This window comes from Gymnogyps californianus, chromosome 5, assembly GCF_018139145.2.
Source record: "Gymnogyps californianus isolate 813 chromosome 5, ASM1813914v2, whole genome shotgun sequence".
In the NCBI taxonomy this organism is placed as follows: Eukaryota; Metazoa; Chordata; class Aves; order Accipitriformes; family Cathartidae; genus Gymnogyps; species Gymnogyps californianus.
The window spans coordinates 3720804-4009161 of NC_059475.1; the positions used below are offsets into that span (position 1 = coordinate 3720804).

General features: G+C 40.1%; 1 long non-coding RNA gene across 1 annotated transcript; it reads right to left on the reverse strand.

Moving 5' to 3' along the window:
* Positions 1–22245: 22245 nt before the first annotated feature.
* LOC127017176 (uncharacterized) lies at positions 22246–239138 on the reverse strand. The gene is made up of 3 exons (XR_007766546.1): positions 239007–239138; positions 97678–97733; positions 22246–22428 (listed from the first exon to the last, which is right to left on the reverse strand). It is a non-coding gene; the product is annotated as an uncharacterized LOC127017176 (long non-coding RNA).
* Between the last annotated feature and the right edge of the window lie 49220 nt (positions 239139–288358).

The window sequence follows — 288358 nt, forward strand, 5'->3', positions numbered from 1 at the left end:
GTTTGTGAGATAAGGCCATCCCAGCTAGGCCTTGGTACACAGGAATAATAATATGGCCGGTGCCCAGCAACACTGTGATTAAAGGTAACTTTTTGGCAAAATTCTCCCTGATGTTGGTGGTGCCGGACTGGGTCCCCTGTACTGCTCAGGACCGCTGACCTCCTGCTTATTCACCCAGCAGCTCTCACCTCTGAGTGCCACATCTGCATGGGTATTCAAAGCAGCTCGCAGGCTTTGCTCCTCCTGGCCCTAAATGACTCCGCTGAAACAGATCCCTTATGATTGCGACACAGCACATGGTGTAGGCTAACAAAATACTGGCTCAACTTCTCCCAGTGGGGTGGCTTTTTCCATATGCGATCTCCTCCCATTACTGGCAAGCAAAACGGTGATGTGTTACCTCAAAGGTGGATCTGCCTTAAGCATCACAAAGTAACACCAACCCATGAGAAGCAAGACTTCAGAGGAGGTCAATTTAATTCAGGTCATAACAGGTATGTTATTCGCAGCTCTGCAAGCTTCTGTTTCAAGCATTAATTTGCTTAAAGAGTGGAATTATTTTAATCACAAATGCACCCTTTTCAGGCATGTTGCTTCTGTTTTGTTCAGGATTTTGAGGAATTTCATAACAGTGCTCTTACATCATTGCACCCGGACACAATGTTAACCATTGTGAGATAAAGCATGTTTTTTACATTTGCATAAGTGTGCAGCTTTTCTTTCTATTAGCCAACATTTTCCTTTTTCAATTATGAATATTTCAAATCATGCACATTCTTCTGGGGAATGATAGAGACATCTGTATTTTAGGAAAAACAATGCTGCTTCTAAGTGACACCAGAGCAGGGTGGCCGTGTGTTACCTATTCATAAATTATGATCAAGACTATGTCAGAAAGTGGTACAAAGCAGAGGGCACATGAGAGGTATGACGCTTCCAACACTGTTCCCCGCTTCATGGCAGGTCAGCTCCCCTGCATGCGGTATCTGGACAGCTTCGATTAGATACCAATATGTTCCAGGAAATTGATAACTATCCTTATGGATTCCAGTTGAAGACGTGTGATAGCAATGATCAAGATAAACAAATGAGATAATAGTTATTTATATGATTGACATTCTGCTTCAGTGTTTTCACACAAAGACCTCTCTCTCTGCCTGACATGCAGGCGCTGCATTCCCAACGCATTCTTGCAGCCTACACCACATCACCGAACAATAGCGAGCCTTCTTTCATTTTCCTGCCTAGTTTCTGTGAACAGCACTCTGTTGACAACCGAGTCTGTTCTCACTCCTGAAGAATTCAAAAAATTGAACGATATAAGGACAGCCTGTGACTTCCAGGAGGCATCTTAAAGCATCCTATTTTTAAAATTGTGGTTTGGTCCTTCTTTTTCTGCTTTGTTTGTTTCAAAGGAAACCTACAAAAATGCAGTTACCCTGCAAATCCATCCTCAGACCAGAGAGCTGCTCTGAATGCGGCACCACTAATAGCACTAAAATGCAAATACATGGATGACTTTCTCTCTTTGACCGTTCCAGAAGAGCCTTTCCCCTCTAAACTTTAATGTTAATGATGAGTGCCAGACTGACAACCCCTGTGCAATTGAAATCTTTGGCACAGGAAAAAGAGATGCGCGGACATTGGTTTGCTTTCCTTGCCAACCAGTCCCAAGCCTAAAATGAACAGGCCACATGTAAGATTAAGAAAGTCCAGCCTTCTTAACACTCATCCCAACTCCCTCTCTTGTTCCCAAAGAATAATGAGTTTTGGTCAGATGACAAGGACTTCATAAATATGAGCAATGTGCATAAAAGACCCAGACCTCTTTCTCCTTTGTCACACATGAGCAAACGCCTCTCACAAGACAGCGTAGTGCTTAGGCTTGTGGCTGGCAGTGAACCAAAACAAAACAGAAGAGATGGGAAATCACTGTGATGAACTTGCTAGCATGTTATGTCTGTCTTTGGTTGATGATAGACACCTATACCTGGGCAATATATCCCATAAACCATAAGTGCTTATAAACTGTAAGAGAGGAGAGGAGAGGAGAGGAGAGGAGAGGAGAGGAGAGGAGAGGGAATATCGGAACTTGCTGTATTGCTACACCGTGCCACCTTTTTGTGGTACTGTTTCCTTTGCACTACCAGGCTAACATCAGAGACTAGAAAATGAGAAAAATCTCTCTCTATCTAGTCAGCTGTGAGAGTTTTCTAGTTTGGAAAAAAATATGGACACATTTTTGTGTATTTTCACAGTAATATTTCTGTTGTTGGTATCCTTGATTTTGAGCATGTGTGCATGTGCACACATGCTATTTCCACCTATTCAAGAAGCCTGATGAATTTGAAGCACCCTGTCTTAACACCACTTATACAAAACTTCAGCATTGTCTGCATCTTGCTTCAGGACCTTACGTATAAGGATGCCTCAAGGAAAGCCCACTCTTAATTTAGGCCAAATTTGTTCTTGGCTTCTGGCTTCTCTGGGTGGATCTGGCACAGTCAAGGCCAAAATGAAACATCAATGAACAAGTGTGCTGGCGTCACTGAAAAATGAAAACAATTGGAAAATGACAATCAAAGGAAGGTGAAAGATCTAGTCCCAGGGCTTCCTGTTTCAGCTCAGAGTTTATTCAGATGGCCTCCAGATAATCTAAGCCAGATAGAGGGCACACCGACTTATTATGATGTTTATTCTCTTGGCTTTGTTAGCTGTCAAATGCAAGAGCAGTCTATCCTGGATGCATTTATGCCCTACCATTTCCACACATCTTCAGATTTAGGCTTTGATTTATGGTGCTGCCATGGAAGCAACGTGGAATTGAGAAAGGGTCTAAGAACTATAAACGAATGAGAAAAAGCAAGAAATTTCTGTCCTCTGACATCTTTCATGATGTAATTACATAGGGCATTATTTCTATAGCAATTAAATATACATAGTATAAATATTTCCTGTACAGTAGTGTAAAGGGACCATAGTATGCAGAAAATCAGTCCCAAATCATGCTAAGTCTTTCCTGGAAGAAGTGGTTAGCTAGTTCAGGTACTAGCTACTTTGAATTAAGATAATTCAGCTGTCAAAACAATACTTAACACAAGGACAAGGCCAAACTACGGTATATGGGAACCAGAAGTCAAAGTCAAGCCATTTAACCAAGTTAAATACCTGGTTAGCTTATCTTCACTGCACGTGAGTTAATAGCCTATGGTATCTTCACAGTGAGAGCCAAACTCTATTATCTCCACTGGAGGAAAATACAGGCTCCAGCACTGGAAGTCAAGGTGGTATCAAGAGGACAGATACTAGCCTAGGCAAAGAAAAAAAAAGGACAAGGCTTAGAGCGGTCACAGCATTGGTTAACAGTATATGCACATTGGAGAGCTGACAGACTGTTTTGCCTGGCTAATTCCACTGTAGAGAAAGTCATGTTCATGGTTTTCCCGGCGGAAATTGTTTGCATTTATCCCTGCTGTAGCCCCGCTGAAACCTGGGACTTGTACTAAGAATTTGGGATTTCTAGCTCTAAGACCAAGTTTCTTAAGCAACACAAAGGAAACTTTTTGTTAAGTGCAGCATTCATGGAATTACTACGGCAAATGCGTCTCCTTTGCAACTTCAAAGAAGTTCATGAATTTGTAAGTACTAAAATTTGAACTAGTCAGAACTACTAGTATATGCTTGAAGTCTGTTTCTATCTTATCCACACACATGTCCAGGAAGATCATATGCCCATACGTAAGAGTATTTTCAAAATACACTTACTACAACATTATTTTGAAATTTATCTTTTTTGTTCATTGTTGTTGCACTGACTTAGGTGTTTTATCCTAGGTTTTACATTTAGTGCTTCTAAACCTCGGATCTGTCTCGGGTATTACAGCAATCATATTAATCAAGTGCTACAGCCACTTCCCTTCTTTTGTGATACAGTTTATATTCTGAAAGCTCTTAAGTCACAGAACCCTGAAATTCACCTTGCATAATACACACTCACTACAGGTCACTAAAATAATTTCCTGAAGGCTAGTTATTAGTAGCAATTTTAATAATGTTTGCTCATGTATTTAACTTTAAATGGATGCTTAAGATCAGAACCTGAACTGTACATTTGACTGAACTGAGAGCAAGAGTGATGCACTAGTCCAATCAGAGACTGAACAGCTTCAAAGTTGTTACAGATACCCAAATTGTTGTCTAAAGCAATGGCAATACAGACATTGCTATACATGTTGTGTGGCTGTACATGAAGAATGTAAATTAACAGAAGCACTAAGCTCTCCTGTTTTTTTTTGTAACTGTTGGCTAACTTCAACCTCAAATCATATGTGATCTACCGTCTAATTACTGTCTTATCTGAAATCACGCAACATATAAAATAGCCAAGGAAAGTTCTTAATGACCTATAAGACATAAAATGTATCTACTATACAACACTGATGAAAATTGATCCTATGTGGGTCTACTTTTTAGGCACAAGTGATTCTGAGAGTCCCAGCTGTGCGCTGGGCACCCCCAAAGCACAGCACACAGGTACAGGGGTGATGGCGAAGAACTGGCACGCCAAGGCAGTGAGCAAGCCCCCAGCAGAAGGCATGGCCAGCTGGCCACAGAGGGGCCCTGGCTGGGCAATCCTTCAGGCTGGGACCAGAGACTGGCGTTCCCGTGGGAAACAGTCCTCCCTACCTGTTGGCACAGCAGTAGTTTGCGGGCTGTGCTTGGTGGCTATCATTTGTGCTTAAATGCCTTGGTCAAAACTCAAGTCTATTTCTCTTGCCTAGTGTAGGCCATCAGAAACCATAGTGAGTACACAACCCATTACACTTCCTTAAAATGACAGTATGAACAGTTTCATTACCAAAAAGGTAAACAGAAACTTGAGGTATTGCAATGCATGACAGCTGTCCTCCTCTCCTGAACTGAAAGCCTGATGATAAACACGGAGAGGGGCTCTGGCCCGTCAGGATGTTGCTGCCACAGCCTGAGCGGCAGAGGTGTTCCTCCGCACCCTTAGCGTAATAGCTGGCAAACGAAAAGCATTTGAGCAAGCTTAATCTGCAATAATTATATATTACAAATGTATTTATTCTGTTTAGGGAGAAACTCCTTTAAGGCTCCAGATGAGACATTTCTCACATATATTATTTAGCTTTTCCTGAGGCCTTAATGAATTGCTTTAAATTACAGACTTAGATATTGATTAGCCTCATTCAGTTGAAATCTAGGCTTAGCAATCTATACTTGTCTATAGTTTATTTGTGATATTATTCCTAATAAAGAGCTGCAATTAATCCACATCAAGAAAAATCAATTAATACAGATTTGTATCACAAAGAAAGAAATCCTCCTCATATCTGCCCACTAATCCTGAAGCTTAGGTCTTTCTTTGCTACCAAGGAGGGCAGATAAAAAATATTGATTTCACCCTATTTTTACAACTTATAGTGATACAATAATAGCACACAGAACAGACGGGGCTTATCAATTAAAACTATTTTTATATATGATGATAGATGAGGACACACAATGCCTTTGTTCTCTGCATTATTAATAATTATTAATATGATGGACTAGTAGTTCTGTAATAAGAATAATCACTCCATGCATAGCTCTCAAAGAGTCTGACTTCACTTCTGGTATGGTTACAAATTTTGCACCCTATGAATTACAATACAGTAATGGTTCTAGAAGCAAAATTGCAGTTAGCTGCAGCTGCATGGGAAAGGAGGACTATTCTGTATAATTTTAGACTAATGGTACAACGTGAAGAAACACGAGATGTTATCCAAGCTAACATCTTTCTAATTTTATCCAGTTCTATCTGCCATTTTAACCAAGCTAATATCTAACTAATTTATTAGAAATAAAAAATCTTATCAGAGTCTTCTTGCAGGAAGCATCACGTAAACACCATGAATTAGGTTTTGCCATTTTAGAAGCCAAACTTTATCCTTGCTACACAAAGAAGACAACAATGTGTCATTGTCCTTTCACAATTCCTACTGTAAACAGTTTATGTGATTTATTCTTTTGCATGCTACATAATTACATATTTTATACCAGTGTATCATCAGTATGTTGTTATTCTGACTGCCCCATAATAGAAATTGTGTATTTTCCCACTGCAGTGAATGCTATTCTTAACATACATTGGCCTCAAACAGCTAAAAATATCAGTTCTGTTGCCTGTGGGAAAGTTTTGCTGAAGTTATTTCTATTAAAAGTTTAATATTGGTCTCTTCCATTTTTCATACTGTATGTGCCATTCACATTTAACGCTCTCTTCTCTGATACGCAATTACTTCCAAGTACTTAAGTGTCACATATGGCACATATTAGGCAAATAATGCCCTAATTCACTCTAATGCTAACATTAATATGAATGATTAGGAATGAGATTAGGACTAAAGAATACCATTTTAAAATAAATTGTGATGACATAGCGACAGCTATATGAAGGATTAAGGAGTATGGATTATTGCAGGTTATGGTTCAAGATATCAAATGATATGGCTCTGTGTTTGTTCTTGCCAAGGACACTAGGCAATTAGAGGCTCAAACAGCCAACTGTAATTCTTACACTGAATCTTTGGGTTACTTGTGGTTTTTTTTATCTCCTCTGAGTTTTTGACAGACAGTAGGTTCTGAAAAAAATTAAGAATCAACTTGCTGTGACCTGTCTGCATCCACAGGAAGATTTTTTGAGAGCCATTTAATTTATCTGGCAACGTAGAGCCAGTCTGACAGCGCAGGTACAAAGGAAAAGCTCTAATTTTATAAACATTCTCTTCTGAAGCCAAATTCATATAATCAATGAAGATGCCACTAAATAAATGACAATATTTATTTTCTCTGCTGTTACACCTTTAAATTTATCTCCTTGTAATAGTATTTTTGCCTTTCTTTCGCCTTTCTCCAGAAGATAACAGAAGCCTATTTAGAAACCTTCACTCATGCAATTAAACCAATAACATTCATGTTATATAGCTCTCTACCTACACAGTCTGATCTCCATTTTTCTGATGTCTCCGTATAATACTTCTGTATTTCAGCAGCTTATAAATCAATACCGTTTCATTCAAGGAAGTGAGCAAGGAGTTGAGAAACATTAATTATCCCCTATGTGGATTATCAGATTTCGGGAAGGACGGAAGAATAAAGATACCGTCACCTTTCGGCTCACTCATCTCCCTTTTAACACAAAGGAGAAAAATATTTTAGCTCCTGAAGGTCTGACCAAGTGTTAATACCTTCAGCTTCACTGAAGTTTGCAAGTGAAGGAATACGAGTGATCTACATATCACGATTGTGATGGTGTAGTTGAGAAAAAACAAAAGAGCAATTAAATGGTTTTCTCTTGGTAGCTGCCTGCACTGGTACGTAAAGACCAGTCCAGTATCAGTCTCAGCTTTGATATCCCATGTAATCTCAAGCATGGCGTCCTCTGGACGCAAGAGCGTTTTGATTATTCATTACAAATGGTGATCTCTGGGGCTCAGGGAGGTTTTGCTAATTATCTCCAGTAAGAATCCTGCTATCAGGATCTAAAAGTCCTGTAAGAAAACCTCCTCTCACCGTGCTTTTGCCAGAATAAGGACAGTTACTTAAAAATTAGAAGCTATTGAGGTAATAAAAATATGGTGTATACATGTGAAAAATACTGTTTGCTAATCAGTTCTCCATGGGCCATCAGCAAGTGCTTCATAGACAACTAGTTTTTGTGGTACTTGATTTTTTAATAAAATAATAGATGCATTAGTGTTGCATCAAAACAGGGAAAAAAAGAAATGAGCACCCAGCGTCTATTCCACTATGGTACAGATTGCCACACTGTTTCTCATTACTGAGCTTGTATTGGTTTAGATCAAAGATGATATGTTTAATTTTATAGATTCATATAGGAGATTGCATTTGGCTCATCCAAGACAAAATTTACAAAGGAGACTTCAGCTCAAGTTACAGCCTGTCACTCTGAGGTGAGCTGCTGGCGGTGCAGCGAAAGCCCTCAGTTAGGATCTTGGCTTTGCAGCGCAAGGCATAAGGAAATACATGTTTAAGGCACATGTTTAAAAATACATGTTAGGACATACGAAGTTCAGCATACTGAGTACAAAGCCACTTCACATAGTCAAGTTTTGAGACTAGAAAGGCAGACATAAGTGCATGTACATTTATCCCACGGTTCTACTCCCAATATAATATATTCTATAGGGTTTCCTCAATAGACTCATACTAGAGCGTATATTTCAGAACACCTACCCTCTGATTTCAAAATTTGCAGCAATACAGAACCCACCTTAATCTTCCCTATGTTATTCTAGGGAAATGCAGAAGTAATACACCTTTTACATCCCTATTTGACAGCTTCCTTTTCATATCATCATAGATGGCATTTGCCACGTAGTGTTTCCGGAAGCTTATACCCAGTTGATTATCTGTTGCATGCACTGGCACTCCAGAAAACCACTGAGCTCCTTTAAAATTCCTGGGTACAGTTATATGGATATTTTGATCGTAACTCTGATTTCATTAGTTGGTGTTTAATAAGCTCCTGTTGGAACTTATTAAAGTTACTGTTGGAAAGGAAAACATGTAATGAACCCTATACTCATTATATGATATGGATTTTTTCTGAAATAAAGCCAGTTCCACCCCTTTTACCTTATTGTTCTACTATCTTAAGCTAGTGAAAAAGATTAGTATTGTTCAGGTTTTCTTCTTAATACAGTAAAAAATGAGCCTGGTGGATACAGGTCTGCCTGCTCTCCTTATGTTTCCCTTCTTCTTCTTCTGCAATTTTAAGCTTCTCACTCATATGTATCGTTACAAGCTTCCTCTTCTTCACATATATAATTAAATATATATAATTGTAATAGTTATTTTGCCCTCTCCACTAACCTAGAACTTGTTGATCTTTTTAACTACAGTGAATGTCTTTATTAATCGCGGCTTTTCTGAATACTCAGTAAAACAACTTCACTAGGATTACTTATATGTTTAAAGTTAAGCACATGTTTAAACATCTCCTTGAATTGGGGTGTATCTGTTTTCAATGAAAGAGCAAAAAGAGAAATAACAGAATTGGTTTGTCTTAATCTGGAAATCTGAATAACTAATATGGAACACAGCCAGTTTTTAGCATAACTTCCTCTCAGTTTGTTCCCTATTTTCTCTTTTATTCTGTTTCTGTTTGATCTTTGGATTTATTTTCACCTCTTACTCTGTTATTTTAAATCCATCATGCATGTGTGTCATCCATGTCCTCCTGAGGGCCCTCTCCCAGATAATGTGCTGTGTGGCGTTTAATATACATGTGCACATACACATAAACACATACACATACATGCTTGTTTCTTCACTTGTGTATAATGAATGCTTACAATATTTTTCCAGCTGTTTCTGTGAGCTCAACTTGCTTAAATGTAATGAATATCCTATTCATTAAACAACAATCATAACTGAACATGAGCACATTTAATCCATGTGCATTAAAAAAATATTTTCCTTTAAAGGTGAACTGCAAAGGGAATTGAGGCAGGGAAATAAATCCTCCCCCCATTTTTTATTTAGCACATGCAAGTATTGCTTGTAAAATTCCACTCTCTCCCTCTTCCCTCATCTCTATCTTCCTGACATTTTGAAAGCCTGTCTGCCAGCAAAAGCTTTGCCAGTTTGAGCATTTCTTATGGACAGAAACTAGAGCTATTAAAAAAGACTGCACCAACCGAAGTGTGTCCCCCAGATGCTGATGAGGGTATGGGTGTCTATAGGAGAAGGATTGTACATTAATGTATCAAAATCAATCTAAACTAATTTAGTTGTGCTGGCAAGAATTTTGTGTATACAAAAAGCTTGAGATACAGAACAACAACAACGAGTATATTAAAAAAAATCAAGCTGTGAACTCTTTCAAGCTTTCATTGTAAATCATCGAGAAGTGATGAAAAGCATAAATGCAATAAAAATAATCATTTGCAGGTCACTGTTAAATGATGTGACAAATGCAGACAGTGATATCGTAACACTGTGAACCAGAGAAGACTCACATTCTCCCTCATCAGTCATTTCCTTTCTCTTCATGTTCCCATGCACGGTACCTCTTCTACACTTTTCCTTCTTCCTATTAACTTTTCCATCTTGTCTGCTTCCTTCACCTCTCAGCCTTCTGCAGGAGCATGCTGCTCTCTTCATAATCTCGCCAGGCCTCCTCGGGGAGTAAAAGCACAACAATCTTTCCCTAATAAGATTCTGGCACTTCCTCTTGAAGCTTCTTCCGGAACCTGGATGTGAACAAGCATGTGAAAACGAGGAATAATGGGAATAAAATGCAACTCACATCTTTGGAACTTCAGAGGGACCTTGGACTGAGTGCTGAGAGCAAAGCACGGTCCTAGCCAGATCTGAACACAGCACGAGCAGAGTAAATTCAGTATCAGGACTCTGAAATCCAGTAGAGCAGGAGGAGTTTCTGAAGGCTGCCATCAAGCGCTTGGAGCCCTGCAGGACTGAGCATCAGAGCAATCTGTGAGAATATTCATTCAGACAAGTTCTGTTGCCGATACATGATTCATCACACTGCAATACATGAAGCCCGTGAGAATTGAAAGGTATTAGTCAGGACACCAAAATTTATTTCCAGCTAAACCACTAGTCTGCTTTGCAGTTCCTACATCTTTCTTTCTCTTCACCTCCTCTCGAAAACATTTGCATCAAAGCAGGAACCATTTGAAGACTGCTTAACACAGGCTGATCCCTGTTTTGGTTAGGTTCTGTAGGCACTTCTGTAATAGGAATAAATCATCAATAATGACATATCACTGGTGAACTCCAAAACATCTTAGAGAACGTTCTGCAAACATGCTGACATTTCATATATGTTCCAGGGAAACATACATGTATGTATATATGGAACACACACGTGTGTGTATATATATATTTACACACACACACATATAAAAATCTGTGCATGTGTGTGCATGCGTGTATGTGTACATATCTGGGTCTATACAGGAAGTATACCAAAATTAAAGTAGAGCAAAATATTAACAAAGTTTGAATTAATGATGAATTGAATTGAATAACTGGGTATGATTCTTCACTTATTTAAAAATGTCTCTTGTTTCAAAAATTTCTCCGGTGGTTCAGAAGGATGCTAATGGATGGAGCTGTACCCCACTCTATTATGAAAGGGTTGAGTTGAAGATGTTACTGACAGTTAAGCTAAATCTAAAATGCTGCTGTTTAGCCAAGTTCATACAACAGGGTACAAGCCCATGTAAGCAACGACTGCGCACACTCTGCAAGCCTGTGCATCCTACCTGCTGGCAAAAAGTGTATGCTGCATCCGTGAAAACTAACGCAGACAAACTGAAGTCTAAGGGGCCGATCTGCTCTTTGTTACATTAGCGAGAATTTCACTGGTGTGCCATGAGTGCTGGGAAAGGATGCCCTTCCGTACGTACCAGAAGGGCTGCAAAAAGGTGGGGTCACGGAGCAGAAACTTTCTGTCCCGAATCTGGAAATCCCGCCAACCCAACACGGCAAGCCAGCTATGACAGAAGCTATGCAACTGTGTTCCTGGTGGGGTCAGGGGGACATGGGCCATATGTTTGAGTGCATAAAACTGTAATTCAGCAATGGAAATCACATATTTCAGTGTGAGCAGGTATTTTCTCCTCTCATCAATGTAAATTGAATCAGTTCCGGAAAGAATCTGAACTCTATAGCCTGGAAAAGGGTAATTTCTCAGATTCTGTTTTTGCTTATTTTCTAATCGCTGATCTGCTTTGCTTCTATCAATCCCACACATTTTCTACAGTGAGAATCAGTCATTCTGTCTTCATCCTGTCTCCACCGCAGCTTCAGGACACGCCTGTTACTCCTACTTTCTTCTCTCATGGTCTTTGCCCCTTTCAGTTCACACTTCCCATACCGTCAGCCAAAAATGGGGAGTGCTTGTTGCTGGGGAACGCCACGTCCCTCTGTTTCCTGACTGCACACTTGTCCTGTGCGGTTAGATGTGAGATCCACCCTGCAGCACTTGTCTGCTTCCACTACCATAAGAAGCGTAGTCATTAATTACATGATCCCATGCACTTTTGCAAAAATGATGGAAAAATGGCCACAGCAACAGAAGAGGTTGATAGCAAGACTGTTACTGGAGTAGGCACCTGCAGCGTCCACTAATATTGAATATAAGCCAGATTCAGAAGAAAGCATGCCACTGCTTCACCAACAGTGGCTCCCATACACACTATAAAAGCCCTCCATGAAGTACCGGGTGCGCACATGACATCTGATGAGATCACAGCATGGGGCACACTTGGCGGTAGGCATTACAAAGGCTTCGGCATCTCTCTGTCAACAGTTTGGCTTGCTTTTTTTGGTAGAAGAGAGCTTGTGAAGTAACCCGACTGACGTTGCTGGCCCCGTTCAAGGCCAGGCAGGGTAACCACCGCAGTGCACAGCCGCATCTGTCCAAGACACACTTGCTGGCGTGGTCCTGCAGTTAGGTCAGCCAGGCGGACAAATAACCTTCTTGAGATAGGGACTGTGATGAATGGCAGATTTAGTATTGCAAAAAGGCTAATAAGTATCAGCTTCTTGTCACCTGCCTTTGCCACACCGATTGTAGGAGGCAGGAGGTCTTTGCCTTCTTCTGTACCTAATTTCCAGGATTTAGTGCAAGAGTGGAAGTTTTTGCATCGTACCACTTAGGGGCAAACTTGCAAATGAACATTTTCAAGGCGTAACGCATGGGGCTGGGTGGGCACCCACAGGAGGCAGAGGGGGTTTTGCACACTTACCATATAATGGTACACGGACTCATTTAGACAATATATTGCATCGCACGTTAACAACATCAGCTGATACCGCACTGGTAACATGCATGCCAATCTATACTAATGTTTGTAACTTGACTGGTATGGAGCTGTTGAGTAATTCATGGTGGATAATTTACTCACAGGAATTTAGCTTCGTTTGCTGCTCTCACACATTGCACACACCCTTTGACAACACACAATCAACTGAGCAAGGAACATTTCACCGCCAGAATTTTCAGATAAACTGATACAACAGACACAACAGACCTCTTTCCTAACTCCCTGTAACAGACACCCACTTTTTTGTATTTTGCTTCGGCTTCAATACTTAGGAAATGTTACTTTTGCATCCAGGGAATAGGCTTAACCCAGGTAATAGAAGAGAGAGGTCTTGGCACAGATCAACAGCTACTGCGCTTGGCACTGATTAGATTAACACCAGGAACCACTTTACAGAGGGCAGTGTAATCTTTATGGCCATCAATTACTTGCTGAGAAAGTTCACATCTTCCAGCTAACAGCAGCTGTGCTGTTTATTTCTTTTATACATGACACTATGCACTTAAAGGAATAGACTAAATGGCCTTTTGCCTTTCCTTTAAGACACTTAGTCCCTACTAGCACTGGGTAACACTTTCAAAAGAGCCTAGAGCCTATTTTCCAGAATGATTTAGTCACAGACTTCCACATAAGCTTATTCATCCGGCCCCTCGGGTTGTGGTTACACACACATTTCTCCAGGACACGGAGTGAGCGTCAGCAGGCGATGCCCACTCTGACTCGCTGCTGCCTGCTCCCATGCTCCTGCTACCCCTCCGTGCAGAACAAAGAGGGCAGTGTAGGGACTGCTGCAAACAGCCCTGGGCGGTGGCAGCATGACCTGCTGGAGCCAAAATTGCCACAGAGAAAAATGTTTGTGGAACCACAGCCTCAAGCACGTCTCAGTTGGGTAAATTAATGTTCATGGTGCTCCATCCTACCACAGCTAGACTGCTACCAATACCCGAGCTCTAGAGATAGCCCAGGTAGATTTCCACGTCACTCTGACACGTGTCCAGGTGCTTCAGATGCTTCTGATACGTTTTATGCTATAGCTGCTGGTTTGGGTTTCCCTCATCCAATGGTAGAAACAGCACTGTTCACTCTTCAAGGAGCTAAGTCCCATCAATTATTATTATATTTCAATGAAGCCAGCAAGCATGAAAGCACCTGGAGATGGACAGCCTTGGGCTAACAAATCCTGATCCCTCAAGGCCTACTGCTTTGCCTACTGCAAACACACTATCTGACGACCATAAATCACAAACTTATTATGTAATGGCCATGCCATTTCATAGACAAAGATGCATTTCACAGAGAGTATGGTTTTAATAAACAGGCAGCCTTTCAGTGGCTAGACTGGAATAAGCCAGTAATCTCAGTCCAGTTCCTGTTGGAAAGGTAGTCACAGCACAAAAAACACTGGCACAAACAGGCAGATTGTTACCGGGCTGCAATAGGAAGCCGAATGGCTTTCTCACCCTGGCAGTTTACGGCAGGAGTGCCATTGCCTTCAGCAGGCTGGGGTGAGCCAGGCATCGCCAGGCATACTCACCAGGCGGTACCTGGCCCATGACTGCGCCGAGGACTTGGCTACCAGGGGCTGCCTTGCTGGAATTCTCATGCTGCGTATGTGCACAATTAACTTCGGACCTTTAATTAATTCATCTAAATGTTACCGTGCAGTAAACGGAGGGATACATAGGGCTGACTGAGTTATGACCCGAACTCACATGTGCAAAGCATGCACTTCTGAAATGCAATGGGACATATTCATTATTCTTGGATAGAGCTCCCTTTTAGTTCAGCAGTTACAGCAGCTGTCGTCATTTACTGCATTAGCAAGCACTGTTTCTGTGAATTTATATCATCGTGTCCTGGAGTTCTTTGCCAGCAATATGCTTAACCCACTGCTGCAAAATAATCCCATATATATTGGCCACATATTTGAGATATTATGTTTAGACTTTTTTAGAGGGTGTTAGGAATTATTTTTATAAATGTAGCATGTGTGTATGCACAAGGTTTTTTACCATCAACCTTAAAAACGAAAGAAATATATTTTCATTTTTTAACTTATATTTTGGCGTGGTTCCCCCTGGTTTCTGATAGGCATCAAGCTAATACAGCCATGCTGGTCCTGTGAAATATTTAGGAAATAACCAAATAGAAAGAAATAATGTAAATTAGTGTGTTTTTCTGAATTATGGTTTTTACATATTTCCCGCAGACTATCAAATCTGTCATTATAATGGAATAGGTGTTGATATCTGAGGATGTCTGATGATATCAGTCAGAACACTGGCAGGTCTATGTTTTTAAGAAACAGAGGCATTAGCAAGCAATGTTACTACACTGTGCACTTCCAAGCCGTGCAATAACTTGTCTTTCCTATAACATCCTCTTTAACATATATTAGAAAATACATTGAGGAAATCCCAGATCAAAACATCTTCAAATTTTAATTGTTATAATGATACAAAAAGGTTGACTTTTTTTTTTTGTTTTACAACTTTCAGACCCCAAAGACTTCAGTCTGCAGAGAAAATGTTGTATATTCCAGCAGAAACACATCTGCAGATTCATGCACAGACAAATCTGTTCTGGAAAATTAATTCTAAAAATTGATTTCATGGACAAGTATGAATCTTACCAACAATAATCACAAAATAGTAGAATCTAGTGCAGTTAGATAAAATGGTATGTGTGACTGCAGTTTGAATGAGAAAAAATAGATTTGGGAACAGTGTGTTTCTAAATCTTTTCAGTATCTTTTGCTGATATACAATTCATTTACAGGATACATTAGACATTCCTTTGTGGGTCTCATCCACCGAGGATATAAATCTGCCACCGTAGACCAGCTCCAGAGTTTGTCCCTTAAGTCAAGTTGTAGAGGCTGGCGTACACTGCTAGAAATCGATGTGTTAGCCAAAATGGCAACCCTCAAAAATACCCATGTCATGAGAGTATTGTTATGCTTCTTACAAAGCTCTTGCCATATTTGCAGAAGATACTGTGGAGTACCTTAGACCATCTTTCCCCACAGAGGGTTTGAAAACTTACATTTCCTCTACCACTGAAATCCAAAGACCTCTGGGATGGGGATACTACAGCTCCGCACTCCAGAGTTTGAACCTGAAGATGCAGGTAGGTGCTTTACCCAGTGAGCAGATTGTACCTTTCTTCCAGTTTTTTTTATGTTTCTGTTATGGGACAGTATTCTGGCTTGTTTCTTCCTGCGCCTTCCCTCCCTCATACCTTTTTAATGAGCCATTTATTTGTCAAATGAAAAGGAAGACCCCATTGAGCTCAAAGGACAACTATGTCTGCTCAGATTTCCTGGGTGCCAACACTGATTCAACACAAACACACTTTCCCAAAGGGCTGGCAGAGAGTCTTACCCCAGCAAGGGAAATTCAGGAGCTGTAGATATCCCTATTTCTGATCAGCCTGCATTTTCTTTTTCCAGATCTGCATAGCTGAACCTGGATAAAGATGTGAATGTTCTGCAGTAAGCCAGAACTCACAGTCTCTACTCAAATCAGCAACTCAGGACTGGCGTGGTGTCTCAGCAAACTCAAGTTGACTTGTTGATCCTCCTGTGCTTAAAAGATTGCTGTCTGGCACCACCAGTGAGACTGAGATTTCTGACTACAATAACTAGCAGAACTTTTCCATATGTCAGTGCCAGCAAAACAGGGATACTCCTTGCAACAGTTGCTCCCTGAGGGTGGAAGAAATTAGGAAGAGGGAAACACGGAGTGAATTACAGCTACCTTGCACTACTGAATTGGCACATGGGCTGGTATCATCATCTGGCAGAGCCTTGCTCTGGAAGAATGCTGTAGCCACGTCTCTTGCAGCTCAGTGGCAGGACTGTAAAGGATGTAACAATGCACAGAGGTAGGAACGAGTGGAGTAAAACTGAGGGGCCTGACTCTGCAAAGACATGCTGTACTTACGCCGACTTCTTTACCGGACACTTAGCTCCCTACCAGACTGGATCTCCCATTCAGAGAAAATTGTTGTAATAAATTCTAGACAGCGATAGGACAGTCTGATCCTGTGGGACACTGAATTCAGGGAAAGTTGTGGGTGCTGCGATTAGACTTTTAGATAAACAAATCCTAAGGGATGTTCCTGCCCAGCACTTAACATTTTCAGTGAGTTACAGCATTGAGTCTTTTGGAAAAGGGTCTTAATTCATTCTTATTTGGAATGGCAAGAGCCTCTATCTCGATATTTTTACGTTATCTGCTATTAAAATCAAAGCAGTGTGTTGCATCACACTTAAGTGCTACCTGCAAGGAATAATCTGTCACTAACGCAAAAAAGATAGTAATCACTGAATGAATGAATTTGGGTTACAGATAGTCTCCAGTCCCTTCATTATGTAAGTAGAAAAAGGTGTTTTGAAAATAAAGCAGAGTTTCAGAAAAGAGTCTTGGCAATAACTGATGGTTTTCAGTGCAAACCATGTGATACGCCTCAGCAGCAGCTCTCTAGCTGCTTCTGAACTGAATACTGCTTTACTGCAGATTCCCCTTCCTGGAGTAATTTCTGCTTATTTAAAGGCATCCACCGTGCCTTTTACTTACGTTGCATTTGTAAGCATGGGGGAGCACAAACTGTTTTCAGCTTGACCCCAAAATATTTTGTTTACTTATCTAAAAGCACCATCAATTTCATGTAAAAGCCACACCTTCAATACCGTGAATCTACCCGCCATCTATACATTCTATCCCAAATTGAAAGTTACGCATGTTCTTGCTAACCTAGTTTTGTGTGTGCGTGTGCTTTTTTTTTAACAATAGGCCTAAATCCATATTAATGATCCAAAAAGTGACCAGGCCTCAGCACCTTTTGTCCTCTATACATTAACTATCCAATAATCAACAGTAGCTGTCCTGTATTCTGGTGTCTTTGGCCTAATTCAGAGGGACAGATATTTATCATCACCCTTGAATTGGGTGACCCATTCTGACAGGTCGACATCCTTATTTATGTAACAATGTCATAGACAGTAACTGCTAATGAGTGGAGTGACACAGAGGTCTGTTAGATGGAAAGGCAGAGGAAAGCTGAAAAGGGCATGAGGGGTTAATGGGACTTTTCTGTTCCAGCCTCCTGGGATGTGTAATTATGTTCTAATAAGAAATGAATGTATTGATTAGATTAGTGTGCAATTGTGTTCGTGTGCACACGTATAGTGCCACATGCACACAGGCAGTAATTGTGTGTGCCTCTATTTTCTTCAGTACGTGTTTTTAACGTAAAGTATCTTTGTGCTTTGGCCAAAAACAAGCAGCACACTCCCACAGTCCTCTTCTTGTCCTCACTGTGGCAAACTCCTTGTGAATTCAGCTGGAGTTTATCCGAGTAAAGGCTGAATTTAACTTCAGTAAACACCAAATAAGGGCTTCAGGATTAGGCCCTCACAAACAAATGACTTCCTACTTGCATTGTTTGGCATAAACACCCACTATCACTTAAAAGAGCAGTAAAAGCAGCCAATACATTGTAAACAGTGTCATATGCTTAGGAGACCTTCTGCTAGCCAAAGTAGGCCATGCTCATCCCTAATGTAAGGCCACTTCTAGCAGCCTGCTTACAGTAGGGAGGAATTTGGCCCAGCATTCTTTCTCATCAAGTAAAATATGTTCTCTGACAGGTCAAGGAAAGCATCCTTCACACGCTCACAAAGGGCCGATTCTCCACCGCATCTCCTAAGTGTGTGTGATCTGAACTTGTGGGTGAATTCCCTTGATGGGAAAGACATAACAATAGAGCGGGGCGGGGGGGGAAGGAAAGCATGTCTGAAAATTAGAGCTGTCCATGGCTTAGGAGACGAAGGAATGCAGCTGATAGCGGTACTCTCGCCTGTAGCCTCTTATTGGAGCTAATACTGGAAGGCAGCAGAATTGTGGCTTTTCATACTTTATACATACCGTACAAATTCCAGCTATAAGCATAGCCTTCTATGTCCTGTGGACTTGTATGTAATGTTTGAGTAAATAAGGGACAAACAGGGCTAGCCTGGCAGTAGGAATAGGCTTTTTGGGTCACAACCTCAGTCCCTTGTTCCTGGGATAACGAAGGCCATAGCACCAGCATGCACAAGCCTTTGACAAATGAGTACCTCCAGTTGCACGCTGAAGAAATAAATTACTTTCTAGTGACTCCCTCTGGAAAGAAGCAGCATTATTAGGCTCTAATGGGATTTCCTTCTATCCCACTCTTGACTAGGACCTTTGTGAGGCAAGGGTGGGGGGGAAGGAAAACTGAAGGATTCTTAAGTCTGAGGAGGGCCCACTTTACCCAACCGTAACTTTTGTGAATTGTGGCTAGGATTCCAGACGTGATACTCAGGAAAGGCTGTATTACAGCGATGTAAAAAAGGACTTACTAGGCAAGATTTCCAAACATTTCAGAAATGTTTAAACTATCTAATATAAGAACACACTGTAGGATCAGTGTCACAAAAGAAGAAACTCTTGAAAACAGATTCTCATTAATCTATTTTTTTTCTAAAGAATGAAAGACGGACAGTATTGAAATACAGCACTTGCAGCATGGAGATCAATGGAGTCCTAAAGTCTGACCATTACTGAGGGATAATGACTAAACAATTCTTTCCCATTGCCATTCTACTGCAAATTTTTCCATCTGAGGAGTACTGAGGGGGTATTTTTTAAAGTGTTTTAACGTATAAAATATTTTAGGGAACGTATTTATAAAAGAGAATGTATTTATATTCCCTACAAGAGAGATTTAAAATCCAAGCAAGATCTAACTCTGAAGGTCCACCTTCTAAAAATTTGCCTCAAGGCTCAAAATTGAGAGTAAAAGCCTGGCCCTGGCGACGGCTGTAGGAGTGTTATCACTGACTTCAATCGGGCTGAGATCGCATCTGAAATGAAAGCACTGGAGAATGAACAGCCTAACAAAATCATGGTATTTTCTTCCAAATAATGTATGATGCTAAAGCAAGTTCAGTATCCAGACTGAATAACAGAAATATCCTCTGAAGGAAGAGGCATTCCTAGTGCCATAGTTCAAATCCAGGTCTGAACGGCGGATGCAGGGGAGTTAGTTAATTTTTCAGCGACTGCTGGCCCTTTGACTCCTAATAGTTGCGGGTGGGTTCACATTTGAACACTCACACAAGACTGATTTCCCCATTATATTGATGGGAACTTTGTAATGCAATGAATCATCTTCAGCTGGCTGATTTATTTCACAGGGCAACTTGAGGCAGCAAACTTGGAGCAAGGTAGCCCAAACTAAGCAGAAATATCCTTCCCTGTCCCATTTATTAGTGTCAGCATCAGCATAAGCTTTTCTCCTTAATGGACCGATCTTTCATTCAGGCCATAGAGGATCCTGAGAAAGTTTTCCTTGTTTCTTTATATTTTGCCAAACTTCTAAGTGAGCTCCTAAAAACTTATTGAAAGAGCATTACTCAGTCTGACACATTCCATTTATTTCAATATGGTGACAAAGAGGGAAGATCTAGTTAAAAATATTGCAATAGCCTTATGGGATACTTATGGGTTTTTTAAATGTAATACATCACAATAGAATACTTTGTTTTTGTAGAAGGGCATTCTGTATTCGCCAAAAAAGCTGCTGACTTAATCATTAGTTATGATGAGAAGAGATTTAGTGCTCTCTTTCTTTACACTGTCACTGAGAACAATGTCTATGAAAAAGCCTATGCTTCCCATTATAAATCACTATAAGCTCCATGAAAATTTCTCCTCTACCCTGGGGTTTAAGTGAGCAGATACTCGGTGATGCAGACTCCCAATAGTAGCACTTTATGCCTAGCTCTCCAAGTTTATGAAATGCTATGGTTCACTCTAAGTCCAGGCGCTACCACTGCATGCAGTTTCCATTGTTCAGCAATTTATGAATGGCTAGTCTTTGATAAAACATGAAATACCTACCACTTTCCCCCTCTTCCTTTGCAGACTGTATATATTTTTAAAATGCTCTAAAACTGTAACACAATATCACTTTTAGCATTAAAAATATACATCGCTGTTGATTATTAGACTGCCTTTTAGAAACACAATGTACCCTCTACTCCTTCATCCTCTAATGTTCACGAGAAACCATTTCAGATCTTATTTAGGGTAAGCAAGGATTCAGAAATAAAGCCATTCAAAAAAGAAACAGTTTATAGATGCTTCCTTTCACTGAATAAAGAACATTGGATCACATCATCTTAAGAAGACAAATTCAACCTTAAATGATTTGGGGAGAGTTCTGAGATGTATAAGCACCTCTCAAAATAATTTGTAAAAGAAATACAGATTTAGAGACCTAGAATTAAGCATCCAAGTTTGAAAGTCTTTAACCTTCTTCCCTCCTTCCCTCCTTCCCTCCTCCCCCATATCATAGTCATATACACTGGCTGGATTTTATTGTATAACTTTGTAAAGGAAAAAAAAAGAGTGAGCGTTCCACACATCTGCCAGCATTTTTTTGTTTGTTGGCCCAAGCTGACAGCTTTTTTTGTGTTTCCTAGTTTATCAGAAGTCTATCAAAATGTTTTGAAGAAAATGAGCCAGGACATTTTTCCTAGATTTTAGTGCCTTCTAATATTTAAATTCATTCTTCTGAGTTTGTTTCTTATTTATTGCTTTTCCCATTTCTTGAAGATAATATTCTCATTCCAAGAGGCGGAGAAGTTGCTTCTTTCATCACAAACCGTCTCAATTTCCTCCTTTACTGGGTTTAAGTCTGCGAGCCCTGTTCAAAATTCATATCACTGGGTTCAATTTTGAAAGGGAGGACTTTGGTTCAAAGTTCTCAGCCACCCACACTGGACCTGAAAGGCCACTAGAAATAGCCCTTGTCTGCTTTGTTTCTCAGGAACCAGAATAGACACATTCCCTCTAGTCTGCCCTGAGATATGGATTTGGCTCAATAAGCAAATGTCAGCTGCAGAAGCAGCTGGCTGCAGAGCAGTTTTCACGGAAACTGGGAGTCTGTGTCCTCTGAAAAGATACAATATTATTTCATTAATTTATTGTTATAATTTTTAATTTATTCTGAATGAGCTTTGAGATGGCTAACAGTCTAAAGTCAAATTCTTACTGGTCTTTGATTTCAGTTTGATTATTGACATTATTACTGTGAATAAAATTAATTATAAATTTGTACTGAAACTTTGTATCTATGTATGCTGGATATCTGCAAGACCTTTGTACTAAAAAGTAACAAGATAAAAGCACACACATTATAGGTCCTTGGCTATAATCACAGCTCCCAAAGCCCCATGCTGGCATCAGAAGTCTGATTTTCACATAAAAGCAAGACATGCCTTAACCCTCACAGGTAAATAATTCCTGAAGATGTTACCTACCTTAATGATTTTATGGATGTCTGAGTTTTCAAGCTGGGCCGGTCCTCTTAATGGGCTGAAATCCTGCCTGGGAACGGAGGCAGCGCGATGGTTCCCGATGTCAGCCTCCCTGGGAGGAGTCCCTGCAGGAGTCACCAGCACGGCCTCCCTCACTGCTGTGGGGCTGAGCTCTCTGAGATAGACCTCACCCTGCCCAAAGATAAAGAGCGGTTGATTGAAACACAATGTTTTCCAAAGAGAAGTCAACACAGAAGATAGCTTTCGTGTGGATAACTTCACCATTTACATAGAAAGCAGAGGTAAGGCCCGAGTGCAACTCCATCACAGATTGCCAAAGCCTCAGACTATCTCAACCCATCTAGAGTCTAAAGAGCTTGGAACAAAAGCAAAACTCTTTAAACTTCTTGAAAGTACCAAATCCTCCACTAATCAAAATAATTAGCATCTGCAATCTCCATCCTCATCAATCCTGCAGTGCCCACAAACAAGTTACTCAACCATGAATCTACTTCCCAGGCCTTTGTATATCTGTGTTCCTGACTCCACCTTCCCTTGCTATGTGAAATTTTTGCTTTCTAATATTCCACTGAGATTGGAAAAACTGTGGTGAAATTAAAGTTAAAATTGCAAGTAATAAAATACATGAAAATGTAACAATGGTTGCAGTCACCTCCTTGACTGATCTATCTGGCGTCACCGGTTTCCTGTGGGTATGTGCTGGTTTCTGCCATCCAGTCTTACACTAATCCAGTCCTCTCCAAAACCACCTTGTGCTTTGGCTTTGAGTCTCACAGCTTCTTAAGACAGTATGAGACCAGTCTATTCCCCCTTCCACTCAGTCGCTATCCAGGGGTCTACCCAAACTGACCACCCTGGGTTTCCGCTAACCTTTCCTGGGGGAGGCAGAGTCAGATGAACAGACGGCTCTCTCAAAGGATCCTTGTCCTTTCCGCAGGTTTCCTAACTCTAAACTACAGATGAAAAAAGTGAAGCAAATGTGACCCTTGCAATTGAGATCCTTTACGTGTACAAGCAGTCCTATTAAATTTGAACGGGAACATACATCATAATAATTAAAGTGGGCATGAGTTGGCTTTGAATTGCAGGAACTCTGGGTGACCACATTTCACTTTCCCTGTCATTGACTAAGATAGAATTTCCTCCCTCTCATCAAATGGCAACTCTTTTATTTATGGATTACATCTATGCCTTGGAAGGAGGTAGAGTTACTGATAAAGTTTTCCTGAAAAAAACATGCTGCATTTTGTTTCAGCGTCACAGATGACTGCAGTTGATCACATCTGTTTTCCAGCAGACATCAGTGTATCCAATTAGAAAGATCACAGAATATTTTAGAGGTCTTGGGATCATTTGGTCAGCCAAAAGATTTGGGCTTTGAAAAAGAGCAAGACGACAAATATGGTATGTGCTATTTTTCATGACAACCATGGTAAAATATTCTCTTAAAACTAGTTACGCAGATGTAATCCTTAGCATTAAATATATATACGTGTAAAAAACAAGAGTTTGGGGGTTTTTACTATTATTTTAAAAATTGCAGTGACTTAATGAGTTGCAGTCCTGGCTATATCCATTGAACTGATAGGAAAGGTTGGGGTGTTCATGGTCACAAAACATTTCAAAGACAAAAAAATAATTAAACTCTACTTTTCCTTGAAAGAATGCATGAAACCTTTAGTAAACAACATCCATTACTTAAAAGGATGGAACTGTTATCAAAATGCAGCTCTTAGTTTTGATAAGTCTTTTTAATTTTCACCTTCAGCTCTGATACGACAAATGCATCGCATAGAAGAATCTTCAGAATAAAAATTGGTTTTTGGATCTCTTTATTTCCAAAATGAAAATCCGTCTTAATGCTTTCATTCTACAATTGTAATGAGAGCAAGTAAGACAAAATTCCTAGGGAAATACAGAGGACAAGATGTCAAATAAGTTATCAGTTCTTAGTTCCAAAGTCTGAAAATGTCTTTGAAGTATCTCTTGCAATTAATTTCTTGGTTTTTCACTAATGCTTATGTTTATGATGTCCTCCTGGTACTCTGTAAATAACTTCACAGGATCTGACAGTTGAAACCATGGGGCCTCCAATCCATACGTATAGACTGGTTAGTTGAGTAGATTCAGTTGTTACTGGGTTTTTGTAGTTTTGGAAAAAAAGAAAAGGAAAAAAAAAAGCAAGAGCAAACAATTGAGAATTAAGGACCAAAAAAGCTGAACACAAAGCCAGAAGAAACACTGGGAAAAAATGATCTTGAGAAAAGCTAAGTGAATGAGCTTTTGAGCGAAGTGCTACCTGTGAAAAGGCCTTTGAACTACAAGGCAAAAGATTCTCCCTTGTTGCTTGATGCCTGCTTGAAGCCTTCAAGAAAACAAAACTTTGCATATCTAAGTAAACAAGCAGGACTATATGAAAAATTGCATCTTCCTCTTCATTGAAAAAAATGGCAAAACCTGTAATTCTATGGCTAATCAATTTTAAAAAGGAAGGAGTTAGTCAATCTTCAATATTATTGCATGTCTTTCAGATAAACCTTGAACACTGAGAATTTCTTTCTTCTCCGTGTCACATTAGCAACATTAGAGACATTCAACATTACGGACCCCACGCAAATGTTTCTGAAAAGCTAGGATCCTCTCCTGGACTTTAAAACTTTCTGGACTTTAAAACTTGCCTCATGGTTAAGATTGATACTCCAGCGAGCATTTCAGCTAAGAGTGAGACCCCTTGAATTGACCACTTGACTAGCCATTATCTGACAAAACAGTTCCTGTTGCAAAATGCTGGCATTCTTGGATAGATGATGACTGGAGTGGATCACAGATCTATTTTGACTTAAGTACTGTGATGGAGCATCCCTCTTGCAGGAGTGGAACCCCCACTTTGGGACTGGCAACCCAATGCCCTAACAAACAAACGCATTGCGCTAGCAGCGTGTTGTGCTGCAGCTTTCCTTCCAAAGGGCTTGACCTTCCACTAGTGGTGTTGGGACTGAGCTGTTAAACCCCTCAGGACAAAAGGAGTTCTCCAAGACCTTGTTATATGTTGAACATAAATAGGTATATTGTAGCCTTGCATGCAGTCTATTTTACTTGTGCAAGTATGTTTTTTGTTAAACACATAAAACACAGAGTGGGTTTTAATGGTTGATCAGATCCTGTTAAAGCAAATTGCATGTTTAAATACAAAGGATGAAAGGATCTCTATTATTCTACAAATTTCTAGCAGCACTGCACCTTAAAAGGAATTTTATAGCAAATTTGTAGCTTTGCAACCAGCTCATGAACCAGGGGGCATAAAAAGGACATGTGTTCCAAGAGCAAATGCATTCCATATTTCAGAAATAATAAGTTCTTGCTTGAACCCAGATCTCATCAATGTAGAGAAAGGATTTTGCATCCATGGGAAGAAAGACTTTGCTGTCTTCAGCAGAACATTATTTCATTAAGGTTGCTAACCTGGTCTGTGTTACAGCCAATCAAGTAATGTCTGAAAAGCCCCTGCTCTATACCAGCAAGCCCCAATGCCCTCCTTGACTTACACTTTAATTGCAATCCACACAAACATTCAAGAATAAAGATCTACGTAAGTGGAAACAGTGACCCTGTTGAACAGGCTCAACAGAGGTGAAAAGATTAAAATACCCTAACAGCAAAGTCTAGCAATAAGGTTTACGAAGGAAGTGCCATATATCTGCAGGTGATGGTGCCTTTCAGTACACAAACATTCTGTTGATGCAAGTGAATCTTCACATAGCCAGGAAGAAAATTTTCATGTAGTCTTAGAATTAATGTCTTGCTATTATATGAAGGTTGTAGAATTAGAAGGTGCAAAACATACGTACGCCTCATAGCCTTCAACTACAGTAATACTTGAGCCTCTGTACTGTGTATTTATACGGATGTCTGTAAACGTGTGAAAATGCTGTTGTGTTTTACGTTGAACTGCGTTTAAGCCAGTGGAACATTACGCACACTGCAGCCTACAGCTGTTAGGAATGCAGATGCCACTTAACCAGAAATAAGAGCAGGCAAATACTGAAAAAGGTGCAAAATTATAGAAACTGAAGGCTCTGGCAGAGGAATCCTGCTGGAGCTAACAGCTAGGGTTTGAGGCATTATCGCTGCCAGCTATCATCTGCTCCGTCTCTGTGCTAGAGGGTATCACCATGATCTCCTTGTCTTGCCTTTTCAGCTTTCATCAATTTCATTTGAAAACACTGTGCTATAAACCACGGTACCAGAGGATCTGAGACAGATTTGACCCTTGTGCTTTTCTACAGGCACGGGTAACCCCTTCTGCTGCCCCAGTGAGATTCAGCAGAGGTTGTCAGCTGGAGCCCTAAGCATATCGCTAGGGCAAGGGCAGTGAAAGTGAGAATACGTGATGATTTACTCTCTTTGATGTAAGTGAAGTCCTTGGATTTTTACATGCAGATCGAAAATTCCTGCTTCTCTACTATACAGGAACGTTTAATTAGTTGTAGTCATCTTTCTTGATTTCTACCCATACCTTTCTTTCATATTAACAGTTTTCTTATATGCATTGGAAGTTCCTGATCCCCAAAGGAGAGATTCACAGTGCTAATTAGGAGAAAGAAAATTAAAGGAAGAATGAAAATCAGTCAGAAACAGGAAAAAAAGCAGATTTTCAAGGTGCAAAATTATGTTCTTCCATGAGAAAAGTCATACTGGTTTGAAGTTGGTGAAAGTTGTCAATGTCTTCACCAATACTGAAGCTACAAACAATGAGCCACAGAACATCCCCTGCAAATTCAACGGGCCAATAAGCGTTGTAGAGCAGTATAATGGGTTGCCTGCACCATCTGAGCACATAGTAAACCTCAAAGTCTTAAAGTAACTATTCTCTGTTCTCATTTATGTAAATCCTTATAGGCACTCATCTCGGAAGTATTTGAGCTCTTTCAGTAGTGCACCGAGCAGTGATGCACTGAGACCTGCTACATCTCTTCCTCTGCAGAACACGAAATGTAAAAGGATGGGCCTTGACAGTCGAGCAGAGGGTGGCGAGCTCTGTGATAGTCGGCACTCCCCTGAGAACTTCATGGCTGAGTCATGCCCTCAAAAATGTTCTCTCTTGCATAGATCTGCTTTATCTATTTAGGAAAACCCTGTCGTGCCAGAAGAGTAAAGCTATTGAGGTTTTTTGTGACAGGGCATTGGCCTGGCTTTGCTAAGTGCTGGAGGAACGGCATGAAGGTTCATTTTTCTTCATCCACAGGCAGCAACCCATAAAGCTTTACATTCATATGTAGATGATACATTTTGAATGGCATAGAAAAATCAAATTGAGGAAGAAAAATCTTCCAAAATACATCACGATCCCAAATGACTTGAATACAATAAGCCAAAACTTTGACCACAAACTTTATGTGAAGTAAAGATGAATCCTGTATGATTAGCCAAAAGCTACAGAAAACATTCTAGTTCGTTGTTTCCCACTTTTCCACTGCATCCAAGTTTCAGTTAGTGTAAAAAGAAGGAAATTTCTATTTGCAAGCTAGAGAGACTTCCTGGGCTCAAAACCAGAGTATGTCTTTAAGCACTTTATCAAAATTCATGCCTCCAAAATCCCATCACAAGTGGCAACCTACATTATTCCTTTATTTTCAATATACAGGAGGTGTAGATAAAGTCCGGCTTGATTTTCTTACTCGCAACATGTCCAAATGCTTCTGTTGTAGAAAACTCCAGGTTTTCAGCGGCGTAAAGTCTTATTGTGAGAAGAGAATTGTCTCACATTTGGAAGCTAGGAGGCTTGCTGCTTTTTCTATTCCTTCCTGCCATCTGCAAGATCTCATATGGGGTAAAAACGGGAAATTACTTGAGCAAATCTTCAGCTTTCCTCAGTTTTCTTTAAATAACATCCTCAGCTTTCTGCCTCATGATTTACATAATAAGGAGACTGTGTTGTGTTATTACATCAGTTTCATTTCTTCAGGGAAAAGGCTCCAGATGTATTTGACTAAGTCATTAGTGCAAACATCCCATTTTTGTAACATCATTCCCTAGATCAACTGTAAAGACACACTGTTGATTTTGGCTACAGGCTTAGGAGTGGACAGACACTGCCACTTGATCTAAGCAGCTGCCTCCTCATTACTCCCTCCAACTTCATTGTCATGGAGAGAAGTACAAACCCCTAATGGATCCACAACATGAGCACCGATTCATAAAACCGAGCAGATGACTCATCTGATAAAAATCACCATTGTAAAGCTATTCAAGGAGTGGAGGGGGAAAAAAGATTTAGCCTTCCTTAGAGAGATTACTTCCTTTTGTCAGGGTGTTTTTCTTCAGTCATATGGGAATGAAATTATAAACAAATACAGAGTGCTGGATCCTGACACCTCAACTCCGGTGGGACAGTACTGCCAGTTGGTCTATTAGAAGCTCTGGTGATCCTTGTAGAGTAAGGTGCTACTCAAGGTGAGGAAGGTTACAAAAGCCCTTCCTGTCCGAGTCAAAAGCATTAGCGAAGTGTAAAAATGAACAATATATGGTCCAGCCTAGTTTTAGAAGTAAAAACGTTATTAATTTTACTACAGTATTTGCTGTTTGATCCAACTCATAGCAAAAACTTGACTACACTAAATTATTACCCACTACCACATTCAGCAGGAGGAAGCTTTTTTAATTGCAGATAAAGCATCATTGTTGATTTACTTTTGTACCCTCATATTAATCATCAGAAATGGAGAAAGTTAATTAAAATACGTAGTTTTAAATTTTTAGCAAATTGTTCCAAATGGCACAATAATGCATGTGACAAAAATGTGTAAACGAGTTCTCTGAAATACTTGAGCTGCCACAAAGCTGTTGCAAAGTAGAAGAATATACATGGTTAAGTAGACAAACAGCTTCTAAAAGGAAATAACCTGAATACCTTATTTATGAATAGATGTCTAAAGAATGGGTGAGTAATTCTTGTAGATGCTGACATGTTTGTATTACATTTGTGCCACAGCCTCTATTTGCTCTCTGGATGCAATCATAAGACAGATTTTTTTTGTAAATGGCTGGAGTTATAAATTGGATATGGACTGTCATGTCCCCATACAATAAACACTGTATTTTTCATTTAGAAACTCAGTAAAGACGCCTAGTATGATACAAAGATATGCAACGATTACAATGTACAAGCATGGTAATGGGCAAGCAAAAGATACATTATTTTAATATTTGAGACATGCTCTCCTACAGAATTAGACCCTCTTAAACGGTAAAAAATTGCACTTATTGGTGTCTACTGGATTTGTCATAACTGTTCAGATCCCTGTTGCTGTGCAGGAGATGTGGTATTTGCACTTAATTGCACCATTTGAAAGCCTTAGAAGAGGGCATTCTAATGATTAAATCAATGTAAACCAGGTTTCAGAGCCAAAATAATCAAAAGTCTGACCAAGGCAAATGTTCTCAATAAACTGAGCTTGCCAAACACAAGTGCTAATTAACACCTGATTCTAATTTGGTGATTGTGAAAGTGTGGCAACGGAGCCCTATGATTTTGCAAGTGGAAATAACATTGCTTCTCTCCATTGGTAGGTCGCATGAATTGCCCTCGTGGCCAAAATTCCTCCTTTTGATCCGCTCTGGGGACAATCCATCAACATGGTGGCAGCTATACTCAGGTTGTACAATACTTCTCTGTCTGAGGATATTTACCATTCCTTGGTGTTTTCCCAACTGTAATGGTTCTGAATGAAATGTTCTCTTCCTTGATGTTGGTCTTCATTGAAAATTTTCAAAATACTAAAGTTTAAAATATCACACTGACTACAAATGGCAAAGCCAAGCGGTCACATTCTCCTTTCGTATTTCCTGTTATGAGTGTTTCAGACTTTAAAGGGAGGAAGAATACTCTTTCAGCCAGTTTTTACACATGCACCTGAAAGCTCAGGACCTCCTCTGTACCGTATCAAGTCTTTGATTCAGCAAAACACTTATAACAAAAGCAGATGTATTAGCATGTGACTAATTCTTGAAGTCATTGGGCGTTTGATCAGTCACCTGAATAATTAAGGGTTTTGCCTTGCGTTACAAAGGAGAAATTCTTTACCCTCTTCATAGTGGGTGAGGACATACAACAGACCCAGCCAAAAACTGACACTAGACTGTATCTTTGTTATTTTTACCCAATAGCCAACCAAATGGCCAAGACTGACTTCGCAAACAGAAAAGGACTAGAAGGACTACTCTCTTTCCCAAAGTAAGCAATGAGTGTTTCCAGTACACACAGTGAGTCTCTTCTGTAGACAACTGCAACACCTCAGACCTTAGGACCATTAATCTAGTGTCATCTCTCAAAATAATAATTTTTTTTCTTTAAAGTGCACATTCAATGATACTCTCACATTTCTTTGCACAAAGGAATGATTCAGTGGCACATTTCCATCCTGAAACAAAAGTAGCACGGTACAAAATAAAGTAACTGCTACCTTAGACCTAAAAGTTGCAACACTTCTCACTTATGATATGCCTAAAGTAACATGCATTGATCTTCATGTGCAACACACATAAGTAATTACCAAGGCATACAATATATGAAGCATCTTCAAAAACAAAGCTACATAAATTTAACTTCTAGCTGACTGTCGGTGAATTTGGTTATAAAATCAACGCCTCATGTACTTGATCTACACAACAGTTACATTATACCATCTACTGATTTTTTTAATAGTTTACTCAGTCTCTCATTTAAAAAAAATATGGAAGCCAAATTTGTAAGTGCAGGGTCTGCAGAAATATTTGCAAAGACTCATAAGTATTTTATTACCTCTGCAGTGCAAATGTATTTGACTGTGTGTTTAAAACAACTGCAGTTTGTTCTTAATAAGAGTGAATCTGCACTATAAATGGCATCCCCTCTTTAGAAACAATACTTCCTTTATCTACTTGTGTTCAAAAGCGCGTAACAGGGAAACCTAACTTATCTGTTTCATCTTAAAACTGGAGCTGCCTGTCAAGCTTTGACAATCTTCAGATTCTTTTGGAAATAGGAAGCAACCCATTGTGTTCAAATTTGCTCTTAGTGACAGCTGATCCCACAGGAGCATCTAGTTAGAAAATAATTGATAGCACTTGAAACAGAAAAGATTGCAAATCAGGTATGACAAGTTTGCATTCGATGGCAGTCCTAAAACTAATTGTCCAGTTAAGAAATCAGCTTCAAAAGAGGAAAAAACTTAAGGGGAAGGAAATGAGAAGTTTGTTTATTGCACATACACTTTCATTCTGACAATATTTTCCTTTTAAAAGGCAGGTCTGGAATAAGCAGTACATTAAAGGGATGGGCCCAAAGCAAAACCTCTAAACCGAATACTCCGAACTTTATGACTCAAGCCCATCTGTAGTTTGTTATAAACAAGTCATAAGGCATAAATGAAAAAATCTGGATGCGGAAGGATAGAGGCTCGATCCTGCTACTATTGAAGCTAACAGAAAATCTCTTGCTGACTACAGAGGACTTTGGATCAGGCATTAAAATTCCAAAGTAATATTGGCAAAGCTTCAATCGTGTGAGTGTGTGCGCGCACGCTTGTGCATATATACACACACACCCCCAATATTAGGAATTTTTAACCCTGACTCTTATATCAGACTATACCACCGGATGTCAAAAATGAAGATAACATGGGAGGAAGTTTATTTTGATGAGGAAATCCCTAAATGCTGTTGAAAATATGCTTGGAATGGTTAATTAGTATGTAGGGGCTTTGGAGGAAATGATATCTTGCAGCTTGACCATCATCTTTTTGCCAGGTTTCCCTTCGATTTATCTCTTATCTGCAGGAAACTGTCTCACAGCTTCTGAATCTGCTGTTGGCTAAAAAGAGAAAAAGGACAATGACTCATTGTTGGGCAACAGGACAAGTTCTATTTGGATTCTAAATTTCCACATTAATGCTAGTTAATGTCATATCTAATGTACTTCAGCCCATCCAGGGGATATCCAGGGTGGGCTCTGAAACTAACCAAAAGTGAAAGTTCCTTCACAAAAATAACAAACAGTAAATTAAAAGAAGATACAATACCCAAGGGATGAAAACATTGAGTAATGCAAAAAGTATCTGCTGTATTTTCTATGACTAAGGCATCAAAAAGGCCTTATTAATAAATGAAACTATTGTAAACAGGTAAGCAACTGGTGACAGGATGCAGCAACTGATACCCACCAAAGTTAGCGCTGGCCAGAGAATATTAAGCACGTTGATTGCTGTGACTTATATTCGAAGGACTATTTTCACGCACAATCAAGCAATGCCGGATTCCTTACTCTGCAGCTTTTATTGAGGGCTGGCAATGAAGATCTGGTTAGCTACACATGGTGGGAGAGGTCGCTGTATCTGGCATCCACAAACGGGGCTGTAAGGAGCAGGGTCCGGGGAAGCACACAGGCGCAACGTTTGAGCATCCCGGCCTCTGTGCTGGAAGTAGAGCACGTATGTAAATGCTGAGCTTAAGGAAGTGCTGGGGGAGGGATGAGATGCATCAGATGATCGCTGTGCCAACACTAATGAGTACCTCAATGAAAGTATTAAGAAAGGATGGGGACATGTTGCTTCCATTCCCTCTCCTACAATGATTACTCCAGTGCTCAGAGGTGTGGCTTGATTTGGGTAAGAACTGAAAATTCAGCAGCTTCTCCAAATATTACATAAAAGGAAAGAATGACATAAAAACACGATCTAACCGTGTAAATATTTTTTCCAGTTTCACAGACCAAATCCCAAGCATGTCATGCGTCTTACATTTTTTATTCCCCCAGCTCTCTTTCCCCAGTGCTGAGCTAACATCTGAAATAAGAGTACACAATCAGTATGTTAATAATCAAGGAGTCTGCTCGCTGCATTATACAGACATCAGAGGAATTTCTTCCACTGTCTGATGAATATTATAAACAGGCCCATTTGTATTAACAGAGCCTTATGTAGCAAATCCAAAAGTGACAAACCAAACAGTTTTAAGTGGTTACATTCCATCTCCAAATGTCCCGAGTATCAAACATCACTAGAAACCTGCATCCTGGCTGCATGTGAGGAAAACAAAGAGGCCCTCATTCAGCTGGACTAGACGCTTGGTGTTGAAGCAGATGACTATGACAAGGTTTTTTAACTGCCAAAGTGACACTGCAAATGCAATCTGGTGTTGCAGCGGGACAGCCAGAAATATTGTATCAGTTACCGAGAGGAAAGGCATTTGTTCTTGAGAGCGACACTTCAGGAAGGGTTTACATCTGAGTCATCATCTTTGACAGCATGCGTGTCCATCAGCAAGCTGAACGGCAGAGCTTCTGCAAAACATTTCAGGGAAGTTTTAAGATCTGCAGATCACTGTGGACCTGATTCGCTACCCTGTGAAGTCAAAGGAAAGGTCCCCTTTCTGTGGGCTGAGGACTGATCCCTAGATGGTAATTCTTGGACGTAGAAACGGTATTAAAAATCCCAAGCACGTGGCCAAACTGACTGAATTATCACCCGAAACCTAACATTTTAGGCAAACTGAATGAATAGGCACAGCTCCTTCCCCATCCTGCTTACAGTACATAACACACAAAAGCAACAAGGGGTGGGGGGAATAGCAGGAAAGAAAAGATGAGAATCATATGAATGCTCCTCAGACTTTTTTTATTGGGTATGTTGCGATGGTTTCTGTGGGCTGCTCCTGCATCAGCTGGCTGTGAGACTGCCAGTTTTTCCCCTTTTTTACTGAGCTCTTTTCCCTCCACCAGCTTAGCCCCTTGGGAGACTGGGAGTCCTCCTGGAGCACACACATGCAGGCTGAAGTGAGAAGGGGACAGCCTCCTTGCTGCAAATCAGCAGCAGCAGATGCTTAGGTGCGGAGGTAGCGAGGCCGCAATCCTGAAGCACAGTGGGCTCTCCGGTGCATTTTAGAAGAGAGAGGGCTACATGTCTGCAGGTCTTTTCATTTCACATTAGATAACTGGTCGGAAATGCAGGTTCAGGCTATTTTGAGCTGACCGTGAAGAACTGTCTTCTCTGTGATCACCATCTGTCATGAGGCTTGTGCACCTTGGGAGTAGGGAGGACTGGACCAGAAATGCTGGGAAAAGGAGTTTCATTCACCAAAGCTGGCTGATGCTTATTTGCTGTTTATTTCAACCAAGCCACTTGGGTTTCCAAAGCGGGCCTGGAAACTGTGAAGGAACAGTCTTTCTCATGAGATTTCCTGTTGGTGCTGCATCCAGTAGCACCGGAAATATCACAAGAATAGCTTTTCTTGTGGTATTTTATTACTTCTGCTTCTGCTCCTGGCGGGAACTGGGAAGTACAGGGGTGCATGGAAATGAAATATAGTGGTCAGAGGAAAGTCTGCCAAACATTTGGAAACGACAACAGCAAGAAAGATCATTCACTTAAGTCTCAGGAACTGCTTCCGATCTGCTCTTATTTTATTCAGACACATTTATATGATGCTGCTTTTAAAAGTCATTCACTCAAGGCTGGCATCAGCATGCATTCAAACACCAACTATCTGTGGTTTAGCTGTGAGTACTGCTGGTAAGTTCCTGTAGAGAAGTGACTTCTGTTTCCTAAAATGTTTAACTGACATAATCCATCATCGGAATAAGTCCAAGCAAAAAAACCCCATCCTGCTACATCTCATAGTTGCACTACCTTTATTTAATATTATGGCAGCATGATTAGCCATATTAGACAATACACAAATCTGTGCATATAATTTCCTTGGTCAAAAGAGCATCTATTTCTCTGAATTTATTTCCTGCTCAAAATTGTTTGACAAATGCTTTGTGCAGACAAAATCTGTCTAGCAATTGTTTGTAAATACAGATTGCAAGTACTTTTTCAGCTATCTCCGACAGTGGTTCTTGGTGGCAGTAATGACTAAGCAGCACAAGCAGCTGCTAGCAATTCTCCCCCAGCCATGTTTGCCCTGAAGGCACAGTAAGGCAGCTCAGGGGCTTGATCCAGACGGAAGGGGAATGGCTCAAGCAGGAGTGGACACCTAGGAGCAGTTAGGAGGAAGGGGAAAGCCAACAACAGCTCAAGCCAGCAAAAGCTGTTTGGCAATTTACACCCTTGGCATTGCAATCAAAACTACCTAAACCACATGGGACTGTTTCCATTTCCTGTTTGGTTGATGTAATCTTTACAAGTTACTCCTGTTTCTTCCTGAAGTGAATTCTCCTTCACTGCAAAACTAATTTTGTTCCATTATTAAAGAAGTGTTGGCTGCTAATCAACACTTTGCCTTCCTGAACAAGCTCCATTTGCAAACAAACCGAATTAAAAGAGGAATGAACACAGATGAAGAGAAATTCAACTTAAAAGCCAGGACAAGATTCCCTGAGTTCATTCCCCTTATTATCCGACTGTCATACTCAGAGCACTTTGCTCAGTTTAGATTAGAAATGTGAAGTTTCGCTACAGATATGCCAATGTCATAAGGAATAACCACGAGTACTTTCAATTCCTTTTTTTGCAAGGGACATAGGACACTTGCCTCACTCGTGAATAATTGCATTGAAGTTGAGGGGACTAGTCCATAATGATGATTTGGCCCAAGAAGGCTGTTTTTCTTCTTGTGGTGTTTTGGAGAGCTAAAGGCACATACCGACAGAAGAAAAAAACTGTAATAGTTGGTTCCATATGCCCTGTAATAAAATGGGACCAAATTCTGCATTGACAACCTGTACAAGCATGGCAGAAAAAATTTCTTTTATGGTTACAAAATCTGTTTCATTCCTCACTCCCTCACAACTGCACAGATATTCTGAAGCATGGCTCACAGTTCAAAGTAATTATTGTTGTAAAATACCTTGGTTATCACCAAGGACTTTGTTGTTGCACTCTTCAGATGGCGTGGCTCCACTCCCAGATGTCTGCTCTTGTGCTTTCACCAGAGTCGCCCTGCACAGATAGTCTCTCCCCGCTTTGTGCCAAGGAAGAAGACAGTTTGAAGCCAGCTTCACTGGTTTTCCTTCCTACCTCCCCAGGTACAGGCAGTCGGGTCACCAGCCTACTCCTCTCTTGCTTCTCCCTACCTGCAAGTTGGTCCTGACACAGTACGCAGAGTTTTGCTATCGATCTCAGCCAGGGAGAGACATCAAATCTAATTACCTCCTCCTACAGGGAAAGGGGGAAAATGAGAGGCAAATTCAGGTAGACCCTAGTGTCACAGAAAGATGAGCAAAAGGAACAGTTAGAAGCCAGGCAGGAGTAAAACTGTTGACAAAAACTTTATGTTCTCTGTCTTCTTACAAAAAAGAAAAGGGGGAAAAAAAAAAGAAAAAAAAGGAAAAAAAGAAAAGAAAAGAAGAGAAAAGGAGAAGAGAAGAGAAGAAGAAGAGAAGAAAAAGAAAAAAGCATCCTTCATCACTCACTCACAAACAGGAGACGTCAAATCCCTTTTGTTTCACGTTCTGTACTGTTTTGAGTTGACACTATTGGGTGATATTAGGGTCATACCTAGTGGCTACCTGTGCATTTATTGCATACCTATACTTTTCACTGTATTAAAAGCTGGGACACTAAACTATAATTCTGTGGTAAAAGAGAATTGCTCTATTGTTGTAGAGTTGCATAATATATACATAATCTGTATGAACATATAATAAAAATTAGGGAACTTTTAGAAGTAACCTGAAAGACATTCTTTACATCAGCAAACGAAATCTGATGAAGGACTAAAGGATTATTATAGACCAACACAAACAAGTTGTCTCTATTTCAATGTACTTTCACACACATTATAACTTGATATTGACATAAAACATTATAAAGATGCACATTTAAACCTTCAAGATCATGCAGCAGCAACCTTCATCTAGGGCACAAGAATGACTCGCCATCATTATCCCAGAACTGCAAAGCAACTTGATGGCCTTTCCTTTACACTTTGTGCTTCTTTCTTATTCAAGTAAAGCTGTAAGGGTCTGCAAGGAGAATTTTAAAGTCAATGGGAGTTTTGACTGAAAAAGACACAAAATCTCCTTTACCTGGCATTTGCCACAACAGAGTGAAAGTCTGAAAATTCATAGCTGGGTTACATGCATCCAGTGCACTTTTATTTCACAACACTGCACAAAATGAAAATACTGCATAGGAATGGGTGGTCCAGATGAATATAGCCATCCCTTTCCACGATATTCCTGAAAAAGCCTGAAACAGCGACTGTTTTTCATGTTGCTTCACAACCCTGAAGTGTTAATAGTACACTCACAACAGAAAGTTTTCAATGTGCCTTAGTAACTATTGTGGCTGGATAGTAAAAAGTTTGAACAGCTGCAGATTCCATGTCCAATCTCTAGCTACGTTTTTGACAGACCTCTTAGGCTTGCATAATAAATACAGAAAAGCTTAAGCAAAGACACTGAATATCATTATCAACATTATTACGCGAGCAGATTGCAAACCACTCAGCATCCTAAAATGTGTCATTCGACTAAGACATTTTCCTGCCATTTTTTTTCTGTTCTCTAGAGAGCACCAGCAATCCTGAGGGTACGTACAGGTCTGAAAACTGCGGTTGTACTCGGATCTCGGATTGTGCACAAGTGACACGGAACAGCTCTAAATTCACCTGCTACCGGTACTTAAATAAAGCTTTGCTGAGAGTCTTTTGCTGACTTTGCTCCATTTAGAAATCAAAGGATGATTTCTTCCAAGTGACAGTCCTAGAAATGGTAACGTAATTGAATTAAAAATTAAAAATAGGTGCAAGCTGCAAAGCTCAGATTTGCCAACAGATTGAAAACTTTAGTGAAATTGAAGACCTTGACTGAAAGGTTCAGATGCAGCCAGAATCGGGGCACGGCTGGTTTGGCCAATTCACGGAAAGAGGTAAATCATAATGTGTAAGTCTGGATTCACTTATACATTTCTCTGGCATTTGGGAATGTTTGGGTCTGAAGTTTTGCGTTGAAATTGCAGCTACCTGTTATTATGATTTTAGTATCTACGTTTTAATTCTTTTCTAACACTTCAGTGGAACACAGGCTTTCAATTAACTCAGTGCTCTGTACTTGACTTTTCAAAGTAGCAACTGTAAATTAGAGGATAAAGAACTAGAAACGGTGTGAGGGTCAGCCCATGATAAAAGTTTTGCAGTCAATTAGAGCTGGCTGAGGTCCTGGCCCTCTGAGCTGTGGTCACCACAGCTAAAGCACGGGACAGAACTTGGGTTTGGTTCCCGATAGCCTCGTAAAATTCTTTTGATATTACTGGCATTTTATGTAAATGAAGGACCAAAAATAACACTCTTATTTCCCAGAAGAGTTTCAAAGATAAATTAGCTAATGTTTTCAAATCATTTGGATTTTAGAGTGGATGGAGGGGGAGGGGGCGAGAAAATGGAAGAAACACTCCGATGGGCCAAGAAAAACAGCAGATTCTCTTCCGTGTTCAGCAAACTACGTAAGCATAGGCTTAACTTTGAGAATGTGATTAAATCTACCCCAGTAAATGAGAGCAGAAGCCCACAGAGTTAATTATGTGCTTTGGTGCTTTTCTAAATAGGGAAAATTAACAGATATAACTGAAGAATGTAGAGTATACATACAGACTTAGCTGAGCGTGGCAAACAGTCTGCACCGTCAGTGCTCCTTCCTCAGTCTCCAAGCCTGGCATAGCCTTGTCCTTACTGCATTGAGTCACTTTTCAAATACTGGATATACCCAGAGGACGATCACAGGCAGCAACATTCAGGTACCGGAAAGCAGAATTTGTCTCATTATGTTTGAAGGGTGAGTTTTGAAAGTCCTCAAGGGGAGATGAAGAGAATGGTGGAACAAGCCATACCGTTAGGGATCCCGACTCATAACCGTGGATGCAGGACTTGGGGGCAGGGGGATTTGGACTCTAGCTGAACTTTGCAACTCCTGCTTAGCCATATGAAATGAAATTGAACTGGAACATGTCCCTAATCAGTAGTTATTTTATCAGCACAGCAAATGGGCACAGGCTCGACACTGTCCCAGCTCAGCTCTGCAAGAGCTCTCGCAGTTATTTAAGGAGCATTATTTTAACATACTTGAAAGAAAGCAACTCATAGCCTGCAACATTATCGGTACTGTGCATCTCAGGATCTAACACATTTTGGAGTTGGTTATCAGTTGCAGTAAAATCAACATTTTATAAGCGTCTATTCTTGTGCCATATTTGTAAAAGTTGAAATGCTATCACCAGAACAAATGCTTCTTTCATTGGCTTTCTGGAAACATAAAGTTCATTTAAAGCCTAGAAAATTAAATTGTGTTCGTCTGGGAGACGGCATGTAGACAAAATCTGCTTCAAAAGTCAGAAGGCCCCTGAGTCAGAGGAAAGTTCAATTAATTTGTCAGAGAACTGAAAACAGATGATTTCAATCAGCACCAAAAAATGACTTCATGGCAGGCACGCGCTGGAAAAGGCAGTTTGATTTCCAGCACACAAACAAGCGGCCCCGCAGGATTACGCTGCTCTGCAGCACTGGTTCCGCAGCCTTGCATGGCGCAAGGTTCCCCGGTGCCGCCCGGCCGGCAGCCAACCGCCCGCCCGCCGCGGTGATGGGCGCAGGGAGCCCGCAGCCCCCAGCCCCGAGCCCCGGCCCGGCCGGCGGCGCGCGCCGCGCGGTGCCATGCTGGCTCTCATGAATGGCCGGGCTACCGCGCCGCCCATTGGCTGCGCCGCCCGCGGGACTCGCCAATCAGCGGCGCGGGCGCTCCCGGGGCGGTACCGCCCTGCCTGCGCGGCGCGGTGCGGAGCGGTGCGGGGGTGCGCCGCCGCTGCCCGCCGCTGCTCCGCCGGTGTCCCGCCGGTGTCCCGCCGGCCCCCCCGCCCGCCCCGTCCTTCCCTCAGCTCGTCCCTCTCGTCCCTTGCGGCTTCCCGCGCCCCAGGCGAGCGCTGCTGGGCGGCCGGGGCCCAGCGGTGCGAGTGCGGCTCTACGATGCGGGGTGGGGAGGGCGGCTGCCCTGGCTGCTGGAGGAGGGACGCCCGGGACGCCGTGCGGCGGCACATGCCGGGGGAGAGTGTGGCTGTCGGGAAATAAAGAGCACGGCCGTCGCTGAACCCTTGTCCTATGCACCCCGTAACCAGGAATAACCCCCATGGGAGCCCTGCCAGCAGCTTCCCCCATGGGAAGCTGCAGCTATCCCTCCCTCCATCTTGTTCGCTGGGAAGCTCCCGCCATGATACTGAAATACACGTTGCGTGATAGAAAACGCCGGGTCAAACCCTCCCAGTTTATTTATGTCTGTCCTTTGGGTAAGAAATAAACCAAACCCTTGCCCACGGTCTTCAGAGACCTTACGGATGTTTTGCTCTTAGGTGGGACGTAGTTTCTGTTATTCTAGACAAATTCAAACTCAACTAGTGTCATTTTCTTGCCTAAACTCCCCTGCATTTGCAGCTGGGTATCCTCCTGATTTTTCATTCGCCTTGCGTTGTTGTGTGATTTGCCGCGTGCAGGTATTTAGCAAGCTCATCCACAAGCTGCATTGCAACTGCAGAGAAAGTAATTCTTAAAACTCACCCTTATTTTTTATTGTGGAGCTGTATTTGAAAAAAAGATCCTATGTAAGGAATAACCATTTATTACTGTGATTGTTGTTTTCCTATTTTATCTGAATCTGTAATTTCAAAATTATTTAAAAGCCCAAATTAATTTTGTTTATTATTGCCACTTGGTCATCCAAAAAAGTGGCAGAAACCACCAAGAAATACGCATTTTTAGGTAAGATATTTAATATGGGTTTATAACACCACACAACAGCCACATTAAAACAAGAAGAAAAGAGACGTTTAAGTTTCCCGGATTTTTTTCTCAAACTGCATTAGCTCCCTAGCACTTCCCCACCGGTTATTAATGTTTCTCCAGTTTTGACGCTGAGAAGTCAGGCTGACCGTCTGGTACGCCGGGGAGAGAGGGGCTTCCTCAGGAATACACCCTCCTTCCGCAGGCAGGGAGAGATTTGTCCTGCCTGCGTGGAAAGTATGGTGTTACCGTACAAACCATACGGGCACACTGCTGGCAAAAAACCCCATGCATGGGTTAAGCCAAAAACCCATTGGCCCATCACTGCAGGATTTGGACTGTAAGGACTTTGAATACAAAATCGGTTTTGATCTTTCCCCTAAGATGACCACTTTTATGAATAGAAATAAGGGACAACCACATGAAAAACAGGGAACAGCACTGTAAGGGATTCCAGGGAAACACCTGTTCCCTTATCATGTGTTTTTCTCACAAATGTATGTTGTTACTTCCCTCAAACACACAATTAAATGAAAATGAACTTAATTATTTAAAGCGATAATTACTATAATTTGAAATAACTGAAATACATTTTTGTTTTCTAAACCAGTTCATAAAGCTTTCCCCAGGTTCTACTGAAATTCTCAGATTTTGAAACTCAACCTGAACAGAATCAATATTTAGCAAGTTTCTGCAACCTAGTCAAGACTGTTTATAGAAGAAAATTATTATTTCTCTGCTTTACTTGTTACTTGAACGGACATAACATTCCCCACAAGTTTAACTCACAAAAAGGAGTTGAACTCGAACATAAAACATTAGAACATTTCCTAGTACCAGGCTGCTGAAGTGTATACTCACATACACATATACCTCCTCCCTGTGGATACAGCATTTCTCACACAAACAATCCACACGCAACTTTTTATTAGGTTCAGCTTTTCAATGTTGATTACAATTTCCTGAAATGCAAATCTTTTTTCTACCCTAGAAAAAGTGCGTGATTCAGATTAAGTAACTCTTGATGCAGTTATACTGAGTAAAAATAACCAGTGGTACACAGAACAATTTTCAATTGTGTATAACAAACTCTTAGAAATAGTTTCCTATTTCCAGAATTTAAGGTGTAATTAACAAGAGAGCAATCTGCCATTTCAGCTTACTCCTTAAGTGTTTCTCAATGGCAAGAGGAGCTAATATACTGCTTTGTCTTTCAAAGGTGTGTGTCATTCTAACTCTGGCAGTATCTCAGAAAAGATTTTTATGTCATAGTAGGTACCCTATCTGATGGATAATATTAGGGCACACTTTTGTTACGCCACAAAGTATTTTCTGTATTTTTGCATTTTTTCACAAGAAAAAAAAAAAAGAGCATTGTTTTTAGACTCTACGCTAGCATTATTTCTTTACATGCTGTCTTTGCGGGCTCTCTTACATCTGACAGTCCGCTATAAGCAGTGGAGAAACTTTCTCTGCAGTGAGTATAGTAAGCTATACGACAAGCATTGTTGGCTTTACTGGTCCCTGTTCGTTATCTGGTACTCACTGGACCTTGCCAATACCACACTGGTAACCAAATACAGTTGAGCAAGGCGGAGCCCAGACAAAACCCACTGAGGTCGATGAAGCACCGCTGGCTTCTTGCTGGTGGTAAGTGGTTGAAGACAAAGTATCCAGTTGAAAGACTGAAAATAGGGTATGAAAATACTTCAACTTTCAGGTTAGGTAGGAACACCTTTTCCGTAGAGAGGACCGAAGTTGTACAATACGCACATCTACAGTTCTTACATTTTATAGTCACGTATCCAGTAAAAAACAAACCTGCAACGAGTGCCTTGGGCAGGATAAGCTGCTTGGGGCAATGGCTGTTGCTCAGGTAGAGGCAACCCACTGCCAGCGGCACTTTCCCCAGCATTTGCTCTGCAGGACCAAAACCCAATACCCCTGGTTTCTCATACCGGCTCTCTGTTTCAGCTAGCTCCACCTGCGGTCCAGTGTCTCCACTACAATTTAATTTGCCTTTCATACCGAGGAATCTTGAACCAGCTTAGAAATGGATGACATCAATTCCAGCCCTTGTACCGAAAACCGACCCCAGTCTCCCAGCATCTGGACTGGTGGTCTAATCACTAAGTCGCTGAAAAAACAGAGTTTCTCTTACACAGCAAATTTTGTCCTCGTCTATTTAACTTCAATTTAGCACTAACTGAGCGTCGACAGAAGATAGATAAAATGGATGTTATAAACTGCCAGAAAAAACTCTATCCAACTCCTACCGAAGTGAATAGAAAAGTGATTGATGACTTCAGAGGATAATCAACAAGTCGTAAGTATGGAAGCTGGCCAAGTGAGCTACACATACCTCATCCTAACATAAAATAAAAAATATGTCCACGATGGACAAGCTACTCCACATCTAGCCACTGTCCTTCTTCTCCACAAGCTACCATCTTGGAGTCAACACCTGGTCAGTGAACGGCCGGACCATTTCTCTGATTCCCTTCGGTCGCTGAAACGTGCCAGTGCTCCGCAGCCTCAGAAGGCACTGGGATTTCCAGGATTCCCAGAAGGGAATGAAAGATCTGCTGCTCCCTCTGCAGTGACTGTCGCCCCTTTATTCCTTCAGGAACATCTGGCAACTCTGTGGCATCTGCTCGCTCTTTGGGCACCCAGTATTTACTGTCCCCTTCTGATCAGCATATGCTTATGCAGTCACACAGGACACAATCTGATGTAAAATTAATTTCTCTGGTTTCTCACTACCCAAAAAGACCTAACCTGGTACAACTACTTACAAAGGAGTAAACACAAACAATATTATGAAATTTCTCAAGAAATAAAGAAAAATAAAACAAAAGCAGAAAAAAAGAAAGTCCCTTTAAAAGTATATAAAAGAGGGTACTGTCACCCTTTCCTCAAAGGCAGTGACAATATTCTCACTGATTTCAGTGAAAGCAGGAGGATCTCTGCTCTTGAAAAGTTTTGTTTGCTGCTAGTGTATGTCAGCCTGTTCATGAATAAACAAGCACATGGTTTTGTTGTAAAAGCAAGAATTGATTTATACTCCATAATCTTTTCCAAGTTCAGACTCTAATAGAAGTTAAACTATACAACTGTCTGAATCCGAGCAGATAATCCCACCATTCAAGTTTCAGTTATTGCTATAAAATTATATTTGTACTATTTATGGAATGTGCAGATACAGGGGAAATGTATTTATAGCTGTTTTGACTAGTTCTACTGCATGCTTAGAGAAGAAACCGTGGAATTTGGGGTTTGGCATTTTTGACACCAGGCAAATTAGAGGGGCCCTAATTATATCGACTGCCATTTGCTACTCTGTGGTTCTCAGGTCAGTCAGGCATCTTTGGTTGGAAGTGGCATACGAGTCTCAGCATCAGTCGTGTCCTCTACAGCTAATTCTGTGTAAAGTGCTGTGGCCAGCTTCTCTCCCTTGACTGCAGGAAATACTGACTTAAATCACACATTGGAAAAGCTATCTGACATCTTTGATTTAGAAGAAACTTTGTATTGAATTTACTGCTTCTGTTTAAGTCAAATCTTTCCCCTACACTTGGCATGAGAAAAGATTTGTAGCTTTTGTCATGAAGAAGTAAGACAGTTAAATCCTTTCACTATGCCTATAAATTAAACTTCTGCTCTTCCATCACCTTGGAAATTAGCTTCTTTACGCATTTGGTATTAAGTAATTATGTCAGCCATACGTTCTCCAGTTTCTTTATATTACGTTCAGTAAGACATAAAATATTTACTATTTGTTAAAGTTCAAAGAATACAGCATAACCTGTTGGTTTGAGGAAGATGGTTTACAAGTACGGAGTCCTGGACCCTCCGTGAGCACAAGGAAGCTGTTTCCTACTTTAACCACTCTTTCCCTGTAAAAAGGACACAGTCGGCTCCTGCTACGCAGTTTTGGGACCTGCACAATGTACCCAGGCTGTGGCCTGGGTTGACATTATAGTAAATCTAGGGTTAGAGGTGCTACTACCAGATCAAAAATGTCACAGCTGTGTGACACAAAATGCAGATCATCCTCATGGTCTCAGTTGTTCAACAGTCTGTTGAGAGGTTAATTTTTCACTGGCAGGATTCTCACTGGATCGAGTACTGTCTGTCCGCACCATTTAACAGTCCTCGATCAAGTATTGCCCGTCCTTTCACAACTGGCATAATGTTAGCATAAACTGCGTATCACGGTGTCTAGAAAAGTTAATAGAAATGTGACTCAGTGGTCAGGCCTGATACAAATCAAATTTATACAGCTGGGTGATTTGATAGCTCACGCATTCACTCTTTATGATAATACGATCATGTCTTACAGTTATAGTTAGTACAACATTTTATCTGTAGTTACACATCCTGAACTAATAATTCATTGCACTATTTTCTTTCCCTGGTCACTGAATGTTCTTGAGAATATAGGGTCTTCCTTGAATTTACTTATTGGACAAAATTACAGAACAAAATATTTAACCATCACTTTTTATCTGTGGACCAAATAGAATTCTCTACTCGTTGCAAGAGATGTGAATCAGCAGTAAGTCGCAGGGTACTTTTTGTGTGCTGCAAGCACTTACAGTGTGGCCGGTTGAATGGAGAACTTTAAAATGCATTTTCTGCCACGGCTTCTGCCATCTGCCACCAATCTAATGAAATCATATACATGTATGTCAAAAAAGGGCTTTAAGCATGGTCCATGAAAAAACTGACCAGATAGTCATGGGTTTTCTTTCGCTTTAAGAATTAGTGTCATTCAGCAAAGCACGCTGCTGTTTGGGAAGGTCTCAAACATTCCTGACTGCGGAGATGCCATACCACGATCTTCAGATACCCTTTCCCTTCACCGCAAGACTCCAGCGATAAGTAGAGGCAGATGAGACTGCTGGGCCCATCTAGGCGCCTGCTCCTGCGAAAGAGAGCTGGTTGTCCCCCCTACCCCAGCAGTTGCATGGACAGATCTGCATGTTCCCGTCGCTGACATTAGTGCTCATCTGATTCCTCTGTGAGCTAACTCAGCTCGCGCAGGCAACCCAGAAAAAAAAAAAAAAGAAGTTTAGGTTTTTGCTGGCGTAGGGAGCTGAATCAGCTTGCTAAGGGGTCATATGAGCACGAGCCCCAGCGTGAGGGCAGCGTCCTGCTCACAGGAAGGGGAGAGTATGAATTTGCCTCTTTCACTGGCAGCAAACTGTTTGATCATTTCAACTATTTTACATGACTCAATCCAAAGATCAGGCACTGGGACAGAAAAAAGGGCCATTTTTCAAATAAAAATATAGTTATGCTCATTTTCTCAGCATAGCCTTCCCAACATTTGTAACACTATTGCAGTATTATGGAGCCTAGGGTCTTTATTGGAGAGAAGAGAGAATATTTTCTCCAGTAATTCAGAATGCTTCCTTTCTTCCTTTCTGAGCAGGAAGAAAAAGTATCATCATAAACCAGCATTGTACTCAGTAATTAACCACACTTGTATTATCATCGTTATTTATTTGTAGCACTTAAGAGAATCCAATCAAGAATCAGGCCTCCATTGTGCAACACATTAAACAAACACATAATAAACAGCCAGTCCATGCCATCAGTGACTTTATATACTTGGGGTTTTATAAAACCTTCAAATCGGAATATTTTTGATGAATCTAGACATTCCAAAATGAAGCATCTAAAGTAATAAGTAAAGGAGGTTGTATTGGAAAATGTCATGATTGCATTTAAATAAATTGGCCTAGTTAGATTAAATGAATAGCTTTTAAAGAAGTAATTCTTTCTTCATTCTGTGCAGAGGTTCCGTCACAGACCACCAGTACTCAAAGTAAAGAGCTTGTGAGAAACAGCTGGATTGAGTGAAAAATCGAGAAACAGTCTGATATGCAGTCAAGCCCATTTAATTACGCTTACTAATTATATTTCCCATGATAATTATATACAGTATTTAAATGCAGCATGCTATTTCCTGTTCAGAGTGATTAAAAACACCCCTGTGATTGGTGAAAAGATCTTGGTAAAACATACGACATTTCAGATGTTGCTGATAAGCCCCGCTCCCTTGCAGACAGGAAAAGAGCCTCAGTTAGAGCAGCCCGGGATCTGAGAGGCAGCCGTGGGCAGATTAACCGCATGACACCTTCAGGGTACGGCGCTGCAGTGCCTGCTCCTCACCTGAGAAAAGACTCCCAGATAAATCCCTGAAACTATCTGCTATATCTGCGCTTGTGGGTCAAAATATTTAAATCCGGGTTCTTCCAGTTCAGCATCTCGCTCCTTATTAGCACATCTAAAGAAGACTTGCAGAACACCCAAGACTCCAAGGGAACAGAAGCCAGAAATCCTGATCCTTTGCCCTTTCATTACTGTGCTGGCGATGATTATTTACAATTACGATAGTGCCTGGGTCCTCACAGGTATTATACCCTATACCTACATCAGAGAAGAAGGAAGCTGAAGAGGAAAAGGAGAAGCAGGCAGCAGGGGAATACAGTTTGGGGGAAGCCATGGTGCTCTGGGAATGGATCATGCCCCGCAACAGCGATCTGCAGAGAGACATGAGGCCTCTCTGCAAGCTGCTCTCGCTCCGTGTCTCGCTTCTTCGGTGTATCCACGGGTTTGTAGGACTAACATACCTGGCCTCAGGGCAAGCTGCATGATAGAATAGGAAGGGAATCCCTGCATTTCATCACGTGGATGTTGCTTATAGAAGAGAATTGGACTTCCCAAGTCCCAGCCCTCCCCCAGGACAGACAGTGCAGCAAAAATCTTTTGAATAAATTTCTCCCTTTTGGTTTGCTCAATTCACACACTCTGTTTTTTTTACTAGACATGAAATATTTGTCATTGTTAAGAAGGCATGGCATTTAGTTTATAAGCATGTTCTCCTGGACAATCCCAAAAGGGAAGTATTGCTTCTTGAAATGTTGCAAAGGAAAATGCTTCCAGGAGTTGGCCTTTGAACTAAGCTTCTGCTTCATTTAACCGTTGAATTTGACAGCAGTACAGCTCCTAATTTCTTTACGGAATGAAACGCTTTCACTTCTGATCAACACAGGCTAAGTGTATTTGCAACAATGCAGGATACTCCATGGAAGAGATATTAATATTACTTTAGATCTAAATAAGCTGAATACAATATGGATTTCTGGGGACAACTACAGATCATGTTCTAATTAGGCAGAATACAATGGGAATATTGAACAACTGTTGTTACTGTGGATGCAGCTGTAACCTCAACAATCAGAATAGAAATATCAACCCCTCAAGTCTCGAGAATATTTCTTACTGGAATCTGCATCTAAAGTTAGCGAGGACGACCTCAAGCCAGACTCTGAGCCATCCCAGTGGATTGGGCATTTTTAATAGGAAAAATCAGATAGCAGTAGCATTTCATTTATCCAAAATTCAGCTTATTACTGGTAGAGGTGGAATCTGAACATGTATTAATGGCTTCATTTTGTCAGTAATAGAAAACACAGTCTGTAAGATAAGACAGCACAGAAAGATGGAAACTTCTGTATGTGGAAAATAAATATCTTGCACTGGTACCTTTAGCAGTAGATGAATAAATTACTGTATGGGCAAGATAGTTAGCAAACATTGACTGAAAGTGAATGGGGAGTAATTTTTAACAATTTCTCTGACTATTTTGGCCATTCTTGCAATTTTAAGCACTCTTGATGATAAGCCAGCACAATAAGAGGCAGCTAATTTGTTATGCCAGCATAACTCCTGTATGAAGGCAGTGTTTACTAATCCTGAATAATTCCAGATTTGCACCACTCTGACTGAGACCGGTATCTGGCCCAGAAACATTATACATGGCAAGTATTTACATCTGGGAGCACATAAGTACCAGAAACACCAGAACCTTTGATTTTAAAAAAAAAACCCTATCATTCAAACTGATTAAGACATGTGTCTTAATTTACTGGTTTGAGGTTTTCCAGTTACATTCCCTAACTCTCTCTCTCTCTTATATGTTACTCCTTCCTGCCTCCCTCACTCCTTCTGAGTGAGAAAATATGCCTTTTAGGCCTTTCAAAACAGTTTAAACTCAGGACTAAAGCTCCATTCCCATCTCAATCCCATGAACCAAGCTGCTTGCACTGTTTCAGCAGTTAATTAACAATGAATGCCTGCCTTTGGAGACTGGGTGAAGCAGGGTGGGGATAAAAGATGAAGAAGGCTGAGGACAGACATAACAAGAATGGGGAGGGAGCAAAGTGGGTGGCTTATCAAATTCCACAAATACCAGACTTGGAGAGGTGTTGATTTGTTGCTGGGAAAACCTTGTTTGTTTATGGAGTTTAATCACCTGTTTTATGTTTGTTGTTCGAAACATATGGAAGACAATGGGATTGTTTGCCTGCAGTGTACTGAAATACAGTACAGTAAGAGTTGTACACACAGGAATTTTAAGTCACTGGTATGTGTAAATTAGAATAGCTCAGATCATTAACAGCTAGCCTCCTGGTCAGGCTGTGTGAAGGAGGCAATGAAGAATGTGCCCAAGGTTGACAGTCAAAAGAAATTCCTCGTTTGTGACCCATAAAATAAATATAATTCTCTGAGGTGAGGTGAAGAATTTTGGAAAACAATGCGTCCCACATTGCCCTAATATCTGTCAGCAAGGCACTGGCTGTCACATAGTTTGGGCTTCTTTTTCTTGTACTATGTCTCTTTTTTTTTTTTAAAGAGGCAGCTGGACTGGGTGGGCAAGAGCAGAGCTCTCTGCATCACTATACAAGAAACTCTAATTCAAATCTGTTTCTGAACAACTCCACTGCCTGGGCTGCTTGTAGCAGATGACACTTTTGCATCCTGCGCGCCCTCCCCAGAGAGCACGATTCACATGCCCCATATACGAGCTGTGCTGCTGGCCTGCAAAAGGACTCTCCTACTTTCGTCTTTTATCACTCTGGTCCTAGCCTCATGTTTGTCCTTTTGGTTCACCTCACTGCTATCTGATTTTTTAACTTGGTGACATTTTCTCTTCTAGCACTGGAATTCACACCTCCATCTCCCTTCTGGTTTCTGTACTCTCTTTTCTCTCCTTAAAATTCCCTATCCTCTTTGCTTATCTGAAGGACTCGTATCCAAATACAGAGATTCTGTGAAAATGCATCTCCCAGACAAAAGTTTTAGCACACATCTGTGGCTTACCCCATGAATAATCTAGCAGTAAATGTAAACTCATAATCTAGCTATAAATGTAAGCTCAACAGGCTTAAGCAGTGTTGTGTGCTTTCTCTTGCCATCCCATTCCTTTTTCTTACCAGTATGCCATCCATCACAGAGATCTGCAAATTCAGCAGCATCTTCAACCATCTCTCAAATCTTATGATACCTTATCCCTTCACCCTCCATCCCTAGGAGCTCTGTCAAGATGTCAGCATCTTCCACTGATTGTTCAGGGATGCCAGCATCCCTCACCAATAAGGCAAACTTGCAAACAAGCACTTTTGTCTTTATGTTTTCACCATAAATATCTGTAAAGCCACTCAGTTATCTTTCTTCCACCCTTTCTCAGAAATAATGCTCACAAATAACCTTGTAAAGAAGAAACCGTAACTTTACCTCGCACTGATTGCTTGAAACAGCTTTTTTGTTTATATATAAACACTTCTCAGCTTGAGCTTAGCTTGTAACCTCTTTGGGACAGGGATCGTCTATATGTACAGCTGCTAACACAGATAATTCCTGTTCCATGCGTAGATGGAAACATGTTAATATAAAAAAACAGCAAATATATAAAAAATACAAGATTTTCTAAGAATCTCAGCTTTCATTCACAGTTGAAAGGGAGCTATTGACCCTCAGTGTTGCCATAAAAAAACATGCCATGCTGGTCCACGTTCACTGAAAGGCTCTAAAATGAGAGGAAACCCAACATCCATTCATATTTAAAAATATTAATTTTGTAAGTCAACCCCCTTATTCTAGACAGTCTGATTCATGAATTTTGAATGTTTGGGCTTGTCTGTACTATATCAGTTCAAATGAAAATAGAGCATATCCCCTCTATGGGACAACATCTTAAAAAGTTCACGCCATTCATACTTTGTTTCCAATTCCTATGGCAAATAAGTGTTTATTATTTTGTTAAAAGAGGAGGAAAACAACACCAGCATCACTTAAATGATGTGGCTCATATTGTTGACAAGTTTAGGTGATAGCAATAGTTTTTGTAAAGTCGGCGTGATTAATGATGGAGGCTAAAGGCTGTCCACGGAATTGTGTGTGTGTCCATTTTGGCAGGGTCATACATAAGCATCGTATGTAATAGTGGTTTTTGTGAACCTAGATTTTAAACTTGAGCCTTGGGTTAAAACACAGTAAATTTGTGAGTTGTTTTTTGGAAACTGGAATCCAGATCAGGATTCAAACTTTGCAAATTTCCTATCTTTTTTTTATGGACAACATTGAAATCTGAGCCTTGAACACCTACACTTGCAGAGATCACAGAGGAAACCTTGACTTTGTAGCATGTGCCATAAAAACCAGTGTGAGGGGTTTCTGACCTATGTACATGGCAGATATAGGGTTCTTCCACAGACAAAAGGTCCCACATGAAGTGGAAATTGTGATCTTGCACAGTCTCTGAACAAGGCAGCAGGGCAAAGTTACCACTCCTTAGAGATGGCTGTCTATCTTTATTCTGGCTGCATGTGGATGATAAAGTTAGTGTTTAAGATTTCATATAACATCTTCTCAATTTAAAACCAGTGTGATGCTCAGAGTCATGGACTTCTCAACTCTGGTCTATAAACAGGCTCCTGGTAAATTTTCAAAGGCATATAAATGATGTAGAAACCTAAATTCTATTTTCCAAAGGGATTTATACATGTATTAGGAATGTATGAACTTAGCACACTTAGGCAATAAATCCAATTGATTTCAGGAAAGTTCCTAGGTAGCTTTGATATTTTGAAAATGCAGCCCTTTGTCTTATGGGCTGAACTTTTTCTCATTTCCCTCACTATTACAATGAAATGAATCTTGACTATCTGCCATGATCTAAAACATGTGCTAGAATTCAATCAGCAAAAATAGAACAGTGACAGTCACAGCTGACGTCTAACTTGCTTTTTCCCCCCACTGAAACGGTATTTCTGTATTTTTTTTCCGTGAGTACAAAACAAGCGGAGTTCACCTAGAGAATGAATTTGTCTGCTAGTTTCCTATGGGGCAGGTATGGTGCAAGTTGAGCTGGGCCCTGTAACGTTTGCTTTTATGTGTCGCTTCTTCTCTGACACTGACACCTAAAGCGCCGCAAGAGAAGACCATGCTCTAGGCTCTCCAACTCTATGCTGTTTTCATTGAGTCCCTCCATGAAGCTCAGCCAGTGTGCTGTAACAACGTCTTGAAGTTATTTATACCACTTCTTGGCAATTCAGACCAACCCTTTTTTGCTGAAACTGTTAAGACCAGCATCAGCTGGTTCTGATTGTGAAGTGGCTTCCCTGAATCAAAGTTTCACTTTATGTACACCAACGTAAAGTTATTAAAGTAATATGGTTATTAAAGTAATATGGTAAGTGACACAGGAGCATGACCGTCCTCCACAGGACGAACAATGTCCTCCTGAGATCAGTAAACTTCGGCTTCAGATACTGTTCACCATCAGACTGGGCTGGATTTGTCATAAGCACCCAGAGATAAAAATCCCATTGGGATTCCAAGGCCAGTGTTTCCAAACATTTGGAAAAGGTGGGCCCTTTCCGAAACATGTGTTTTCATGCAGTCCCCTGAGTCAGCAGCGGTTTGTGCCCCACAGGGCAGGAGGAGAGCGAGACTCAGCTGTCATTTTGGCTTCAGGGATAAATGCTCGCTCCCCCTCTTTGGAGGAACTGAGCTGCTGCCAGCAATTAAAGCACTGAAAAGCAATTCGTCGTTCCCTAGAGAGTGTAACCTCTTGCCACCAGTAATTAAAGCTCCTCTTGTGGCTGCGGTTTTGCCAGCACAGCCCTCCAGCCGCACAGCCAGAATGGCGTGTTCCTGCTCCTCATCCCTTGCTCCGGGGTTGCAACACACCACTCCCGCTGCTACACCAGTACAGCTATGGATGCATCTGTGCGATGAACAGGGAGGAAGTCCAGCTTAAAAATAGCCTGGCAGAGAAACACTTAGTTTTTTGTGTGTCTTCCTCCAAATTGGATCAAATTCCTGATCCGTTTCACAGCAGAGCCACAAACCAATACGCCAGGAGAACTGAGGGGCCCGTGCACTGCAGGAGGGAAGATGAAACAAGCAGTAGGGAAAGGCTGGAAAGGGAATACCAGAAGCCAGAATTGGTGCTGAAGACTTAATCTCGTGAAACCACAGCCTCACTCTTCCAGCCAGGAAAAAGTCAGCAGCTGCTGACCAGCACTGTTTTTTCTAACACTTCAGAGCCCCCTTTGAACTCTTTGGCGGCCCTGGGGGGATTGTAGCCCACAGTTAGGGAAACTCTGCCCTAGGCTGGCCATTCAGTCTTAATGCACTAGGACCAATTTTCCAAGGAACAGAAATTTCCCTAACTGTTGGCACACAAAAGCTATCTGCTGGGGAACATGCCTCTTTCCACCAGCATGGTGAGAAATCCTGAGAATTCTGATGGGGAAAAATGTAAGAGGTCAAATATAGCTCTGGTTAGAAAATCGTCTTCCCCCACAACATGTGTTGACAACAAGAGCTCAAAAAATATTTTCTTTAAAAGATTTATAGCAAAAATTGGTTTTCAAACACATTGTAATGGCAAAATATTGCACTGATAACAATAAATAATTTCTTAAGAGAACTTCCAATTTTAAAAGTGTTGGCCAGCCGTATTTAAAATACCACTGAAAATGAGAGGTCTTGTTTTGAATTGTTTGCTTGTAAAGTACAAAAACTTCCTGAGATTCATAAGGAAGTGGAATGATTTGTGACTCATAAGGAAAACATGAGTTACTTCTTTTTATTTTAGAGTATAAATGCAAAGATCTGTGTATGAACAAGGAGCTAAACAAATGTTTGGGTTGTTAGTAGCAGATATTTCATCCACTTTGAAACCTGAATACTGCTTTTCTGAAGCAAAACAGACTGCTGCAGGACAGAGTCTCAAATTATCGATAGGAATATTCATACACATCTAGTTGCTGGGGCAAAGAGGCAGGCAAAAATGAATGCCAGATTCTTGGAAAGACTTGCATATTTTACAGAAGAAATTAAAGCCATGCTGTTTAAAGAACATTGTTTAATAATATTCTTTCTTTCTGCCACCCTATGTTCTTTTAGTTCTTTTGTTATTCAGTGTTCATATTCAGGACAGATATTTAAGTGTGTGCATAATACTAAGCAAATGTTTCAGTGCCATTGGCTTTAAAGTTTAAAGTTCTAAAGTTAAGAGCATATTTTAGTGGTTTCCTGAACAGGATTTAAATCTTTTTTCTTCTTGAGCCATGACCTTTAGCTAGAAGCTTTTTGAGACTTTATGTTATGATAGCGCCGATCTTGATTTAGACCTATACTCTATAAAACAAATAGTAGGTTCTCATTATTCAAGTGTTGTCCCCTCCAGTATGTGCCATTCCTCAGTACAAGCCAATGAAAAAAACAGTCAATTTTTCTAAATGAATTTTGCATATTTTCTAAAGTAACATTATTAGCAATTTGTTCTCATAGCTTTTCTGTTTCTCTGGGCATTCAGTTTCTTAAAATGAGGGTTTTATTTCGTTTCTCCCCATTAACATATAAGAATATATTTAAAGTCAAATTGGATGGCATTGGATCCCATTTAAAGTGACCAGAATTCATCTGGACTGTACTCAGTGTTAAAATAACAAGGCTTCTACCCCAAAAGAGAAACTCAGATTTGGCCAATTCTACCATACATTATTTTAGGCAATGCCCAAAACGTAATAGTTTATAAAGAAAAAGCCCAGCATCTCTCCAAGGACTCCAGCAAGCACTCTGTAGTCTTCCAGTGGTCCGTGAACCACAGCTTGGAAAACAGAGCCAAGAGACAGGAGAGTGGTATAGTTTATCTGACTCCGAGGATCTACTCCAATTGAGGGGGGAAATGTACCATTAGTTAGATTAGATTAATGCAGGTCTTATAGTTAATTTACTAAGCAAATTTCCCTTTACGTCTGCTTTCTTTTCCCTTTTGTCATTTCCTTTTTTTCCTTTCAAGCCCTCTTTCTGTGAGAAAAGATGTGAGATCTCTAGCAAGGAGAAGAGGGAACCCGTTAAACACCTCATTATCTCCGAGGTCTCTGTTGATTTAGACTTCTAGCAAGAGAAATGGAGTTCAGTTCATCTCTGACTGAACTGACACTGCAGATAACCCCAGCACATCCATCTCAAATTGTCAGCTCAAGACAAATTACCTTCTCTCCAGGATACTCTCTTTCACTGATTACCTACTACTCAAATTAAATGCCATCTGACTTCTGAGAGTCTTTTGTTTGTCAGATTCCACTGGATTATGCAAAAATGATGGGGGGAGAATCTGGTGTGTTTGAAGTCTTGAGAACAGAGTGCACAGGCCCTGCTTCCTCATCCCGCTTTGGTGGAAGAGCTCGGGCTTTTCCTAATCTGTTTGCCACCCCACCGTATAGTAAACTTTACTGTCAATAAGAAAGATAAAACCTAAAAGCCTTCTGAATAATGCCCTAAAGCAAGAAGGTACTGTGAAATCCTAATGTTTGGTGACAAATATTTCACACAACTAAATCTGAGACCGAGTTTGGAATAAAAGCCCTGGTTTTAGTTCATTTAAATCTTTCGCTTAATTCCTTTATTTTAATGTGTGAGAGAAAAAAACTGTCAGGAAAGACTTCAAAGGTGGAACTAGTAATTGCAATCATGTTTACCTAAAATTTTCTCTCCAAGACTTTTGGACTGTTTACTTCATTAAACTGTAATTGTTTGGCCCAATATTTTCCATGTATTCACCTCAGGCTGTTTTATGTGGTTTTTTGTTGAAACTTTCCCATTTTCCAAAACAAGATAAGAGGAAAAAAAAACCATTTAGATGTTTTGCAGAGAAGCACTTTCAAGAAACCCATACTTGAGAGAAAGGATTTAAATTATAACAGATCAAGGGCTGCCTTTTGCCTTACTGTTGAAAGTTTGCCCAGAATTGGCTAACTGTCAAACCGTTGAGAGGTTAGAGTCTGCCCTATGCTCTGACAACGCAACAAGAAATACATGGGCGAAGGCTTCAGATGTTCAGCAGGTCCTGAACATGTCATGTGCACTGTCCTGACACAGGTTGTAGGGGCTCAAGAGCCTCCAACCTGGCACGGCCGTAAGGACTAAAAAGCCTTTGGCCTGATCCAGGGGTTGCTCAGGGGCTTCCATGCAGTTGTTGTTCATGGCAGCTGGGGGCTGCTGTGGTGTTGGGCATTGGGAACAGGAGCAGAGAAATGACAAGGTCTGACTTTGCTCCGGCAGCCGCCCCGGGCAGAGGCCTGCCAGGCGGACAGGTCAGCTCTCCTCAGCAAAGCCCGTGGAGCTCGGTCCTCAATGTGCAGAGCAATACTGGATGATTTTACATATAAAGCTGTATTCCAAAGCCAAACGGTTTGGAAGAGTAGAACCTCTCAAGCGAGGCACGCACAGTTAGCAGGCGATTTTGGAAGTAATTAAGTCTCCTGGTGAAGCAGCACCCCAAGTAAAAGTGCCATCCTAAGTGTACTAATTTCCACCGGCAGGAAGACAAGACTGCTATATGAAACTAGTAGTACAAGGTGTGATGGTTTACATTATAAAGGCCTGGAGACACACAGACCTTTGGAGAAATACTATGCCTCAGCAATACAACAGATGTAATGGGCTGAACTGAGGCTACAACCTTTCCTTGATTCTGAGATTTTGCGACGTTTGTGCATTAGTCTGCAACAGGCAAGTTCTTCTATGGTGTTTTTGTGTTCACTATATGTTCATAGGCATTTATGTTACAGCCTGCACAGTTTAGCTAAAATGACAGTGCAGGCTTACACTCATTTTCATACACTCATGTAAATGTATACGTATGCGTACACATAAAGATGAAATTTGTATTTATGTTTGAAAATATGCTAGAGCTGGGATCATTCTTTGCACATTTCAGGATGAACTTCAATACAAATGCAATACCTTGCTGCAATTTTCCAGTTACAGTTAGGGCTTGCCTACACTGCTCTCGACAGGAACTTTGGCTCTTACAGATACATCAAATTTAATGTTAGGTAGGTCAGCAAGGGTATAGATTGCAAGGGTATCAGTGGGTAAGATTGCATCCTACAATGTCTACCTGAATTCACAACTAAATGTTCACTCAATCAACTGCAGCTGAAATGTTGCAACTATTTTAAAGCTACATTAATGTCTTAGACTATCAACATTTAAATTCCATGAAATATTATTTACTAGTTTATGGGTAGCCCACTGATATTGATATCCACCCACGCAATTCCAGTGAAGCCAGTGGGAGTTTTACCAAATTAAGGAGTGAAATTTAAGTCCTGTTGTACAAATTTTCTATTTTTGGGAAAGAACAGTTTTTGAAATTACGTTAAACTGCATATGCCATCTCTGTATGAAGAAGCTCATCATAAGACAATCTCCAATTTAGGAGATACTATCTTCTTGTAGAGATAACTTAAGGTTCTTACCATTAATTGACTGAGGGTGAAAATTAACCTTTTTCATTCTGAAATTATTACAGAAAAGCAGAGATACATTAATCTGTGCTAATAAACTACCTACAGAAGCACCACATTCATGCAGTTAACCCCCCCCTTTTTTTTTTTTGGTACGCTTAAATGTTTTCCTTAAATGTAGCTTTGAAGATTTCCACTTTGTTAGAGAATGAAAGCTCCTGGTAGTAACATCTCTGGAGATGGGACAGTGATTAATAATCACACCTTGTCTGTGCCAAACTGATAGAGCTTCAGACAACTGGGGAGAAGAAGAATGGCTCTGCGGAGGGCATGGAGGATTTTATTTCACATAAATACAGCAGCAACAGTGGTAAGCACTCCCGCCACCCTACTCGTAACTCCAGCATGTTTCTTCCATATTCCCGCAGCATACCCCAACACACTTGTATTCTTCCTCTGGTTTCATGAATTCCTTTCTGCTTAGTGGCACAGCTTGGACAGGATGGACAGAGAGCATCCTCACCCAAACCAGCATATTGCTCATTGGCCGGAGAGCTCTCCTGGGAGGTAGGACATGAGCCTGGAGTCCCCTGAGGCAGAGGAAGAAGCTGAACCTTGACCTTCTCTATACAGAGATCAATGGTCATGGGCCCCCTGCATGTCCCATGTCATGGATTTCCCAGGGCTGTTGTGGTTTTGGTTGTCCAGCCTCCTGCTAACCCAGTCCTCCCAAACAGTCCCTTTGCCTTCGCATTCAGTCTCATACTCCCAGCTTCCTTCTGGCCGCTAAGAGCTGACATTCCTGGTGTCCCTTCTGAGTTTCTGCATGCCAGAGAATAAAATGCAGTAACAAGCCTCCCTGGTGTTCTGCTTGTGTAGTCCTACTGGGAGGAAAAGGAGGGAGCAAAACAGGCCTTCCCCTTAAAACTGCTTTGCTTTAAGTGCAGACCTCTTTGTCCTTCCACAGACCCAATCACCGCCTTCCCATTTTGGTCGTCTTTGCTATTGGAAATGTCATTTTCATGTCAAAGAGAGGATCGCCTTGATTGAACGTTTCTCATGTGAGCAGTGGTACACTGAAATGGAAAACCACCAGAAGCTGGCATCCTACCCTGATAATATTGTTCACCATTTAATTTAATGAGTGCCTGGGTCACGGTCCATCATTAACTTAAAATGGTTTCCCAGTCCATAGTATAGTCTCTCTGTTGCTTATAAGTGGAGTTTGGGGCTCCCACTGCAACTCCCTCCTGAAACCCTCTTAACCACTGCCTGTGATGTAGCAGGGAGGCTCCTCTGTGGCTGAATTTTTAAAGGTAGCAGTGGCCACCACTCCTTCTTTAGGGACTTGGATGTGTTATGTGTTATAATGCATGTCAGATTACTGCTATTAGGGAGCAAAGGTGGGCGAACTCCTCTTTTCTGAGTTTTTGTGACACCTGAGCTTGAAACAGGCTTTGAGCTGCTCAGAACTGCCAGGAGTGATGGAGTTGTACTGTGCAGAAGCAGGATTTTAGGGCAGTGGGGATTTTTAAATAAAAAATGTGTCTCTAGAATATAGGCACTTTTGAGGTTAGTAGTGGTTAACCTGGGATCCTTATGATCACATTTTACCTGTAGGTGCCCAAATTTCACTTTGGGGCTCCTAAATCCTTTTCCGGATCTCACCCACAATCTGCTACATCTCCCAACACAGAAAATAATGCCTCCTTTCCTTCATTTCTTGCCTGCCTGATTTATTTAGATTGCAGGATCTTTGGGGCAGAGGTCAACTCAGGATAGTATTAATGTATATAGTGTATAGGTCTGCAAACTGTAGAGATTTTTTTGTCTCCTTGGGTTTTCTAAATGTGAGTAATTCATTTGATAGAATCGTTTCACAATCAGTGTATGCATATGAAGGAGAAGAATGACAGCAGGAGTATTTAAGGGTTCTCTGGGTATATAAAAATGTGGAAAGGAAACAGGCTAGGACACCGACTGAAGCACTGGAACACAGCTATCCCTCCTGTTAAACTGTCAGCACGCTCCCGGGTATGGTTTTGGCCTAGGCCAGCTCATGCTGTCCCGGACAACTCTCCAGAGCAGTTTGAGGAATGGAATGAGACTGTCATGGTTTCCATTAGGTGGTATGGATAAAACCACCCTCTTTGGACAGAAGGAAGACAGTTAGCCATACGGGCATGTGGTCATACCCTACCACCTGAACTGAGAAAATGGGTTCTTCCCCATTTTATTTATGGGTGGAGCCATTTTGTGCCTTGCTCAGATCCATTATTACAGAGATCTGAGAGAGGGCACTCAGCACCTTGCAGAATTACAAGCGCCACTGCCTCCTTTTGGCCTTCTGTCCGTCAGGACATGTTGCCAAGAAAAATACAAAGCTGAACAACCACATTAAGATGAATGGGAGCTGTGGATGCTGTGCACATCTTGGGATGAGATCTGCTTTCATTCACACCACTTTCCCCTCTATTAAGCTTAAGTGTGAATCTCAGTTGTACAGAGGGCATCTGGACTGACCTTGAAGGGCCCAGCAGAAGTCTGTATGGCCAGGGGCAGGCTGCGCCTGAAAGGCTTCAGGAGATGTGAGCTCTGCCTTTCGCAGGAAGGGCTCTGTATTCTGAGTAAAGACTTTCAGCACAGTGACTTCAGCAAAGACTTCTTGTGGGCCCAGATGCGTTTGTTCAGGAGGCAGAGTTTGTAGGTGCTACAAGGAAGGTATGGCCATGACAAAGGAAGTGGTGAGAGGAAAGAAAAAGCAGAAAGGGCTTTTTAAGCCAGATGCAGTTGGAAAGAATTTTCTAAGAATCTAGATATATAATTGGGAAGAATTTGGGAAGAATAACCACCCAAAGACATTCCATCACATGGACCTTTCACAACTAGATAGTGATCAAGCATTCTGCAGAGAACAATCCTGCACTGGCATGAATATGCCTAGATGACCTCAGAAGCCTTTTGCTTCTTTAATTGCAATGACTCTGTAACAATAAAAAAGACAACAATGTTGTGCATGATAAAAGGAGCATTTGCAACTAAAAAGAGTATTTCCACATTAAGAAACTGGTTGGTTATCCAACCACAGTAAGTAATTAAAACTGCACCATGGTGGGAAAGAGCAAAGAAGATAGTAACAAAAAAGAGAGGGAAAGGGAAGTACAAGTAAGGTTTCAAAGGCAAAATTTTCCACTGTGTGTGAGCTTGCTAGTATGAAAGGACAGGGATAGAATCATCATGTCTATTAACATTACCAGGCACTAATGAACTGTTTTGCAAACTTGGTACTGAAATTCATGCCTAGTCATCAAAATGAGAGAAAATGCTTGAAATTATTTTAATTGCCTTTTAAATCCAGTGGCTATTAGTTCACTGAGTCTCCGATAGGCTCTATTTACTAGAAGTGTTTAGAATATTGGGCCCAAGTTCTAAACACAAGCCAGGTGTTTCCATTTCTAACAGGAAAAAAAAAAGTTAGTATTATTGAGCCGCTCTGAACTGTACAGTGAAAGCACTTAATTTTTTTCCAGAAAAAAGTTTTACTGTATTTACATAAAATAAAAAATTATGAATCTAAGTGTCAGCAAGATGTATGCTGAGTAGCTTGGACAACAGCTCCCAGCACTGCAGGGAACACAGATTAATACTGTAGTCTACTGTATTTAGCCCATGGATCTGCATTTCCACAACTAGTGAATGTTACAGAGTAAGTTCCCATGCAGATTTTCCTCATATGGCTTCAGGAGTTCTTCAGTTCATTACTATTCACTGTGCAGTTGTAACTGCAAAATCAAATGCAGTTCAAGAGACAGTACTGTGTAAACCAGAGGAGACCCTTCTGTTTCCCCTAAATCTAACTGTTGCATTTGGCATCTAATTTCAAAAGCTGTGGAGATACGCTTTCGACTTTCTTAAAATGCCACAGAAAGGTTTTTTTTTACTTTCTGAATCTTTCTGAAAACTCTGCTTTTGCTCTGTGCATGTGTCTGGTCATTTCTTTGACATATGAAGACCAGGTCTATGAACTCAAGCAGCTTGAGCAGCTGTTTAAAGTTAAGCATAAGGCTATGAATATTTATGTTGAAGTACTATTTCACAGCATAATGAGATCAAAGTCCCCCAAACTCAGTAGCAGGCAACTGCTTGTATTCCAGTTCTGCTGAAAATATTAGCATTTTGTGATTTGGGAGAAAACAAAATTTTGAAAAAGCACATTTTCTTTCAGCCTTCTTTGTTAGATGAAATGGTTTTCCAGCCATATCTCGTATATTTAAAGACAGATAAATTCCTAAGTTCAGGATTTCTTTAGCTCCAAATATATAATTGCAGCATAGTGAGGGAAACCCTCAACAGTGCCTATGTCAGAGTTTGTTCCTGTCCTGAGTGAAGATCCAGTCAGTGAGGATGAACACTGCTTAGTCATACACTTCCATAATATTCCTTGTTTCTTTTGAGTTTGCTGACGACTTTGTAGAAGAATAATCACCCAGATCCCAGCCTTTCCTTCCTCTGCACTCACAGCTTTCCATTTCTCTTGGCTTTCCTTAGCTTTCTATTTTTTAATTATTGCTGTCTTTATACTTCTATAGTTATGTAGATGATTCAGCAATGCTTTTAGATCTACCTGAAGACTGCTCAGCTGCTGCCAAGCTGAAGGCATTAATTTGGCAGTTTGTGTGATATCTCACTTTTCCCTGATTCAGTTTTCTACAAAGGGCCAATAAGGGGAATCCAGTAAACATTTCTTAAGTGGAAATTGTTCAGCCACCATGTTTGCCAGCTTAAGTAGCCACCAGATAAACTGTGTTGTCATATTCTAATAAGGTACCACAACATTTCTACATAACACAGCAGTTAGTTAGAAAATTATTAAATAATGCCTCATATTAGCAGCTAACAGGACAAATCCTAGTTTTCTGTTTGCGATCAATGCATGCAATAAATGTAAATAATAAACATATGTGATTTTGATTTGGTCATGGATGCCACACAAGTAGAGAGCAGACTTTCCCCTAGCTACTTATCTGAAAGTGATTTTGTAACAGCGAGGTGTCTTGCCTAAGATTATGCACAAGGTGTAAGAAAAAAATGAGGCAGCAGAAGCCTCTGGTCTTGCACTCCTTGTCTTTCTGTTATTCTCACTGAAATCCATTGGAAAGACCTGGCAATCTGACAAAGGCCAGAAAGGTGATCATTTGTCTAGCATTTGGGGGAGAGTTTGTTTGCTTTTGTAACCATAACGGGCCTCAGGAATGTCCTTTCTTGCAAATATTCTGGTTTCTGGCTTGTTTATGTCCTTGAAAATTTGGCCCAAAACATTTGATTTCAATGAGAAATACCGGTTTTGCAGGGGTTTTGTAATCCAAGGTTTAGAAAAAATGAATCATGGTTATGTCAGGCAAGGAGGCAATAATGGCAAAGATGTGGCAGAGGTGGGTTGGTCACCTGTTCAAAAATCTGGGATATCAAAGTACTCCAGGAAAAAATCCACGCTGCAAATAAGCTCAGTAAACACTTCCCAATGGTCAGCAGATGAAGTAAAGGGACTGCTTGAAGCTGAACTTAAACAAAATCAGAGTGTCCACTAACACAACAATGTGGTAGCTGTCGCTTGACAGTGACAGAAGATCATCTCTGATGGCCTCACTTCATTGGAAACAAGTCACATTCAAGGAAAAAAAAAAACCAACCCTCAAAGGAAATGTAAGAGAGAACAACCTCCTTTAGGTCAGTCTGACATTGTTGTCCTACTTGTGAGAAAACATTCCCAGCGAGGAATGGACTTTCTAGTCATATGAGGGTTCATAGTCAAAATAAACAGAGAGAAGAAATTGTGGATAATGGACAACTGTGAGTACTCTTGTCTGTTCTACAGAAAGTTTTTCATTTTTATCCAATCGTTTTGTACACAAAAAGATGTATAAAAAGACTCTTGGCATTACCTTTTCTAATGCATCCAGGATCTTTCACGGAATACAAACACAAATTTAGAAGGCTGTTTTATTAGCTGTCTTCAAAGGTTAGCAATTATCCTTAGCCTGACGTGAAAGGTTTGAGGAGGTTGTTCTCAAGACCACAGAATGATTTATCACAGTAAGAGGGAAAAGATTTTAGTTAACATCATATTTTGAAACAGTACTTGCTTTTATCAAGACTCACATACTGTAAAATGTAAAAGGCACCCGGCGTCTCAGGGGCTAGAATGACTTAAAAGCAGGTGCTGGCCTCTGCTAACAATGTGAGTGGAAATTAGACTGGGGGAGTACATGTGAAAGGGACAAACACTCCATCCCTTAATACTGTAGCCTGGAAGAAAAGAAGTCATTGACATTCCAGAGGAGGCCGAGTTAATCAGTAACACACCTGATTAGTGTCTCACAACTTCACTCCACAACAAAGATCCTTTCTCCCACTGTTCACATCCCTTAGACTATGCGGTGAGATGGAGAGGTGCTGCCTGTGGGCCCTAAGCATTCCTCTACAGCGCAGGGGACAGCCGGTGCAAAAATGTGGACGGCAAAAAAATGAAGTTCTGGGACTGCGATTTAATACGGAAATAGCTGATCGCGGAGCGGCAGCTTGTTGTGTCCACATGGATACATCTCATTATCAGAGATTAAGGGTCATTGAAATCACCTTCTTTTTATGCAAACTAAATGTTGCCTGGGGCTCCTTTGCAAATTGTGAGTATGTTCCTCCCCCCCCCCGCCCCGTTTGGCAAAGTTCAGCTAGTTCCTCGTGTGTGTGACCTGAATCTAGGGCATTTTCAAACACCTCAGCCTCAGCAAGTCATTCAAGTCGGAAGACTTTCTTGTGAGTCAAGAAAACAGCAATTTACGCTTCTTTCTGGAAAAGGTTCTAATTGTTATTTTCCTCCACGTGCAGTTTTTTCTCTACCACCCCCTACCTCACAAGCTCTCACCGAAATCTGCATGAAAGTGTTAACAAAACTATTGAAATACATTGTGACTTCAGATTGCTCAGCAGGAACAACCCATAGATCTGAAAGGAATTTCCTCTTTCCTGAGGGCTCCTGGAGCTTATATACGCCTGTGAGAAGAGGAATGAAAACTTTTCTCTCCCACATCCCAAGTGATGGTGAATGTTTTATTTGTGCACAAAGAGGGCTGCTTCGAAGTAACAAATACACGAAGCACTTCTGAAATTCCCTCATAGCCCCAACTTTCCCTGAAAAGAGGTGAAAAAGGAACTACAGTTTCAGTGCTTGCTTCTAGTTTGCGAAAAAGAAGAGCGGACCAGATATTTGCAATTCTTGCAATGTGCTTGCAGATCCAAAGATGACAGACCTTCAGTTTTAGCTATTTTTGGCTGGCTCTGTAACCTTTTTGCCTTTCCCAGGTACTTCTCAGCACCTTGTAGCTATTAGGCTAGCAAAGCAAAAAAAGAGTTTAAAGGACAACAATTTAATCCTTTCCAGTGCATGTATCTGTCTCATTAAAGCATTCTCCTGGAGCGGTGTAATGATACATCAAATGGAATCCATTTCAAGGTAAAATGAGTGCTGCTGATGGCTAACACACTGCTCCCGAGGCCTGGCTTAGGCCCCAGTCCTAGTGCAGCCTAGCACTGAAGTAGATTAAATATCAACTCGGGTCACGTTCTCATGGCCCAGGCACAAGTGCCAACATTCTTCCAATTATTCAAGGCCAAAGAAAGAGCAACCTGCCTGACAGAGCTGTGACACAGCTTGATTAGATTTAGCTTAGAAGCCTGCCGAAAAGGGTACTGTGGTACTTAACTCAGATGGAGAAAGGAATGGCATCTCTGTTTAAACGAAGTGGGGGGGAGGAAAAAAGTAAAAGAAAAACAAGGCAGAATACATTTCTGTAATGAGGGAGAGCATGTTTTAAATTTAAAATGATCGTTTCTCCATAATGCAGCCAGCGTGTTCCACATCTGTAAACCGGTTTAATTATAAAAGGTGGCTTTGTACACCCTTTATTTGAATAATAGCATTTTTCAGTCTGCGCAGAATCTTTCAGACCAAATAATTTTATCTTCCAGTTAGATTAAATCGCCTTGGGTAAAAAGGGCAGAAGCTGGCAAACAGGACAGAAAAGCATGGACAGAAACTGGGGCTGAGTAAACACTGACATTTCAAACAGAAATTGTAAGAGGAATTTGGGTAGGAGAACACAGAACTCCAAAGATCAAATTATCAATGTGATTTGGCTGTGACTTTAAAGCCTAGGGAAAAAGGCAACATGTGTTCTGTGATTCAGCCCTGAGTTTCACATCTAATCTGACTGACAGCAATTCCAGGAGCGTAGTAAGTCAACCGTCGTACTGCGCTGCTGATTTCGTACTGACCGGCAGCCAGAAGAATGCTGCTGCTCCATCTCCTGACATTCCTCAGAGGTCTGCTGCCCAAGCATTAGGCAAAGCTCAAAAGACTCTTTATTAGGGCAAATTGACACATTTTTCCATTGAAAATTAACCTAATTTTAAAAAAGAGAAGGAGGAAAAATGAACATAAAAATCACACAAGCCAATTTTTTTTCAAATGAAAAAATACCTTCGTTTCCACCAAAACATTACATTTGCCCACCACGCTCCCCCGTGTCTGTCAGGGAGAATTTGGGAAACGTTTTTCACCCTGGTTATTTTGTGAGGTATTGCTGGATTCCAGTATAGGATTACTGTGTTCATTTTTGAGATTTGTGCAGTGCATGATTATTTTTAGGTGCCTATTGCTGTTGGAGAAGCAGCAGAGTGTGGACAATTCAATAAAAATATCAAGGGACTGCTTGTAATCATATATGAATCTTCATAGCCAAAAGGATTAAGTTTTTGTGTTGAATATTCTTTCAAATACTGGTTTTATTTTGAAAATTTAAATTATTTATCTCACAGTTTTTCAAGACAAAACACTTGAGATTTTCATTTTGTATGAAAGTTTCACTTGGATCTTCAGTTATATTTTATTTTTAAAAAGGAAAATGAAATCTTCCAAATGAGATGTCTCATTCGGTCTGAAATGCATTTCACCTCCCATTTCTTGCTTGTAACCTGGTTTCACTCCCCCCCAATTCCTTCCTCTCCCTCTTTCCCCACTTTCAGTTCTTACAGAAAATGTATTTGCACAGCTGTACTCATAAAGTATATATATTTAGATTTTACTAGCATTATCCTGGCACAAAAATTCTATTAAAAATAACATTTTAGTTTTAGGTTATTCTAAACAGGTATTTAGCCACCAGCAAAGGGGCAGAAATCATACCAGGTCCCTGTGTAATAAATGTCAACATACTCTCTTCCTAAGTTCCTAAACAGTTTTATCTACTTGGGTACATAGTTTATCACCCTCTAACAACCCTATCCCCACATCAGCTTATGGAGTGGGCTGTTTGACGGTGAATTGTACTATATCTTTCTGTGCCTGAAGGCTCCTATGTGCTTTCCGAAAATATTCTGAATTTCTTTTGCTTATTACTCTCTCTCTCTTTTTGTCATCACACTATTCCCCCCCTCCCCAGGTTTTAGCTGGCTCAGTTGGCTTTCATCATTCATTTCATTTTGTGCTGAAATCTAATAAAGGTTTTCCTTTTGACATAACATGATTGAGACAGTTCAAAATAGATGGCCTTGGACCTGGAATCAGAGCCACTGCAAATACTCCATTTAAAACCAGAGCCTAGAGGGACCTATTCTCTTTTTTTGTCTGGAAATGGGAAAAGAAAGTTCATTCTCAGCATTCAGTATCAGTCGCTTCACTTTGAGCGGGTTACTGTGACCCACATAGTTTTTAATCTCCTCTTTGCCTTTTCAGGCTTTGAAGGAGAAGCTAATTTTGGCCTTCTGACTACAGGATTTTTTTTTACGCGAGAGCCATGTGGAATGTGACACTAACTAAGCGTCCACTTGGGAGAAGTAAACACCTTGCACCTCAAGTGCAGCTCTTTGCACTGTCTGCCACAGAAAGCAGATGGGCACCCATTTGTAAAACAGAGGTTTGTTTTCATGGTGGAGGGTCTCTGTGCCCTATGAAGCTGACTGTGAAGGGAGCAGCCTCACTGATACAATCCATTTTCTCAACTTCATTCAAGCAGAAGAGCCCATAAGTCTTGACATTCTGCCCCTGGCAAAATAAAATCCCCTCCCTGCCTTTGCCTTGTCCCAAGGCCACTGGACTAATTTTTAACAAAAGAAACGTTTCTAAAATGAATGAGTCAAAGAAAGAGCATCCTATTCCTTCCATCTCCTCGTACTGCTAGCACATGGCACCCTGAAGGAAATAAATCCAAATAAAACTTCATGTCACGCTATGAAGTTGCAATAATTATCAATTGCCCTAAAAATATCAATTCATCTCCACAAGTAGAATTTTATCTATAAATTAATGTAAAAATGAAAGGCCAGTCCTACAACTCACAAATGATCCATTTTGACCAAACGGGATCATTCATCTGAAAATGGGTTGCATAATCAAGGCCTTCATTTTCCATGTGGTATCGTAATACGTATTTCAACTTGTCAAACAAACTGGAAAAACCACAACGAAACCTTGGGCATCCTGGGTGTAGTATCAGGTCTACAATCAATCAGATACTGTGTGTAGTCCTGAAATAAAAGTGCTGTTATTTCATGTCCACTCCTGCTCCTGGCAATGTCAGTTGTATAAACAATTATTTCAGATAGATCTATTTTAATTTAGTGTTGTAGCACTTAGACTGCTAAGCTATAGGGCAGTGTAATAACTCTGCCCTTAGATATGGAAGTAAGTTCCATAATATTTTCCTTACACAATGATCACACAGATCACAAAGTCCATTAGAGGTCATTATGGACCAGGCAGTTCCCAATTCTGAGTACTACTTATTATATCAAATACAGATGTGCTTTTTAAAGTGCCGACGTAATTTAGAAGCCTGAAGCTCACTGGTTTGCAGTTAAAATTTTGTTTCCAAATTATTAAGGTGTTTTGAAAATGTCGTCTTTTTAATAGAAGACATGACAGGAGGCAAAACACGGCAGAGATGGAGATACTGACTTTCCACTGGTGTAAGTTACTGCTCACTTCAGTGTAGCCACACTGATATACCCATAACTATACTTGTATAACATTCAGCTGAGCAGCTACACAAAATAATCAAAGCCATTTAAACAGTCTGAAGATGGCAGAGAAGAGTTTTGCTTTCAGTTTTGAAAATCTAGATTCACTCTTTTAAAAGATACTGGACTTGAGCACAGAGATGTAACAGTTTCAAAAGCATCCAGGTCTGACAGAAGTCTTGGTAAGTCTTATCTAGCACGTAAACCCTCAAGTTTCTTCCTGGTCTCTGAAGGTCTACCCAGCTGCATAGGAAAGACAAGGTACTCAAGAGGGAATTGGTTTGGATGGATATAAAGCTACATCTCATTGATGTACAGTGTAACTCAGGCTTCAGAGAGCCTATTCATAGTCTTCAGAGGGAAAAAAATGGACCTGAAGCTCTGATTTGGGTGCAATTTTAGCAGAAACCTTCGTTTCTAATTTTAAATCCAAACTTTCCCAAATGTCATGATTTGGACCCTTTCCTAGTTCTGCTAATTTACTGAGGTGCCTAGGGAGACAAGAATCAGCAAAAAGGAAGATTAGACAAGGCAACTGACACACCTACTGGCAAGCAGTTGAAATACTTGTAAAATAATAACAGAAATGTTAGAAATCAAAACCGCCCAAAGCAGAACCTCAGCTAATAGAAACTGTAACGGCTCCAGTGGTATGAGTTGTGACCAGTTCGGGATCCAACTGGTCCCATTTGACCCCAAACTGATCATTACACTGGAGGAATGGCCACAACTAAACCTGGAGCTTTCTGTTTACCCACTGCATGTCCACTTCATTCCTAGCTATTAGAAGCCCAAGATGAGTCTCTCCAAGCTGACTTTAAACTGAAAAAAACTGAGGGATAAAATCCAGCAGAAGGAAGAATACTGAGCTATTGAAACTCTAGAGGTGGAAACTTGCCAACATGAATGCAGTATAGCAACAGTCTTAGGAAAGATACTGTGGCATGGTTTGTTTCTGGGAAGGGCCAGTGGTCATTATGTCAGCCGATGACAGTCCTTTGAATTCTGACATTTGCCACAATACAGAAGAAAACGGAGTGGAATGTTTACAATAAAGAAAACATTTAAAAGAAACCTCAGACCAAGACGACGACTGGTTTAATAGCTTCGCTGCAGATATGCAGGCAAATGACTTGAAGAGTATATATGCTCTGCTGCTGTGTTTCTCCCGCTTACAATTACTGGGAGCTGTCCCAGTGATCATGGGCTGGATTTTAGGATTTTAACTTTAGAAAATCTTGCCATAAAATTCACAGGATGTGGTTGTGATGGAGTTGAAAGTAACAGAGCTAATTTAACACTGTTTGCTTCTGAGTCACACCAATGTTTCAAAATCAAAGACAATTAGGTCTTAAAATGAAGCATGTGCATGAGCGGTGTCTTGAAGTAGGCAAACTTAAATCACCGCGATTTAAGTAAGACTTTTGCAGTAAAAGTCCTTTCTTCAGCCTCACTTCTTATCTAATTATACACAGAATTAAAGTAATGCTACAAATTAGTCTTTGAACGAGTAAACTAAATTATCTCTACAATGACAGGAAGGCAGTATATAAATAATAATAATAAACAAATAAGGTCCAGATCATGAGGATCTTACCTTTCTGATGAAAATTCATAACCAGATCTATAAAGTTAACACAACTACAGCTCCTCATAGCCCCTCTCCAAGGAAAAAGGAGTTGGCAGTCTGGCCTGAAACTGTCCTAGTGACAGAAGTAGTGTTATATAAACATAGGCCACACTGTCATACCCTCGCTTATCTTTTGGTAATGCTTTACCTGTGAGGATTCTAGTAACTTCAGTGCTATGGAATAAAGTACTACTGAGTGAATATAAGGAGATCTGAATCTCGTCCAGTGCTGAGAATTCTGTGAAAAAGTGGATTTTTTGACAGAAGTGCCCCCGCTCACACACTCTCGTCTCATTTTTCAACTAATTGCGTGCTGTGGTTCAGGAAAGCATATCCAGGAAAGATTACATTATGTGCTGAAGGATTGAGGTCAATGGGAGTTGGCACCTGAGGTAGGGCTCTCCTCCGTCAGGACCATGTCTACATTTCTGTTTCTCAGTGCAGAATTTTAGGTCATGGAGTGCCACAGGAGTAGCTGCATGCTACCCACGCTGCCTTCGCTGTTCTACATGGTTTCAAAAGCACACTGCTTTGGAAACTGCAGGGCTCCCTGCTATCAGAAACATGATGCTTAGTATGCGACCCCACATACCTGTGTCTCCACAGCAAAGCAGGTCCCTGCACCCATAACACTTCAGTGGCCCTCAGAGATGTCAGTACCTTACTGAAGTTATGTCCTTACTGAGGACCCTGCTGTAAACAGCATCGCTGAAACGGTCTGGGTTAAGCACGTTCCTTTTCTCTTTCCTTCCAGGTTCTTTTTACTGTTGATCAAGTCATATTGTCGTATCAAGAAACACTTCAGGTCAATGTGGCCCAGCATTGTCACCTGAAAGAAGCCCTTCTGTTCTTCCCCACCTGCTCCTTCCTACTCCTGAGCAGCATTTCTTCATCCTGGCACAAGCAAGTGCAGAGCCTCGAGGTAAAACAGATTAGGAAACTGATCTGGCTGAAAACAAACCTGGCAGGAAAAAAATGTCAAAATTTGTCCACTTTCAGCCAAATTGCTTCTCCAAATTGGTTCACTGTGTAGCCAATGAACCAGTCATGCTCTGCCAGCATAAGAGACAAAGTGCTACAGGGTGGGAACAGCAGACCTGGCCCAGGGGACGGGAAAGGACGGCTCCTTCAGCAGCAGCTGCCCTAGCTCATGCTTGTGTTCGCTGAACTGCGGCCTCAGTGATCCAGCCTACAACGTGTCCCCACACACACTTGCGCTAGCACAGCTGAGGGGAGGTGAGAGGGCTTTGGAGTCGGGGCCAGGCGCTTCTTTAGATGGTCAAGAGTAAGCCTTGTGAAATGGCTTTCAAAAAGGTACCAGCTATCTCCAGAGAAATAACATCTTTTTGATGAGATGAAAATCAAAATTCTTATTGTTGGTTGGTTGTAGTAATGCAAACTTTCTTTTCTCCTTCTGCAGAGTTACTAGCTATACCCCCAGGGCATTGCGTATGTTCCAAGGACCGAGATTCCCCAGTACACGATACAAGTAATCATCTCCACTGTGGCTGATGATGGAAGAAGAGAGTACAAATCAGATGAGGAAACTTTGCCAACCTAAACCAGCTTTGTAGTTTTCAGATGCAACATTCTTTGGCATAAATTGTGTTTACTTCTCTTCTTTAAAAACAACTGCTGCCTTCTCCAGAGTTGCCTGCATTTCTCTGTGGCTGGTGTAGTGTCAGAGTTCCTTTCCAATCTTTACAGTTCATTCTCTTTCCCTTTGAAATCTCTCACTAACTATTTCTTGTACCTGCACTCCAACATTTCAGTGTATTCACTGCCTGACTTTCTTATACATATTTCAGAGCTGCTAAGCAGCAGTGGAATTCCCTAGGAGGGGGTGATCTGGAGAAATGCCGAGAGTCATAGCAATAAAATAAAAATAACAACAAAAACCAACAGGGTACTATAGAAGTTCAACACTATTCAGAATCAGATACTTAGTGTATGAATTGTGGCAAGTTGTGCAGCCGCCTGCGCAGTGTAAACCAACCCTGCAAAAACTGTGTGTAATGCAATAAAATGGTTATTCTTATTAGCTGATGTAACAGTGTAGGGATCTCTGCCAAGAACTATGGACCTTACATGTGGTCCTTTGATAAATATCTTTGTATGTGCTTGGTATTAACAAAAGCATTACCATCTGTTTACCTTGCACTAATACACATCACATTTTTGCACAAATCCTAGCTTGTATTGCATAAGCCTAAGCTAGGCACTGTATCCATCAGAATGGGTGACAAAGGTTTAAATCAAGCAGGCCGTGTTTCAGCACGTTATTCATAAAACTAGGTCATGGGATAAATGTACTGTTGGAACACAGCTTTATACTAATTTTCCCAGTAAGATGCATCATAAATATTAACTGTCCTGAACACATATACACAGGCTCATGGCCTTGGCTCCAGGCCCTTCACATGGAAGCTGGAGAATGAGCTCTGACTTAAGGTAGTGAGAATGTGAGGAACTCTGAATTATCATCAATAATGGATTCTTCGCTGCCTCAAGCTTTTTCAGCCACACAGTAACACAGCACTGCACACGGGAGTTTAGCACCATGGAGCCTGGTCCTGCAACACCTCACTGATAGGAACAGCGTTTAATAAGGCTATGTGGGACTCAGGACTGTTTGCCTTAATGTGCTGCCCCTTTAGCAACTATGATCAGAGCGCTCTTTTCAAGCAAGCTTTTAAACTTATACAAACTTGTGCCTTTTTACTATCTTCAGTGCAGCTCTCCTAATAACATGGGCTCAGGAACATGCAGCCTCCCCTCCTCCCCCAAACACACACTCACTCTCACACACCCCCCCACACCCCCACCCACCCACCTCTCTCTCCATTGTACTATTATCTCCCAACACAGTCTCGCTTGTGATATCTGAAGCAGGTACGTCTGCGCACAGTACGTCTCATACACTGCGGGAACTTCCAGAAACAATAGTGTAGCAATATCTAATTATTTACAGCGACAGCGCAAAGAAGGAGATTAAGATTATTTGTGATCATGGGTACGCATCCTTCTTTCCATTCTCATGGTATTTCCTGCCTGAGTGTAAGGAGGAAGAACCAGAAATCCACTGAGAATGTCTGTCTCTAAATTTTTTCAGTCTCAAGAAGTATAGCCAATAATAACAGTATTCAGAGTGCTTTTCCCCGATAATTTTCAATGTGCCTCACAAAGAGGGATAAGAATAATGATCCTTATTTTATAGACTATAACACGACCAACAAAAGAGCCAAGAATGGAACCCAGATAGCTTGCCCTTTCCTCTGGGCTTTGCTATTGTTTAAGGATTAGGACCCACATTCAGGATAACACCTCAACCACATGCCTGACTTCAAGCATTTGCTTAAGTCGCATTGATTTAAGCACATGCTTAAAATTAGGCATATTCTTAAATATGTTCCCTAACCAGGGCTTAAATAACCATCCAGTCTTCTGAGTGCATATTCGGATAAGACCAGATTTTATTTAAACTCAGGAAGAGGAGGAAGAACAGACGGGGTGCAGCTGTTTTGCCCTTAAGTCATCCTGGTAGAGGTTCCCATATTGCAATTAAAAACTATATAGTGTTCTCAGTTATTGCCAACAAAGTAAGCAAAGTTAATGGAATCTCACCAGAAGGAAAAAATGATGATGCCAAATGTCACCCAAATTGACTGAACTTTCAAAATCACCAGCATTTCCCAATGTTGCTTTCCCAGATTTCCCTGTGAGAATTACGAAACCTCGCAGCTGAAAGTAGAGCGGCAGCAAAAGAAATCTCAGCGCACACGGCCAACTCCCACCTGCTAATGCTTCTGTGAATCAGAGGAACCTCTTGCTTACTTGAACAACAATTTATCGCTATTATCCCCACAGTAGCAATGTTTACCTACTCTTAAGTATATTAACAAATTCTTTATATTTACCTATGCTTAATAATGCTCCTCTTCTTTTGCCTAATTTTGCTCTAAACTTTTCTTACTTTTTATTGATCTAACAGCCAGACATTTCTACATCTATCTTGATGAAGTACTTACAGAGGACTGTTATTGAGGATGTCTGAATTTGAAACTTTCAAACTATTTCACGAAGAAAAATCTTTCCCCCCATTTACTGCCCTGGAATTTTTGGTCTGGGGCACTCCAGTTTAAGAAAGCGGTGACTCCAATCAAGCCAATGTTTTATATGCCGCTCAGCTGGAAAGAAAAGAATGTTTTGCAAGAAACACATTTCAAATATGCACCCAAGCCTTTGTTGAGGGACATATTCCAAATTCCCACTGAGATTAGAGAGTGAAACTTGGGGCAAGGTAATCTGCCATCTCGCCCACTTCCTTACTGTTAGCCACCTTATTCTGTTTATTTGTTTCCATTCTGCCATGGAAAAAGAAAGGAATTAAGGGATCTTTTTTCTCAGTTCAGTAGCCCAAATCTACTGGAGTCACAATTTAATACATCCAAAATGAGACAAAGTTAGGGCCAAATTAATGACATATGGCCCTCTGAGTACGCTGACGATATCTGATAGCATAGTGCAGGTATTGCATATAATATATGTCTATACATGATATGATATATAATATAACTATTAATATCCAGTCAGAGATCTTAATCATAAACAAACATAAGAAAACAGTCAAACCTAAATTAGACAAAGACGCCATCACGCTGGCACCGTACAAGCAAAGATTAGGAGACCCTCCATCCCCAGGAAGTTTCTCACTGTCCACCACCAATTCCATTACATTTTCTGACTTACGTGCAAGGTTATTCTGGTCTTTTAGATAGCACTTTCTCTGGGGTCTTTATATTCCATATACTGTGCTCTCTAAAGATCACCCCTGAGGTTCAAACACTCTGGCAGTATGTTATTGGAGAAGAAGAAAATCTGCAACAGTGAGACCAAGCCAAATTTATTTTGAAAAGTTCACTTGGCTCTTAACTGACCACAAAAGTAATCAAGGGTTAAATCTTCTGTCTCGTTCGGGAGACCTACAAACGGTGTAAAGGGAGATAAATTTAATTTATCAGCCGCAGAACAAGTAGTAAGTTAGCATGCTGCATTAAAGACAGAATAAGTATTTCAAACGTGATTCTTTTGCTTGGTGAAAACATCCCTTTTAGCTAATATGTATGACTTGATTATCATGACAGATTTTACAAATATTGCCAGTGTGAATACAGAAAATATCTGTCTCAAGAGCATCTCTATTGTAATAATGCAATCAACAGGTTTGATGTAATGTGACCATTTTATAATAATGCCTGTGATGTTTTGGCACCATACCATGAAGCTGTTCCTTTTTTTCACTCATTTGCGTATAGACATACACAGTGTGAAGCGAGATATATTGAAAGACCGCATATAGGGCACCTAAAGGAGTACCAAGTCATTTCCTTCTACTATTAGGTGAGAAAAATTCTAGTTATCAAGACCTTTTTGTGGAGACTTCAGATCAGCCAGTACATATGCCTGTGCCTCCTTTTAAGTTCTTGAATAGTGCAGCTGAAACCAAAGGAAATATTTATGATTTGAAAGTTAGGTGCACGTTTAAGACTTTTGCTGCCTTTGTAAAGAAGTGCTATTGAAAAATGTTTTGTCAATGGTAAACTCAGAACAGGATAGTCCTACTGAGTAAGTAAGTGGGCAGGAATATATTAGCACACGGTGAGAAATGACAGAAAGTTTTTAGCCATATCCAGAGCTTGAGAAAGTCCGATCCCTGTAATAGAGCCATGCTGATTTCTACCAATTAAAGATCTAGCCCTTTATTTTCTTTTTGATATATTTTCCCCTAACACATATACAATACTTTCCCAAAGGTAAAAGCGGCTTCAAAGCATTTTTAGAGGAACATTAAAGAAAAGGAAGTTGTAACACTGACTGCTATTATTTTATCTAGGACTTTACTGCAATTAAAAAGAATATAAAATGTTGTTGCTACCCTGGACACATACTTTTACATTTTAGCCTTGGAAAAACACAGACTCTGACTCCTTGTGTCAGAGTAAGGGCCTCCGCACATTGTCCCTGCATTACGCTTTTTGATCCTGTTAAAAAATGTTACCCTGTGCAGCTCCATGCATCAAAGGAACGCTTGTACACACTGGGATCTGTTTCAGCCCTTAGGCAATGAGACCAAAAGACCCTTCTCATAAATTCTAATTCAAAAGTTTTTAGTTATCAAGAGGAAGTTTCCAATTGCTCTCTCACATGTGGGAAAATATGTAAGCTACTGAGAGGACCTTTTGTCTGCGACTTTAATGGGGGCAATTTGCAAGGGGGAGTGCAAAGGTTCTAATATGCAGTGTGCACAGACAGTAAGCAGGCACATACTTGGTATTTAATGAAGTTCCATGAATCATTAGCCATACAATAACCATAGGGTTCTATAAATCACCTGCAAAGATTTTTAGGCCAGTAAGTTGAGCAGCACAGTGGCAGAGTAGAGCACCTCAAGGAGACCGGGAAGCAGGAGGAGGAAGGAAAAGAAAAAGATAAAAGGGGGGCACACAATGTATTATCTCTTAGCTGGCCTGCCAATCCAAAATTAAATCCTGTTGTTTTAACTTGTTGGCTTTACAGGAAAACAAGGCAATAAAATGAAACTTGTCCTAATAAAAAACACGAGGATTTGCAAGAGGAAAATGTAGCTGGAAGATCACATGTATTTTAGACATCTGAACTGGAAAATATGTGTGAGGGAACATTCAATTTTCTTTCTTTTCTTTCTTTTTTTTTCTTTTTCTTTGTTAATTCACCCTGCTGATGAAACAGCCCTTCTGGAATTCCTTTCCTTTAAAAACATCAAACCATATCTGTACAGCTAAACAAAAGCTTGATTCTTTCCAATTAGCAAAAATGTAAATGTTATTTGCAAGACAGACTCTCATGAGTGGTTTTCTTATGCTGCAGTACATTCTAGTAACGTATAGCTCTGTACCTAACCTGAAAAGACTGAATTTGTGCTGTAATTATGCAGGAAACAAACTTCCTACTGTGTGTTTAAAAGGCAGAATGGCCACGATCCTCTGCTGAAACTAAGATCCATTTTAGCTGGTCGGGAGACCAGAGAGCAGGTTCTCTCAGTTGCTGAAGTCCCTGCTGAAACACGCTAAAGCAGAGCAGTGGCATCTCACTCCTTCTGTCATACTCTCATATATTCTGAGGTGCCACACAGTAGGAAGTCCCCCAGGTTCATTTATTATTCTTTCTTTATATTTGTAGTCTCAGAAAGACATGGAAAAAGATCACACTAGCACTGGCAACTGGCAATGCCATATATTAGGACAAACAAAAAAAAAAGAAAATCATATTTGGGACTGGTTCTGTGTCTTGCTCGCTTCAGAAATCTTTCTTTAAAATTGGGAGCCAAAACTACCCAATTCACGCCCAGTGGAAGGACACTAGGAACGACATTTTAACACGTTGTTTTCATTTGCCCTTCAGTGAAAGTTGGAGCCTAAGCCAGTCAGACCCTAAACCTAACCACAACACAGGGCCCCCCCCCAGCTAATAGGATAAATTAAAAATGAGAGACAACACTGCACCTTTGGCTCAACTCCCACATTTTGTCTGCTTTTTCCCTCTCACTCCTATTTGGAGACTGGTTATAAAATGCAAAAGGCAGCAATCAGTTCCCAAGGTGGCATCCTGCCTGACTTGCCCGCAGCACGCTGGTGGGTGAGATAAAAGGAGGTGGCAGCGCACTCTTAATGCATTTACCTTTAAATACCACCACTGCAAGCTAGTATATTCAATAGTTTCCAGCTAGTCCCTCATGATCATTTGTCCACATCACAATAAAACCACCACACAGCATACTTGCCTGCCTTTGCCCAAGAGAGGCCCCAGTACTAAAACAGCAGGGAGGTTGCAGGTAAAGAATCCAAATAAATTAGCAGAGCAGTATGTCTAGAGTGCTTGCCTGCCTGCGCTGTGCCAGGATCTAGACTTTGTTTTAGTTTTCCATCCAATCCATCATGTCAGGTACCGGGGTAGGGGTAAAGGGCGGAAAGATGGGAACTTGAAAAGGAAACAATGTAGGAAAGCTAAAAGATAGATACTGCCATAACCATCGCAAGATATACTACAAGACATAAAAGAGCCTTCTATTGTGACTGTTCTCCATCCTGAAAGTGATACAGCTAGCAATAAAACAACAAACCCACCAGTGTGATTTCTAAGCTGAGAGCAATGTAAGAAGCTGGGTTTGAAAGAATAATTACTGAATTTTAATTCACACAAGATATTCCAAGTTATAATGTAACAATAGCATAACAACCCCCACAAACACTTTTTATGATACAGCTGCAAAGAACTGATTGTTAAGCAACTCAAAATTTTTACAAATTTGATACAATTTTAAATAGCTATAGTTCATCAACACAATTGCTACATTTCCATTTTTTAAGTTTATTTGCTGAAAATGATGCCCATTGAGTAAAGAAAGCTCTCTTCTTGGGCAGCTTTTAAAGTTGATGTTCAAAGCTGAACTTTAACCTGAGGGAAATAACTATTTCATTGACTCTGGGGCAGTGGGGAGGGAAGGAGGGACTGAAAGGAGGGGAAATATTTGAGAGGAATAACATCGTGCAAACTCAAACTTCAGTATTTCCACATGAATTTTGATGGAAAATATTCAGTAGTTTTACCCAGTCCTGGTTCTGCCTATAATTCAATTAGTCTTGTCTTGTGATAATCCCTTCTCCTTTCACTGAAAGAAGAGGCACTTAATCACTTAGTGCAGATAGATTGCTAGGAAGTTTAATTAAAACAACTTATTTTAAGTGATCTTAAACAAGAGGTAAATGTATTTATTGTTCTAACATTTGGAGTGGTATAGGATAAAGCAGAGGAATAACAACCTCTCTTGGTACTTGGTATCAGATTGCTTCTTTTATGAGCCATACGGTAGTGATTAGGAAGCTTAGTACCTAAAAGTTTGCATACAGCACTAAAGTACACTGTTAGGATTTTTTTCCATGTTTCTAAGATTCTGCTCCCCAACATCAATGCAGAAGACAGCAGTAGGTTGCATGTGATAATGTTTACGACCAAAGTCATTAGTAGTGCAATGTCACTTCTTTGCAGGGAGTTTCCTCTTCCTGCTCTCGTAGAGGAAGGTGTGTGCACGTCTGTGTGTGGGCAAGCTGATGCATGTGTGCTCATCGATGTCTTTCTAGACTGATGGCCTGAAATAATACCCACACATCCAAACCCTTCCTGTTGCCAAGGGAATTCTGATCCATCTTGAAATGTTGCAACTGATCTGAATTTGAATTTCAATAACAAGCTAAGCTAACTGTCTGGATCAGAACCCCTTCTCTGTTCCACATCTGCAAACATTTGCATTCAGATCTGGAGCCGAACTTGCTAGCCCTGCCCAATCTTGATTTCAGTCTTTGGCATTTCTTGCACTGAATTATGCAAACACATGCACAAAAGCAACCTGGATTTTCAGTTGTTATTCACGAGTTCATTCACAAGCAGGTATAGAATAGAACAGGTCATTTTTCTGTTAAACCACGGAAAAGTAGAACTCACAAGTCCAACTAGCAGCAATGTCAAGAGATACAAAGAAATAAGATGATCCCCATTATACTCACAGTTACTTATATATGAGAGGATTTTTTTCCAGATGAGATTTCCAGGCTAAGAAACCATGCTTTAATTTAAGTCCATTTATTGCAAGTATTTCAGTACTATGGCTTGGACGTTTAAGGGATCTGTTTCTGTTGGGGAATGAATGAAGGAATATATACAGCTTTCTCCTTGGGAGAACTTCAGCTGAGACGGTTGGATGAAATCTAGACCTCAAAACAGCCCCTTGAAAAATTCCCACTGATTTCACTGGGACTAGGATTTCACCTTGTTCACTCATCTGGATGCTTCAGTTATTGCCAGTTCTGCTGTGATAATCCTTGCAGATGAATGGAGGAACTCCAGTTTGTAGCATTTAATAATACAGCAACACAGTGGCTGGAACTAGATTCAGTGCCTGAGTCAGTTAAGCCTTAATTTAAACACTTAAACACTGTGTATTTTGAGTGTGGGCCAAGTCTTGTTAATGCTGAAATTATATGACACAAGCCGTGCTAAGATGTCAGCTCCAGCTAAGTGCTAGAATGCAGTGTAGCGTGAAGAAAGCCCGGACTTGTACTAGTCCTTAGCCCAAGCTCAGTCACACGCCTGTGTGGGGACATCGGTCCTCGTGGCAGTATCCTGTGGTCAGCACTGGGCAAACGAGTCAGCAATGGGGCCGTGACGCCACGTGGGGCAGGGTCAGTAGGACACATAAGGCCATGCTGATCCCACTGCCAGGGTGTCTGCAGGTGCTTGAGTAAGGAGCCTGCATCCAGCCGTGCTCCACCTGGATGTCTCTCTCCAGGCCTTTCCCTCACCAACTACCTTTTCTTGCAGTGCTGCATCACAGCTACATGTGGGATCTGCAAGCTGGCAGCGTGTCGGCCTCCGCACTCGCAAACAGCTGTGGAGGGAAACGCAGCCCACCCTTTCAACAGCAGCAGGCGCCTACGGCACATACCTCTGCCCAGATGGCAATCTGGTGCCATCCCAAGGAGACCTGAGCGGGGACACTGACTTTAAACAATCTCCTGAACAGTTATTGCCATTTTTGCATTATTCCAAGATAAAAGGGACACTTCAAGTTAAAGGTTTGTATTAAAAATCGACTGTCTGCCTTGAAAATTATGGAGCTTGACAGATGGAGGATGAAAGGCTGCAACAGAAGAAAAACATAGGCCACCACCCTTGACACCGCTGACCACCCCGTTGCTGACAGCTTCTTCCCACAGCCTCGCTCTCTAAAGCGCTTCCCACTTTAAGGAAATGTATCAGAACGCAGGAGTTTATCTGCCCTGACCTCTACCCCCAAACTGAACCCTCTTTCATGTTAATTCTCTTCACAAAACCCACCACATGTAAGGTCCCTGCAGTGCTTTGGCTTATTTGGTTCTCATTATTTGTTGTTGGTGGTGGTGGTTGTTGCTGTTATCTCGTAGCAGATGAAGCACTGATCAAGAAATTCTTGAAGCACATTAAATATGATGATTGGTTTGCTGCTTTCAATGGGTTTAGGGTGGAGAGCAAGCCACATGCTGTTATTAGAGAAGCTTTTAAGAAATAAGAACAGATGAGAATTTTATTTCTAAATGTTTCAAATCAAGACAAAAGAACAAACTTCCGTGATAGGAAGACTGACAGGATTCCTCTGCTAGAAGCATACATTTGGGTTACCCATTTAGGTGGTACCTTTCCACATTTATAGCTTAATAGTTCAGAAGCAAAGTATTTCAGAGCCTGATCCTGTGGCACAAATAATACAAATCAGAATCTGTCTATTTATAATTCAGCTTAGGTTCCCCAGAGCAAGGCAGGCATTAGGGAAATGAGCTAAAATGAAGGAAATACTATATTCACACAGGCAATAATATCTGGAATAATTTTTTCCAGCAGACCACAAGGGCTCTGATGCTGAACTATTTTAGCCCATTTCCATTCTTTTGCTGAACAAAATAATGTTCCGAACAACACCCCAAAACTTTACAAGGGAACTTCAGAAGGGCACTGTAGTGTAATTTTAAATTCATCTAGCAGTTCTCCTGACAATATAAGTGAGGTCACAGCACAGCTGAAGAAAATTCATTCTTAAATATAAATGAATGCTTACAAGACTTTTTTTTTTTTTCCCCAGAGCTGAATTTCTGCAAATGATTCTCCTCTGTTGCTGACGCTTAGAAGATACACACAAATCTGGGAGTGGGGGGGGCACGACCCTCACACTGAACAGGAAGAACTGAAATAATAATTAAGATACCAGATTGTAACACAGGAAAGGAGAATGTAATTCCTGGCCTTGCCCTAGTTTTCTGTGTGACCTAGAGCTACTCCTCAAAGGGACCGGGAGCAGTAGCTGGCACCGTGGGAAGAAGCCACAAGCAGGGTGACCGGCACAGCGCCTGGGCTGAATTAAGCATCTCGGTGTTCTTGAAATAGCCAGGAGACCACTGGCTAATGTGATGTGCTGGACAGGGAAGCATTTTAAACCCAACTTTTTGGTAGGGAGGGGTCTAGAAATCCCAATCCAAGCTGCATTGAACAGCTGTCAGATCAGGATGTTTGCCCAAAACCCTCTCCCAAATATATACAGCTACATTTCTTCCTATCAAAAACCAAAACAAACAAAGAGTAAAGCAAGCAATAACAGAAAACAGAGCACAGTTTACTCTCACAGTCCAGTTAGATGATATGGCTGAGCTAATCTAAAGCATCCCTGCTGCCAAAAGGGGACAATTCTTTTCCCTTTTTTCCTTCCTCCTTCGTTCTTGCTCCAGTCCCTCCCCTCTGCTGCTTGTGTCAGCTCTAGAGCTCATCTGACTGGACAGTGAGGGACTCAATTCACTCACCCAGTGAAAAATTGATCCATCAAAATATAGTTTTCCGCAACATTAGTGAGTTAAATTGCCTCAGCATGTGGTCAGATGAAAGCAGAACCTGCATGAGACAAGGGCTAGGATCAGGGCTGGAGAAGGAGGGAGCACTTGGCTGTTGGAGAAGGTAGCCCGTGCTTCTGATACAGGATGCACAACACAGGTTTTATTCCCACCTTTAACTCAAGTTTGTTCAAACCCAGGCATAGATATATTGAAGCGAGGCTCCTAAGCTTCTATTTTTATTGCATTTTGCTCTGTCTCCAGTGCCAACACATCACTGTCACTCTCCAACTTCCCTGGCCCAACCAAGGGAGAAGTTGCCACATTGCACATGGGAACATCAGTGATTACAACTGCAGCAGATAGTAAAAAATGGCACCAGTGGCAGGGGTAGCTATCACGGACAGTGTGAGCTCGGAGCCCATTCCCATCTCATGACACAATGTGATGGTATATATTTCTCACAGGACCTGATGGAGAGGCTGAAGAGCTCATCATTACCATCACAGATATGTCCAAGCTGATGTTCAAAATCACATCTTGAATCTCTTTCAATCTGTTCTGGAGTGGAGAGAGAACTTCTGCATTTTATCCAACAATTGTTTCTTTTCCAGTCCTTGGTGTAGGGACTGGAACTCCAGTCTTCCCCCCCTCTAAATAAAGGCCATCACCACAAGGCTACATACAACTGTTATTTGAAACTCATCTCCTGCTTCCCAGGTTAAAAATCAACTCACTGGGCTATGGACTGAAGGGAGGAGTTTATGCATAGAAATGTAAGCCTCTAGGGAGTTTAAGTCAGGCTGCAGCTGAATAGGGATTTTGAGAATCTCCATTTTCAACTTATGGAGGGAACAGAGCGTTTAGACACCTGGGCTGCCCGTCCTGTCAAACTACCACTTTGTTATACAACATAAGAGAAATCTAACTCCTCCTGTTTCTCGAAGTAATTATTGTCATCGTGATTTTACACTGTAGAAGGATACAGTGCTTAAGCAATGATGGTCTACACATGCAAAAGGGTGGTTTTTCTTTAAAGAATCTGCATAAAAATTTATCGCTGTTCAGCACAACATGTCATTTGGACACAGGACCACCAGGGTGATGGGGCTGTTTTTCTTCTCCATTCATCCATTTTTAAATCCATCACTTACTATAAAATGAACAGATGCTATTAACACTTCAGTGGACTTGTGCGGAAACTGTGATTCATTCTTAGCAGCAAGTTAATATAAACACATGAAATTGCCTTCAATCTGCTTTCCAAGCCATAAGAGAGCTCAGAGTAAAAAAAAGATATTTTTGCAGAAGATTATTCTGGTTGCGTATCCATAATAATTGTCTAATTTAAACATGGGTGCCAGTTGCTTGTAAATGAATACCTAATGTGCCTTTTGCTATGGGATAAGGGGCCATAAACATTGGACTGAGTCATGATGATATTTACAGTGGTATAGATGTGAAGTAATTACACCGGGTAGGAATGAAGATGGACTCCTTCATTAACTGAAGCCTGGAGGAGGTAGGTATTTTTATACCTATATTCAGAGAAATAAACTGAAGCATAAGCTTAGCCTAAGTTAGTGAAAGAGTGACATAAATGACAAGAAATCTCTTGAATCCCAAACACCAGACAATTTTACAGCCAGCAATTTCTAAACTGTAAATACCATAGGAAAAAAAAAGTAGAAGCTGTTGTTCGGATGGGCATTGGAACGAGCAGATCTTTCCTAAACCATTTCAACTTCTGTAATCATTCTAATGTCTAATTTATGCTCTGTAAGGCATACTTAGAAGAGACAGGTGGCTTTACTTGTGGTCAAAGTCTGGGACACCCTGCCAAGTTTGTTTAATCCCAGCACTGCAAAGTTTCCTGTATGGCCTTGGTCAAATCCTGTCATCACTCAGTCCCCTACCTGTGAAAATGAGCCTAATAACATCATTTACTCTCTCCGTTGCACCGTTTAGATTATTCGTGTATTTTTCAGGGCAAGAAAACTACTACATGGCAGTAAGCACCTCTCTTTAACTGCAGGCTCTAGGCTTTTCTATGATACAGATAACTATGACTTAGGATAATTGTTTTGGGGAGGTGCTAATTATTCTGCCACAGCACATTATCAGAAGTAGAGACAACTGGTAATTACTGTGTCAAAAAATGCAGATGAATGAAAAGCCGTTTTATTGGTGTATATATTTAACAAGATATTGTTTGAAGATATCTTCCTCAGAGCTCTGCTGTATGCTGGGGCCAAAACCAAAAGAAAAAGATTCTAAAATAGCTGATAGCCTGATGGCTGAGGCATTCATCTGTAATGCTGGAAAACAACAGAGGTAGACTTGAGTCTGGATCACCCAGCCCCTAAGTAACTGGTCCAACCAGCACGAGATAATTTTTCAGCATTTTGTTGTCTTTTTCAATGCAAAAATCCAAAACGTCTTGATTTTGCCCTGCTAAAGAACAGAATACTTGTTGAAGCTTTAAAACTTTGGCAGGATGGAAAAAACACCTCCTCTCATCTCTTAATTACAACTACAACTCCCTAACGCAGTCCAAGTCTAAAATCGCTTGTGTTTGTGCCTGGCCACTGGAAATATCACAGGTATGAAAAAATTTCATGTAATTATGCGACTCAGGGCACTTCCCAGACTTTTGCTCTTTTCTCTTAATTGTCAGGTTCTGTTCAAATACATGAAGTCTGTAGCTCTTTCCTTTGTGTGAATAGCTTTCTCAATCCCTATACAACTTAATATTCTGTTGCCCTATTAAGCTAGCCATGCAGAAAACGGTTTCTAGCCAAATAATAGGAATAGCAAACGTATGAACTCTATACCTCAATGAGGTGTTAACTTCAAAGCCTTGTTATTTGGGAGTTGGGGCCATTTAAATGCTGACATTATTAGGCAAGGAAGTCTAAGAAAGAAGCACTCAGTGGGAGTCAAAGATCTTTTTAAAAAGCATTTTCTTTATGCTCATCACACCCCAATTCATTTAGGATGGGCTCCTGTTCTATGCCTACACGTTTCCTAATTAAGACTTCTTTCCTTGCCACAATGTTTAGGTTAGAAGGAATCTGAGGCTCTCCGTGTACCCCCTTCATGATTGGCATATTTTTTTCTTTCCCCTCTCCCATCTCCTTGGTTGTAATTACATTACAGTGGCTTATCTCTCCATCAAAGGATGGGTAAGTGGTCCCTTTATAAAACTGCTCTGAGCAGCTGTTGGCCAGTCAGGGAACACTGAGGCCTGACCAGAGCTACACTCTCCCCAAAGGGCTTATCTATATTGTGCTGCATTGAATGCAATATGTGAATCGGTGTAGACAAGAACAAATAGCATTCAGCACATGTCAGCTAAGTGCAGTTTTAGCCTGGCCTCATCAGTGTTTAATCATGATTAGCTGACATGCACAGTTTATTGTGGTCTTCACCAGCCAACATATTGTGACCAGTATTACGTCAATTACTTAGTTACCCAAAATCACGTTCAGACATGATTGCATCCTGCCATTTGTATAACTTTGTAGAGACCCAGCAACACAAATTTGTCTCTTCGAGACCTAGGCAGCAAAGGCTTACATCTAGGTTTGAGCTTGATTCTTGTCACAGAATGATGCAGAGTCTCCGGACTATCTACTCACACGGCGACAGCAAGGCACGACTGTTACACGTGTAGGTATCTCAGACTAGCTGTAAACTAGGTTTGAGTGCTGAAAGCGATGAGGTCAGACTACCACAGGCTTCAGCTGTCAAATAGGCAAATATTTGCTCATGGTTTCAGGCAGGTAGTGTCATTTGTAGCTTACCCAAAGCCCAAGGTGTTGCAGCTTTCCTGCTACCAAAAGCCATGTTAGCTAAAGCAGCGCATATTGCAATGACACATCTGACCGCAGCCTAGGTACAGCCTAGGAAAGAAGGTGCTAATTGAGGCACTGCTGTGAACTGTCTCAGTCCTGCTGGGAGAAAAAGTGGTATTTATATTCTAAGTGGTATGAAGTAATACTGCTTTATTCCTTAAATTCTTGCATCACAAACATTTAAATAAGGTCTGCACAGTGGCACAGAATGAGCCCTGTATTTGCAGCAGTAGTTCCACACAGACTCCTTAACAGGTCTCATTGGAGCTGCCCATTCAAGTGCACGAGCTCAGCTTCCTATTTTCCCCATTCAAGTACAATTCCAGATTCATTTCCAAAAGTAATATACTCTTGGCAAAACACTCTGCTGATACTAATGTACTCAAAATCTTTCTGTATGCTCAGCATCTTTCTATAACTGAATATCCACATCCAACTCATCAACAGTAACCTTTTTTTTTTTAATTCTTTTAATTATTTCTAGAAATCATGCATATGTATGGCACCAGGTGAATGACAGAAATCATAACACATGTATCTATCTGGCCCCAATCACTTGCAGGGATTTCACAGAGGCAGCCGTAGTAGGCAGTCGCTAGCTTTTCAGCTGGAATCAGAAGCTTCATTCTATTTCTGCACCCTATAGCAACATAGCCAATGTATGTATTATCCATTTGAGAAAGAAAATGTCCTATGGGCCCTTCTGCATCTGCTGAGCTTGCATGTTATGGGGTCGATGGAAGATCACCTCTTCTAATGGTGCCCGCTCCTCCTAATGCAAAGACATGTGGTTTGGGAACAAAAGGCATTATTCAGCGCCTGGAAGCAGAACACTGGCATCTATGTTTTATAGACTATTTGAAGCTTGAGATTTTTAGGGGTCAGCAGCCTCCCCAACCCTTGTGTTCATTTTGCTGGCACCCCTTGGGCAGGACAGCTACAACAGGAACGGTCTTTTTGAAACCTGGGGATCCTTGGGCTCCCAGAACTGACAGTTACTGTGTGCAGGAAAATTCTAAGTCATGTACATTTGAGACCACATCTGGTGTGAAACATATTTACTGTAAGCACCCCGACCACACTGAGGCAATGTTTAAAAGCTACAATATTTTCAACCAAAACACCATGAATCAGTCATCTGCTCTTTACATTTTTTCCTTCCTAACACAGCAGATTGCTAAAATATTCATGCATACATTTTCTTTCATAATCTTCCTCTTCCTCCCAGCCTGAATCTGAGGAGCAGGAAAGTGTAATATGCAAACCCAGAAATATTTGTTATATTTGGATGTCTGACTCTAGCTCCCAGTTGTGGTATTGCTGGATGATTCCAGGCAAAGAGAAGCAAGCTGCTCACCAAAGTTAAAATCTGGCACCAATTCTCCTTTTTCTTATTTTGGTATAAAGCAGGAATTTCTCCTCTCTAGTCAGTGGAGTTGTACCACGGGGGTAAATTAGAGGAGAGGCAACTCTTCTGTGTGTAATAAACAGCAGTGAGAAAAGAGAACCCTGCGGGAGGCGAATATGAATTGGGTAATTTGAGAAAAATAAAATAGCCTACAGGAAGAAACTGAAGCTATTTTGTTAAAAATAAATAAGACCAAAACTGTCCTTACTTGGTCTAGGAGTATCAGATCTAAAGCCTGCTGAATTCAACAAAGAAACTCCTACCGCTTTCAACAAACTTTTGAATCACTGGGTAAGAAGCCTAAAGAGCCTTTCCTGCTAATGTGCTGAGCAACTTCATCCTCCTCTGGCATGGCCTTTCCCCTGCCCAGTGGTAGGCAGGATCCCTAGAACCTCTGCGTGGATAAGGTACCAGTTGCACCGACGGTTTTGAAAAGTAGACATTAGGAAAAAAGAGCCACAAGACGAACTGAAAAATACAGATCAGGAAACAGCGTTATCAACTTAACAAAAAGAAGGTTAGGGGAAAACAAATATGGGAAACAGGAAATGCACTAGGCAGATCATCAATGTAGCAGTCATAGGGATACCTGGAATTTGAAGCAAAACGACTCTAGACTAAAGAGACGAGCCTGCATTTCAATTATTAAGTATTAGGCCCTGTCTCCTCCTCACCTCAGTACCGACTGCTGCGATAGTATATTGTAAGGGGTCTCAGCCTGCCTCCTTTAGATCAGGGTTATGCTCACGTTACTGTTTTAGATATGAGTCAACTTATCAAGTGTTTTAGCAGAAATGTTAAAATTAGTATAGTATATTTTTCCTAAATATCTACATTATTTCTGACAGGAGTGTCCTGGTTTCGGCTGGGATAGAGTTAATTTTCTTCCTAATAGCTGGTATAGCGCAGTGTTTTGGATTTAGTAGGAGAATAATGTTGATAACACACTGATGTTTTCAGTCGTTGCTAAGTAGTGTTTCTACTAAGTCAAGGATTTTTCAGCTTCTCATGCCCAGCCAGCAAGAAGGCTGGAGGGGCACAAGAAGCTGGGAGGGGACACAGCCAGGACAGCTGACCCAAACTGGCCAAAGGGATATTCCATACCATATGACGTCATGCCCAGTATATAAACTGGGGGGAGTTGGCTGGGAGGGGTGGATCGCTGCTCGGGAACTAACTGGGCATCGGTTGGCAAGTGGTGAGCAATTGTGTTGTGCATCACTTGCTTTGTATATTCTAATTCTTTTAGTAATATTATTGTCATTTTATTATTATTATTATCATTATTATTATTTTCCTTCCTTTCTGTCCTATTAAACTGTCTTTATCTCAACCCATGAGTTTATTTTTTTTTTTCTATTCTCTCCCCTGTCCCACTGGATGGGGGGAGTGAGTGAGCGGCTGCGTGGTGCTTAGTTGCCGGCTGGGGTTAAACCACAACAGGAGTTAATTGAAGGAAGTTGTGTAGCCTGCACAATAGAGCGGTGATCACGAAGTATCATCACATGAAGGATTTCTGGATTTATAAACTCTGGTTTGATTATTCCCATTTTACAGAGAGATCACTGAGGCAAAGCGAGTGCTTTTGTTCCGCCATAAATGGAGCCTCCAAGAAAGTCATAATTAAGCATACTGTTCTTGAAACACTGCTAATGCTTTATCGTTAGCTCATACTTCCTCCCAAAAGATGTGGTTATTTAAACAGTTAGTTAGGGTTTGTCTGCATTCATTTTAGCTCTACTTTTAAATATGTCTGCCTCTGCAGTCAGAGCATACAACCCCTCCAGTGCCATGATGAACACATTTACACCAGTGTACTCATTATTACTGGAGAACTTATTTTAATAACAGGTAGCTTTTCAGTGTAACAATTGCTTCCAAACTAAGAGCCGTGCTAGCCCGCTCTGTAATTGCAGAGCTAACTGGAAGAGTCAAATCACTGCAAAAAAATTAAGGGCAGGCTGGGTCTCAGTTCTATGAGACTGTCTCATCCTGGTTTTAACTGATTTTTCCTCTTGCTGAGTCCTATCCCCAACAGTGCCTCCTGTTGTTAAGGGTTGCACTGAACTGCACTATCAGCAAACCTTCAAGCCTTACAAAGAAAGAGAGAACATGAATTAGCTGAAATAAAAGACCTTGGCCAGATTGCTTTGTTGGATAAAGCACCTTTGTTGTAAGTATGTGGGAAAGGAGAGTCCAACCACAGCTCATCCAGATTCCTTAGACACACACGCCCAGTGATATGTATTTGTGAATATTTTCCACATTTATATCTGCTAACCAAAGTAACCAGTTTTTACTTGTTTAATTACTGCTGAAGAAAGAGGAACTGTCAGTGCTTTAAGAGTTATGCCAAAGCACAGGGTGGGTTCTCTCTGATTCATATGCTGCATGGCTACAGAAACCAAGACCCAGCATCAGGAATGCCAAGCAGTTAAAAAAGAAGCAAAAGCAGCCGTCCAGCTCTACAACATATTTTTAATCTCTCTCGTTAAATTAATGTTATTCACAACTTGCCCAGCAATTTAACAGTGTATCAGCCATTTTATCAAAACACAAGGAAACAGGAAGACCTTTGGGGGGTAAAAGTACGGGACCTAACAGACTGTGTTATGCTAATGAAGTTTTATTCTTCTTATTTTCCAAATACAGCAAATGAACGAAAGTCATCCCAGCACTGACTCTCTCTCTTTAGCTTCATTGGTATACAACATTACCACAGGAAGTAAATTAAATAAATACCTATGATTGTTTTCCAAATGGAAAAAGTCCCTTGTACTTTGCACACAGAAAGGCATGAAGATGACCCATAACACTTTCTGCAAATCACCACCGCCACTAAAAAAAAAAGAGCCCCAAACCCTCACAGTCCAGAAAATTATTAAGAAACTTGACAGATTTGGTCCTCCCATTCCCAGAAGACATAAGTTGATGGAAGAGTAAGGTGAGGATGGCAGCTGCCTCCTCTATATGTCCAGAAACTGGTCCTAAATCTCATAGGAAGAGTGGGAGATGACATACAATAAGAAAGAAAAGTTGGGGTATTGTTCCATGGACATTTGAGTGGATTAGTACCAGAGTGGAAAAGATGCTCTAATAAAGTTCCGTAACATTATTACCATAATGACATCTGCACCTGGCTCTGTGAGTACGTACATCACATTATAAGGAGATACACAGGAAATCACACACTTCTAGATGCACGTGAATGCAGCATTTAGCCTTTAACTGAATTTGCACGGTGATCCTGTACGCTTCCAGAGGCCTGAAATTTCTGCCCATACGTATTGTTCCCATGCTTTTTATCTCTGTCTATTATTAGACTATGCCATTTAACCTCTTTGCTCAGTTTTTCCATCTGCAAAATGCAGAGAGTAATATTTACCTTTCTTGCAGAAAAGTTTTGGGATTAGAGAGATGAGAGTGCTGCCTCTCACCACGATCTGAGTGGGAAAAATACTAGACAGATGCATAAAACGAGGTCAAGATCTTGATGTAGGATGGCCACTACTTCATGTGGGAAGTATTCACTCTGGAATGAAGGACTGACTGGTGGACAGGAAAAGATAGACACTTCTCGTGGGACCTACAGAAAGTACCTGTCTAAACTTAGAGATTTCACATCTAGAACCACACATTTAATACCCCTTTATAAGCCCTCCTGCAATTTACTCGTCACAGTATCCAAGACAGGTAAATTAACGTAATTACAACCATCTCACACTTGGGAAAATTGGGACACAGCAAAGAAGCAGCTTGTTGTCACCACTAGCCTTACAGTTCAGACCTTTCTGAGTGATAAATCACTCATCAGAAAACACTGACTCAAGCTATAGTTTCCTAGCGTAGGATTCAACCCAACACCCTGAGATTAGCCAAGTGTCCCTGAAGTTATTCTGAGGTAATTCAGGAATTGTCTTATTTGTTTGAGTGAAATACACTGCTGAAATGGCGTTAAAGAGAGAAGGGTTTAGTTCTACAAATCTTGTACCTTGCAAGCTCAAGTAGACAGTCTAGACAGTGTATTTTATGCTGTGCTGACATGTATACAGAGTAACAGTTGAAGCACGAAGCTTCATACCCATGATTCGAGGAGGAACAAGAAGGATAGTGTTTAGGTATGTTTGTTATGTCCTCAGACCGGATTGGTGGTGCCAGTATGAGTTTCCCGGGGCCAGGTTCTAAACGCAGTTGTGCCCTTGTGAATTTAAAGTGACTCCCCTGGAGTCAATTATCCCAGGCTTTCCCTTTACCCGTACCATCAGAGCCGAAATGCTGTTGCCACAGTTGTGTTCACAACTAGTAAGTACATGGCTGTGTTCAGCACAATACGATTATTACTATTTCTATGGTAATCGCAGCTTTTGGGGGCTGCATTACTTACCATTCGGAAAACAAGTAACATGTATCAATAAACTCACAGTCGAGGAGCTGGGGAACACACAGCAACAAGTGAAGGCACAGAGAAGCCAATATTAGAGAAGCGGAACAAGTTTTGAAAGTGACTTTTGCTTAACAACAGCTCCTACCCGGTAGAAAAACTGCACTGTCAGTGGGGAGGAAAGATTAGTTAACTTTCATCACCAGTAAGGTCGTCCCAGGGAAAATTGCTGTCTAGGGGACCGCTGAGGAGAATCCAGTCCTTTTTCTGTCCTGAGCATATCAGGTTTTGAAGGTTTTGTGCAAGGCTTGAAACAATTTCCACTGCTAAATGTAAACAAGGCTTTCAGATAGTCCTGTGATGTCGGGATGTAAAGACCAAATGAGATCCGTTTACACAAGCAAAATGAATATTTAAATAAAAAGCAGCCACCATCAAAAATGTTTTAAAAAATGCTGTTTTGGTTAATGCAACATACTGTATTTCTGCCAACAAAGGCAGTTTCTGATCAGGACATGCCGTGTTTTCCTCTGGAGATTTTGCAGGCAGGGTGGTCTTCCATGAGGGACGGGAAAGGGCTTAGTTAACATTACACATCTTTCATATATGCAGGCTGGTAAATGTAAGGCATTACAGCTGTGCAGTTTGTCACCAAAAACTAGGCTGAAAGGAGTCTAAATACAGGAGACTGACAAGAATATGACCTAGTCACTCTCAACACCTTTTATTCTCCCCTTCATAATAAAGCAACTTCTCTTGTATTTGTGCAGCCAGAACTACTTGGTCTTTAGAGACAGTGGTCAGACGGTAAAGACAGAAAAAAAGGGATAGTACAAAAAATACTATAGTAAGAGATTTATTATTTTCCCATAGACTACAAAAGAAGACTGCAGCCCCATTATGCTACATTGTGTTTATTTTGATAGGAAAAAGCTTTGGCACTGGAAAGACCGCACTTCCTACCACAAAGAACAAAATCCATTTTGGAGGCAGGAACTGCTCTAAAGACCTCAGCTTCCCCTTTCTTTACAGATGCCTGTTGAAATCACCTATATGTAAAGGAGAGGAGTAGTTGGCAAATCAAGCTGACTTCACTGGGACAACATATTGCTTCTATTTAAGAAAGCATCCTCGATCAGTGCATGTTTAAATCCAGTGAGACCTGAGCACATGCTTAAAGTTAAACATATGCTGAAGTCTTTTCCTGAAACAGATACATGTGAGGAAACACTTATCAGCTGAAATATGGTATTCATTCTCTGGTTCATCCCCTCTTTTCCTCCTAGAATTTCTAGAGTTTGAAATGCAAAGAATCCATCTAAGTTAATAGGGAGATGTTTGTGTAATTTCATGTATATAGCAGCTACAAAGAACCCCTTTTTCATTTCATGAACACAAGAGGTACAATATTCACCTTCTAGGTTAAACAATTTACTAAGACCACTTGTTTTTATATTGACTGATCTTTAAAAAATCTGCAAGTTGGAAGTTGTGTGCCTCTCTGAGAGGTGAAGCAAAGTAATTGAGCCATAATATCTCACAGATACTAATTCTAAGAAAATAGTTATTACATCTATCATCCATATTATTAACGTTATTGTTAATAGCAGTGTTTTCCATCCTGTGTAAAGCAAGCATTTGGAACAGGGCATGGATATAAGACCATTATACCCTTAGGACCATTCTCCTTTACTTCTGGGATTAAGACTAAAAGGACTCAGGAAACCCGCTTATCAGATTTCTTAAATTCCAAAGGTTTTGGCTGTAAAAATTCAGCTTATGAAAAAAAGGAATCATTTAGGAAAAGATGCCATCATTTTTATTCATCTCAGCCAAAGCTTATTCTGAAAGAATTTCCACTGAAATAAATGGGATTGTTCATAAAGTCCAGTCTATTCAGTATACATGCAAGTGAAAGAACGTTGCACTTTTGAAGCATTTTTCTACTCACTTATTCCCCAGTTACAACATAGTCAATATGGCCACTTCAATTTTCAAGCGGTGGCAGGATCACAATTTGCAGTGTTGCTCCAAAAGCACATGCCTTTGCAACTCCAGCTAAGATGGGATCTCTAGCAAGTGAGATCAGCATACGACTGAGCACCTCCAAGAGCACAGCTGGACACGCTGTTCAGGCCATGGCTAATTCCAGTTAAGAATTTGTGACCCTTCGCATTCTTGCAGCGATTGTGTCACCATCCCTCTTCCCTTCCAGTTCCTCAGACTTGCCACATCTTTTGGCAGAATCTCCTTCCAGCTGGGGGGTTAAGGGAATGAATGAAGTGGTTGGGATAGACAGGAACAGTAATCTGAATCAGCAGCAGCTGAGGCGGCACATCTGACCACACACTGAACCTGAGCAGCAGTGTTGAAGTCACACATCAGCTGGTAAGCTTGTACAACTAGCTGTCGGCGATCCAGCCGAGTGCATTATCAAACAAAGCTACTTTTCCCATCCATTACTGTGGTCAGTGTCTGCGAGGAGGAGGAATACACAACCCCATCACAAACTAGGATGATTCCATTTAAGGCTGAGGCATCCCTGCAATGTATAGTCACAAATATAGAGAGAGAGTAATGATTTATAGTTTGTATGCAAACTCTAGGACCATAGTTATAAAACTAAGTATTCAGCAGTTACACCATGCTCACCTGTGAACCCTAATTCAGTCCCTTCATGACAGCCTTTGAGACATGATCAAATCTCATTATTTTCTAGCCCCAGCCCCATTCGCCCCATCTCCATGAGGCTACGTACCAGGCTCATGCCATAATGACCTCCATAACCCACGCTGAGTCCTTTGCACCTCAGGCCTGCTCTTTCAAATATGTGACCTCATTACTCTGCCAGGTGTATATGCTGCATGCGGGACAGAAAAGCCCAAAATCTTGTCACTGCACAACATTAATCTGCTTTTAGAACTTGACTTTATTAGGCATATATTTATACCAGCTAGCTTACTTGACACCACTAACCATGACAATCTTTCTTGAATTTCTTTCTAAAATGCCTAAATTGCTGGGGATTGTACCAAGTAATCAATCCCCAAATTCTAAAATTAAACAATTCCAAAGTCTATGTTACATAAACCTTTGGTGATACTAGCTTTGGAAGATTAGAGAAACGAACCACAGCTACAACCTGCTCACCTTGAACAGTCTTAATATAGCACTCGTATAACACAAAGACACTCAAAAAGAACACGTTCACTAAAATTTCCTGGAGGAAACTTCCCAAACTGCTACAGAAATGCCAAGATTTTGGGATACTCATTCAAAACATAAGACAGAGAATATGAAGAGGTATTACAGTATAGAATTGCTCTATATCACTTTCAAACAGCAGGGGAGCACAATACTTTCTCTCAGATAAACGTGGCCTTTAGAGAGATCACAGAAATTTCATTTGCTGGTGTAGTAAAGATTGCAGTCTCCTTGCAGTCCCCAACTTTCTCTTCTTCTCATTCAGATACTTCAAACTCAGGGTAGAAGACAGGGTAAACTCAAAGTATAAAAAGGTATCAAAGTGTAAGGCAGTAAAGAACACCAGTGGGGGAAAATTATGGTTGGAAATCCTTGGGATTCTACACGCCTTACTAACCAGCTATTCATGATAACTGAGGAGGCACTCACATGAAGAGGAAAGCCATGCTTAACAAAAGGTCCTACAAAAAGGCTAAGGAAAGAGATGCCTAGCAAGCTAAAACTTCAGTCCGGTTTTTGAGAACTGCAGAACTTGACTTCGAGAATGAAAATGCAGGGGCTGCCCTAAGTACCTTCTGGAAGAACTGGGAGGCCCTGATTCTGCAAAAACTGATGCACATGCTTATCATTACACACTTGAATAGCCCATTGATTTCAAACTCCTTGCAGGAATAAAACAGAGGATAAAACATCATTTATCTCAGGAGTGAATGAAGCCAACAAAAAATGCATTGCAATTTTCTTCTTGTGTATGTCCTTATTTTTATCATGGTACTTAATAAACCATTAGCTTTTGAGGTATATGCATCTGATTTCCATATTTCACAAGCCATAGATACTTATCGTATGGTGTTTTGTTGATTTTTTCATAGTGCTATTTCAGAAAACTAAACTTGAAACATAGTTTCTGCAATAAAATTTTCCCCTCTGGATAGTATATTTAAAAGAACAAAAGAATAAAGAAGTCTGATTCTCAAATTTGCTGAGACTGCTGTCATTACTAAATGAATCAACTAATTGCATGCTGAAAAAAGTTCTTATAAGGAAGATATCCAAATGCTAATATCTCCTACTCTTTAGTGGGAATGGGCAATGTTAACTTTCTGCTACACTAACTGATCTGAAATAGCAATGTAAATTGATAAAACCAATCCAAACTGATCTGATTTGGCTCCCTTTTTTTTTTTCTAAAGGGTGGAAATTTTTTTCTGCTTTTTTCCTGACTCATGAAAGACACCAGACAGTGATGTGGATGATGTGGTGAAAGCCCCGAAAGAAAAAAATCTACTTAAGTCAAGGAGTAGGGGAAGTGGTCACTCTGCGAGGTCATTTTCCTGTGAGACTCTGTGACAGCTGGAGAAAATTAACCAAAATATCTGCATTCCAGAGAGGTATAAAAAGAAGAAAGAAAGGGAGGGGAGGGGTCAAATGTCTTGTGGAAACCTGTAGGAACGGCAATGGCATTTTCTATATGGGCTCACTCAATCTGGTTTCCTGACAAAATTCTACAAAAATAGGAGGAGATTTTTAAAGTCTCAGAGGGTAGTCAGGCAGCCAGCTCCCTTAAAAGTCAGCAGGACATTCATTAAATTTGAACAGATTAGCTGTATTGGATCTTTTCTCTGATGCTGGCACAGGGACCACACAGAAACCCTATTCCTAACACTTTATTACCATTTAAAGCTTTACAGATCAGTCGCACTTCCAGAGTGGAAGAACTAGGAAGACAGCAATAACACCAAGGTAATCAGATGGATTCTTTGGCTTCCGTGTTTATAATTTTCAAAGAAATAGCCAGTGAAGGACAAATTTGCTTCTACACTAGTTCTGAATCCCTGACATTGTTTTTGTTTTGCAATAAAATAAAACCAAAGTTTTTCAAACATTTTCAAAATTAATTTGTATTCTCTTTAAAAATCCCACAAGTTTTCATGTCAGGTGACTCTATTTCTCCCTGGTCAGAACCAAACCTGAACTTTCAAGTCCAAATCCTTTCAAAATCAGTGTATTTTTGTGAAACATTTTGACTCCGCTAAAGCTGAATATTAATTGAAACCATACCTTCCTCCTTCAGAACACTTCCATCCTCATGGATCTTCTGGTCACTTCAGACTATTCTGCAAAAGAAAAAACAGAAAACAAAGTCTCTTTGAGATGAAGAAGCTTGCTGTTGTAATGTCAAGCAATGACAGGAGAAATCAAGTCATGCATAAGGGATTCTGAGGTAACAAAACTCTGCCCAAGTCTATCTGCAGATCCACGCTCAGGAACTCCTTCAGTGTGAATAAGACAGACAGAAGGACGCAGGCAGGACTCGGTAGATGAGTCCCGTAAGTAGAAGCAGGGATGCACATTAAAGGGACTCAAAAGCAGATTTTTTTTTCAGGCTCCCAGCCATTACAGTTGAGCTAAAGATTTTAAAACAGCACAGCTGTCATTTGGGCAACTAAATGCAAGCCAGATTTTACCGACCAGTCTATATCCATGACCTCCCACTGCAAGATACAGAGCCAGATTTCCCTCTGAAAATCCAGCTACCTCTTTGGCTTTATTGGGAAGCTGAGCCTTTCCAAAAGTCATGTGCCAAAATGATAAGCCTTTCTAGAAATGCTGAAAAAAGACAGAAAGACAGACAAATGCTACAAGCAGTTTAAGACATCACAATCCTGTGCCAGATTATCTACAAGTGGAGAAGCAACTCTTTCATATCTGCAACCAGGCTGTGTATTGTGATATGATCTGGACATTCACCATTCAAAGGAGATTTCACATTCGTTACATTAAGGATAAAATAGCGTAGCTTGACATTAACAAAAGCAGCATCCTTGGAGAATGTTGCAGAAGGATTTCATGTGGTCTCCAAAACCTAATTCAGCAACACTATATTCTTTCCATTCCAAAATACCACCAGTGTCTTTTCCTCATAGCGTGACCATTTTCTTTGAAGTCTCTGTCCACAGTTATCACGATGTCACTACTCTTCATTTAACCTAATTTTCTCAGGCAGTTATGTATTTTGTGGAGCAAAACCAGTATCTGATTAAGGAAGAGAGATTTGTTTATTTTTTTTCTAAAAATTTCTTTTGATTTGCCCATTCTCTCCTTTCCTCCTTCCTTCAGATGATAAATAGCTGTGAAGGAAGTAAGAGAGCTCCAAACAGAGAAAAAATAAAAGGATGTGGAAATTTGCATTGCTAACCCTATTTAATGCTAACCCCATGCTGTATTGCTTTGGAATCTGATATAGATATTGCCCAGGTAGCTCAAAAAAACCCCAACTATTTAGAGAACAGACAATGGTTTAAAATAAGCATAAGATGGTCCAAAATCACACCTAAACCCAAAGTTAACCAATTCAAAACTCAGTTAACTATAAAGCATGTTGCATTAACGTCCTTTTTAAAGGAAGTATTTCATTCTTACACTTCTGTTTTAATTTTCAAATGGACCAGAAGCAGAAGTTTGAAATGTCATGTGAAGCCTTGTTCTCATAAGATTGCTGCTTGAGTTTTACCTCAGTGAGATTCAGAGAACTTCCGATAATCCAGTTAGCTTGTTATCTGAACCAAAATGCTGAACTTCTTTTGAGAATTACTCATGCCCCTATCTTTACCAGACACCTTTTTTTATCCATTACTGCCTCTAGGCCATCATAAAACCTCTCCCCACACTGGGGATTTTCTTGACCTGGTCATGACTATGCTTATTCCTGCCGTGGGAGTGCCAAGTTTGCCAGAGTAGCTTTCCTGGCTACTCTAACCACTTAATGCTGTTCATAAGGAAGGAAAAGGAAAACAATTCATGAGAAGCTTACTAGTACTTGCCATATTTCTATCTCAGTATTTTTACTGTGGTTAATTTGATTAATTTTTAAAAGGTAAATATTGAAATATGTCTATTGACATCCTATTATCTGTGGTTGTTTATATATGGAGGACAAATCCTCTCCTCCACCCCAAGCCAAAATAAACAGGTCTTGTACAGGCAAGTCCCAAATTGGTTGAGAGTGTTGGGTGTTGGATTTCTCGCCACAGGCTGCAGAGCCGTTCGACGCCTATTACTGCACTCAAGGTATGCTTTTTTGCAAAGATGCTATTTTTCATATGAAATCTTCAGATGCAGTTAGTAGCTTTCAGCCTTGATTGAAGCAGTGTCAGCTTAGCAACATTTTACTTTTACATTCTTTATTAATAAGAGGAGAAAGACATGACAATGTTATAAGAAGATATTTGGCCTGTTTATCTACCTTGACTTTGAGACTGCTGCTCATGAAAGTACTGTAAAAGGCTGGATAATCTGATTTCTTAAACATAATTCAAGGAGCCATTTTCAAATTAGCCAATTTTAATTAGAGGACAATGTATGCAAAAGCCCTTCACACCTTTTTAGTAAGGTGTGCAGTATCTTCACACCAGATATTTGCAAGTACAAAATTATGTGAGATTATTAAAAAAAAAATCACAGAATAATTCACTAACCAGTCTCCTTATTCTTCACTGAATTCTGTGTTTGAAAATATACTAAGTCTTTCTCAAACAAAAATAATTTGTAGAGAATCAGCTATCAATATATATACCAAAACTGGTAATGCAGTGTTCTGCTCAGGAGAAAAAACCACTTTTATGATTCAAATGTATATATTAATAATCACATATATTAGTCTGAGAACACGTATTTGATAGAAGCACGGAGACTAACGTTGAACCTGTATGAATCTGTGAACGGTACTGTCTGCAGCATAGTTGAAAACTGAAACAAACATATGATTAAAAGTTACCAGTGTTTATCCATACTGGGTAATGTCCTGGTATTTGCTTTCAGGTGAGAGCTTTCCTCATCATAAACTTATTTCTCCTGCATTATCATTTAAAGAAGGGATAACAATCCTTTGAATTATTTTCTGCTACTAGGAAGATGAGTAGGTTATAACTATTTTTGTTCCATGGATCAATCTCCGTTGCTTTGCGTACAGAGTAGACACTAAAATGTTACCATTAGCAATTTACACTCACTTGCTGGCCATAAATGACTTTCAAGGTTCAAGGCAGTGGATTGTAAAACTGCTGACTTTACTGCTGGAGCACTAAAGAAGAGAAGAAACTGGATAAGACAGAGCAAGTCCTAAATGCCTTCCATAATTAACAAACATGGCAAGACAAGTTATGAAAAACAAAGGAAGACTGGACAGATTTATGCTTGAAGTCTGGTACTTTTGAAAGTCTGTCCAACTACAAAAGTCTCTTTTGATCTACATGAATTGAAAGCACTTAAAATTCAATCACGCATTTATGGCCACATGTTTAAAACTGACTCCTAATCTTGCATCTGTAACCCACTGGTCAGACTGGAATGCCTTCCCTCTGCATCCAGCTTACAAAGGATACAAGTCTAATGACAGTCGTCTTTAGTTCCAGCTGTAGAGTTTCATACTTATGGCATCAGAATACCCTAAACTCAATCCTAAGTAGTATCCACAATGATAGTCATCATGTATCTCCGGCAGTTCGTGACAACAACCACTTGTGGAAATGATAAGCCATCTGCGGATAAAGACACTTGTCCTGGTTTGGTTTCTTAGGGCAATAAGAGAACATGATTCAACTCGGTATGACACACTGCTTTGTGAGCTGATCTGAGATGGAGAGAGCAGCATCTCTGTCTTTGTTAGGAGGTAGGAGAGCAATGGAAAGGAGTTTGCAGTTGCAAGTGGCCAGCAAAACCAAACCACCATGCATGTGGCTGTGAAGGGATACAGTAAGCCTCTCTCTTGACCAGGTGTGGGAAAGAAGAAGAATGAGGAAGTCCAGGAGCCACATTTATTCCCAAGGTTGCTCTCAGATTAAAACCTGCAACGCAAACCTTATGTACTACTAGACAACAGGACTCCATCTAATGTCACAGGAACTAGCAAATCAGAGAACTGCTTGCCTAGATCCACTAATCTGCACCAACAGTGACTGCAGGAGCAACATTCAAGCCCAGCTTTGAATCTTTTCACAAGTCAAGCCACTTGCGTATATTATATTCAAGATTCATGGACCCCTACCCTTCTAGTTCCCCCCAATCACCGAAAGATAAAAAAATCCTGCTTGAATATTTCATTACGTTATGTATGAGGAAGAGCTCTGTTAAAGGGCTTGCACTATTGTGCTGTCTTGACTAATAGTTTGTGTGACATGCATAAGGAAGACCAGATATTTGCACCCATTATATTTAAGGATTTTTTTGCCCAAGGACAACTTTTAAAACTCATTAACATGAATTGTGTCTGAGCTGATGAGGAAAAAAAGAAAACACTGAATCCAGACCTTCAATATTTTATTGGTGTTTCTGAACTTTTATTAGCTGTACTTGCTTCCATAAAATCAATTTAATAAGGGGAGCAATGTTTTGGTAATGCATCAAAAGCAGTTCTTCTCTTCAAAGGGCATCTTTTTCACTCAATCTCTTCTCTAAAGACAGTGACATTAGTTTTGTAAATTAATAAACAGGCCAGCATCTGAGGACTGCATGAAGCCTCCATCACCCCTTATTGTGCTTTCTCTTCTGACCCCACTTTCCAGTGCAGGGCCCTCATCTCGACAACAATACCCTGAAAGCCTGTGTGGCACTCTGGGATCACACTTGAAAAGGCCTTTGGCTGAGGCTGGCTTTCAAGAAGGGGGGACAATTGGCAAGAGGCCTGTGGCTATTCATGCAGAACAGGCAGTGAAAAATGCCTGAAGTCAGTTTCAGGGGTGGGCAATGCCCAAAAAAGAAAGCCCACATAACATGAATGGCTGCTGCTAGGAGACTAAAACCAAAGGCATGCTACTAGCAGGCCTCCATGTGCCGACATCAATGGGTTCATCCTATCCCTATTAGGGGCCTAAAATGATGGAGAAACATGAGAAGGGACTATAAGCAGGAAAGGAAAATAATACCAAAGTACACAACGGTCAATGCTTATATTGTTATACTAAACACTCAGGAGAAGGAAATAACATTTTCTATGTTTAGTACCTTTTCTGTTAACAATAGTTGCATTGGTTACAAAATCTAATAAGCAAAATAATTATGGTACATTTTCTTGGGGGAGGAAAGCTATGCACTTTGATAATTAGTTATTTCTCATGCACATAATTAAGCATGATTATAAAAACATATTGGAAAAGCCAAGCCTGAGTTAGAATTGCCCTAGACCTGGTGCTGGATCAGCTCCAGTCCCCTGGATATGCACGCACAAGTCCAGTTCGGTTCCAAACCCAGCAGTACTGGTTGGAGGGAAACAGGAGGTCTACGTGTTTTTTAAAGGAAACCGCTACAGTGCACCACAAAAGCATTTCAGTGGCATACAAATGACCCAAACCTCAACTGTGCTTAGGGTTAGTAAGCCTGAGGGGTGCTGTCTCCAGTGTGGATCCTGTGCGGTGAAAGGCCTCCGGGTCCAAAAAGTGAACTGTGAAGAATTTACCTCACTTTAAAGTCACCAGATAGCTCTGGTTTTTTCTTTTATAAAATACAGCAAAAAAAAATCATATTCTCCTACTAATATTTCACACTGGAAAGCCTTAGCATGGACTGGTGGACTCTTTTGAAAGAAAGGAGACTGTTGTTACCCTCATACTTAATTTCAGCAGCATTCTGAAAATGACACACCAGTTTCTTTAGAAACAACCCATCTTCTCTAAAATCCTTTCCACTTCAGTACAGATGTTGGCTCTTGGCTAGCAAAAACCTTGAAAAAAATGAATTACAATGTCTAGTCATGTTTGGACTTATTTCTAGGCATGATCTCAGCTCTTAAAAAATGATCATATTATTTAGTTTATGAGTAATAATGTCTGACTAAAAAAGGTATAAAATACAATATGATACTATAATCAAGTGATTTATTTCAAGCGGTGATGTTTATTATTCAGTGTGGAAGTTCAAGAAACCTCCCCTTCTTGCTTTTTCAGTTATCTATTCATGAAAGTCTGAATTTCCAATCATTTCTGAGTTTGGTAACAACCTTTTTCCTTTCTGCGCTCAGAGCTAACTTGGTACCTCTGCTGAAAAGAAAGTAAGACCCCCATTACTGCTGTACTAAGCTCTACACAAGGTGTAGGACGAGAGCAGCAGCTACTTGCCAAAAGTGGCCAGAGAGGGGAGAGCAGTGGGAGGTACCCTCAGATTTCCCTCTCATTTAGTTGCTGGTTAGGGTACGTAACTGGGTAAGCAAGTGGCGAATCTGATGCTCCACTGAAGACAGTGAAATAATCTGCTGTCCTCCAGCGGGAGTCAGGAAAGGAACTGTGAATGCTGCAGAAACAAAGCTGCTATGATCTACTGATACCTCAGGGAAGACTTTAACAATTCAACGCTATGTTTGTCTGTCCATTTCCATTAAAAATTTCTAAATATATGATGGAATAAAGCTTACCCCCATGTATGTTCTTAACACTTGCATGTGTTTCTCTTGTATCTAAAATTGCTCCTGTAAATGACTAGTTCTAGCAGAAAATCTGTACTTGTTCTTTGTCTCCTAGTTTATTGATGAGTAATAATTGCAAACACTAAAGCAGTTAGGCAAAGTCTCGAGAACACCTAAACAATTTTGGTTTTATAAATTAAACAAGTGGACATGGGTAAGGCTAAATGCAGCTAGACTACTGCTCTGCTGAAGAAACTGTATGTCTTGTGTGGTTGTGATTCCTGTAGCCTCTCAATGTTGAAAATTTGGGACTTGATATTTAATTCATTCAGAGGGAGGGAAGCAAGTAGAGGTTTTTATGATAAATGGGCATGTCTGACCCTCTAAATCAAGAATTTGAAAATTCTGTCATAGGTTTCCCACACCTTATCTCAAGGCCACTGTTTCTCTTCCTCTCTTCTTCACAGCTGAGCAAATAATTTCCCCTTCATCAAAATGATGCATCCTTGCAGCAGCTAGAACATTTGTAAAGCATAGAATTCTATTTGAGAGTTTTAAGTTTTCTTTTGAATGCGAAGCATCATGTGAAGTAAAAGAAGAGTCAAAAGCTATGAGATTCAGCCCTGCCTCCATGGGTGAACAGTAAATTGGCTAAATTTCTTAGGCTGGAATTTTAAAAATCACATTGTTTGTATCTTATGATGGACACTTAAGGAGGTGAAGTCAACATAGAGCTACATATGCACCCCCATATGACAGGACAGATTAACTCTCTAGATATGTCTTTCTCTCTCCAGGGACTAAACTCGTATTAGGTACCACAGGTAGGTGCCTAATATTATTTGAGACGAATCTAGACTACAATGTTAGACTGAATCCATTCCACTCCAAACAGCAGGAATTTTACTGTCTAGGATTTGAGTTTAGCTTGCATAGCACTCTGAATATCCTTACCGGTCTATGTGTTGCAAGGGGCATTCTCACCATTCCTGTTATCTATTTATATTAACACACTCAAAGTAATATATTCAGCACACATCAGATTTAACAACAGAAAAAATATTTGAATGTTTCGGGTTTTTCAGGATTTTTCAATGGATTTTTAATATAATCTGTGTCAATCGAAGGAGGACCTTCCTGGCTCTGGGAGTTGTGAAAACAGCCTTCCAAAACCTGAAGAAATATATCTTTTTTAAATCTGTGAGATCTGAAAGGAGAGGGGTGGGTGGTCTTAGCCCTTCAGAAGGTCTCTGATCCTCTGACCTATTAGACCATTAGTTCACCTAACCCAACCAATAGCTATTCAAGTCTAAGAGTACAAAGAAAGGTGGTAATAAAAATAAATTATTAAACAAAAGGAAAAGAAATAAACAATTCAAGGTTTTTCTCCTCCTGTGAAATCCAAAAAGGGTATAGGCTATTCCATTCTATCTATTCAGCCAAGATACCTACTTGATCTTGCCAAGAAAAAGTAAGATTAAACTACCATGGGTACTGAATGGGTACCCAACTGCAGGAATATGGTGTGTTACTGACATTTAAAGTATGTGCTGTGTGTACACTCTTAACCCAGCTGCTCATTTGTTTGATGTTTAGCCACTGTTTTCTGCTTAGGCCAAGGGATTTTGCATACTGAAGCCGCAATTCCTAACTAATAATCATTTAACTGCAAATACCAAGACTGTTGGGAGAGCATGGAAGTCGCACACGGATCCCCTGGCTGGTCTACAGGGGCTGCTCTTGTACGCGTCTCCCAGTTTCAACTTCCCGCAGAACAAATTGTAGCTCTCAGACTTTTGGCCAAGGGTCCGTAAGGCAGAGTCTCATGTAACTTGCTGTTTCCTTGCCATTGAAAACATTGAGGAAAAGCAATACATCGCACTGAGTCTAACTTATCATCAGGTTTGGCCCCTTCTGATTTTTTTTCTTTTTTTTATTCCAACGAGCATTCTCTAAACATCTCATAACGGCAACCAGAGCCAGACAGCATGTGGAAAATGAGAATATCCTCCTAATACATAAACCATTAGACAGCACTTGCTCTCTATTTGAAAACCAGAAATAAGATGATTTTTCAGTCAAATAGCAAACATCCACAGTGAAATCTTTACTGGGGTTTTGAGGCTAGGGAAAGACTCCCAAGTCTGATTAGAAAACATAGCTACTAAGGAAGAAATACCATGGCTGAGGCATTGGACGGGAGTCTCTGCCCATGTTTTTCAGACCCTCTTCATGCTCTTGGGTAGTTCGCTTAGTCTCTCTGCTAATCCCCCTGGTTCCTCTCTGCAGAATGGATATAATAACATTCTTACCTGTCTTTGTTTGCCTTTTAAGCACTCAGTGAGGGAGTATGTCTTAATATGTGTTTGTAAAGCGCTTTGCACAAAAAGACTTTCAGAAACTACTAAAATGCAAAGCATAAGTATTGCATATTCTCACAAACATCCCTTTTCCTCCCTTTCAACCTCACTCTCAGTTCCTTGTTTTTAATAGTTTGTTGGTATTGTGCCAATTACCAGATAAGGGGCTAATCTCTCTGGTGGTTGGTGTGAGCAATTGAGTTTATGCTAGTGGTGTCCACTGAATAAGGAGCCTTCTGCAGTAGCTCCACACAGGTTGCACAACAGATGTAGACCTGCATATGCCACCAGTTAACCACAGAAAAGACGCTGTAGAAATACCTGGCTATAGTGTCAGCCCTAGTGATGCTAGCAATGGACTGTATTTCACCTAACGTGTCATTAAGAACCCATCTAAATTGCCTGCATCTTTATTTTATAACCACAGCTGCACAGTAACTTTATTTAGAAGATGGATACATGAAATGCCAACCTCTAGCTATTTTCTACTCCCCTTTGGATTCAAACACCATAGCATGTTTCTCTGAGTGTAACCATAGTACTCGCCACATTTCCTAGGTTGTTTGGTCATTTCTTGGAGAGTCTCTTTGCTATCATTTTTTTTTTTACAGCTGGCTACAGGCCTGGAAAAAAAACTGAGCTAAGCTTCATGCCAAGACAAAATATTACAAAAAATAAGCTAAGAGTTGTCTGCCCACTGATTCTATTCCAGTGGTCCTTTGCTAAATTAAATGTGCTGAATTGATGTCAGTGGAAGTGTTACCTCAGCAATGAAGGTAGGACTGGGCTTACCTAGTCAATAAGTGCTTAAAATCTTACTCTTGGCTGAATAAAATCAGTGCTGTGAAGACTGAGAATCCAAATTAGTGGAAGAAATGTTATCGCCTCGGTAAGAAATAGTGATAAAAGTGACAAAACTAGATTTTGGGACATATTTGAAAACGGGTTTGATAAATGGCCATATAGAAAAGTTCTGAATACAGTGGCAGCACAGTTTGATAGTGGTTAAAAACAGACTTGAGGTACAGCATTGCTAATTATTGCTAAGCACCAGTGTTTCCCAAACTAGATATTCTTAACCATTCTTTTGTCCAGGGCTGATTCTTTTTACTGAAGTCTGAAGATAACTAAGCACATGCCTAAATTTAGGCATGTAAGTGGAGCAACAAAATCAATTGGACTGTTCACAAGAAAATATTCTTAAATAACCTCCTGAATCCTGAGTCTTGGACAGGAGAATAAGTAGGTCCTAAGCCTGAAGATGAGGTTAGTCGTTTCTCTTTTCCTCCTAACATACAACAGGGGATTCCCTGCCCATCCTTCCCCTGGATAAATGCCAGTCACTACACTGGCAAGAACAGACACAAACACCTGTGTGTCAGATCCATCCAGCTCTGCTCCAAACTCTTCCCAGTTTCATTTCAGATAACTGCTCTTGATAGCAGTGGAAAAGTACACAGGGAATTCCATAACAGAAGAAAGCTTTCGAAAAAAATCTTCTTACTGCTTGTCTTGTTTGCCGCTGTTCATTTTTTCCCACGTCCTCTTGCGTAATTTTAAGGGCTGATAAAACTACTGCTTCTCTACCTGGAGAAAGTAGCTGTGATATCACAGTAATAGCAGGTTTCTATTAGCTGAGCTGAAATTTGAAGTCAGGAGGAATTCACATCCCCTTTCTCTAAAGAGGAAACTCTCATTCACCTACTTTTATAGGACTTTTATTGTGTCTCATAATAAATCTACTTAAGACCTACCCTGAAATGATCAGTTTCCCGTAACAGGAAAAACTGTTACCACAACATAACACATTCAAAATCTAAAATCAGATTTTTTTTTTTTTTCCTCTGGATGCAATACAGTCCTCCTTATTTTCTGTCTTTTTCCAGACTCAAGCCATCTAAAGCTGATCACTAAACCTTGCTAGAGGTCAGTCCAGTGAATTTTTATGATCTATCAACTGCTACTTGTATTTTTAGCATTTTAATATATTAAAATCTTCCAAATTTTATATTACTCATATATTACTCACAACCACTTTCATTTATGGCCATTTTTTCTTTTATCCCTGAAGAGTGAAAACATCAACTACTCAAAATCAACAAAATCCAAATGTTAAGGTCACAAAACAATAGTTTGCCTTCCCAGTGTGGTTATCTACTTAAAATAAAATTGATCACACATCCCTTTCTGTGATTATAGACCAAAAAAAAAAGTTGCATTGAGGTGGGCTTTGACTAGTCCATCTCCTGGCCACTAGGTAGGACCAATTGTTTCTAAACACCCGCAGAGATGGCACATTCTCTGTATCTGGAGGCTTGTCTTTCTTTTGTCTCAGTGATTCAAAAAATATTGCCACAAGGCTGGTTACTCTGAAGCCTGGCTCTTTTCCTTCCGTTCTACTGCTGGGTCAGTCCCTCTGACTACATCCATTATTCACCTGATCCAACCCAACGCTCCCCTTATTTTAAGTTATTCTTTGGGGTTGTTCTAGTTCTAGTTTTGCTGGATAAATAGCTGCAAGTGAGAAGGAAAATGGTTTTGCATGTATACATTTATACGATCGCTTCAAATTTGTGTACATACTCCGTTTATTATGAGGTAGGAGGAACAGCTTAAGTGTTTAGCACAAGTTCAACAGTAGTGCCCACTGCAAGAGATTAACTATACAGGCAGAGACTGATATTCTCCACAACACAGGAGGCTATTCCTTTTCAATATGCCATGTTTTTCAAAATGGAATTGGCTGGATTTGAGATTTTCATTGTCCTGTCATGGAAAACCCAAGTGAGGAAGGTGGGAGGTTGGAGGGTGATGCTGGTACTTGTCCCACAGGTATATGCAGCCAACTTAGTACCCAACCTTTACTTTTTAAAAGGGTGTTGTGTTTAATTTTTGTAGAAAACAGATAACACACTAGGAATAATTGCCTTACATGAACGCATACACTAGCAAAATCATATAAGGTTATAACTTACCAAGCAACAAAATGCTTAAGATGAATGTAGCAGAGCACTGTATGCTGCAATGGATCAACTCATGTTGGGTGAAAAGCAAACAGCAGCTGTTTGAGTAGGTAAAAAATTGTCTCTAGTTACCTGAGGCAACTTGTTCTAGACAGCACCCTCAAAGGACATTTGTGTTTGTATCAAAACACTTATCTCCAGAAAACATGGAGAGGTGATCACTGAGCCAACACACTAGTTAAGATGCAGAAAACCAGATTTAGGTTAAAAGAAGAAAGACAAAGTGGAAATAAGAGAATTAAAAAGGAGGCTAATAATGTTGGAGAGGTAAGAAAGCATCTGCATTTCTGGTTAACATCATTCTTAAGAAGTAAGAATTACAGGACGTGATTAATTTTTTTCCTTTTCTATTTTAATTAAAGGCAGGGCAAGCTGAGGATGTCCGTGTTTGGCCAGGAATTTGGTAGGCACTCCCCCTCTGACCTCACATAAATTTGATTTGTCTGTACCAGAGCTGGGACAAATTTTGCGCTGACGTAATACTTCATGTTAGTCAACTTCATTTATATTAGTGGGCTTAGAGAGAACATTCTTCATCATGGCCTTTAATCATTGATTTCTGTTGGAAAAAATAACAATGTGTTGAAATGCATTTCTACGTGTCTGCAAGGATACAATGCATTTTGGTAGGATTTCCATGCTGGTATTTGGGAAATAGCAAATAAATAGGTTATCCTGATCTTGACAATCCACCCAGAGTTTAAACTACTTGCAGTTTATCTCAGATTCCCCCTTACTGTAAACTAGCTGAATCCAGAAGCAGGGCACAGGGCAAGGCAGATGCTAACAGACAGGCGAGTGAAGGCCAAGCTAGCACAGGAGTACACTCAGGCTAACCACAATATAGACAGAGACACTCCGCTGGGCAGTGGCAAGCCATATACAGCCACATTCTCAGGCTCTGGAAAGCAAAAAAAAACATAGTCCAAATGCTGTGGAACAAACTTGGGCCCATAAAGGCCAGACTGAATGAAATAGAGCTCAGTGCAAACGTAGTCCAAAGGCAGTGGAAAGCAAACTCAGGCAAATAAACTCCAGGCTCTGTGAAACAGAGCACAGATAGACACACTCCAAGCACAAGTAGAAAAGCAAACAGAGACAAATATAGTCTAAACTTAATGAAGCAGATAAATGAAACAGTAGCTGTCTCGCTCTCCAAGCAAAATCTAAGCAACTTACTCCAAAACCACCAAGCTGGAGCAACCATGGTTCTCTTACAGGCAAGCTACAGTGTTACCTTTCCTTCTCATATCCTTCATGCCTTCCACTCACATTCAGTGTGGTAGACTTATTCTTCACTCTTCAATGATCCACAGTAACTGCTGTGGATCAAAAGCTTTCAAATTTTTGCATTCCTTCAGCAAAATGTAAAGACTTTGGGTCTTTCAAGGCAACGTTAAAATGGACCAAGGAGACCTTATTCAAATATATATATATATACAGTTTCTTTTTGCACGTGTATAGCGTTGCTTTAGAGGGAATGAAATAGAGACAACAGAGACTAGATAACAATCAACATATATATAAAAAGCAATGAATAGCAGAGAAAAAGGGAAGCTAAAAGCATCAGAGACATTTCTATACCCGAGAGATATCTAACTTATATGAAGATAATTTCTGAAGTATTTAAGAATCTGAGAAAGCTTCCAATGGCTAAAGTTTTTTGAAGAAGATAACACTGTTAATGATGTAGATGAGATAAACATTCAGTAAATATTCCTATCCCATATTGGAATAAAAAAGGATGAAGTACTTTTTTCGCTTGAGGATGATAAAGTACTTCCCAGTCTGTTAGTAACTGTAGAGGATGGTAAAGAGCATCAATTACTGATAAGTACTTTAAACCTGGCAGCCCATAGACTTGGCCCCAAACAGTCCTAAAGACCTGTCTGAAGAAAATCTCTGGCACGTTTTTAATGTATCTTGGAAGATCAGGAAGATTCCCATGAAATACAAGAGTGCTATGTGCAAAAAGGGCAGGCAGGATGACACAGGCAGCACCAGGTCAGTAAGGTTGACCTCCGTCTTGGGTAAAATAATGAATCAGTTGATGCAGGAGTCAAGTATGAAGGAAGTAAAGAAAGGAAAAAGAATTCGTGTCATTCAATGTATTTAGCAGGAAATAGGTCATGTCAGACAAACCTGATTTCATTCTCAATGGAGATTACTAGTAATTCTGTAGAAGTAATATACAGTACAACACTGTGGTTAAAAGCAGTGTCACACAGTGACAACAAAGCACATGTTAAAAGCATTGAGAATGGGCTGAGTACTTCTTTTTTTTAATCCATCAATGGGGAATCACAATTGACCTGACGGCATTTTAGGGGATTCCCCCATGGCCAAACCTTTTCAGTGTTTTTATCAATGTTTTGAAATAATTTTTAACATTTGTTAAAAACAAAACAAAACAGAACAGAACAAACCCATCCACCTTGTATCTTCAACAAAGGCTAGCAGAATAAGTGAAGGTAAGAACAGAACATTTGGACTGAAATATCTGGAGCAGGGGTAAGTGTGGCCCATTTGACCAAATAAAATGTTACATCTATATGAAAAAATAATAGACAGAGGTAAAAACTGGTGACCTATAATGTGGAAAGCGGTGCTGCTGAGGAGTTGGAACTTCAAGGTGCAGGTAACTCCACAGGCAAGACTGAAATGCTGAGGCAGAAAGGATTAATGTACCCTTGGAGAGACAAACAGGAGAAGCTTAAGGAGGAAAAGCAGAATGGCTGTACGCCTTGGTAGATATGGGAAACACTGCCAAGACAGCATCATTAACTTCTTGAGGGAACAAGTCAGCTGTCCACAGAGGGTCCCTGAACTCTTACTAGTTACACCTGGCATGAGTATCCATAGCATACAGTAGGCTGCTACCTGCTGTCGTTTAACTGCTGCCTCCCAAAGCAGGCTGAGAACCCTGGGAAGGGAAAGAGAATAAGTGGTTGGGGACCTGAACCCCTACTCATGTCCCTCTCCGAGCCAGCCCTCCTTATGAATCAGAGCCATTTGTATAACATCGAGATAGGTCTTGCGTGCTGCCTTGCTCAGTAGCCCTTGCATGATGGATACAAGTACATTGTGCCAGTAAAAACATGGATCGTTTTACCTGAAACTCAATTACCAGCTTCATCTACCAGCTTATTATGCTTTCAGGAGTTTCCTCCCAAGCTCACTTTGCCAGTTTCCACCAGATTCAGAATAACTTAGCTGCTCTAAAATAGCAGAGTAAGTGCAATCTTTCCTAAGGGATCTGTTCTACCTTTCACCTACTAGAGCAAAAGAAATGCAAAGCCAAAGTAACTAAAAACCATCAATGCTCCCCAAAATAATAATTAAAAAAATCCCAACACCTTCTTAATGCTTTTCTATTCTTTTCTATGTAGCTAGATATAATTTTCCTTATTCCGGGAGAAGATGTTTGAGTAGAAACTTCAAAGCAAATTTATTTTCTACTTGTGCTTTACCACACCAGTTTTATTACTTGCAGTCTCTTTCTGAGTGCAGTTCCCTGCCACCCCTTTTATTTTCTTTGCGAGTACCGTGTGCTCTGTAGCAGAGCTCAGTTCATATTTTGTACTCAAGTTGCATGGCAAACTGAAAAAAATTGCTGTTGTCTCTATTGATTTAAAGTTGTAATTATAATGCAAGTCATACATTACTTGATAATGGATGATAAACCAGGTCCTCAGCTGATGGAAATTAGGACAGCTCCACTGTTGAGCCATGCCAATTATATGCATTGAAGGACGAACCAATCAATGGAAATTAAAAGACACTGCTGCTTGTTTTAGTATTAATAATCAACTAGCTTTGGTTTTCTCTTAAAATAATCATTAGCTAACATACTATTTTGCTTTCTCTAATTGACAGAATACAATAGAAAAAGAAATCTGGTAGCTAGTAGCAGACCTACTAACATAGGTATAAAACTCAAGGTTTCTTGACTGGGTATCTTTACATTCACTGAGCTAATCTTCCCCTTTCATTTCCCCACATAAATGCAGGATGGTTGAATGACCTAGGTAATAGGAAATACATTTCATAATCGCTCATAACAACTGGGAAAATGTATGATCTGAAAGCCTGAATTTTACTGAAAACAGAGAAAAAGAATTACTACCTTCCTCCTTATGGCAAAAGGGTATCTTAAACACTAATCTTTAATTAATAGATACATCCATGCAATGGATGCATCAGTGGATTTTCTAGGTATGTTCCTGCCTATATATTCAAGTATCACATACCAACAATAATCAACTGATACCCTGCCCTGAGTACTGAGGCATATATTGCTCCCAGCCTTATATTCTCAGAAAAGAAAATGAAAGAAAAAATCTCGTGGCTTATCTATGCTCACTTGTCTCACAACCTTTTGTGTTTGATCTTTGGTTCATATTTATGAACAATAATTATCAATAATCCTTTTATGGAAATGCTTGGAGTTTCAGCAGAAAGTTAGAGGAGAATACCTGGAGGAGTTATGTGGTACAGTAATACAAACTGTTCCCAAACTTGCCACACCAGTGACAACTAAACCACCATAAGATGAGCATAGGCGCCATTCGTAGAAAAGCCCATTAAGCAAAGCCTCTAAGCAATCTCAATGCTCCAGCGTCCGCTGGGTGTGGAAATGAAGGGTGGCAGCATGCTGTCAGAAGTGCTTTGCCCTTGCAACCCAGTGAATAATGATACAGAAAGCAAGAAGAAACCATGTTCTCTGCCCCCCATCCAAGGTTGCCTCTTTTTATAGAAACAGATCTCAGAGTTCAAACTTACCAAGCACAAGGACAGAAATTCACAAAAGCAGGTAAAAGATGAGCTCTTTCACGACCTTTCTTACCTTGGGGGCTATCTACCAAGCTTTGCGTGTCAGGAAGAAAGGGATAAACTCTTCATTTTCCTATTGAGACTATTTCATGAGGCCAAAAAATGGAGACAGACTCTCCCGTCCAGGATTAAGACATTGTCTAAGAGAAGAGAGGTCTATCGTCTGCTTATGTTCAGTAACTTCTCATTCAACAACTGTTCATTATAAACTGTGGGAACAGTCACCAGTGCAGGAATGCAGGAACTAGAACCTAGGGCCTCTCCACAGTTGCCAGCTGAGGACTCCAATTAGTCAGTACACCTTCTCCCAGCCTCTCTAGTCCAGCAAATTCATAAGGCTTTTCTACAAAGTAGAATGGCTTCAACAGCAGGGATAAAAAGTGTCCCCTGCTCCAAGTATGGTTTAGTGGTTAGGGGATCCTCAGGCCACTTGGGCCATATGGGCCTGAAACCCAGCCAAGAGAACAGGGAACAGGCTATTCATATTCTGGGGTTGTGAATACTGCATAAAAGGGTTTGGCAGTACTTTCTTGGCTATACTTTAAAAGAAAGGAATGATCTCCATGATAGTTTCCAAGAAAATGACATAAGTACCTTATTCCAGGAAAGGTTTTAGGGAAATACCTCGCTGCAGCTCACAGTTAGGCACTTAAGCCCAGGAGAAGGAGCTGTAGAATTGAAGTCATTTTCTACTGACCAGCAAAGGAGTCTCTCTGCTCAGGGCACTCACTACTATGAGGCCCAGTCTGAGGCAGTTCACTTTCCTCATTCATTTTATGAGGAGCAGAGATGCCTAATTCAGGATTCAGGATTACACACTCGAAACCAGATTCGTAAAAGCTGCAGCAGAATAAAATAAACCAGCAAGCGCCAAAATCTGAAAGACCTGGCTCTGAGGAGGAAGACACCCAGACATAAAAGGACCAACCAATGGACTATATTCAGTGGCACACTGTTCACAAGAAATACACGAGAAGTAACACCAGCACAAGTGTAACTGAACACACAACTTGAGATGAGCAAAGGATGCTGGATTGTTGGAGAGCTCAGAAACGCAATGCATGTATGTGCATACACACAGGCAGAAGTGTCAAAGCAAGTCTATGCTCCATTCCCATGGGGCATATTATCACCATCTGGGAGATGATTGATATTTATTTGTCTAGCTTATGCACACACACCAGCACTGCATTTTAGATGAAGTCTCTCAAGTTAAATAGTAAAAGGAACAATAAGACAACCTGCTGACAACTGCAGCTCGGACTAAAAGAAACAGCCAGGAATCTCACAGCTTAGAAGTAACTCAGAACAGTTATTCACCCATACGTTTTCCCTTCAGTGATAAAATGGCATGTTTCTCTGTTTATATACTACTTAACTTGGTAGGGATGTGGACCATATTTTCACTATGTAGACTTAAAGTACATCAGGCAAATAGAAAGGTCCCATACATTATCTGGAAGAAGGAAGGGTCGAACTGAGCCCCTATTTTGACCTTCATGGTTTTTGTTCCACTTAAACCAAATTAGTTTGGCCCACAAAATTTTGCAGCAGCTGTGAGGTTCTGCAGTTAGTTTATATAAGCTTTACTGAGTTTATGCTTGGAGAGTGCTGAGTGGTTGGGGGATACTACACACTAAACTCTTGCCTCTTTTGGGAAAAAGTGTATTAAGCTGTCATTTTTGTGTGCATAAATAGGAAATGTTGAATCAACTTCTGACTTTCTAGACATCTCATTTGTTTTTCAGCTGCATTTTTTTTTTTTTTTGAGGTTTGATAATTTACTTAGTAACTTTGACCATTTGCAGGAAGAAAGCCACTGATATGCCAGTCTGCCCGTTTACTTGTGAGCACTGTTGATGGAAGGTACAGATGGCATGCATATGTAAAGAAACTGGGAGATGCAAAGTTTTGTGGGAACCTACTCCTCCTCTACTTGCCGAAAGCATGTAAAATATTACTCATCAGAATTCGGACCGGAATTATATAAAATGATGTCTCCTGCCTATTAACTTCTACTTCCAAAAATCACAAAGCAAGATATGATAATATTGTGTTTCCTAATGCCTTGGTAATGTTTATTTCCACAGCTGTCCTAAAACCTGTCTCAATCCTGAATTCCAGATGCTGACAAGAAAGGTCACATATTGGAAAGTACCTTGACTGCACTAAGGAATCCTAGTCCATCACCATTAGTAAATGCTTACCATTCTTAGACAACAAATTACACTCCATCAGCTAAGGCATTTGACAAAGATGGTGGGACAGCTTCTCTGTTGCCTACAACACTGTGTCGTCTTTTAATGTACCACAAACATCTACTGAAATCCCACAATCAAAATCAGATACATAATTCTGTGCATCTTCCTTGTGTGATGCAAATGACTAAGCAGGAAACGAGACAATACAGGGCTGTATTGGTGGGCAAAATGCTGAATTTTATGCTGGTGTAACTCCAGCTTTTTCAACTGAGTTGCACTTGAATAAAGCCAGACTAATAGAGTGGTGAGGCAGACCTGATATATCTACCGTACTTTGTATCTATGATTACAGCTTAAAAGATCTGCTTCAAGTAAAAGAGATGTTTTGATTACGTATGTCAGCATATGAAACCACCATTTTTTTCTTATGGGTGGCAATCATTTCATTCTTGAAGATTATTCTGTTATGCACCTATCCAAGTGAATATATTACATTTAAATATTAGCAGTGACTCATGGACCACTAACAACTACAGAATCCCAGATGATGAAAAGCTGGAAATATATATTTTTACAGATCCTTTTTGTGGTTGGTATCTTTAATAATGCCAAATGATTTACCAGTGTCTCCTAAGAGTAAAGCAGTAAAGACTCCCATCTGTTAGAGGGCTGATCCAGTTTGTTCTCAACTTTTTTGAGTCAGTTTATTATCATCTGGGAGTAGTTCTCAGCCTGATGGTGGTTCTTTTTTTTTTTTTTTTCACCCTCCTTTTTTTTTTCCCTTCTGTTTTGGGGAGACAGCATAAAAAGAATGAGTCATGAACTAGAATGGAGACTAAGGGCTTGTTAGATTTTTTTAATGTAGGAATAGATCTTTCAAGAATGGTTAGGATTTGCACAAAGCAAAGACTACAGACACTTCCTTCTTTTTCTAGCTTAAATTTTTTTTTCCTAAAATTTTAACAGCCTGGATAAACTAGGAAAATATGAAAGCTGTATGTAGAAGATTGAAACTGAATCAGAATCTAGCCTTTGTTGCCCAGTCATTCACCTTCCACTTTTTCACATGACCAGACAATTCTGATTTTCCAGAAAGTACAAGAAGCGACTGTGTCAAAATGCAACCAGATAGCTCTTTTTGTGGCACGACTGATCCCAAGCAGGGCTTCATTGCAGCCTTGGACAAGGGGAGGCCTAAGGAGATTCCAGTTTCTCCACCCCTGACAGCCTCTCTCAGGCACTATGTTGGCCTGGGCATGCTTCCCACCACCATCAGCAGGTTACTTTTTCCTGAGACAACACCAACAGTTCAACCCAACGTTACCAGTCTGTGAAGTTGGCAAATGTTTTTACAGGAGCGGATTCAGGACAGAAAGTAGGTAAAGGAGTATGAAGAGATGAGAGAGTTCGGTAGGGAAGGCAGATAGGAGGATATGGAAGAATTTTACGTGGTTGATACAGGGTTACAGGGTTCCCAGCAGTGAGAAGAAATGGGAGATGAGACTGGGCAATGGATTTTTGCACCAAGAAAAAAATCTACACACAGCAAGTTTATTACATTCTTCAGTAATAGTTTGGAACAACATGTGTGAGGAACATCTGAATAACCACATAAGCTTTTCTTAAAGACCTTCAACCTGTTCATTCCTCTATTCCTTATCTCTCTGAAGTTTTCATTAGCTGCATCCTTTCTTTCATATTTGTCATTTCAAAGTTATATTAAAATACATTCAAACTAATGGCCTATTCAACTGGTGAATATTCAACTGCAGCAAGCAAAAACTTCTCTCCCTAAGACCAAACACTTAAAACCGAGGCAGGTACATAGATCTCTCAATCCCAGCTTCAGTTCGCACCACAGCAGCCAGCTGTTTCAACTGACAGAGAATCAAGCCATCATCTCCCAAACCACAAACATACTACATCTTATTCGGAGTGAAATAAGAGACGTGCTTCCTTTTGACAGTTTGCAGAACAGGTGGGGAAAATTATAGTGTCATTCTGAGCATTTTCTTTTGGGCTAATTATTACATAGAGTCTATGCTCTTACAGCTTTTGTGAACGCTATCAACAGACCTAACACTTTACTTTCTTTTATTAACCATGAAAAACAGAGGCTTTATGTGGAAAACAGAAGCTTTGAACTTCATTGCATGGAGGAGTGTGCTATTTTAATATTAATTCCACATTTTACCCACTTTCCATTTACGCTGGTCCTGGGGAACTGTGGAGATGAAAGCCTGAAAGCCACTGCAGAGTCTATGCATTGGAGAATGTCATGGCCTGGTCTTAATGCATGTAGGCAGCAAACTGCACCCTGCTGACACAAGAATCTCCACATGTAAATGGCATGAATGTCTTTCTTGTGTCTGAGTTTTGCTTTCTTTTTGTAAAAAAAAAAAAGTATTTAAAAATCTACAGCTAGAATAAAATACCAGAAACCACTAATCTTCCTTGATACGGGCCAGTTGATACAGGGTGAGAATCTAGCCAACAGAATTATTCACTTCATTTAGTATTTGTTCATTATTAAGATGATGCTCTCTGTCTTACTGCTACTACTCTGTGTTTGTTCATTCTATTCTCATCAAAATCTCATTATGTATTTCCATGAGAAAACACAAAGCATGCAAGTATGCAGATGCACCCAAGTGTAAAACATCACTTCTGCACTCAAAACAACCTTAATTTCAAGATTTGAATCTTTCTTCCTACAGCACTGATTTTGCTCATCTTCCCGATATGCAGCCTGTGTTCTTTTTCCTGTCTGGTCCAAATCGCAGTCCTCTTCTTTAATTGCTTGGTGTATTTCTAACTCAAAACTTGCAAGCTGATGAGCAAAAAACCCCACTCAGTGCCTTACAGAAGGTGTGTTTGGTAGGCTGCCAGGTCAGTTCTTTACACTGTAAAGACCTTGGGGTTGGGGCCATATCTCCGTTTATGTTTGTGAATAATCAAACACATGTACAGCACTCCGGGTCTGATCCTGTATATCATAACATCAGTGATGTGGGACCAGATGCTATATGAACAAATGGGAATCTGTGGCATTCATATAGTGCCTTTTTTCCAAGGAACTCAAAGCACTTTACAATCTTTAAGCCTCACCACATGCCTGTGGGGTACAGCAGGGTAAGTAGGCCTGTAGCATTCTTTATAGAGCCAAGTACATTTATTCAAATGTAGCTGAATAATAATAATGCAACCATGACCTTCCATGACACTTACGTTCCTCAGGAACAATGAAACTGTCAGCCACAAGGGCAAGACTCATGAGTCTGGGTGACAAAACTTTTTCGGCAGCTGGCCCACGACTGTAGAACTCACTTCCGTAATAGATTAGGATGACCACAAACTTCACCACCTCCAATGCAAAATGCAAAACTTACTTCTTCAGTTTAGTTTTCCCACCCTATCAACAAATAAGCAAAACAACCTTGATGGAAAACAAGAACCCTTCTGTAGGGTTTTGTGAGTCATGCTACAGATTCTAATAGACAATTACTGCTCCACTAAAGGATCTGTTTAGCATGCTTAAAAAAACCCCCTGTTTCAAGGATTTCATTCTTAAATAGCTTCTGGAGATTTTTTGATTAATTTAGATGGAGCATGATTATATCCTTAAATTTACTTTTACAGAATTACTTTTGCAGCGGTGAAGTGGTGGCAAAGAAAGGAATTAGCCTTAATTTCTTCAAAATATGTTTTCCTACACTGTTAGGAACCTGTGTATACTGAAAAGTAATATACTTTTTTCCAACCCAATAATGAAAGTGGAGGAGACATTTAACAAAGACCACTCCCTTCAGGAACATGAAAACAAATGAAAACCAACCTGCAGGAAATATTTGGAAGCTAAGACACTGGACTCCTTCTCTGGGAGTAGTATGAACTTTGGAAATCTGGGAGTCAGAAGTACAAATATTTATGAAAATCTATGCAATATTGATTAACATTGGCACTTCAGATAACACTGTCATCACATGTATTGGAATGGCACGTCACCACATGAGTGCTTCAAACTGGCGATTTCTCAGAGATGGATGTTAAAATAAAAATTGCGTTTATGTACCAATCACTGTGTAACGTGTAACGCTGCTTTGCTTTCCAACTGGTTTACTGTCTTCCAGAGACAACTTAGAGTATTAAACTGAGCAGAAACAACTACTATTCCTCACACAAATCTATTTGTTGTCCACTCTGGTTTTGCTAAGATGCCATTTTCCCCCCTTGTTTCCCAGTCTCCTTACTCTTTAGCAAGCACTCCTCCATCCCCTTATGTTCCCCCTGTGCATATAGTAAGGCTGGAGTTGCCACAGTCTCCTTAATGTCTAATCCTTTAACACTGGGAGAGCATTGTATTGCAGCCCTAATGCAAGGATGAATTCTGGAATGTGGAGCCTGGAGAGAGGCTTATAGAATAAGAAAGAAAGAAAAAGGGAAGAGGAAAAAGGAATTGAGAAGAGAAAGAAGTCAAAACCACACATGGGACAGAAGGAAAAAAAGGGGATTAGGTGACAATATCCGACTGCACTGAAGGGTCAGGAGAATTAAGCTTCAGAGCAGCTTGCTCAATGTGTGCTGGGATAAAAAGACTCTGATATGAATGGAGGTGGTTCAAGTGCAGGCACATTGTGGAATGCAATAGGAGTCTGCTAGGGAACATTTAAGAGAGTTGTGCACCACTTTCATGTAGCAAATAATATATATTGTTTGCTGCGCAAAGATCTGAGCCTCCCTGTCACTTTTACAAGGTTGTTACAGAGGAACTAGAAATACAAGAATGGAATGAAATGGAATAGAATTACACTAAATGAAATAATAAATCAAATAAACAATCTGAGCATGTGCTTCTAAGATTTATTATTGCATACAATGTTTATATTGAATATAAACTTAAAGCAATAGATCCCTATCCAAAGAAAATCAGCATACTTGATATCAATGGAGTTAGATCTGTTTTTAACAAATACTTCAGAGCCTGATTTTTAATAGCTAGTTGCACTGCATGTGCGACTGAGTGCATAATCTTTTCATCAGGCCAGATTTACATGCAGTTATTGGTCTTTCTAAGCCATGTAGGTGCTGTATCTTGAAGGACACTGAGTCATTATGATTTTCATATATAATGACAGTACTTCTATACAGCTCAATTGTTTAACTGAAAGATTACAGATACTTTAACTTCCCATGTAGTTTATTTTAAATTTCCTATTTATTTATTCATTCACTTATTGCAGACAAAAAAACCTTAGACGCAGCCTAAAAATGACAGCATGGTTACTTTATAAACAACAGCTCTCTACATCTTCTTGCAACACAGACATTGGAAGTTAAAATAGCTGGAATCTGAGAAAATGTCCTCTGTCCTTCTGACACACTTTTTGCCCCAACATGGCTTCCTAATATAAGATGAAATAACAGCCTCATCTCAATCTAGCATGACTATCCATCTATGAAGCAGAGAGAAAATTGAGAAACATGAGAGATGGAAGAAACAAGTCATGAATAATAAAAGAAAGTGATTCTTAACTATGTAAAGAGAATTCATTCAAGTCAACCATCTGGCACAGGGCACATCCTGCAGAGAGAGCAGCCATGGAAAAATGACAAAGTCAGTTCAGTTAATATTTCCCAAGAAGACACCACAGGAGACAAAGCTAGAGTGGAGTGCCACATCCAAGTGACTGATACTAAAACAATTTCTTATTGGTATGAAACACACCAGTCCCTAGTGCCTGCTTCGGACAGATCCAAAGAACTCAGGTGCTTTAGCAAGAACAAAAATGCTTTCTGTTCACTTATAATACTATTGCCTTTCCTTTGCTGCAGAGAGATTTGGGGAGTCTCGTGCAAGTAAACCTGAAGGTGGCTGTGTATGTGACTCATATGCGCTTAGTTTTGTTTTTGAAATAGAAGGGAGAACATAACTCATACCAAACGCAAACCAAAATAAAACCCGTCCCCAAAACACACCACCCCTACAGAAAAAAAAAACAGAAAAACTTGCTTCGATTGGAGTGAGTAGGACATGTTTCCTTCCTCCTCCCCAGTGGTAACACCTATGACCTGACCCAAGACTTGACCTGGAAGCTGAGAAAAGAAGAAAAAAGACAGGGTTTTCAGGGTTCATGACAGCGTCTTTAGAAAGATGTATGTCTGTGCGTAGGCATTATGGAAGTACAGTGTCATTTCTTCCCTGGAGACACAGATGTGAAAGTGTTGTCGATGTATATTTTCAACTATTACTTTCCTCTGACAGAGGACAGAAAAAATGTTTCCAGTGAATTCAATGGCAATATTTTTATTGACTTCAGTGGAACTGGAGTTTTACTCCAAGGTTCTAAATATATCACAAGAGTTCACAGTCATATCAGCAATTCCTCCCCCGTCATCCATATCCTTAAAAATACATATATTTCCTTTATTTCCTGCATCCTCTTTGAGTTAGCTGCGTTTGCGGTTTGTCCGGTTATAGTACAAGCCAGCTGACAGCTAGGCCCCAGAGCCTCAATATCAAAACAACAGCAACACATTATGTAGTCTGCTGTCTGCAGGGTATGTCTGACTCAGCCCGGAGCGATGTAGGAGCTGAAGAATCTGCTGCCTCGTGCAAGCGGGCAACGTGGCTGGGCATGGTCCCTGCGCTGCTACGTAATATGCTCTCCTGATCTCTCTCTGTGTATGTACACAGACACAAACTATCCTGCCCAAATGGAGCCAAAATATTCATCTCAAATAATACAGAAATCCCCAAGAAAAACAAAGGCATCATTTTGCAGGTGTTTTTCTTCTTTTCTTCACAAGCCCCTCCCAAAGAGATAGCTATCTTAGAGCTAGCTTTTTGCATCACACACACTCCTGCCCACATCCCTTCTCCCGCCTCCTTTTCCACCTCAAACACACGTACTCTATTAATAATAAAAAATAGGGAGAAGAGGGGGAAAGAAAGAGAAAGGCCCTCTTTTAAAAAAACACTAAAAATAAAGAGCAGGATTCCTCATGCTCATTCAGAGTCACACTATAGGTAGAAGAAGCTGGGAGGGAAGAACACAAATCGCTTTCTTTTCTACTCTGACACCTTTGGGCTTCCTGCATTAGACTAGCACAAAATTGTAGTCTTTACAGCTCAGATGACAGAGGAACTGTTCCACCAAACCTCCTGAATGCTGCTTCCTCAGAAGGGCCAAGCTGGTCAGCAGAGTTGAACCGAGACATGAGGAGACCATGAAGGGATGTAAGCAGTGAAAAGCAGTCTCTACAAATGCAGGGCCTCGATGCGGCAGTGTCTCTCCTCACCAGCCACCTGCTAACATGGTGCAGCTCTCTTCCATCCCTTATTTCTGGTCTATGTCTAGAACAAACAATCAAGCCTTAAATAATATTTGTCTGACTTGCCTTTGAACTTAACCCAAATGAAACCTGTAAGAGTTCAAATAAAGTTCGGGTAGAATTTTGCTCTCATTTTCAGTAAATCACAATGCCAGCTGGTAGCACAATGCCAAAGGTAGCAAAATACATGAGGAGAAGACTAATTTTATATTGCTGTTATCAGAAGGAGGACACTCTTGGAATCTCAAGAAGCAGCTCATTATTAGCTACCTGAGCCCATTCTGCAGGTGAGAGACTGCCTGGGTACTCCAAATAAGATTTGACAGTATCTCGACTGTTGTGTTCATGTCTAAGCCATAGGAAATCATGTAGTCTAGTCATAGCACTTATAAAACCCCTTTCACTATAAAAGTTTTCCCTCAGTAGATAAGGTATAATGTAAATTGCAATAACTTCAAACTATTTTGAGATGTTACAAAACATAACATAGTTTTGCATGATTTTGCCCCACGTAAATCACAACCCATGCCTAGGAATCAAGCTTATCTCTCTGATAAAAAAAAGCATGGGAAAATAGAAGAGAACAGCTGATCAAAAAGTTTGCCTGCTGTCAGGCAGAGGTAGGCAGTAATTATTTTTGGTGAAGAACAATTGGTTGCTTTTGCCTACAGTGCTCAGTGGATGCTTGCCCTAGCATTTTTCCGAAGCAGTTATCTTTAATTCAGGCCTCTTAATCATAGGCTGCAAGAGAGCAAGCAACGTGGTGCTCAGTCGGTTTGTGGTGCAACTACCAGCAAGTTGTTCACATTTATTTCCTTTTCAGTGGAACATATCTCTTCCTGTGACAATACGCAGTCTTTTTATTCCATATTGCCCTTAAGCGCATGAAAGCAACACGCACCTTCAGTACCCCCAGATCAAATGAAGACTATCATTTAAGAAGAGAAAGTGTCATCTTGACAGCTGAGTGTTAAGCCTTATTTTGAAAATGAGCTCTTGGTTCAGAGGTAAAAAATCTGTTTCCTGAAAAACTCAGGGGATGAAATTTAGGACAGAGCCCTAACTGTGTACTACTTTTCTATCTGTTCCTGTATATCCCACAGGTAACCCAGCCACTGGCAACGGTACCTGTGAGAACAGCAGGCCTGCGCTCACTCCTCAAACAGCCCGTGCCCAAGTGAATGCCTGGAATCAGACCAACTATTGTTTCCTTCACATTCAGCACCACTGCTGAAGCATGAAGGAAACTCCCACCCTCGTCCTCCCCTCCTCACCCTCCTTCCCCTCCCCCTCGACCCACACACAGAGATGTGAGAAAGGAAGCAGATCAAATGAAAGCAGTGAGAAATTATGTTTCTTCGTTTCACTTTGCACTGCCATCTATTCCCACCACAGCACCGGCAAAGAACAAGGCGAGGGCTTCCTGGCTTATAACTGATGGTCATCTGCCACAGGCTCGTATCTCTGCATATTTTTCCACCTTTGAGCATCCAAGAATTAGAGAAATGAAAGACGAAAGTCCTGGTTCGTGCATAATCTTGTGAATACCCCTCACCAAGGGCAGGATTGTGCCCTACCTCCTTCAGTGTACAGCACATTTTCAAAAGGCATTGCTGGACTTAATCTTCCAAAACTCTGATCACAAATGAATCTCAAGTTCAAGAGTGCTTTGGTAGCCACAATCACATGGGGGAAAAAAAGAGTAATATTCACAATCAATTGATACAAAATTCCCAAAGAAAGAAAGTGCCTGGTATCTTAAGGATATGTAAGATCTAAAACAGTACTGGTTTTCGGAAAATGCTAGCCCAGTCAGTAGTTAGAATAACATTGTTTTGTGAAGCATCCATCACTTAATTGGAGTGTATCGCTCACATGACAATTGCACTTATATTAGAATAATTAAAATAAAAGTGATTTAGAAGTAGAATCCTAATCAATGTGCTCCAGAGTATCATGCAGATAGCTTTGGAAGATGGCGTATATAATTCATTTCTCAGGCCCAGTTTTTCTATTGGCTTCATAATTGCCTCACCAAAAGTGTTTCGTAGTAGAGGCATAACTAAGAGAATGCAGAAAGTTGTATTATATGGGCAGAAACTGGAAAAGTCAGTGTCTTTTAAACAAAAGGACCAATCAACAGGTGATTTGGCTCCAAACGAAATTCAGTAAAAGATCAGTGGTCTCTACTGAACCTAATGGGAGGGTGTAGGGAAGACAGAGCCAGGCTCTCCTCAGAGGTGCCTGTGGTTTGGATGAGAGGCAGTGGGCACAAGCTGCAACATGGGAAATTCAGACAAGATGAAAGAAAGCAACTTTTTACCAGAAGGGTGTTCAGACACTGGAGCAGGAGCCCAGAGAGGCTGGCAACTCTCCACCCTTGGAAAGATTAAAAACTCAACAAGCCCCTGAGCATCTTGCTGTAACTGGACCTGCTCTGAGCAGGAGGTGGGATTAGACGACCAGAGGTGCCTTCCTGCTGACATCCTCTGTCACTCTCAGATTCTGTTACTGAAGGCTTACCTTAGGCACTGGTAGATTGACTGCACATGAAATTTTGTTCTAATTGCAAATGGTGAAGAAAAGTTAATGAATTAATAATAAATCTAGTTTATTATATACAATAAATAATAATGAATTTGTAATAAAATATTGTGGAATTTGCAAATTAGTAGTTTGCTTTTAACTCTTGCACATAATCATACTACTGATGTGTTTATCACCCCTGCTACTCAGGTTTTGCATGTTCCTAGCATCTACTGAGATACCTGTTCATAAAGTTCACTGTGAAGGTTTTAGTCATTTTTATCTTTGTAACAGAACAAGGTTTGTTTGGGGTTTGTTGATTTTTTTTTCCACAGCATAACCCAAAATGAACCTCAGATCAAAGTCACTCTATTCTATTCAGAATACTATGCCCTTCACTGCAGTGTCTGAGAGCCTTCCAGTACTATATTACACAATGTGATTAACAACTGTCACGTGTTGTTTGTTTCTCATCACCTCCCCAGGGATAAACTCAGTCTAAGTGTTTCACTGGTGGGAGTTTTTGTTTGGTTTTGTTTTGAAATATGGGAGAATGATCTGGCAAATGAATATTGCCAGGTCATTTTCATTAAGTACAAGATTGATCCTGAACACTCTTCCATGTTACTGTTTCACAGGGAGATAAGAAGATAAGATACATGCTATTTAATACAAAAATTGAGGAAAAATTGCCATGACGAGATTTAACTGGCAGCTCACAAAGAAATTAAATCTATGATCCAATATGCCCAGAGGCAATGATACTGCAATGTGCTGAGGATCTTTTGACTGGTACTACGTATCCTCACCTCTCATTGGCCCAAGAGGTGTTAAGGCCATTGTAGAGCAAATCAGTAATTCATAGGATTTGACTTACAGAGACAACAGGTAACACTACAGTGAAGTCAACAGGTGGACTTGGTTGGAATATCTCCCCATGAATAGAAGACCTGCCCTCATTCCCGAAGAAAAGGGAACCACTAGAAAACTTCATCATGAACAAAACCGGCTAAAAGTGCTCACTTTCTCAAAAAGCACCATCCCAAAACAACAAGCAACGCTTACTCTCCCTGTACAAAAGATATGCGACTTAGATGTGGTGAAAATAATGTGATGGCTTCTGCTCCCGGACAATTCAAGTTAGTACGAGTCAGATATGCTCATTAAATCAGGAAAGAATCTTGGCAGAATAAACAAAAACACCAATTCAGTCATTTTCAGCACAGTTTTAATGTATATTTTTCTCAATCTTGGCATATACCCCCTGTCGCCTCTCCACCATCTTCTCAGTGTAGCCCCAAGGGCCATTAATCCAGCTTTGAAGACAGCACTTTCTTTCACAACCCAAACAACTGCCTCAACATGTCTAAATAAGTACTGCTTTTATTTTAAAAGAAAGAAAAATATAATATTCCACACTAGGTTAAATCATTCACACTAAGTTAATTATTTACATGGAATTTATCACGTATGAATCCCCAAAATCCAGAACTACAAAAGAGTGGGAGCTCTCCTCATTTCACAGATAGGAGAAACAGGAGCTGATGCTAAAGGATACTCCTTCAAGCCAGTTAATGCAACAAGTCCTAACAGAAAGTAATTGGGGGTTGCACATCTGAATGTCTCGGGTAGTTCTCCTATACAGTTTGACTGAAAGGAAAACTATCCTGCACACTACAAAGTGACACAGAAATACCAGAAGTAGCCCAGCTAATTCCTGTAAAACGTAGGAAGAAAACTAATCACAATAATCTGAAGAGTTGCTTTGCTCCAGCAAGGTAAATTTGACTCATTAAATTTGTGGTGCATTTATAGACTTGTGCAGAGCAACTGAGCTTTGAGGCTCCAGCCTGGTACTGCAAGGCAGAAAAAATAAGTCCCAAGATCTCCTGAGTTATGTCCAACTTTTTCAGCCATATTGCCTAATGCAAATCTGTGAAATAAAATTAATAGACCTGGTTGAAGCTTTATGTCTTTGGATGAAACCCAGTTTCAAATGTAGAAATTCAGATTTCAAATGCATATTTAACAAAATTGTGGGCTCACTTTTCCTACAGTTATTACAACAAATATCATTGCTGACAAACTCTGGGTTTGGAGAGGAAATGTACATCATTTTTGCCTGATACTATCATCTCAGCATTCAAGCTGTACATCCTCCTCTCTCCACCTCATCTAACTCCCATACTGCTTGGCAACGATGGAAAAAGATTCTGAAGTGGGAAAACTGACTCTTTGATGTACAGCTTGGAATGAGAACCAAATTATTCAAACTACTGATAGTAGGATAAAACCCCTACCATCACAATGTAAATATTAAAAAATTCATCCTGTCATCCATACAAAGATAAATTTAGAAGTACCTGAAGTCCCACGAGTAGCTGCCCCAATGAGCCTGTATTTGTCATAACGAGATGGCAACAGTTCGAAATAAACTCAGATTTTTTTGAGTTGTATCAGAACTATTTTTTGCCAGATAAGTATGAAACCAAGGTAGTGATTTCATTCATTTGTGCTCCAAACTACAAACTTACCTCAAACTTGAGTAGATCTGGTTCCAAGCAATTTTTTTTTACCAGTTTTTTTTTTTTTAATTTATTTTTTGAAAAAATATTTTCTACATAATTTAATTTTTAGTTTTTCTACAGTTCTGTGCATGGATGACAACTTGTGTTTACACCCTAACAAAAATATTTGATGCTCTGTCAAAGCAAATCAATCTTCCCTCTCTCTTTAGATACTAATGATGCCATCAATAAAAGATCTCATCATAAACAAATGTTCTGCACAAAATGGTATGCATAATGGTATGACCCCTAAGGATGCAGGGCATGTCATTTTGAATTTATTTAATCTCTGGGAGCCCTGTACAGAGCTAACTTTTGAGTCTTTGGAGTCTCAAGCAAAACAAGATCATAGTGCCCCATACAGAGTCAGAAACAGAAGAGCTTGCACCTGCAAGCGCCCCTTCTTCACATTGTTGTTTGATGAGGCTGCCTGCTTCAGCGTTTCTTCGCCACAACACTGGCCCTGAGGTGGCCATTCTCTTTGGGAGGTGAGCCAAGGAACGGCTCAGTTTATCTCGCCTTGTACTGCTGACAGCTTCAGAGCTGTGTTCTCCCTTCATGTTCCCAAGACTGAGAGAATCAGTTCCATATACACCACTTGGTATCAGGGTTTGTATCTAATAAATCACTTAAATCCCACCAGACTATTGCAAAAGCATTTTTCAATGCTGAACACAGGGAACAGAAGAGTTTGGTTTTCTATGGATCCTTTTATACTTAAGGAACCCCAAAGTGCTTTAGCACACATTGATTCATATCCCGAGAAGGTAAGCAGAAATGCAGCAGTGGTCAAGGACCTTCTTTTGACATGAACTGCCTCCACGTTGAAGTGTTAGCAAAAGATGTCCCAAAGACATAAAAGTCTAAGTAGAAATATGGACAGAAAAAACATGTCCGTGAAAGCAAAGAGAAGAAATGTTGGTTTGGACAAGAAACAACCCCCCCAAGCCTCAAAGATTTGTTTGTTGGTTTGTTTGTTTCTCATTTTGGCCTAGAAAAATTCATTCTTTGGCTTCTAAGTTTTCAAGTAAAAGATGAAGTTGTGTAGATTTCACAGCATTTTTAATGAAAAATGTCAGTTAGTGAAATACCCTATTCTCTGCTCAAAATCAATTCTGACCCCCCTTTGTGTGATACTAGGAAACTCAAAGGAAGATTTGGGCTCCTGGTGGATATTTGCATCCCAGATGAAGCAGTATGAAAATACAAAAGATAATGAGTGGGAAGAATCACTTTTATGATAAGCCAAGAGGGAAGAGTACCTCTAAGTCATGCAGGGTCTCAAAAGTAAAAGACTAGGTTGAAGGTAGAGCCTCCAAAGGGCTCAAAGACAGTAGCTGTGGGCAGACTGGTGAGTTAAGCATATGATATTAGAGTAAGACTTATGCATACCTTTGAGGGAACTAAGAAATTCAGTACTCAAAGACTAAAAGAGAACATGAGCACATAACAGTTTTCATTTTAAAAGAGCTCTGTACAGAGAGGAAAAAAAAAAAAAATCAGTATTTTAGGCATATTGTTTAATATCCTTAAATTCAGTTTTTCCACAACTGAAAGCAGGAAAACAGAAGTCTTTTATTGAGGAAGAACAGGAATCACACTTGAAAATGCAAGAGGTATTGAACATTGAATGTACTGATGAGAGCATAACCAGAGCATTCTTTTGCAATTAATTTCTGATGAGAGATCAGTGTACGAAAAATCTATCTAGTATGTAGAAGAACAGAATGATTCCTCAAGGCTTTTCATTTCTATAGAAACCCAGTGTAAAACTATGAGGACTTTTAAGTGTGCATTTTAAAAGAAATTTCCTATCATTTCAGTAGCTTAGTAGTAACTGAGGTAAACTGAGGTTCAGAAGTGCAGTCCACCTTTCTAACCTTCACACAGCACACCAGCAGGGAGATGGACTAGACCACAGGCATTCTGACTCCCAGCTGTGATCACTAGTTATCAGCAATTTACAGACCAAACCCATTCAGATTGATGAGGGTTTTCTGCACCATGGGCTCTGGTTTTTAGGATCTGGCTCACGGAGCTGAGCTAGTGAGGGTTTAATTGCATAAGCATTTGCAAACACTGCTATCACGCAGTGAAACATCATGACAGTTATAAATAGTACAGAGAGAAATTCAAGATACAGAAGTTGAAAACTGGTGTCTCACAGGCTTCCACATACCTTATCCTGGACATAGAATTTAAGAACCAAAACGGTTCAGGGTCAAATGTTTCAGGTTGACCTCTACAGCAGTGCCCCTTTTGAACACTTTTCCTTCTGCCTGCTACAAAGGTTAAAGAGTAGGAAATGCCCATTATTGTTTGACCTTGTGTCACAGAGACATTTTAAGGCCCAAACGTGTAGTTATTTTTAGTTCATGCTATTATTTTGAAGCCAGGCTCAAGCGAACAGAATCAGCAAACTTCACAAAGAGAGACAATGTAAAATGGTGTCCAGCATTATCTTCCCTTTCAGCTTGACAGGAATATTTGTCTTGATACTAAGAGTTAGTCCTATGCTTCCTCAAGGAATGTTGAATAACTTCCGCTCACGTTACACAAGCGCCTGTCCGTATATCACTTTCCTGTGTGGCTGCTTGGCTGCAATGCGTACAAAGGCTTTGTAATCCTCAGTTCTATTATTGTTTCCTAAGGATGCATCCTGCTTGAAAAACAGCAAAGGAAGGGAAACAGTATCTAGCATTATTTCCTAATTAAACTGCATCATTCAAAGTCTATGATGAGTTCCTTCCTTTCCTCTCCTTCCCTTCTTGTTTACTAAAATCAGGAGATACAAAAAGACAGCAGGAGAGAGACACAGTGAACCAGATGCTAATCTCTAGCACAAAAGGTAATGGAGCTTTTCCAGATTTTTACCAGCATCCTGAGGATCAAATTCTCGTCAACTTGCTACTGTAACCTTGCCGAAGACAATATTCTGTGCAGATGTGTAAGCGTCACTAAAATAATTTAACTTCTGGAGTTTTTTAACTGGAGGTGTGGGAAACCTATTTATGGTTGTTGGGACAGTTTGGAACAAGGCTCAGTTCTGGATCCAAGCTTTCCTGATATTAAAAATTGTTTGTTTGTATTCCTGTCTGGTGTTTACAGAGATGGGACTGAGCCATGAGGCTCACATCCAGATCTGAATTCAGAATTGACCTTCCCCAGAGTTTGAGTATGTTCGATCCAATGTCCAGATTTGGGCTCAACTCCAATAAATAGGTCAGCCTTGATGAACAATGGTCCCTCTTGGTTTTATAATCTATGCATCTGAGAATATGGGATTTCATATCTGCCAAACAACAAACATTAACTGCTGAATACTGACACCAACTCTGAATGGTCAGTCTTAAATGTAAGGACTACCACTCCCCACTTCAAAAATAGCAATGCTGAGAGGCAGAGACATGAAACAATACTCTGAGGTTGCAGAGCAACTCAGCAGCACTACGGAGAAGCCTGGGACTCCTGGCTTTGCATCCTGGGCTCTGACTGCTGGACTAGGCTAACTCTCCAAAAAGAAACTAATGCAAACCCACGTAACTATGCAAAATAAAACCTTTCCAGAAGACTCCAGGTAAGTCTCCTTGAGAGTTAAAACTGGAACAAATTTGGCGTATCAACTATTTACAGAGGCACTTCTCCAAAAACTCAAGCCTTTGATCGAGACTACTTCCAGAAATTAGGCCTTGCTTCCAAGTTATGTTGATGCATATTTTATTTATCAATATTATTTACTCAGTGAATGTGTTAAGGTAAAGCCAGAGAGAATTATTCCAGATAAATACAAAAAATAACTTTGGGACATACAGGGTAGGAAGATTGCTTCCGTAGGCTGAAGTGCCCCAAGAGGAACTCTGTTAATAACATACCAGCATGCAACAGTGAAATTCTCCATACAGTCGGCTCAGGTACCAAAAGCTGTCTAGATGTTGCACTGCAGCTGACATTCCTCCCTGCAAACATGATGTCACTGATGCAAGTAGCATTTCAAAACAGAAACGTGCTATAGGTTCACACAGATCGGCAAGTGATGCAGGTAATCGACTACCACGCTGGCAACGGCAGTAAACACAGAGAAACGAGCTGAGTCAGATGGAGGTGCTCAAACCTAGCCAGACTGACTGCAACTTGGAGGACTTTCAGCCATTGCTAATTTAGCTGTGGAGTGACCTCTCTAGGGGCCTCTGTCTCCCTTCAGCCAGACTAGTCCTCTTGGCTTTGGCAGAGTTGCTCCTGATGCACATTCACCCGAGTGCAGGATCAGACTTTCATCTTTGGAAGCATCATTCATAACCCACAACTAGGAGATGATTGCCTGAAGAATGGGTCAGAGTACCAAGCGTGTCTCTATGGAGAGAGAGGTTATATACAACTTCCGCTATGTTTGTTCCTGTTTGAGTCTGAAATACTTCAACCTTACTCCTACAGCTAGCCAGACTTTCAGCTGCATATTTTCCTTCTCTCATGTGTACCTGCTGACTTAGAGTTCTTTACAATGATGAAATGAAGATCTCTTTTGGACAAATGTATTGTTCTATGAAGCGCAAAGAGTTCATACTTGTACATTTACATTCATAACCACTACTGACTGGGAACATTTATCACTCTTTCAACAGGGCCAAAAGCCACATATTGTGCAATTGCTAGTTTTATTAAGCTATGCTTCAGACACCTATCAATGTGTAGGTTGGGACAGAACCTGGAATTTCTGTAGCCGCAGCGTACGCAAGTTGTTATCTGTGGGTAGAAGCTTTCTGGGATGAAACATGCCATTATGTGAAATTATAAACTGTAATGGGCTGTGTTGCAAAGATGAACAGTGAAGACCTGATTCCATAATTCTCATAATGTTCACTACAGCATGGAAAAAATATGTATGTTTTTCCATGTTTTAAGGATTCCCTGACAGCCTGGGAGTTTACAGCTGTCGCTAGGGCTACTTTGCAAAAGCTGTGAACAAGTCAGAAACTGTGGCAAGAATTGCTTTTATTCTTCAACAAAAATGTCAATTGTTTTTAAACTGACAGCCAGCTCAAGTTGATCAGTACTCCAAACCTTGCAATAGTTCTCAGCAAGAAGAAGCTTAGAGCTCACAACACCCTGCACAATGTGTAAAGTCAATACTCAGAAGAGATTAGTTTTTCAGTGATCCCAAGGCATGTGGAAGGCAGCAAAACAGCTCTAACTCCATTACATTACCAAACATAGAGAGGTTAGGAAAAGCACTTCAGTATGAAAGTAAGAACTCTCTCCAAACGGTATTAAAATCACTGGAAAGGACACCACTGATTTCTGTGGGTTTTTTGGGTCACATTTCAAGATAATTCAGACTGCCATGTAATGACTCTGGAAGAGTTCTAGATACCTACAGTCCTTCTAATAAGCATTCCCCTAGCTGTGATACAGGAGCATGGGTGCTCTAGAAGAGATTGAAAGCCAGCCTACAAAATTACTAATATCTGTATACATATATAGCTAGAGAGAGATACATACATACATACACACACACACACAATCCCACCAGATGGCTAATATGAGAAGTTATAAAGGGATATCCAAAGCTTTTTTTTTTTTATTTGGTTGCAGAAGAAAACTGTTATGGTAATGCGATATATGGGGATCAATTTTCCCCCGCGAAAAGTTTAGGTGGCTCTTCAGTTTAAAAAAGGCCAAGTTGCTCTGCTGCAATGTATACAAGCGAGAGACAAACATTAGCATTGTCCCTGCATTCACCCAAACGAACATTTCAAAGGATCACCTATAAACCATTCCTTCTGCTCCACTGAATGTTGTTGAAAAAACATATGCAGAGATTATGTCCATAAAGGAAGCTAAAATGGATGTAAAAGAAAGAAATTAGGTATGTAAAGAAGTCATTTAAGGAAGGTGAGCCCAACCAGTGTGCTAATGGAAAGACACAGATGAACAAATAGAAATTAATAACCACAAACTCTCTTCCACTATGAAAAATATATGATTACTGTTATTCCTGTGGGGAAGAGGTTCCAGCAGACAGAAGTACAAGTCTGCTTTCCCTGCCATCTGAGACAGACAGAAAAGCAGGGAAAGGGCAGTACTGGAGCATCAGCAATAACTGCTGCAGCTGCAAGAAGTTATAAAAAAATCTCCCCATCTGATAGTCCCAATCCTAGCAACAATTTCCTCCTCTTTTTTTTTTTTTTCTTTTCTAGTTGTCTTTACCATTTGCTGGTTGTTGGCAAAGTTAGGAGACATTTACAAAAATGAAGAAAAAAACAAAAACACACAACAAAAACCAAAAACACACTCATCCCAAAGTCTTCAGACTAATTTAGAGCCTGATCTAAAGCCCATTGAAGTCAATGGAAAGACTCCCTGGAGGGACAATGAGAGAGAGAACAAACCACACGTGACAGATGTTAGTCATGTTGCTTAACTCACTACTGGGAAGCACTCCGATACTACAGCAGAAAAGAGGGTATGAGAAGTGATCTGGACCAGGAAGCAGTACAATAGAAAACGTTCTCGATTTAGGCCTAAAGCTTTGATGGGAGACTAAAGGGAGAGTAGACAACAAAAAAAAAAGTGGCGGGCCTCTGTAAAAATTGAGATGCTGATTATTTCGCAGCTGAAGAATCAACCAGTGTGAAAACATGCAAACTGGCTCAGTCTAAAAACTGTGTTGGAGGTTTTCTAAGAAAGAAAGTCTATTTATTATAGTTAGTAGCAGTAAGCTTTCCACAGACTTGGTCAAAAGCCAGTGGTGTGGGAGATCTATGTCATTCAGGTGCAACATACCAATGAGATGTAAAACAAAGATCCTGATGATCACCAAAGGTCCAGAGATATTTTGGTAAAGAAACACTTCTTAAGAGCAAAATATAATTCACCTAATTAAATTCTGCATTTTGTCATGCATACCTTAGGCATCACATGCCAATTAAGGCCACTACATTACTACAGAGACAAATGCATTTCAGTAATAGTTCACTACACTTCCTTGTCAGATCAGTGCTGAAAAATATTGTCTGAAATATCTGAACGTCCGTGTTTCCTAAAGATTAAAACTGTGTTGCCTATTTCACTGCTGAAAGAATAGCACCACTGCAATAATCAATTATCATTAAATTAGTACGAGATCAGAAAACTGATACAGTATCATGGACAGTGAAAACTATGGGGGAAAAGTAAATAGTCTGTGCAATGCTACTTAAAAATCTACAAAGGTATATCTAGAAAGCTACCTTAAGTAGTCTCTTCTCAAATGAAGTACAGTGTGCTGCCATTGAAAAGTATTTAAAAATGAGCTGACAAATAAAAGAAAACTTTCCTCACATGAAGAAAAGGAGAACCACATGGATTAACAGAGAGGAGGCACAGGGATCAGCAGGAAATCCCAGGAAGAGCCCCGGCTGAGGTGAGCTGGTGTGTAGTGATAACCAGCTACTGGTTGCACCGATGACAACTGAAAAAAAACCATCCTGACCCTGCAGACCACAAAGCAAAGGCCTCACTGGCAAAGGCCTCTCAGCCAGGTTAATCGGCTCAGTCTTTGCCCTATACCGACATGGTCACACTGTGCCTGTCTAGCTCCACTCCGTCCTAGCTAAGGCATCGCTGAACACCACCTCGTGCCAGTCTGTAAGGTGTCCTTACTGACACACAAGTGCACAGCCAGACATCTAGGTTAAAGCCTCAGGTCTCTCTTACTGTCTGTCTCAGTTACTTTATTCTGGTGCATTAAGCAAAAACATTATGAGAGCCCAAAGCGGTTTTATAGCTGTTTCAGACATACACTTTACCTGCGCTTGAGAGCATACTCAGGTCAGATCCTATACTCAGTGTCCTATGGATCTAAGGCACAAGTCCTCCAGCGCATCATTTTCTAGTTAGATTAATCCTCTGTGCTAAGGGCTTATTAACTTAGTGTGCTGAGGATTTACTATCTCAGTTTGAATGAATGCCTCTGGCATCAGTAGGCACAGGTATTAACAGAGGTAACGACACCACAGCTCCCAGTTTCACGACCACGCCATGCCCACACATAAGGAACCATCATCTCCAGCCCACCCCACCCACGGCATTCACTCACCTAGCCGGCCCATCCTTGCCAGCTACCAGGTGGTCACAGCTTGTGCAGAGACACCTACTCACAGCTCCAGTCAGCGCCTCCACGCTGCCAGTTACTAGAGTTAACCGCTACAGGCAGGAACTGATTTGTGCCACAGGGTGTCTGCACAAAGGCACAGAATGACTTCCAGTAACTCTGTGGAAATACTTACCCTGTAGCTTTATAAGCAACTTCACATAGGAATGGAGAAGCTGCCTTCATCTACCATCTGGAAATGGTTTGCGTACCACCAATGGTATGCATATCACAGTTTGGGAACCCCTGCTTTATACCAAGAGTCTTACTAAGGGTTTCTCTGGCTGCCATACAGCTGCTGTAAAGGCTCTTCACCCTGCTTTGTACCAAGAGATGATGAAGACCCTTCAGAGCAGCTGTATAACTGTCTGCGAAACCTCGTATCTCATGAATAACAATTTAAACCTGCCTTAAACTCCATTGGCTTCAAGGCTGATCTAGCCGATTTATATCTGAGTACGAGACAAGACAGATTCCCAGCCTTTCTGAGTCTCTTCTCATCTCACTAAAGCAAGGAAAATAATTTCCTCTGAGGCATACTGGAGAAGAAATCCATTAGCAGTTACAAAGGAGAGCTGAATGTTATTGTTACATCTAAATAGCTGTAACAGTCTTTAATTCTACTCCTATTACTTTAAGACAAAAACATCGTTTTTTTATGAGCATGTTACTAGGGTGTCCCTTAATTGTTACTTTCTTACCACAATTACATTGCACAAAATTTAAAACTAATAAAGCAAATGCATTTAATTTTTTAATAACAATCACAAAACAGTCCATTTATATCAGTTTATCCATGGTGCGTCCATTTGTTGCCCACTTACGAATATAACATAAAACAAATGTTGAGCCTATAATTTATAGCAAATTAATTCCTTTTGATATTACCTTTTGAGTAACTACGACGGGTAAGAGGTACTTGAGGACCAGGATTTAAACTGAAAGGAGAGCTACAGGAAACAGTTGATTCATACAGGAAACTGTATGTCAAGTGAGCCATGAGGCACAGCAGGGTACGCATTGTTGTGAGGATTGCGTGCCTTGGGTGCGCTGTGAAACACTGGGCTCGAGGTGGAGTGTCCTCAGCCACCCAAAGGCCGTCATTATGGAGTTAATAGTGCTTGGCCTGGAGTGGTCCTTTTGACAAATATTTGTTTGCAAGTGGGTATTTTGAAGGAAAAATACAATAAAAACAACAAGTCCTTATTCTTGCATTCAATTTTTATTGAATATTTCCTCTCTTTTGGGATTTAGGATTTATTTGCCCCTATTAAATTATTTTAATGGGGTTTATTTCACAGGTAAATATTTCTACTTATTTTAGAGGAGGGTAAAAAAGGGGTGGATTAAGGGAGAGCATTGGAGCCTCCCAAGCTATGCAAAGTTCCAAAATAAAATAAAGGCAACTAACAAACTTACATTTGAAGAATGTGCAGGATGCGTTTCTTACAAAAAAGCAACCAATATGTACTTTGTTATATAGGAAATGGATGGGTATTTTCATTCAGTGGACCTGATCTTTCAGACCTTGCTCATATGCACTGTCCCTGCTAAACAGCTCCGGGAATGAGGCAATTAAACTCCTGATCCCTCATTCTGACTTTCCATCACTGTCTTCAGCTTCACCTACCTGATCATCCTCTGACTTTCTTATTCACTGGTGTTAAACAATCACATGCAAAGGTGAGAAGAAAAGGAGGAGAAAAGAACTCCTGTCAGTCAGACAAAAAAAAGACCCAGTCATTTACTACCGTTCATCTTGGTGGTAAGGAAAAACATACATACATACATGTAGCTGTCTATCAGAAGCAAAGGAAGGAGCCTTACAGTTCATTAATTATGGACCTACAGCTATAAGGACCTTAGCAGAATGAGAAGGGATATCACTTAGGTTATATTAAGGTGATCTAGAGATCAGCCTGAGTCACGGAAGCTTTAGAAAGATTTTTTTTTTTTTTTTTAAATCTATATATTTAGCAAAGTGTCAGGAAAGAAACCAAGTGGCTTGTGAATAGAAATGCAGGGCTCATGACTGTAAATATAAACACTATTTTTGAACATCTGCATTTATTGTTAGACAAAGTCTGCTTGTTTACATGGGCTTCTGTATCAGGTGGAGAACTGAAGAGTGTATTTTTAGTGTTAGCAGCTTTTAAACTTGAGTACTTTGGGACTTAGGTGATATTGATTAACCTGTTTAGCTCCTGGTTTTTGCTAATATGCATATGAGGGTGGCGCACACAATTTTTAAACAAATTCAGACTAGCTAAAGTAATCGTATTTTTAATGTCTTATACTTATTATTTTGCAACTATTTATGATGCACATAATCCCAGTTTTCAGCTCAAGTTTTAAATTCTTTGTTTGCCCATATTTCAAAAGTATGAAGTTATGTTTCACAGGAGAAAAGTCATGCATGGTATTCAGAATTTTATGTGAAGGCTAATGAAGTTAGTAAAAAAAAAAAAAAAAAAATCTATTTCTTTCAATGGATTTTACATGCTGTTTTTTAAGCCTGACAGAAGATTTTGGGAGTCCTTGATTTTCTGCTCCTTTATCTCCCCCTTTTGCAGTCTTCAGCAGGTCACTTCAATGTTCATTGCCGTTAATCTGTTTCAGGCAGATGTGCAGGGACTGCCTGTTTTAAAGGTTTTAGCTCACTGGTAAAAAGGTACTCAATGATGAATTGAGGTACAAAAAGTGACAGTGCAAATGAAACACTAAGAAAAGCAAAAGAGTTGCTAACATTAAGAGTTTGATGCGCCAAAACATCACCTTTTCAAGGCAACTTGAATTATATCTAGTCCATAGAGTTATAACTTTATGTATTCACTATATATACTTTCATAAAAGTTAATGGTGAGTGAACTGGCGTGAATAAAGTGTGTAATAACCCAAGAAAAGTCCACCAAATCCAACCACAAGCAAAGGCTTTTTTTTTTTTTTTTTTTTTTTTTTTAAAAGAAGTTCATGAAAGTTTGGTATTTTTCATTGTATCCTGTTTGTTCTGGGTTCCTTCTAGAAGGAGCAGTGCCAAGATACTATAAGAAAGGCTGTTCTTGTTCTATTTGCAGCCCAGCTAGAAGCAGGAAGTACTATAAATCTCACAAGAAAGTCTGTTCTGCCAGCAGGGCTGATTCTGAAGTTAACCCAAGTTGTGTCATAGCCTTCAACAAGGATCCAGTCAGGCTGAATCATCGCATTTATAGAAACCAAAGAGCTTCAGAACGGTTTGAATAAAGATCAGGAAAGTATCTGAGCACTGATCATAGGTCCCCAAATCAGATTCACCAAGCAGTGTGCAAAACAGGGACGTGGTCGGTACCAGCGACACTGAAATCTAGTTCCTGATCAGTCTGAAGGAAGGAGTCAGAGGCAAAGTGCTAGGGACTTCAGAGAGAAATGACACAAGTTGAGTACAACTTAATTCAAGTCTGAGTCCCGTTTTCTGGAAAAAGTATTTTGGATAGATTTTTGGATCGTTTTTGTTTCTTTGCTAGATTTTAAAAAAATCTATCCTGCTGTAGAGATCAATTATACAATATGCAAGACTGCTAACCTGCATTAATCCAAGGTTTGAATCTTGGAGAGTTATACAGATTGTTCCCCACTCTGTAGCTTGTTTCCCATGGGTTGGCCCACCAAGGATTAAATTAAAGAGCAATCAGGCCCATAGAGGCAGAAGAAAGTTTTGTTTCCAGAAAAGTATGCTCATTTTGGACAAGCAAGCCTGCTTGTCATGGACCTGTTCTTATTACACATATTAACTAACTGTGGTCTATTTGACTTGCTATGTGAATGCATATGCTCAGTCAATGCAATGAAAATTTCCAATATGTTGACACAGGAGGAACAATTCAAGTATCATTTACACACTTCTGAATTCAGATTAAATATAAATGAAAGAAAATCAATGCAGAAAATCAATGCAGCTTTTGGCAGAAAATGAACAAGAGGTCACACTGGCAGGGCCTCGGGGCAGTTTGTTTCTCTGCCCTTGAAAACATCATCAAAACCCCATTAAGGAAAAACTCCAGTAATCTCTTGACATTCCCCCCACCCCGAAACAGAAAATGACCATCCCTGCACCACCTCTACCTCCAAACAACAACAGAAAAACAGAAACATAATCATATAGCAAGTGATTCCATGGTTGGATGTCGTCCTAAACTGTAAGAGATTCAGGTTCAAGTAGCTACTTCCTGACCTTTCCTCCCTCTCTGAAATATAAAACCCAGCGATATTCTGGAAAGAAAAACCTTTCTTTATTCACCTATCGGAAATTACATTCTTATGTTGCAAAATTTCTCCTGAATAAAACATTGGAATTAGTACATTCCCATAACTCTACCAAAGACTACAGAGTGTACTGTCATTACATCACAGGATTTCTAGTCAGCTCTGATCACAAGGAATTTCGATGTATATAATCCAGACCCTTCTAAACTACCCAGAGATAAAACAATGAAACATCTCAGACCATAAAGATTTCCCCACATTCACTGTGACAAACGCATTTGTAGAAAGCTGAGCACCCTACACACCTGTCAGGCTATGTCTATATTGATAAACTAAATAGGACCAGAGCACAGACGCAAGCCTGGTCTATGGTTGTCCACACCATTGTCAGCCTACTCGCAAATACGGTTTTGGCTCTTGCCGACTACTATTCTCCCAGATTTGCTTAAGCGTTATCTGAGAGACAGCAAACGTCACCAATTGTTTCCACCAGACAGCATGGCCAAGATATCTTGGCTTTTTGGGAAGGGAGAAGGGTGAGTTTAGCCATACAGATGAGTCATGCCATGTTCTTTGACCTCCAGGCTAAAGAATCATCCACGGCTCATTGTGTTAGGCTACAGACATAATTTTGACAGTTTGAATTGAGAAGAAAACTGCATGCTTCACTATCTCTCTGTGATTCTCTCGTGTCTTCTCTCGAATGTGTTGACGGGACTTCTAGGATGACTCTGGAAGATCCCAGTTTAAAGAGCACTAGATGTAGCCCATTTTCTTACCGAAAAAAATGAATCACCAAGAGTTCTAATGTAAATCTAGTTCAGGCAGTGAGACAAGGGGATATTTCCAGAACTTTGACCTTCAGTTTTGGATGAAGCAGCAATACATTGTCTTTCCCTAAAGTTTTATATCCAAGACTCCAAAGGACTTTTAAACACTGGAGCCAGAGAACACCTCTGTGACATGGTTTGGCCCATGTTATTATTCCCATTCTACAGAGAGGAAAATTGGGTCACAACTGGTGAAATACTTTTCCAAGGCTTTTCAGCACGTAAGTGACATTGCTGAAAACAGGACGCACGAGTCACAAATCCTAGACTCCTGTTTAAATGTGTAATGAAAGGAGACGCTTATTTGAATTTTGTGTGACAGTAGGTTGATGCCACAGAATGGCATGTACGTACTAAAGTTACCTGAGCTGGGACTGGTACGTCCACACATCACACTGCGATATCAGGCTGGAGAACTAGCCCTGCTCTGATGGCAATATAGCTGCAACAGCACACCTGGGTCATAAACTCTACCTCTCAACACTAGGCAGCAGGGGGCCGAAAAGTTAGATACTTCAGCACACAAGGTCACCAGGCCAAAGTCTTTTTATGGATCTAGCCCCTCAAAACAAGATTTAATAGCACGCAGTAAATAAGGCCTTGGGCCACACATGGAACAATGAAGATAAAACAAACTACTGAATAGCTGCTCATTAAGAGTGCTCTGAACATCCTGTGCACAGAGGTAGAGAGCTCTGCGGAAAAAATAGTATGATCAGATAATTAAAAAATTAATCATAATGAATTACACAGGCAACCTTAATCAGGGCATTTCCTAACTTTTCCATGCCTTTCTTTGTGACATCAAAATGTTCTTTCAATGACATTTTTGTGTGCACAGTATAAAGCTCTGCTCAGTTATGCGCTAAAGGCCATAGCAATATTTGTGTTGCAAAGTCACATTAGGTTTCCCTCAGAGGTCTTTTCTCTACAAGTCATTTGGTTCTTTTCTCATTCACACCAACTTTGCATGGATGAGACCTTGCAACCTTTGAAAAGAATTACTTTGATTACTCAAGAGCAAGAATAGATTCAAGCCCTGCGTCTTTAAGAACTGTCAGAAGGAAAAGACAGAACAGCAGAAATACTAGTTGTACAACTCAGCTCTTACAGCTACATCAGCTTATAACCATACCGGATTCCAGCGCATCCGTGGGAAAGTATTTATTTTACCTGTAGGTATAATTGTAAGCAATAAAAACAGTTCAAACCTTGCCAGAAAGGGTGTGAATTTCTAAAAAGAAGGAAAAACTCTGAATTCCAATACCTGAGCAAACAAGTTAGTATAAGAGAAAAAAAAGTAAATGAAACAGCGTTGCCAAAACAATGAGGTTATGATTTGCCAACAGCTGGATTGCACTTTCATTTATAAATGCTGCAAAAAAGACTCTGACTTCTGAGCACATTTTCTTTTGAATCCAATCATTTTGTTTGTTGAGTGCAAAGGATGTGCAGAGAGGGGAAAAAAAAATAGTAGCGGAAGCTTTGAAAACCAAAATTACCCCCATCTCTTTTCTCTTGGAAGCCATTTCACCAGTTTGGCAATAAAGAAAAAGCATGTCTTGCCAGCTTAAAAAATATTGACTCCCTGAAACCAGCTGCAGAGAGGAGGTAGGAAAAGAGAATGAAGCTCCCCCAAAAACACACACACAGTTAAAAACATACTCTGCCATCTTTTGGTCTACCTTGCCAACTAAAAGCTACAGTTTGTTGTCTGAGACCAGGAACACAAATGTTGGAAGTGATGCTTGTCTTAAAGCCAGCTTGTGACAATTGAGTTTGATTGCCGTCTTACTCCATATCATCCCCAGGTTGTCACATCATGTAAAGCTTCACTGGTGCATCACAAAATGAATGAGGAATTTGACTTATTTGGCTCATCACTTGAATTTATATGAATACACTTTTAACAAAATCTCACCAGACAAAGGTTTCCATTGGCAAGCTCTTGCATGTCCTCGTGCACCACGAAACTAGCCTTCCTGACAACTTTCATTTCCAGCCCTGAGTGAAACCAGAACATGCATGAAAAGCAAAATAGGTGGGGGAACAAAGTTAATCAACTTCAGAAGCCCTTCCAGAAGCCTGTTTTATAGGATGGCTTAGGACAGGTGTTATTTCAACTAAGCATGTTTAACTAAGCCCCAGCATCATGGCTTGATATGGAATTAGAATACCTAACAATGTTACTAATTTCCACCTGCCAAATGTTCAGCCTTCAACCTTACACTGATACCTTCTTGATCGGGTCTGTACACCTCTGTACTCGCCTCCGCCTTCCTTTAGCTTCTCAGATGTGCTTAGTTTTTCACATGGAGTCGGCTTCTGCTTCTTGGTCTCTCATCATCTGCTAAATCTCTTCTATCCTTTGACACAATCTAGTTTGCAGCTATTTCTCAGCTCCACTTGGAGGGCTTTTTAGACAATAATGGAAATCCTAGAGATACTGCCTCTCTCCTACTGAGTCTCTGCATTGTTGTATATGCACCTGCTTCTTTCTGCTCTGCACCTCGACAAATGCAAGGTTTCTCTTTTATGCCAGTTAGCCCCTTAAATATGAAGGCAGAAAATTGTGCCATTTTAGCCCAGAAAGTCTGGCAATGGTGGAACTCGTAATGGCAGCAACAATAACGTCTGGCCAAAACGGTCCTTTCATTGGATTTGGCAGAGCTGGCCATATTTGAAAGGTATCATGCAGCAGCCTCTCTATAAAATTCATCATATAAGGAAAAAACAGCTGAACTTTAAAAATGAGATGCATTTCTACTTGGCAACACTGTTTTTCTGATTGTTTTCTAATGGCAAAGACTAAACAAGATGGCTGCGGCAGTGCAAAGGAGACAACTGAAACTGAAGGCCAAAACAAAAAACCTATAGACGATTCCACAATAAAGACAATTTCCATGCAAACTGCAACTGTTGAATTTCAGGCCTTTCAGCTGTCTATCTGCTTAAAAGCTTTTTATTCATCAAACAATTTACTTTGTAACAAACCTAGGTCTGGAAAATTTCTGCCCAAAACATGCTTCTTTCACAGAATCAGAAATTAGCTGATGACTTAATAGCAACACTTACTACTAAGCATTGTAATAAGGAAGTATTTTATGTACTTGCCTTGCATTCTACCAAAGACAGAGATGTGAGACTTGCACTGTTCTTGTATCACACATATCATGGATCAAAAGTTTGCCGGCAAGATTCCCAAATGGTGGTGTTCTCTGGCCTTTGTGAAAGGCTAAAAAGCCCCAGAAGAACAACAAAAACTAGTGGTTAGTATTTGTGATAAAAATAACTAAATGAAATTTAGCTTGGAAACTGAGGCTTATACATCCAGAGAAAGATAGTTTAAGAGAGATGTTCAGGGATGAGTAGCAAGGCAATGTATGAATAATAGCCAATACAGAAGGTCCACAGTTCTTTTCAGCATATTTGGGAACTTTCTGCCACAGAAATAACAGATGGAAACAAAGGAAGATGCAGTCATTTTCACAATAATACTTCAAGGGGTGGAAAAAAGACGGATGCTCTCTGAAGTTTTGTTTCAAAAGTCCTGTTCCAATCACACGAACATCCACTGTCTTAATTCTCCAGATACCACTAGCAAGATGATCTGGAAGAAGTCTGGAAATATCAGCAATAAATTTGGGACCTGGAAGACCGACCAAGTAAGAAAAAACCATCAAGGTCTCAGATACCAAGGGTTAAAATATTTTGGCAAAACCTTAAATATAGCAGATAGGTATGTAAGAGCTGCAGAATGGCCATCTGGTTCAGCATCCTGTCTTCAACAATGGCCATAAGCAGACCTCATGTGTAAGTTAAGAATAGGGGCAAACATATACGATACTTTCTTTGAGTACTTTCCCAGTCTGTAATTATTTTAAGCTCAAATATTTCCTGAGCTTGGTGTGGCCATTTAGTAACCTTCAATAGAGCTGTCCCTTCCAGATATTTGCTGTCTCCCCTTAAAGCCATGCAGACGTTTTTTGCATCCAAAGCATCTGTTGGATGTCTACTGGAAGTCTACTTCCAGAAGTCTACTTTTCTTTGTTTTGAACATGATTCCCACTAACTTCATTTGACAGCCCCTAGTTCTTGTACTGTAAGAGACGGCAACCAGTTTCCACCTGCCCGTGCCACTCGTGATTTGTAGACTTCTATCAGATCCCACTTTGCTCATTTATTTTCTGAACTGAAGAATCCCAGGCAGTTCAGTCACTCCTTGCTCAGACCTTTGGTCATTCTTGCTGCCCTTTTCTGGGCCTTTTGTGGTTTTTGGTTTTGTTTCTTACTTTTGCAGTAGAAGGACCAGCACTGCACATGGTATTCAAGCTCTGGGTGAAGTATGGGTTTGCAGAATGACATAACGGCAACACTTCAACACTCCAGGGCAACAGCCCATGCTGTTTGGGACAAGAAGTGAGAACCACCTATTGAAACTGCAGGAGAAAGGGAAGGGCACAATTCTCGCTGTAGTAGTGGCTATGGAAGTATCTATTCATACTGTAATGATCTGAACCTCAGTTGAGCAACAGCCTGAATATTAACCGATAATATTACAAAATAACATTTTGAAACTTTGGTGAACAAAGCCAATCAGATCCTTGCCACTATCGATCTGTTCAAAGGTATGATCTACCCACAGCTGACACATCATTCAACCTACAGAAGTGACCATTTCTCTGCAGATATTTTGCAGTGGCAGTGCTCACACTTTTCTGTTATTTGGAAACTTCCAGGAACTAACTGGAGTGGCAATTGTACCTGTCATGTTCACCCTTAAAATGTGGTTCTCTGGGATTCAAGTCAGGTTTTGTGTTTGTGCCTAGTCTTACCACCACAACAGACAAAAACACCTAACGTTTGAAATTTCCATCGGCCTTCCTCACCCCTTGACTACAGTTTTGCTTTTTGCTTGGCAGTTTTTCAATTCAGGTGTTATGGTCTGATGAACTTACCAACAGCAAGCACAAAGAAGAACTCAGTAACCAGAGTTAAGTTTGTGAAAGGCTTTTTATGCACTTGGAAGTGTCCCCCTAAAGAGCCCATATTCCTATAAGCTTTCTGCAGAATGGTTGCCTATAATTATTTTTCTCATCTTTAAGTGCATTTACATTACACTGCAGCAACAATTGGCACATATGAACAGCAGATTGTCTGTGTTTTTGATTAGTGTGGCAGCAACATATCCTTTGTTTTTCAGTCCTGGGCTAAATGAAACATCTTCCACAGAGACAAATCTCCACAATGATTAATCATGAAGCATCCCATATGGGTACTGATATCCCACATGCTTTAAATGATGCTTGGTGGGAAATCCTCTGCTTCACTCAACTCTCAACCCAACAAACTGCTGGAAGGGACCCACAGGTTCATTCCCCTAAGGTTGTAACCTCACTGCAGAATTGGTTGAGACCAGGTTAACTGTAGAAACCTTTGCTGGTATAGTACTAATCATTTAGCGGTGTCATTTTTTAATTTAGTTTTTCCATACGGACAAAATCCCTAAATGCTGTTATACTCACACGGAACTATTTTTGCTGAAGTAGCTTATTTCACTGATGGAACTGATTGGCTTACCTGAATGGTAAGCCATACCATTTAAAAGTGCTTTTTAATAGTATAAACCGCACTTTCATTGTAAGAGCTTAGTATGTGACAGCAAGCTTTGGCTGTGCTGCATGCAAACCCATTTAGCATTCTGTGGAGTACTGCAGTGTGGAATCTTCCTGTGATACAACTGAACCACGCTTGGGTTTATATTTTGCATGAATAATTTCACCACATAGTCCAGAGGAGTAATCTGAAGCACAGTCAAACTGTTCCATAGCGCAGTATATTGAGCACAATGCACTAGCCAAAATCAGCTCTAAAATAAATAGCCACAGCTTGATTGATGTAATAGAGGTCTATTTGCTTATACTATTACTAAGTTGGCCCTCTCCACTTATTTAACTTCAACTCAGAAGGCGCATTAAGAGTCTAATGTCCATTTTCCAAATGGAAATAGAAGCAACTTCTTCCTATCTACACACATAAATTAAAATGCCAGAAGTACAGCACAGTATTTCTTTACTTTATAACTGTACCTCAGCCTGAGGTATAGGTTCAGTTTTGATTTAATTTTTCCTTCTCCCACACCTATTTACTGTCCCACTTCGTCAAAATCAGTTATTGATGACAAACTACTTAATCGGTCAGTGACTCTCACAACATTTCTTTCATCTCGTGTCCTGCAACGGTTTTAATGTTGTTGCACAGCTGGGCCTCTGCCATCACAGCATATGATAAAACCACCAGGCTTTTGAGCTTCAGCAGGCAGAGCAATATGAGCTAGATTCTTAGATACTTTGTACCCCTTGCTGAAGCCCCCTGGAATAAAGGTGGCTCCTGGGATGGCTTCTTTTGCTATTGGTTTCTGCCATTCAGGAAGAGTGGCACTAAACCAAGGTCTAACTATTTGTTGGCCATCTAGATGCAAATATTGGTAAAAATGAATCCATATCTTAATGTCCCTCCAGGACTAGGGATAATTAGCTTATATTATTATGGTGTTGGCCCTTCCTGGGACATTTCAGTCGTGACTCTCTTAACCCAAAGATTTCATCAGCTTCTGGTAGTTCAGTACTTGCAAGGTGCCAGAAACACTAACAAACAAAAAACCTAGAAGATCACCTTTTCCTTTCTCTGTAAGATTCCTGTCACAGTGTGCTCTCCATCCAAGAGCTCGAAGGGCTAGGTAGAAAGATAGACAGATAAGATTGTTTCAATAAGGAACTTCGAAGGATCAGCTCTTGCAGTGATTCACCTACAAAGATGACAAAAGGCTCCTAGCAGCACAAAACAGCATCGCTGCAGAACACTGTGGGGGCACGTTAAGGCTAGCTGTTACGAACTTCTCAGTATTGATCACCTGCACCTGGATAATTGGGATCAAACTTCTTAAGAGTGTTCAGATGAACACCAATGTTTTTGAATGGGGATTTTTGCAAAATGAAACATATTTATACTGTGATATCTGTATATTAATTCATTTGCAAATAAATACACAGCAGGTATAAAACTGCCAGTTTAAATTTTGTGGCATTGATGAAGACATTCAATTTGCTCTTTACTAGCATTTATCAATGTTAGTTTCTTCTACTTATTTTTTTAAAAGGTTCCTACCTAGTTTGTGGGCTAAATATTGAGCTACATGAGTGCAAGTCAAAAGTCACTCTACTGACCTCACTGGAATATTTCTCAATTCATTATGACAACTGAGAGGATGAGCAGAGCATAATACATGTTATTCAGAGGCTTCACAGAGTTCCTGAACCAAAGAATCAGGCAGATCTTCACCAAGTTAGGTCTAAAGAGAGCCAAGTGGACCACATTTCTTTATACAGCTTTCTTCATACCGTTCCATTTATTGGTCTTGAACTAATGGTGCTTTACTATGAATAAATATGCAAAGTGGGACCAACTGAATTAAATCCAAAAACCTAAGACACAAAGCTACTCTGCTGTGAGCCAGTACATTGCAGCTGCTGAGGCATGAGCTAGAAGACAGCTATACTTGCCTAGTTCACTAGAAGACTCTGGTGTGGGCTCTATTATAAACCAATATAAGATTAAAGAAAAAGAAAACCAAACGTTAACATAAATCCATCTGAAAGCAAACTTATCAATGCTGTGGAGACAGTGATTTACACTAACATTCAATTTTAGGGACTAAAACATCCCATCTGAGCAACAAACAAAAAATTAACCTATTGTTAACAATTTTCTCCATTATTTAAAACAGAAGCATTCACATAATTCAAAAGCATATCAAACATGCTATTTTTTTAATCACTGCAAACAGCAAAAACGGGACTTTAAACCATACTTAAACCACAGTGGGGGTTTTACCACTGCTCATTGAAAACAACAGTCCAACCCACACAGCAAAATTCTAACATATCTGTGATTTGTTTTGCATTTAACTGAAGCTTCATGCAGAAACAACTCTGAAAAACGATGCCAACAAATAACATCTAAATCTTCTCTCTTACACAACATGGAAGTCTGCATGCATCAGTGACTTTATTTTAGATTTATCACTTTCCTTTGGTCCATGTTTGAACTCCCCTCTCTTCCCACCCCCATAGTGGATTCCAGCTCTGCACAGCAATTCTCTCTAGCTGTGCAAAGGTAGCAGCTTCTGGCAGACAAAGGTCCACCTAAGACATGAAACAAAATCACCACCAAGTATTTAAAAATGAACGATACTTTCATCTGAAAAGGAAACTATGCCTTCTATCTTAATTATTTTGCCGTGGTGCTTCCTACTGCTTAAAGACGACCAGAAAAAGTAAGAAGTCTTATAAATTATTAAGCAAACAGAGTTTCTGAATTACTGCATTCCTTGAGATAACTGAAGAGTCTCAAGAAAGGCTACCTTCTCATTCCTGGACTTTCTGGAGTATGAGTGGAAAGCATCAGGTAATTTTGCCAGAGGAGTTAACATCTTGAAACTGAAACTTAATAAGCATTGAAGGAAAATTACTAGCACAGTGATCAATTAGATTCTCAACTGCAATTGGTATCAGATTGTCTGGCACTGAATTTTTTGCCAGGGCATTGGAAAAAAATTGTCAACTATGGCATTACTGCTGCTCCTTTTGCTACACACATCCTGACTCACCTGTATTCTGAAAGCATGAGCTACCTAACTAGTTAGGTCTGCAAAGGGTAAAGTACTGAAAGACACTCACAGATCAGAAGGGAGCACTGTGATCCTTCATCCTGATGTCCTATATAAGGAAAGCTATAGAGCTTAACCCACTAATTTTTGCAGTGGAAAGAAATGGTTTTCCCTGCTATCTGGGAAAATATTATCAGGCTTTGTGTTAATAATAACAATAAACATATTATTATTTATTAATGCTACTGATTAGCTAATTGAAGGCAGCTTTGTATGTCTGTACCAACCAAAAACTCAGTAAATTTTATTTTCTCTCAAAACAACTTAACCCTCATGTCACTGGAGTATTGGGGCCTTAGGACAGATATGTAATCACTGGTAGCACCCCACCAACTGAGATCAGGGCAGTGCATTTGGCAGCCATTGGGGAGCTATCAGTTTCCATGCCACCAGCACAGACAAGACCACCAAGGAAGTGTAGATAAACATGGTAGGAGGCTGAGAACTGTGCTGGAAACTAGGACTGAGCTTTGCATCTAACTGTTTCAAATAAGATGTTGTTTAGGTATAACAGGACACAGTTATACACAGAAAATACAGATTGCAATGGTTGCAGACAGGATCTGAACGCTTTCTTCTACTGGAAGATACCAAAATTCATTAAATGCAAAGAGATATCCCATAGACCGTAATAAATAAACCACGGTACAAATTTAGACATAACGCTAACTTCAGATCTCACTGTGAGGTATATGGATTTATGTAACCTTGCACTTTCAGTTGCTTAGTTTTTGGTTTGCTCTTTTGTTAAAACCATCATTGTCTGCAACATGCACTGTAAGATGTGCTCCAGTCAAATTTTGGGTAGAAGAAGAGTTCTTTCCCATTTCCTGTCCTTCTTTCCAAGTTTCTCTCTGCCATCCCTGTGTTTACCCTGATGTCCTTTGTGTTTCTTCCTGACGTTGCCAGTCTGAATGGTTAGCCTCTCCGTTATGGACAGAATGTTATGATCACTTTTTGTATTTAATAGAATCAGAAATGATTTAAACAAAAATCCCACCAATATTTGTAACAGCATTAAATATATCCCAAGTCTCAACAGCACAAATTGAAAAGGATGGACAGATAGTGCAGGCAAGCAACGGAGAAAACCACGTGCCTTGTCAAACAAGCTCAGTCTATCTGGTAGAATGACACTAACCTGCTCACAATTACCCTAAATACACAGCTTAATCTACTGCAAGTCTTGTGACAGAAAAAAAAAGCCTGACCTTTGAGCTTTGTAACAGTCGCAAATAATAAGGATGAGCTACAGAATAACTTCATTTTGTCCAGATAATTACATACGGTCCTCTTCACAGCAAGTCCTACCTTATTCTAGAAAGGAAAATTGAACTCTGGTAGCTGTAATTTAAAGGAAAAGCGGAACACCACTCACTAGGAGTGTCAGACACCACTTTGCTGGAATCACAGAAACAGTATCAATCACACCATTCTGAATGCCATTGCCTCTTCCCTTCAGTATACAGCTAAAAGCAGGAGAGAGAGAGAGACACCAAAGAAAGCAAGGCTGTTAATATCCTGAACATAATTTCTCAAATGTTTATAAGTTTTTCATTATCTGAATCTAAGGTCCTGTCTTGTCAAGACGAAGAGAGGGTTTTATTATAAAGAAGGATGTCCACGTATGGAATTTTCTTCCTGTTCTTTAAACTCACTCTACGAAAAGTAATTTGCAAGACTAGCCAAGTCCCTTAACACATAGTATTTTCCAAAACGAAAAATAAAGGGATCTCCCATAACCACTGGCTTTGCTTCTGAATTCCTGGAAGATATTTGCATGTTGCCCCCAGCAACTATAACTAGACTTCCCACCTAGCGCAACCTTTTGTACACTGGCAAAAGGTAACATTGAGGGGAATACTGAAGGCTAATGGCCCCCACATGACTGAAATCAGGGAAATCACATATCACTGCAGAGGTTGTATCTTCAGTGAAAATCTCTAAGGGTGGCAACATCTTTGCGAGACCACCCTTACAGCATGTAGTCTCTGTAGAGTCTTCATTACTTTGGTCTTCAGAGTCTATAGATTAACAAATCGCTCAGGTGGGCAGCACAAATTAAACACTGTTAAAAACAGGTATGGTATGGGAGAAGAACAAATAAGAGAGACCACTATCCTGGGGAATCTCTGGTTGAAAGAAGACAAAGAGCAGTGCTAAGAGCTAGAACCACTAAATTAATGTGAGAACTCAGTTAAACCAAGAAATATAAATATGTCATCCTGGGAAAGATATAATGCACAAACAGGAGGCCATCAGCCTCAGAGAACATGACAATTCCCACCACTCAAACATTTGCTATTAGCAAAGCCTGTGGAAGTAGCTGGATAGTGAATGCCACCTATCCTTTGGCAAGCAGCTAGCCCACCACAGTCTCTCATTATCACTGGTGTGTTTAAAGGCAAATGGGCATACTCTTCCACCAAATCTTTGTTCTCATACATCATGTTTTTATTTTTCCATTAGAATTGTCTTTAAAAATAATAACAGGAGTAGTGGGAACAAATACCAACAAATGTAAGGTAGGGAAAGGATTTACTGCTCGTGGCATTCATTCTTTCACTAATAAACCATAACTGCAAATTCAGTTACTCTTAATAGCAAAATTAGGTTCTTACCTGTTACTTTTTGCCATTCACATGACCTTTAGTCATTGGAACTGGAATTGACTTGTGTGGGTGTAGTTTGGTATGAGAATTGAAGGCTCTCATAATTCTCAAACACACCTACGTTGATGTAAGAGCTGCTTAGTGTTTCAATGGAAAAAAGAAAAGATAAGTAAATCTTGATAGTGTAAATAGTGTTCAAGCTTTAGAGATCATTTCCTGAATAAGTGGAGTAAACTAGGTCAGGGAGGCAAGGGGGAAGACTTAAAACAGATTTGCTATCAGGATTTCAGAAAACAATTGAAAAATATGCACAGATTGACAAAATTTGTTATTTAATATGAACTGGGGATGCTGTCATGATAGACATATAGATCAACTGATCAGTCCTGTCATGACCTGTGACAGTGCTAGGAGCTGACCATGGAAACAGTCAAATCCTTGCTTTTTGTTTCAACACTTGATGTAAACTGTATTATGGTATGATATTCTTTTCCTGAACATTCTCAAACGTCTCACTATCTCTGCTCGCCCCCAAAACTACAAGGTTTTGCACTTATCATCAGAGTGTGGTGCGTTTTTTTTAAGCTTTCCTTTGTGAGGCTTGTTCATTATCACAAGCTCAGAGCGCGCACTTAGACTGCTGATGAGGAACAAGCCTCCCAGGCAAATCTGAGTTAGCACATAAGCTCTGGAGTATTTCTTCATCCATCTGATTTCCCTATTATGAGGGACAGTTTAATATGTGCCTTTAAACCACATTCAGAACAGCTTTTTTTTTTTTGCGTACATTTGTTAAAACTAACCTCACAAAGACCATGCTATGGCAGGAGGCTCCTCTGATGCCTATTGCAATGAAGGGAACTGTACTAGCTTTTCCCATGTAAGACTGGGAAAAACTTTTCCGTATAAGATTTGTTTTGTTTTGGCAGTGAAACCTGAAGAAAAGAAAAGAGGAAAAAAAAAAAAGTCAGTCCAAAATCAGCTTGATCCAAATCACATTTTCTTCCCGTTCCTGCTATAGAAATGAAAAAGGGTCTTCCCACCGTACCCACATACAAACTTAAAACTGTTTGAAAACAAAAGTAACACTTTTTTACTCTTCCTTCAAGTGCCTGTGTATGATGACAGATTTTGGAGATGGGAGATGATCAAGAAGATCCTCAGATGAGCTGTTATTCGTTCAGTGGATGGGAGACACAGATTCAGGTTCCTCCTCTGTGTGAGGGTTTGAACCCACACTTCGCACCTGAACGCCCTGAGTTACGTGAGCTACTTTCACATATCTAGGACAAAGTAAACCACAATACCGCTGAGAGGTTCAAACTCCTGATCTAAATTTGGGAAATTACACCATCCTCTCGCTAACCATTCCCTCTCTCGGCACTTCTGCAGTCTGTCCATCCCGGAACAAGAGGTGAGTACCTTTCCTAACCAGAAGTAAACAGGCAGGCATCTGAATTAACTCTTTCTTCTATGCATTTCCTGCTGAGTGCTCCAGTAACGAATGTGTGCTGGAGCCAAGTGCTCCAGTAACTGGCACCAGGCAAGCCAGTCCAACATTGTCACCAGAGGATCAGAGCAGGAATCAAATTATGATTCAGACTATGGGCATATGAGTAAAGGGTATGAATTTATTTACATGTCGGCTTCTCAGCAGCAAGTTAATGGTGTGTCTGGGCCCACAGAGTCATGGTTGTGGATGTCCTTCCACACCACTGCAGTGCCGGGGCATAGTGCCCATTTGGCCTCCTCATTGCTTCAGTCAACCCAAGCACTGGCTCAGAGGCAAGACTCACAGGGAGGGATTAGAGAATAACAACCGCCTTCTTGATGAGATTTCATTTCCCTAATGCAGCTACTTGTTTTAATCCCACTAGTCCTCCAACCTTTCAAAGATTCCCCAGAACAAAACAGACTAGGTCAAGGTAAAGAGAACAAATAACAACTTAGACATTCAAATAACTTGGGCATCTAAATTTCATTTTCAAAAGCCAGTTAGACTGTAACTGAAGTGAACAGTCTGAAAAAGGAACTTTTCAGTCTGAAAAAGCAACTGTTGTTTCCAGCAGGGAGGATCACACAACGTATCTAATGCTACCTCATGTCAATGCCGGTCTTCTCATATTTTCTTTACAATGGAGAGAGGCAGCCTTTTCCCAAGATCAACTCAGAGCACCTTGGTGAGGTGGCTGAAAGACCACTTCTCATCCATATTTTTGAAAACTACTTCTTTTTTGTTTTAAAACCTAAACCTCTTAGGTTGGGATGACTTAGTAAGCATTTTTTCTCATGCATGAGCAAAATACCCCTTTTTTATTTACAGTTTGTTTATCCTCTTTAATGCTTGAGTATCCTCTTGAAGACTTTAACATCCAGTAACAAATGTGTGAAGCAAAACATTCAAGGCTTTGTATTTGGCCTATATAAAGAGTTCAACTTTCCTCAACTTTAAGGAGGAATCTGTCATAATAATGCATACAAGAGGCAAATATCATTTATCAGCAGCAATTAGATATTTCTGGAATGCAGTCATATTTTTCCATATTAGCGTTCATTCCAAGGCGCAGTATATTTTCTATAGAGAGGATGAGACCCTATATAATCTTTCTGAGATGAGAAACGTGTTTACAAATCAGTATGTTGGCTACACTTCCTGCTAGTGACACCGGATTTGGAAAAAGGGATCTTAGTAGCAGAGTAAATACACAGCAGTTTACTCCCAGAGACTTGGGTTTAAATTCTTACTCAATAACAAGGAAAAATAAATGCGATAGTCTCCATCCTAGTCAGCACAAGTTATTTATCATCACCGACCCATCAAAAATCTAGTGCAGCAGCCAGCACTCATCTGGCAGGAAAAGCCTTAGTCTAGAGTAACTGGAGACTTGCCTGTCAGCAAGAGAAGCACGTACACCGCCTGTCTGTTATACTAGTATGGTTCATTTTTCAGAGCATCAATGTCATTGATGATATTAACAAAACTAAGTATATAAAAGAAACTGGTAAAAGTTGAAATTATTAAAATAGAGCTGCCTGGAAAATAGGAATTTTTTTTTTTTCCCTACTACAGAAAATGATAACACATTTTTCCTCAGAAAGAAAAGCTGACATTTCAGACACTGTGGAGATATTCCTGCTGTGCATTATGCCAGCAGTCTCCTTTGGACAGGGCTCTGGAACAGGACTTCATCCTCCTTCACACACTACCATCTCCATGCCTGACCAGGGGAGATGGTGGAGGGATCCAAGGATCACTGTGTCTTCAGAAATGACACCTCCTGGGGAGTCTCACCCATAAGGGAGTAATGAGATGAGACACAGCAGAACTTCTAACTCTTTTGCAGCATTACAGTGGTTGAATGCAGGGCATCCAATACTTCCATTTTCAGAATTCTGTTTTTCAACAAAATTATAAATGCATTTCCATTTGAAAGAATTCCTTTTCCAAAGCCTGACAAAAGAAACCATTCCAACAACAAAAAAAAAAAATTCAATTTGGTTTAATTGCTTATACTTCCCACATCATCTCACGGAACTGAAAAGCACCAGCAACTCTCCTTGTCAGTTCCATTTCAACCCTGTCACTGGTGCTGCAAAATCAGATCCCAAGGAGAAATACTTTTATAAATCAATGACTAAATGTTTTCATGAGATTTTTCCCCAGCTTTATCTTAAAAGGGTAATGTGTGACTGGCAACACTAAGAAAAGAATTCTTGTTATTGTCCTCAGGCTAGGCACTCTTCTGGCAGCTACAAAATAAATTTAGCCAAACCATAAACTTCAGTAACTATCAGCAACAGGCATTATCTCTACTGAAAACGTAGTGTTGCTCTGCAAGTTTATTAATGAACAGACATTTTCAGTTAATTTTTCAGTAGACTTACTATTTCTGACTGTCCAGGCTTCGGAGAAGTGAAAGGGAGTTTATAGGCATACAAAGCAGGAAAAAACAATCTGACTTCGTCTGCTGGTGACTGGGATTTTTGTCAAATGTATATAGCCAAAGAGCTTTAGAAAAGCTGGAAATTAATGTTTTCACCTTCTCTGCTTGGATAGCTATCAAACATTTTTTATTTTTAGCATCAAAGTAGCTGAAAGGGCATTGTTAGAAAGAATGGGCTCTCGACTCATGCAATAAACTTCAGGGAGGGGGCTTAACTTCAGAGACTGTTCTGAAAAAATGTTTTTTCATTCCAAATCCAGCTCAGCAAACTTAAAGCGTTTATTCTGTTCCTCAGAGCTTGTGGTCTTATTTAATTGTACAATATGTTTTTATATATATGATTCGGTTCCTGTAGATGTAATCAGAGGAGGATAGCGATAGTATCTTCTAAGAACATAATGACCACTCTGGGTCAGACCAAAGCTATAGGTAGTCCCATATCCCATCCCCAGCAGTTGTCACTGGAGGATGCTTAGCCAAAGAGTATAAAAACCAGGGCATGTAGAAAGTGATTCCCCCCCGGTTTCCTCTCAATTTCTGGAAATTAACGATGCAGGGACTTCCTGAATCAGATGCTACTCTGGATTACCGTGCTCAACAGCTATCTTATGCCATTGTATTGCAGATAAGCAAGGCTATGATTGCTGCTTACTTGGTGTTCTGTGAGGCCTCTTTGGTCCTGCCCTCCTTACCACCTCTCTAGCTTGTTTCTTGAATCATGTATTGGCATCTGATGCAATAAAAAAGCATGCTTCAGAGATACCGATCTTCGAAGAGCAGATCAACAGAGCGATTGTTACAAAGTTATTTGCAGAAACCCATTACACGTGATTTATTCTTTTATAGCACTGGCTAGAAATTACATATGCACACACTTCTTAAGGCACTGAATCAGGAAACGAGTGATCTGGGCCAAGACCTCAAAATTAGGAACAAAACCCAGGCTCTTCAATCTCTATATGTGCACTTTACAGATCCTACAGCATTTTGTGCCCAAATAAATTCTTTCCCCCAATGGCAATGAAATATGACTCAGGCTACTGTGTCCTGAAGTCACTAAGGCAACCATCTGTTTCTTGTACCCCCAGCAGCTCTGGACATAACCTCATTTGTAACTGGTTGGAGAACTCTGCCTTCTTTTACAATAGGATTTGCTAAAGTATCCCCTATGATCAGCTCTTGTGCTTCTGTAAGACCACCAACTAAAAGCACGAAGGTGATAGTGCCTACTGTCAGATGTACTTCTGTGTTTTACGCTTCTCCGCCTTCTCACAACCAGTCTCAAAGTAAAAAATAATCCAGTTTTGGGCTAGTTTCGCAAACTTCAAACAAAAGACAATCTTGGGAGCAGAAGTCTCAATAACACTTAACATTTACATTATTAATCTTCAGATGGTACAAGCATTAATTAATTAATTAATCTCAGTGTGTGAAATTCAGCCCCAATAAAACTCTGATGACTTTTGTGGATATTTGCCAGAGAGAAATTTAGCCTATGATTTTTTTTCCTCTCTCCTTTTGGCAATCCTGCTCACTCCTACGCTTGGAGCATTTTGTATTTCCCACTCTGTCAGTGGCATACCTTTTGGCAGAAGCACATTTCGTGATGTGCCTGATGGCTGTATTGAACCAAATCCTACCCTCCGTAGCAGCCATGTAGCCCCAGTGATTGCCTGGGTATAACCAGTGGCATGTATTCGGCCCACTGTGAACCAAAGGGAAGAATGAACCTAATGGGAAAACAAGAATAAACCTCTTCCAGCTTGCTCAGTTCTACCTTAAAGTTTAGAAACTTCTGCAATTCCTAATTCACATTTCTCTGGAAGTGACATACAAACAACAATTTTGCCTCATTTCTTCCATTTCAGCAGCTCACTCTTTTTAAATGTCACAGACAGAATCAATGTCACTCATATAAGAAATTTTAAAGTAAAACTTAGAAAATGCTTTCTTTTAATGCTCAAACCTGCAGCAAATATAAACCATTGTAAATGAAACCTAATTTGCTAACATGCAGTGCTAATTTGATTACTCTAGATAAAGGTCTTAGTGGGACCAATTGGCACTTGCTGCAGTGTGAAACTAGAAGGATAATTTGCTAAGAGAAAAGTGCAAGCTCTCTTTGGCACCCTGAAATGTGTTCAGTTGGTTTTGTGCTTTTGCATTTGAGTGAGTACTCCAGCACAAATTGGGCACAATTAGCAGCACATTTAAAAAAATACAGCTCAGTTCTGGTGCTAATTTGTCCTTGCAATAACACCAATTTCCCCTGTATTTACACTCAGTAAGCGTACAGAGGCTAACACAGAGGAAAGCTTTGGACAATTCTCATTTGTATAGCACAGAGCAAATAATTCTTTGTGCCTCATGTGAAATGAGTCGAATATCTCAGCCCACTTTCCAGAGAACATGTGTCTACATCACAAAATCTGCCACCACAAGTTGGCACTAATTGGCAGTCTCAGCAAAGTGGCAAAGGAATGAATGGCCCCTGGATACCCAACTAACATTTTTCCCCTACAGGTGGTCTTTTCAAGTCGGAATTGAGACGCACATTGTTTAGGCAAGGTGAAGTTTGTACTGCTGGTACATGTTTTGTTGATTCATAGAAGATTTCAGTGTATAGTGAGCATTTTCATGAGCGTTACATTCACACTATTAAAAAAATAAACAAAAACCTTAAATTGTATTAAAAAAAACAACAAAACAAATTCCAGCTGTCCCTATTTTTCCCCCACTTCGCCCTCTTAAAATCCTTAGTATGTTCAAAGGCACAACCGAATCTTTTCAGTTCTCTTCAGCATATATTGATGAAACAGCTCCCTTAGATCTGATACCAAACCAAAAGATTAGGATGCCAGCTGCTTTTATCAGGGACCTGACTCTGCAGACTTTATTCACATATAGCCCAGTTTGTGCCATTTTCTAGGCCTTGTCCAAAAACCACTGATATCAGTGGGAAGTCCCCAAAACTCCAGCAAGCTATAGAAAAAGTCCTTTGGTGAGAGGGGGGGTTAAGGAGTTCAATCTGCATAGTACTGTCACAGAAAAAAATATCATAGATGCTTTGATTATGGAGTATAATTACATTTACAGGGAAAAGAAATCGGATACTAAAGAGGCTCTTCAGAGTGACTGAAAATTAAATCTAGATAAAGCAAAAGCAAAAATAAGTTATATATTTTTCCTTTTTTAACAATGGCAATCAACTAATGAAACAAGCTTCCAAAGGAAACACAGAAGTCCCTGTATGTTGATATCTTTGCCTCAAGGTAAGATGTTTGTTCAAAAGATGTGATTCAGTTATCCTCAAGGACTGACTGAAATGTTACGGTATTTGTTATATGAGCTCAAACTAGATGATCTAGTTTAATTATCTATCCTATAGTTATTTTATGCACTTTTAGATATGTTTTAAAAAATCACCTCATTGTGTACAGTAAGACGAGTTGATTGGTTTTTTGTCATACCCCTTTCTGAAACTTCCAACTGCTGCTTGCTTGATTGTATTTTCTGGCAGGAATGTCTCCTTTTCAGAGGCTTGTAAATGCAAACACACACTGAACAGCAGAGGGAATGGTGTGTGTAGTAATTTCTAAAATGGAACAGATTTTCAGCAAACTGAGAAGCAGCACTTACTATTCAAGGGAAGAGAGGATTCATTCTCCTCTTCTGATTCAGCCACCGGCCCTCTTAACATGACAGGTAGCAAGCACAAATTAGTGGTTGTGGGCTTCAGCCAGTGAAAACTTGTTTGTCAGGAACTGGGCTGAAACTCTCTCTCTCTCATTTCACATAGGCTGGCACACAGCAGATGGACACAGTTTTTCAGTGGTAACAACTCAGCCATAGCTAGGTATAAGCCCAAACTCTTATCTTGCACTGATGGCAAAGAGAAACAGAATGTTTCTCCTGTTCCTATGGGAAGGGATCTTTTCCTGCCACTATTCATAAGCACATAAAGCCCCCTGAGCTCTGCTGGTCCTCCCCCATTTGTTCATTCAAACTGAGCAGAAGTCAGGATTAGCAATCTGTAAATTACAGCAGATAAAACCCTGCACGGTGCTGGCTCTGAAGGAGGCCAGCTTCTGAACTGTGCCTCCCAAGTGTCACATCTTGGTCTCTGCTTGCAGTTTATCCACTCAAAGAGTTGAATATACCAGTCCTTTTGCTGATACACCCTTCACGCTAGCTTAAAACCAGATGCCAAAGGAGAAGTTATCATACTTTTATGAATAATCACCATCTAACGAACAAAAAGGCATTTCTTAGATTATCCAAAAAGAATTTTAAGCTGCCTGGTCTTTTTATAGGATGTAAAAGGGGACTTCTTTATACAGTTCTTGTATTGTCTACTTATCTTAGAGGGATGCAATTTGACATCATCACAAATTCTCAGAAAAACTTTGACCCGTACCTCTCTTACATAGTTTCACTCAAGTTTTGTATCCAAGCTAAGCAGAGAGATTGGAAGAAAACAATACTTGGTTGTTAGGAAGTGCAACACATACCATAAGAAACCTGCTTTGTGGCCCTGACAATCTTTGTTCTACATGTGCCAGGTCAGCTTGTTAAACCAAGTCAGCTACTGCACCATTCACAGCTTGATAGCACGGTCCCACTGGGATCTACTGTTAATGGTTAAAGCCTTGTACCGTCAGTCACTGAGCCTAGTCTTGTGGGTATTAGCCATGATTTCTGTACACACTGGAGGGAAACTGATACCAGCAGGACAGGTGAACAGATCCAGCAAGATAAGGATTGATCTTGCTGTAAGGACTACTGCCAGAGCATCAGTAACTATGGCTTTCACTGTGAATGGAGTTTAAAGCCAAAATATCATTCTCTCACCTATTAATGAATCAAAACAATACCCTGTCCTTTGACACTTCCCACAGTGTACATAACTGATCCCATATTCCTAGAACTTTGCTCCTTTTCATTCCACTTTGTCTCTATCCCCTAGGTACAGAAATGGAAGAATCCCCTCCAGAAAGAAGATAATTATCCTGATGAAACAACACAACATTTGGCATGCTCACCTTTTGCACCATGCTTTGAAGAAGCACAGAGCTACATACTGCAAGTGTTAAGTATTTCTGTTATTACTGCTCTTGGGCCAAATTCCCAAGGAGCCCTGTTTGGCAATTAGTTCGGCTATTGAGACTCTAACCCCTGGTTGTCCTCAGGCTGCTGTGAAAGGAGCATTAAAAGGAGAAACCAAAACAAATACCACCTTGGAGAGAGAACAGAGTCTAAGAATGGAGTGGGAGATACAACTAACTGAAGCCGGGGAGGTCCGGCTTTGTGGCGTTGCAGGGCTGCTCCAGCTGCTACCGTGCACTGACTTCTCCTACCTGCCAGATTAATTTCCCTCCTTTTTGATGTTTAATTCCAAAGAGCTACATAGAACAGCCACTGAATGAATGTTATGTTTTGTAACAAGTCAGTCCAGTCTGTGCTCTTCCCCTTCCCCTAGGCCCTACCTGTCTTCTAAACAAGCCAGATATTAGACATGGTAGCGGGCTCTGTTGACTGATGTGAGTGTTGAAATTAGAGCTTTGCTTACTGCTACCACTTATATTTGTTTTACCCTATTTGGAAAAAAATCACTAAATACATTGGATAGCAGGTCAGGTGGGTTAGCAGTATTTATTTATTTCTGTCCTGCGGGAAGGTCTGACTGAATAAGAAATTCACAGTAGGGATGAATTGGCTGGTATGGGCAACTGAATTGCGTTTGCTGCCTCCACTTATTTTGTCCCAAACTATTTAGAAACAAGTTCAGCCTCTGGACTTCTATATTTTACAACATGCCAGGAAGGTTGTTGACAGTTTGTTTGTTGATAATCATGGAAATTTCTTATGTAAAACAAAAATAAAAATAAAACAACACTAAGCTAAAGTAAAAAGCCAGATTTTAAGATGACAGGTGATACCTGCTATCGTGGCTGTGACTGACTTCCATTAGAAAGAAAGAAAATTACAGGAAGAGCTGAAAAACAAGACTGCAGAATCCTCCCTTATTTCATGTCAAATCCCTAGGTGTTGGGTATGGTGAAGATATATTACCATAAATCAAAGCTAATACCACTAGCCAGATGGTTCAAATTTGTGTACTAAGTGTTAGGCACTAACAGAGCACAACAGTCTGTTGTCTTTCCACAGGAGGGTTCTCAGTTTTGAGCAGCTAATTAGTCTAAAATTAATGAGGCCCAATCCGAACATTTTTCCACACAAAAATGAACGTGTGCAGAAACAGGCCAAAACCCCTCTCTGACTTAGAGCAGTGATTGCACTGAAAACAGGCAGGAGGAAATTGTATGAGGGAATGGTACGGACAAGAGCCTGCACAGACAACTGACACAGACAGATAAAGAGAAAGAAAGAAGAAAAGAACAAATCTTTGGAGAAGAGAAACTGTCCATCTTCAAAGTTTACTTGGGAAGCTGCTGCACCGAGGCTCAGCTTGTCACAAACTTAGTCCAGATGGTTGGAATAAATATTTTACAGGTGGCATGCTGTACATGGTGCTTACATTTAACTGAGTCTCCTGTTATGGCAGTCCTTCAGAGACTTAGAGACAGGGACACCTAATTTGTGGATCCCAAACAAGATTAAATAGCAAACCACTCTGCCCTGCTAAGAAGCTGACAATTTTGCTCCGGAGCAGTATTCTCTGGGAACTTTGCTGGTAAAAACGCTGACACCTAACCCATTAGGCAGCAGACTTTCTGGACTGCGCTGATGACACAGATACTAAATTCCACTTCATTTCCACTTCCTTCAGGCACCCAAGACTTTTTTGCAGATTGGGGCCTCAGCTATTTAATGGGCCACAAGCCAAAAAGGTTCTGTAAAATGCAGAATTATTTTTTGGTTCCTTTTTCCTCCAGTGAGCAAGCTTCATACACTCAGACGTGCTAGGCACTTTGGCAATGCTGAGATCCAGGGCACTGCAATAATGTTTAATCCCATTACTAATGCTTATTTTAGAATCTGCTTGTCCTTAAAGACATGATAGTGATCTTAATTATTGTCTCCAACATGTATTTGCCTGAAATAATTATTATACTTCATTCCTATAGAGACAATGAGATAAAACTCTAATTTCGTTTTATTGGCCCTTCTATCCATCAAGAAATGAGTTTCTTGTGAGAGCTTTGAAGTAGTCCCCTTCACGGATTAAACCCCTTGAAAGTACAAGAACAGAAGGGCGGGGTGTGGGGGAATTGAAATAATTTACATCCCAGCAGACATGTAATGGGAATCAACAATGCAACTAGACCTACATGATGGTTGAGAGGAAAACGTTGAGACATGCTATTCAGCATGAAAAAAGTCTGTTTAGCTGCAGCTTTTAGCTCAGGAGACAGCCAAGGGCTGCACTAAGTCAGAGGAAATAAGTAGCAAAAAGGAGCTTCCCTAATCATATTTAAAAAAAAAAAAAAAAAGCTTTACTGCATAAAAGAACATCAGATGCTTAACTGCCATTTGGCTGGCTGCCAGGTCAGCTCAGGCTCGCAGCGTCAGTGTCAATATTATACAATTTGTAGGAATAGATAGCACAAACTCCATCTAAGCAGTGGCTAGATTTGATGTTAGATCTACGCAAGATGTTCGCTCCAGATCTCCCCAAAATATGAAAAGCATTATGCTCTGAATTTTATTACAAACAAAATTTCAGCCACATTTTTCTCAAAAGACAGGGTTGTAAACTTGACTGTTGAGGTTTGTTTATGTATTTACCTCCAAGTGAATACAGGCCAGTTTTCTTTCTTATTTTTAATTTCAAACAAGGTAGAAAAGAAAAGCTATCCATTAAAAGGAAAACTTTGAGCACAAGAATTATACAAGCTGAGATCACAGTAGCAAGGCTCAGTATACAGTTGTATGCAAGGATGGATCCCACGCAATCCTTGGAGCTGTCTCCTGGGATAGAAGGAACAGTTTGGGCTAGTCTTGTAACATCTTCTAGAAAGCTACTGCTTTCCCACGGAAAGCAATGGTATCTTAAGGTTTTAGGAACTAGATTGTAACGGGTGCTCGGCATCCTGCCCTGGAGCCGACAGAACAATTACACATGCTCTGAACTTTAAGTTTATGAGCAACTCAATTGATCTAAAATTTAATCACGTCTTTAACTCTTGAGTCTGACTGGAACCAAGAATGCTGAGGCCCCTGCTGACTGGAAGCTATATGGTTAGGATACTTTTAAATACAGATTAACACGTCTTCAAAGAAAGAAAGATAAGCATGTAAAGAACCTGCCCAAAATTTAAGTATGTGCAGAATATAGGTTTTGCAGTGCTGGGCCATATGTAGCACATGTGGCATATAAAGCAATCCTTCCTATCCACCTGCCCATCTCGGATGTAGCTATAAAACACTTATTTTCTTTTCCGTATGCTGCATGTTTAAATTTCTGAGCGTCTAATATCCACCCGAGCAGCTGTCATTTTTTTTTGAGGCACAGAGGTAGAGACACAAAGACTCTGCATTACCTCTTCCCCCCCGACACACACATAGACTTTTGCTCTTTCTGCCTTCTGGCCTTAATGATTCTGAAATAAAGATCTCTCTGTCTGACAGCAAGTGGCTGCTCTTTTTAGTGAGCCTTCCCACTGTACTGCAGCCTCGATACTACTGTGCTGTAAGAAAAGTATATTCACTTCTTCCAAATGCAACCTAGAAAGCCCAAACAGTGGGAAACCTCCTACTTGGTATCATGCCAAAGAAAGCTTGAAGAGAAAAATGGTAGTGTACAGACAATGGTACAGATGGTGTTGGTCAGAAAAACGCTATATATGATTACATTATCACAAGAAATGCAATGCAAATGGTAATCACATGTATGTCACCAGTGCTAAATATAAATGTGTCGGAGGCCTCCCATATGGAGAAAGTCCAGCTGATATTGATAAGATTTTGTGCTTCAGTTGTTGATTGAAAGGTTTCAGTCCAGCTTAAAGGTATGTGCTGACACCTACATTGTATTTTTTCGTAAGGAAAGACTCATATCCTCCATAAAAATCATCTTAATCATGCAGAGAGCGGAAAGCTCAGGGTTCCACACCCCACAGGTTTTACAGCTACTCTTTCTATATGATCTCTCACTGGCCCTGGGAATGTTGTGCAGCAATTTTCTAACCTTGCATTTTGCAGATCCTAAACTTGCACACACCAGCCTGGTGCAAGGGGAACATATGGTCCTATGAAACTATCCGGTTCTTAAAAAACAAAACATATGCTGATAGTAACTTCCTCTTTGCTAACTAATATTCTTTAAAATTCTCAGCACTGTTCCATCATGTGATAAAAAGTACCATTTCTGTTGCTGTGTGAAGACCAAAAGGCAAACTCATCTTACAGCTCTGCGGCACTGATGGGAGACATTGGCTTTTATAATATCAATGCGTAAAAAATCACCCCATTGCATTTAGAAAAAAATCAGCAACGTCGTTCAGGTGATACAGCCCACGGGCCACACCAGCTGCCTGCAAGGGTTCTGCCAGGCAACCACCATAGGTTGCAACTTCCTATAGAAGCAATTGTGTCATTTTGTTAGAAAATAACAAGTCAGGCAAAATCACATGCTATACAATGTGATTTCAGAGGAAGTGCCAGTATTGTAAAATTAATCAAACAATAGAAAGAAGTAGAATTACATCAGTCAAATTTCAAATCCCTCTATGATTACGGTTGGCAGCAGGCTTGCAGGTACAAGAGACTTTTGCCCTTACTAACATTCAGGGGCTTCAAATCTTACAAAAAAGGGATCCTATCAATACATCAGAACCAGGGGATAAAACTTAGAAGCAGCTGTGGGACCAGACCTGGTATTTTCCCTCCCTCAAATGATTGTCCTCACTACTAATTTATGAAGCAAGGGCTTTGACAGATGTCAGCTATAAAAATAAGCCTAGCTTGCAGAGTTTGGAGACACTACTCCCCTCTGCTGTTGGCTCTCCACCTGTGCCATGTTCCCACCCTCCGGGCAGAGCCAGGAGAACTGAACCTCCACGGGCACTTCAGCCACTCCTGTTCGTAGCTTTGCACCTTTGCCCAAACTGTTGCTAAAGGGGGCAGGTGCATGTCTGGGCTGCTGTCCTGGATAGGGAGGATGAACCTCTGCCGTGGTTTAGGTGTAATGGAAGGTAGGAAAAACTGACACCTTAAACATCCCAGTAGAATTAACATAGGACTTTCTTGGTACAGGCAATCTCTCTTTTGCGTGCAAATTTTCACATATCTCTCGTGAGGTGAAACGACTTTCTTACTCACAGCCAGACATTCAAATAACAAATGCAAAACTTGGTGTCCCCCCCATTCATTACCAGTGAAATATCTATGCTGGTATGAATAATGTCCGGTGTTGCAGTACTGGGCTTACAGTAGTTTAGGCCCAGCTAAGCAAATACGAATAGAAACTGTTGCAAACTGCTCACGTTATACTAAGTTTGAAACTTAGGAAACCCCCGGCTAAGCTAAATGCATTGTCAACGATTTCCCTCATAGCCCATCTGGTACAGCCTGGGGAAATCCTATATTGTACCTGCAGAAATACTTCAGGAGTAAACAGAAACGCTTGAGTGCTTTCTTCCCTCCCCCATCCCACAGGAGCAGAAAAGGGAGTGGAAGTTCAGCGGACCCTTTTATTTCTGTGCTGCTACATAATTGCACCATGCTTTTGCAGAGTTCCTCCCACTTTCAGCATGATCAAACCCATTTGTAGGCTGGGAAACTGAGACAGGGAAAAGGTATGTGACTTGCTCACGGCTACACAGCAAACCAATGGCAGAGGTGGGAGGAGAACTTACAGGTCCCGACAGAGCCGCTGCTGAACCCCTACACGGCTCCACATTCCTGCCATTCTTTGCACATACTTTTTTAAAACCTGAAATGTTGCTGCATCACAGGCTGACCATCTGACTTAATACACCATCTGCTTCCTAATGATCGCTTCGCCGTCCAGGGTGCACAAACAGACACTGCAGCTACTTCTTGCCTTTGTTTCAAGATGATTTAAGATTTCTGGAAACCATGCCCATCACACCCAGTATATTCACTGACCGGTGATTTTTCTTTTTGGTAGCCTTCCCTAACCACAGGCCTCATTTAAGCATCACCGACCGAGTCTCCCATTCTTTTAAAATTCTGCAGTAGATTCCATTTACTAATACTAACAGGAAATCCCATGAATCTGCCTCATGCCCTTTCACTGACTTCACAAATCCAATTGATACAGATAGAGCCAATTTCTGAAACTGCAGCTGTCCACACTTACAAAGCTCTGACTGTTAGATAAGAAAGTGCCAGCTGGAACAAGAAGTTTCTCCTACTACTAGATGCCACACTCTTAGCCAAGTGGGCAGCTGTCAGCTTGGGTGGCGGTGAAGCTGCATAAATGGGAAACCCTTAGATCCAGTCCCTTATGCTCACCCTAAAGCAACTGAAAAGTCTCACAACAGGAAAAGTGAGTGAAGCCCAGTCCCAGAAGAATGCAATTGCACTTGTCTCTGAGTTTCCAATTGCCTCTCCTTACCATTGTGTTCCTCATGGACCATAGGAGCTGGAGCCTGAGGATGGTGCAGTACTGGGGCCAAAAACTATGCTGGCCCCTCTTTTGATCTGTGAAGGGCCACGGTCTCAGCTTCACTGACAGAGGAGCTAAAGGCCTCTTCAAGTCTGAGCAGCGTTTGGCACTTCACAAAGTTAACACATTGTTTTATGATGATTTTCGCTGCTGGTTTTAAGTCTTGCATGAGTTTTAATCTGCATATGATTATAGATCCCAAGAGGTTTTAAAAAACAGACACTAGGCACTAAACTGGGAGGGGAGGGAACGGGCACAGTGGTTGGCTCCGCCACCCTCAACCCAGCTGCGTCAAAGGGGGAACGTGGATCGTCTCCCACTGTGTGGGGTCAGCAGAAAATAGCCTGCCCCAGCCCAGCCTCCCCACGCCAGGAGACAGTGAAGGAAAGCCGAGCCAGAGGCTCATTCTGCCTTCCTGAGGGGTCTCCTGAGCCAGGGCTATTGAGGCATCACCCCCACCTTGAGGCTGTATATAACATCAGAATATAATCGGATATGCATTTGCACCTGATACTAACAGCACTGCGTGCTATACCTGGAAAGTGGATTTCAGAGAAGTGAAACAGGCATTCACTTTCAGAAGAGGCGGGCCTAATCCTCTGTCCTCCACAATTACTCCACGATGTGACTCTGCTATGTACCACCAAGTCTTTCCGCAGGCTATGACTGATGGCCACCTGGCTGAGTATCAGGAAAACAATTTAACAATCCTTTGTGGAACCCTACTTCGCCTTCACTTGGTCCAGTATGTGAATAAGCATAACAAGTATGAAAAAAACATGCCATTGATGATACTCAACAGATTCCATCAGTGGCTTCCTACCGGATTCCTGTTTTAAAGCCAATGGCACATCATGGCTCACTGCTCTTCGCTGCGGGAAGGAAGCAGGACTCAGTTGGTTTGAGGCACCACAGTAAAGCGAAGCACAGAGGTTCTATTTCCCGGACAGTCCGTGCCGCTCTGCTTTTTCCCACTGCTCCCCTTTGGCAAACAGGATAAACGTGACAGTGAAAGAGGCTCTCCAGCTCTTTAAACGAACTCTCCACAGAGCCTCTGAAAACAACTCAAGAAGCTAATTTCTGTGGAACTCCTCCCTTACATTGGAGATATTTATTTATTTGTGAGGTTATTGAATCTCATTTGATTCAAAAGACAGAAGAAATACTGACAAATATTTTACAAGACTTTACAACTTCAGTGAACCTTTAAAGTTACAAGTTTTTTATTTCTTCTCTAAAGTAACACAGCTGCCTCTTGGAAAATATTTATGTGCCCATCCATTCAGTTTTGCAGTTTTCCTGTTTCTGAATCCTTCATCTACTTTTCTGGAGATATCTCAGTGCCAATCTTTCTTCTCCCTTATCCCCACGTCAACCACTGCGAGAGAATTTTTAAAAGGGTTTGTAAGCCTTACCTTTTGCATACAGACTTTCTTGAGATTTTTAATCTTTTTAACCTTCCTCCTAAAAAAGGACCTTTTCAAAAGCATCTTTTCTATTTGGTAAATAGCATCAGTTGAATACTTTCACAAAAATGAACAGAAATTCTTCAGTGCCTTAGGATAAGTTGGGAAGAACATTAAACCAGTAGCCTTTAATAACTCTGAATTATCCATGGGAAGCTCTGGTATCAGCATGAAAATAAATAAGTGATTTGATCTAATACGATAGATAGACAGACAGACAGATAGGTAGGTATGTATCACTAGATTTCAGAGATCTTAAGCCACTAAGAAGAATGGGCAGCCCATACATCTGATTCTACAGCCCAGAATTCATAAAAGCACTGAAAAATTCATGAATATATATATAAAAATAGCTCTCCATTTAAGCAAAGAAAATTTGTTTTTAAAAAAAAGTGAAATACTGCATAAACACATTTGTGTAGATACTTTGGCACCCATAATTGTATATTCCTTTTGCTCTTTATCCTCACACTTCTTTACTATTATTTCCCAAATGGGAAAAGGATCTTCAGAAAAAAGCTAACAGAAAAATAAACAAATAAATGAATAAATAGAAATTAAAGCCCAAACAGTAAATACAATATTCTGCTTTTTCTAATGGAAACTTTATATCTGGATCCATGCAAGTTACGTGTATGGAAAGTAGACTGTGGCTTTGTGGGCTTCTTAATATAAATATCCCTGACATAAAAATTACTATTCTAGAAGGCTTTGTGGAAGGATTGGAAAAAAGCTCCTCGCATGCAGACCTATGTAAACTGTTTAATAACTAGGGAGAGAGTTTTCGGATAGAAGCTTTCTTCCCCAACCCCCCACCCTTTGCAGACTTCTGTCTCGTTTTGTAAAACTGATTTGCTGTGTTGTTTCAGAGGGGGCAGCTGAGCAATCCGTTTCACTGTCTCTCTTTCCCATGGAACAAATCCCCCCAGCCCTCCTGCTGCATCCTGACAGAGATTGCAGGCCTTTCTTCGCCGAATTCTTTCAATAATGCTGTAATTGCAACATTAGGAGAAACAATTAGGACTAAAGGGAGCTGCTTCTGTATGCCAGATCTGCTTAATAACTTAATTAAATAAACAGAAATATAATTATAATGTAAATATTTCCTTTCTTTAATTCCTAGACATCCTGAGAGAGAGAATGTTGCTGAAATGATATAAAATTATTGAAAACCTTTTCAGTTCCTCCACACTTAAAAACCATTTCACTGTCTTCCCACGCCTACCCGCTTGTATTACTCCACTTTTAAGATTTCAGAACCATCTATCAGACAGAGAAAAATGCATCCTTGGAAATGAATACCCCAGATAGTCAAAAGTGTTTATAATTGAAAAGGAACCATGAGGAGTAAATTGCTCTGTAATTTATAACTGCAGATTTCCTTCCTCAAATTATTTTCATTCAGCAGATTTCTCTGAGAACTTTTACAGTTTCAAATGTTTTTGAAAAAATGCAAGAGGTGCTTGGATCATATTGTCTTTTGGCACGTACACAGCCACTCAGAGACGATGACCCTACCTTATGGCTTTACATTGAATAAACTCTAATGGCTTCAATATATTTACTCATGATTTACATCGGTTCAGCTGAGACCAGGTTTAAACTTATCATCAAAAGATTATTCCCCCTCTATTTTCACTGGGGAATTTTCTTTGGCTTCACCACAACAAAATTCTGAAAACAACCTGTTACTCCCAGTTATTCAGAAAGAAAAAAATCTAATCAGTGACGGTGATACAATCCTAAAACAACAGCACACGTGATACCACCCCAGGTCAAGCACGATGAAAAATCTCTCTAAACTAGTAAGAGTAACGATAAAAAGTTTCCTTCAAATTAGGAATAAAACTCCTACTGCTAGCTAGATATGACTCCCGATTACAGTGATTTTAGCTTTGTTCTTTACCTGTCAGAACTGCTAAAAGTAAAAGCCAGAGTGTAAATGTACAAATCCACCTAATGCTGACTCCTGACTAACACAAGCTTGAGTTTCTTGAGGACTCTTCACACAGAAGCCTCCAAGAGCTCCTGGACTTAAGCAAGACACTAAAAAATTCTCAGGCAACGAAAGAAACAGCAAGTTACAGTTGCAATAATTATGGCCAAAACAGATTTTCTGGCAACGTCTTCCTTCATTTCACAGTCTAGACCCATGTTTTCCATTTGACAGTCTCCATCCCACTCTTTTTCATATATGCATATGACTTAACTTTATACGCCACAAAAAAGTGCAGTAATTTTCTGTCTGATGTCTCCTGTGATTGCCCTAGATCCACATTTGGCCTAGTGACCTCCTACATCAGCTCAACACGCACGCTATAATACACTGCGCCAGCAAACGGTTATGTCATTAACTATGTTTCTTGGCTGCAGAATGCAAGACGCAGGTGTGTATTGTGTGTTTAGGAAGAAGCACAGAAGATAACTTCGTGCCGTACTTTGGAAGGAGGATGTAAAAGAGTTCAGGCAGCTAACGCTGATAGAGGGAAGGACAAGCTGTGCTCCATGAAAGGAAGGAAGATCATAGGTTACTGCTGAAATTCACATGACCTATTTGATAAAGCTGCAGCAACCACATTCCTCTAACAGCAGTTAGCACACGCAAGAACGCATGGGAGAGAGCTCTCAGCTGGCAAACGCTCCAGCGACAGCTCCCCCTCACTGCTTCCATAAGAGGCTAAGCTTTGTCCCTTGGTCACACAGCCTGTCAGCTTTCACAGAGCAAAAAACTTTCTTTTAGGATCAGTTCATAGCATGCCCTTGTTTATCCTTACTATTGTCATTAAGATTATCACATAGTGCCCAAATGTGCCATTCAGAGCCTCGATGCTCATATGCCAACTGCTGTACAAACACACGGGGAGTCATGACCTGTACAATGAGAAATCTGCCTTCTTGCTTCTACTGTGTTTCCATGTGGAGGCACCTCAGCCCCAGCTGAAGTTCAGAGGGCTCTACACGAAGCCGAGCTGCAGGTTCGGGGGTTAATTGGAGATTACAGACACACTAAAAGGGGGTATGGAGGAAAAGAAACAAAACTGATTAAACCCAGTGTTGATACAGAGCTGTAGTATGCTTAACTTTATGACTGCAAATTGCTTTAAGATAAAAAGAAAAAAAATACTTCATAGAAAACATGCTTATTCACAATTCCCTGTTCCTTTAACATTCACCTCCTTGTCTTCGGAAAAAGTGACCCTGGGCTTACTGCCATTGTTGCTTGCATCTTTCCCCTCTTCAGACCTATTCTTGTTTCTACTTAATGCTCTTAATTCCTTAAAAATAAAAGTTTATATTTATCTATATAGTTATACACACATATTCCACTCAATTTCCTCAGGATATGACTCTTCCATGTTGCATAAACTTCCTTCCCTGGACTTCTCTAGCTCTATCATTCTTTTTGCTACTGTCCAGGGTGCAGCTGTCAGGGGCAGGAAGCCCCAGACTCTCCTGCTCATACACAGATTGATCAAAGTCAGGAAAAGGGTAGCCAGTACCTGCTGCCTCCTACCCTGCCTCCCACCCTGCCTCCCACCCTCTCAAACCTTTCACATCAAAACAAACAAGTCCCCAAATAGCCTGGTGAGCTTTCAAATGCAGAAACCGATGAAGCAGTTGGTGTAGTAAGGTAAAACCCATCTCTGGCAAGGACGTCAGGTTACGGCCCACCCAGAGATGGCAGAAGGCTGAGTGATGGGCAGGGGAAACTCAGGTGACCACCCCTAGCGCATAAAAACTGCAGTGGGTAATCATGGTGATGAGGTTTCTTATATAAGAAGGCTTCAAGGGATAGAATGGATATTCTTGAATATTGCAGTGGCTATATTATTTCAAATAATTAGTTAAAAATGAGAGTAGATAAAAAGTAACTTATCTGCATTATATATACAACCTGTTCAGCACTCCTAATTTCCAAAGACTTGCAGATACATACTTCGATTAGAAACTGGATTTTTTTTTTTTCTTAATCAGTTTTGCTTTAACTTGGAATAGAGGACTAGAGAATGAATATAACAAGTGCCACAGAAAACTTAAAGATGATGAAATGATGTGAGTTCTCACTCATTCTGTCAACATGCAGATGAGAAAAAGAAAAATATTTCATGGTTGTTGGTGTTTTTCCTCCAGTTTCTAAAGGTTCAGTTTTGGAGCCCTCTCATGATAAGATTAAGAAAAACTGATGCTGAAATGCTAACTGAAAGAAGGAAATTTTATGAATGGGTTTGGAGAAAAAGGATAACATAGCTATGTTGACTGCAGAGAGACTGAGGCATGGAGAGCTGCATGAAATTCAAAAGAATCATCTTAAATCTAAGTGCTCATCAAAATGTTTCACATAAGTGAATCATCATGGTTTCTGAAGGGTGAAAAAATCCTGTTCAGTAGAACTGGGTTTGAACTGTGAAAAGGTGAAGTGGAACTGAAATGAACTTTCCCACGCTAAAGAAAATGCTTACATCCTGCCTGGCCAGTTTTAGAGAAAGAAGTCAGCTATAACATTTGGATGTAGAACCAAAATTCATCAGTGTCAGGGGTTCTCTAATCCAAGGCCTTCGTTGAAGCCTGTTTCTGTAGAGACACATTTATGCTTACATGACAAAACAACATCAATAAGCATTACCAAAGACAGATTCTGCAAGGTGTCTTCAACATCTTAATTTCAGATGCAATCAATGGGCATTAGAAACTTAGCACCTTGCAGGATTTGATCCACCTTGAGCAAACACCACTGAGAAAATAAAGAACCAAAGATGTAATTTCTATCAAACTACAATTAGCTGCATTTCCTTTTGTAATCTCAAAACTCTAAGAAGCATGCAATCTTGTCATTGGAGCAATAGGATAATTATTCTAGCACAAAACTGTTAAAAGTAAAAATGTCCTCTATTTCCCTTTGATGTTGAAAGAAGAATAATTAATTCAAAGACATGCAAAAATTAGTGGAATTTAAAATACCAAACAAACGTAGTCTAGTCTTGTCAGATACAGTGTGCCTTTTATAAGACATTTCCTAGCTTGCCCAACCACAATGGAGCCCCCACAGCTTTTTCAGATCTACTCTCCAGGGTAGTTAGATTATCCTAGAGTACAGCAGAATAATTAAACCACACCAATTAAAATGGATGTGACTTAAAGGGCTATTTTCTAAAGCATTGCTCTCTGTCAAGTGGCTCACTCCAAGCCATGCACAACATAAAAGTAACATTACATCTCAAAAAAAAAAGGAGGGAGAGGACTTCAGGATGAGATCGTATCTTAAAGATCATTCCACTGCCAAAACCCTTCTGAATAGGACAAATGTGTGTTTTTCCTTTGGACATAAGGTCAGACATACAATTATGAGACTGTTGCCCTGTAATTAGCAGAAGGCTCCAGCAAACTAACCTACTCTTCAAGACTACATCAGCCCACTGAACTAGTACCTCTTCGGCAGTGCCACAATGGGTCAGCACGGGCCATTTGATTGCCCAGCGGCTGCACCAGACTTTTCCCTTCAGCCCTTGTGGATACCCATCTCGCAAATGCTAGTGCAATTTATAATTTGTAGCAAGTGTATGATTGGCTATAGTAGAATGAAAACCCTTAAAATAGGACCCATTCTTTCCTAGCACATTCCACATGCAGCAAGTAATAATATTACAAATATCCTATTTCCATTGGGACAAACATTTTTGTAATTTGAGTTACAACTCCAGTGCTTGCCTTCTGATGATGATTTAGTCCCATTAATTATGCCTTGGATCCTAATTTGCTGTTATGCTAATCTATTTCTTACCCTGTGTGTCTGTCTATAACTGCAACCTTGCAAAGACAACTGCTGAAAGGACAAGGTCTAGATGAACTACCTCAATCACTGTTTAGCAGTGCAGCATGACGCTTAGCTCAGGCTAACACCTCCATATATTCCTACTTCTCAGGAAGGCTGTTGTGTTCCACGTGCTCCAGTGACTGCAGCTTGAACTCGCCTCCTTTATCTCCTTATACACCCCTCAGCAGTGTAACATTTGCCCTGAGCTCACAGAAATTCCACAGTTTAGCCTAGATTTGATCTTAGTTTCAGAAGGCAGTGTTGGAGAGCTTCAGTGAATTGTGGGTTTGGCATATAAAAACTGGCAGACAAGTATTTTTGACTCCCACTACTCAGAGACCAAGTTCTTCTTTGATGCTGGTGGCCTTCCTGGGCACTTTTTAATATTATATACAAGACTGATATTTTGTTCCTTTTCTCTTCCCCCCCCCCCCCCCCCCCCCCCCCCCCCCCTTCTTATAAACCTAAGTTTCTTAAATCTTAATAACATGCTGGGTTTTTTTTCAAATCTGCAAACATAATCCTTGATATAAACTCCCCCAAATTATGTATTACATTGGAATTTCAATGCAATTATTAGTGTATGAGTGCTTACATAATTGTCACTTCCTAGTATATTAGTCTCTTAAAAGCTTACTGAACTGACATTCATAATATTTCTCCACCATTCCAAAAATATCTAATGTTGTCATCATTTACAACAGACTGCCCCAGAAGCCCTGAACTTTTGTTAATGGTTTTTCTTTAATTCCCATTTGGAATGCCATTCCATCTCTACCACGTACCTTTAAAGATGCATCAGAGCTACAGATTCTGTTCTAGGATTACAAAAACTAATCACCTTCTAATTCTGTGAGTTAAGAGTAAGAAAGATATAAATTACCTCAGGATCAGTATCTCTACCATTCATTTTTTGTCAAATGTATTCACATCTGACCCAGAGAGCTTTCAATCTTACAAATTCATTATCTGAGCAAAACAGGTACAATTTATTTTCCTAAAATAAATAACTGGGCTTCAGAGTGCCACCTTTAGTTACAGAAGGCACTAGCACACCATCAGTATGACTGCAGTGTGCATGGACCACATGTATGTTGTATAGAAGTTGTGTCTGCCTGGGTCTATCTTAATCCATACCACATTATGGCATTATATCCCCCTTTCCAGTACTCAATGGAAATGCACAGCTGCCCTCATGCCTGTTAAGCACTGGTACGTTATGGATTACCAAAACATGGAATCTCCAGCTGAAGTGGCAATAGATTTTTAGTTTTGTTTTCCATTGATAACTCCCTGATTAACTGATCAAATAATTAGTTCTCTGTGAAGGGATAACATGCTTCATATGTGCAGGACATCGGATAAAAATATCCCCTGCTCAAACAGCATACAAGGTCCGAGAGCTGTTTACACTTACTCAGCAAATTTGTCCCAATGAGGTGCAATGACAAAATGGCCATTGGTTCCAGGATCATGCTTTTGGTCAGCTGTGTATTTCTTCTCATAACATAGCCACACTGCTTGTGCTCAGTTTTATGGGTTCTAATCTGTCTCTCAAGCCAGCGATATTTCTAGATTCTGTCAGAATTTTCCTATGTAATCTTGGGTAAATCTCTTGACATTTTCGCTGTCCGGTTGTACAGGTGAGTTAACACTCAGTAGCCAATTTGTCCACTCAGAGGTGAGGTGAAACTTAATTAACTGATACTTATTGAGTATTCTGAGGGCTGTTGATGGAGAGGATCATGCTTGGTATTGGAAACACCGTCATACTTTAACTGTGGTAGATTTTAATATTGGCAAATACAGAACTAAGATGGGGGGGCGGGGGGGGGAAGCCGTCCCCTAAAAGTTTCCTTTCTTTTCAGTTTAGGCCTGCAGGTGACATGGTTGCACTTAGAAATTAGCTCATTGACCAAAGTCATCCAAGCACCATTAACTGCAGTGGAGGCTTGTCATTTGAGACCAGCCATTGCTATTGATTGTGAGGATCATCTGATTCCCTCTAAGAGGCTCCTCTACTATTTTGTAATTAAATTTTCCAGGCCTCACTAAATAGGACAGCATGACTAGAATGAAGGTAACACACAGCATATGTATCATGAAAGCATAAAACAACAGCAGAGTTCCCTCTAACAGATAGCCATGAATAAAGGACATTAATCATATTAAACATTAATTTGCTTTTACAACATTTTTGTTTGAGGAACTTTCATGTTCATGTCTCTTTGGTTAACACATATCTGACTACATTTTTCATCTGATATTCATTATGGTAGGCAATCATTCTTGCTGTATTTATGGTCACTCAGGCTACATCTACAGTTGCGCACTGAACAGCACCAGGACTCCTTCCCTGGCCTTTACGTCAACTAGCACAGTTTGGCCACTCCCATACTATCAAACCTTTTTACTCTCCAAAATAGGCTGGCCACTTCCAGTTGCCTACTAGAAATAGCCCACGGCTCTTCTTATCTCTCTGGCTTGCTCAGGGATTGTCTAGAGCACAAGTCGGCCCAAACCATGCCAGGGGCCATTCCAACAATGTAACACCACAGGAGAACAGGAATATTGACTGGCGCTGTGCTATTTCCTAGTAGGCATAAGCTGTGGGACACCTTCCCCCCCTTAGAAAATGTATTTCCTTTATTCACCCAAATTGCTCCATTGAAGAAAATACACAGTAAAAACATTGTTACTAAAAATTACTTACATCAGCTTTTTCAAGTGTATATGCATTTGTGTTCAAGTCGGAGGCATGCTTTTGAAGGACTCTCCTCCTTCAAATGTCCCCGGTTACCACATTTCAATTCCCATCACACATCAGACTAAGAGCAGGGACTCACTTCCTTTCAGCCAAAACAAAACTGGAAGGGCACTAATGCTCTCCAACCAATAGTGGACATTCAGCCCACAAAACCGATCCCACCCGTAGCCAGTCCAAAGTCAAATGCCTGCAATGCAGACAGCTTGGTCCTCAGCACCAGCCATTTTGCTCTGTAGATCTGCTTCTATCATGGTGCGCTACATGCTAACATAGACACAGCCTTCATTTGCAGGTCTTTCGCATTAAAGCCTGTGTACTAACTGCTCTCAGGCCCCGTGGACTGGTATCACCCCAGTGAGAACATTGTAACCGCACAGATAAGCGGATCAGACTCTAAAAGCTGGAAGTCATTTAGTCACTTCAAGGAAATGAAGGACCACTCTGGATGAAGCCTGTAGTGCCCTCTAGTTTGACTCCTCTTCAGAACAGACTAGGTTCAATTCCTCTGTCACTACAACTGGTTCCACACGAGACTAAAATTTTAATGCTGGTCTTCAGTATAACTTCTCCTGATTGTAAATAGATGAGTTCCGTTGTTACCGGAGGCAACTGCCACCCAAGCTACAAACTCTGCACTTGGTTGATTATAACTTACTCCTGCATTTTGTCTTGCAAAGTAAAAAAAGATGGCTTGCAAACAGTCTTTTATAAATAAGCTCAGGACTAGACCCTATCAATACACATAATCAATGCATACAGTGTTACCTATTATATTGTATATAATGGGCAGTTGCGATTATGCTTGACACTTCCAAGTTTATATGTCTTAGATTGACTTTAGATTCCTTTGGTTTCTATAGTACATATTTTCAGAATTTTTGGATCTGATTCAGCTTGTTCCTCTGAACAAAATAGTTTCACTGCTCTAAGACCGGAGGAACACAGTGGTGAATCAGGCCCTTTATTTGACTCCAATGGCTTACTATCAGGCCTACTGCAAACTACCTATTGAAAAGCATGACAGCAAGCACTATGCTCTATAATAAGCATTTGGAGTATCATGCTCTAAGTATAGGCCATATGAAGAGGTCTTTTGTTCAGGAAAGCAAACTGTACAGTGTTTAGTAAGCCACACTCCAAATATAGTATCGATAAAGCACGGCTAAAATCAACTATTGCCTCAACAGGCATTCACAGATTTTGTCTGAATTAAGCACGCTTGAATCTTTGGGCTACAATGCATTCACTCAGTTCTTTCACAGACAGTTCATGCAGAAATAGAGTAGGCTGGGACCGGGTATCGGGCAATGCACAAGAACTTGAGGCTCCAAGTGGGGAAGAAAAAAATTAGAAAAAACCAAAATAAAAATAAACCATATGGAATCCACACTCAGATGCCTTTAAAACAACCACAAACATTCTTGCTGCCTCAAGCTGCAAATGTCGTGAAACAATTACTGGGCTGGGGGACTTCAAAGGTTCACTGAGAGCAGCAGTTTTATTTTTCAATCAAACACAGGAATAGGGCTTTTTTTCCTCCCTCCCTCTCTCGCTCTCTCCTTTTTTTTTTTCTGAATGAAACAGCGCCCAGGCTTCCTGATTTCAAAAACCCTGTTCCGCTTCGCTTGACCACTCCATAACCTTAAGAGAAGCTCAAAAACTTCAAAACGAAACTGTGAGTCATACGGAACGAAAAAGACATTCTTATATTTCATTAAGGTTGAAAACTGCTGCATTCCTTGTTTGTAAAATTTACATGAATGAGCTTTAAGAGCTTGCAGCTGGATGCTGGGTAAAGCTTGAACTTCCATAAACTCCTATTTACTTAATCATTGATTCTAGAAGGTGACTGGCAGTTATTTGCGGGGATTTGCAGATTCATAACGCACCATGCACAGAAACAACTGGACTCCTTCTTGCCACTGGCTAGCCTATTTAGACTTTTTTCTTTTTTTTTTTTTTTTTTTACTTTTTGAAGGATCTATGCACTTTTATGTAATGCTTTCATTTCAAAAAGGCAACGGTTTAACCTCAGTTTCCTTGCAAGAGCTTTTGGCAAAGGCTGCAGGGTGCAGTGGCGCTCACCTAGAGCGTTGGCTCATTGGTAGAAGTAGCTGTGCCTAACACCATGTTTTCTGATGGCTGAAAACACAGGGCACGTTCGGCAAAACAGATGTACGCCCGGCAGTCCAAATTCTGCAGTGTGTAAGGAGCACGCCTCCCTGCAACCAGGAGAATCCAGGCTGCTCCAGGAGGCTGGATCCCAAAGGGTTAAGCTGGCACTGACCCCTTTGTACAGAGTCATGCACACAAAAATCATGCAGAAATAACATGCTGCCCCCTTTGAAGAGAACTGAGTCAGATTGTTAAAAATGAAACTGACTCATTGTAGAAACAGTGGTCACTGGAATGGCATCTCCACAACTGCTGCGGTAAGAGAGGAAGCTGCCTGACCGCAACTGCCTTTGTGCTTATTCTAGCTGTTTAAGTTCTAAAAACCACAAAACCCCATTTGAAATTCCACTGTATAGCAAGGTTTGTGTAATGAGGTTACAATTCATAATAGGATCATTGAAAACTGAAACAAGCAGCATTAATATGTGGACTGCCTGCAACAAGCTAGCAGCAGCATGATGATGTCATTTTTAATTAAAAGTCTGTCCCCGTTTGATACGCTAAAAAAGAGTGCAAATCAGGGAATATGCGCTGATCCCATCCATAGGGAAAGACTGTCAAGCAGCATAGTGATATCACAGAGCACCCTGCGAGCCATATGGCATGGCTTTAATGGAACTAATTCCCACGTACTCTGCTTGTGTCACGCGTATCAGGATTCTGCTCCCACACTGAAAAGACATTAGTCAGAAACAGGGGGAGGGGAGGTTCAGTGATACCCAGCATCGTGTCCTTTATCGTGTGGCATACCGTAAACGTGACTGCAGCAGTGCTGAGATCAAGTGGAAATAGGCTGCAGGTTCATGCGAGAGGACAGATCCTTCATTCGTGTAAGTCAGCGTAACTTCTTTGACTACACCAATTTACAGCAAAGCGAGTCTAGGCCTTTTAGCAGATGTGACTAACCAGCCCTGTGAAATACAAATTCAAAATGGCTGGTACTTGTAGAGCTACTTACTCATCCAGTATTGCATTTTCACCCAAGACTGAGTGACATGGAAAACAAGAGATACTCATCCACAAAAAGCTTATCTTTTTAAGATGGGATGCTGCCAAGTACTCAGCACTGTTGATTCCCTTTCATCCACTTGTGCTTTCCTTAAGGCAATTAAGACCAACACTGGATTTCAGTAGAAACAGGATACATTCCTGTGAGCGTCAGTGGCTGCTGAATGCACTCTGCACCTCACAAAGATCAGGTACTAAGGCCCCAGTTAGCCCGTCCTTAGTTCTCTGAAGCACCTTTTTGACTAGAGAGAGATTCATCTTACTAAGCTAGATAAGAATTATAAGATGTTAGTAGTAATGAAGCATGTCACAACCTGGGTGAAGACAGTAGAACAAAGATGACCAAGAAAAAGTTTAAGTTTTACTTAACTGCCATTTCCATGTCCTACAAATATTTCAGAGTTAACTTTGCCATTTATTTAGAATTTTATTTTTGGATTTTTCCACCCTAAATTACTGGGTTTGGGTCCAAGTCATGAAGACTATTACCGTGAACAATCCTTATGCCAAGCTGGTCTGCAGATCTGCATTAAACCAACAAGATTTAGGTTTCCTTTATAACATTTCAGTGTAAAGTTTGATGTAAGGGTATATGTGGATCTCTGAAAAACATTAAGAGTTGATCATGATCAAAAAACAAACTTAGGAATCATTAGCATAAGGTTTTGACATTTGGTCTTAGTTTTATAGAATCCCACCCTCACTTAGGATATACATTGCCATTAACATCAGGGATATTTAGCTGGGAACTTCATTTGGACTAGTAGTTTTATTTCACACAGTACTTTAAGCCCCACCGCCAGTTCTTCACAAAATGAAAGAATGGAGAAGTCTATATCCTGTCCCAGGTATCTGCAGGCTTGCAAAAACCTTCCTTGCTTCCCATTAAAAACTAGAGAGATTTTCAAAAGGTTTCAGCTTTAGCCTAACCAGGAAATGCTCAGGTGTTCCAGTGCTAAGCACCTGGAACAATTCTGCTCTCCAAGCACCGTCCTACAGGATTCCTTTTTGTGAGACAGAAACAAACAGGACACATCTCTCACTGCAGCAGCTACTCCTTTAAAATCCCATTTGTGAGTGCATGTGGCTGCAAGCACACACACATGTATGAAAGGGAGAGAGTGCGTATAACCAACTTTCGAAGTCAGTGGGAGGGAAGGATTACCACAGGATTGGACCCCACATGTTTAATTTTCGCAGAGACTTAGAATGAAATATGCTACATCAGACCTAAGGTAGTAGTGTTCAAATTCTTATTGACGCCAATCACTTTAAGCCTATTGAATGCTGTACTCCATATATAAAGTTTAAATTACACTTGTAGAATGTTTCTTGTTGATACTGGATGCAATACGTTTTTTGAAGAAATAGTATTTCCTTCTTGGACCACGATGAGCAAGTCCAAGGTCAGACAAATCAAGTGTGGTAGAACAGGTTGCAGTGTAAAGGGCTCATAGGGTCACACAGAATTTTGCTATTCAACTCGAGAAACTTGGCTATTTGTCAGGGAACACAAAAAAGCCTATCTTCTTGTGCTAATAATTGACATAATTCCATATATTCATTACTGTGAAGCCAAAATTTATTAGCTAAAAAAAAAAAAAAAATTCTATCTATCCTATAAAAGACAGATCATTATTCCTACAAACTTTATCCACTGAACTACAGCCAGATAAACAATAACGAAGAGCTTTCAAATTTGTTCTCTTGTATGGAAAAACATTGGTTGGAAAATTAAATGTAAAGCTGTTCTCAGTGAACGTTAATCTATAAATAAAATGCTGAAGATCCTTAACATCAGTATAAATTTTCCCACCCCTGTTCAATCTCGCCTTACCTTGGAGGCATATTAAGAAATGAAACTGCCAGGATGTTTCTGCATGATACCCTTTTTGTCTGTTTCACAGCTAGAAAGTGAAAGGCTCAGCAGGTTAAATACCAGCAGAGTAAAGTATTTTATTCAGATATCAGTTGCAAAGATCGGGGGAGGAGGGGGAACGCAGTGAGGCCTTTCAGCCTACAGTGCCATGGGAGAAGAAAAACGAGACAGCAGAAGTGTGTGGTAACACAAAAAGAATGTTATCTCAGCGGAGGGGAAAATACTTTCAAATGCATAATTGCAAACACATACCCTCAGCAGCTAACCCAGAGCCCTCTCAGACTGCAAAGCTAAGAGTTTGGAAAGTGGCCAAAGTATCAGTTTTATTTGAGAGATCAAAGTGATGAAAGAGAGAGAAAGAATAGCATCAAATATGATTGATAAAAAGTATTGCTTTCTTTGATTGGTTTCTGCTCCCCCTCCCTTTTCCACCTCATTCTTCTCCCAAGTTCACTAAGAAGAATGTCAGATCTGTGGTACATCTAGTAACACATGCTTGCACGTGAGATGTGCCTATAGGAAAACACCTGCTTACTACACATACCTGCTTAAACTTATTATAGACACGAGATTCCTACTCGCTGCAGGTAACTGCTGTTAGCTATAATACAATTATTTGTAACACTTCACAGCTTGCACATACAGGTATTGTTTCACATTATGATATTTAGTTGCTTTGCACAATCTTCCTCATACTGCTGAGCATCTACATGATTACCCCCATGCATTTACAGGGACTCTGACCTGTGTGAGTTGGTGCTTTCATTATTTCTGGTCCATAATTATCCTATATCCTCTCTTTATTGTGCACACCATCTTCATATAAATATACTGAGGAAGATAAAAGGTTTATGATGGTACCACAGTTGATTTTATGGCTCCTTTCACACAGGTAAGAGTATGTTACCTTAAGCATAGACAACCAGGACAAAGACCTTATAACTAAAGGGCACTTTCACATTCAAACCATTACTAAATGCTCACAGGAATCATAGCTGATGGGCAGGTGTAAGGCTATGCATAGGCCCACGTATTTAACAATATTATACAGGCCAGAACCTGCAAATGATGTACATAGTCACTTTATATGTGCACACATGTTGCAAAATCAGTTCTTTGCATCAGGATTTTGCAGGCTGTGGAGATGACATTTACTAGAACAACTTACATGAGCAAGAGTTTATTACAGAATAAAAGACAGATCATGCCACAGGAATCCGGAGAAAGAAGCCTGTGGAGATTACTGGTGAGTAATGAAATGGGAGGTAAAAACTGAAAAAGGTATTGGTTCCAAAGCAATACTAAGAAAAAGAGAAATTTTACAGAGAAGGGACAAGGCAGTTCTGAGCCATGATAGGCATTAGAGGGAGAGTGGAAAGAGGAGAGGGAGACCACAACAAAAGGGAAAGCAAAGAAATCAGCCTGAGAAGATTTGAAAGGGAACTAGAAACGACCATAACTAGACCAAGATAGTGTAGGTCTTTCTGTAGTAAAGATGAGCAAAAAAATCACAATAATTCAAGAGGGACACACAGCCATGATCATGAAATTGGCCATTAAAGCAGACCAAGAAGATACAGGAGACCAGGTAGCATATGACCAGGTAATAAATATTTTAGCAACAAGGAGAGACGGGTTGGGTTTTTTTTAAGGAAGGAAAAATGATCCACAATAGTGGATTTGAGCAACTGCCTTACGGATTTGATAAACTCAGTCTTAGAATCATAGAATGGTTTGGGTTGGAAGGGACCTTAAAGACCATCTAGTTCCAACCCCCATGCCATGGGCAGGAACACCTTCCACTAGACCAGGGTGCTCAAAGCCCCATCTAACCCGGCCTTGAACACTTCCAGGGATGGGGCATCCACAACTTCTCTGGGCAACCTGTTCCAGTGCCTCACCACCCTCACAGTGAAAAACTTCTTCCTTACATCTAATCTAACTCTACCCTCTTTCAGTTTAAAGCCATTACCCCTTGTGCTACCGCTACATGCCCTTGTAGAAAGTCCCTCTCTGGCTTTCTTGTAGGCCCCCTTTAGGTACTGGAAGGCCGCTATAAGGTCTCCCTGGAGCCTTCTCTCCTCCAGGCTGAACAACCCCAACCCTCTCAGCCTGTCTTCATAGGAGAGGTGCCTCAGATCATCTTCGTGGCCCTCCTCTGGACTCGCTCCAACAGGTCCATGTCCTTCTTAGGTTGGGGGCCCCAGAGCTGAATGCAGTCTTAACAAGATGTGGTTCTGAGCCTGATTCATTAATCATTCAGCCATCTAGCTAATCCTGCATCTGATATCTCAAAGTCTGCAATAATCAGATTCTATTTTGGCAAGCCTGAACCACTGGGCAAACAGCAGATTAGGGGCTGCATGATGAATGCATCACACTGTGTAACTCTGCAAGGAAAACAGGAGACAGAGGCATAAGGACATGTAGGATGATTGGAGTCACCAGATAAACCTGTAGCTTGGAAGTGGAAAATGCTAGGAGGAGGATGAAGAATAGGACATGGGCAAGAGAGTAGGGAAACTGTAAGGACAGGGTAATGTACGTGTGGTTAGGAAAGATGCAGAAGGCTGAGATAAAAAGGAGAAGGACAAGAGAAAGTTTAAAAATAGCTCCAGTAACAGATTGTGTCATTGTTGCAGCTTTTTTTTTTTTAAACACATATCACCATGGCAGGGCCCAATCAAGTGTGCTGTGAAAGGAGGAGGATGTACAACAGTTCAGACCACACTGGGTATTACTAATTTGACAGATGACTAAACTCTTCCTTCCTTCTTCTGCCCACTCTACTAAGTTCTCCCCCAGTTTTCCCCCCACCATCCATCCACCTGTATTGGTGTGTACCGAGATTTGTAAGCAAGCTGACGAGTCAAGTGTTTCCCAAGATGAAAGGACACAGAAAAACATGTAGGTAAATGTGATGAAGCCATCACTTTTGGGATGAATCCAGCCAATTTCACTGTTTCCTCTCTTGGTCCCTGTGGTGTTTAAACAACATCTTTTCATTTCCAAGCACTAATTAGTCCCCACAACACTCCATGAGATAACTAAGCAGTTAGTATTAACTCCATTTAACATGGAAGAAAATTAAGACTAATAGATTGAACAATTTAACTACACCACAGGGAATTTTAATTCCCAAAGCAGGGATTTAGACGAGATGAGTTCTTAGCACTGTTCTCTGACCACAGTAATCAATAGTATTGCTGTTCCTACCTGAGGACCTCAAAGCAAGATAGGTAACTGCCATAACATTTTAGGGTTGTACCTATTCTTCATTCATTTTACACCCTATGGTTAATTAGAACGAATTACTGACACAACTGAAAACTGTAGAACCCTCAGGGCCTTAGTCAGTAGCCCATTACTCTCTTTTCTGCAAAGCAGGCTCAAACTGCAAAAACTACAAAGTTCATTTAAAATGAATAGAGCAGAAAGAAACAAACACATGGACAGTGAACAAGGAGGACAATAGCAAATATGAAGAAAGAAGCAAGGATCATACTGAAATCCAATGAGAAAGACCGAATTATTTCAGAAACTGAGATTAAATGGACAAAAAGTGCAGGGAACTAATGTGAGAGGAACCACACAATGAAGAACAAACCAAGGCTGTGAGCTGCAGGGAAATCCAAGCTAATACAGAATGTAGTACATATACACTTAACAGCTCCAAGGCTGTGAGACAGCAGAATATCACATACCTTTAGCTCCTTTGAGAGTTAGTTCACCCACTGGTTTCAAAGTCTAGCAAGTGCAGTTACCAGGCAAGAGCACAGTAACGTCTGCAAAGCATGTAGTAGTATGCAGTACTCACCACCACACAGTTTCAGCCTAACACACAAATGCTATACCCAAAGAGGTATGTAAAGAAGTCAGACCAGCAAGAAGTACATAATTACAGCTAGACTGCAACCATCTTCTTGATTTAACTGTCTGTGCTATCCACCAGGTTTTGATCAAGGGGATGATGCCTGGCATTTCCACAGAGCTTTTCATACAATCACTCACTGGTTTTCATATACCCTTCTTACTCCGCAAGAAGTCTGGTGAAAATGAGGCAAATTTCCCTGCAAATATGAAAGGACGTTGCAATCAGAACATGGAATATTATAGTCCCTGTGCCCTTTCCAAGTCGACCTTGCTAACCTGCAAGTGGTCATTTTTTGCCTGTGCAGCCTGTGGCATTCTTCTAACTTGTGTGGCAAGAAAGAGACTAACAGTGTCTTAAACCTACCTCACATCGCTCACACGAATAGCTTTCACACGTACCTGCAAAATAGTAGCAAAGGTACAACAAAAAGCTTTTGATTAAGAACAGGTATTTGGTAAATCTTCCACTGCTGTCTTGTCTGTGCAAGAAATCTAGGCATCAGAATTTAGAGTACTGTTCGGCAGAAAGTGTTACCTTTTTTGGGTTCTCTTTGGAGCTTGCTGTTATAAAGAAACAGTGACTGGTGGGTAGCATGTTGCTGAAAACAGGTAAATCTTTATGTAGCACCTCAGAGGCTTGAGAGCCAGCTAAGAGATGTTATGGTTGAATTAAACATAAATATTTAGTTTGTTTTTTTTTTTCCCCTCATTATTTTTAATTGCTCATTATTTTGCCTGGCAGTTATTTTAGTGGCAAAGCAATGTGCTCTCTAATACTAAAAAAAAAGAAAGACAAAAACAAAAAAAAGGAATGGCACATGTAATGTGACGATGATTCAGCAGAGGCTGGTGGTGTGGGCTGTCAGCTAAATATCCTGTGAGATACTTTGTTGGCTAAACCTAAAATTATTATGGTAGAAAGATAAATGGTACTCATGCTGTTTCTGGGAGATTTTTCTGTCTCTTATTTAGATGATATGCACATGATCACAGGTTGGTAACTGCCCGTGAAACACATGCTGGTGAACTCTGAGATTTATCATTTTCTCTGAGAGGAAAAAAAGTCACCCATTAGTTTTATAAATATAACCAGGAAGCAGCTTTGTGCACTTAAAAGAAATCAGCAACAGCCTCTGCACCTCAGAGATTAATTCTGGATGGTGTTTCAGGCACATAAGGTCCGGTAAAGTTGATCCCAACCTAAAGAACACAAGATCATTTACTCCTTGAACAATAGGCAGGGTGATTGAAACACAAACCTTATCTCATTTTGAAAATGGCTTGAATGGCTGGGACTAAACAGCGGAGGCTGTAGCAGCCCTAAAATTCAGGACGTGCACTGTCTAGGCTTCTTTTTTAGACTTGAACCCTCATTTAGTACAAATAAATTTTTATTAGAACTAGTTTTAGGAGCTTCCTAAATAACTACTTATCCAAAGCTCTCCTATTTTTTTCATCCTGTTCTAGCCCTCTTTTGACACATTAATAACATTATTGCAATTTCCAAATTTTTGCAAAAGGAAAGTCCATTTCCGATGGATTGCAGACATTCATTTACTCAAGAAATGAACTTAATTTGGAACTGTCAGTTCAACAAATTCAAAGTGGAAGTAGCGTATAAAGGCGATGTCCTATCTGGGTAAATAATAAAAAAAAAAAATCTATGGGGCTTTAATGATAGTTCTTGCAAAGGACTTTAATAAGGGCAGGCTTTAGCTCGCAAATAATTGCTCCCCCTCGATAACCTCTTGAAAGTTTGTGGATAGGAGCCACAGGTGCAAATATTTATACAGACAACTACATCAAACTGTGGCAGCTAACAAATTAGTATAAATTATCATCTAGTCAGACAAAAAATCATGGAAAAAAAATTTGTGAAATTAATTGTTTGCAACTTACAGTTCCTCTGTGACTGTGCAGCAACCCAGATACTTTACCTATACTAGCCATGCTAAGTGCCTAGAGAAAGTGCTCTAGTGTTGACTGAGCATTCTGAAAGGTTTTCACTGGAAAGCCAGTTTTGCAGGGGGTTTATTTTCACAATAATGTGAAATGTAGATGCATTTTGGGCCAGCCCTTTTAAAAATGCTCAGGCAAGGCACTCTAGAATTTACAAGAATTTCCACAACTTGTTCCTTCTGTGACAGCCTTTTGGATGCGTTAACATGTCAGATTACTCCCATTACTTTAAAATACCCTCCTGTGAATCAGCACACTGAGATGGGAATCACTTTACTGACATTTCACATGTGTTTTCTTAACGTGGCCACAGTCACAATTCAAGTCTTCAAGTCCTTGTCAGTTTGACAAGAAAAAAAAATAAAATTAAAAAAAAAAAAATCTCTGAGGGGCTTCACACTGGTCTCCTTTAGAAACACCCAAAGGTGTTTGAGACGTTGTCCCAAGCAAAAAGGAGTTCCTTGGAATAAACAGTCTGTGAAGGGGAAAGAACAAGTGTCTTGGGCAGAAAGAGAACTACATTTAGCTGAGATGAAACAAATGTGTCCTGTGAAACAGGAAGAAAAGAGGAGGGGGGCAGTGGAGAGGGCAGCAGACAACTCTGACTTGCTCGCTCTTTCCAGGCTTTGTATTTATTTCTGTCATGGATCTGAAAAGGCAGGCAGCAGACTTTGTAGAAGCGCCTTATGAAATGGGGTAAATAATGGACCCCAGATGCCCTTGTTTCCTTCATTATTCAGTCTAGGCCTTCAAAGCTGTTTTGCAGTGTGAGGTATCAGAGGGAGGTAGAGTGTTCTGTTAACAAGATTTCAATGAGCTTTGGAAGCAGGTCCAGGGAAGCTGCTGGAAATGTTTCAGACATACAGTACTTTTGTGCTTTTCTGACCTGTATGTAGTGAGAAAACATGGGACAGAGGGTGCCTTGATTTTTAAGAAAACATCATCTAAACAATATGTAAACAACAACAGCAACACTTTGTATGTATGCGATCCCATTAATCCAACATTCTCAAAGCATCTAAAATACATTAAATCATTAAGCCCAACAACACTGCTTTGAACTGAAGCACAGACAGGTCAGAATATGTATTAAAAAAAGCACAGGGAGCAACTGGCCAGCCAGGGCCATGAAACCAGGCATTCGGTCTCCTACTTTCCCTGCTCCTTCCCCTGCCCCTGCTATGAGGCAACACTGCCTGCCCGCTTAGCAACAAAACATGGACAAAATGTATTTCACTTGTGCTTTGAGACCCACCCTAGACATTTCTCTGTGCATATTTCTAAGATTCCTCATGATTCATCATCAACCAAGAGCCATGTGAACCCAATTGACATATCCAAACACTTTACTTTTTGGAGAAGTTTAGCATTGCCTGGCAGTTCAAATCCAACCTCCACAGATCACACCCATTGCTAATAACTACACATCTTTCCCTCTGCTTTTTCACTTTTCCTTCCTCACTGACATTAACATTTAAAAGCCGAACCGTGTCTCAGAAAGCTTTTTCAAAAAAGGGATTCCTGGCTATTTCAAGTTGCCATTCTTCTTTTAGCTTTTGCTTTCTTCATTGTTGACACCAGCCGCTCTATATTTACTCCAGCAACATTACATCCTGTATGTGGGGATGGCTCTGTACACTCAGATGTTTCCGAGTCACTTAGGGTATAAGGATGTATTGTGCACCGCATCCTTTCTGTTACTGTGTCTTACGCTTTCTTGAGTGTGCAATCTTATCTTAAAAAAACACAATGGCACCACCTAAAGGACATATTATGTATATAGGAAGTCTTATTAGATGCATTTGCAGCACCTCTCTCTAGTCTACCATGTGCCTGTGTGCGCATGTACACACATGTGCTTTTGACAACACTGAGCCCTATGGTGGCAATTTTCATTTTCTCAGGAATCAGTGCAGCACAAAGCTTATTCATGATTATAAAATCATGCATACAGAAAAAGACATCCATATTTTTATAGCTCCTCTGATAAGACTGTAACAGAAAAGACAACTGTTAAAGCAGCTGCCCTTTTCTCTGCACTCGAAATGAATGTAACAGGCATGCCTAATATAACAATTTGAGCAGTTTTAAGGAAGATTAAATATAGGAAGAAACACTCTTGCCAGCAGAATGGCAAGTTGATATAGTCCATATAAATCTCACAAAAAAGAAGTATCTTAGAATACAAGAAATTAAAAGAAAAAAAGGGATAGGAGATCCTTTCATTCCGTTGTATCTAGGTAATACAGCAGCATATCTACTACTATATATCTTCCTATATGTTATGCAATGGTCCTAAGTTCCCAGAAGAATGAGGGAGTTTTTAAGAGCAAGTTTAACTTGTTCTCCTTTCTCAGCATCAGTCATAGCTTTCATAGTTCATTCTTATAGATCATTTTTGTGAAAGCATGAAGTGCTTTCACAACAGAGGACAGGCATAACAAAGGCTTTTCCTAACAAATATTTGAGGGTTTGATCGCTTGAAATGTACATTTTTCCAAAACAAAACAAATGCAAACAACTTCAAAGCTAATACAAGCAAAAGTCTACTAGTGGTTACAGTTCCACATCATATATTCATCTAACTTGCTCCATTTATAACGGCAAAACTGAGAAGAAAAAAAATCTGATCCTTTGAAACAGCATTTGTATATAAATACACTAGAGATAGAGTGAGTTATGCATGGCAGCTAATTTTCAAATGCTTATGACAGTGGCCATACAACATTGTTCTGTGCTTTCGTTTTAAAAGGGGAAGACTAAGACACAATCAATTGCCCGACAAAAGACTTTAAAGTTATTTTGAGGGGTATCAACTAGTTCAAAATGTTATTAATGAGTTCTGGAGACTTTCACTTGACAATCTAAAGCCATTACCATACGATACATGTGCAAAGCCATTTAATTGCTTCAATTTGGTTACTAGTTGGTGATATTGCATGAGAAAAACTGCTTCTTGATAGCTGAGGAGAGAGGCCAAGGACTGATTGGGCATAAAGAACAAACTACTTCCTACCCCCCAGGTCAGGATGCAGGCATATTGGTAGAACTGGGTGGGGAACTGCAGGCTGTAATTGCCTGTTCAGTTCATAAATAGGAGACTTTGGTCTCCCAGAGAGCAAAATGAGAAGGAAATATATTTCAAGGCTTGTATTTTAAACATTGTTTTTCAGAATAAAATGAAAGCAGAGCCTTTCAAAATATTTAATATGCCAGTTGTCTAAGAAGGATGTGCCAACCTTAAATATAGCCGTTAGGGGCGAGATATTCAGAAGAACTCAGTTGCCCACATGCATCTCTAAATCAGATGACTAGATTTCCTGAAGCACTAGGCCTCCAGCAGAAGTTTTGATTATTTTGGCATTTCCTTTAGGAGTTGAACTGGAAGTCGACAACAACTGCTGAGTGCTCAGCTCCTTGAAAAACCTGGCCTGGAGATTAATAGTTATGCAGCGCTTAGCATACTGATTGCCTTTTATTCAGTGTCTCTCACAATGTACAGCATTAGTTGCTTAAGTCTAGCAACAGCTTTTGGGAAGCTGACCACTAGTTTTCCCACTTTATAGATGAAAAAACAAAGGCAAAAGTACCCGTTCTAACAATAAGTCTAGACAATAAGTCTTCTAACAAAAGCTATCACAGACCCAAATTTCCCCAGTCTCCCATATTTCAATTAAAAAGTAGCAGTAGAAAGGCAAATATTTAGAAGATAGCAACAACCTCAAGGCCCCAGGCAAGACTGAAGACACCCATACTTGAGGTACATACAGACAAGAGAGAAAGATCTGCTGTTGCCTACGCGGATTTGAAGCCATACTCATTCTCAAGAGAGACTCTGTATTAATAACTTCTGCCTATGCAAGTACTGTGACCCTTCAGTACATCCCTGTCTGAAGAGGAACTTGACATTATTAATGGAAAAAGCCAATGAAAATTTTGTGAAGGATGTGGTGGGTGGCAAACCTACCATATAGGTGGGAAGACAGGGGGCAGTTGTGGTGTGCATCTTTTTGGAGAGCTTTAAAAGGAAAATATCAAGCCTTCTAAACCTTCAGCCATTCATTGCCACAACCCATAAAAAGAATTCCTGCTACATCCCCCAAACACAGTTTTCGTAACGCTAAAGGGCAGCCAATCAATTTACAAAAACTTTTAAAGGGGACCATAAAACCATTCCTTTCATTTCAATTAGAAATGAGGCAGATGATAGTTCATAAAAAAATGGTTACCTCAAAACACAGAGAGGTAAAAAACACGGCTGTGTGGTGCTTAGTTGCTGGCTGGGGTTAAACCACAACACCTGCCAACCTCCGGGTGGGATGAACATTTTTGTGCCAGTGCATTATGTATTCATTTCTGACTGAGTGGTTATAAAAGCCCATCAATTCAAGTTGCCTTGTGAGGAATTTAACTCAACATAGGTTAAGCTCCCTTATGCAATAGTCATCGCCTTAGTGATAGGTTCTTTAACTCTTTCCATAATTGTCAACTCAGCAGCAGCTACAATGCCAAGCCTAGTAGTTTTTCTAAAGCCAATATCCTGTTAAAGTTCATAGGATTTCATCTGAGTAAAGACCCCAGGATTTGGTTTTCAAGTTATGTCTTGGTGTGCAAGATGTGCAAAGCTAACACTGCAGCATTCAGTGGAAAAGTGGAGGGGGGGGGGGGGGGGGAATAAAATGAACTGCTCTAGTCATTGAGATCAAATGTTCAGAGAAAAACCTTGAAAATGTTTATTCTCCCAGATTAGATGGAATTCTAAGCAGTGTTTATTGGAGAGAAGAGATGGAGTGTGCTGTGTCTTATTCTTGTTTCCTGTGTACGCCTTTCTCTTAAAAGTGCTAAGTAGCAAGGCTGCAGGGATTATGGTGCAGAGGGAATTCTTGCCACTTTCCTTCTCTCTCTCTATTTAAACATGACAACTCTTGGCAGGCCTCGGTCACATTGTTTGTGTAGCCAGGACAAGAGGGTGGAATTCTGGAACACGTTCCAGCCCACATTCCGGATTTTCCTATAAACTAGCCTCTTATTTTAAACACACGCCTCTGTGAATTACCTTTGTGTTGCTATGCCATTTGAAAATCTGTTTCAAACACTCCTTGTAAATTAAAATCTGATTCAGCTTGAATTCCAATCAAGGTATTTCTTCACGGTAAATAATCTACTAAAAAGACAGTGTTTGATTTTGTAGGGGAAAAAAAAAATTAAGGGAGGGGTGGTGGAAGAGGGAGGAGAAATGGCTCAGAGTCAGCCAGGCAGTATGGAATCTTTCCCTCTAAATTAACAATTTGAATAATTGCATATGTTGATTGCATAACAATTTATACAACTAGACTTCATTGCTTATCTTGTCAGAAGACTGGTCTTCCCTTTTGTGAGTGCTATTTGCATATCTTCCTTTTTTGCACCGTCAAGTAACAGGCAAAATTTCAGCAGTCATTTGCCTAACAATTGGATGTGTTAATCTGCAGCTAAAAAAAGTACAAAATGAAGGTCAAACTGAGACAGTCGAAAATTCAGTCCCTGCTTTCTCTTACTCAGCTGATTGTTGCACAAAGATCAACATTGCTCAATCTGGTGTGTGTACTTTCAGCTCAATAAGTGCTTTCATTCATCATTCACAACTTGCTTTATTATGAAAGCTGAACTATATCTTTAACACAAACCACACTTCCTTTGTCCTGAATGAAAGATCTGCCTGGGCACACTGGAGAACAGGCTCGTTGTTGATGCAATGTTATCACATGCACTGAGGCCAATATCTTACATCTTAAAGCCCACAGCAAAAACTACCTATGTAGAACAAACTTTCTATGTAGAACAAACTACCCAAGTAGAACATTTTTAATTAAATGATGGAGGTAAAGGAGCTCTTTCTCCACCAGCGGCACCAGGTTTAACAATCCATTTGTCACACAAATGTTTCTGCATCTTCTTTCATGTAGCTGCTGATGCATATTAGGACCTACACTCCCTGCAGGCATGGCCCTCCTGGATGCCATCTGCATATCGTATTAGAAACTCATTAACTGGCACTGGTGTAACTTCAGCTTTACACTTGCGTGCCTAACACTTTTTTGTTAGTTTCTGTGTCGCTTTACTTCCCTTCAATTCACTATCCTTTTGACTGCTTTTCCATCCTTAGATAGTATTTGGAAAGGCTATTGTGTTCCGTGTTCAGATACTCCCTAACTCTCTAAGGGAAAAAGTCAGAAATAACAACAAAACATGGATGTTATAAGATACCACTTCATTTCCCTGTTAGCTTATAACCATTACAGGTACGGAAAGGCAACAAAATCAGGCTGTCAGAAAGTAAGGTAGAACAGGAGAATAGGGAGGCTGAGAGGAAACAAAATAACAAAGTAAAAAAGTTGAAAGACAAGGAAGAACCTACTTACATTTGTCACGGCAAGCACCTTTTGTGAGTCTGAAGGCTGCCTAATGAAGTTAGAATAAGTTCAAGAAATGCCTGTACTGTCCGTATGTAGAGCATGGCTTTCATCTCACTGTATTTCACAAGCCACTTCTGACAACTGAGATAAGATATGTCAACACTCTTTGCTTGTAGAGTTTTTCACTTTTAGCACATCAAATGCATTTTATATCTTAGCCAAATCTCTTCTCTCTACTCCTCTGCAAACATAGATACATTTTTATGAACGTTAGCTGGAAGTGGTATTAAACACAGGACTGTATCATGAGAGAGAAGAATGACTGGAGAGTCATGCTTTGAGGGTCCATTCTCACTATGTAGCCAAAAGAGCCTGTTCTGGTTCATGAACCAAAAAAATGCAAGAGGCATTGAGGTATCTGCTGCTTTCCAAGCTAGTGCTGCTTGGTTACTGTCCATCCAAAGAACCCTCCTGCACAGTATCGTAGCATGAGTGCTAAGTGATAGCCTGAGAAAACAAGTCACACGTGTACTGCCATACTGAATAATACCCATGCGCTCTTCTTATCTCTCCTCCTCCTTTTGTCTACCGCTGAGAAACCATTAACACACTCAGAGCTCTTAGAGGGAGAACAACAGCAAAGGAGTATATGGATTTCAGGTGACCTCGTGGACTCTCTCAGCTGATAATTAGCAAACACTAGAGTAAACCTACCTTGTTAGCCAAGAGCAGCTTCATAGCCACTGGCTGACCCAGCCTATGCATAGCCCACCCGTTTCTCCAGAGGAGACTTTATATTCTTCACCTGGCTTGGGTAACTCCAGTATTAGCAAGATTGTGAATGGAAGGCAGCCCTGGGGCAAGCACATACACTCATTTCCAAGCACAGAATGAGAGTAAACAGTTTCTGAAAATAAAAGAATGATCAGGAATATAATTTTAGGAAAGCAGAAAACACCCTGTAAAAGAAAGCAAAGATAAGAGAAATGGGTATGGAAAATTTCGAATCATCTCTAACTGTAGCAACCTACAAAAGAAAACCAATAATCAAATATGCCAGTTCATAGGATGAAGTCATTATTAATTTTCCAGTTTTTGCAACTGATAGCCAATAAATGTCTTTGTAAAATTTTAACAATACATACAAATCTTAGACATTTGAGCACCTCATCAGAGGGATCTTGGATAACATTAAGCTGTAAATAAAGCCCTAAATTCTAGTTATCTTCCTTACTGACATTGAGGGTTTCACAGAATGCGGACTTTCTTTAATTCCTCAGCATCAAAAAACCCAGGAACTTCCCCTTTAAAGGGTGACTGATTTCTGATCTGCTACAATTTTAATACATTTCTATTAATAAAATTTCAGCATTTTCAGAAATTAACAGAATATACTATTTACACCCAAGACCCTCAACAGCAGAAGTATATGTTGGCTGCAGAAGATTGACAGTTGATCCCACAGGTCTTAAAATACTAAACCTGTTGTATTCTTTATGTCACCATAGCTATATTGTAAGTGCAGTAGCAACAGCACATTTCTAATAACAAATTCCATGTAAATGGAAAACATACAAAGTACACAGATGCTAAGAATATTCCACCCTTGGCATACAGGTATGCTAGTTTTCTCAATAAGACTAGAATTATAAAATTGGCAGTTCCGATAAACAAGCATTTATCAAACAGGAATCTGTTTGTGTTGAGTGGGTAAGAATTTGTATTTAAATTTTCAGAATGTATACTTGTGTTTCGTCATGCATTTGGCATCAATCTATTTAAGCTGATTTCTGTAATCAAATGGCAAGAAGTATCATGTTTAAAAGGATAGCAAAAGCTGTGAAAGATTCATGATAGCAGAGTTCATTAAACATGAATTCAAGCCCTACATAGAGCCCCCTGCAAAGATTAGTTTCAGTTATATCCCAAAGGTTACAGCCAATTTATGCCCTATTTAAGTCATATTCCACAGCACATTTACAGCCAATCCTTTGCAGTGCCTGTTTAAAATTAAACCAGACACCCAAGGACTTTTCATTTTAACTTAAAGAGTTAATGCAATGCTTCAAAAAATGGTGGAATAACCATCACTGGGAGATTTTAAAAGCAAAGGAGCCAAACATCTGCCAGGAATGATGAAGGTATATAATTGATCCTGCCTTGGGGCAGAGGGATGGATTAGAAGATCTTTTGAGGTTTCTTCCAATCCTATTTTTCTTCAATTCCAAGGTGTGGAGATAGGAAAACAAAGAATCACAAAGAATGTCTGAACAACAGGAGGAAAAGTAATTGTGTAATTGAGACCAAACTGTTAACTGATTGAAATTTCCATGTTACATTTGGATTAGAATTAGTAATATATAATAGTACAGAATAACTGAGACAAGGGAAAGATTAAAAAAGCAAGGGAAACCAGAATTCAGAAACCTGTTGTGGAATTGAAGACAAATGTTTGTTTGCCATACATGCCCTGTATGTCGCCTCACAGAAGCCTGTGCACAGCTTAGCTTTGTTTTGAAAATCAGCTTGGATTTTCTTGAACACGTCCAGCCTCAGGAAAAGGAAAAACAAGTCATGCATTTTGTACCTAAACCTTCAAAGTGGGCATAATCCCAGGCACAAATGATAGATTATATTCAAGTACAGGTCCAAACATAAAAAGCATGTCTATAAACTGAGGCTATATCATGCACCAATCAGCTCCTTTTGCAGCAACTTATGCCTCAATCATAGAGGAAATGTATGAAGGCATCCTTTTCAAAATTAGATTCTTAAACCTATTCTGCTCCAATACTATTACCTTCCTGCAGAGCAAAAAGGACAAAGCCATCTTTCCCTCAGAAAGGGCAAGCATGAAGCACTTCGTGTGTCTAGAGCTAACTTTCCAGGAATTCCTTTTGGTTTATTTTCCTTTATTAAATGATTTGATAAGATCATTGTACAATCAACCTTTATTTCCTGGAACTGGAAATTCTTTTCCTCTGTCTCCATTTGCAGTCCCAATGTATCTCAAGGGTTTCTAAATCATGAAATTGTGCTGCTTGTAATTCAAATGAGCCAAGCTCATGGTTTTTTAAGAGTAAGAAATTCAACAGCCTGTCTTGCTTATGCTGAGATTACTGCACTCGGCTCCCAACAGAGAGCCAGCTTTAAAATGAAGTGTTTCTTATTCTTATAATCAAGATCTTGCAGATATTTGATGCCATTTTGAGAAGAGGGTTGTAAGAACCAACCAAAAATATACATTAAAAAGTTAAACTCAGAAATGCAGCATATAGAGTGTTACCTTAGAGCAATGGGGACACTAAGATATTTTTTCCATTTATTCCGTACTATATTCAGAGTTTGTATCAAGGGGATGCAGAAGCTCAAGTAAATGCACTTTAAGAATGAGAGCAGGAGTTTAGAAGACAGATTCCATTCCTGACTTGGCCACCAGTTCCTTTGGGACAAATCATTTAACGTTATGAAATATTAACATTTTGAAAACTGTTGTGCTTGTACTCCCTAAGAAGTATGACTGACCTGAAAGTGAAGAGTGAAGAATGAACATAAACTGTATGATAACCAGTAGCTATAGATTTGGTGTGACATAATTTTAGAAAACAAAGGTTTTCTGCAATCTTTTTGGGTGTCATATTTAGAGATTATAGAAAGCGTGTGCAATTAAGGAATGTGCAACAGCGTTTACGAAGACAAGGCAACTATGCAGAGTCTTACACAAGTGGAGCTACAATGATACCGACTGAAATACTGAGAATAGGGGCTCAAAGGTGACTTTGAGCTGTCCTATTTAAAGGTGCCCTATAGATCACCTTCACATTTCCCAAAAGACCATTGGAATCGTCAGGAATGGTATACACAGATTTCCCAGTCAGATCCTTAATCTGCTGCCCTGAAGGCTACACCGAAAGTGATGAGGATGACAGTGGCAGGGACTCTGAATCATCCAAAGTTCAGGTACCAAGAGCATCCTCTTATGGTTAAGGAGGACTTGCACAGATGCTGTAATGCAAAGTAAAGAATCAGGGAATTAAAGCACAAATGTATTCTGTGTGGGGGTTATTTGTGCACTTTTTGACTGTTCTTCACCATTATACAGTCTCTCTCCAATGATAAGGAAATATAAACAGAAGTAAAACAATTTGCCACCATTTTCCTTCTTTTGTAATAGCTACCACTATACCTCCATTACGAAGAAAAAGTTATAGATTTTTCCTGTCTTTTTAATTGTATCAGGTGGCATTAGTCAATAAATACAGAAAGGCCAAGAACAAAGCATCCGTACTGCACTGAATATCTCTCCTTGCCTTTCCTATCTTCATTTATTTTAGCCTGTTCCGGCTGGTTTTACATGCACCCTGTTTGCTTAGAAAACAGGCACTGGGATTTTGGAAGCAGAATGTCTAGGCCACAGAAATTTCATAATCTGACCAAAAAAGTGAAACTGGCAATGTAGTCACAGCTTCTCTCTCCACCTGCCTAATGCCTAACATGAAAAACAGGGGGAGAGCAAGGACATTGTATTAATGGATATGTTATTATAGGCAGCAACGGTTGTGGCTAAAATTGTCCAGCAAACACAAGTCTAAACTGTAAACTGGTCAAGTAAGAGGGGCTAATAAACCTTTTCTGTTGGTTGTAAAGTGGAGACAAGTAGTTATTGGCTAGGTGCTCTGCACAGCTGTAAAGTGTGAGGGACTTGGAAGGCATTGTGACTTAGACACTAAGGGATTGAATGTGACTGCATAGTAGTGAATAACTTGTTTGTCGTTCATGTGAATAAAATGTGGAAGTAGATCGATGCTTTTCTCCATAATATGGGTTCTCTACTAAGCACAGTAAATCTCCGTCTTACTACAATAGTGTGAGATCATTCATGCCATTAGTTTCAATGAGACTGACTCTATACTGCATGCAGTTTGCTGTTCTCTTTCCTCAATATAACAAAGCCTGAGAGTGCCAGCTGCCTCTTGAGTCTTAAAAAGAAAGAAAGAGAGAGAGAGACTTTTATTTACCATGATTTTGATTGGTTAATTTCACTCTATTATTTTGTTGCTTCCTCCCATATGAAAAAATGCATTGTCGTTCAAACTAACACACACGAGAAAGGCCGCTCAGTTAGCATGCAAAACATAAATTACCAGCTTGTAATGACACTTTGAACATGTAGCATAACACCACCATCAGCCTCAGTTTTTACTCCAAATATCACAGATTTTTTCCTTTTGCGGCTGAGGCTATAATCACAATCCCATCTGCTGAGCTTTAGTTGAGCCGTACACGCACACAGCACTTGGGTTTTATAAGTGTAGTATTATAATTATTGTAGTATATGGTTGGCACATGAATGAAAGTCACAGTTCCGCCATCTATAGATAGGACTAAGTTATAAAGATAACCATGTAACAGAGGAATTTTCAAACCATTTTAATGACCTTCTGGCTTTAGGGCCGTATAATTTAATATAGCCAGGCTGTTGGCACTCCTATGGAAAAAGCTGCATCAGCACACTTACCATGGACCCTCTTCCCCTCCCTGCACTGCCATAGATGGCATTGCAGCTTGTCCATTAAAATGCAGCTGCATGCTAGAACTTTGCAAATAAGGTGCCAAGTTAGGATGCATTTTGTTGAGAAATCAGAGTAGGGGGGTGGCAGTTGAGGTGGCAGTAAAATCAAAGAGGAAAAAAGATTACGGTGCCCACATTTGAATACATCTCAGTGAGTGCATCACCACAGATGTGGTCTTTAAAGATGAACTGAAAATGCTCAAATAAAAGACATCCAGATTCCGAGGGCATATTCCAATGCCTTGGTCCATACACTTGTCGTGTTTCAGAGGCTTTCAGAGAATGTTTTTTGAGACCCTGCTCAGTAACATGAACAGAAAGTTGTCTGTTGTCTGCTTGCATGAATGTTTATTTAAAAAATAGGAGGGGGTGAGACAAAATGTACAGAAAGCCCAGAAAATTTTACTTTGAGAAAACAACCTGTTGCATCCCCACATCAGGACTGGCTGGTTAAACTTGGACAAGTTATTAAATCTCTCAATACCACAGATTACTCAGCTGTAAAACAAAGCTAAGAGTATACAGCTACGTCGGATGCAGAGATGAAGTGGTTAATGTGCAGAAACACACTGTTTATATTGTGTATGCTATGTATTTATATTGTTTCTGATCTCTCATAAGGACTTCAGCAACACTGAGGAATTAACATGGGGACCTGGCACTAGTCTGACTACCCAAAGCGCTTGGGAGTGAGCAACAACAATCCATCTGTTCAATTACCAGCAAAACAAAGCCAGCATTACATAAGACTACAGTAATATATAGGCTTATTAGGAACCTGGTTCCAGAGGTTGTTATATGCAACATTACAGTGCTATTTAAATGCATATTAATAACAGCTTACAGTTTAGCAGTTTGGCACACATGTTAGCTTTGAAAATGTGTGTATTTTTCCAATAAATGGTCATGGCAGCTTTCTTAAAATTGATATAGCCTTCTCAGTTTGAAAAAATGAAAAATCAGCTGTTAAAAAAAAAAAACACCCTAGATACACATTTGCCTAGTATACTGGAACAGCATCTCTTGGGTAAATAACTCATGTTTTTTGACATTAGTACGCGTTCCAAACTATGTATTTACCTGATGGACCATAACAGCCCTGAAGGAGCCTGTCTAGTCTACTGGGTAATATCTGATGGATTTTTTTACAATTAGTATGCATGCCACTAAGCATCCTAAATCATATAAATAATGTACCTTTAAAAAAGCCAAAACACAAATTTAGACAATCCAAAACACGCAATGATTTGGACCACAATGCATGGGCAAGCTAAATAGTTTAGGGTTTGTAAAATAAAAGCAAGGACAGATAGATATTTTATGCTCAGTTCCACTGTAACATGAGCCGGCATTTTGAAAAAATGAGCTGAATTCTATACCGGTGCCAGAGTCAGCTACCAAAAATATTTCACAGGGTTTTGCAATAACCTCATGGTAACTACTCACTTAATCCATTGGAAAGAGTGAAACTCAAAAGTAGTTTCAGAGAACTTCGCCACTGTGGTCTCGTGTTTCTGTAGAGCATTAGTCTTATGTCATATGGGCCAGCAACGTTCATAGCTCTATACCACATGCTGAAGAGGTAAGGTATCTGAGGTGATTTCACCTTGATGCACACTAATAGCGCAAGACTTGCCATGTTTCTAAATCCTCTCAAACAAGGTTGAATTTCACCTTTGTCAAGTAACCCAGAAAGACAGGGAAGGAAGAGGCCCTTGTAAGACACTCATGCTTTCCTCTCTGTAGCAAGGAGTTTAAAGGGAAGGGGACAACCATTATCATCCTTTACAATGCTTCCATTTACTACGGAAAGAGTTCATAGTTAAAAAAAAAAAAACTTAAAAGGGGGTAACCTTTTCCTTTAATTACTGCCTTGTATCTTTGTGGTTCACATACTGTTGTACAGTCGTCTAAAAAAAAAAAACCGTCGGCTAAATAGAATCTGCGGGCTTTACTTTTTTTAATAGTGAAATAAAATCACTTAAGAATTTTTTTGGTGTTAAGGATTTCATAGAAAGCCCCATGAGATGCATGTCCTTCCACCCTTCAGGCAGCTATTTGTATCATACATCCCCATGACTTTCAGGTAAATATACCATAGTCATCACTACCATTAGCATCTCAAATTGTACTTGGAGTGTAAAGTATTATCAGTACTTGCATACGAGGTACTCCTGTGTATGCAATTCACAACTCTATCTATGCCAATCTATGTTAAGTTCTATCTATCTATTAAGTTCCACTTAAATCCTGATTGAGAACCCAGAACAGGCTTTATGCCTTCTTTAAGATCTACTGAAGGTGTGAACTTTATCCAAGGAATACAAATATACCACAGATTCAAACTTTTTACCATATCCCTAATAACCAGAAAGCTAAATGGGATTCATTGTATATATAACAAAATCATCAGTGAATGGGAATGATGTTAACAGTGACAGGCTTGTTTTCCTTAGGTAACGAGGACACTTTGCTACTATTACTAAAACCCCACTATGGCTATGCAACACCTCCAGTTAAATGCAACTGCAGACAACCAGCCATGAGAGATGCTTAACAGCACATCTAGACAACTCTTTTCCCCAAGCTTCCCAGGCCTGAAATGCAGAGAAGTGGTTGACATTCAGCCTGAAAAGCCAGCCAACAATCTCTATGCTTCAATTCATGCTCCAGAACACATCTTTGTATAGGTTTACATGCCTAACCTCAGTTAACTAGCACTCAGTTAATAAAATTCCTAAGTAAGTCTCTAATAGCCATCTTCTTGAATTTCATCATCATTTTCACCACCGTAGAACTAATGTCTGGCCCTAATATAAACTTCTGCGTTTTTCAGAAAGAACTACTGGGTGCCAACTACATATATAGTTCAGGATATGACGTTTCAGGGCTAAATGAAAGCTAAAAATCTCTTAAACCCTGACACAGATCATCATTGGTGCATCCTCTCTAACCTTTGGTGTAACAAAAGGTGGCTGTGACCATACTTCTTGGTAAACAGAGCACAGGCTGAGACCTGCTGTTATGTCCACTCATAACCCAAAAGGCTGCTACAAGAGCCTACATGACACTTAGCCCTGGATGCAGTGAGTTTTAGAAGGAGGATGTCAAGTAAAATTGCCTACGCTGGATGCTTGAGTTCCTAGAACTGCCGATAGTGAAGTCAAGAGCTAGCACATCATATCACACAACTTTTACTAGAAACTCATTAATCTGAGGGAAAATGGGATGTATATAAAAGGCTCATCTTAGGAAAAAACCTTTCAAAATCCTGAATTCTTATTAACGGTATGAATATCTCCAAATTTACACTGAAGAACCAAACAAGCATCTACATTTCCTTTAAAATAAACTGCCAGCAACATAATTTGTATGTAATTTATCAGCAAGGAATGTAACTGGTGTGCTACTCATGCTTTATTACCCTGCAAGACAAATTTTCACTGTTCAAAACTGAAGCAAACCCTTTCTGCTACACCCTTCTCAGCTGTCACTGACTTTTGGCCTTCTGTACTGTGAACTCTTGAAGTAAGAGGCATGTTGTTCAGAGTATTCAGAATCTACCCACAAACAACAATACAATATCTGGAATCATCATTTTGAGACTGAGAATCTCAAAGAGCAAATGATTATTCACAAAAAAAATTGAATTTAGAGATACTTGTACAGTGCTATTTCTATAACATATATTACCTATTCTCTGCATTTATTACCATACATGCAGATAAATTTATTCACAACTAGCCAATTATCACTGTTGCCCCTGCCGGATGTAAAAATGTTTGGTTTATTTTTCATTTACACATCATGCCCCCACATTTTTTTTTTTTAGACAGGCAAAAATGAAGCTTCTTCAGTCTTTTGTATTTGGAGCATTTCCTTGAAAATAGGTAATCAAAATTAGCCACATTTTTTAAAAGCTAGTATCAAAGTATTGAAGTTTTTTGGGGTTTTTTGTTTGTTTGGTCGGTTTTGGTTTTCTTTTTAATTAAGCCAGGAAAAGACGACTGCACAGTAGGAAAAAAAAAATTGCTTCGGGATTTTTTTCACTATATTAATGGAAAATTTCATCAAAACAAAAAGCAGGAATAACAGATATATAACTGCAGTAAAATATTGGCTATGTATATCTCATTCCTCTGGGTGCCCGAAGAACAGCATGAATAAACTTCAGCTACTGTAACACAGAGTAGAAAAATGAATTTGAATGTAAAGCTCCTTTATGACTGGAAACTATTACCTCCAGGTTTCATTTAAATAGGTCCCTAAAGGCGAGCAAGAGGCTGTTTCCATATGTATGGGCTTCATTGGACAAAGGCTAACTGGACTGACCGTTTAGTGCAGCCTGCCACATATGACAAAGTACTTCCTCCTGGATACTGGGGAGAAGGAACATTTGCCAGTTTGCCATTGGCCTGTGTCGGGCTTATGAAGTTGCAGTTGATTTTGCTAGACACCCCTCCTCTCTCTGACAGGCATTTGTAAGCAGACACATTGTCTAGGTTTTCATGCTGCTTTGAAAAAAGTAAACTAAAATAAACAGGACTGAGTTTCAGCATAGGAGAGTCCACATGCAAGTCTAAATTCATGAACCCTACTGCTGCACCCCTGTCATACAAAGGCTAGCCAGACAGGTAGCAGGGAAATTATAAATCGCAACAGTTTTAGTCACAGTGGTTTACTAGGGAGACCAAAACAAGGACAAAAGCTGACGTCTCAGTTTATAGTTGTAATCAAGTCTTGTTTCTGGAGATTTCATCAACACAATACTTACTAAAATCAAACAGCAATTCTTTTGACAATTAGCACTTTTAGATCAGTAGGCTTTTTCGGGTGAACGTTAGATTTGGTTGGGTTTAGGCTATGGTATTTGATTCATCTACTTTCCTCCTTCACAGAATGTTTCAAAATTCAAAGAACCCCGTAAGTGAAAAGTGATAATCCTCTCAAGCTAAGAGCACATATCTTATTTGTCAATGAAAACTGTGTCACTTTCTTCAGCTCCACATGATCATAATTAGTCTGAGCAGCTTGATGCCATACAATTTTCACCCTGACAAAGACATTTTCAAAGGTAGTGCTCTGAAGCTGGGATACCAGCACAAATATTTCTGCTTATCAAGCAAAGCTACCAGCTGGTCCATTGCAATTCAATCCTGCAAGCAGATTTGCTCAAGACAGTGTCAGTAAAATGTTCTGCAACATCATTACAGGTTTTCAGTCATGTTTTCTTAATAAAGCATATTGCCATTGTTCACATTGAATTCCGAAAAATTGCCATCAGCCTTGATTTGCAGCACATTATTATTATTTGCTTATCTACTTATCATTTAGGTAATTTTTTCATCATCTCAAATTCTCCATGTTAGTAAAGGAACTGCTGGATTAAAGAAAATCTTACAGCTACTACAAAAGTGGGAGTCAGGGAGTGTTCCCAGTTTGTGCCAGAGATTTCCTGTGTCGTCTTCAATAATTCACATAACTTCCCTCCTACAGAACCCTTGTGAGAATTCGCTAACATTTGAAAAAAATCTTTTGTCCTAAGTAGGAAGCTGCTGTAAAACAGTTGACATTTTTAAGTTTGTTGGTTTTTTTTTTTTTTTTAAATGTTACGGTACATGAGATGCATTGTTTTCTCACATTGGAAGAGAGCACTGCAAAGTCTCAGATTCTATTTTAATGACAACTCCTAGATCAATTCAAATTGTTACCTACATTAAATTCTTAATTCAGACTAACTCAGCTACAGACAGAAGAGTGAAACAAAGGAATAATTTGGGGGTTTAAGTTAGTATTACATGAAAGTTAAATTCACCAATATACATGTGATGTTTATCCAGAGAAAAGGTAAAGACCACTAAAGAACACTCCAGGCTAGTGTCTGAAATAGGCTGGCTATTTTTTTACCTTTTTTTTCCTAAAAATTATTCCAAACAAGTCTCCTCCCAAAAGACTGAAAGTTGAAAAGCACACAAGTTCATGGAGATCTCTATTAGTAAGATGGTCAAATGAATACCGTTTTATGTGACAAGAATATTATTCATTGTGGTGAGTACTTTTAATAACAAACTAACTACTGTCCACTCGATATCAAGTAAAGAATCTCACCACTTACCTAGTGCTATGCTCTTTGCATATCTTTGTGTCACAGCAAAATATAACAGAGATAAGGGGGGGGGGGAAGCAGCAAAATGTTCGTGTGTGATTTCCCCTCACTATCCTTCCTGTCTCTCAATAATAGCCTCCATTGCTTATCTTGATCTACTCTAATACGTGAACTCATCTGAAAGACAGGTATGGAAGAAAGCAGCAATTTACTTGTAACTCAACCAGCTGCCTGCAGCAAAATCACATAACTACATTTCAGAGAACAATCTGGTTTTATAGGAGGGGAGAGAGAGAGATGGAGATCCGGAGAGAGCAAGTGAGCAATTGTGTGCTAAGGTAACACTCTCTCCCCTCCTTGTGGTCTCAAAATGTTCTTGCTGTCTGAATGCATAGATTTGAATCTCATGCAGCTCTTCATTTTAGGCTAAGTCTGCCCTCAAAGAGATGTAAATCTAATAGAGTTACTAATAGAATGCAATTATATAGCAGAATTGTTTCTGCAAGGCACATTTGTAAGTTCATACAGAAGAGCAGGGAAGCTGCTTACAAGACACATTTCTTAAAGAGCAACAAATAAGTACATCTGGTATAGCTTGCAAGAGCAATTGCCAGATATTATATCATTAAGAAATAATTTTTCACCATGAGATTTGCATGGACAATAGATCCTTTAATCTCTAAGCTGATGTCGAGATCTTGGTAGTTGGCATAGATATTCAATGGGTTATGTAAAGCAAGTTTGAGGGTTTAAGCCAGTTCCCATTGGCAATCATCCATATTAACAGTGAAAGCGGCTTTTGGTATCAACTTGAGCAAAAAGACCAAGGTGATAACGATTGATCATTCTCCTACTCACAGCATGCTGAACAACACTGGCAAGTGCAAAAACTAATACCAATGCTGGCAAGCAAAGGGCATGGGACATATAGAGTGTTCATGTCATCATTTTTAGTTACAAAACATTTATTTATTTATTTAGTGCCTTGTATCAGAATTACATTAGCCCATCTTAGTTATCCTTTTACTTTACATTTTATTTGATTATTTTGTGGCTGCAGTGCTAAAGAAGGAGGCAAGATCCCTGCTCTAGGGAACTTGCATGTATAGTATAGCTAGGAAGGGAATGTAGAAAGGGAAAGCTAAGAAAGCAGTGCAATGTTTGATACATGACAGGTTAGTCCCATGGGTTTAGGCATTTGTTTTAGCTGTAGGTAAACACCTCAGTACAGGAAACAGCAAAGTTCACAATGGCACTAGTGCTTTTTCTAAGTAGCCTGGCCAAGTGCATGTTTGTGGGTTATTAGTAGAGGAAACCGGAGTAGGAAACAGAGATGAACAAGGTTATTTAGGGTAAACAGTAGGAAGAACCTAGTGAATAACTCACCAAATGGTAGTGAATTCATTCCAGCACATCAGCCATAATGCAGGCACTAGGTGTCTACCAGTATAGTCAGAAAACAGACGGCAGATACTAGGAAAGAAACAACATTCCCCGCTAAACAGTCCATGATGTGCCCACAGGTCAAATACTGCAATTTTGGTTTCCCCATCTTATAAAATATAGAATGGAAAAAGAAAAGTAACAATCATGATCAAGGGTACGGAAGGGCTTCCACACAATGAATAACATAACAGTCTAGGAGTCCTCAGCCTGGAAAACAGGTAATTATGAGGGACATGTGGTTAAGATCTCTAAAATCATGACTGGCATGGAAAAGGTGAACAGCAAACAATTACTCCCTGTAGCTACCAATACAAGAACTAGGAAGAACAAATGAAACTTCCAGGTGACAAATTTAAGGTGAACAAAAGGAGATATTTCTTCATACAGTGTGTTTAAGCTGGGGAATTCCTTACCATAGGACAGAACTGAAGCTAAGGGTTTGCATGCGTTGAAAAAAAAAGAATGGAAACATTTGCAAAAGAAAAATTCAAATACTACTTGTTTCTCTGGCTCAGGAGAGCGTTCTGAAATAGTATCACTATTACGCTTACCATGTTCTTTTTCTTTGCCCTAAGCATCCACTATCAAATTCAGTGTACTTCACTAGGTGCACCTCTGCTCCAACTCTGCAAATCCACTTGTATGTTGCAGAACTCTGAAATTTAGACATTTGAATTTCAACGCTTTAAATACATGTTGGAGCATTTGAATAGATTAAAACCAAACCTTGGAGCTTCTTTAACTCCTATAAGTTTCAACTAATGCATCACGGTCTTTCTAGGAGGTATTACAGGAATGTGTCTTTAACAAAAAAAAAAAAGTTGAATTTTTACAGCACACTGATATAACGAATGGGGCTTCAAGAAATGTTGGTATTTTGGTACGGTTGATGACCCAATAAATAAATAAAATCAGGTCCATTCAAATAAAATTTTACATTTGTTATTTTCTTCTGGTAAAACAAAGACCAAAATGTTTGTGCTTCAAATGTCACATTCCACAAAAGATACTATTTTCAGTCCATTGTAAAAAAGACAAGAAAATTAAGGGTTTGACTGGCTAAGCTACTAAACAACAGAGCTGCTCAGTGCATTCATCAGTTCTGTGATGAAAACGCTCACTCAGGTCTGAGGAAATCCACTTTCAAGTCTCTCCTCTAACCCATCAGATCCTAAACTTAGAGGACCTGTGTCCCAGCCAAATGCCTTCACTTCCGACTTTTTCCCGTTGCAACTCTACTAGCAGCAACCGCAGTAGGTATTCTACGTCTGTCCTGCAGCAAACCCCAACCCCAACTGAATTTTCACTGGTTGTGCTCTTTAACCTTGAGAACAATGATGACTACACTTGGGACAGCAGTTTAGGAACTGCTGCTCCATAGCACTCTGGAAGTGGGGATGATAGACAGTGAGAAGGAAAGAAATTCCACTTTTTCATGTTGATACTGACCTACTTTAAATATTTAGGTTATGGGATAAAAGTTAGAATTTGCAACTCCTTAAAAAGCATCCTTGTAAAGACACATATTTCTTCTTAAAAATCCACACTGTTTCCTTGATAATTTATTATCTACAATGAAACAGACTTAAAAGGATCGATCAAGTGTGCCTCAACCCCAGATACCCCCTATTTGGTGGTCACCTGCACTGCTGAAGATCAAACTCATTTCCCCCTCCCTGCTTGATTCCGATGAATTGAACCGTGACCTCCCATTTGCCAGAAACGTTTCCTAAACACTCACCATTGGTATTTGATTTCATTTATAAATGATTTTTTTGTTAGGCAAATGGATTGCTGAATCTCTTCTACTATGTTAGAGATAAAAACTGTTGACCCAAGCTTTGTGCATCCTAATACAATGAACCTCAGTGTTAATGAGACCAGGAAACTCTATGCATGTTCTGGATTATTGCAATTCCAGTTCAGCAGCTTCACATAATTTCTCAGACTCGAACAACCAAATTCATTATGTGGCTCCATTCATAAAACCCTGCTGTACTTCATACTGGTCAATGCTTTGGGGCCTGATGATAAGATACTGATTAAAGGAACTCTGGTCAGATCTGTGTGAACAGTTTCTCTACTTGACAAAAAGGAAATGCAATACCCAAAGAAGTCCTTTCAGATACTTCTGCCCCTGCCCCACCTACGGATAATAAGATCCTGTGAGGACTGGTAACAATTAGTTTAATAGGAAACAGGAGAAACAATTGCTATTGCTCCACCTCCTAAACTACTGCATTACAATGTGGTTCTCAGTATCTGGAGTGTTTCACAGATATATTGTTTATTTATTTAAGTCATGATTAAAGCAAAGCATTCTATAAAACTATAACAGTGGGTGAGAGGAGGCAGCCTGTTCTTTTTTCCTCAGAGTAAGGATATCCTCAGAATAACTGAATATCCTTAATCAATGCATAGAACGGACATTCACAGAAATTCATTGCAAGGCTCCATTTTCTATTTTCCTCTTTTTGGGCACAGGCTAGGGAAGATCAATATATTGCAAGCAAATCCTGAAGCACGGGCTTTAAAGGTAAGGAGATGCGATTCCTCTGGTCTCATTGAAACACACACAGAAGCTGGGGAAAGACCGGCGTACACAAATAGTTAAGGAAACGAGCATAATCAGCATACTCTTGAGAAGATGACACATACATGCTCACATGATGCTATAGTCTCTGCTGCACAGAGCACCCCTTTCCTGATAGTTCCACTGGGGTCTGCCTGGAAGCAGGTCTCAGTCCTGGCTTATGGAGCCAGGAGCCTGCCACAGCACTACAGGCTGCAAGACTGCCATGAATTTAAATAGACTAGATTTTACTCTAAGCTTTTCTTCCTGCAGGCTATGTACAAACCTTTATCTGAGTTCCCACCACACCTCTGCCTGGGAATGGTTAGCTTTCCCTCAGGGTCATTTAATATGGAGTCCCTGCTTTATATATACAAACACCCACGCCTCCATTATACTTCTGCGTTATTTTCCTCCTAGGCTTGCAGTTCATTCTGTCCTAGTGATAAGGAGAAGGCATAAGCTCCTACAATATGACTATACAATTCAGACCAGGAGCAATGCAAAATGCAGTCATTAGGAGAGGTGTTGGATAACAAAGTCGCCCAGCCCCCTGGTAGCACTGTAACTTTTCCCTGCCCAGGAACCTTCTCTTGGGCCGTACGCACCTTGTTAAATAGAGACACCATAGCCTGGCTGGGAAAGTCCTTACCTGACTCAGGTGATTAGCTGCCCCCAACTAACCCTATCCTGCTCTTTCCAAGCCTGTTAGCCAAAGTGCTATTAAGTCTTTTACTGAACATAGTCAAAAGCTTTCAAGACAATGACAGATGCAATGGTCATGCATTCCCAGGAGCAGATCAGCAGCTATTAGATTTCTTTCCATGCTAAATCAGGTCAGATTAGCCAAAGTCAAGAACACTGCTTTCAATATTGGTGAAAACTTTCCTTGCGAACTTCAAAGTGCTATTAGTTTTAAACACAGAATAGAATGATCTATGGCAAGACAGTCTATGAAAAGCATGTGTTCAGTGACAGACAAATGACTGCTTCCATGTAAGCCAAAGAGAGCATGAATTGCAGCACAAGCTAGATGTTGTATCTCAGTCACCTCCAGCAACTGAAATACAGAAGACATGAATTGTGGTCACCCAGGAACAAATTTTCTTCTTGAGAATTTGGGCAGTTCTACTCAGAGAGGGGTTTTTTTAGTGCATAGAAAAAGAAAAGGTGAATTAACAAGCAAGTAGAGGTGTCCCATGCAGTCTGTCAAAGTTCAGTTGCTGGGACAAAGCAATAGAAGGAAAGGTCATCACATGTATGACAGTTATGCAGAGCTTCAAGACTTTAAATAGAAAAGAGTTTATGTAACCCTGGTGTCCAAGTGCTTCCTCATGACAGTCTCTCACAGCCAAACCATCATGGTGCAGTTAGGAAACATTACCTGTTACATTTAAGGGGTTCTTTTATTCGCATTGCAATGATATCAACAGGCAAGGTATAAGGTGTAGTAACCTTTGATGGAATTTTTATGTTTTATAACAGGAGATGTAATCATCAAATTTATTTTCATGTTATGGTTTATACTATAGCAATAATACAATTCTGAGAAGATTTTATTCTACCAACCAACACAGCAATTGGAAGTTTCTGTTGATTTTCCACTGTGCCATTTAGAAGACAGCATAGCTGGATTTTACAAGATTGAGATTTACCAAAAAAATAAGGTGACAGCACTAATTCATTCATTTCATATAACTATATAATAATTCATAGCATTTTACAGGGAATTCTGCTTTTTGCCAGTTAAAAATCAAGCTCTTTTCCCTGCAAACCTAGCATAACAGATGCCTAAAAAATATCTACTATGTTCAGATAAGTAGTTCGTATCTCCATGGTTTAAGTGTTCAAAAATTATCTTCAGGAGGTATGTTCAGAATTTTCATTAGGAAGTACCTTATCACTATAACAACATGAGATTAAATAATTGAGAAATTCACCCTAGAACCAAAGCAAACCAGAGAGTTTACATATCCACTTGAACTGAAATAATATATTTCACAAACTAGATTAATCCTTCAGTCACCGTTAAAGACTTTGTTGCTACACAAATGAATAACCAGATAGGCCTTACATGCATTAGTGGGTTCAGTGCCACAGCTCTTTTCTCAGAGCTATTCACATAACCACTGCTCCAGTAAAATCATGAATGCACACCTGATGTCTACTACCCACTCATAGCATGGTGGGTCTCAGTCATGCCTAGTATGTGCAAACATTGCTCTCCTAGCTGCAAACTGTACTATTCATTTTATAGTCTTTGTAGACAATATTCCATCTATATCACTAAAGACATCACTTGAGAAAGACTGAACACGTGAAACTCTTTGCCCAAACCGATATCCCCATTTCAGATGCACCAAAAATAACAGGAGAGTTGCTCTAAGCAGCCAGCGAGAGGTTGCCCACGTACAGCATAATCTTCAGGTTGCCCAAAATTATCATTGCTAGCTTTGTGTCACACATTACTTTGCTCATTCTGTGAGGGCAGGTCTGTAAGAACTGGGATTGTGAAAATGATCCATCACTAGATCTTCAGTCCTTCCAAATCCTCGTGTGGAAGCCACAGATTTCAGCACCAGACCTTGAGTCTATTTTAGGATGGGGATATATTCAACATATTTTGGACTCAGTGCAGCTATGTGTTAAATCATTATATGACATGACAGAGATTCAGAAAAATGATTCCTGAAGCACTGAATGTACTGATCACTGTGGGCAAGACATCTGAATAGCATTTTCCTGATGAAAAACAATTTTAAGCTCTTCATGAGCATCTTCAGCTCTCCAGTGAATTCTCAGTCTTAAAAAGTTCTCTGTGGTTGAAATATACATCCATTTCACTGGAAGTAAAAGAGATATGACAGGCATGAGCGCAGAAATGTAACAACTCAGGCAATTATATCACTGTATTTCTGGATGCTAGCTTTTTCTCAAGAATGGTTGAGGTAATCACTCAGAAGCAGCTAAGGTAAGCCATTTTATCTTTTTTAAAAGCTGCTGCAGTCTGGAGCAAGGGGGTAGGAAGAAGAGGGAGGAGAGGACGCTGACAGTTTATCAATTTCATGGGTCGTCAACAAATCAAAGCTCAGTCCACAGCAGCACGCATAAGAAAAATCTCTGCCTTTATACAGAAGAAAGTAATTGGTAACTACTGACGATTAAAAAAACCAAACAGTTTGGCAAACTCAAGAACTGTCTTTACAGTATTCTTTGCATACCTTACATTTGTTGAATGATTTCCAAAACTAAAGCTTTCCCATGGGAAGGCAAAGAAACAATAGCAATTTCTTCTGAATAAAGCTCTCCTAAAGCCAAAGAGTAAACATACAGTATGTGACCTTAAAGTTTGCTTTTAACTGTACAAGTGGCTAATTACATAACTAATCAAAATACCTTCAAAAGCAATTCCTAAGGGAAGACTGAAGCAAAAAGAAAAAAGAAAAAGAAAAAAGGAAAGAAAAAAGAAGAAAGCAGCCCAGCAAAGAGAGATGGTGATTGATAAACAGTTATACTGTATAAACTTGTATGTGTGTGCACATACATTCAAATTTAATGGTGTTTAAAGATTTATTGTTCTTCTGCACAAGACTATGCAGCCCACAGGAAATCTGTATTCTACCTGAGACTCTAGTGCAGGTTAAAGAGATGGACCTGTACGTAACACAGCTCCTGTTCCAAAAGGGAACACGAGCTAATGACGTGGCAGCTGCAGAATGTGATTACTGCATGTCCTAGGCATACTTCTTAACATTAAACAGTGAAATAGTTTGAGTTTCAAGACTAATTTTGAAAGATGAATGTGTTTGCAGAATTTAAATTCTCTCTTAAAAATTAGACGGGTGAAGGAAAATCTGTTTCTTTACTGGGGAGACATGCAAAACTTGACATTTAGAGAAAGGCCTTTCAGGTCAGGGACATGACATATGCTCACACCTTGTATGTGTCTTCCATAGTGGTGCAACACGTTGAATTAACCTAGATAGAGACTTGCTTTCGTATTGGTTCTTAAAGAAAACTAAGAGCAGGTTTAGACCTTATAAACCCTGGAGTTCTGTCTTTTTCAGGCACCTGTATTCCAGGCAGAAAGAAACTTAAATATTTTGTGCTTAGTCTGTATAAACTGTCATATAAATGGACACTTAACAAAACTGTCCGTTTCTGTGCAAAAATGGTTGCAGGCTTAGGTGTCTCAGTTTTGTTCTATCACCCCTCCTTCGTGTGCTGAAGGCAGGATTAGCTCAGGCGTTCCCTGACCCCTGCTGGCGGGGCTGGCCCCTTGAGTTCTGCCTGCAGAAGGAAATGGAGAGGAAAATACACTTCATGGCTTTAGGAACGCCAAGAGGAATGTATAAGGAATTTGAAAACCAGGCATAAAGTGTTTCTCAGGTAGAAAAGTCTTCTCTGGAGACTATGGCAGGCTGAAGCTATGCAGGAGAGAAGCCAGGAAACTATTTTGAAATCGGGATCCTCTTTTAAACCCTTTTAGATCCTCCTGATCAGAGAGATCCATCTGAGGTTTATTTACCAACTGCCAAAACAGACAAATTCAGCTGTCTGAGACACAGCTCGAGGAACTTCATCCTGCTGCAGAAGAGGTGCTGGCACACGCTGTGTTAGAAGCATGGCCACTGCCTGATCATCCCTGAGAGCAGGAGACCACAGAAGATCGAGCACAGCCTCTGGCTTGCCTCAGCCCAGCCCAGCAGCTAGCCGGGGAGAACAGGCAGAGAGGCCCTGGGGCTTGCCTCACACTGCTTCATCACCCGCTCCCAGGCTGCAGCAGCGATACTCTACATGGGGAGAGCTCTCTGCTAGGGGAGGCCAGTGAGAAACCTGGAGGATCTTAACAACTCCTTCTGGCTTAAAATGCAATGATTGCTTCTGGTCAGGGAGTATAGTTATTTAAGGAACTCTGCAGGAAAGTATGCCCAATAAATTGGTCCAAAGATCCATCTGTTTCACAGTGTGGTATGGAAGGGGATCAGCATTAAACTAGATCCACTCACTTCTGAACAGATCAACCTCCCTCTGCTACGCAAATGGACAAGACATGCAGCTTTGGAGACAGCACCTCCTGAAGGTAGTTGTACAAAAGCAGTCCAGTAATTTCACATTACAACAGCTAAAACAAGCCTCAAAGCAAATGTTACCTATAATGCTGACAGCAAGCTGAAATTAATAGTTGAGAAAATTGGTTTTCATATTTAGACAAATTTCCAAGGAAATACAGAGAATGCATTCAACTCAAATTAGACAAATCTTTTCTTTATAATGAAAAAAGTCAACAAATTTTCCACTAAGCATTAAAAAATATCCTGTTTTTTATCATTACATCTCCAGAACAGCAAGCTGAACAATAGAGATTCCAGCCTTAAATGAAATAAATCCATCTCTAGTTATTAAAATAAAGTCTACGTTTTTGTATGGGACAGTTATTTACTAATGAGTAAGTGCATTTAAAATACTAACTAAAGCATTTGCCTTACCAAATCTGCTTCAGTTTATTTCAGCAACTAGCTGATCATGACATATTTAGCTGGAAAATATACAGCTCTGAAAAAATATGAGGAGAAACCTGGAGATGTACAGTATAATTATGAAGAGAGACTTGCCAGTACCTCCAACATTATGTGCCAATATCAATATTCTGAATGAACGGCATTTTCCCCATATGCTTCCACATGTGGCCAAAAAAAATGTATTAGAACCAGTTTATGTCCCAAAAATCAGTCTCCTAGACCCATCCCCCCCACCCCCAGCCCAAGCAGGTCTCTATTATATGTCTGTCTTTCTAAGTAAATCTCTGAACTCTGGGTTAACTAGCAGACATTCCACATTTTCTGACATCATTCTGACTTTTGTATCAACTATATTTCCTGCTAGGGAAAAAAAAAAAAAAATCATAATTTGGGAAATACATTTGTTGTCAAGACAACTTTCAGTATTGAATGCCCAAACTGCAAAAGATCAGATTTTTCTGAAGTTCTCTTTCATGAGTAGTGGAAGGGGATGCTTGCAGCATCTCCAGATGCATCTCTCTGCAAAATGCTGCAATGCATGTAGTTATTCATTTCCTACTGCATCTAAACCACTGTTCTCAGTCTTGTTCTCTTCTGATTTGCGCTTCTGAGTACCACACTCTGAACCAAGAGTGAATCAGCAACAGAATCTCAACACTATAAATCAAGTAAGGTGGACTACTTGCAAGTGGAGAAGGCCTTTAGCAAATGCCTGGGAAAATTCCTCTGGCTTTAATGGGCCTTGAATTTCACCAGTTTTTGTTTCTAGCATGGTGCTTAGTTCATCTGAATTAAACAAGCCACTTAACTTCAGAAGTAATCAAGAGTTTTGAATATTTAACTCAAAAGATTTGCTTTCACGGTTGTAACAGTATTGTGTGTGTGGCCATGCATGTTTTACCTTTTGGAACCTATCCACAAGAATGAAGAAGGTAGACGTACTGAAAATGAAAACAGGGAACTATAAAAATATACTGTCTGTACTACAGCCCTGTACACCTCTTCCTTTCTCAAAGTAACCCACTGCATGTTCTTAGCCACGGGTCTGTATTATCTGCATCCCCTTCACTGATTTTTTGGGGAATTACTATGCAATTAAGAGTGTCCAATTCATCTTCCCTCTCAAGCTGCTGAATTACTGATGTGAGATAAACTTTATCAGAATCCATGTTGACCTTCCTCTCTTTTGAACTCAGAAACATTGATTAACTTGGAAGTTATGTAGCAGTGGGACAACTTAAATAACACTCTTTTTGGTACTTTGATTCCTGCTGACTGGCTATTTCAGCACCTGTCGCTCCTTAAAAATGAGCTCAGCTAAAGTTGAGAGAATTACAAGAGCTATAATTTCGCTTATTTCCCTCTTTTTTCAACTCATGGAAATGGAGAATCTTACCTGAACAGTAAGAAAAAGGTGATTCATTTCTCCCAAGCTGATCTCTGTTTAAGCTGTCAGCTGCTCCCTGACAATTGCCATTAGCAGCTAGTCAGATCAAAACTGGCAAACTGAAGCAGGGCTAGCCACATGTCAGAAAGAAAGCAGGTTGCTAGAGTCATTATAGGCAGACATCTAAGGACATCCTAGGGTTCACAAAAGGAAGGTACTCCAGTAATGGAAAACAGTACAAAATCACAGCCCTAATGCACAAACAACAAAGCCTTGTGTGGATAAGTGAATGAAGTTCATATATTGACTTAATTTTATAAATTGTATTATATTGACATAACTGTACAAAAAAAAACACCAGAAGAAAGCATCCATACGCATAATCAGCACCTATAGCTGTGCAGTCACATAGCATTCTATTAATTCAGATTCCAAGACACAAATTAACAGTTTGTATTTGTGAGTGTCATACTGATTACATTTTCTTCATCCCCCCCACCCCAGGTAACCCTGCTAATTTTTTTTCTACGTATGGAAGAGTTCTTAACAAATTGATTTAGCGACTAGGTCCAGCTATCAGGTACCTGCTTCTATGAGGTGCATACCAAAGGCCTGACCTGCTGGATCTTCCCAGACAGCTCCAAATTATCAAAATCATAGAGGGTAATTTACTTGCTGCCCCAGAGAAGGGCAGCAGGATTTCTCCCCCAGCCTTGCAGTATGATCAAAAACTGCTCAGGATCTCCATTTTATATCCTATTCACAACCAGGGATTCCAATAGCACAACAACAGCCAAAATCTGTAAGGAAACCTCAGTTTGTACTATTTTACTGAAGAACTGGTGTGGCTGTTCACAGCATCGTAGGTCCTTCAGCAATCTCTTGCGTTAGAATGGAGCCAGGTTGATAAAAGAGCTAAGAGGACCCAAGCACAAGCAGCTGTAGCTGCCATTACAAAATGCTTCAGAAGATTTACATGCAAGTTGTCGATTCATGAGTATTACACTCAGGGACACTGTAAACTGTGTTACCATTTCTCGCAGTGCCCGCTGCTGCAAGTTTATTTTTAAAGAATTCTCTTTTCTTTTGCAGTTCAGCCATTTCTACCCTTTTGCCTTTCAGTCCTGCCTAGTTAGAGTTCAAGAGATAATTTCTTGCTAAGAAATAAGGCCAGAATGAATAATGCCACTAGTGTTATTTATGTATGGGTAATACATTCCGTGAATGTTTTCACCAAAATTATTTCAAAATGCTGTTTTGATATTCCCATTTCTCTAATGAGCAGTGTCTCGTGTTCATAACTAAAACATAAAACAGTGCAACATGTACAGAAGCTTTTATAGTGCCGGCATCACAGCTAATAGGAATTAGTACAAACACATTCTTTTTTTGTGACATTACATTTTTAGAGTTCAATGGCCCTTATTGTATCTCAAAACAAGATGAAGCTTCTCATGATTAACCATGTGCATGATATGACAGCAGAATCAAAAAGAGGTCAGTTATCTACATCCAGTAGGTTCACCCCATCACTTTAAGTACAATTTTTTTTTTTTTTTTTTTTTTTGAGTGTCATTCAGGGGAATGGGGTGATGGTAGAGCTAAAAGAGAGGGCAAATAATCTTGCTACAAAAGGTATTAGACCTTCTAAACTATTGCAAATATTTCTGCAGTGTACATGTCAAGCTAGCCACATCAGTGTCTTGTGCTTCCCAGCTACAAAATACCAAATTTCAGAAGCAGCTCTTCCATTGAATTCTTAATTTTACCTATGCCCACAGGAGAGTACATTAGGTGACTAACACGTGGTAGGCTTGGGCTAGGTAACCAGTCAAGCCTTTTCCATTACTGGTTTAGTGAGTTTTCATGTCTTTCTTCAAAATGATCACGTATTATTTTATAAAACAAAGTTACCTATAAATCCTTACTAGTGTACTAGGCATTGGGGGCAAAAGAACTGCCGTAAGCCTAGAAACCAGAAGAAAAAGACTCATTCTAGGCATTGCTTGCTTGCAATGACATAGATTTTGTAACTTAATCTTTCTGTCTTTATTTGCCCAGTTACATGATGGGCAAAATAAATTACATTTGCAGGGTCGTTTGAAGTATTGTAGTTCCTATCTGACAGCATGCATATCTGTTTAAGAATGAATACTAAGAATGTTTATTACAAAGCTATAAAAGAAGCAAAATAAAGAGTTTACTGGTCTATTTACCAGTGCTGCTATAGCACTCAACATCTTCAGGGTAGTGAGGTTCCCATTCTGTTTTGCTCTGCACAAACAAAAGGTCTTTACCCTGAAGAGTTTTCCATCTGTGACCTAAACCATAGCCCCTTAGTGCATTTTTTGTTTACCAGATATACTTTTATATTCATATACTTTTCTATAACCATGTGTAATTTAAAACAGAGTTTATACTGAGCACAATTCTGGAATCCTTCCTCCTCTCAGAAGTACCTGGGAAATTTGGCTCCTCCACTCAACATTGCCCAGGTTATGAGCTTTCACTTGGATAGAAAGACAAAATTTACTACCTAGTGGCCAGTCCAAATAGCTCGTAGTCTCCCTGCATTCAGTACTGGTCACAGGTATATATAAGAGCCATAATAGATACCAATGAATATTCTACCTGTCAGCCTGTACTGTAAGAGTCTAGAATAGATTTGGCATTAGGTCTAATTCCCACTCTTAAGCTCTATAAAAGGACTAGTACGTTTTGGCTGGGCAAAGCAATGAGTATTCTTCTCTCCTTACTAAATTGTGACTGAAGTCAAGTTCACATAAAATGATTTAGGTTCAGGTAAAACCTCAGTGGCATTTTTCTTTCTTGAGTAGGAACCACGTTACTTGGCTCATCTGTGCTAGTTCAAAACCTTATCCCATTCTCTTGCAATGTAGAAAAACTGTGCCTTCTACCAATAACATTCTTGCAAGACTTGCATGCAAGAGAGTCTAATTTAATTAGACGTAGTGGAAAGAGCTGCTTCTAGCGTCACAGACACACTACTAGAGGGAGGCTTACCTATTAGCTAGAATGTACAGCCCAAATATTAAAGAGCTAGAGACTATATCGTCAACAAAAGCAGAAGGATGGTGAGGTATTTTGTTTGCACACAGCTCAAACTTGGAGAGACTGAGAAAGTACTTTATGCACCAGATATCACTCAATCAAATAACCTGCAAGTTGCACATCTTTCTGGCTGTCGCAGCATTTGGTTTGCCGACAGGCATCTGGTATATTTGTACACAGGTGAAAGTCACTTTAAATATTTGTTCTCGATCAGGTATTATTTTTTATATCACCATCTGCACCAATATGACTCGCCCATTCGTAAACTTTCTTTTCTTTGAGAAGGCAGGAGAATTATTGGTGCATATATCAATCATTCCAGCTTTATGAATTAAAAGCTTCTTCAGTTCTTATTGCCACCCAGATGTTCAGAGTGTTAACCATTCAAACTCAGAGATATTAAAAACTATAAAAGAAAGCAAACCCGTGCGTTTTTAATGGAAGAATGTAACCAAGAGCTGCTGCTGAGTGACATGAACCAAAAATAAAAATACAGATGACTAAGCACACACTTGCCAAACAACTTCTAAGACCAATTTAAGAATCAAACACACCACTGCCAAAGCTTTGAACTAGAGGAAGCAGATGCTTTTGCTGCTGTGACATGCATTTCCACCCAGCAGGTAGACGGGATGAAATCCGGTCTCATCAGGTCACTAACAAGGATTCAGGGCTAACAGCAGATTGGGCTAAGCCAGCAATAACAACACTTTTACATATGATTTCCTGATACATGGAAGTTAGATATTTCCGTTATTTCATCTTCTATTTTTCTTAGGACAAACTGCTGAAAACTAAATTGCAATGGAATGCAGGCATCTATTCTGATACACAATAGTTTATTGAAATAAACCGCACAGGAAACATTCCTTCCCTGTACATATGTATGATTACCACCAAGTGAAGTGACCAGTGTACATGCAGGCAAAGACAAAGATACATTGCTTAATAGAAGTAAAGGTGATGCAGGTGGGATTAATTCCTGGTAAAATAATAGTCCCTTCAAAGTCCACTTCGAAGAGTTATTGCTGTCAATATAATGAATTTGATTGGTTTATTACCATCATCTGTTTTCACGAAGTCAAATCTTTAGATGTTTGTGTCTTGGCAAAAGCAAAAGCCGCAGTAAGGCCTGTGAAGCTCTGAGAGTCAGTTCTGTGTGAATTAAACCAAATTTTCTTTCTACCACTAACAAATAGATTTGCTACAGCAGTAGCAATAGAGGGGAAAGTCTGCTTGTGAAAAAAAAATAATCCACTTTCCACAAGATATCCTTTTCGTCAAGAAATTGTTCATGCCACAGTCAGTTTCCATTTCTCTGTTTTTCTCCCCAGAGGTCCCTAATGTCAACTACAGGCTGCTTCTGCTCACTTTCCCAAGGGAAAGCTTTGTGTGGCATTAATGGCTGGAAAGGCATGGATTGAGAACAGTGTGAAAATACATGGAATATAAGGCTATAATGACAGCAATAGTGTATTTTAAACTCAGGGTTCCCCAGGGTATTGCATCAGTAACTCCGTTGAGACACTGAACCAAGAGAAGAATTCTCACATTATCTAACTATTTGTTATAAAACAGCAAACAGTTGAAAAGAGAGAAGACATTTTGATTAAAGCTCCTCAGCAGTTAAACCCTAAAGCCAAAGCCTCCCTGCATGAGTACACTGACCTCACGTTTGCATATGTAGGTTTCGATGTATTCAGAGAGGAGAGAAGTCAGGTAGAGCAGCGCAAGTGCAGGGGCCGTGCTCGGCCTGCACAGAGTCCTGTTGGAGAGAAACAACTGCCCTGTCCCACCGGCACAGCAGCCGGCCCCTCGTGAGCACCAGGCCCCAGGCACATGGGAGAGCACCCCAGCTCTGCCACCTCTGCCCACGCAGAGCCAGGCACAGCCATGGCAGCTCCACGCTCTCTGCAGGCCATGCGCAGGAGGGGGTGGTTGGCTGTTGGGGTGCCATTTGCTCTCCAATCGGCTGTTCCCCATCTTAGCTTTGAAAAAGGCAAAAGGCAGAGTTTCCTGTACCGCTTTGGAAACAGCTTGTGTCCCAGTAGTGCTATGCATGCACTTCAGCAACTCCTGCTGTCACAGGATCGTTTAGGTTGGAAGGGACCTCGAGACCATCTAGTCTTACCCCTGCATTCACTTCATTCACTTGCCTGTGGAAGTACCACAGATCCACACATACAGGACCCATTGATCAACATACAAAATTACTACCTACAAGTGGGGGGTTTATATATTTTTTAAGAGGTATCCATTTGCCAGTGCTGAAACAGTAACTGAAATACATCCACAGCCTTCTTGAACATGTAAGTACACGTCTTATCTACATAAATTTAAACCAACACATTTAAAACCACAGACGAATTAAAAATGACCCATTCCAGTGCACAGAAGTTCATTGGGAGGTGGGAAGGAGGTCCTGTTTATTCAAGTGCGCATATCAGATGCAGCTTAAAATCAATTGAAAATGTGACGGTAAGTCTGTGACGAGAACATTAGTTACCTGGAACAGACAGGCTGGGTTTAATTCAAATATTGGCTAGCATTTTAATAGCTCTTAGCAGCAGAGCAGTAACCAAGACCAACCCAAAATGCTGGAGACAAGCCGTGTTTGAAGGCATTCCAGCCACGCAGTGATGTGTGGCGCTTACAAACCAGCAACAGGCACATGAATGACTACTGATGTTCATTTGCTGTTGTATTTCCACTTGTCTCTTAACTATCGAAGGTTTCTCCAGCTTATGCGTGAGCTACAGAATACCACTCTATTTTAAATAAATATCTCTCTCATGAGAGAGACCTGGTTTTCCTAAGCAACAGACACTCCAAAATTTCTACTGAAGTCAGCGAGAACAATGGCGGCTGTTGATTATTTCTGAAAGATAAATTGAGGATTTCTCAGACTTCACAGAAATATTTTAAAAGTCAAATTTACTGTCTGTTCTCAGACTCAGTGACACAGAAAGCAAAAGGGATTATATCTTAATATTTCACATTCAAAAGAGACTAATTTCGTTACAGGGCTGCATTTTGTTCTGTGCAAAATTCAATAAACTGTGGTTGTGCATTAACGAAATATTGAAGAGGAAATGAAAAGTATATTCAGTCAAGTTTCATTTTCATGAAAGCATAAGTATAGACAAGAGGGAATATAAATAGTGCACAGTGGAAGCTTTCATTATTTAAGTTGCATGTAAGCACTCCTTTCATCAACAAAGACTTAAGCAAGGAGAATTATGCCACAGATCATTTTTATTTTTCTTCAAAATTAGATAGGTATAGATAGGGGACTAGAATTTATTAATGAGTGAAAGCAGGCCTTAAAAATCTGAAGAAATAATAAATTGATCCACCCAGCTGTAACTCCTCCAAGTTATTTTGCCTCAATCCAAACACCTTCAGCAGTGGTCCTCTAAAAAGACTTTTTCAATTTTCCTTGCCTTTTACAATACACCAGTGTTGCTCAATTCATTTAAGGCTTAATTCATGAATAAGAAACCACATTTACTCCACGCTCCTGCTTGGGTTCTATCACACAGCTGGGATGAAAGGGCCTCGATTCAGAAGTTGCCAGGAAGCTAGGTCACAGTGGTACAGGGTCAAAGTTTAGGCCAATACAATGAAGCCCACAAAAATTTGAGTAATATGCACTTCTCATCACAATACACAGGAACTTACACTTACTGAGTCCCACAAAATATTCCTTAAAGATCCAAAAAGTCTCATTAAAGAGAGAATATGAACAGAGACTGTGGGCATCACGTATTTCTCATCCTCTGCTGAAACTGCTGGGATGGGGAAAAAAAAAGGAGACAGCAGTTGTAGCAGAATGTAAAGCAGAACACTGTCCATTCTCCACTGCTATGTAGCTGCTGACCAGCATAAATAATGATTTTCCTCATCTGAATCTTAAGAAACGCTTCGGCAATCACATGCATGTCGCACAACGTTTAGAGAGAGAGGGGAAAGTAAAGCACACTCCAGCCTTAGACAGGAGGGGTTGTGAGCCGCTCCCAAAGCCCACTCATGATGCTCAGGAACACTAAAAGCATCTGTGTGCCTGCCTTAGTTGGGCAGCAGCCCCCCTCAGTATGCAGTACACATACAGCTTTACCTCCACAAGAAAAAGGAACATTCAGCAGGGAGGGAAAAAAAAAAGAAATAATCCATTAACGTTCCAAAACATAAAACCTTGGAACAGAGTGTTTGCATCTTACAGAGTGTTTGCTATGAAATTCTCAACTGCCAAATGAAATGCATCAGTGCAAAAAATAGCAGAGAAATACCAAACGATGCCATCATGTCCAGAACCGCAAGCATTTCCTTGTATTCACTATCCCCATAGCTAGACAGGGAGGTTCCTCCACCCAGTGTGACTGTTACTTCCCTTATAGAAATACCACGCGCGCTCTGAGTAAAGCATTGAATGTGGTTTTTAATGCTGATGATTCAGCTCAGAAGTGGCACACAAACAGCCAGGCTCACTGGAGCTTCATTCTGCATTTGCAAGCAGCAGCCAGAGACGCTGGGAGTATCCCCTACAATTGTTAACCAAATGGAAAGATCCCCCTTCATCCATTTCAAGCTCGAGCCATTACACAAATCATCACCTTCTCTTGCCAAAGCAAGTTTCTTCGAGTGAGATGCAATTTGCAGCTGAATGGGAAACTTTTGGTTACAAAGAGATGAGCGCAGTTCCAGCAGCAATAGGGCTGTCCCTACCTACACCTGCTGCTTTTGGAAGACTGGGCTTGATCCCTCTGCAGAACTACACCCAGCGCAAACCGAAGACATGAAAACGAAATCTTGATGCTTCATGATGAAGGGAATAATTGCTGAGCATTCCTCAATGCAAAACTTATCAGCTCATCCAATGGTATTGTAGCCCGGTTCCCATTCTGCCTCTCCTCCTTATCCATGCCCAGTCTTTTTACTTAGGAATGCAGAAGCCTCACCCTGGCAAAACTGCAATTCTCTTTGCAGTCACAACGCCCTTTCTTGTTTCCCTTTCTGTCATCTTCTAGCTCCTCTTTAGCTTTTGTATCCAAGTGTTCCCAGATACCAGGCTTCTTATTGCAATCCTACTTCTCTCTTCAAGCCCACATCCTTCCTTAGACCTTTCTTATCAACTATCCCATTGGTTTCTCATCATATTGTTCTCGCCTAAACTGTTTTAGCCTTCAACACCCTACCACTAAACATTGCTCCTTTTCCTTAGTTGCAACTCTAATTCATTAAACTAACATCCAGATCCTGGTTTTCACCTGTATTCCCAGTCTCTATGTCCCATCTGCAGTCCAATCAGTTTGTTCCCCTATTGTGCAGGAACAACTCTTTAAGAGCAAAGAAAATAAAATCTCCCTGTACAGTTGTCCATGTTTAACATGGGACACAGCAATCTAGGATTGCAGTTAGATCTAGGAAGATCCCATTCAGCTTTGGACTTGAAGAGTCCAAATACATTTTGCATATTTCAATCCCTAGTAAGCACATCCAAATTATGACTTGGGTTTTCTTCCTGAAAGTCTGCAATCCTGCCAAATTTTAGATACTAAATTCAATCCAAGCTTCAAGCATTAGCATACTTAATGAACTAAAATAAGATGACCAGAGTATTTTTGACACAGGCAACCAAATGTAATTTCATTCTCATTCTGAGAAACATCTGGACTCTTACTGTAACATCCCTAAAAATCAGCCTAAGGTTGTTACTCCAAACAGAAACCACAGGCAACACATACTGCTCTTTGCCCAGGCAAAAAATTGCAAATGAGCTAACAATAAAACAATTGATAATTTCTAGCTTTTCTATAATCCAGTGTTTTCAAAGGCCCTAAAGACAGTCAAGTTAAATTTCATAAAGACCTTGGAATGGATCATACATCAGATAAATATTGTTGAGGGAGATTTTCAAAGCCATAAATGTTATCAGAGTAACCAGCTCCCCATGAAATCCAGCGGAAAGAAGAGAGTCATGCACAGGAAAGAAGTAATTACTGCAAGCAGACCTTGAGCAAATTTATGAGAGCAGACTGGGAATCTTGGAAACCCTTACCTGAGCTGTCACCTTACTGCTGGTGCCTGAATTGTCACTCATGCCTCAGCTTTGGATATGACATACGCCATCATCCAAAATCCTGTTCTGCACCAACACCCACTGAAGACCTCAGTCCTGACAGGGCTGAAGAATTCAGCCCATGTGTCATGGCCAAGTCTAGCCTGAGTCCAGACATTATGTCTTTTTTTGCCCATCTGGATTGAGAAGCTTCCATTTGGTGGGTTTCCTCAGACTGTTCCTAAGATACACTGCAAGATCATGCCTCATAAGATGCATTTGCTTTGGCTACCATTTAGTTTTAAAACAAGAGGAAGAGAAACTGCAGTACCAATGACCTGGACATATTTTATAAATGAGTTTATTTGCCGCAATATTTATCTTAAAGGTAAGAAGATAGAAGAAATTAGACAGAAAAATGAGAAGACAGAAGACAGCAGAAGACCTGAATTCCAATCTTCTATTTTATCCATTGGGGAAAAAAAAAAAAAACAAAAAAACCAAAACATTTCTTCCTAACTATAATTCTGGTCCCAGTTCTCCCTTTTGCAGTTTGTCCTAAACAGAATTGCTTGTTTCCACATTGTTTAATCCTGCCCTGTCCCAGAGATAGTTCTTGAGTTTTGTCACCCTTTACAACAGCTGCTTTTTCTTAAGTTATCCAAAAGTTGAAAGGAGGAGACAGAGGGAGCGTGGAAACAGCGCTATTTAGAACTGTCTTTTGGCTTTGGCCAAACATCATCCATGAGAGTAGGAAACGAGGAGACACGATGGGGTGAAGGTTCTTGGCTGTTTACAATTAAACACCCAAACCACAAGATACTTATTATTTCATCTTTGACGTGCAAATTTTAGGAATCCAAAATAGCGCTTTCAAAGACCTTTTTATATGCAATTGAATTATGGTTTATAGTTTTGATCTAAAAAGAAAAACCACCTTACTCTAAATGTATTTGTGCTGACGGTTCTATCTAAAAATCTATTAAATTCCGCAGAATGTTTTAAAAACTGTTGGAAGAAACACCATTTCCATTCCATCGCATACATTTATGGAGTAGTTTTAATAAACTTTACAGATGCTCGTTCTTGTTATTTCAGCAGAACTCCCCCATGACTGCATGGAGCTCGCGCTGCACCTGGCACTCACAGCACCCCTCCGTGTTCCTCTGCAGTCATCTAAGAATCTCCTAAATTCCCCACAGAGAGATAAAGGGGACACTAATACATAGAGGGGGGAAAGGAACTCTTTCCCTTGGCTGGGAGTGCCATTTCTGGTATGATTTATCTCTTCATTTCAATAAACAGCAACTTCTTACTGCAGCCAGAATTTGAAACAGCAAAGGGGACTGAAGGACTTGCCTATTTCTAGGAGCATTGAGGATTAGGTGAATTGAAAGGCTGAGAGAAGGTTCTGTGAGGAAGCTGCTTGGCAGCAGCCTGCCGTATCCATCATCGTAAATGCAGCTCTCCAGCTTCTAGCACTACATTTGCACGCACACACAAATTAAATTAAATGTGCCAAAAGAATACTGTGATACCATATAATACGCACCGTAAATTTTAAATGTAATTGCTTCCTATAACCATGTTTGCCTTAACACTGTAAATACGGAAGGGTGGAACCCTTAAACAGGTCCTTATCAGTTAACTATATAGAAATAAGAAACAGTTGGTAAGTTTTTAAATGTATTGACTCAGCAGTTTACTACAAGAGATGACTTGGCTGCATTGAAAGAAAAGACTGCGAAAAAAAGAAAAGAGGTCTCTGTAGGCAGTTGGCTCTCACTTATGCTCTTTTTAAGACCCTACATACCAAATTTAAATGTGTGGTGAGGAAAATTATAATAAATCTGCTTCCCCTCTCTTTATACTGAAGTAGCGAATTATTTATGCAGTATCTGCTTTCCAGATTTCTGAATATCAGTGAAGTTTTTTGAAAAAAAAAAAAAAAAATAAAAAAAAAAAAAATCGCAAAACATCACTGTTTTATACCAGCCAAAGCATAGGGTATACTGTAATAAAACACAGCTTATCATCTGGTGTGCCTGATCTCGCAAAAAATGCACATGAGCATTTCCACTGAATTAAACAAGACCGTTCACTTGACTAGTTGCTCATGCAAGCTTGCAAGACTGGGCTTTTAAGTTTTTACACACAAGACTTAAATGAATATGTAATTTTACAAGGGAATCTGAAGCAAATGGTGGTTCATTGATCATAGACAAGTGGAACATATGGTCCTGGCTACTCATAAGGAAAAAAGAATAGGAGAGATAGTGCTTGTCCCTTTATATTCAGGGAAGTTTCACTGACACTGAGAAAACAGCGGAGTATGAAATCAAGTAGAAAAATGACATTTTATTTACGGAAATTAGTATTTCCATTCTCACTTTATCCTCACTGTTGTTTCTAAGCTGCTGATCATAAAAAACACCCAATACTGAGCTTATTATCAATTATTATTAGACTGTAGAGCTGAAGACTTGGTACCTTACTTTCTGGAAACACCTCTACTGTCCCAGAACCGTTCTCTCTGGCAGCACATGGTTGACTGAGTCAAAATGCCACAAATGACCTCTTCCTTCAGCATTTCTCTTGCAATGAAGTAGGGTCATTTATAGCAAAGGAGTTTGCCCTGGATTTGGCTGCAACTAATTCCTCTGTTTTGCTAATATTTGTGTTACAAAATAAAAATTATACCTGCCTTAATTGGGTGCCAATCCACTGGCTTCAGAGAAGCTACACTGTGGCTGAGTTTGGCTACAGACAGCCTTTCCCCCTTTACTTCACAACCCTAACTTGTTACCTACATTTTTACTTTTTTATTGTTTTAGCACATAACTTGTTTTAACTTCAGCCCAAGACTCTTTCAAACCTTTCTTACGCTTCTTATTTTTCTTACTTTTAATCCAGCAATTCAATGCCATCCGCCTATCTACCTTTTCCCAAGTGAAATAACCTTACTATTAATCTAAGTTAACAGTACTTCGGAATATAATTCATAGACAATCTATAGAGACAGCTTATGATGATACATTATAATTAACTCTGCCTGCCTGAACAAAGTGGGTTTAGTTGCATTTAAACAGAGCTCTATAAAATCAATAAGTTCTACTCAGAGTTTTGCTACTCTTAAGTGTTAGGGGAAGTTGGCCCGGCTCACACTGTTCCTAACCATCTCAAAATCACTGATTGAAGCCTTGCAAACCATTAAACCAGGTTTAATTTCAGTCCAAATCCTTGAAGAAGCCATGGTTCAAGGTAATGGTCAAGTTATCCTATGGACTGCAGCACACATTCACATTTTGACCTAAATGGTTTACAAACTTTTAAGTATGGCTTGAATTCCACATCCAAAATTGAACTAGAAACAGACCTACTTCCCATCTGTAGCATCTTCACAAAGGGTTTACAAACTGCAGCGCTAGTGAAGTCAGAGAAAGGAAGCTATGGGAACTGGGACAGCAAATGAGGGAGATGGAAGGCTGCGGCAGCAAGGAAAAACAGTAATACCATGACGTAGCTAAACAGAACAATTAATATACTAAGTGTTTCTAGCTAGGGAAAAGGAAAGAATCTAATGAGAAAATCTGGATTTATTTTAACACTTTGATCAACAGCAATGATGGGAAACATCTTACAAGAGTTTTGCAATATTGAACTCAACAGGTTTTAAAAAAGCAAAACAAACCACCCAGCCATCAGCTTGTAACCTATATAGATAAAGCCAGCATTCTACATCATCACAAATTAATTAGAGCCTTTGAAGCCATGCACCTTTGATCTGAGTCAAGCGATAAATGTGTTATATTTTAAATGGATTATTACATGTTCTGTTTAACACAATGGTAGGTTTGAGCCAGCACAGTCTTGGTGTAATGAGGAAATAACCTGAATGGAACAGCCACAAAAAGTAGAGGCATCTGCTCTGCTCCTTTCAAACGTACAGGTGCCTGGCTGCCTAAAAATTTCTGAAGAGTTACGACAAACAACATCTACTCAACCTGGGTAATAAGGGACTGGACACATATTATTTGCAGAGTAAAAGTTTGGCCTTTGCATTTTCAAGTACCAATGTGAGGAACTATGGCTTGTAAATGTTTTCCAGTGCAACCAGAGAGGACAAAGACAACACATCCTGCAAGGGGCCCTTTCCAACAGAAATGAGTCAAAACCAGAGTATCTGTTAAAAATCCCTTTCAATTTTGGGAAAGCACAAATGGAATTCCTGTTCAGGAACTGAATCTATCATTATAAGGCCCTAATTTCAGTCAGAGGCAGTACAGTTGTCCTGAATTTGACTACCTGAGGTTTTTCTGAGCACATCAGATTTTCCCAACTCTAATTAAGAACAACTGTCAGACACTTCCAGTTCTCCAATTTGGAACTCAACCCTCTACCCTGGCACAGTTTTGAATTCCTTAATTTATCACAAACCTTATCCAGAGACATTTCAGTGTTTAAGAAAGAACAGTTTGGATCCAAATGTATTCTGAACTGTTCTCACAATATTTATACGGGTTTTTTTCTACTTCCTACTCAGAGTAATCAGCAGTTTGTTTGTGTTTCTAGTTTTAATGGAAAGAATGTTATGACTGAGCGTATCTGAAGACAATAAAAGCAGAAGGCAGACAAGCATACTTCAAAAATATTACAGTGTTAGGTGTACCAAGCTTAAAAAAAAAAAAGATAAAATAACTTACTTTCTGTTCTGATGCCCTAGGTCAGATTTTATGGCTCTCACCAGAATCTCATATACCAGTAAATATGACACTCTTCTTTTATCTCTTACACCTGCCACTATAAACTATTCTAAGCTATGAAGCCTCCGTGAGCTGTTTCCTAGTATCAGTACCTTTCTCTGCAATTCAGCATAATACATTTACCCACCTAAAAATTGACAAGCAAGCTGTAAAGGAGTGATAATAAATGTACATTAATATGAAATAATTGTCCACAATGACAGGCTAGTGGCATATGTGTTAATAATACTATACAAACAACCACTCAAACCACAAAGCTGCTACAGTGGAAGAACCAAAAAAAAAACAGTTATTATCAATAGCCCAGTGAAAGGTATCAACTGCAGGGAACTATGGGAATGTGAATCCAGTGTGTTAATTCCAATATTTAAAATACTTGGGCTGAATGCCAGTTAGTTTTTTTTGTTGCTAGCAAAATCGGCATTGGCGGGGAGGGGAATGAAAAATACAACCAACTTTCCACCCTAATCATATTTCTCAATGTTGTCACTGTTGTCACTGTTTACAGGCTGACTGAAACACTCCCATTGTTGAGGAAGACTCCTCATGGAACAAAGGAGTTGTACAAAATCTCCCTTCTGGTCTGTCTTTTGCCCCACACTCTCTATTTGATAGACAGAGCAGTAACTTTTGGTGGATGCATTGTTTTCTCCTATTGTACATCTCTTGCTGCAGAATAAAATGCTTTCTGAAAGAGCCATTGGTCTACAATACACAACTCTTGAAGCTGCCGTACTAGACCACAGTAGCAATTCAGTCACGTAAGAGTGAAAGTTATCATATTCTTATTTCTGTGAAGAAGTTTATTTAGCAAATGAATGTGATCTGTAAAATTTACCATCAGAATAAAGGTCATGTGAAAAAGTAGAATATGGAGTTATTAACATACTTATTTTCATACCTACAAGCCATTGCCAATACTTATTCAGTAAAGTGGACTTTGTAATCAGCACATTGTGGATAGCTTTTAACTTCACAAAACAATAAATGCCTCTGATGTGCATTTTTTCCTTACTGTATACTGAGAACAGCATACAAAAGCTTAAACTCAACCAAGTATCTTTTCCATTGCTGCTAATCTATACCTAATTATGTCCTCTATTATTTTTTTCTCAGACTAAGGGAATTCAACTAGTTTCTTTGTAACCGAATATTAAATATCCCCTAATAATTACATTTAACAGTAACATTTGTATTTTGGGACAAAACCCCACACATTTCTAATCTAGGGCCCCAATCCCGAGGTCTTGATACAGCAATGAAGATGTTATAAACTGGCTGAAGCAGCCTTAAGAACATTCACAACAGGACAATCCTTCCTCCTCTTCCCAGATAACCAACGTGAAGCACAAGGGCTCAGCACTCCTTTGGGACTGAATAAATTATCCACATGGGATCTTTCAATAGGTAAAGGAGAAAAAAAGAACAGCTTGTTCTGTTCTCTCAGCATCACAGGGTCTGATAAAGTCAGCCGCCCAACAACTCCTATAAGCAGGTGAGCACCACTAAATACAAGCATCTAAAAAGTGCAGCTCAGAAGGGACCATTTTTAGTTCGCCTCCATTCATAGTCCCATCACTGAGAGCTTGGCGGCTGGTCTGGTTTTTTGCAGGTATATTGGTTGTAAGAGTCTGGAGGCTTTTAAGGTAAGATGTGTAACTACTATGTTATATAGATACTGCGCATGTGCCTTCAAACTGCAAAATATTAAGTAACAATTATTTGACCCTGTACTAGCAAAGATTATGGCCTTCTAAAAAAAAAAAATACGCTGCAATAGTGCAGAAACAGCTCATAAAATTAGTTCTTTTTTCCTCTTTTATACCTCATATTTGTACATTTTTACTACATGAGTTCTGAAAATCTTGCATAGTTCAGCAGTGACTAGATTTCCACTAATGGGATTTGGACACGTACTCCAGCCCTTTCATCAGCAATAAGGAAACTGAATGTTCTCTGTTAATCAGCTCAGCACAGTCATTATTTAACCCGCAGACAATGTATGGCAGCAAAATTTAAATTTGCAACCTTGAGAAGGCGGCAAGCTTTGCTAGCTGACCCTGCTGAAGGCAGGCAGAAGTCAGAAAGACTCTTTGTAGACAAGAAATGGTAGACAAACTTAACCTTCTAATGAGAAAAAAACTCAATAAATCTGACCTACTGCTAAAGCTACAAATAAGGAAAATCGCTAGGCTGCATCCTAAATTATGGATATGGACTGCACAGCATTAGCCAGAAGAGATATAGCAGGAAAGGTTGTAACACATCTTTAAACTCCTCCAGGCTAACAGAGTTAAACTACAACACCAACAGAACAATAGTGCATCAGCTCCATCCCTTTTTCTGGGCATGCTTCACCATCAATAACAAGGATAGGCATTAAGAGTAACTCAAACAGCTCCGCACTGCAGGGAGGTCCCTTTATTTTGGGCAGTTCTCACGCCAGACAGTATCAAACATAAAAGTGAGAGAGAAAGAGGTATCAGCTCACACTAGGTTGCAATGGAAGTGCTCTTTGAACGCATCTTCCTGATCTTTGCTACCGCACATAACTGCAAGTTCTTAGTTGGAGACATAAATACAGATACATCCATTGATATTGTCATTCAGAGACACTGTTTGATACCAAGCAATAAAATAAATGTTGTCAGAACCGCAAGACAGACTGATCCAAGTGTCTGCAGTAGGATGTTTAAATTCCAATACATTTCAATGCAAAATTTTTATTTCAGCCTCCATAAAGTACTTTGCTATAAAGCAACAACAGGCCATTGGTTTGTACAGTTCTACTTGTACTCTAACTGAAATTGCACAAGGAAGATGAGACCTATACGGTATCACAAAATTAAAAAAAGCTAAATTCGATAATGCGCAAAGGGGTTTATTTGCTTTTATTTTAAAAGTAGAAGTTCCCTACTTCTGCTTAAACAGAGCAGATGGGGCATACCACTTAGAAATACAAAGAAATCAACACAGGCTGAGGGAGGAAGAATTCCTAATCAAATGTCAATTTATGTTTCTGCAACAGAAGAAAGTAGCAGTGATAGTTAGGTCTGACCCCACTCAAAAGAGACACAGCTGTTTAATCAGAACATTGATACAGACCAAAAAAGCAAAATGAACGGCTTTTAATTCTTTATATATTTGGCACTGTTATTGTAAACCTTGTGCAACTGCTTGGCTTTAAACATGTGAATGTTAACACATTAGAAAGAAAATTTTATATTTGAGGAACTGGACAGACTCGGAAGTTGCTGGGAAATGAAGTTTACATGTAAAATCACTATTGATTTGTACTTTAGATGTGTTTCTACTTGGTCAGCCACCACCAAATCTCACTCCAATTAAATCTCCTTTGAGTAGCACACTAACTATTACCTCCTCTAAAGTTAAAAGTCAAAAACCCCACACTTCTCTCCACAAAATTTTAAAGGCGAGTCCCAAGCCATGGGGCAACGTGGAAGTGGCTGCAGTAGCCTCCAAAAAAGGCCGGGAGTGTGCCAGCTGTGACTCCAAGCATCCTGTCACCTGAGAGCACAAGTCGTATTTCAGTGTGTGGCAAAACCAGTTATTCAGGCTCTCAAGCAGAACAGTTTGTGTATGAACACATTTTGCGAATATATGTCATTTCTTATCTGTAAGCAAGTGAGGTTTATTGGTAGGAGTATAGGACCAGGAATTCTCCATTCAAATGCAGGCTCAGGCAAAGCCTTGCCAAGCTGTTTAAACTACTTTTTGCTTCTTTTTAATACTATCATTAATACTGAGATTTCTATGATCTTGCAAGATTAGACTGGTAACGTTACATTAGCCTCAGATGCACAGAAACATGAAAACTTTTGTTATTGCTAAAAGTTAAGTATATTTTAAAATGATGAGAATGCTAACACAGAGCTAGATAAACAAACACATACCTTTGCAAAAGCCACGCTGATATCCCAAAGCAGTTCCATGCTGTATGCCATAATGGCATAAATCATACCCTCCCAGCATAACTAAAATTCAATAGCGATTTGCTGAGTAAAGGAGGGATTGTGCATTGTTCTATAGGCAGCTTGACCAAACGCTTTTCAGGATCCATTTCACAGTTGGGAAAACAGACAAGAAAAACAGTTTTTTCAAGGTCAGGCAGTATCAGAGGCTGAACTAGATTTCCAGAGGTCTCCCCTAAACCACAGCTAGCACTCAGAAACTTTTCTTAGCCTAAAAGGCTGGGCATGAGTTCTGGTAATTACCTCTGTCTTCCTCCAGAACAGGCAACTCAACCTTCCTTTCACTCTATGCCTTTCCAGAGGAGACAATTAGGAACATACTTACTACCAATGATTGGAAATAATTACCAGGTGAGACTACTTTCTACAAAGAACCTGATTTCTTTAGCACACCCAAATACAGCCAGCACAAAGAGCTTGTCGTTCAGTAATTCCAATTTTCTATCTGTAATGCAAATCAATACAATATATAATAACACCCAATTACTCCTGTGCATTTCACTTGGTTTGTTTGTTCCCCTTGAAGTGAATTCTCTCACCCTAATGCTAAAGCAGTCAAAACAATAAATGCTGCAAGTCAGCTTTTAAGAGAATGGGGCACCTCTCCTCACAAATAGGGTGCCATATGGATTCCCTTCATGAATATGGGATTTCCTTTTAAAGTCACAGAATGCTTTCAGCATTTAATGGCTAGTGCTACTGCTGCTCAGGTTCCTTTTGTGATTTGCACCCCAGGGACACAGAGCTCCATGCATTACCAGCTTTTTTCCTTATTTTTCACCCCCCATTTTCAATCTGTGTAAGATAGATGCACAGCATCCGCTAGTTAATAAACAAACTCTCACTTAGATTACACTTTCAGTTTCCAAGTGCAGAGCTGACTAACTACAAAGAACAAATGTGTTTGGGGCTTCAGTGCTGGCCTTGGAAGATTGTTCACAAATACATGATTCATATCCGATCCTGAACATTAACACTTTCCTTATGACTCATACATACAGTTAAACAATAAAACAGAGCGCTTATTGAAGTTTTGTTTAACATGCATGAAGTACCTATTATTAATATTTTTCAATTTAATTGTTTAACAATGTCGATCCTATTATTAGCTGCAAAGAGGGGATGTTTCCACTTCTATCTTGAAATAAATACATGCTTTTGAATTTACTCTGACTTATATTTAGAATCTTTCACCAACAGCTCAGAAAATAAATAATAAAAAGCCATTAAGCACTGTATGGAGCAGGGTACGTACCTTACCAATGTACACATAGTACATTATTTGAATTGCTAGAAGGCAATCACCCTGTATCTCTCATTCTATAGAACATGATGTGTACAACGTACTGATCAACACACCATTTCCTCACATTGTTTTCCTCTCCAAAGTGAAGGATAAAACAGAAAATACAGCCTTCCTCACACAATAGAGTCTTTAGGTCTTCTATCTGGTCCCTACATGTTAGGATGTTCACTGTAATACAATTCCCGGATAAATTATAACGAGTGACTGGCAAATCTGAAACCTGTTAAGAGTTCAAGTTCAGCTAAAAAAAACCCTGAGGGATTATTTTTAAAACTTTATCCTTCAGAATTCAGTTTTCTTGTAAAGTTTGCTAAATCATCGTAATTGGCGACTATTTGCAGTTTCACTGCAAAAAAAACAGCTCCAGCTTGACACACAGGAACCATGGAAGTACTAAGCAGAGTTTGTAAGAATCATATTGTAACATAGATATACATTCAGGTAAAATATAAGATTTTGACCTCCACTTTAAGCCTGCAGGATAGTTTCTTATCTTGGGACATGTATGTCTGCCTCGAGTGTGTATTCTGCTGCCTACATGCAGCTTTCAAACCAGTTTTACAAAACTGCTCCTATCTTTATGCAAACTATTTCTAAACAACTACAGAAGTAAGTGTTCTGCTGCAGACAAAGCTTTTCAGTTTGTTATATCGAGCTTTTCCAAAGGATAAATTCTTCTAAAATACTACAGGACAAATTCAGGAAATACACTGATGACACAGGAACATGTTCTGCAGATGTTCTTCGTGTCAGTAATCCATCAAGTGATGAGTAAGAACCTCCTGGGCTTCATCCTAACCCCACTGAAGTTACTCACAAAATATTGACCCTATGGGTGCAAGGCTGGCCTTAAATTCAGAGGTTGGCTCTACCATGAGAATGCTTTCACTCTACCCACTAACACTGTGTAATTTCTAAACGTTTCCTGACAATTCATGTTCCTCACCGGTTGCGGAGCCGTGGTCTCAGACATGTTGCCTTCAGAAGCTGACCTTGCAGAGGCAGAAACAGTGATTTGCTGGTGTTGACAAAGCCTTTCTGCCGCAGCCACTGCCCTCACATCTGCGAACGCTGTTTCAGCATGGCTGACCAAGGACAGAAAAGAAGGGGGAGTTACTCACAAGCAGACACAAGTACCAGTCGTTGCCCCCACATGGCTAATAATTCAATCCCAGAAAACTACACTTTAGTTAAAATAACGTTAACACTTTAGCTCTGTCCCACTAGCAGGCAGAAAATAGAACATACTGCCGTGTCAGGATGAAGCACCATCCACAGTTTCCCTCTCAGGTTTTTGAAGACATAAAGGGAAAGGAAATGGTGTCCATGCTTCACATGTTTGCTCTGGGACTCAAACCTGCTTTCAGTCACCACATTCAGTTGAGAGGGCCACAACCAGGCCCCACTTGTCTACTGCCAACCGCTTCCTCTCGCCTCTCAGCCCCGGCCGTCCCTCTGCCTACCCAGGCCCAGCCAGGAGAAATGCCTCAGGAGCACGGCCATCGAGCAGCACGCCATGGCACATACCCTTGTGCTGGGCACCTGCTGTGGCCGGGACTCCCCGGGGGCCCCAGGCCGTGGTGCCTGGTGGACGCCTGTCCATCAGCCAGGGGGGTCCCAGCAGGGGCCTCCTTGGGAGCCCTGCAAGCACAGGCCGCCATCATCCCTCCTCCACTTACCTCAGAAAGGCACTGGCAGAGTTCCCGCCTATGCAACCTAACAGCAGCGAGGGCTCCCACTCGTGGCCTTCTGGGGGTGGGGCTGCCCATCCCTGACACCTGGGAGGGCTCGCCTTTAGCCCTCGTTAATTGTTGCATTTTCATTAGGGCAACGTCTAACAGCCTCACCTGAGCTGGGGTCAGTGGGAACAGGTGCCTCAGGCAGCGCTCGCAAGAGACCTGCCTCAGGTGGCATCATTTTGTTTATCCACTGTACTACCGGGCCTGGATGCGGCTGCCATCTTAAGGTGATGCCATACACCTCTTTGTCTTCACTGGCTGAAGAGCCACTTGAGGGTACCTCAGCACCAGGTCGATGTTGAGCAGCATGGGAATGACCCAGCAGCATCGAGGCCAGGTGGCATGGCGGGCAGCAAGCCCGCTCGGCACCGCGCCACCGTGATTTCAGACGGGCCTCTGCGCTAGTTAACGACAGGCGCAAAGTTTTTACGTGTTCCTCTATTCCAGATTGCCTTGCGAAACACAAGCTAGCAGCAGGTTTCACCGCACAGCTCTTATCTCAGCACCAGATGACCGAAAATACTGAAGGGAAATATGAGCAGGGGAAGCGTTTCTTCGTGTTTTCGTGTGCCGCTTGTTGCTAGGAAAAATATTTCCTTAGTATCTTTATGGGCTCTGCAAGTCAGCATCGGTGGAGCTCAGCTGGTTGCCAGAGAGTATAAAACAGCAAATGTCAGGAAAAAAATAGGAAGAAGAAGTAAAGCTTTAAGAATGTGCCCCATAATGAACGTCTGTCCCCTCAGTACTGCCCCTCACACAGTCAGGAGAGAGACATACGCACCTTCTTTCTTTGCCGGAACAAATCTTAGGAGCTTCTTCCCAAGGTACTTTATCTAAGCTATATTATTTTTCTGGGGTTTTTTAGAAGCTTGAAAGCAGTTATTTGTGTCAGGGCTGCACACGGTGGAGGAGAGCCCCTGTTTACTGACTGCTGAGCAAAGGAGCCTGCATCTGAAACTGGTAAAAGCGAAAGGGCGGGAAGGGACCCAGAGTGGCAGAGGGGCAGAGCAGCCTGTCCCCAGCACAGCGGGGCCCAGGTCTCCAACCTCACCTCCCCTGTGCCGCCAGTGGCGCTTCCAGTCATAAACGGTACCAGACGCCCCGGAGAGGAAGGCTGAACAAACCTCTGGTCTGGACACCCCATGCAGCTCTGAACCCTGCCTGCCATTTCAACCGAGTATCGAGGCCTTTCACATAGCCACACAGCTGAGATTGGTGACGGCATCACTGTGTTTCAACCTTTCTAGAGGCCAAAGAATAACTCATTTCCTAGGCCAGTTATTCATCCATCTTTTTGCTAACACCTGGGGCCAATGACGATGCTGAAGGGCTGGGGGTTGGAGCGTTTGAAAGCTGGTTATCGCTGAATTTGCTTCATACCGGCCGCAGAACAATTCAGTGTATCTACTTGAGCTGGATATTTAACCCCCATTAAACGATTTCCTGTCCCCACTGATTGTCCTCCAAATTGTCCTGTGGCTACTCCCATTGCTGACTGCTGTTTAAGTTCTCACATGGTGCTCTTTGAATTTTCAGTTTTTCACAATAAAGTGGTCTTCCCCGGTCTCTTTGCATTGTTTTATAAACCATTTGTTTTTAAGTAAGACTCTTTTTCCCACAAAAAGAAAGAGCAAGACTTTGTCTGAATACAAATCCCATGCCCAACAGTGTGCTGACATTTGTGCACAGAGATGTGCTTTCCAGTTTATTCTATTGTGCTTTACTTTTTTTTTTTTTTAATAGTTCAGTGGAAAGTTTGGATGATTCCAGGCAAGTATCCTTTAACAACACCAGCACAGAAATAGCCTGAAAAACCGGAAATACATCTCAGTGTTGCCAGAGGAATTATGGGTTGTTGGTTTCTTACTTTTGCCTTTTTTTAATGTAAGTGATATTAAAAAAAAAAAAAAATGGAAGACTTTTATGGCTGATAAGCAGAGATTAACCTCAGGTACAGTGCCAGCAGCTGTACTTTTCTCCACCTGGGTATATTAATGCAAGTGCAGGATTTCTGCTATCTGAGTCACCTCTCTTTTTAGAGCTCAGCATCACGCAAGTGAGTGGCTCCTGTTGCAGCAGGTACAGGCGTCCGCCGAGGACCATGGTCCCATTTGTAGCAGTACGATTCCAGCTACAAGTCCTTGCTGACATCCAGGAGAGGCTGGGCACCCAGCAGGATTTAAGAATCTGAATACTTCTGTTGATCTAGACTTAAATTCCCACAGGCAAACTAATTGCCAAGTCGTTACCTGACCACACTGAATTTGCCCCAGAACATCCCCAGATAAAAGGCTGGAGCATTAATCCACGGCGCCATCTAGCTCCCACAAAAGGAATATTTTCAACAACTCTTTTCCCACATTAGTATGACTCAAACCTTATCTAGTATTTCGCACAGAAACACAGAAGATGATAACAATGAGGAAAAATGAATGTTATCTTTCTCACTTCTTGACCTCCTGGGGGCCAAGAGAACTGGAGACTGGCAAATCACCTCGCAGTCCCTCCTGTATCTCTTGGTGGATCTTCTTTTCTTACTCCAGGAATGGCAAGTGGCTTGACCCAAACGTGGACAGAAAACCATTTTAAGTCCATGAGCTCCCCCCACCCTTTCTTCCCCAAGTACCTCTGACCTTCTGTCCCTACAGCCTGCGTCGCAGCTCTGGGCCACCTGGGCCACCCTTCTGCGAAGGGCAATGGCCGGCACCAGCTGTTTCAGAGGAACGTGCAAGAAAGTTGACACTACGAAAGCAAAGACAAAAATCATTGCAACAGAGCTTTGATTTCCACTAATTATATATAACACAGGGAGCATGTGTAATCTAATTTTTTTCTAGTGATATCCACGATGGTTAAGCCAAGCATTTTCCAACTAAAATATTACAAATGATTGGCAGATTTCAGATATATGAGAATTCAGACTCATTTCATATAAGGAAACAAAATCTGAAGGCTCCCTATTTCTTCTGTCTGAATATCCTTCACTCACCAGGCTCTCAGCCTTTAAGCCTATTTGCTAAATAGGAAGACCTCCATGGCTTTCACTAAAAATTATAAGACATGGGGATCTGCTTATAGCCCCAAAGCAGAGAGAATGCAGGCTGAAATCACACAAGCCAGGAAACGCTTGAAAGCAGTGAGACGACAACTGTATAATCACAGGTAATATGCAAGCAAAAGACCAAATTTAAAACTCCGACTCAAGCCTGCAGGACATTTGCCAACCTGCAAGTTAGGCTCCAGTGATGTATGGAATATATTTGCTCTGAGTCTATGCTCTGCTGCATGCCAGAAGCTTTTAAACCATCTTTACAAATATGTTCCCATCTTTTGCCAAGTGAATATACAGTCTTTTTCCCTCACGTTGGTATCTACAGTTGTTCTTACTAACTTCATGATTTCTGAGGCTGTAATTACTCTTGACTATTCTCAAATATTTTTGTGATGTCCGCCAAACTTCAATGCTTTCTTATTCTAACAAAACAAGTATTATTTGCATATTTACTTTGCACATATGCTTTACAAAAAGACCAACAAAATTGCTTAAAAATGCTTCAGTGATCCATGGTATATTAGCTCTGCAGATTGGCAGACTATTCTGCTCTACTGCACTTCTCTGCAACTAGTTGTTTCTCTGCTCTCCTCTGCCTCCACTCCATGTCCAGTGTGATCTCTTCTCCTCCCACATAGCTGCCGTGCTTTGTCTGTGTCTTCAACTGTAGTGACTTTCGTAAGCCTGGCCTGTTCTCTCTGCTGTAACTCTTTCAATGTTATATATCATTCCTTTACATTTTCCTAGGTCTTGCAAGACATCTCTCTTTCTGCAACCACTCTCTTGCAGACACAGACTTTCCTAGCAGTGGTTATTGCTCCAGGTTTCAGTTCTACGCCCAAAACGCAAATGTCCAGAGAATCATAGAACCATAGAATGGTTTGGGTTGGAAGGGACCTTAAAGATCATCTAGTTCCAACCCCCCTGCCAGGGGCAGGGACACCTTCCACTACACCAGGGTGCTCAAAGCCCCATCCAACCTGGCCTTGAACACTTCCAGGGCGGGGGAATCTACAACCTCTCTGGGCAACCTGTTGCAATGCCTCACAGTGAAGAACTTCTTCCTTACATCTAATCTAAATCTACCCTCCTACAGTTTAAAGCCATTACCCCTTGTGCTACCGCTACATGCCCTTGTAGAAAGTCCCTCTCTGGCTTTCTTGTAGGCCCCCTTTAGGTACTGGAAGGCTGCCATAAGGTCTCCCTGGAGCCTTCTCTTCTCCAGGCTGAACAACCCCAACTCTCTCAGCCTGTCTTCATAGCAGAGGTGCTCCAGCCCTCTGATCATCTTTGTGGCCCTCCTCTGGGCTCGCTCCAACAGGTCCATGTCCTTCTTATGTTGGGGGCCCTGGAGCTGAACACAGTACTCCAGGTGGGCTCTCAGGAGAGCAGAATAGAGGGGAAGAATCACCTCCCTCGACCTGCTGGTCACGCTTCTTTTGATGCAGCCCAGGATACGGTTGGCTTTCTGGGCTGCAAGCGCACATTGCCAGGTCATGTTGAGCTTCTCATCAGCCAACACCCCCAAGTCCTTCTCCACAGGGCTGCTCTCAATCCACTCATCGCCCAGCCTGTATTTGTGCTTGGGATTGCCCTAACCCATGTGCAGGACCTTGCACTTGGCCTTGTTGAGCCTCATGAGGTTCGCACAGGCCCACCTCTCAAGCCTGTCAAGGTCCCTCTGGATGGCATCCCTTCCCTCCAGCACGTCGACCGCACCACACAGCTTGGTGTCGTCGGCAAACTTGCTGGGGGTGCACTCAATCCCACTGTCCATGTCGCCAACAAAGATGTTAGACAGCGCCGGTCCCAATACTGACGCCTGAGGAATGCCACTCTATCCACACCTCCTCAATCCGTGCCACTCCAGGCTATGCCTAGACCACAAGGCAAGGGTGTGCTGCCGCACAGCTCCTGCTGTCCAAGAGGAAAGGTGGGATTAAGCCGCAATAACCTGATGACACGGCCAGAGCACGCAACCAGCTTGAATCTGGAAGTGCCTCGATAAAGATAGCAACACTGTCAGCAGTACGTAACCCTAATGTTCTTTTGGTCTTCTTCCATGCACTCATCTCATTATTCCTCATCCTTTATATTACAAACGACTGGGTAGGGTGAAATGCAGGCCCTCCTCTCTGGCTTTAAGTAATGACATTTGATAACACAGCTCAAGTCCAAAAGGAGATGAAGCAAGACCAGGTGTTGCTCAATCGCAGGATGTCGATCCCATGCAAAATTCCACATCCAAGAAGAATGGACAGGAAGGTCCCTGCAACTACTTCTGTTTATCAATCATATTTAGTGCAGTCAAGTACTGCCCTGGTGTTTGTTAACATTTAGGCTCGAGTGCTTGTCAAATATGAATAAAGAGGATTTCTCCTTTTCCAGGGGCTGCAGCTGTACGGAAAGTAAAAAGTAAAATTAAAAACAATGACTTTCTCTAAGGAATGCAGGAAACGTTGTGATGTATTTTCATTGCAACCACTTGAAAGCAGAATTGCTGTGGAAATAAAACAACTCCAAATACACTGAACTTGCTGACTCAGTTGATCCAGAAGAAAAATTACAAGTCAGCAATTTCAAGCAGCAGCAGTACCAAATGTACTGTATCTGCAACACTGATGTAATGTGCGTTGCAACATCATACTTCCCTGAACGCTGCACTTATGAGTTTGATGAGCCACAACTTTTAGATGAAGCTCGGGATTTGCTGCAAATTACGTAAGAAAGTTTTCCTTTATAGCTTAGACTGTTAGATGTTGGACCCACGCAGCTCCTTAAGGAACAGGACATTTAAAGGGAGAAACTTCCTCCAACTTCCTTCTGACCCTAATCTGAGGCACATATCAAATTTAAAACAAGCGCAGATCTAGCCAATTCTCCTAATGTATCCAGAATTATCAGCATTACAGTATTTTCTATTCAAAACAGCTTATGCAAATCATTTTCAATTGCTATATGCAAATGATTGAATCACTTTTTGTTATTTGATAATTTTTCACAGTTTTCTAATTTTTATGAGCACCTTATAAGCAAAATATTGAAAGTGGGCACATCTTCACTTTCAATTTTCCATTTAATGTTCTACTTTATAAGTGTCCATAAGAAATTATTAGCAGCTGTTAAAAGCCTCTTAACAAAGAGAGGATATATTCTAAGTGGGAAAACCACTCAGAAGTTACGATTTTAAGCAATTCATTGGAGTCTGTAGTCTATACCTATGTTAGGTGAAAGAACAGAGAGTGACGCATAGGGGGAATAGGTTATGAATCAAAGTGGAGATGGGCTAGGGATTCTTTGTCCTGGCTGCTATTACTTCAGGAATACACAGGAAATAATAGCTAAGTTTGTCATTTTTAAGTGGTGGAAGTTGAGAGCAGAGAGTGAATTCAGGCATCTTAGTTAATGTAAAAAGTATCCAGCACACGGAACTGTCTCCATAAGGAGCATCAGCAAACGAAGGCGGCAGATAAAAGCAAATTACCTTCTACGAGACAAGAAAAAGGCCTGACCAGTAAGTGGACAAATACAAACTGAATGTAAACAGAAAACACAAAAAAGCAAAAGCTTCTCCTATTCTCTGGTTTATATGCCTCTCTTTTTCTTCCTTAGCTGTTTCTACTCATTTTATCTATTTATTTCACAGAAAGATTGTATGATAGGTGAACTTGTCTGGTCTACGGAAGGACAACAGAAGAAAAAGCTATGAGAGAATTGTGGAATAATAGCACCTGCCTTAGTACTATAGTACATTTCTGCATCCCTGCAACTGCTGTTTGGAAGTTTAATGATCAGGAAGCATGACATTATCTAATCGATTTATGCCAAATATTAATATAAGCTATTTTTAAGGAAGGTAATCTTATTTAAAATGTAAGTTGTAGGGCTCATTTTCTCTTTTGCACATTATGTTTGGCAACTGTGAAATATAAAGCATCCAGAAATGAAATACAGAAAACCCCTTGGAATTTTTTTTTCCCCTTTGTTTCATCCTTCTGAAGTTCACACCTTGCTGCTTCAGCTGATGAAAATCGTGGAAGAGGACTTCATTCACCACTACCAAAATCCCAAGATTTCAAGTTTTTTTTGTGGTCTGATGAAGCTGGCCACTCTTGAAAATCTGGCCTCACTTTCTACTGTTCTTTTCTCAGACAAATATTTCCCTATAATATCAGAAAACCTTGACACTGCTCTGCTACAAGAATAAGGCAAGGAGTAGCGGTAATTTGAAAAAGCAGAGAGCACAGAGAATACTACCAGCATTAAAAGAATTCTACAAAATATCGGAGTCCACTTCTTAGAAAAGCTCTGCTTATGCTAGAATAGTGCCTCTAGCTTTTGTTTTCCAGGAAAATTGCCATGACCATGTAACCAGCAGAATGCAATAGCTTGGTTATTCTCATAGAAAGTAAGCTTTAATAATGGTGCTTATTTCTGCCTGAAGGATATTTCTGGATACTAGACACTAATATTTTGCTTTTCTACTGACAGTTCAGAACCGTGCCAGGAGAGCCACGATTCTAACTGGCAAAACTGCAGGCTGAGCTGTTGCAATATATCACTCACGAGCAGCTGACAGACCAAGTATTCTGTGTGGAGGCTACGCGGCTGCGCAATTGGACTCGGGACGGCTGTGGTCTCTGCACAGGGAAAGGAACGTTCATCAGAAAAATAAGATGAAAATCGGCAGCAGAATTACTCGTGGCCGAGGAGTTCTCCAGCTCCAGCTATGATTTACATGCTGTGCTTTATATGGCTTGGCTAGTCACTCCCCTTCACTTTTGTTGCAGAATACATCACTGAGCAAGTGGTTTTATGTAATAATAATGGCTATTAGTACTGATACAGTTATTTTATTTCATGAGCTCAGGAATAACTGTGTTCAAACTTGTTTCTCTTAAAATACTGAAAGCAAACTTGAAACGTCCCATACTTCTAATTCTTTGCATGACTGTGACCTTGTCTTCAAGCCCTGAAATACAAGGTAATTTAAGCTAGAAGTGGCTCCAAGAGAAAAATAAAGACTGAAACAAGAATACATTAATTCAAGTGACATTTAGGTCAGTACAATCTTTGGTTCACTCAGAAGAAACCAATTTAAAGTCCAAGAAAGCAATAAACTTGAGTGGCAAAAGGCAGCTCCAAGCTAGCATTGTGAAAGGAAAGAGAGAAATCATTGCACTAGAATCTTTGTTTCTTCTAATTTCAAGTAACAGATGGAGGACAGAGAAGCTTGCAAAATTATTATTATTTATTTATTTCTCACACAATAGGTACCTTAATCTGGTGTTGCAGCATGGACCCTTAGCACGTTTTTCACCCTTGTTTTTGTCCTTAAGTGGCCCAAGTGGAGTTATCTTCTGATACTGAGGGGTTACATTTAACTTACATAGATCACAACCTCGGGTCTGAAGCTCATTTTCATAGGCAAAAATAAGAAACCTGTTAACTTGCATTTTGTTTCGTTTCTCCGCAGGTTAATTCGCTTAGCTGGAGACAGCTCACCCATCCTGATACGATATCTGCATGAATAGAAAGAAAGTAATGAAAGAATTCCTGTGGTTTGGGTCAGTAAATAAAACAGAAAGTCTTTCTGGTGATTGTGGTTTCTGCGCTTAACAATGTGCTGTCCATCCTTGCTATTGCAGCTCTTGGTTAAGTCTTATATAAACTGAACCCTATTTCTCAAAGGTATACATAGATACTTTCACTTAGTTAAACGACTCTGAAGATGGTAGAATTCACAGAACGTTTTGGTGTGTAACGAATACACGTGGTAATATGGCGACAGCAGATCTAGCCAGGTACTGTAACTAGATCGTGGATTTCGAGCTGCCACACAATTATTTCTGGCCGTGCTTCTGTACGATATATGTACCTGTAACTTTCTCCACTCTTACGTGGGTGGAAGCATCCAGAAACTCCTTTGAGCATGCACTGTTCCTGAGAGATCTCCCACTTAGAGAACAGCAGAAGAATAGGAGCATCAGCATGAAACACTGTTATAAATATTCGCATATTGGATTCCCGGAACTGAAGCTGTGTCACTGTGCAAAGTTTACTTGTATTCTTTTTACTGATTGTTTCTTAAGAATGACCGCCAATTTGATTTTCCCTCCTGCTAATTATTCCCAGATGCTTTAGATTTTATTCAAAATGGTAGCTAAACATACTAACCTGTACTCCTGCTTTTTCTTGCAGTATCAGCCAATAGTCAGCCAAACAAGATGCTGCAAACACAATCATAAAGGGTATGTGAAATTCAAGCTTCAAAAAAATCCTCTTACTGTAATGAAGAAAATTGTCTTCTCAGTTTTCTTTGTGTGAGAATTATAATACAAGGAAGACAAGACCACCATATTGAATAAAATGTCTTTGCAAGCTAATTTTGCAAAAATAGACATGAACTATTTGAAGAAAGTGAGAACAAGAAAACAAAGAGATTCTCAGGAAAGTTTTAAATGCAACAGCTGAGGTTATATATGTGCAATGGAATTTCTTTGAGAATAGATATTTGTACCTGTGTGCTCCTCCATGCAAGTAGACTCAAGTGGAAAATGCAGCTACTTGAAGGCATTCTGCGTCTAGAGGTACCATTGGAAAGAGAAACACTAATAATGGTATTTTTATGGACTTTTAGAGTCCAGGAGAGCTTCAGCAAGCTATCAAACATTACAAAACTTCAGTGTTCATGGAAGAGATAGATTTTAACATCCACGCTCTTGTGGCATAATAGCAGCTGTAATTCCCACAGCCTCATTTTATCAGGGACAATGACATTAAAGTTTACCTCAAAGGAAGTAAAACCCACCATTTTCAATCTTGGTGTTTAGATTTAGCCTCTTTAATCCATCTTTAAGCACTTAAAAAGCAATAGCCTGCTTTTTAAATTGCTGAGACCCTACACCTCCCACTGACTCGGGCAGGATTTGGATGGGCTAGACACTTTGAAAGTGAGTTTGATGAGGGTGCTCAGATGTTGATCTAATTTTGAAAGTGTTTACAAAATTCCTGCTTGTTGATATTTAGGTAACTGAACCAATGCAAAGAGAGGAAATCCAGATTCCACTGAGACAAGGCTTGTATTTCACTATTGTAGTCACCAAGTACCCTTCCAACGAATTAATAGTTAATATGCTACAGATTATCATTCAATGAAAACTTTGTGAAGACAAACATTTTATTCTTTGGAAAAGAAGTGATGAAAAATGAAACTACCTTTCTTAGCACAGAAAAGAAAAAAAATCACCTACATCAAAAATGTTGAAAGCAAATCAAACAAAGGATGCACTATGCTGAGGGACATGAATCCATGTACATTCTGCAAAAATGCTTAGATAATAGACAATTCTGACAATTGAATCTTTGTTTTCAAAGCAAGAAAAATCAACTTGGATTTACATTTTTGAATGTGTTTGTTTGATCTGAGTGCAGGGGCAATGACAGTCGCTCAGAATACAAGATCTTTAATATTAGCCGACAGGTTTTAGTCATAGGCAAGATTTGTAACCAAGAGTACAGCATAAATAATAAAATCGAATTGCAAAACAATTAATCTACAAAATATGTATGTATATGCTTAACTTGAAGGATATGTGTAGTTTTGCTTAAACACTTTGCTAGGTTAAATCTTATTTCAAATGTAAATATGTTCAATGTTACTAACGCTTCTCAGGAGGAAGACTAGAAAGCAAGGAAGATACAGTGTCTCTCTCAAAGACAATATTTCATTATTCATCTTCTCAGTAAAGCTGTCGTTACAGTATAGAAGGCTCTTACTCTATTGCCGTGGTTCCCAGGTGCTGCCACGTGTACTAGCTCTAGCTATTCAGTTTTATGACTACACTTCCACGCTTTCCTTACCTTTTGCAAAGGTGAATCCTTAAGCGTCACTCCCACCTCTGTGCTTCAAATAGAGCACAAACACCATAAGAAGCGGCTGCTTGTTTCAATTCTGGTTCAAACGTACACAACGGAACTGCAGGCAACCACAGTGTAAAATCTGAGGCCCAAATTCAGGGAGACGTTTAAACTAATGGTGGCTTTAAGCATGCTAAGATTAAGCACATCCAGAATAGCAACATGTGAATACATTTCATGCTTAGCAATACAATTAGACAAGCGCTTTTCTAACTGAGATTGACGTCTGTTAAATGCTGACAGTAGCACTGAATGTTTACCTCTCGCTGATTTACTATACAACCCTTTTTCAGCTACTGTTGTCAGAAAGAGCTCAAAAAATTGGGAGGGGGGAAAGGGGAGATTATTCTTCCCACAGTAGTTATGCGGAAAGTCCTGTAACATCTGAATCACCTTCTGGTTTTAACTGTCCGTGACCTAAGCAACACCTAACTTCACTGGCTGCAGTGTGACCTTAAGGACCTATCTTACGAATTAAGGCTTATGTTAGGGATCAGCAAATCTCAGAAGTTTCAGATCAGATCAGATTTGGGCAGGAATTCCAACTATGTGACAATGAATCACGTCAAACCTCTAATTTGTAAACCTGGAATTTCACTCTGTTAGCAGTTCACAAGACCTAAAGAGATAACTCTCCAGCTCATATGAATCTAAGGTGGTGGGTGCAAAATCAAGGAGCAGATTTCCATCTATTCTAGTGGGAGACTGCATTGTTAACAAACAAGGGTTTGCACCATACATGGCTTTGGGGCTTTGCTCTTTCAATTCCTTGAGTAATAAGCAGCTGTGAGCAGAAACCTGTTGCACACTAACACGAATCTGGCTGCGTGCAGAACACAGAAATGAACCAGGCACCTCCATGCTGGCTAGAAATTTGCATCTGCTCCATTGCTCGTGTGAGAGGACGTGGGTCCCTTGTGAGCCTATTCATCGTGTTGGACCTTATGCTGACAAACCCTCTGCCTCAGCCCTCCAGAGGACTCAAACCCTCAGCAGAGTAAGGCAGCAGCCCCAGCCCTGCCCTGTTTCACTCGTGCATCCAAGAAGTGACCGCACCTACGTTAACACTGTGTGGCTTTGTTAGGAGTTTCAAGGCAGGCGGCCTAGGGTGGAAGAGCGGAGAGAGTCAGCTCTGTCCTTCAGAGACGGTCTTCTCGTGACAAAGGGGAAACACTGGGCAGGCTGGGAAACCTTGCAGGCTCGGGGTGCTGAATTGGGCTGGAGCATTTGGTTCCATAGGGCTGATCCGATCACTTTTAGGAATTTTATCTTTGCAGAAAAAAAACCCCAAAACATACGGCTATAAGTTGTAGTCTGCATTTAAAAGTTTGGCCAGCATAGCAGCTTCGGTGAGGGGATGTGATTTTGGCAGGTGTAACTGCAACAATAAAATTCTTATGTACCTCGTGCACTGAAACCCTGTTGCTGTTATATAGTGTTATCTGGTCCAAGCGCCTTTCCTTAAGGCATAATTTTGTTTCCCAGTCTTGCTGGTTTATAGCAACACTGGCAACCTTCAAAGCGTCAGCCTATTCTGAGGCAAAACACTTTCTGCTTAGAAAAAAGATTATATAAAAATATTTTCGAGGTGTTCTTACACAGACCTATAAATTTTGGTCTTTCCTGGGACTGAAGAAAGGAAAATTATCTACTTGTTCTTAAGCTAAATTTCTCCTCTCCTCTTAGTCCCAGCCTTTTTCTGCAAGTTCTGCAGCTCACCGAAAGAAGCTGCAGAGGCGACAGGCTAACAACATTTGTTTACTGTGGATCTCTCTTTGAAGAGTGATTACAACAACATCGTTCTGCATATCCGGAGGGTGGATTTCTTATCTCCCTGAAGGAGAAGGAGAACAATCACATATTTGATAAGTTCAAACAAAAGCGCACACAATTATAGGAAGTGAAATGTTTGCTAAAAGAGGGCAGTTTATACAAAACCCATTTTTATAACCTCAGACATACATATTTATTTCACAACAGCTTTCAAGAGCAATGTTCTGCAACTCTGCAGTATCTCTGTTTTGTGGTGGCACATGAAATATTTTCCATTTGAAAATGGACGCTGAAGGGGAAACACTCCGCAGAAAACAGTCATTGCAATAACTTTGCTCAGTGGCTACTTTCACCCCTACCCACCTCGCACTCCCAGGCGACGAGGTGTAGGTAAATCCATACAGGCTGCCTTTCCACCTGTAGGAACAGCGGTGAGAAGCATGCGGGCAGGAGATGCGCTCGCTTCCACGTTAGCTCTGGCAGAGACCTGCTGTTCCAGGCCCCCTGCTCTGCCCTCTGCTACTGCCCCAAAGCAGCAAGGGTGCCCAGGAATAAAAGTTACAGGCAGTTTGTTGTGTTGTGGAGGCTGCTCTCTCCTGACACGAAGGACCAGGGTTGTGTGGCTGCAGGTATGGAAGAGGCACTGCTGACAAATGTGCTCACGAACGCAGGTCATCATATTCCAAAGGCCCAGTCCTTTACCAAAGTCATCCTCTAAAGTTTTTCACAGACGTAGATCGGTTTGACACGTGACACTCACAGAATCGGTCCCAATGAGCCACATCACACGACATAAAAAAAATACAGCACTGAAATGCTAGGAGTGCATGGGACCGGTGATCTGAATGTGCTTGGATTATGAGGGAAAGAGGAATTTCTTCCCGATGCAAGAAACGAGAAGAGAAGGGAGATTTTGATTCTGTCCTTACCAGTTTCTAAAAAACTCATAACAACTTTGTGTTTTAGGAATGACTTTTTGCCTGTGTCTGTTTCCTTTCAGCAAAAATGTATTAGCTTGTAGTAAGGATTAAGCTAATCTGTAGTCTAACAAAGAATGTTTTCCATTTTATTGTGTTGGGGGTCTTTTTAACCAATTTTGGACCATCTCATTAGAAATATCCCTCTCTTTTTTTCTACAGAAACCTGAAAAAACATTACTAATCTGATCAAAGTCTATCAGAATTTTCTCCAGGAGATCATCATCTGTAAAATACCTCTCACATGCCATAGTGACACTCGGGGGTATACTTTATTATAATCTGTAAAGCTTTTAGATAGCCTTAGAAATAAGGCAACACAGCAGTGAAAACTAAGATCAGTCATTCATATACATGCATATGTTGTATATCAGGAAAATGTGAAGCGAGCAGCTCAAGTGGGTATAGAGCGCTATCAGTGAGAATGAGAGCTTGTATTTTCCTTGAAAGCCAGATGTATAGTGCAGGACAACAGCAAAGCAGACTGTGAGCAGATGCTTCACCGGTTTGCATCAGCACCCAAACTGTCAAACATCAAAAAAAAAAAAAAAAAATCAAAATGGAAATCTCAGGCCACTGTGTTTTCAGATGAGATTGTTGTTACTTGCCGTCTCTGATCAGGTCAGAGAGGAAAAAAGTCTCTACAAAAACATTCAAAAATGCTAAATTGAGTTTGGTTTGGACATAGGGTAAAAACAAGCAAGCAAACATATGCAAAAATAGCTTCTTTTCTTACTACTCACAGTTTTCCCCTTACTCTTCTACTGCCTTTTCCATCATGAACTATTCTCACTCTTGTTTTGTTCTTGTCACATCAGACGCAGTCCTGAGAGAGGCTGCAAACTGTCCTCTTGCTGGATTTGGTGGGAGGTTGATGTGCAGGGACCTACATGAGTCAGCTGTAAATAACTAGGTTAGGTTATGCCCTCTTATTTTTAAGGGTGATTTATCTAGACCGGAACTGAAGCACTTTGGTGAGGCTGAATAATGAAGTTTATGCTGCCGTTCTCCATGTTGTTCCTGTTCTGTACAGGAGAGAGTCTCACAATTCACTGATCAGTCCCCAAAGACAGTAATTCAGGTATCATAATAAGAAGATCGGTATAAGAGGTACAATACAAGATTACAAATTTCATATGAGTGAACTCAGCAGATACTTGCGTAACTACGGTAGCTTAAAACTAAATCAATGAGAGGCAGATCCCTGTGTACTCTTCTATAGACAAAACTAAGAGGTTACAATTGTTATCAAGTTCACTGGGAAATACAGAATAAAGCTGTAGCACACTTTACTGTCCACACCATTCAAGAAACCAGTAAAGATCTTACATAGTTTCCACATAATGTTTCTGTTGGAAAACTTCATAAAACATATGATGTACTAATTGAAACATCATAATGAGAGAGGCTTTAGAGCCTTTTGAATCCATTAAACCTCTTGCAAGGGTCAGCCTTCTAGCTGGCATATATGAAATAAATGAGACGGTTAATTCGTTATATAAGTGTAAGGAAAAAAAACCAAACCTGTAACTGTTCTGAATGTAAAAAAAAAAAGGACAAAAAAAAAAAAAAAGACAGACATTTCCTACATGGGTTGCCTAAGGAAGACTTCCTTGGTATTATCTGTAGCTTTTTTTTTTTTTTTTTTTTTTTTTTTAAGGCAATCCTCTAGCTTGAAAATCCAGATTCCAGGGGGAGCGAGAAAGGTTTTCAGGATCAGATTGTAGCGTTTATATACAAAAGAATGCTAGTAAAGTTAAAGAGAGAGGCATAATACAGTGCATCTCAGTACAGTGTATTTATACCACAGTTCCAGTGGTATAAAGATACTTCAGGCATGTATGGATAAAGCTAGTCAAAAGGGAACATAAGTTATACAGGGCTTATTTGGATCTGTATAACTTTAGATCTGCATTAATGCCGTACCTGTGTTTAGCACTTCGAAAAGAAAAAAGGTTGATGACAGCAGTTGTTCAGTGAATACAAAAAGAATGTATACCATAGACTTTGTTCAGCCTTCACTGCCACTGCTCTGCTATTACGTACGAGGACCGGGGCCCTTTCAGACCGAACAACCATCCTACGTCCTGTCCGCACGTCGTCACTAAGACCTGATGCTTTCATCGTTTGCACAGGAGATGGGGAAGTTAACCTCAGGATCCTGGCCAGATTCTCCATTGGGAAATAGCTCTGTAATGCTGCCTTCAGAGGTGCTCCCCACATCTTCTGCCATCTTATTGTGTAAAGGGAGTCTTATGTATACAAGTCTTTTGGATCATTTATGATGAAAGACTTATACAATTGTATAAAAGCATATATGTGCATCATTATCAATATTATACTCCTTTAGACGAACAGCTTAGAGAAAAGTTCTGTAGATAAAAACTCCTATAAAGACAATGCCAAAATTAGTATACATTTAGATTAAGGCTTTCAATCCCGTAAATGCTACTGTCTTAAAACCATGAGTACCATGGTTTAGGTTTAGGTAAACCATGTTAACCCAAACATGTAGGTTTACCGTGGTAAATATGTGCTTATTTTTCTGCATGCGCAGAAGGGTTTAAAAGTTTTCCGATTAATGTTGCTGTAAATAGAAATAGGAATTGCCACCTTCCTGCCTGGAATATTTAAGGCATTCATCGCAATTAGCGTATACCATTCACAATATTGACCGGTTTATTACCTTAGTATTACACCATATGAAAAAAAGATTGTAAGGGCTATTGTCCTGGACCCTAAAGATTTGTGTGCACATGAAAAAACGGCCATACGTGTTCACAGAACCAAGGCCAAAAAAAGACTAGTTTAGAAACAAATATTTCTTTTGCTGGAAAACTTCCATTTCTCTTTTTGACGTAACACACAAGTGACTGCTATGGAAATGTAATGCTGGGGTTCAATCCTGATCCTACCGAGATAAAAGGCAAAACAGTCTTTGACTTCCAGACATGTAAGTTATTTTTCTGAACTCATCAGAAGATTCAATAAGCAAAGATATATGTTGCATTTTAAGGCAAGTACATTCATTTTCTTCAGTCATGTACAACTACCTGAAACAGAGGCACCTTTCTTTACTAATTTATGCAGGATAACTGGGAAAATAGCGCACAGAAAAATATCTTCCTTCCTACATACTTATATTGATTCTTGTCCCTCAGCATGTATAGATGCAAATAGTATTTTCACTTCCAAGTTTTCGAAGTTAATGATTTACTTTTGGTTTCCTGTAAATATGAAAGATATTGCTGCCTTTCCCAGAAAGGATAAAGAATTCTCTTCGGTTGCCTTTTGTTATGCAACATTCTGCAGTCCCCCTCTGCAGGAAAAGGTAACATCGACTTCTGCGAGGTATAATTGCATGGAGTGTGGAAGAGAACACAATCCAGTAGACTCACCCTGAGATTATATTTGCTCATTTTTTCCTTCCTTAGACAAGGTTTCCATCAACAGGAGCTTTGGCATTTGAGAGGCTGTTAGAATAAATGAAGGGACAGAAGTGTCATCTGGTTAGCACTCTTCAGTAAAAGCAAAAGCAGAGTCACCGACATGAAAGAGATGGCAGATATCCTACTATTTATGATGTGATTGTAAAGCGTAAAGTGTGCTACAATCTTAAAGCAATACATGTTAATTACCCTCAGCAGATCTCCGATGTTATAAAAGTAATTGCTAAGATCTTTTCTGTATTGCTGATAACTATATCTATCACAGCTTGGTTTGTTTGTTTTATATTGCATTCTTATAAGCAACAGGAACTCTCGACGATATAATTCTATAGAAATTTTTTTTTTTTTAAGTTTAAAACATTGGAACATATCCAATGGGCCCTTAGATCTGTTCATCAAAAGACACCAGCAATCTTGCTGGGGCAAAAGTCCACAAATATATGCATTAGGTTTGATCCCGTGCTACCAGCAGCATGGAAAAGTTCTTCCTCAAAGCCTCCAGGAGAGCAAGAACAAGCCTATAGTCTATCATCAAAAGCACTCTAAGCCTATAAAACATATATAGACAAAAATTCACAGGTATGGTTTCGGTGCTTATAAGCAAGATCCCAGCGCAGAGCTGAGGTGCATATAGTTGGCTACATACCTGTAAGAGTGGGGATAACCACTTGAGAGAGCCTATATTCCAGACAGGCAGAAATTTATGCTGGGCCCCAGCTGTGCTTGCTTACATGCCCCCCAGAATTAGTAAGTTACTCCAAAGCATATCCTCTTCCCCTTGTTCTTAAGGGTAGGTCAAAACTCCTCCCATCCCTGCAGGAGATCGAGTTTGGGAGAGGTTAGAGTCAGTTTGGCTCAGGTAGAAGAGACTTAACATTTGCTTCCTAATATAACGAACACCTGAACATAGGCAAAAAAATATACAAATAAAATCATCTTATCACACTTTTCATAAAGCACTAGAAAAACTGGCTTGATAGGTTTCACTATTATGCAAATAAAGAATGGGCCAGGAAGAATGAAAACGGAGGCTTTGGAAAACAAGAGTTGTTTAGAAAGTAAAACGAACTATTAGTTTTAAGGAAAAACTTCGCTATTAATTGTTACCTATTAGTCAGCAAGTCAACCAGTGACTAGTACCCACCACCTATCAAGTAATCCTACAGCTAAGATGAATTGCCTTTCTATTATTGCTGGGTTTGGGCAAAGGTGTTTTGTGAATACTCTGGATAACTTGTGAGAGAGGCTCTTTTTTCAATAACTGATAGTTGTGACCTCATCATATTCTACTTGCACGTGCTTCAGAAGGGCAGAAGTAATAATAATAGAAACGGGCTTGTGAAATATCCCCCTCCCAAAAAAAAAAAAAAAAGAAAGCAAGTGTTGACATTGAGCTTGTTGTTATATCCTAGTTAGACCCAAAAAATGGCACAGAAGGAGGACTTATAATATATTTAATATTTCTCGTTGAAGAACAAGAGGAAGCACACCAACTTTAATTATATTACGGGCAGGAACGCCACTGACTTATTCTGAGTTTAAGACTGTACAGCAAGATCGTGCAAAGGACAGAACTATTTGTTGGAAAAGGAGCAGATATCAAAAGATCTTTATCATAGACAGAGCTACATAAATTCAAATCAAATACAGACTAAATCTCTGCAATATCTGCTGAAGAAAGATGAGTTTGTGGCAGCTCAGACAGTTCTGAGAATATTTAGGTGACCCAGTTTCAAACAAAACAATTTAAGGGAATAAAGCAAATACTACATATTTCCAGTACTGCTAGACAGAGAACCACATCCAAGAGGCAGGACTCCCCAAACCTTTCTGTACAGTCCTGCCGCACAAGCAGTTCAGCTAACCAGAAAAGGACATCGCATTCTTCTTTGCACATGCAATTAAATTGTATGAATCTAAGGAGAGTATATTGCATTTAAACAATGAAGTCAGCCAATAAATCTTACAGTTGTCTAATTCTTCTAGGACTGTAGCCTCAGCCCATGCCTCTAAATAAACGAGGGTGTTCATCATGAACTCCTGAGATCAGAGCCAACAATGGTCCTTCTACAGAGTAATTCCACTGATTTTAGTCATGTTACTTTTAGCTTACTCTGGCATGAGTGAAATACCCATCCCATAGACTATATATAACCATCGACGTGAACAGCAATCTGCTTATGGACTTTAGAATACTTGCTGGCCCCTGGCCACAACCACAAGAAACAAGAGCTTCAGAAGTAATCACAGCTCCTCCTCTTCTGTCAGTAGGAACAAAATTGCTTTTAACATATATATTTAAACAAGCTTAGTTGCATTAATTAGTTCTCCTATGATATTCGCTTTAGTTGTTATTCCTTTTTAGAAGAGGATTGGCTGTAAATTACTGTGTGTTTTTAAGTGAATGAACCCATATGAGCACTTGGTCCTGTACTTTTTCTGTTTGTTAATAGCTGAGCCATTCAGGATGGGACTGCAGCACCCTCAGAATTCCTAAGAAAACTGAGTCATCCCATCATCGCTCACAGGCGGGCTGTACGGCTGGGTATTACTGCCACCTAGTTTTCAATTTTTATTATTATTACCTAGACTTTTGCATTCTCCGTGGTAAAAAAGTATATACATAAAACCTGAAAGTTTTCATTCTATTCGTATATTATACATATCCTGTGATGTATTTAAATCGTGCAAAATTGTGCAATGATAAACTTACTGAACAAATCCACACGCATCTAGACGCAATCTTGAAATGCATATTAAGGATACATAATTACCAATCCCACATATAAACACACTGTGAATATCCAACTCAAGTTTGCTAAGCAAGGTCAAAACAAGAGCCAAGTTTGCAGCATCACAGAAGTTTGTAGATCTACAGCCGATCTTTGCCAGCTGACGCTGAATCTAATAACTTTTATTATGGACCTTTTTCATTGTAATTGACAAATAAAACTTTCCCACTTGGTGCCGTACCAAAATTTCGCAGAAAGGCCTTGCAATATAAGACTCCTCAGTGAGATACCATGTATTTTTCATTTTGAGATGTACGAAGAGAACCTTTATATTGAGATAGTCTTTTTTTAGACCAAGATATGAACGAAAAGCTTAGCAGTAAAACATAGAGAAATGTGGAGAACAATTAAAGCAATTTTTGAAACCTCATCTAAATTCCATTTTGAGGTCTGAGAAAGGAACAGTTAAGATTCTCCATTCTGGTGACCTTTTTGCTTTTATGCTGGTTCTGTGGTGTCTGACTCTGACTAGGAGCGCCTGTGGGAGCCCATGGAAGTTGGAGGTTAAATTCAGAACCCAGCTGAGCAACCTTTCACAAGATGTGAAATAATAAATATATTGCCACAGGCAGGTTCCAGTTTTGGCAAAAATAAAAAAAAAAAGCCCGTAACTGAAATTTCTGACAACTGTTAGAGCTGGGGCTCTGTTATGTCAAGACAAAGTAACATGTTTTATAATTTATCCAGTGCAATTCTACTAAACTAGATGAGGAAAAGGTCTGTTCTTTGCTGCAACTGAATTTTATCCATTCTTTTAACAAATAGCATGGCAAAAATTAGGCCATTTCATTGTGTTTGTGTGTAGTAATCACACCCAAAAGCTGCTCAATAAATCTCATAAAGGAGCCTGAATTCTCCTTCATGGAAGTGAAAGATTTGTGTGACGATTTTTCGTGGCAGCAAGAGCAAGTACTGATGTTGTTAGCCTTTATTTTTACCAAAAAAGCTGTGATGACTGAAAGTAAAACAAGATGTTTGTGACTTTCAGGCATAACGCAATCTGAGGAATTTCGCATGCTGGATGGGTTGACAAGGCATGATTCTGAAGCAGACTTTTTAAGACAAAACTGAGACATCTATATTAACGCAGGTTGAGAGGCCACAGATGTCTCCAAACACTCTCCCTTTTTTTTAAATTGTTATTGAAAGACGAAATTCTATTTGAACTCAGATCCTAGGCCCCCGGGCTTGAAAACCATATTGTGCACCCCCCACCGTGCTCAGGTTAAGTTCATTCAAACTATTTTATGCAGCTACAGTATGGATCACACTCAGTTTTTCTTTTTTCCCTAACAGGTTTGTTTCTGGTCATAAATTCTCAATCAGTGGGCAAGCCACATTGTACAATTTAGTAAATAGTGTAGTTAAAACATGTTTAAAGTCAAAAGAAAAAGGATCTGACAATGGAGCATTGTCCCCTTTGCAGAACTGAAGTGTACCTTCTTTGATTCAGTAACCTTGCTGCACTTTGGTATGAAATTGCCCCTTTTTCCATCAAACTTGCATTTAAAGTGCCTCATTAGCATGTCTCACCAGATCAGTAAAGATTCTGCTAACCCAACGCTCGCTTCAGTCAAGCCACCATGGTTTTTCTATCTGTTTAACATCTAAAACTCCTTGACAAAGTTCCTTTTAAAATTTACTCCTTTTGTTTCTCCTTGGGTTTTCTGCAAAGATCTTTAAACTTCGATGTACTCCGAGATGACTCCTGAACAAAAATCATGTCTAGCCCAGCTAGTAAATCTAGCCTCCATTCAATGGAATTAAATAAGTGCTTCACGGCTATTGTAGAAGCCTCTAAAAAGGATCTTGCATCTTTAAGAGTTTCCTACAATAAATTAAACACATCTCACCCATTGTAAAAGGCAAAAAAAAAAAAAAAAAAAGAAAAAAAGAGAGAGACTTGATCCAGCACAGGGGAGCCACTGTAGACCCACAGTGATGCCATACTTCTAGTACCAAAACACCCACAGATAACAGAGCCTAAATTAACGGCAACAGGCAATGGAAGCAGAATTTCATTTCTTTGGGAATTCAGCCTTGGAATTCGCATCAGTAAAACATGGCCAGCAAATAAAATAAATATCTAATGGATTAAAAATCTGTAATTGTATGGGTTATTAAAAAGGAACATGGCAGGATTTTAGCTTGAATTTGCAGTACCTCAGCCAGGAAGTTCCTATTTCTTTTCTAATAGGTAAGACCTCAGGTCCAATGTTCAGATTCATTGTAGCATCTGAGCCCTGCTTAAATACAGACATATGAGTAACCCTACTGATACCATCGAGACTGGTGCCCTGCTTAAAGTTAAGCTCATGTTTCAACTCAGAGCCAACACACTCATCCAAAACTCTAGATCTTTCTGCTCATTTCTGAACTGAAATAGAGAAATCTTAAGCTCTTTTAACCGTACGGGTGAAAAAAACAATTGGTGCAAAAAAAAAAAAAAAACCCAAACCCCAAAACTGTGCAGAGAATTATCTTAAAAAGAGTACCCGAATTTACCATAAGATAAGAGGCTACAAACCACTGCACCATCAGTGCGACTCTGACCTACACTAACACTCCTTCCCCTCAATGGCCACTGAATGATCTAGCTGAAGGTCATTTTCACTTGATGAGTGTTGAATGGCCTACCTGAAGTGAACCAGCAGTTCAAAGATGTGTTCAGAACACAGGAAAAAAGTCTGCCAGCATAATTGGGCACCAGTTTAGCAAACTTTGCTGTAGCAAAGAATGTATTCAATAAATTTGGAAATATCTTTTAATTCTTATATGAAGACAAAGGCCTTCATTGTATTCATTCCAATAATTTGTACTGCCATTGTCCGTATTGCTAAAGTTCTACATGTTTTATGAGAGTTGTGTTTAACCTCCTGGGTATCTGTAAGGATAGAAGAAAAAAGAAAAATCAAAACTACTTGCTTGTTTCTTTGCTCCCTTTAAAAATTTGGTCATTTGGTCTGCATTATCAAAATGGACACCTGCAATAAGAATCTTGTTTTCCCCAGCTTCTGTCACACATACCAAGTTGTAACAACAGGCATACAAAAGAGACCTTCACGAATACTTACTGACTGGCAGCTGCGTGTCAAGAGAAAGGCAGCCTAGGTAGCAACTTCATTATTTCTAAAGCTAGTAGAAAAACTTCGTAAAACCTATTATTCAAGTACTAATTTTCTTTGAACACCCAGTAGAAGCCTTAAAATATTTGGGAATTTCAAACGCTCTATCAACTCACAGAAAGCAGCACAACATTTTATTAGAAGTACTCAGTTTTTTGGATTGATATTATTTTAATTATTTAGTTCTCATTATTATTACTATGGACAGATTAATACTAATACCGCTGGTACTATTGTTGCTATTATTAGAGGTAATACAGGGTAGGAAATACCAAAACGGCCACATCTCTATGATAGCACAGCCTCAGCAAGCCAAACTGCCTGTTACTGCCAGAGGAGGAGAGGAGCGTGTATGGGACAGCAGCAGCTGGTGGAAGGCTGCTTCATCCCAACAGCATCCGTCACTGTCCCTCTCTTGCCCTTACTCCGCTAACAAGTGAGGTACAGCGGACTCTTCGGTTTTATCTGCACTGCTGGGAAGCCCTGAGACACCCATGTACAAAAAATGGCAAGCGCAGCTTTCTTCTAGGGATGGTTGGCATATAAAAATAACATCTTTATATCCAAACCAGACAGCACAGAAAGTTACGCCATTCATTGTAGGCATCTCGGTCTGTATTGTCATGCACCCAGAAAAGGGCCTAGGGGTCTGGATTTTGCCGCTGCTCAGTTTCCAGGACCCAAAAGAGCAGCTGTAAGACTACACTTTTTTATGCAGTCAGTCACTCCCCAGCTCAGCTCTTCTACCTACAGAGGGAAGAAATGTAACCTAACAGGTTCAAATTCTTCCTTAATGCTGCAGGGCTAATCAACCATGGAATATTAGCTGGATACTCTGTATCCCGAGTGTAAATGCAATGTAAGTGGTGGAAGAATAGAGAGCAATTTCCTCATTAGCAGTGATTAAAGAAGACTGAAACAAAATGCCTTGAGTTCACTAGCCAAGAAAATGGGGAAGCACAGAAGGAAGGGCTTCTTGTATAAACCAGGCAGGAGAGAAGATTGCTATTTCCTCTCCCCACTCCCTCTTGCTTTAACCCACCATAGTTTACTAATATTATTATCCAAGAATTAAGGTAAACTTATTTTGCTTTGTGCTTTCCTGGTGTATGTGGCGTGATCCTGTTGTCCCTGAGGTCTGTCAATGTTCCAGCTAAGCTGGAAGCAGAATCAGTCACGTTCAGTCGCTTTTCCTGTCCCTCAAGCTGGACAGAGTTTGCAGAGCTGGAAATTATGGCACAACTTTGTGACCCTTTCCCGTGCACTCACTCTTATGAGCCTAGTCATCCGAGTGCCCCCCTTGCAGGGATCCTGCTTCTGCAGAACTCATTCAGAACTATAACTATATGGTATCAATTTTCACAGCTTTGTTGGAGGTTATTGGTATTTTCTGATAGTTCCTGATGGCAGTTGTACAATAACTACTCCTCACAAGTCTCAAAGCTTGAAAAAAGTTCAAACCCAGAAAACTTTAACTGATTCACAATATCATCTTGCCATTTCTAAGCCAGTCGCATCCTTTCTGAAGGTCTCACTCACAAGTTTTGAGCCGCTTGTGCTTGCAATAGTCAATCAAACATCAGCTGATGTGCTTTGGTCCAAAGTAAAGGAAACTGATTCAGTTCACAGATGGTAAGCCTTTTCTTTAAACCAAAAGCATCTACAAGTCAATATTTTTATAATATTAGTTGAGAAGTATTAAAGTATTGATATATAATGTGCAATATTTTATATCGATATTAGTCATTCTTAACTTCCAGTAGTAACAGTCATACAGATTATCTATTTTGGTTTGATGCGTATTACAAATCTGCAGTTCAGAAAAATTCACTGAGCATGGGAATTTTTGGTGAAATAGGGTTCCCAGCTAATCCCCAAGGTTCAAGTGTAATTTAAGGAAAGCAGTGGCCATGAGACGCCCCACATAACTCTATTTTAACACCCTTATTCAAAAGAATTCTCTATAAAGGTAAAATTAATTTAATGATAGAAGGGGAAAAAAATTTCTTCCTAGCCCCTGAAAGCATTACTTATCCTAAAACAGATTAAAAAGCTACCTTGCATTCAAGGATAAACAAGCCAATGCCTTGTAGAAGTAGGACAGGACTTTCAAATTTAAGTCAACCAGCAGAAATCCCTCATGAACAACCTGACAGACATTCTGAAGGGGTGTCATCAGCCCTGCCACAGAATTATACAGACAGTAAAATAATCCCTGGATTCATAAAGCCTTCAAATGTCCAAATCCAAAACCAACAGGCAGCTAGCTGTGAGATCCCCAGAAGAGAGGAAAATAGGTGGAAATTTCATAAATTCATCTTAAAAGAAATCATTCTCTGGTTCTGCAACAGCTTGTAGTCATCCACTGGCCAGGCTGCATCCATCCATCATCTCTCATACTTTGCTGCAAGCTCTTTACAGCAGGGACCATCTTTTTCCTCTGTGTTTTTAGGGCAGTTAACACAAAGCAATCCCGTCCATGCCTACGATCTGAAGTCCTGCGATGCTACACCAAAAATTGTAACAACAGAGCAAGGTGTTGCTGTGTGTAATTAACAAAGCGTTTTACTCATGGCTAAATGTCAGTTCTCCATGTTCCACAGAGTAGGAAAAAGGGGGAGAATTAAATGTGTCTGACCAAGTCTTAACTACTGTATACAATCAGCCAAAAAGCTCAGACCTACCAGGTAGGTATTCTTTATAGACAATGAAGGGAAGAAGTGTTTCTAAAGAACGATTCACATTATCCAATGATAAATGTCTAAGGTATTCATAAATTGTTGTATTTAAGTTATTACTGATCCTCTGACAGCGATTCTGGCACTTCCTCGCCGTTCAGTGACACAATATTAGACAACTAGTCCAGACCAAAAGCTTTAAAATGGCGAACCTCTAAATTGTGAAACAGTACTACAAGCTACAGAGCCTCTTTCGAACACAGTGGGCTGCTGCTCATCCTGCTGCTCTCTCTTGGTTGCTGTACTCATCCACTTTCGACGCAGACCTTGCACACCCTTCTGCAGTTAACCCTGCTCACAAGGTTAGCTGGCAGAAGTCGCATCCGCTCTACCTCAACTCTGCAGGAAACAAAAACTGTATTTTCTTTAGTGTGGCAGGACACTGCAGTTGACCATCCTGACCTGAAGACAGACACTGTTCCTTCTGGCAACCTCCTACAGCAATTACCAACAGAACAAAGTAATAGGAAATGGTTTGCCTCTTTTTTTTTTTTTTTTTTTTTTTTTTTTTTTTTTTAATTCCACTGGGTATGTCAAGGACAAGCTTTCCTGCTCTTGCCTTTTTATAGCTGATAACTTATGTGGCCACAAATTCTACAAAAGAGAAGGAAATGCAAAGCTGTTTGCCAAAAGACAGCAAGCATGAATCAAAAAAAATAAAAAAAAAAAAGAGAGAGAAAATAATAAAATGGAAAGGAACTTGATGCCTTGTAACAACAGGAGGCTGAAGACACTGGAAAATTCACAAGCCTTCCACTGTCCATCTTATGCTGGTATTAAGGGTCAAATACTGTGCCCCGTAGTAAATCAGTCAGTTCAGAGACCAATCACCACAAGCTACAGCCCGAAAAAGGGAGAAAAGTATTAAAATATGGACAGTTGCTTTTGGTTCCAAAAGCAAAAAAAGCTGAATCAAATCTCGGTTTCATTTCTCCTGAATTTCTAAGTCTGATTTCTTCCAATCTCAGCCAGAAAAGATTTCAAAGCACTTGTTACAAAATTACAGCAGCCACTTAGAGAAGCTGATCATTCAAAACAGCATCACTTTCATGACATTTTAACATGAGAGGCAGTTTATCATGAGGGACCTCAAGAAAACCGGACCAATTGCAAATTGAAAGAAACCAGTCAGTCTTCAATTGCAACTTTTCTTTCTCTCTTCTGTGTGATAGGATAGCAGGATGTGATAATAACGACCAATAGTACCTTATTCCTCTCTCAGCCTTAGTACGGGGAATCGCATTTTCACCAAGGGTCTTTAACACAGGTGTAACTTTCTGAAAGTCCCAGAGTGTAAAAAGTTCATTAATTTAGTCAAACATCTAAAAGACAGGCACATACAAAACCAATTTGCTAAATTAGGGCCACATTTTCTTTCTACTTTTTCTTTTCTATTGCTCCAAAACCCCACTCACTACCTTTTTCTTACTTCAATCACTAACCATTTCCACAACATTCACAAGAGTTGTTGAGTAATAATAATTATCGCTCCAAGAAAATCTTTCTGTTGCAGCTAAGATGTGTGTGCATCTGAACTGATCAGTCAAAGGAAATAATTGTTACAGAGTACTTCACCTCCATGTTTTCCGTACTATTTTTTTATTCCACTTGCTAAATTACTTTTAAAAAATGATGAAAAATCCCTTGGGCAGGGAAAAAGGCTTTGTATCATTTCCATAGAGCACTTGTAATCGTGTAGGTGCTGTAGAAAAAAAAAAAATGACAATTGTATTTCCCTTATTTCAAGCCCACTTTGGAAATTATACACCAGAAAGAACAGGAAATCCTGTTCCTGAAATGCAGATGTCACGGTGGTACAATACAGCTCCTATAAACACAAGACACCGAACAACATTTTGGGACAAAAGTAAAGATCAGAACAATCAAGTAAAACATACAGGAGGATCAATCGGTAAGAATTATTCATTAATAAAGCTGAAATTCACAAGTGACATACCAACTCCTGAGGAAAGAGAGACCAGCACTACAGGCAGTGAATGCAAAAAGTATTTGTCTGACCCTTAAGCAGAAAAACAGATGACTTTTTAATAGGAAATGCAAATGTGAAACATACAAAAAATAAAGTTCTCTTCCACTTTGAACTTGCCAGTTAATTATGAAGTCAATTAAAAAACCAGGAGGTAGAATCTCTCTGTAGTGAAATATTACTTTGCGTCCATATTACGCTTGATGACACCCTAATTCCACACCAGATACATGCACTCAATAAAAAAAGCCCAGTTATGTGTAGGTGAGAATTCCGTAGAAAGAGGCCATTAAAACTATAGCCAAGCATAAAAGTTATACAAGTGCTATCTCACGGCCCAATGAACAGAAATTACGTTGTAGCCTAAACTGTCTTCCCTGAAGAAGCAGGTTGATCAAGCCACACCATCTTCCAGTTTGGGGCCATGGATTTGAAGCCGCCTGTACCAGATTGCTAGGGACCAAATGTCGTTCCCAACGGACAGTCCTTCACTGATCTACTTGAAAAAAAAGTTGAAAGCCTCCTTTTTCTTCCTAATGGACAGGTGTTCCCCTGACACAAAAAACCAACCCATCGTTACATTTGGTTGCTAACTGGAATCCTTATGGGTAGTCTAAAAGGAAGACAATGGGTGGAAGTGACCATGGAAAGTTAATGACTCTTTCAGCCCCACAGATGGTCACGAACTCATAACTCCGGGAATTTGTCTAAAACTCTGTTATTCAATTAGAACCGAAAACCTAGACAATCTCCGTATGAACAGTGAATTAGACATGAGTTTGCCACGGGATAAAGCGTACAAAAAAGGACAAAGACTTGTTGATACTTACCCAGGCAGGAAGAGGCAGGAAGAAGGCATTTTATCACACCACGGAGCAGGGATTTAATAGCCACCACAGGGCCGTCGTGCAGTAACATTTGAATTTTGTATTCAGCTTTTATACGTTTCACCACCAACAGAGTCTTGCCTCACTGGAAATTGTTCAGAGAAGTGCAATAAAAATCATAATTAAGCTGTTTGACAGGAGAGGTCTCAATAACTATATTTACATACTTTGACTCAGTAAATTCCTAATTATTTACATATTTATATTATTTCCACATCTTTTAAAACAATCAGTGTTGTAACCACATCTCCTAATATTCAAAGAGTGAAATCACTGAGAATAAATAATTTAATATACCGAACACAGATGAAGAGCGTTCATGCATCAAACACTGACGTGACCATGAGATCTTTGAAACAGCGCTGATATCTCCCTCAGGAACAGGATACAGCAAATTTTAAGACAAACTTTTCAAAACCATGTTCATGATTAAACAGCCCAATCTCAGTTTCAAGAGAGACCAAAGAGCCCAGAATCATGTTTATAAAGATTTTGCAATACTGGGTACTTAGCTCTCATTGATTTTAGCGGGTTAAAAACTACCAGTTCGATGTTCATAGGTATTTGGATATCTGAAGTTATCAAGAAAGTCCTAAGTCTTACTATATTCTGTGGGATCTCAGCACGTAACTTGTTCAGATTTTTCTGAAAATGCTGGTAAATGCCCAACATGCGTTTCTGAAATATTTCATAATATTGGTGCAGACTTGTATAGACAGGGAATAGACCAGAAGACCTACCATTTTGAGACCAATTCTAACATCTTCTATTCTGTGAGACCAAGACACATATAAAAAGGCAATTAATTTTTACTGCTGTCAAGTTAACCTCTTAAAAATAGAAAACAGAGACTTGGTGAACTTGAAAGCAAAAAGAACTAGTTAATCAGACACAGTAGAATTATTCCTATATGAAGTGGGCGAGCTGAAGAAAGATCAGGTTTTGTTCATCCATTTTTCAGAAGAAAGGATTTAACCCACTTTTCTTGGTGAATTTGAAAGATATCCCTATTCATTAGACTGCAGCCGTGTTCCTCTGAGGTGTGTTTCCATCTTTGTTGCTAAAGGCTGCTTCCTGAGAGACAGATTTAAATTTAAACTCAATACACTGGACACCCTTTTTACTTTCCATGGTGTCATTGTTTTTGTTCTGCACTTTACGCTGCCTGACCTGAAATTAGCAACTTATCATACTGCCCAGTTAAGAAAAAAGAGTGACTAGACAATGGAAAATGTTGCTGAGGGTCTGCTTCTGTTGCCAAGCTGTATCTAAAATCATTTCTTGATCAAGGGCCAGCCCATTTCATTTTTATCTCTTTCATAACAAAAGAGAAACAACTTGGCAGAAGTCTGCAAACTATTGGTGGAAAGACAGAATAGCTACCGGGTACCAGAGTATCTGGCAAGACATACAAGTGTTCCCAGACATAACTATAATGAGCATGTAAATAAAACCATAACTTACATCTAAGCACTGCCACAGCCTGAGTGCTTTTTAAATCCATCTCTGAAGCTGCATCCATTTGTGCCCGGCTCAACTGCAGACAAGTGAGAAGCAAAGAACAATATTGTTCTTCGCTGGCAGAACACAGAATTGCAAGTCCCTCGATTTGCAGGTCACTGTAAGCTTCACAACCAGAAGGTGAAGGAGGAAGTTCTGAGTCACGGGAACACAGTACATGGCAAAACGCATCATCTTCTCTAAAGAAGTAATATCCCAAAAGCAAAATTAGGAACATTTCCCTCACTATTCATGAGGCCCAGACTTTTCCAGCGACTGAATAAGCACACAAAATGGCAAATGGTGATATATGTCCAGGACCAATCTGTTCGGTATGACTTACGTCATCATAGGTTGAAGGTTTCCAGACATTAGTCCAAAAATGCACCAGAATTTTTCCTTCCCAAATCCAGGTTTGCTGCCCAGAGCTTTGCTTGACTTTCTACAGTATTGTGAGTTGCTCCCCATAACTATCAGAACTGTGATCCAGATCCCTGTCAACATCCTTCTGCGTCCACTTGTTTATTATGAACACAAACCAGTAAAACCAGAATAGTTTCCCAAGGGGGGGGGGGGGGGCAAAAACAAACAAAAAACCCCAACTGACCAAAAACCCCCGACAACCAAGAGAGAGAGAATGTGACAATACTATTCAGCTACGACCTCTGAAGTTAAAGTGTTCTTAAGAGCAAACTTGTTTCTGACAGGTTCAAGAGGCCACAGGCTAATTTATTTTATTCAGTAATTTTTCTTTTGGAGCCTAAGCAAGAAAAGTTCTTTTAATATAACAACAGCTCAAGGTGTATAGTGTATGTTTTCTTATCATCACTTTGCACATTCCGTGTCTATCCATATCTCCATTCCCCAAGATTTCCTCTCAAGGAGAATTACTCTGCTTTGACTTCCCTCACATTCTCACATTTAAATGGAAACTTTTACACTGATAGAGAAGCAGATATTTGACTCAATCAGTAGCAACTGTATATTTAAGTGCCTTCACATGCAAGAGTTGAAATATTTACCTAAGTATTTGTATCTACACACAAGACACGCACAGTTACACTCACACAATATACACACTTTCTACACGTACGACTGAAATCCATACATCAGATTGCACAATCTTTGTCAATATGAATTCATTATGATGTTTTACCATCTTTTCTATATTAAGTGAATTAATATATACTATTCAGGGCTTATTTGAACACTTCACTTGCTAGGCCTACATGTCTTGAAGAACCACAGTTTCCAAAGTAGCAGCTGAAAGAGATTAAAGTCTTTCCCTCCTCTACAAATTTCTATCTGCTACTTTCCACTTCCCAGCAAAGAGTGGTATACCAGTACAAAACAGTGATATGCATTTCAGGATCAATGACGATTTTAAGGTCTGGTATGGCACACTGTCTTCAGATTAGAAAAGCAAATTTCTACTTGATCAGCCTTGTGCATATAGCACAAGCACCTGACTTATCTGGCTAGTAGATGTCACTGACTTAAAATGCCTTAGAGTCAACATCTGCTGTAGTTGGTCTTCACAGTCTGTTGAATCGAGCTGTTAACAAAGGACCAGCTAGTTTGACAGGTACAGTGACAGGAAAATATGTACGCTTGAGAGACCTAAAACAGTTCTCAAGTAGTTGTTCCTAAAATATGCCCTGTAACATAAAATAAAAATAAAAAAAAAAACCAATGACAAACTGAGGAATTGTATTGGGATTTTTGGAGTATCACGAATAATGTATCACATACGCAAACTTCAACCTGCTAAACATTTTATATCGCACAAAGCTATCCAGGCCTTTGCACACGCACACAGACACACACACACACAAATACAAAGGGAGAGGTGTACAGAAAAATTTTTATGACCTCCCTTCAAAAACATATTTTCAGGAAAGATTTGTAGAAAGAACCAGAGCCCGAGCAAGGAACAGCAGAGAAACAGATAGGGAAGAACAGCGTAATGCGGGAAAACCAAGAGCAGTTCAGACACCTCATTGGGAAGCGTACCCAGCGGAGCAGGAGGAAGAACGTAGATGATGCCTAGCTCACAGAAGAGCGCACAGCAGCCATCTGGAGGAGCTCTGAGTGAGTCGATAGTCCCTAAGTAGCATCATCTAGCAAATTTGCTCGTGCACAGTGTCCCACTGCTGCAAGAGCTACCTTTGTAAGCACTATCTATAGGGTATTTCCATCACGCTCCAGAGGAAAAACTGACAGGCATGGGTTCGGACTGTCTTGAAGTGAAAGCAAGGAGGTTCAGTATAACGTGAAGGGTGTGGGGAAGAGTTCAAAAATCACACTTAATCCTTGGTCAGCACATTTGGTGAAATATGTGAGTTTTGCTAAGAGATAATTTGGCATATTGAACAAACACTATGACAAACAGACTGTACCTGTTCCCACTTTTCTATCATTGGACAATCAAATTTGTATTTAACTCCATCGGTTGCCTACATTTAATGGGAATGAATATCTGACCTCTACGTCAGTATGTCTAAAATACAGCATGAAAACTAGTCTTAAATGAACCCTTTCAATGAAAACCAAACAAGCAGTTACCTGCATTAAACAGATAATGCCCAAATATAGAAAATTGCTTACAGGTTACAAGTAGTCCAGAGAGGTAGGTACACTTCGTTTTTCACCCAACACAAATAGATCACAGTCAGCGAAGGAAGTATTTCATTGCTGTTGACTCAATCTATTAATTAAAGTAAACATAAATATTTTAAGTCCCAGTCAATTCATCTATTTTTGGCCTAGAAATGAGTAATTATCTTGTTTGTGACTAATCTCAGTAGGAAATTTATGAGGGGCAAGGGCCACTTCGGAAACACATGGTCTAATGTGAGTATCCAAGACTGTACAAGAGGTATTTTTCTGCTTGCAAAGAGCAATTTACAATTATTACCCTTTTCCAACTAAAAAGGAATGGGAAGAATTCAGGCCTCTCAAATTATGTCTGACTGTTTCTAATCCTAAACAGACTTCAGATTATTTCATATCTTCCCCCATTCTCTGTCACAACCTAATAATCATTTCATGCACAAAGACTCACAAATCATTATGTGCACTGTGTCAGCTTCAAAATAGGGAGAAACCGAGAGGCAGTTTTTCCTCTCAGTTCTCCTCAAGGTCCTGCTATTATCCTGATTCAAGGAAATGCTTTATTTCAAGCCTGACATCACATATACGGTTAGGTGCTGCGTGTAGCATGTGGAGACAAAGGTTCAAGACCAATTTAATCTACAGTAACAAAATTAAGGAGGTTTAGTTACCTGCACTGACTGAGAAGATCAGTCTTTCCATGACAAGTTCACGTTGATAACTTTACAGTGCATATTAACCAAATAGTTTCCAGAGACATGAATTTCATGGAGCTTTCCAAGGATTCTGAGGGTGGAAAAATATGTTCCATTTTGGAGTATATTCTGTCTGTGCCACAGTGCCTGCAGTAGCCGATACTTTTTATACATCTACATCTCCAACAAGCATGACCATTGACATCAACAGAGGTGTTCTAAGTTACTCTAAAAGAAGAGGTGTCTGAACATTTTCCATAGGTATCTGAACAGAGTAAACTATGACCTCATACAAAAGTAGCATTAAGAAAAAGTTAAGCCACAACCATACAGCAGAGCAGAACATTTAGCTCAGAAAAAAAATCCTCTCTTCAACCAAGGCAACCCCTCTTTCAGTATTACCTACAAGGTCAGCTTCAGTAAGTTGCAAAGTACACATACAATAGCCAGAATTTTGCAAGCCTTTTCTGGAAAGTACAGTAGTGCACCTGGAAGATTCATGTATCAGACGTTCCCTGTTTGCACTGTCTGTGATCTTGATAGCTTTGATTCATGTATCACAGGATTTGTACAAAATCCAGCTGTTGGAAGCATAGTGAAATTTATATGTTAAACCTATTCTATGTGTTAAAACTCTTCTCCAAAAAGGTTATGGCAGCCCAGAAAAATGGACTGGCAGGAATTTGCCAACTGTATATTTTACTAAATTTTAGGGCTTTGTATAAATGTGTGATGTGTCGTAAGGCTCACCAATGTCAACACATCTGCAGTCAGGATAACATTCCCCTGTGCACTCTGTCCTTGTTAGATACAGTTACAATAGCCTGATAATAAGCATACCCCAGATTTACCAAATGTATTAAGTCTTTATCCAGAATGCTTGGCAGGGATCAGAGCATGATACATGTTAACTATTATTATTATGAATTATCCAAGGGTGCTAGGCAAATAAAAAGATTCGAGATAAAATCCTGATTCTCTTAAAGACCGGGATTGTTTCCACTGGTTTTGACAGAGCTGAGATTTCACTCCTGATCCCTGTCTTAAAAAAAAAAAAAAATCAAAATAAACAATAGACAGCACAATGCTGGGAGGTTGAGAAGAGATGACAGCAAAACCAGAGACAGAACTACATGGTTATGCAAGCTTACTATGAAACATCACCATGCTTTTTCAAAGCAAATAAAATAATGACTCAAAATAGGAGTAGAAGAATAAAGTGTCAGTAACTGTATTATCCCATTTCATAAAAGAGAACACAAAGATTCACAGAGGTTTGCATCAACGTCTCGGTTTTATGAAAACCAGATTACTTTGCAGCTGAAGAAGGAATTTAAGAAGGAAATTTAGAAGCTGAATTCCTGAGAAGGAATTTAGGAAGGGTTAGATAAGAATTTTGAAAATATGAACTTAACTAACTTTTGCCCAACGTCAAATGGCCCCTTTGCAGGGCCATTTACCACGAGAGGGTTAGGATTTTGAACTGCTGAGTTCTGACTCCCAGCCCCACATTCAAAACAGTAGATTTCAAAATACTCGGTACTCTCTAGATGTTATGAAGATCATCTACTTGCCCTGGTTGTCTCCTTGTGTAGGATGGAGGAAACAGACTTCTGCATATCACTGAGAATTATTTTTTTCCAAAGCAGAAAAGGAGCGGGAAGAACGCAAAGATGCTTGGTCAGTATCACCGAACTCCAACACAGAATTGTTCATCAAGGTCTGAGTTTCCCTATTGTGATTGCGCCAAGATTTATTAAAGCACAGCATGTGTTCACTTATTTCTATCCAAAATGAACTGAAAAGGCACTTTGCATCTGCTCTCAGGGAAAAAAAAGTTTGCTTATTTGGCAAACTTTGTTTAAAAATCTGCTTCTTCCAAGGTTTGTCTCTTTAGTTCTTTTTGTTTGTTTGATTGGGGTTTGGGGGGCTTTTTTGGTTCTGTACATGGGTGTGTAGCTTGCTTTCCCTCCTGTACCTCTCTTCCTCCATCTGTTGACCTCACTTTAGCACATAGTTTCCCACTTACTTTGCCAAAAATGTATAAAACTTGGGGCGTCTGCTCCGATTTCTTTGTGACTTGTAACTGTATCATTAAACTAACATTTGCTCTGTTATAAAGAAGTCCCTGTAACTTTAATTAGGCTCTTCTGCTCCATTTGCTCTTGCGCAGTTGCAAGTGTGAAGTAATGCTTCCACATGGAAATGATAGGGAATGGTCTTTATTATAAACAAGCTGTGTGAAAAGCCAGAAACCTCAGTACTGAGTTTCTCACAGTACCTAGCACTATACTTTCTGCATACAAGATGTTTTCCTATGCAAAATAATATTTTCCTTATCTTGCATTTCCACCAAAGCCCCCTTCTCTCCCTCTACCACCCCTGAATTCTGCTATTCTGTGGACAAGCATACTCCAAATCCTCCGAGAGGCCCAGGAAAAAAGGCCATTCCTTGAAAATTCAGTTTTCCAGCCATGCATATGGGCCACACAGCAGCTCGCTAGTCCCCTCGTTTTCACAGTTAAGTCTGGGGTCTCTAACGCTACTCTACTGCATATTAAGAGTTGGATTAATACCCTGAAAAAGAAAGATTTCATCAGCTAGATTCTCCTGCATCAGAAGCACTAATACAGGTAGGCAATAATAATATTTACATATGAAGCAACACTAAATGATTAGTTTGGGAACAAGTTTCCATGAAGTCCAAAAAGAAAATGATACTGAAATAAGGAAGTGTCACTCGTATCAGAATTAGAAATCAGTTTTCCTTATTAACGCGATTCTTTACTAAACATAGTATGTACAGGTAGACCCAGCGGATATATTATTTTCTACCACTGCAAGCAACTCCCTGATATTCCACCAGCAGTTGCACACTAGAGATCACGCAGTATTTCAGGGAACATTCTTTGAAATCACATCTAGTTATTCATGTTGATGTATATCTATCTCAGTTAACATATCTCCTTTGAGGAGGAATGTTTACATGCTAGGCAGTTTGACATAAGAACATGACATTGGTTTACCTTTTAAATGGAATGAGGAGAGTGGTGTTTCCTCTTCTACTCTGTGATCCCTTCTCATTACAACATCATTTCTCATTCACTTTTTTTTGTTTATATGCATTCAGAAGGTGTTACTACTGTCCTGCAATAAAGCTACAACCATTACAAGGTGTTCCCTTCCATTGCCATATACTGAAAGAACATTTTAACCCACATGACACATAGTTGATTCAAAAAATAGAAGCCAAATCTCCCAAATCCTAATACTTTGTTTTGATCATAACATTATCTTTCAGTGCTGGTGGGTGGATTTTCCCAGTATTCCCCTCAATTTCTTAAATGCAGTATGAATCCAGAGGTATGTTCTCTGAAGAGCTTATACCCTGAAAGAACAGAAGACAGCACAAGCAAAAGCTCCATTTACAAATATGCTGGGCGGGCAGTGACTGACCACCCAGCAATCCTGAGAAAGCGCGTTTCATTAGAAAATTCCCAGGTAGCCTGAACAAAGGAGAGAGAACATACATGTGGCAAAACCAGGAAAACTGTAAAATCCTGCCTCTAAATCCATTGTTTCTTGAACAGAAAATACCTCATTTCTTTGTTTCTTAGAGTAAAACATACCTCAGTAGTGAAGTACCTAGAGACCACTCTGAAGCAGCCATTCTTCTAAAGTATAGCCCCATCAACACAGAGATCCAAGATGCGTCGAAAGCACATGAAAACCAACCACACAACATTTCCCGCCAAGACTAGCACTGAATATATCGATGCTAGACCTCACAGAAAGGTATGTTCTGCAGATTTGCTCCTCCACTGTGTTCAGAAGCATTTCAACATCATACAAAGTGTAAACTCAGATGATGTAGTTTCTTGGTCCCAAGGAAAGTGGGGCTCCTACGACCGGGTGGCCTTGGAGGCAAGCCCCAACCATGATCCCTCCCGACTCCAGGCAGCCTAAGGGCAACCCTGCTAGCGTCCAGCTTTATCAGCAGGGAGTAAAGCAGTAAGCGCAGAAGATCAGAGAGACACTGTCATGCCAGAAGATTTCTTCTGCACCCTGAAAAGGTTCTAGTAGCCATCTTTGCCACTGTAAAACTCTCAGAATATAAAACAACCATGACACCTCACGACTACCGAGCAAACAGTAATGAAATTAATTCATTTTGCTCGTTATTCAGTCATGAGTCTGGGTGACAAGGTATCTCCAGGTATCCCTTGCGTCCTCCCTAGAAACAGAGATTATTTAGGCAAAATTGATAGATGTTGCTTTTTCACTGACATACAGAAACTGATTTTTTTTTTTTTAAATAAAAATGTGATCTCTTTAAATGAGTATGAAAAGTATATATTATCAAACCACATGAACTTCCCTCTAAGGTCCTCACACATAAAAAAAAGAGAAAAACACAATAGGCTAATTTCTAAACAAAGGGTTGTGCGTTTTCCCATTTTTAACTGTTTATAAAAACTAAAATCCAGTCAAAGTATACCGAGAGTGAGAAACAAGGGCTTTCAATTCATCCATGCCTCTTCCTTCAAGCATGCCTTTCACCATCTAAGAAAATCCCAAACAATAACAACAAACTAAAAAGCCTAAACTTTTGGCTAAGTTTCCAGCTGCTAATTTTGTCTGTCATGAGCTGCTATTGTCAGTCTGCGGGAGGGATTGTTCCCAACTTTAAAAAAAAAAAGTAGAAGATGCAAAATATACTCAAAGTAACATCTGTGTTTTCTGATTTTATTAAAGCATTTTGTCTTTGTTATACAGAAATAACAAAACACTGAGCCCTTCCCATCAGTATTCATGACGTCTGCCTTTTCATACAAAACCCTCTGAAAGAAAATTCCCCCTGGAAAAAAAAAATACTTTCCTTATAAAAAAACAGATTGTGAGACAGATGATTGCATTGTTTAATCAAATTTCCATCTGAAAACTCTTTTCCTAGTTTTAGATTTAGCTCACCCAGTAAGGCACAGGCACTGGGAAGCACGTGGAAGTATAAAGTAGCAGCTCCTCCATTTTATTATCTCCCTTGAGCTTTGCAATTGGCAAACGAAAAAGAAAGTGAGGAACAAAAGTAGTGGACATAAATTAAGCCCTGCTTTTTAAAGTTCAAACTGAATTTTCTTTATTTTTCTACAGCTGTCAGATAAGCAGGGTAAAACCACTAATGCATGTTTAATATATAAAAACTCATAATGTTCAGTAGTACGACCTCCATTGGAGACATTAGTTCAGGCCAGTGAACTGGAGCAAGCCAAGTGTGGAAATGTGGAATTGGGCCAGTGACCCCCACCAGTGCCTGTCATATCTGCTGAAAGCAAACTTGTCAAATATAGAAGGGGCAGAAGGAGGACAAGAGTATCCTTAAACCAGGGAGCAGCAACAAAGCAAAGATGCCCATCATCTATTCACAGTTGTCTGTTGTTCAGTAATGGCTCTGGCTGTCTGAGGAACAAAAAGTCTGGTTATAGCCTCAACCTTTCAACCTTGGCCGGTCTGGGGGCCTTTCATTTCACAGGCTCCCCGAAGCTGATGAGTGATCGTAAAGCTATGATATGCTCCTTGCTGTTATCATCTCTTCAAACGTACTCTGCACCAAGCAGAAGAGGAATAGAGTATTCCCAGGACTGCTAGCCTGCCATAATAAAAGAGCCACTGTTCTTCCCCTTCATCTACAAAAACAATCTTTAAAAATAGTTGATTGGTTGCATTAATAGTAATTCCTTAAGATTTTTTTCTTTTTAATAAATCATTTTAAACATCTGCCTTACATCCCAACACTGGTTTTAATTTACTCATTGTATACTTTTCCTCGAGCTTTGGCTGCGGCCTGCTTTCTTTCTGTCCCCTCAGTTTCATTTACTCATTTTTATTCCTCAGCAAAACAAGATGCAACTGCAGGGAAAAATCCACCATTTGGTTTTACAGACAGGGAACCAGTTAAACCCCTGTCATTGTCAACAGAAGACAAAGAACCTACACTGACATTGTAAAAAAACCAAGAAATTTGTAGGACACGTTCAGCTCATGTCAGCAAGCCTCGATGACCTCACTAATGATTTACATTGCTGTTACTAAAAAGAAAAAGTGACACTTCGCAGTGCCTGAAGGTGTTTGCTACGCAGTGGTAAGGGTACATTTTAATGCCTCAGAGCTCATACCATGCTCCGCGCGCAGTGGGTGCTTAAAGTTCCCATGACAAATCCTGAACTACCAAAGTCTTGGACTCCACTGGATGCCCTGCCTCTCACAGAGATCCTTTCCCCTGTAGAAAGCAGCACCTTCTGCCTGGTTGGCAGTACCCTGCCTCTGCTAGATATAGAGAACTCCAGCTTTCGACACGCTCAAAGCTCCTGCACTTTTTCCTGGGATCAGGTGTGTCGTGGTTTGATGTTGCTGCCATCTTTGAACGACATCACACTCTGTAGCATCTTGTCCCTTCATTAGAAAAGTCTTGGAAAGCACAGTATGACTCTAGCTTATCCACATACTTCTCCCCTTTCCCTAACTGCCACAGCATCACATCCTTACATTCCTGCAAGATTATTCTTCGGTGTTTATTTCCCATTTTCAGTGTATTGCTTTCACAACTATTCCGTATTTCTAATTCTCCTTTTGAAAAAACATGTTGCAAGCGATATGTTGCAACTTAGTTACCTGATTCTCTCTTCAGCGAGGTATCAGTGGTGGCTCTTCTGTGAAAGTAGATCTCTGGGGGCTGTTTTCACCTATGACTCCTGATAGTTACCTACCCTACCTACCCAGTCACACATCAGCATTTTTATCAGACATGAACGAGCCTTACACACTGGGGAATACCGTAGTTCTGCGTTTTTAACACAAGAAGGTCTGCTAGTGCTTACCGTTTCCAGTTGAAAAATATCAAATTATATTTTCTGTTTTGGAGGGTCTATGCAAAAGAAAGAAAGTTTGATTGCAAAAGAGAAGACATAATTTTATCCTCTTCAATATTAATTCCTGCAGATCAGATGAGAAGCCTGATGTTTCTTGCTATACAAAGCCCTCTTTGAATATGTCCCTACTATCTTACGCCATACTGTGCACAGTGCTTACATGCTTGTTTTTGATTACTTTTTTTGTCCTGAAGATAAGGTTATACTGTGATGACTTTCAGATTTCTTGTATCATGTTCCTAAAAGATAACTTCTTAGGACAGTCACGTCCAGGCTAGGTATTTTTAAGAGAAAGATTAAAGATTTTCATTTAATTTCTCATTTTGTTTATTCTATTGCATGAGAACTTGAGATAAGCAAACTTTAGTGTTCTGAATGAACTGTACTCTACCAAAACACATACTACAGTATTTGCAAACACAAACTTGAACAAAATACATACTATCGTGTGTATAACTTCTGGCTTCAGACCTAGAGAAGTAGGTGAGGCAAAAAAAATCAGACTAATGTACCTAAGAATAGATTATCAATGCAGACTTTTAAGTAAATCATTTGTACGTGAGTGCCTTCTCTTGAATTAACTTTGCACACCTAAGAGCAGCCACAGTTCTGCATCCATGCTGAACTCTCCTGCTGGGATATCTGAGGGCAGAGGCTCGATTCTGCAGTAAACTGAGCTACTCTACACACGGGCATTGGAAGATTGCGTGTGTTTCTTCCAAACACCTAGGGAGAACTCTGGAAAGATACTAAAGAATTAATACTATTTCTATGACAACCAGAATTTAAAGTTAATAGTTATTGTTAACAGTTAATGAGATGTGTTAACTCTAGCTTTTGTTGTGTCTAACACAACAGTTTAAATCCAGCATTACACCAAAGTATCACACCAAGCATCGTGTCATTTAAGTGGTGTTAACTTTTCAATAAACTCTACAGCCAAACAAAAACAAACCTATGACTATAAACTGATCATTACCATAGCAAGATTTTATACTACAAAAACGGAAGGAAGTAATTTCACAGGTGCACAAGTGATATATTCCCTATATATTACATTATTTCCCCACAGTAACCAAGTCTACTGAATGACAAAGAGGAAATCACAGGTGAGCCCATCTAATGAACATAATCTCTATTTTCAGAAAAATCCTGGGAATGTAATTAACAAAAAAAATCATCTTGTAAATGGCATCCCTTAAAGTAAACTGTGGACCATGGTCATCCTTCCGCCTCATTACTGCTTCCTACTTTAAAATAAGAAGGGGTAATTATCGAGTACTGTCAAAATACTCACAGCTTCACCAGCCCTGGGGATGATTTCAGTGCACTCAGACTGGTGAGATGGACCTTAATCTGCCACCTTTATCTCTGAGATACGTGACCCTGTTGTGGAAAAAAACCACAAGACGACCTGTTTCCAAACATGTGCTTTCAGGTGGGTCTGGTAACATTATTATGAAGCTTAGTTTATTTATTTATTTTTATTATGTATATTATTTATTATGCTTATTATGAAGCTTACAGATAGTCCTGAGAACATTTAGAGCATCCTGAGATGGAAGGCAATTGGTTGGAGAAGGGGACTATGACTGGCAGGTCATAGGTAGAGAACAGACTGAGCCCGATTTGGCCCTCAGTTCAAACACAGTATCCGCAACTAACTGTGCGCATGGATTTTTTTGGGTGCTAACATGCCAGACAGATACCAACTGAGAGTATAAGCAGACATGCTGAGACTGAGCTATCAGATGGGCATAGGACTCAGGCTAAGGAGACTCGACCAAAACATAGATCTAGGGTGATAATCAAGAGCTGAGAACTGACAGAACTGGAACAGATTAGAGAACACGGGCCAAAAGAGAAGCTGCAAGATGGACAACTGGCAAATTGGCCCAAGACAACTGTAATGCAGTTCCCACCAGAGCCAAGCTTGGAGGCTCCCTGCTGTTAATAAATACTTGCAAACCTGTTCTGTGTGTGTGCACGTGCTACAATTTGCTGTTATGACCAGAATCTCTACAGCTTGACTAGTCTAGGCACTGCATTTAAAACTTCAAGCCATGTTGGTGAACGTGTGGTTGTCTCAGGGTACCATAGGTGGGAGTTTTAATTATATATATATATATATATATATATATATATAAAATTTGCTTTTTTGAATGTAGGAAGTTACAAACTAACTTATGGAAACCTCTAAACACAGAGATGTAAAAAAGATGGCAAGATCAAGTTCTCAAAATTCAGAAAGCCTGACGAGTCAGAATTAACGTTGGCCACACAACCTTAATTGAACTCCATATGAATGGATCCGTATGAAGAAATCACCTATCCCATTGGCGAGCCCCCTCATTTATTACTCACCTTCCAACTGGTCAGGCTGCAATCCCGAGTCCTCAGCGCTCAGTTCAAGCTCATTCTTGAGCGGGTCTGTCTTCTCAACTGAATGAAGCAGAGGCCCTGTAGAAAAACTGTGCACGACCATGCCATTAAAGACTACATCGTTTTACATCCACGCAAGTGGAGCCAGTTCAACAAGCAACCAAGCTCAAGCCTGGCATTTCTTAAAGCCTGAAAGTTTGGGTTTGGCATTTTAAGGTTAACACTGTTTCGTGTGTATAGCAGCATAAATGCGTGTTCCACAGCTCTGTCAAGCTGTAAGGGGCATCCGTGTGGAGGGAGAGGATTCTTTGACCACACAAGCTCCTGTCACGCAGCTGGGGTAGTGTGGAGTACTTGGCTCAATTTCACAAACCGTATGTGCATGTGCCCTCATTTCCCTTTGCATTTTTGGCTCTGCTATCCAAAGGGTCAGAGTGCATTACTGAACCTAATGAAAACCTCCCCACATCTGGGCAGTAATCTCTTCACTTTTACTGCTTGTAATACAGATAAGAAAACTGAGGTTTACTCCATTTAAAGGTCACAATGCGAGTAGCACACCCAGAGATGGGACTCTCTTTCCCTCACCTAATAACTACAGATAGCGCAATTTGGAAAGTTTAGTGATATTCTTTTAGCAGATCACATTCCCCTACACCCTTCTCTACTCCCCTTTAGATTTGTTTTCGGCTTGCTTTTCTGCTTGTTATTTTTGGGGAACGAGGTGGGAAGTGCTTGTTTGTTTGTGGAGCGTTTGGCTAGGTTGGTTGCATACTGGAGTCATTTCCAATTACACCGATATTAAACATTTCTATAAACCCTAATGCCTTTTCCTATTATGTTCCTAGGTCATTGACTCCAGGTTTTACTCGAGAAACTACTTCCTTTCTGTGCTACCTGTTTATCCTAACTGAAGACCTCCTCAGCTTTCAAGAAGACCCTGTAGATAAGCATTTAAAATATAGGACAAAATATGGTAAATTCTCAGGGTTTCAACAAAGTAGATGAAATTCGAAAGGCTTCTCACAGCAGTGTTTTATGAGGGCTCATATCTCAAAAGGGCTGCAATACTTGATTTAGCTTTGTCCCTAGCAAGAGTTACATACGTTTTTTTCCTGCAAAGTTATCTTTCTTGATTATTTTTAAGGTTTGGTTCTATACCTGATGTAATTACAGTAATTCATATATACTACTTTTTTTTTTTTTTAAATAAGACACATTTATAGGTTCATTTCAGTGTCAAATTTTCAAGACCTTTGCTTGCAAATTGGTTTATCTTTTATTTTATGTTAGATATTGACAATCAAAAGGTAGTCAAACTTGTCCTATAAGAACAATAACATTTATCTGCAGTGCAAATGGTTTTATACGGTCAGAGTTCCTCCACATGTTACGACGAAGGCTTTGTTCTATCTCTTAATGTATCAGCACCGCTCTATGGTGTTTGTTAAGAAAAAACCTATCCCTTAGGTGGAATTTTATAAATTCTCTGCCAATTTTGGTCGTATAACCACTGTTTGGATGAGACCTGCCTACCCCAGGCCTGTTAAGCAGCTCTGAAAACATTTCAGATCTCTTCTATGTCAGCAGTTCAAATCCTAAAGATGTAATTTTTCTTTCTGAGCGCTATCTCCTCATTTTGTGTCTCTCTGGTCCTCCCCTGTACCACAAATATGTATCTCATTAGACTACATAACATCCATTTTTAATTATCCTTAGCAGACTAAAATTTGCCAGTTTCCATAGGGCTGATCTGTTCAATCTGCCAGGTTTTTAATGATTTATTCAGAAAAAAAATGGCAATTTACAAAAACAAATTCTTTGTTTCCCCACAGAAAGACCAGTTTCTATTCTCTGAGCCAAAAAACTAGAACTAAACAATATGTACAACAGAAGCAGATGTAGCTATTATAGTGTGCCCTGGTGCTTTGAGAAAAGGGACAGCATGAGTAAAATTAACGCATTAATACTTTTACTTCAATGCATTTAACCTTTTCTAGTTAACCTCACTCATGTTATTCTTTCGAGTGTAAAAAAATTTAAACTTCTTCACCCCGGTTCGCTGGTCTGCAATCCCACCACCAGAACCCGGCATTGTTATGTGCGTAAAAAGGAAAACACTGAGAGCGCACATTTCTAAATATAGTCAGCGGGAGCTTTCGGCTTGTAAGCAACAATCTCTGTTGTTGTCAAATTCAGCATTAAACCAATGGATCTATTTTGTATCAATACACTTTAATTGGTTTTCTGGATGACATCTCCACAGAATAATGCCAGGATCAGTAGTGAGTACCGGGGCTGTATTAGCAGAGTAAACATTAAGTTATTATGTCCCTTTCAGAGAGCACAAAAGTTACTCTAGCTTGAAGCCATATGGCCTAGAAGCATGTTGACATATCTCAGCAATAAAGGGTTATGTTACAGAAGGGACCATGTCGAGGAGATCAGAAAAGCTGGATCGGCTACTTGACCAGTGTCACATCACTGAACCCGGCGTAAAGAGCTCGAACAAAATGACATGAACTCATCTGCGACCACTGTCTAGGAGCGGAGACCTTTAACAATGGCAGCACCTGCCAGATCGCCGTTCTCCTCCCCAATAAAGTCACCAACAGCCCCCTCACTGTTCTGTCATGTGCCTGGCACAAGGCCCCTATTGTTACCAGCCACTCTCACTCCAATAATTTCTCCTCTAAATGACACTGCACCACCACAGGTCATTTCAAGGGGACTGAAAAGAAAGATTTTGCATCTGTTTTGAGTTGTAGGCACCAAGGGGGAGGGGGCTCAAAACCCCTTGATAGCTGGCAAATGGTAATAGCAAAATGTCTCTATTGTTTGTGTCTGAACAAACAACCATACTACATGAGAGTTTTTATTGTCCTCAAGGCAATCTGCCACAAATGCTCCCCTTTGCCCATACTCTACAAAGAGAAAGAAAAAAAAAATCACCACAATAGTCACAGTTAGGAAACCTTAGTGAGAGTTTAATGACCAGCTACCAACTAATGGATGGTGAGTAACATATGGCAGAGCTTGGCCTCTTCACATATTGATTAAAAATAATTTAAAATTTAAAGCCAAGTTTGTTTGACAAGGTTCCAGCTTCTCAGCAGCCACTTAACAATCTGAATAAATCTGAAGGGGAAAAGCTTAAATTCTAACCCAAGGCAAAGCAGAACAAATTCATTGTCACATTACATAATTGAATCTATTACATTCACCCAAGATTAACAGCCAACACTTAACGATTTTCTCCCTCTACCTAAAATATTTGCTGATGTAAACAGCAAAGCAACTCTTTGTAATATTTGGTAACCTTTTTAGAGTGCCTTTATTAGACCCTCTTTATTAAACACAAACATTAATGCCCATAACCAAGACCTGTTAGTCACATTTCAACCACATAATATTATTTAATGCAACAGAATGATTCTATTCTTATGTCCTCGAAGCACCACTCGAGTTAAATGGTCATATTTTTATACACATCTTTGTGTCCTTTTCTAGCGTGATGAATGTCAGAAGCTGGAGCACTTGAGATAATTGTTCCTACTGAATGGATTTAAATAAAGTCTAACTGGATTACTTTTTATTTGCTTTCGAAACCAGCTACACACACTAGAAAATAGATCAGATAACAGCGTAGAAATTACAGCACCTGTCTCTACCAAGAATCAGATGTGCAGCTAAGAAGATTCCAAGTAAATGAAAGGAACAAAAAAATGCTGGTACTGATTTTTAAATGATGATTATTTGGAAAAGGAAAAAGGAAACGTCCCCTACAGCCCAGCTATACACACAGTAAGGATCTGGATAAAGACACTGGATATTTGGCAACTGACATAAATTGGTGGCTAAAGCACCAAGTTGCTATCAGGAGGTCTGTAATCTGCTCCCAATTCAGGTGCTGAACTGCTCCATAACCTTAGCCGCATCACTTCGTCTCTGGCTTCTCTCTTAGTCTTTTTGCAGTGGCTGCTGCAAAATGTTCTGATCTTTGTCGAGGCTCTACCCGTTAATTCAACGCCAAAGAGTTACCAAAAAGAGGGTTCAGAGCTGAGATTTTCACTGGTCTTCAGTCCCACTATGAATGTTTCCCTTACATGACAAAGGCAAATGGCAGGTATTAAAAAGCTAAAAATTTGTCTTTTGGAGAATGTTACAACCCAAAACACTCCAGAGAACACCATGGCCAACCTAAAGTAGCACTGAGCCAAAGTATCTGCAGGATTTCCACAGGTTACTGTGGATTACCTAAACTGGCATAAACTGCAGGCTGTAGGGAGCACAAATACTGACAGTAGCACAGATCACCTGGTTCCTGCAAACCATTGTCAGAAGACACAGCAATACCCAGAAGCTGTACTGGGGACTGCTTTTTGAGGCGCGAAGAAATGGCAGGTAATGGAGGGGAGGCGTTAGAAAGCACCGTACCGATGACATGATGGCATATATAAAAGGATAAGGCAGAAATGATGGGAAAAGAAACCACGTGTCCCTTTTCTGAGTAGTAATAGCAGCAGCAGCATGGAAGTAGGCAGCACAAGACTGGAGATGCAGTTTGGCTCTTAACTAAGAGGTCAGTTGATTACATGTTTTAGAAAAGTGACTTTAAAATATTTTAACAGGTTTCACTTGATTACATCTGCTTATTTCTCTTAATGGAATTACTAAAACACTCATTAAGAACTCGATTTATTTCTAGAGCTTTTCTGTTATGCCAGCACATTAGTCCATGACAGAACTTTGAAAGAGATTAAGGTACATACTATACCTGATGGAGACAGAAATAGAGCTCCTCAACTGCCACAGGAGTTAACACCTAACCTGTTTAAATGCCTTTAGAAGAACACCACCAAAAAACTACTGGATACCAAAACACCATCTTCAAGCACCTATGCGTGTGTCAAAATCTGTCTAGCAACCATGCATTATTAACTGCAGAGTGCTCCTTGGAGATAACAAAGAATGATGGTTGCTTTTTACTGATTGGAAACTGGAATGCAGCAAGAGATTTTTCCGAGGTCACACAGGAAAATCTGTGTCAAAACCAGGATTAGAAGTGAGATCATCTGGCTTCCAGCTCCATAAAATCATCCTTCCTCTCCAAAAAAATTGCTTTTCTTTTCTAATAATAAAAGCCAGGAAGAGGTGGTCTTCTGTTTTTGTCTTTTAACTTCAGAAACATAAGAAATGATCGATCAGCTCTGGTCCTCCCTGCATTTGGACTTCCTAGATGCTTCCTGAACACAGCCAATGCACACTGAACGCAGGAAAGAAGTTAACAGCTTCATTCTCATCTCACTCCTTCCCCTTCATGCTCCCAAACAGCAAGCAACATAAATTAGGATTTGAATCAAACTAATCCTTGGCACACCCACTTTTCTTTTAGGTATCTTTGTGGAATCTGAGCACATCCCAGTCTTTAGTGTATTTTTCAAATCTACAAGGCAGGAAGTACCGCTCTCCGTCAAGAGATGGGGAACAAAGGTATAGACTAATAACTTGCTAAAAATCAGACGTGAAGGTAGGTTTTTGAAAGTAGTTTCCTAAATCAAGGCTAGTACTTTGCCTGTTGGATCCGCCTTCATCTCAAAAGACTGAAGGAGGTAACTGGGACTCGACGTGGATGCCAGGATCATCTTGTATTGACTCGTATCAGCCAAGCGTAAACCACCAAATGTATACAAATTTGGGGCACTATCAATTAATTTTGGTATTTATTGTATATTCGATATAG